This window comes from Mauremys mutica, chromosome 7 (genome assembly GCF_020497125.1).
Source record: "Mauremys mutica isolate MM-2020 ecotype Southern chromosome 7, ASM2049712v1, whole genome shotgun sequence".
NCBI classification, from domain to species: domain Eukaryota; kingdom Metazoa; phylum Chordata; order Testudines; family Geoemydidae; genus Mauremys; species Mauremys mutica.
In genome coordinates, this window is record NC_059078.1 from 1603237 (window position 1) to 1858528 (window position 255292).

Sequence of the window (255292 nt, forward strand, 5' to 3'; positions counted from 1 at the left end):
TACTGACGAGCTATAGCCTGACCTGACTAGATTTCTTTGTCCAGAGGTGGGCACAGAGCCATAAAATGGCATGAAGGCCACCTCAACCAAGCCTTCCCCAGAGCAGCTACAAGGTTGAGTTCTTGGGAGGTTAAGCCTTTTGGCCCCCAAAACATGAACTATTTAAAACTAGACAAGCTTTCACTCATGTGTGCTCCATGTTGAACAGATATTGTAGAAATGCTTATCAGCAGCATAGGCATCAAGCTTCGCAAGCTTGTGTTCTTTTAAAAGTGATCTGTTGTATTATAAGATTTTTGTTTTGTTTTGTTTTTAATTTCAACTTCAAGGAGTTTGACAGTTTTGGTGATTTGAATGGAGCCTGCTGTCTACTATAGGACATAAGTTACCTGCAATTAGTTCAATATACCAAAACCTTTGGTAATGCTGCTTGTTAATAGTGTATGTTTGGTTTTTAGAATATTTACTAATTAGACAAAAAATATTGGCTATTCATTTAGAGAAAGTCAGCAAAAAGGGGAACAAGATTACTGCATATTCGGAATATCCTCCAATATGCAACAGTCCCATGCTTGTTACTTATAAGAGTTTGTTTAGAAGGTGACACTATTTTACCTAAATTGGACCGAAAATTCAGCACCATGTGTGTTTTTAAAAATCAGGAATTACAATTGGCATGATTCTCTTCCTTTATGCTAATATTTTAATACATCAACCCCAAAGCTGTGCTTTGACTTTTCACATTGCTTTATAGGGGTTTTATGGCACTCTTCATCATAGCTGTCAAGAGCTTCAAAGTCCAGACTTTGTTTCTAAAATACCCTTTGCAGTAGGGTAGTATTTTCTCATTTTACAGATGGGAAATGGAGGCAGAGAGATTAAGTGACTTTGCCACAGTGTCACAAAATCAATGGCAGTCAGGAACAGAATCTCTCATGTGCCTTAATCCTAAAACCTTCCTCCCTACCAGCATTTTAGTACTGTTGTAGCACTCCAATTATGATTTGTCTATTAGCTGCTTCATGTGATTCTAACAGCCCATGTCTCACTGCTTGACACATTAATAAGAACAAAAATTAAGCAGAGGTTTTTCACCTAAAAGCTAATGGAACAAAGACACTGTACACACCTTTAAAATTATAAATTCACAATTTATTTCAAATAAACCACTCCACCTCTGGGAAATATTTCAAGGGCATTTTCCTTTGCCCCTTCCCCTCCAATGCCTATAAAGAAAAGCTAAGAGTGGTGTCAGTTTCTTGGAGAAGACCTCGCCAACAGAACAAGGCAGCCAGGAAACAGCAACACTCTCCATAATACTAAAGCTCCCACAGCAGCAGCTGCTATCTGAAATCCTGAAGAACAATCCAACTGAGCAGATGCAGGTGAGAAAAGGAGTCCCTAGAACAAGTCTCATTTAAAAATAAAGTTCTATTTATCACCTGCTTAAAAAGTCTAAAAGTTTGAATGTGAAATTATAGTACAGAAACCTCCTGCTGTTCCTGTCCCACATAGGTGCAGTGAGCAATTCATGTGCGGAGCAGCAGTCATGCAGTTTATATTGTCAGTAGAAAACTTTGTACGGTCCAGGAAGTCTGATGACTGTTAGAGATCTAAGTCAGACAGTGCATTAGCATGAGCAAAGCAGAAATAATGAGCATCAGATGCAAGGATGGAGAGAGACGTCAGGCTGACCTAGGAATAGCAAGCAGCTGCAAAAAGAGGAAGGGACAAACACTGCCAGATTACCATGTTACTGGTGCCGGGGAAAATTTGTACCTTTAGAGTTAATAGCCTGATCCAACTTCTATTCTCAGGCCACCTCATTGACTTGAAAGGGGCTGTGTTCACAAAACAGAATTTTCCCCTTTACCTTTGATCTTGAGAACACTAATTTCTTTCCTATCAGTCACCCACCTCTCAAACAGCAGCAGCTTATCCTTTTCAGATGCCAGAATGAGCAGGAAATGGGGGATCTCCCCACAGTTTTAACTGTTCCTATACTACAGCTGCACAAACGTTGCCCTGTTTGGGCTCACACTGCAAAGACGCAATCCCGCCTTGTTTTCTACACAGAGGTGGAAGCAGGATCTGTTCATGGGAACCAGGAAATTCACAGCCTCCTTCCTGGAAGAGTTTTGGAGAAACAAAACCTTGTTGACAAAGCTTGAGTTTTGTGTAACTCCAAAGAGATGGCTTTCAAAGCAGTCTGTATTTGTACGGATTTCTTAAGTGCTCATCACCAAGATGTCTGAGCAGTCTGGACTGCGAGTCAGCTCTCAGGGCCATTTGGCAATTGGTTCCTGCCATCTGACCTACACTGCTCCAGGAATGAGGATTTTAAAACACTTTGTGTTTAAGCAAAATATGCTTATCCTGGTTCAGAGCTAAATGCTTATGCGATGTAAGTGAGCAGGGAGGAGCGGGCACCATCTGGCAGCAAAGCTGAGTATTTAGGATTAGAAAAGATACCTCCCTATACCTCTCTGGCAAACAGGCCAACTTTCACCTGACTGCAGCTAGCTTAACTAGAACATCAGTTCATATCCTACATTAGTACTTTGCGCTTTACACCTTTAAAGCACTGGATAAACATTAACTCTGCACAGTACTGTACAAGCTCTGTCCACAAGATTAGTTCATATAAGAAGTATCCCTCTCAAACTGAGGGCCCTCTCTTTTCTCCCACCTTCACATGGTTAAAACCTACATACCCAGTTCTGGGGGCTAGAGTCATATGGTGCATGTGTCTCATATAAAAAAGAGAGTAGCTTATTTCGTCAAGCAGGAATTAGGAAGACTCCCAGTCAGTCTTTCAGCCTGTCAAGTCAAAAAGGGTGAAAATACGAATATCCTAGTAAGGAATGTGTCAGGGCAACATTCTTCATGAAAATGGCATGGAAGGGAATTCCCTACTTTCACACTAGACTTGGGGATTTCCTCAGCTCAGACACTCAGCTACTCCATTTTTGCCTACCTATAGCAGATGCACGTACAAGTCCATGTGTTACATAGGCACCTGTACATGGTTCATGCACCATCGTAAAGCGTTGGCATTTAAGCCACTGTTTTGAAGTGACTCCCTTGTTAAGATGAATTGGGGAGGTCACTTTTTAAAAAAATTGTTTATATTTTACATTAAACATGCCATACAAAAGCTCTGAGAGTCCCAGACAATAATCAGACTTATAACAACCATCCAGCAGCTTTAATACCAATATACACATAAATTAACTCCACCAGTCAGTGTTCAGTCTGGCTTGATGCAGAACAATGTTAGCTCTAGCACTTTGTTTTGAGTGCCTGTCTACATTGCCAAGATGGGTGTCAGGGACCACACTATGCATTACTGTTCCCCCTGGACTTGCAATGCGGCTTAGTCTTGCCTGGGTAAATGGGACCAAAGTGGTTTGATCATGTTACACTCCATGTCTGACTGATCTTTACAAAGCTGTATGCATTGAAGTAACATGGCTTGTTCCACTCTGCCTAACAAGACCAAGCCTATTTAACACTGTTAGAACAACTGTTCTAACAGTCTCCCAAACACCATAGTTTTGGCAGCATAGAAAACCCCTAAAAACCAACTAAAGCAAAAATCCACATGGAAGACTTTAAATTCACTGAATGCAAAGATCTGAATTACCGCTTGGCATATCTCCTATGTTAACCTGATCTCTGCCCTATAACACCTCCATTTGCTTTGGTTCATGCAGCACATACTACTGCCGAGAGAAGAGATGCCACACACCATTGTGCTGATATGTAGCCACCGCTGATGCAGTAAGGCGCAAACACAGCAGCAGCACCCTCTGAGCTCCAGCCACTCTCCTGGTGCAGCCACCGGCCAGTGCTACAAAGCACATGTTAGAGGAAAGGGAAATCTAGCTGGGTTATTTCATAACCCTCAGTGCAGAAAAGGATTTTGGGACAGAAGCCCATTTAATTTACAAGCAGATTATTAAGGAAAAACACTCCACTGCCAATTTATTTTTAAAAAAGGTTGTGTGTTATTCTAGGGTTTGTTTGTATAATTGTACAACCGTTGAAAATTACATAAATTGTAATGATCTAATACTATTAACAGCCATTCAGAAAAATTCCCTCTCTCAAAAGCCATCTGGGGTAGGAGGAAACATCCCATGAACGCTGCCAATCTGAACTCCAGCCTCTAGCCTGGCAGAAATGAAAAGCAGAAAGATAAAAAACAGAAAGGGAGTAAGATGGGGCGTTTGCACGTGTCTGTTTTGCAAGGGGAGGGGATGGTTTTGTCCTTGGCCGGGTTCTCCCACAGGCAGTGCTCATTTCTCTCGAGGCAGCCACCGTCACTTTGCTTGCTGCTCTCACCCCTGCACCTCACCACCTCCTTCCGCCTTATGTGTCATGGAAGTCTTTAAGCAAGGTCCTCCTCCTCTGTTCTGCTATATGCATTTGATTCTCTAAGTCCTGGAACAAAGAACAACAAGGCAGAACCCCATTAATCTGAACTCCCCAGAGGAAAAGAAAAGGCACTTGTATGGTAGAGTGTGAGGCCCAGTCACTGCTTCTCAAGCAAATTAAGGACTGCAAGGACCCTTCCGATTTGATGGTGTGTAAAAGGAATGTCCCTCTGAACCCAATTCTCCTTACATTTCCCTTCTTAGAGGGTTTCTGATGCTCCCTCCCACCTCCCAAAAGCAAAAAATCCCCACACACCAGGGTCACTTTCCCTCCAGCAAAGGGCTGAATGCATCTTCCTTCAGAGCCTGTCAGCCCTGGTTCAGTCAGCCAGGAGTCATTGCTGGAGAGCAGCAAAGTTCTCCCCCCATCCCCCCAACTAGGAAGCAAGCATCTGCAGGCCAAGTGAACAAAAGGCCAGACTGAAAGCTAATCTGATTGCCTTCACCTGCCTGCCAAGCTGGCCTGGGTCCTTTTGTGCAGGTACTATGCCACCTGTAAGTGAAGGGCTGCCCAGATAACTTACCCCTCTGTCATAGCTGTCCGCTCGTTCCACCTTCCAGGAGAGGTTTTCTATTTCAGCTTCCAACTGAGCCTGCTGGTATTCAAACTGATCAACAGTACAGACAATTAGAGAAACCAATCTACCCAGAGCAGCTTTATGCCACCAAACAGGTGTGGTGAGAGGAAGCACACACCCCTAGGGTCCTTCCTCTCCGCTACAGGTTTGGTGGAGCAAATCTCTGGAATACTTGGGAAAACAATGAGCACTACAATGTGGCATGTCCAGTGACTTCAAAATCCTAAGGAAGATGGATTTTTGTACATTCAACTTTTAATTATTCAAGCATTAGGATACGCCCAACAAGGAGGAAACTGACACCACCAACTGGTGTTTGCAGTCTGGTGAATCTCCATCCCACTTACAGGCTGGAAACGCAGTTTCTGCCCTGTACCCACCTTCATGTAAAACAAGGCCCAGCGCTATGGCGTTACCAACAGGGAAACTTTACCCCAGAATCCCAGTCTCAAAACCACTTAGTATAAGTCACATGTTGGGCCTACCAAAGCGGCCTCCTTGATAGTAAAGTGATGTAAGTGACTGAGCAGCTGGGTTGGCTCGTAATTAACAACAGGGGCTTCAGTCAGTCGTGGAAAGAGTAAGGTTCATTTATTTGTCCTGCCCCCACTACAAACTTGGGAAAGAACCAAAAGTCAGCAAACGTCTAGCTGAAGGTTATGTCTACACGGCACTCAATGGTGTGTCTGCAGCACAGGCAGACAAACCTCAAGCTAGATTTGATCTCACTAACTCAAATACTAGCAGCAAAGCAAAACTCAAGTCAAACAATAGCGTGTAGAGCCCCAGATGTTGGCTTGCCAGCCAGCTGTAGGGCAGCGCACCCTGGCTAGCGCCCTACCACTTGCACGGAGGTTTACTTCCTCCATTTTTATACAGGTTCCTGAAAGGTTAACCTGTTGCTGTAACTCTCCCATCTCCCAGGAGCCAGTAAAAACCAACTCAGATTCTAGTTACGTGTGTTTGCTTATGATGTGAATCCTTATGGGGAAAAATAGTTTGTCATTCACACTGTAGTACTGTTCTATAGTAAAGTCTCTGGAATGACACCCAACAGGAGCTTTGCTATTAAATCTCTGACAGGGAGTAGGGGGGAGAGTTTGGAGCTGATTATGAAGTTTGAGGATACGTGAGGTTCAATGTCACATATATGTCATTACATGGATTTATTATAAACAGGCAAACTCTGGGACTGAAGACACAAATCTAGGTGTCTGCTTGGCTTACTATGCTCCCTAGCTAGATGCCAAGTCGTCTGAGCAAACCCCTTACCAATTTCTTCCTGGGGCCAGACTCCATGTAGTAGGCATACGGATATGTGTACTGCAGGGTGTAACGACACTACAACAGAAGAGGAAAAGCGTTTTAGACCTTGATGTCATTAGCACAGCTTACGTCTATGACTAATATAGGGACACACGAGTTGCCAGACCAGTCCAGTATAGCAGAGGCCATTATCAGATGCTTCTGAGGAAGGTGCAGGAAATACCTGTCAGGACCAATTATGGAATAACCTGCTCAGAAAGGCATCCTCCTGCTAACGTCAGGCAGTTAGTGTCTGATTCAGGGCATAACATCTTTACAGATCTAACCCCTGAATTGCCTCCCTCTTCAGTGTGCTACTCAGATAGAAGTGTTTTGGTGTGTAGGCTCTCTCCTGTGGACTGAAAGAGCCCAAAACACCCACCTTTGCAAGCAGCTTTGCAGCGTTCTGCAGGTACTGCCAGTCTATCCATGTTCCCAGGTTGTTCATCACCCTTTCCTGGATCTTCTCCTGAATTCGCTGGTATGTCTGTGCCTCTAACTGCAAGCTTTTATTGTGGTTCTCCCACTGCAAAAGTAGAAGAAAAAGGGCATGAGCTCAAAGTGCTGCTACCTACAGATACAAGCTCCAGCAAACAGGAAGTAAGATGGGGCTGGAGTCCAGCAGGATAGGATATGCTGTGGGCAGGAGGACAGCAAGGCAGCACCCCCCACTTGCAAGCCCATGGAGGCTGCATACACTATAAGAGGCAGGTGGGAGCAGGGAGCAAACCCAGCCCCTCTGTAGAAATGCCCTATGGTCACATCAGCATCTTGTGAGCGACTAGAAGGAGTAAAATAATGGGAATTTCCCCACTTAAGAGGCCTCTGCCAAGAGATTTAGATTAACCTTTAACATGGGCTTACTGAAAGCTGACACATCTGTGCTATGAAACATCATTGTAAAACATTGCCATTTCCCAGAGTCCCTTGATCTGGAAAGTCAAGATTATTAATTTATTATTATTTTAAGACTAGATTAATGCTCTGAATAAGCAGCCGTTGCGCTCTGAATTAGGAGAAGAGTGCATGCTGACCTCACAGAGAAGTGGCAACCTTGGATCTACAGTGTTTTCTTCTAGCGAATCTGCATTAGACCTGTACAGTTTGACCAGTCCTGTTTATGCCTGCTGCAGGGAAAGAGAAGCTCTGACTGTCTCACTGGTTAGTGACAGATTCCAAAAGCCTTTCTTTAAACATGTCTTGACATGAAATCCCCTTAGTATTTCATTAAACCACATGATGGAGTTTTAATTTAAACAACCCGAGATTTGTTTCTTCTTGGTCCCTACAAATTCATGCCATAAGAACCTTTGGAAAGTTCCCTGGTCCTGGGAGGCATTGGTTGCAGCGATATTGCATGAGTGCAGGGATGGGATTAGATGACCTCTCGAGGTCCCTTCCAGTCCTATGATACCTATCTGCAACAGCACAGCAGCATCTTGCAGAGGGACACTATATTCAAATTATTATTTTGTGTTATTTGTATTATTTTAGCACCTAGGAACTCTACTTGTGGATGAGAATCCCATTGTACTAGTTGCTGTGAAAGAAGAGAAAAATGCAGGACATTAAGTTTTCTGATGCTGCAGAAAATCAGAAGCAATCTCACATGGTTTGCTTCAATAGAGAACAAAAGTTAACAGCTTGGTAGGACTTGTTGGGCAGAATTTTGAGTCTGAAGGAACAAAGATGACCTAAACTGGGACTCCAGAAGCTACTTCATCTGTACCGAATCCTTTGTTTGTGTGTTTCTTACATCGACATTGCACCAGGCAGGGACATTAAAAGGCTACAGCAGCTCTGGCCAAAGAGATGTGTCCTACCCGCTCAAAATAGAACAAGTACTTCTTAAGGGCCTCCCTGGCCTGTGCTTGCTGACTCTGGTTTACAATATCAGGATTCTCTTTGTACCGACTGCATTCGTAGTACTCGCTACCGTGGGTCTTCCAGTCCCCCAGACACATCCAGCAGAAGTCTGCAGAGAACAAGGCACAATCACTGTGATGCATAGAAAAAATGAGTTTCCAGAAAGCAAGTTACAGAGAAACAGCCCCTCTGTTTCAGAGGCTTCCTTTAGCCAAGCAGCATGTAAAGTTTATTTGTGCCATCTTGCCCAGGGGGAACAGAATACAGCTTGGGGGGGGGGGGGGGCAAATACAACCCCATCTTGGGGGTCTACAGCTAGATATGCAGCTTGTGGGGTAACACTTCCAGCATGCTCCAAGGGGACACTGCCCGGATCCACAAGGAGTGTTGGAAACTGGGACCTGTAGTCTCCGCAGGCTGCACCTCAGAGTTGAAGAAAAGGGCAGCTGCAGTCCTACTAGCTAGTGAGCTGCAGCTCTCTTACTACTGGCAACTTGCCAGCATGGGTCTCTGCTGGATCAGATTGGAAGGATCCTAATCTGATCCAGCAGTGAACAAACCCACACAGACAATCCACTTTCCATTCTCACGGGTGCAAACTGGGTGGCGTTGGTGACTTGTGATACACAAATCAGACTAGATGATCTGATGGTCCCTTCTGGCCTTAAATTCTGGGACTTTAAGACACCTATCCATATCCAGTGGTTTAGGAGAGAGATTCAGACCAGAAACCCTTGAGGACAAGCCTACACTTGAAACACTGCATTGGCACAACTGTGTTGCTGTAGCACTTAAGTGGAGACACTCCTACGTTGACGGCAGAGAGCTCTCCCGGCGACCTAGTTAATCCACCTCTGCAAGAGGTGGTAGCTATGTCACCGGGAGAAATCCCTCCTGTGACACAGCGCTGTCTACACAAGGGACTGGGTTGGTATACCTATGGTGCTTGGGGTGTGGGTTTTTCACATCCGAGCCCCGTAGTTATACAGATATACATTTGTAGTGTAGACCTGACCTGAGTGGGAGGACGTAGGTAAAAGCTAAGGAGAAAAAGTAGAGCAACGGTTAAACCCACAAAACAGAAGCACCTGGTTTTAGAGGTGGGATACTTGCAGTGTTCTGTCAGGAAGGAGAAAAGAGGAGGTTAAACAGCTGCTGTACGAATCACTTCTGGAAGGCGAACCTTTCCCATTCAGTGGGGTTGAAATCTGCTAAGTCCACCCAAGGGCTAGCCTGCTCTCTTTCCAGTTTCAATCACTGCGGTATCTAGGAACTTGTTGCTCATCTACTCCTGATACCACAGCATCCCATCAAGTCACTAGCAAAGGAAGTGAACTGGGAGGGGTAGATTCTAAAATGTTTTCTGAGGTGGGTTATCTTCCTCAGCCTCCCTACTGGCTGGTAGCAGAGTTGCAACATGGGAGCCCCAGCAACAGGTAGACTCACTCACTTCCCTGGGGTTAGAGAAATTTAGCATCCCACAAAAGCCATTTGCTTTGCATTCCTGATATTTTTCAGGGCTTTAATAAGGGCTGAGGACAGCCAGGCTGCTTCTTGCTCCTCAGTCCACTCCCATGCAATCAAGCGGATAAGGTTACAGAGATCAACAACAGACCTACACCTGCTTCTGTGGCTTGGTCTATGTAGGGGCTCATTTTGTCCATCAGTGAACATAAAGACTAAGTCTAGTTTGAAAAAGGCTCAGAGTTCCATTACAATGCAAGTGGTTTCAGCTAGTGAGGCAGAAATCCATGTACAGAACAAGAACTACATCAGGAAAGCTTTTAAACACCAGAGCACATTTCTGAGGAGCATCAATCTCATGACAGAAAGGGAGCTGAAGACCTTTTTACAGCATTAAATCTAAATGCCACCGAAGAATCAGAAACCAGTCAAGAACATAGCAAGTGAAACAATAAGCCTTTATCACCAAGTCAGATGTGTAATTAGAATCCTCTTCATATTTGTACTGGGAGTGGTTAACTGGCTATTTAAGACAACAAAATTTACGACCGGGGTAATAAAGGAATATTCCCTTTCCCCAACGGATTCCAGATACTGCTACTTACCGTGCTTGCATTTGGAGCATTGCTGAAAGAGACGGAAAGAGGAGGCATTAGCAGTGTGCAAAAGGACAGAAAGGTTTCAGCTAAGGACAAGGAAGATCTGAAGTATTCAGGGAATTGCTCACCATGTGATTGCAGCCTCCATTCTTTTCAATGCAGATATTGCACTTGGGACACTGGGAAAACCAGAAGCATTCATTAGATCCAGCTGTTGTCTAATATTCCTTAAGAACACAATTCTGGCTCTATTATTACACATACACTATTCCTGTCAAACCCATTTTAAAGTGGGATGAAGGGGGGATGGATGGATGACTCAGGGCATCAACAACAGATCAGTGGTTTGAGATAACAGTTCCAAAAAGTGAGGTCATTATTCTTAGTGTTACCACTTGTGAATCAAAGTTCACTCTCAATAGTTACCATTAACTGGCTGGTCAGGTTTAGCAATTCAACCAGTTTACATAGAAAGACAGTACTGGCCATAGTGACTCAGACCATAGGACCATCTAGTTCTGTATCCTGCCTTCAGTAGTAGCCGATAGGTGACTGCTTCAGAGGAAGTACAAAGCCATCATACACCCACCTGACTATATAATGCTTTACCTAGGTTTCTTTGTTCCACAGATAATCCATTGATATTCTGCACAATTTGACTGTTACTATATTTTCTTGGTTTGCACAGCTATAGGAAGTAATCCAACTTTGCCAGTTTGAATCTGAAGACACCAAATCATATCACAGTCCAGAATTACTACTACCAATCTGGATTAGGCTGCGGTCTCTGACCTAGAAACTAAGGGCACTGAATCCATAACCATTTTCCTGAACCATAAAGTCCTAAATTAAATCCAGCTACAATGAATTCTACAGGTTCACCACACGCTGCATAAATAACCTCCTTTTCTTGAGTCTAAATTTGTTGCCTTTAAATTAATCAAATGCTCAGAAAACCAAAGTTACGGACAAAGACCTTTTAAGTCATGGAGTTCCCTTGACTCCCCCAGCCAGATCAGGACTAGGCCTTCCAATAGGCATATTCCTTTTCACACCGCCCTGCATATCTGTGCATCCCCCACTTCAGGCTAGATAACCTTAGCCTTTGCTTAAAGCCTCATCCTGCAAATGGAAATTGACGCTCTAGAGCTTTTCATTCTCCGAACTCCATGGTTAGAAGCGAAGCTACACACTACTGCAAATGGGGATGGGCTAGATTATCTACCCTTTGTGTATCCGCGCATTCTCCTTCAAAAAAAAAAAAAAATTAACTGCAGCTGAACACCAGACAAGTGTTTGAGCCAACCACCATGCTGCTTCTCTGCATCAGAGGGCAACATACCCAGCTGCAGGCAGACTGATGCTCGCAATGAATTTAGCAGAATGAAGACTAGCATATAGAGGGAGCACTTCAGTACCCAGCCCTACACACAGATGGGTTTCCCAGTTTAAACTGTATTTGCAGTAATAGAGTCAGCCACAGAATCACAGAAATGTAGGACTGGAAGGGACCTCAACAGGTCGTCTAGTCCAGTCCTCTGCACTGAGACAGGACTAAGTATTATCTAGAATCTAGACCATCCCTGACAGGTGTTTGTCTAACCTGTTCTTAAAAATCTCCATGACAGACATTCCACAACATCTCTCAGTAATTTCTTCCAGTGCTTAACCACCCTGACAGTTAGGAAGCTTTTTCTAATGTCTAACCTAAATTTCCCTTGCTGCAATTTAAGCCCATTGCTTCTTGTCCTGCCCTCAGTGGAAGAGGAGAACAATTTATCACCCACCTCTTTACAATGTTTTACAAACTTGAAGAGTTATCCAGTTCCCTCCGAGTCTTCTCTTCGCCAGACTAAACAAACCTAATTTTTTCAATCTTCCCTCATAGGTCATGTTTTCTAGACTTTTAATCATTTTTGTTGCTCTTCTCTGGACTTTCTCCAGTTTGTTCACATCTTTCCCAAAGTGTGGGGCCCAGAACTGGACATAATACTCCAATTGAAGCCTTATCAGTACTGAGCAAAGTGGAATCATTACTTCTTGTGTCTTACTCGCAACACTCCTGCTAACACATCCCAGAATGATGTTCACTTTTTTTGCAACAGTGTTATATTGTTGACTCATGTTTAGCTTGTGATCCACTGTAACCACCTAGATCCTTTTTGTTCCTAGGCAGTCATTTCCCACTTTATATTTCTAATATTGATTATTCCTTCCTAAGTCCAGTATTTTGCATTTGTCCATAATGAATTTCATCCTATTTATTTCAATACATTTCTCCAGTTTGTCAAGAACATTTTGAATTCTAATCCTGTCCTCCAAAGTGCTTGCAAACCCTACCAGCTTGGCATCATCCACAAGCTTTATAAGTGTAGTTTCTATGGCATTCTCCAAATTATTTATGAAGATATTGAATAGAACCAGACCCAGGACAGATCCCTTTAGGACCCTACTTGATATGCCCTTCTTGCTTGTGTGAACCACAGATAACTACTCTCTGAGTACAATTTTCCAACCAGTTGTGCACCCACCTTACAAGAGCTTCATCTAGGCTATACTTCCCTAGTGTGCTTAAGAGAAAGTCATGTGAGATAGTATCAAAAGCCTTATTAAAGTCAAGATATATCACATCTACTGCTTCCCCCCACATCCACCAGGATTATTATCCTGTCAAAGAAGCATTTTAGGCTGGTTTGACATATGTTGTGACAAATCCATGTTGACTGTTACTTATCACCTTATCATCTTCTAGATCTTGCATCCGAAGAAGTGGGTATTGACCCACGAAAGCTCATGCTGCAAAACGTCTGTTAGTCTATAAGGTGCCACAGGATTCTTTGCTGCTTCTACAGAACCAGACTAACACGGCTACCCCTCTGATACTTATCTTCTAGCTACTTATAGAATGATTGTTCCAGTCCAGATTTGCTCCATTCCCTTTCTGGGTACCAAACTTAAGCTGACTGGTCTACAATTTCCTGGGTTGCCCTTATTCCCCTTTTTATAGACAGATACTATACGTGCCCTTTTTCAGTCCTCTGGGATCTCTCCCACTCTCGCCATGAGTTTTCAAAGATCTCTTCAGTCAGTTCCCTAAGTATTCTAGAATGTATTTTCGCAGGCTCTGCCAACTTGAAGACATCCAACTTGTCTAAGCTTTGTGTCCACTAGCACTTTTGTTGGCATGAGTTTCACCAACAAAAGAGCTCTCTCCCACCGGCATAGAGCGGCTACACAGGAGGCCTTACAGTGACGCAGCTGCAGTGGTACAGCTGTACTGCTGTAAGGTCCGTAGTTTAGACATAGCCTAAGTCATTTTTAACTTGTTCTTTCCCAAATCAGCCTCAGATCCTGCCTCATTTACACGGATGTTCACTAGGTTAGTCATGCTATCACTGCTAACCTTTCTGGTGAAAACTGAAACAAAACAGGCATTTAACACTTCAGCCATTGCTGCGTTTTCTGTTATGGTCTTTCCTTCCTCATTGAGTAATGGGGCTTACCCTGTTCTTGGTCTTTCGTCTTATGTGTTTGTAAAATGTTTTCTTGTTACCCTTTATGTCCCTAGCTATTTTAATTTCACTTGGTGCCTTGGCCTTTCTAATTCTGTCCCTACACGCTTGTGGGTTTCTTTAGACTCATCCTTTGTAATTTGACCTAGTTTCTACTTTCTGTACAACTCTTTTTTTGAATTTCACGTCATTGAAGATCTCCTGGCTAAGACAGGGTGGCCTCTTACCATACGTCCTTTCTTTCCTACGCATTAGGGTAGTTTGCTCCTGTGCACTTAATAGCGCCTCTCTAAAAACTGCCAACTCTCCTGAACCCTTGTTTTGCTTACACTTGCTTCCCACAGGATATTACCTTCAGTATTTGCTCAGTTTGCTAAAGTTCACCTCCCTGAAGTCCATTGTCTTTATTCTGCTGTTTTCCCCCTTACCATTCCCTTAGACTCTTGATCGCTATCACTTCCTGATCACTTTTATCCAAGCTGCCTTCCACCTTCAAATTCTCAACCAGTTCCTCCCTGTTTGTTAGAATCAAATATCCCCTAGTCACTTCCTCTACCTCCCGTAATAATCTGTCTCCAATGTATTTCAAGAATTTGTTGGATAATTTGTCCCCTGTATTATTTTCCCAATAGATGTACAGGTAGTTGAAATCCTCCATCACTACTAAGCCCTGAGCTACTCCTTTTATCCTCAGCTATCTCAACCTCAGTTCAAGTGTATCTATCTGATAGACACAGCAGCACCTCTTCCCTGTTTTCCTTGCCTGTCCTTCCTGAACAAGCTGTATCCTTCCATTCCAGCATTCCAGTCATGGGAATTATCCCACCAAGTCTCTCTGATACCAATGATGTCGTAACTGTGAATATTCAGTAGTATTTCTAGTTCTTCCTGTCTATTCCCCATACTTCTTGCATTAGTGTATAGACATCTAAGATGGTCATTAGATTTCAAGGTATTCAAGATCTTTGCACCAAAACCCCAAGTGGGAATTTACGAACATTATTAAAAAAGCAGCATAAAGTGCTACAATTGCACGGAATTGCTCCCCGCTTCTCAGCAGGACTAGAAGCCTGAAAGGAAAGTTGACGTGCTCTCCCTTACATCTTTAGTGTGAGCACTGATGTAGTTGGCTGTTTCAGAGTCGTCTGCACACTTGGTGAGCCATTTCCGGATGGTGGCACAGTCTGTGGGCGCGTGGTACATCTGCCGACACTTGAAACTTAACAGGAAGAGAAAGAAATTCCAGTGTTCAGGAGAGTTAATACATTGTGTTAATAACCAAGAAGTCAGTCTTTCCTCATGACCAGGATCTGGATGGGAAATAGGTGTGAGGAGACAAGCAGTTCGTTCCTAAATACCACAATGAGAGGGGCTGGGGGGTTCAACCTTTAGAACTCCCGCCAGGTCCTTCTGGGAATGATCACTTCCTTCTCCTGAAACTCTAACATAGCACTACCTCTCTTCTGAATGAAAGTGAATATAGAGCTCCCTCTCCGACAAGGGAGCGTCTGGCTGTCTGATGAGCAGCCATCATCTTTTCTCTGGAGCCCCAGCATCACTTTTCAGATAATGGAGCAAGCCTATGTCATCCCAGATAAATTCCAAATACGCTCCTGTTCCGGGTTAATTGCATGCAGCTAGTGGGAGGCTTGGTTACTAACATAGAATCATAGAATCTCAGGGTTGGAAGGGACCTCAGGAGGTCATGTAGTCCAACCCCCAATGTATATTACTGTCCCTGGACACTCACGATGCAGCTACACCTTTGGAGTAGGGGGTGTCAGAAGATACTCCAGCAGCAACCCTTTCGATATTACTCCCAGTTCTGTTACTGCTCTCCTGGACACTGCAAGCCAGGAAAGCACCATTAGCTTTCCTATCCAGTAGAAGTTTATTCTTATGCTGGGGAGGACCTCACGCACATAGAAGTTTAAAGATATTCTAGCCTTCATATACAGAAATCAACTGACATCTTATCCGAATGCTACACTTTGTTTCTATGCATGTTTAGGAGCATTCATACCATGGAAGCCTGTGTGTGTATTTAGGATATCTGAGTCCCTTGGCTTTATGGTTCTCTGGATATTGGGAATGCACTAGAGACTCTGGGAACAGGAATGCTCAGAAGCAAATACACAAACACAGGCAGCAGACAGGTTCCAGCAGCAGCCATTAAGGCTTCATACCCAAAATCACTCACCAATGCTTGTATCATAATTTGTAGATTAATCCAAGCTACAGAAGAAACTAGACAAGACTTGTTTTCCTTGATTACTAAGAGCTCAATTTTCAGAGGTGCTCAGAACCCACAGCTCCCATTGAGGTCGGCGAGAACTGACCACCACTGAAAGGCAGGCCCCGGCCTACACCCTTATTACACAGATGGCTCAAGTTACAAGCAATTCTAGTAATGTGTCTGTGATGCTTCGACACACTAGACCTGTTCTCAGATGAAGTGACCTTAAGAAGAGCATATGCCTGTGCCACATGCTTTCCTCACAGCCTTTAAGCCTTTTACTTCCTTACCAGAAAACTTCATTGCATCGATTGCACTGCACTCGTCGAGCTTTGGGCTCCTGTACCTGTATGACCATGGGGCAATCTGCACCAGGACACAGCTGCAGCTGGTAATGGCTCTGCAAATACACCGAGTGGCAAGGTTAGCAATTGGTATGGGAGAATATTGATCTCTATTCTTAGCAAGTAAAATTCATGCCTTTTGTTAATGTGAAGCCGTAGTTCTTAGATCTGGAGAAGACAATGGAAAGAGCCACCAGAAGATGCCCAACCAATCTCTTCTACATGCGGAGGAGGTTAGTTAGTTATTAAGTGCTTGTTCCAACAAAAGATTTGGAGGCTTTATATTTTGCATTTGTTCAAAGTTGAGGTTGCAGTGGTTAGTCATGAAATGAGGAAATTCGAGATCCCATCCAGAATGTCAGGAGACCATGATGAGAAACTCCAGACAGATCTAGAATCTCACTCTACTTGAACTCCTTCCCCCCCTGCCCCATATTCCACCCCCCTGCTGCCCCAGGGCACAGACTCTGCTTCTCAATTGTGGCTAGTCTGTCCCCTCCCTGTGACTCCCCACAATTACTGGGGAGAGGGTGTCACTAGAGTACTTCCTTCTCTGTCCAAGTCACTGAGTTACTTCCTCTAAATCTTGTCTTAAACATTCTCATTCTCTCTAGCTTAGATACGACTCACAAAGCTTTGCAGAGTGAAGGCACGTACAAAGGATGCTGTGTAATAGTGACCTGCGCTGCATCGGGATGAGGGGCAAGTCTGTAGCTGCCTAAAAATATTTCTTGGTCAGTGTAAGTTTTCCGCTCTAACACTAGAGCATTCTGCTTCAAGATATAGGCCAGGCACCAGCTGCTGTCACTGGGATGACATTGGAGGAAAATTTACTCTGGCAAATCATTTGAGAACTCTGACAGTGAGCCCTGCCCCATAGCATGAGCCACAGCCAACATGCCTGTCAGCTACAATCCTGCAGCAGCTGCTGCATCTCCAGCCCCTGAACTCTCTAGAGAGGCATTATCAAGAAGCCCAGACACCAAGATCAATATTTTACAAGTCACTAGTGATTTTGGGTGCCCAGCTTGGGACACTTGACAGCAACGTTTCTCAAGTGCGGCCACCAGGGGCTTTTCTTGCGGCCACAGCCTCCCGGGCTGTGATTGGGGGTGGGGAGGAGCAAAGCAGAGGCCCCTCCCACTCCCTGGTGCTCCTGGATGCACCACCTTTGTGATGGTTGCTGGAGCTGCCAGCAGGGGTTTGGTCCTGCCCCACTCTGGAGACACCTCGGGCACAATGCGGGAGGACCAGGCAGCCAGTGAGTTCCCCATCTTCCCAGGGGCTGCAGGGCTCAGGCTTTGGGCTTGAGCTCTGGGGCAGCAAGGCTTCAGGCTCCAGTCCCAGGCTCCAGCCGCATGGCTTCGGGCTCTGTCCTCCGGCCACAGGGCTTCAGGCTCCAGCCCCGCTCTGCCTCCCCAACCTCCCATCCAGGGCTTAATTTGTCCCCAGACTTGCCAGGGCTGAGTAATTCTGCTGTGAAAAATAATACCTGCATGTTTGTTAATATCATTTTTCACAACAGACTTACTAGCTAGCAATAAATACATTACAATGATTTGGATGTATGTATGTGCATATTTATTTGTTTTTCCTAAAGCTAATTAAATAATTTAGGGAAAAAGTGTGAGCAGCCACCAGCAAGAGTTGGTGGCCACACTCTGAGGCCACCAAATAATTTGTCTTGGGAACCCTGCTTTACAGGGTCCTGTTTTGCAAGGGGAGGATGCTCAACATCTTTGGAAAAAAACAAGCCCTTTTAAGAGGTCTCAATTTGGGCCCTAAAAAATGAAGCTCCCAAACTAGTCACTTCTGAAAATCTTGGCCCAAATATCTGACTACTGGGAAGGGTCAGGGCACAGGCCTACAGGAATATGAAGCAGAAAATACCTCCACGTAATCCCTGAAAAGGTAGCGCCGATATTTGTCTTTCAGCTCCTCACTAGGCAGCAGTGGAAACACAAAGTCTTCTGGTGTCCGAAGTGGACAGTCCTGAGCCATGCAGGAGATCCCTATTAAAAACAGAGAACAGTTGCTGCACAGTGCGATATGAACTGAGAAACTCATGCACGCAGATCAGAGATGTGCTGGTCCCAATACTGCTTCTCAGGTGCAATTAATTGTTCTGATGCAAGTGATACAGCAATTCCATGTATCAGGGCTGCTGAAAAGCTGGAGTCCAGCTGCTTTCAGTGGAAGATGACAGAGGCAAGGGCATCTTGGGCAGTTCACAGTTACTGCTGTGCAACTGAAGCCTGGTCTACACTAGGCGTTTAAATCGGTTTTAGGAGCGTAAAACCGATTTAACGCCCAACCCGTCCACACCAAGAGGCCCTTAATATCGATATAAAGGGCTCTTTAAACCGGTTTCTGTACTCCTCCCTAACGAGAGGAGTAGCGCCAATATCGGTATTAACATATCGGATTAGGGTTAGTGTGGCCGCTGATCGACGGTATTGGCCTCCGGGAGCTATCCCACAGTGCACCACTGACCGCTCTGGACTGCAATCTGAACTCGGATGCAGTGGTCAAGTAGACAGGAAAAGCCCCGCGAACTTTTGAATATTTCCTGTTTGCCTAGCGTGGAGCTCCGATCAGCACGGGTGGCGATGCAGTCCGAAATCAAAATAAAAAAAGAGCTCCAGCATGGACCATGCGGACGTGATCGCTGTAAGGGCAGGCAAATCCGTTCTATCAGCGCTCCGTTATAGAAGATGAAATTCAGAATCATTTTTAAAAATTCTCCAGACAGAACCCGGAAGTTCCAAGGGGCGGGGGAGGCTGCGGGAACTATGGGATAGCTAGGGAATAGCTACCCACAGTGCAACGCTCCAGAAACCGACGCTAGCCTCGGACCGCGGACGCACACCACCGAATTAATGTGCTTAGTGTGGCCGCGCGCACTCGATTTTATAAAATCTGTTTTACAAAACAGGTTTATGCAAATTCGGAATAGTCCCGTAGTGTAGACGTACCCTTAAGGTCAGGTGAGGAGAAGCCAGTCAACCTGCAGTAGCAACACACAGCGGGCCCATGGAAATACACTCAGAGACCCCTACACACTCAAATGCCAACAGACATCAAGGACAAAGTGCTCATGAAGAATTGCAATCTTTATACACTGCAATCTTGCAGCTTCAAACACCTCAGTGACGATGTGATAATTGGGCCTACAAATTTCCCCTAATTGTGAGTTCAGCTGTAAGGAGTGAGTGAAAGTTCATAAAATGTCACAGTAACCTATAACAATAAATGTTGATGGAAAAAGGTGCAAAAAGTCGACAGAAAAACAGAATTAGTACAAACAAAAAGGCCTCCTGACATAATTCCAAGACTGTGTTAAGGTAATGCCTAGAAAACAAGAACAGTGAGAGTCTGGGAGTCAATGAACCTAAATTGGTGGGAGAGTAATTAGGCCTAATTGACGGACAACATAATGAGGGGATGGGCTATTCCACCTATCAGTCCCTTTTGGAGCCCTCAAAAAGAGACCCTGGGGGAACCAAGCTGACTACCAAAACGCTGGCTGACTGAAAGACAAGAGAAAGGGAAGGCACAAGCTTCACTATCCTGGTTGCCACCTGCACCCTGAGCCTTCTTCATCCTATCCTGAGAGATATCCTGGCCAGGCCAGACTACAGGGAGCCAAATGACATTCACCACCAGCTCTAGCTAAATCCCTAATACCACCTGGGATGTGAAACTGCGCTACTTTCCCACCCCACAGGGTGTGTTTTTCCTTCCCCACTTTATTTCTTGGCCTGCCTAACCCTCTAATTTTTCCTTCTATTTACAAGAGTCTGGCGTAGTTGGCCAAGACTGTATACAGCCACACTGCGGGAAGTCTCTCTCTGTCCAGAAAGAGGCAGCTAAATGTAATACCTTAAACAGCCCAACGCTGGTACAAGTTTGCCAGGTCTCGGGGGGCGGGGGTGATAAGATCACATGCTATGCCTATGTTTTTCCAGCAGTGAGACTGCAAGTGAGTCCATCTCAGAGGCAGAGGTTGCATTTTCTACCTTTGCTGTTCTTTTCTCTTCCTCTTTTGTGTGTGTTCATCTTATTTCGTCTTCTACAAAACGGGATCAGATTTTAACAACTGCTCCAGCCCATCTTAACTAACTTTTCTCTTTTCCCCAAAAAGAATCATTATTACCATCCAAGAGAGATTCACATGTGGGTTTTCCCCTCTCTAAAGACTCTCCAACTAAAGGGGAAGGGTTCAAGAGATGTTAAGACGAAAGCCTTACTTAACATTTTACATTTCAAATGCTTTAACTGTTCCCCCCACAACCCATATTTTTAATACAGGGCTAAAGAGATTTGTAATGATGTTTGCACCATGGTACTAAGCAGGCTGAGGTCTCTGTATTCTAAACCCTGACCCTTGTTTAAAGCTGTTTAATGTTGGACATTTACAGGGTCATGATAAAGCCTTCACCTCTTTGGGCCCATATTCCACCTAAATTAATACAACAGAGACCTGTGATCACAGCCTGGTAGGATCAGAAAGATGAGAACACAGACCAAAAGCTATGTCCAATTTATAGCAATGTTTGCCATAAGTACTGATACTTAAGTCCATTTTATAAGTGCTATATACACCATTACAGAAGTACTTTTAAGTACAAGTATGCTGTGGAAATAGGACTTATAAATAGATAAGTAAAAGAACAAGAACTTCCAACTCCTGTATTCCCTGCAATTGTTAGGTCAATTTATGGACAACTACTTAAATAATATAAGCACAGAGTGGAAGAGAAAAAACCAGCAACAATGAAGTTGTATTGATATACATAAATAGCCAAGGAATAACCAGGAACAAATCCCCAATTTCCCAACAACCCTGCAGTGTTGTTTCCCAGCCCCTGGGCATGCTCCATTTCCTGCACCACCCTGCAGGGGATGCAGCGATTGGTCCTGTTCTCTCTGTGCAGGACATCGAGAGGTATCTGTCTCCCCGCCGCTGCTGGCCTGGGCCAGGCAGCGAGTCTCCCTAATGCCGGCTGCAGTGACCTATCAGCAGTGAAGTGGTGGGGCCACTACACTCCTTGGCTGGTGCACCAGCCAGGCTAACAGAACAAAGCCTGGGCAGTCAGAACTCAGAGCCTGAAGGTCCCAAGTCAGGGCAATGGGTCCTGGACCTGTCAGAATCCAGGACAGTCGGGAGAGATGTGATTAAAAAAAACAAACCAACGCTGTTTTGAAGAAGTACTTGCAGATTAGGAAAAAGTTATGTATGCTTGAAGTACCTTTAAAATGTACTTAAATCCAAGTGCTAAGTACAGACTTTTTAAAGTTCTTAATTAGAAGTATATAGAGCACTTCAAAATATGTCAGTATGTACAAATGTACTTAAGTACACAGGAGTGGTGCTTTATAGTTCCTTGTTGGGAGGCAGTGGCATCCTCTAGGGACCAGGCTAAAATTACTGAGATCCTGGCAATTATGGATTCAGTCCAAACCAGTTTAAATATTTAAGGCACTGATTTTCCATACAGGTCAACTGCATGCTTCATTTTCTCAATATTAAGATATTAAAGTGACTGGTCCAGCTGCCTTGGGGAGTGGGGGAGGAGGTCAATGCATCAAATAAAAACCCACCAAAGCGTCTGCCTTGAACTCACCAACTCCGACACCATCCTTGACGAGTACTGTACAATGCTGCTCCCAGCAGCTACGGCAAAACTGGTGCTGACAAGCCAGAGAGAGTAAGTTCTCCTTTCGCACAAACTGCATACACACTGCACAGTGATGGGAGGAATGTACCATTGTCTGAAAGAGAGGTGCAAATCAGAGCTGCGCTGAAATGGGTCTTGGCATCACTTAGCTCTTCTGGCCCTGTAAGCCCAAAATGACCCTCACCTGCCCTTACACGGCACTGTTGTGGAAGGAGCCCAGTATTGTCTTTAAAACTTTACTCCAGGACAGATTCACCGTCACCTAATTCAGACTGCCCTTGGCTTCAGCCCATCAGAGGCTGGGAGAAGGAGCCATCTAGGAAAGGAGCTTACTGCTTCACCAATTATTTTTAGGAGCCTTTTAGGTGTCAGAGGACAACAGACAAGTCTCGCTTTTCTCATCCCGGTCACTGGACTGCCTGTGCCTCGGATCTGGTGTATTACCCACAAGGAGATTTGTTTTTCTGCTCTCCATCCTTGTCCTGCTACCAAATGCAGATTAACCATCCCTTTGAAATACACCATTGCATTATTTCTTTCTTCAGTTAGTTTTTCCATCTACCTTGTTAGCAGAGGTCAGTTCAAAGGGACTTGTTCATTCACTGTCTGGCTAGATCCCAGGAAGCAATCGTTCTGGGAACTCACCTAACAGTGTCTGTTTGGCTGGACAGCAATTTCAGATAACAAATGATGCAAGCCAATGTAGCACCTTTATGCACATCAGTGTTTGTGGGGTGGGAAAGCAGATCCCAGTCCACTGTGAAGTTCAAGGAACCTCTCCTATCTCTTCACCTTCACTTGTGCCACATATTGCATGCAGCCACCATCCTTCTGGCTGAGGAGGAATGGGCAGGATTCATTGCAAAGTCATTGTTAGTCCCAGGCCCCGCTGGTCCAGGAAGCAAGTCACTAGGAAACAATCCGGATCTCCCATGTGGTCGTGCAGAACGAGCCACTAAGCAACACATGCAGCCCTTAGCTACTCACGTTATGTTTCATCTCACCCTTTCAAGCTGAAGGGGAAGTAAGTTAACAGAGCACCACCAGAAGCAAGATTCTGCCTCCACATCTGGAAGCAAAGTTTATATACCCATTTGTCCCTTTCAGACTGAAGCCATAATGCAAATCCCATTCTAACGCCTTAAAGCTTTGGTACCTTCCAGAGAAACCTGCATGGGGTAACTCACCTCCCAGGCCTGACTATGCACTCTTAGAACACAGCCACTGCTGAACAACAGTGCAAGGGCTTGTTCACACTAGGAGTACAACACCGTTGTAGCATCATTGTCTGCTACGGTAGGAGCATCTTTGTTCTAGGAGACCTATTCCTATTGTTGCTGAGAACAGTTCTCTAACAGTGTTAGGGATCACTTATTGCCTAGATCAAGTAAACATTTATTTGGGCAGAAGGCAGTTTCCTCAGTTCTAGCTAATTGTCTCTCCTATAATTCTCTTGTAGACTTGCTGCAGAAGGACCCACTGTTTCTTGGCTAGTAGAAAGGATTTCCACCATTCCCATTTTTATACACATCGTAGTTTCACTCCAAGAAAAGGAACTTTTATCATCTGTTTGAGAATCTGAACCAGACTCTCCCCTCGAATCTTCTAGCTGGTGCCCTTCCCTATGGCATTCTAGAACACATGCTCTCCCCCCCACTTCTCCCATCCACATAGCATAAGCAGATCCAGAGTAACACTGAAAATACTTTCTCCTCTAACCTACGCTGGAGGAGTTCTCCGGGGCAGGTGTGTATTCCTAGGTGGCAGCATAATGAGCATTTTCATTTAGGGTTGTGTACAGAACTTCCACAACCTGGGGCCTATATATTCTGCATTCAAGACGTGGTGCATTCCAGAGCATTTAATGTGTTTCCAAAACTGTGTAAACACACTTTACAATACAATCTTAAATGCATGAGACCTATTGAGATCAGTACCTCAGTTTAGACAGCCTGGAGTCAGAGTGGGTCTTTCCACTGATGAAGAGGGAAAATTCCTCCTTCCATAATGTTGCCTTCACATGTGGGAAAATCTGGTTGTTCATAGAGGGGCACTACTAGAACACATTACCTTGAGTAGCAGCACCTAAAGGTCCCAGCCAAGATCAGAACCGCACTGTGGCAGGCATTGTATAAACAAGGTAAGAGAAGTCTCTCCCCGAAGAGTTCACATGGTAACAGACCAGGCAACCGGCGCAGTATGCTCGTTTTACAGAGAGGGGACGGAAGCTGAGTGACTTGCCCCAGCAAAGCATGTAGCAGAGCTAGGAACTGGACCCAGATTTTCCAAGTCCTAATCCAACGCCTTAACTACCTCCCGCTTCCTCCCAAAGGCACAGAACAGCATTTCAAAGGAGGACACCTCGGTGAAAGCAGATACAAGAAAACTAGATCAAGTTCATAAGTGCTCAGGGCCCTTTTCACAACATATAATAAAGATTAAGTTAGTCTGGAACCCAAATATTCATAGATTCTAGGACTGGAAGGGCCCTCGAGAGGTCATCGAGTCCAGTCCCCTGCCCTCATGGCAGGACCAAATACTGTCTGGACCAGGGGTCGGCAACCTGCAGCGTTTGGCACGCGAGCCGATTTTGAGCGGCACGCAGCCGCCTGCCGCAGTCCTGGCCCCCAGCCCCACTCAGCCCCCCCACCCACCGCTCTCTCCCCTGCGGGGGCAGGAGGCAGAAGCTTGGTTCTGTGGCAACCAAGCTTCCCCCTCCCCCGCTTCTTCCCCCAGCATGGTGCTTTCCTGCCCCGCCCCCTCTCCTTCCCTGCGCCAATCAGCTGCTGGCCCTAGCGAGGGGGAGGGGGAAGAGCAGCAGCGTGCAGGCAGTTCCCTAGAGGGGACAGCGAGAGGTAGGACGGAGCCTTGGGGAAGGGGGTGGAACAGGGCACATCCCTTCCAGCCCCCTGCCCTGAGCCGCTCAGGGCAGGGGGCTGGGAGCACCCCTACGAGCCGAGCACCCCAGCCCTCTGCCCTGACCCCCCCACACACACTGTCTTCTGTTCTACACCCCCCATCCCTCTGCCCTGACCCCCCCACAGCCCCATCCCTCTGCCCTGCACCCCCCCCACAGCCCCATCCCTCTGCCCTGAACCTCCCACACACACTCAGCCTTCTGCCATGCACCCCCCACCCCTCTGCCCTGACCCTTGACCCCCCCCACACCCAGCCCTCATCCCTGAACCCCCCCCACCCCAGCCTTCTGCCCTGACCCCTGAAACCTCCCCATCCAGGTCTGGGGTCCCGGCTGCAGGCTCTGCTCAGCCCGTTGCTGGCCTAGGTGAACAGAACCCCAGGCTGGCAGCGAGCTGAGCAGGCCGGCGGCGTAAGATCAGCATTTTAATTTAATTTTAAATGATGCTTCTTAAACATTTTGAAAACCTTGTTTACTTTACATACAATAGTTTAGTTATATCATATAGACTTATAGAAAGAGACCTTATAAAAATGTTAAAATGTATTACTGGCACACGAAACCTTAAATTAGAGTGAATAAATGAAGACTCGGCACACCACTGCTGAAAGGTTGCCGTCCCCTGGTCTAGACCATCCCTGATAGACATTTATCTAACCTGCTCTTAAATATCTCCAGAGATGGAGATTCCACAACCTCCCTAGGCAATTTATTCCAATGTTTAACCACCCTGACAGTTAGGAACTTTTTCCTAACGTCCAACCTAAACCTCCATTGCTTCTTGTTCTATCCTTAGAGGCTAAGATGAACAAGTTTTCTCCCACCTCCTTATGACGCCCTTTTAGATACCTGAAAACTGCTCTCATGTCCCCTCTCAGTCTTCTCTTTTCCAAACTAAACAAACCCAATTCTTTCAGCCTTCCTTCATAGGTCATGTTCTCTAGACCTTTAATCATTCTTGTTGCTCTTCTCTGGATCCTCTCCAATTTCTCCAGATCTTGCTAGAAATGCGGTGCCCAGAACTGGACACCATACTCCAGCTAAGGCCTGACCACCGCAGAGTAGAGCGGAAGAATGACTTCTCGTGTCTTGCTTACAACACATCTGTTAATGCATCCCAGAATCATGCTAGAGAGTTTATTTTAAGTTCATGCAGCCTTCCACTTTTAGCTTTTTTCCTTTTTCTTTTTCATCAGTGGTAGCTACAAGTTGACTCAGATGCAACGGCATCTATTCATTGTAAAAAACCACCCTCCTCTAGATCCAATATTCTGTAATCCAGCTTCTGACAAGTCACAATCCATTCCCAGAATAACCATTTGTGACATAACACATTGGATTGCAACACCCACAGCGAATGAATCCTGTAAACATGCAGTAGGAAGCTTCTAACTGAGAGGCAAATTTCCAAGGACTCTGGCCACCACTGCTTCAAAACCTAAATTGTGGGTTCAAAGGTCACTATGAAACCGGTTGGGAAAAAGCATCCTTTGGAGATTAGCCTCTACATCCTCGAGCAGCGCAATGCAGTCACCTCAAGGCAACACCCAATTTCAGTAACAAATAGGCCTTATTTTCTCTATCAACTCACAGTTCTCCTAAAGCCTCTTTTAGAAACAGAGAGCAAGATGAGAAGAGCCCTCTTGGGCCATGCAGTCTGCTCCTGTGGATTCTGCAGAACTCTCACTCCCATGTTTTATCTAACCTGCTCTTGAAGAGTTACGGTGATTTAATTTACTCATCTGTAGAGGTTATTCTTGAACATTAACTATACCACCATATGAAGGCTTATATTTTAAGTGCCAGAGACATCTTGGCTATGTCTCACCGTAAAACAGCAGGAGGAGGTATTGGGTTAAGGTTTAAAACACTAAGTCTGCAAAAAATGTTAGTGTGAGGCAGGCCATGCAGTGAGTTAGGTGATCCTAGAATTGGGTGGTGCAGACTGAAGTTGCCAGTTACTTACATGTTTAGATGAGGTGGGTTGAACTCGTGCTTCCACTAGCAACTGGGCAGAATTGGACTTGTGCCTGGAAGGGTGAATTTAAGAATTAAACTCTTGCACCAAAATGCATTTTGATTTTACAAGAACCATTTTGCGACTAATGAAGAGTAGCTTCTGGTTGAACTGGAGTGCAGTCTCACAGGATACTTGATCAAGGAAAGTCTAAGCCCATTCTTCATGAAGGCCCTTAATGCAGCAAAGTGGACTCTTGCTAATAAAACCCTCCTTTTTTGGACATAACTAGCATAGGGTTGCCAACTTTCTACTTGCACGAAACGGAACACCCTTGCCCCACCCCCACTCACTCCATCACCCCTCCCTCTGTTGCTCACTCTCCCCACCCTCCCTCACTCGCTCATTTTCACCAGCCTGATTCAGGGGGTTGGGGTGCGGGAAGGGGTGAGGGCTCCAGGGTGGGGACAGAAATGAGGAGTTCAGGGGGTTCTGGGCTGAGGCAATGGGGTGGGATGCAAGAGGGGGTGAGAGCTCCACCTGGGCGTACGGGCTCTGGGAGGGGGTTTTGGGCTAGCGGGTGGAGCCAAGCGGTTCAGAGTATAGAAGGGGGCTCTGGGCTGAGGCAGGGGGCTGAGGAGTGGAAGGGGGTACAGGCTCTGTGGCTGGGGGTGCGGGTTCCAGGGTGGAGTCAGAAATTAGTGGGCCAGGGTGCAGGAAGGGGGTTCTGGGCTGGGGGTTGGTGTGCAGGAGGAGGGGGTGAGGGCTCCAGCTGGGGGTGCAGGCTCTGGGGTGGGACTGAGGATGAGGGGTTTGGAGTGCAGGAGGGTGCTCCGGGCTGGGGCTGAGGGGTTTGGAGGGAAAGAGGGGGATCAGGACTGGGACAGGGGGTTGGGATGTGGGAAGGGGTGAGGAGTGCAGGCTCCAGGTGGTGCTTACCTCAAGCAGCTCCTGGAAGCAGTGGCATGTCCAATCTCCGGCTCCTACATGGAGGTGCAGCCAGGCGGCTCTGCGCATTGCCCCATCTGCAGGCACCGCCAATGGGATCTGCAGAACCAGGGCTTGGGGTAGGGGCAGTGCGTGGATCCCCTGGCTTCCCCTACGTGTAGGAGCTGGAGGGGGGACATGCCGCTGCTTCCGGGAGCTGTGCAGAGCCACTGCCTTAGCCCAGACTTTTAACAGCCAAGTCAGCAGTGCTGACGGGATTTCGACGGGGCGTTCTGGTCGAAAACTGGGCAACCCTAAACTAGCACTGGCAACCCATCTGGCAACCCTAAACTAGCGCTGTTCAAAAAATAGTGACTATGCTTAACAGGGTGGATAAAAATTGTTTGTAATAAAAAAAACTTGTTTTATCTGTCCATTTAAAATTTACATTAAATACAGTTTTATTTAAAAATATATATTTAAAATTATATTTGAAATTAAATAGGCCTTTACTTAATATAAAGAAAATAATTAAAAATTTAAAAATATTAAGCAGGACATGTTTGCTGCAGAAGTTTTAAAGAAAGTCAAACTATTGAACTGTTGGAAGTCACTGGCTAAGCACCTTGGAACCACAGTTTAAGCACTAACCTAACTTTTAGCAGCAGTTCCTTCTGTTGGTGTAGAGAGAATATTTTCTTCATTTCAGTTTATTCAACTAGTTCAGTTCAGTGCCTAGTTGATTCAAAGCTAAGAAACTAATCGCAAGTTGAAAAGAAGGAAAGCTTGTTTTCCTGTTCAAATTGCAGAATAAAAAACTAGGTACAAGAAGGTTAGGTTTACTAATTCTAAAATCCTGAAGGAAATAGTGGCCAGAAACAATCAGTTCAATTCACTAACTACAGATATTACTTTCTTTGTTTAATAAATCAGGTGTAAATGCAAAACCTGTTTTGATAAACTTTTTTCTTATGTATGCAGCACATTTTAGGTAATTTTATTTAACTAATTTTTTAAAATGCTGGTATGGTGCATTTGAATTCCCATCCAAAAAGCTTGACACAAATCAAAAGTAAAAAATTAGTTTAAACAAGAAATGCATCATTCGCCATAATAAAAATGCAAAAATGAATCTGACTAAGGAAGAAGCTATATAATTGCTTAAATAAATCTCAGACACATAGATTCAAAGACCAAAAAGGACCACTGTGGTTAGCTAACATGACCTCCTGTATAGCACAGGTCATAGAACTTCCCAAAAATAATTCCTAGAGCAGATATTTTAGAAAAATATCCAATTTTGATTTAAAAATTGCCAGTGCATCCTCTTGGTTAGCAAAAAGCAGCACAAACTAGTGTAAAGTTATATTTAGTGGCAAATCATCATATTTTAATGGTTACCAACTAGTGAGAATAAACTTTGTAGGAAAATAACAAAAGTACTCATGCAAAATGAAGTTAAAATCAATTATTTAAATGACCGTTTCCTGCTTTCTGATTTAAATCGCTTTGACTTAAATCAGTCCAGCCTGATGTTTAATCCAAATGTGAACTAGATTTCCCTTATATTCTTAGACAGAACAGACCAACAGGATTTTCCTAATCTAAATCCCCTTTCAACAAAGGCTGTTGACATTTCACACTTCAGTTTGGACAGTTTGGTCTCACTTTGATTCCAATACATTATCTAGCTAAGTATTTATGCAATTGTATCAGAGCCCCCATGCCCTCCAAGAACACCAAATAAGAAATAAGCAGCATTAGAAGTAGCCACATGTTGCTGTTTGGGGTTTCCAACACTGCAGAGGAAGGTTTTCACAATGGACGTAAACATCACTAAATTAAATCAAAGTCATTTCAATTCATATTGGGATATGTAAACCTCCTCTTCTCCTCACTCCACAACTTTTAGGGATTGAAATTAGGGCCTCCACTGAATTTATATCAAGTGCAGCTAAGCAAGGAAAATGGACGTTTGACATTAGCTTGAGGACCAAATGCACTCTGTAATGTTGCAATTTTAAAAATAAAGCCCCTCCCCGATGTACTCCTGTTCCAGATCTGACCACTTACATTGCAGAAGAGCAGTGGCTCCCATGCAGAAATCCCACCTTCTGGAGCTAGTTCTGGACTCCCCGGGGACCAGCTATGTGCCGTGGGAAGCTTGCTTGCTCACTCAGTGTGAGCTACACATCACACAGAGAATCGTGAACCATGGAAACTGCATTTCTCCCACCCTCTCTGGAAGGGGCTGATTGCTAACAGGGACTTGTGGGGCAGATTCACTCTTACTATTTCTGGACCAGCCAGAAGGAGATGCAAAGAGGCAATGGCCGCTGGCATGCGCTTCTCAGATAGGTTTGGACACGATTTACACTCTGCCTTTGCAGCTTGTTGATCTGCTGTAAGAATTGTTCAGTACTACCTGAGTCACTACTGAGCCAGTATCCCACTTCCCAATATCCTGACTCAACATCTGTTCAGTGCTCTCCAGAAAAATCACCAACTGTATCCAGAAGGAGCAAAAAGCTTTAATCCGAAAGCATGACTGCCTGGTAAGCCGGCACTAGTTCAGTACCTGTTTATGGCCAGGGATCAGATTCTTCTCTCATGGAAAAACTTACTAGAAACAGAGTTAAGAATACAAAGGAGATTCTAAAGGAAATTTTCCCTTTGTTATAATCAATTACTGCTGCAGCTTTTTCAATATACAGGTTCGAATGGAAAGCAAAATGCATTTGCATTGCTTAACAATCCCTTAAAGAGATGGGAGCCCTCCAGGACAAACACACCATTTCCCTCCGTTTATTCTACCCACATTAGCTGGTCAGCTAGGGGGAATTCATTTGATCAAAATGCAGCCTTCCTCTTCACCCCCGGGGGTACAGTACCGGGCCGCCCAGAGGGGGGGGGCAAGAGGGGCAATTTGCCCCAGGCCCCGAGCCCCATGGGGGCCCCCACCAGAGTTTTTCGGGGCCCCTGGAGCGGGGTCCCTCACTCGCTCCGGGGGGCCCGGAAAACTCTTGCGGGGCCAGGCCCAGGAGCTTCTTCTGCTCCCGGTCTTCGCCGGCGGGGGGGGGGGGGGGGCCTTCCGCTCCGGGGCGGAAGGACCCCCCGCTGGCGAATTACCGCCGAAGACGGAGCGGGACCCGCCGCCGCAGGTCAGCTCGGTCTTCGGCGGTAATTCGGCGGCGGGGGGCCCTTCCGTTCCGGGACCCGCCGCCGCCGTTCAGCTCGGTCTTCGGCGGTATTTCGGCGGCGGGGGGCCCTTCCGTTCCGGGACCCGCCGCCGAAGTGCCCCGAAGACCCGCGGCTGGGGACCCCCCGCTGCCGAATTACCGCCGAAGACCGAGCTGCACTTCGGCGGTGGGTCCCGCTTCGGTGGTAATTCGGCGGCGGGGGGCCCCCACCGTGGGTCTTCGGGGCACTTCGGCGGCGGGTCCCGGAACGGAAGGGCCCCCCGCCGCCGAAGACCCCGGGCCCCCAGAATCCTCTGGGCGGCCCTGGTACAGTATGCAGCCACCCTGCTGGCCCAACCGTTCTCATGCGTAGACATCAGTGGGAAACAGCCTGGTACATTCATATTTGCAAAATAGTGAGAGTGAAAAGCGACTAGAATGGGATACATACAAGTTAGTCACACTTACCTTTCCAAAATCTCTGAGACTTGCCAGTGGAAACTAACTAATACAAGCTTAGCAACTGCATGAGACACCTGAGAAAAGAAGAAGAAAAAGAATCAAGAGGCATATTTCCAGAGCCCCACCGTGTACACTTAGGGGTTTGCGTGCGCCCGCGCGCGCACACACACACACACACGCATCCCCCCATAATGCAGGTCACTGTTCAGACTTTTCCATGCTAGTGGTCTGGGCTGGAAATTATTCCTATGAAATTTGTTTTTCAAACCATCACGCATAGTTCATGCTTTCACTCACTGTCAGGTGTCGGGGCCAAAAGAAATCTACAGTAAAACACAAATGCCTGCCAGTATTTTCACCTAGAACCTACAGGCCATTAATTTTCCAGCTCAAGCTTTAAAGAAGGGTCCCAGTTTAAACAGGTCCCCTCAATAAAAGGATAAACAATGCCATGGGTGGGGAAAGGAGCTACACATACAGCTGTATCTAAAGTAATCACTGTTCTAACTGATGCAGCCAAGTGTGAGAAACTCAAAACCTGACTGTTGCTTCCCCTGGCTAAGCCTAAAAAGGGTGGGACTCAAGAGAGAGGAAGGAGGCAGGGGCCAGGTCATAACTAAGGTTAAGATTTTGTCACGGTTATTTTTAGTAAAAGTCACGGACAGGTTGTGGGCAACAAACAAAAATTCACGGGAGCTCATGACCCGTCTGTGACTTTTACTAAAAATAACCAGGCGGGGGAGAGGAATGACAACTGGAGCCCCATGGGGCGGGGACTGACAGCCCGAGTCCTGCCACAGGGGGCAAGAGAACGGACAGCCTGAGCCCCACCACCACGGCGGGGGCAGGGACAAACAGCCGCAGTCCAGGCGCTGGCCGTTGGCACTGACAACTGAAACCGAAGAAGTCACAGAGGTCCAGTAAAGTCGTGGAACCAGTCACCCCCATGACTAAAGCGTATCGTTACTCATAATAGAGCACACTATGCCATGTGACTTGTGCATGAGCAGACACCCCTCCCTTAACGAGCAGGGCAGAGGAGCGGTGACCAGCTGCACACGGGGCACGGATTATGGTAAGAAAGAAAAGGAAACATTTAGCTTTCCTGTCACAGGACTAGAGACGGTACAACTTCCAGTGATGGGTTGATGCACTGCAACAGGCCTGGGGTAGAGGCTAGAATTAAATAATTTCAGCTGGCCTGAGCAGGGTAACCCTGTGTAATTTTAGAGAAGGGATAAATGAAAAATATTTCCAGGTAGCCCCAGAAGAGGAAGCAAGTTCAAAGTTTCAAATCTGACATTGTTTATCTTGGTGCAGTATTAGTAGGAGCATACAAGTGTGATGGGTCTGTGGGGTAAAGCTGGGGTCTGAACTACGAGACGATACAGGTACTGAACACTTGCTTTTAAAATGCGAGGCTGTGAATTAGAGTCCCATATGGAGATTCCGACACCTTGGAGCAGCTCAGGAGAACGGGCACGGTTAGCAGGACCAGCCTTTAGGACAAGCACTGTGCACTGCCTGCTTCGTTTTGACTGAGAAGGATGTTAAAGAGCTGCGTGCTAACTAGAAGAGTAAGTGATTGTCCCAGGTCTTGGCCAAAGCTCCACAAAACCACCCTAGATAAAATGCATCAGTTTCAATTATTCATAACTAAGGTTAAGATTTTGTCACAGTTATTTTTAATTAAAGTCAGGGACAGGTCGCGGGCAATAAACAAAAATTCACTGGAGCCTGTGACCTGTCTGTGACTTTTACTAAAAATAACCGCCGGGGGGGGAGGGGGAAGAGAGAGGGGGAGAACGACAGCCCAAGCACACTGCAGGGGGTGGGGGCACTGACAGCCCAAGCCTCATGGCAATGGGACAGAGGGCACAGCCCCAACCAAGCCATGGGGCCCTGGCCACACCATGGGGGGCAGGGTAGCCCCAGCTCCGGCCATGGGAGGAATGGGGGAGCACAGCCCTGGCTCCAGTCCCGCCGCAGCTTGCGGGGGGGGACAGCCCTGGCCGCAGCTGCTGACAGCCAAAGCAGTGCCAGACTGACAGCCCCTAGACACTGAAGGACTATGCTTATCCTCAAAACACATTGCAGCATGGGTAGCTGAAGTGCAAACTCCACACACTGAAGGAGTGGGGGCACAGCGCCTCGGCCCCAACGGGCAGGAAGCTACTCTCAATGAGCAGGAGTCTCCATGGCAGAGTTACAGAACAATTAGCAAGACACTATAAATTGCTGGCCAAAGGTAAGTTTCTCAAGTACTGAAAAGAGGTAATGCAATAAACACGATCAATTTCTGCATACAGGAATTGAGACCGTTGTTTCACCCCACTGGAGTAGCATATGAGACAGAGTTCTGCAGATGATGCGGTTTGTTGATCTCCAATATATAAAGCCCAATTAGAAAAATCTTCACCTATTCTGATGTCCAGATTAATCAAGTTGGGTGGTTTGATTTACAGTCCTCAGGTTCTTGTCTTTTTTCAGGGTAAGAAAAACTCATCATATTGATGTGTCCTGGAAAGTTTATCTTGCCCAAGAGAATGCCGAAACATCTGAAGGATTGGATAAAGGAATTCTCTGGGTGCTCTATTCCTTCTTGAAGGCTGAAGAGCGTAGAGTTAATTGGCTGTGTCCTCAGCTCATTTTCCTAGACAGGCCACCTTATTTTCCAGCAGTTGCAGCCTGGCCCCCACCTATGTGGTCTTGTTCAATATCTTCATCAATGATTTAGATAATGGCATAGAGAGTACACTTAGAGTTTGTGGACAATACCATGCTGGGAGAGGTTGCAAGTGCTTTGGAGGATAGGATTAAAATTCAAAAGGATCTGGACAAACTGGAGAAATGATCTGAAGTAAACAGGATGACAGTCAATAAGGACAAATGCAAAGTACTCCATTTAGGAAGGAACAATCAGTTGCACACATCCAAAATGGGAAATGACTGTCTACGAAGGAGTACTGAGGAAAAGGATCTGGGGGTCATAGTGGACCATAAGCTAAAATATGAGTCAACAGTGTAACACTGTTGAAAAAAAAGCGACCATCCTTCTGGGATGTATTAGCAGGATTGTTGTAAGCAAGAAATGAGAAGTAATTCTTCCACTCTACTCCATGCTGGTTAGGCCTCAACTGGAGTATTGTGTCCAGTTCTGGGTACCACATTTCAGGAAAGATGTGAACAAATTGGAGAAAGTCCAGAAAAGAGCAACAAAAATTATTAAAGGTCTAGAAAACATGACCTATGAGAGAAGATTGAAAAAATTGGGTTTGTTTAGTCTGGAGAAGAGAATACAGAGGGGACATAACATAAAAGGTTGTTACAAGGAGCAGGGAGAAAAATTGTTCTCTTTAATCTCTGAGGATTGGACAAGAAGCAATGGGCTTAAATTGTAGCAAGGGCAGTTTAAGTTGCACATTAGGAAAAACTTCCTAACTGTCATGGTGGTTAAGCACTGGAATAAATTGCCTAGGGAGGTTGTGGAATTTCCATCATTGGAGGTTTTTAAGAACAGGTTAGACCAGGGGTAGGCAACCTATGGCACAGGTGCCGAAGGCGGCACGCAAGCTGATTTTCAGTGGCACTCACACTGCCCAGGTTCTGGCCACCAGTCCGGGGGGCTCTGCATTTTAATTTAATTTTAAATGAAGCTTCTTAAACATTTTAAAAGCCTTATTTACTTTACATACAATAGTTTAGTTATATATTATATAGATTATAGAAAGAGACCTTCTAAAAAACGTTAAAATGTATTACTGGCACGTGAAACCTTAAATTAGAGTGAATAAATTAAGACTTGGCACACCACTGCTGAAAGGTTGCCGACCCCTGGGTTAGACAAACGCCTGTCAGGGATGATCTAGATAATACTTAGTCCAGCCCTGAGTGCCGGGGACTGGATTAGAAGACCTCTCAAGGTCCCTTCCAGTCCTACGATTCTATGCAAGACACATCTGTGGCTATAATTTTTCAACCATTGCCACTTGGCCTTGAGAGTGGTCCACCCAGGTAGAAATTTGATCCTAAAGCTTAAAGAGTGTTTCATGTTTGAGAACTCAGAATCCTTAATGGTGATTAGTTTAGTGGAGTAGCTGTGCAGGTCCCCCATCTTGAATGTCTTCCAGGTTTGACTTGCTTTTCTGGAGCTCTGTTTTCATTGTGGATTTTGCAGAGACCTCCTGATGGAGTTTTAAAGAGAATTCCTAGGGATAGTCTTAGACTAAGCTCTAACTGGTCCACAGAAAAATCCATTTTTTCCAACACACAGATTTTGAGATGTGCTGACTGGGAGCCCATAAGAGTGCAGCTTGACCCCGTGCTCATTACATGACCACTTAAGGAGACAGTACATTAGGGGTGAGTCGGAGTCAACACATCCTGTGATTTTAAGTCAGGCTGACAACGTCATGCAAAATCAGGGTTGTGTTTGGAAGTGCCTGGCCAGAGAAGAGAACAAACCTAGTAGGAAGGAGAAAGGAGAAAAAGAAACATTTAAATTGTTTGGGCTCACTACTGCTGGGGCTGGGAATCTCTCCAGGGAGAAACCAGGAAGAAAGTCCTCTTTCCCCTAGTTGAGCCAACACTGAGTTTTAACTACTGTAATAAAAGTTTTTCTCTAAGCCACAAAGGTAAGAAAATATTTCTGAGAAGTTTTCCTTTTAATCCTAGAACATGACTTTCCAGTGGTTACAACTTTGGATTGTCTCATCAAGAGAAGGTAATTGGTGACCAAGATAAATTACTGCTAGATCAAACCCTTACAGACTTACACCAATACCCTGGCATGATCAAAGCAACCCACAAAGAGCAAGAGCCTCTGCAACCACCATGGCTGATGAACAATGAAGGTAGAGTAGATGAGGTCAATTTAGACAACTCCAGCCTTCCGAACCGTACCACCACAGGGAACTACGGCAACTCCCAAGATTAGATCCCAGCTAGGAAACACTATATTTTGCTGAAAACTTCTAAAGATTCTTGACCTTCATATACTGTACTAACTAGAATGAAACATATCCAAGTAAAAGTTTAACCTGAAAAGGAAAAAAAATAAATCTTTTGTGCTTCTTTATCATTCATAAAGAAGACCGGAGATATTTTCACTAGAGACAGATATCAGCTTCTGTGATTTTGCTGGAGAATTCCTTGGAGAACTGTAGAAACAGTGGGACTGAGACACTACAAGAAACTGAAACCTGGGCAAATGAAAGGCTTTTTTCATCATACTGTTTACAACTTTTAATTAACACCTACTTAACTCAGACTTCTGACATATTGGGTAGAAAATTTTGAAAGTTCTAAGCATTCAGCGTATTGCTTAGAATTAGACTGACATTTCAGCCTCTCCCTCAGCTACAGATTGTGAGCTACAGAAGAAGTAGGAGACATGCAGTTCAGACTCAGGAGCTGTAGCCTTGATATCATGGAACAGTCTTGACAGCCTGCATGGCATAACTATTTCTAAATCAGGGGGGTTTAATCTCCCCCCGTCACCTGGCCACAGGCAGACACCCAATGTCAGCCCACAAGATTAGAAACATATTTACGAGTCAGAGTGCAGTGAAGGACTGATAAATACTACAAATGCTGCTAAGCAGGACTTGCAAGTGCTTTCAGTCCACAACATAGTTTGCTGCACACTGAATAAAGAGGATCTCACGTTAAGTCTTAACACCTTGTTCTCTGTACTTAATCATTTTACATTAGCCTTAATCTACCTGGTCTCACGCGCACACAGCAGAGATTTCAGCTGCCAAGTGGGATCAGTAGCGCTTTAGCTAGGGAAAACGCAAAGTGCAGCATTTCTCAGACTGCAAGTTATTTTTCCAGGGGAGACAATGCAAGCTCAATGAAAAGTTCTAAGCAAGACATTATACAGAGGGGTTGTGTTAGCTGCTGCTGAGTTGTGCTCACTCAAGCCATACCCTGTGCCCCAGGAGGCCGGCCAACTACAATTAAAAGCACCATCACACTCGAGTTAAGGGTGTGTGTGGTCAGGACTTGAGTTCTCTGCAGTAAAGACAAACCAATCTTCTGCCCCATTTCACCACCTCTCTCTGCTAGAGGATCCCAGGTGTGTTATTAAGAAACACAACTGAAGGAAAGAGAAAAAATTGCTCATATAAAGGCCATCACTTCAGGGTACACAGAATGGCAATCTCAGCTGAATTATTGACTTTGACAGCCATAGCATGTATTTTAACTGCCTCACACAGCTTCTGTGCTCGTCTGGTCCAGCTATAAAATGGCAATGTGAAACTCAGATTAGATCTTTCCATAGTGCTCTCTCTTCCCTCCACCTCCCACCAAGATCAGACTCATCAACAGCTGTGAGCTGCCACGTTTGCTCAGTGAAGATCCAGACAGGCTGCAAGTTTTAGGTGATGCATGAATCAGAGAAAAGAAAAGGAGTGGGATTTAATCAACCCACACATCTGTAATTAGTTTTTCCATCAAGCTGGAAATAGCAACAAGCTGAAGGCTTGGGCAGTGAGGACTAAAACTGATTTTCCTCAAATAATCCTGTGAAACTGCTAACTTTGCAAGTCCTGGACTTTCCTGCCAGCTCTATGATCTTTCCAGCCAAAGGTCCACTCCAGACATTCTGGTACATTGGATTTTGAGGTAATTGTTTAAGGAGTATTGTTTTATTTTGGCTCAAAATATTTTTTGAGCAGATACTGCACACTGAAGACCACAAACTTAAAAGCCTTATATGAAAGGAATAATCCTTGTCCCACTGAAGTTAAGTATATTATTGGTACTACTCAGATTTTGCACATTTGCTAGATAATAGTACAGTTTCAGTGTAACATACAGAACTCCCCTCTGTTGCGTGGAAGCAGTAACAGCAACAGCTAAGGGAACAAAGTTTCAGAAGATATTATTTGTACTATAGTAGAACTCAAGGACCCCAATCAGGGACTGACATCCCCTTGTGCTAGGTACTAAAGATTAAACAACAAGCTCTTGGGGGCAGGGTCTATCTAGTTCAGGGGTCAGCAACCTTTCAGCAGTGGTGTGCCGAGTCTTCATTTATTCACTCTAATTTAAGGTTTCGCGTGCCAGTAATACATTTTAATGTTTTTAGAATGTCTCTTTCTATAAGTCTATAATATATAACTACATAAACTATTGTTGTAAAGTAAATAAGATTTTTTTAAATGTTTAAGAAGCTTCATTTAAAATTAAATTAAAATGCAGAGTCCCCCGGACCGGTGGCCAGGATCTGGGCAGTGTGAGTGCCACTGAAAATCAGCTTGCATGCCGCCTTTGGCACGCATGCCATAGATTGCCTACCCCTGATCTAGGTTAATGTAGCATACATGCTTATCATATGATGAGTGCATTCATATACTTGGTCAGACGTGTACTATGTGATAAAGAGTCTCTTCAGTTGGGTAGCTAACTTCACTACGAGTTAGGCCAAGCCGAACTTCACATAGAAAGTGCCATGTGACTTATAAGGGATGCAGGGCTGTAGGTGGGAGAAGACAGCCCAGGAGGTTTCTAGGATGGGTCCACTATACCTTACACTGCAAAGAGAAAACAGACATTGAAGACTGGAAGCTAACCTGGACAAGCAAGAATGCTGTCAAAAGAAATAGGTGACCAGAGCAGTCAATTCACAACTGAATCAAATTCCCATTAAGAAATATCAGTATCTGTTGTAAGTGTGAGGACACGGGGAGAATACTTGCTGTAGTGGCCATGGTCACAGTACAGCCCAGTCACCATCCTGTAGAAAAAAAATTGTTCTAGAAGCCATCAGAGAGGGAATCCCAAAGAATAAGACAAATGGAAGTGAAAGGCTCCCTGCACTACTGGGCCCTCGTGCAATGCTATCCCGGGAAATGAACGACCTGCAGAGTCTAGTTCTCTGAAGCACAGAACAGCGATGGATGTGAGCCAGATCAATAGCACAAACAGCAGGTCAGTTCAAAAGGCAGCTTTGCTATTGCTGTCCCAGGCTAACGAAGAACAGAGGTGGTACAGAAAACAGTCTCCCAGGAGTGGGAGCCAGGTGCACAGCTTCTGCACCTTGGATTATCTTCAACATTGTAGTTCCTCAAATGGTCTTTAATTTACCCTTCAAACTTTCCTCTGAAGGGGCAAACACTGCCTAAGTACTAACCCACCCCAGTCCTTGCAGAGAAAGGTGGCACTGACTCTAGAGAGGGCTCCTGACCCATAGCACAGATCTTACAACCACTGCTCTATAAGCAGTCTTGGAATAAATGAGCTGGGGAATCACTAGTCTCCATAAGGAAAAAGAGGGATCATCATAATATACCTACAGTGATAGCAAGAAGTGTGAAAAACCCTCATGAAAAGGAATGGGCTGTTACCCATAAGTACAATACAACTTATGAAGAAATCCATCTTAACGGGAAACTGCTATTGATTTGTTAAGACCTTAGAGATCAAGGACATTACTACATAAGGAGTCTAAGAGGATTTCTAACAGCTCTCAGAAACATCAGCTACTATTTCGGTATCTCAGGACCATGAATAGTAGTGGATCTCTCAATGCGGGCAGGAGGAGACCACCATTCAATTATACTATATTGTTTTCTTAACAGCAGCTATCCAACGTCCCCCCTCTCCATGCTTGCTAATGGGAACTGAATTTTCTTCATCCTAATATGCCTCATAAAGATGACAAAGTGGCAGCGTCTCCAATTTTTTAAAGTTTTTATTGAAACAGAAAATAAGGGGACAGGAGAGTCTGCATGTTAGATACACGTGAAAGAGGAGAATCCTAAGAAATGGACAACTCTTGTTCTACAGGGTACCAGTGACAAAAACATGAAGGCAGCAGAGTTAAAGTTAAACATTTCACATGGAGTGGGCATTAGAGAACAGCAAGGAAAGAGCAGCTTCCCACTTGATAGTAGTTATATTTCTGACACTCAGCTAAACATTTTTAGTGACTTTTGTGACTAGATAAAGCTGTTAGAAATCTTAAACATTACAATGGTATCCTTTAAATACTCTCTGCAATAGGCTATACCAAGCCAATGAATGCCAAGAACTGTACTGAGAGGTACCCAAATAGAAATCAGATACAGCCTCTAGAGCAGTATGGTCAATATCTCATACAACACAATATAGGTACAGATTTCTTAAGGCATAACACAAAACCCCATATATTCTCAGCTTGCCAAAAACAGTGCAATCTTAAGTGATGCTAGCAACTAATTAACGTCAGATGCGTCTAACAAGAGAGTGGGCCCATTCAGATTTAGAAGGGTGCTAGACTAGCCATGCCAAGCAAAGCTAGTATTCTGTTACCACTCAGATTGTTGTTCATATCCGGCATGTCCAGAAGAACGGAAGTCACATCCTGAATATGAACAGGTACAGCAACTCAAATGCTGAAAGGAAAACTGATTCTAACTGACTAAAGCAAGAAGGACTCTTCATCTCATAAGCAACAAATTCCCGAGTCTTTGGGATGCATCCCACAAGGCTGCTCTTAATGCATAAGCAAAGGAAGAGAATAGGAACTACTGAACTGTCTCAGACCTGCGAAATGTCTCCCAGTAGACACCTCACAAATGAGTGTGTGTGTATGGTGGACCAAGTTGGGAAGAGGTAGCGAGGCTGTTCATGCAGGGAAAGAAGGTTAAATTAATGTCTTGCTACAGCTGCATCAGAAAAGCTACTTGTTTGGTTAAGAGCATAAGACCCCAAGGGTCAAAATGAATGCTCTTTACTGCCCCCACCCCAATGCCATTCCCACTTGGTGGGCAACAGGTAATTAAAAGCTTTACTAGATTAAAACAAATGTATCATGCGAGCTCACTCAGCTTTAATACGGGAGATGTAGCCTGCGCATGGGGTTGACTACTCCATTCCAGCCCAAGCAGAGGTTGTTCAAAGCACAAGGGAGTATTGCTCACTTCAGGAGCCACACCACTTTATTAAATGGACACATGTTAATTAAAATAAATCCTTCTCTGTTACAAGATTATTAAAGTATCAGAGGGGAGACGTGTTAGTCTGGATCTGTAAAAGCAGCAGAGAGTCTTGTGGCACCTTATAGACTAACAGACGTTTGGGAGCATGAGCTTTCATGGGTGAATGTGATTTGTTTGCTCTTTGGAGTTCAATCAGCTTGGAAGAGATGGACTATTTAGCTTCACTTTGTCTACACTGAGTTGCTACAATTTTATTTTCATGCAGTCGCCAAAAGCTGCAATGTTTGGTCTCTGAGCCTATAGCCCATCAAGAATAGATACACTTGTCCTGAGGTCCAGGAGGAGGTGAGGGCAGACCAGCTGGAAGTCTCTAGGTGAAGACAAAAGGGGGAAAAAGCAGGAGTGACATTAAGGTAGGAGTCTACTATAGATCACCAAATCAGGAGAAGGAGGAACATTTCTAGCACAGCAGAAATACCCAAGACATAAGATCTATTGGTAATGGGGGCTGTGGTAGGGCAGCTGCCCCACACAGGTAGATGGAGAGTTAAAGCAGCCCTCAGGGAGGCCGCACAAAGCCCAACCAATGGGAACAGGGCTTGTAGAGAGCCAGTCAGGAGAAGGTTGGTTGGAGCAGCCAATCAGGGCAGGGGGAGCCATATAAGAAGAGCTGCTCAATACCACAGAGTCAGTCTCTCCCTGGAGTGCAAGGGAGAAGGACTGGCTGCCTTACAGAGAGCAGTACTGGGTGGAGGAGCAATAGGGTGCTCCAGTCTGAGGCTCCTGATACAAAGGGCTGGGAAGGTGCTAGGGCTATAGGGAAGTAGCCCAGGGAAATAGGCAGCAGGACTTGGAGGAGCGGCAGCATCTGGCTGCTGACTATAGGGTCCCCGGGTTGTGGCCTGGAATAGCATGTGGGCCTCCCCCCCACCCCTTCTCCCCAACTTGCCACAGAGGGGGTGGCTAGTATTTGGACTGAATTTTTGCCCTTGAGGCAAGGGGCTAGATTGAGGGCTGCAGGAAGCCACAGTTGCAAGTGGAGGACTAGACACAGCCAGTTCCCCCAGAAGGGGGGGAGAAAGTGGAGTGGGGCACAGCTCTCCGGCTGGAGAGCTGTGCCCAGAAGAGGACGCTGTGGTCCAGGGAGTGATGTGGATCTTAGACGTGGAGCAGAAGTGATGGTGGCGAAACACCACTAGAGGAAGGTGCACCGGCAACCAAGAGCTAATTCCCCGCACGGCCAGCAGGAGGTGGTGAGTCACACTCCATCACATGGACTTTAGCTACCCAGATATCTCTTGGAAAAGTAATACAGCAAAATATAAAATGTCCAATAACAATTTGTTTCAGAAAGTAGAGGATGTAAACGATAGCGGCAACAGAATAAAGATAATGGATTTAAAAAAAAAGACTTAACTCAGAACTGATATGTAAGGTCCCCTGGGAAGAAAATCTAAGGGAAAAAGGAGTTCAGGGGAGCTGTGAGCTTCTCAAAAAGATAATACTGAAGGCACAAGAGCAAACTATTCTGAGGTGAAGGAAAGACAGGAAGAATAGTAAGAGGTCGATATACCTCCATCAGCTCTGAATTTACCTGAAAAAAGAGAGAGGAAAAAAATTGCAAAGCAAAAGTAAAAAATAGCACAAACATGTAGGGACAAAATCAGTTACACCTCACAAGGGACATCAAAGGAAACAAGAGGTTCTTTAAATACATTAAGAGCAAGTAAAAGATTAAAAGAAGTGAAGGGGCACTACTTAGAGGGGAAGGAGAGCTAATAACAGATTACATCAAGAAGGCTGAGATGTTTAATGTCTATTTTGTATCAGTCTTCACTAAAAAGGTTAATAGTAACCAGATACTTCAAACAAATATTAAGGGGGAAGGTATGCAAGCCAAAATAGAAGAGCCAGTTAAAGAATATCTAGATAAGCAGATGTCATCAAGTTAGTAGTGCCTGATGAAATTGATCCGTGGCCTTGTCTACCCTACCGCTTAAGCTGACGTAAGTTATGTCACTCGGGGTGCAAAAAACTCACCCCCACCCCCCGAGCGACATCACTTACATCAACTTACTGTGGTGTCTACACCACGCTATGTCAGCAGGAGACACTCTCCCATTGACAGCTTCCACCTCTCATTGCAGTGGAATAATTACATCAACGTCAGCGCGCTATCCCATTGACTTCTTGAGTCTTCACCAGATCCGCTAAATTGACACCACTGAATCAACTGCAGCAGTGCTGATTTTGCCCTGTAACAAAGACAAGCCCTTAGGGTACTTCGGGAACTAGCTGAAGCAATGCTGGAACCATTTGTGTACATCTTGAACTCATGGAAGAGAGGTGAGGTCCCAAGAGGACTGGAGAAGGCAAACATAGTGGTTATCTCCAAAAAGGGAAAAAAAAAAAAAGAGGACCTAGGCCATTATGGACCAGTCAGCTTAACTTCCATACCTGGAAAGATACCAGAGCCAATTATTAAACAATCAATTTGTAAGCTCCTAGAGGGCAATAGGGTTATAAGGAATAGCGAGCATGGATTTGTCAGGCGCAAATAATGCCAAACCAAGGTAATTTCCTTCTTAGACAAAGTTACTGGCCTAAGGAATAGGAGATAAGCTGCACATGTGACATCTTGATTTTCAGTAAGGCTTTTGCTATAGCTCATAAGAACATCACATGGGACAAACTATGGAAATGTGGTCTAGATGAAGTTGGTAAAACCTGAGAGCATAACTGGTTGAAAGATTGTACTCAAAGAGTAGTTACCAATGGTTCGCTGTCAGACTGGAAGGATGTATCTATTGAGGCCCGGCAAGGGTCTGTCCTGGATCCAGTAATATCAAATATTTTCATTAATGACTTGGATAATGGAGTGGAGAATATGCTTATAAAATCTGCGGATGACACCAAGCTGGGAGGGGCTGTTAGGTTTTTGGAGGGCAGGATTAGAATTCAAAATGACCTTGACAAATTGAAGAGAATTGGTCTGAGACCCTGGGTTTTTTGCCTTCCTCTGCAGTGTGTGGCATTGATCACTTGATGGTTTGAACTAGAGTAAATGATGGATTATCTATCATTTAAAAGTCTTTAGATCAAGATTTGAGGACTTCAGTAACTCAGATTATAGCATATACAGGAAGGAATGGGTCAGGTTCTGTGCCCTGTGATGTGCAGGAGTTCAGATTAGATGATCACGATAATCCCTTCTGGCCTTAAAGTCTATGGTTTTAAAGATGACAGCATCGAATTTGTATTAAAACAGTGAAGACTACAGTTGCCCTCAGGTAAGGATACCCTCAGACTTTAAAACTGAAAGTCTAGTGTTTTCATTCATTTGATTCAATGGACAAGTCACTTACCCCTTTTAAGGGGGTACATAGTGAGCCACCCAGGCATGAAGCAAAATGGCTATTTCTAAATATTTACTGACAGTGACAGAAAAATGACAGTGACTGGAAGCCAGATCCAAGTGCAGGTCAAATCCTCCAATTTGCCCCCCCATTTCGTCCACTTTATCTAGAATCTGTAAGGGATGGGGGAAAACTCTGAGCTAGAATATAAAAGTTCTAGAAAGAATGATGTAACGAAGAGCCAGCTAGCTATGGTAGGGGAGAATGGAATATTCAATTGCTTGAAGTGGTAGATGGTTAAAGTGGGCATCAAGGACAGCAGGATCAGATAAAGGTGTGGGTGGCATGTTGGTGACTATGCTGGACTGCTATCACAACATTAGACAACTTTTGTGTAGTGTGATTGTTTCTCTCCAGCTTCCCATGGCCAAGGGTCCACATCACAACATGACACCATTACATCTGACTCAACATGGCAGACCTGTTGACAGCTTTAGCTGAGATGTCAAGGTCTGAAAGCATCTTAGAGACTGAATTCTCATCTTACTTCTATAAGTTGTCCCTCCATGATGGGAAGGATGCACAGTGGTGGCGCAGTGCAAGAAAACTTGCATTGCTACTAGCCTGTAATACACTACCAGTTGCACAAAAGGAATAATGTAGTCTCCCTTGAGCACTACTTAATGTCAACAGGCTGACTTACAGAAGTGGAAATCTTCAAGGAGGAATTAGTCATTAGTATAACGGCAGATTGCTTGTCAACGCAATGATAGGGTTGGTGCAGGAGATTTGAGCTATCTTTCTGAAAGTCTGTGATTACTCTCTCCCAAACTGGCAGGGTGTGTGTGTGAAGCTTTATGCTCTTAGCATTGTTTGCCTCTTGCCAGTCATTTTCTGAACAAACATACGTACAACTATTTGTAGTTTGTCTTTTCATACTTCTTTCTCTTCGCTTTAGCCTGTTTTAGAACTCTCCAGTAATATTAATGAAAAGTTTAGCTCTGAAAAGTCTCACAGGTTCTGTAAATAGGTTTGTATGATCAACCCCCAGACCCAGTATGCTGTAGTCTGTGTAAAGCCCTGAGTCGGCTCAGAACTGCTAATCTTAAACAGCACCCTCCCTCAAGTAGTGATCCAAATCACACTTGTGATCCGTATTTGCCGTTTGTCATACAGCCTTCTGTGCACACCTGATGAATGCAGAAACATTTGCTCACCTTTAATGTGGAGGCCAAGCTGACCATGTGCTCGTTCAAGGTGCTCTCCGACTCCTTGTAAGTCAGGCAGGTAAACTGATATTCTTCTGGATCAAAGGCATCTGCTCCCTGCTGCTCCACATCATTAGCTACCCCAATATAATAATCCTCAATATCCCCAGGATCCTCATCCTCTTCCTCCTCCTCGCAGTTAGGGTCATAATCCTCTTCATTGCTGTCAGAGCCCTGGCTGTTCATGTCCACAGACATCTTAGTGCCCTGCCAAACTGCGGGCCAGGAAAGCAACCACAGCTTCTCTTTCTCCGCCACACTTTATCACTCCTTTGAATTCATCTGACTTCTGTCTCCTAAATGGGGGAGGAAAAATATTGTTTTTTCTTGTGCCTAAGAAATAGTAACAGAATATTTCAATACCACACAGATGATCAAACAGTCAGAAATGCACTGACCTGATGCTGAGCTAGAGAGCAACATTCTATCATGAAGGTCCCTGACTAGAGATCAGCTCTGACTTCTGCACCTGCAAAACCTGGGCACGTCTCACTAGTGTGGTTCTCAACCAGGGCTTATTGCACTATTTCCTAGTGCTTCTACCAGGGCTGAAAGATGTCTTGTCATCTGGGAAATTGCTGTGTAACCTCTACCATACAGTTTGGTCAGGGATGTAACTAGATAATATCTAGTACTTCACATTTTCAAAATACTTCAACTATTTCTTACACCCTTCACGTAAGGTAGTGTAGGCACATATGGGAAATGGGTTGTCACAGCAATTCGGTGGAGAACCCAGGAGCCCATGCTGCCTCTAGAGCACAGAATTTAACTGGCAGCTCAGAATGAGGGTGGGGAGAGAATCCTAGAGCTCTGAGCTGCACCCAAAGCAGTGGCTCAGAAAGGCAAGAGCTCCTCAGTACGTTCCCTTACTTGGAATCTGGCAGACATGCCTTGGCTTACACTTGGCTGGGGCCTTATATCCAAAGAGGAGAAAACTACAAAAATTAGTCCGTTTTCTTGACATTCTCAGTAAAAAATGAATGTTTAGCTACTAAAATTACACAAGGATCAACATAGCAAAATTATGCTTAATGTTTTCATTGCTGTTGGCAAAGTAGTCAATTTGATCTTAGTTACCTGTCTTGCACAACTTCTACTCAAGTCACCAATATAATGACCACAATGTATTCATCATAAAAGAGTCATCAGACAGCACAAGCTGACAAATCCTTGAGTTATGAGTATCTCTGTAATAAAACAATCACAAGCTAGGATCTAACCAAGTTAGTTTTGTCTCAAGAGGGTCTATATTAAATACAAAAAATAAAAGAGCTAGAATACACTGATGCCATGAGTTTTACGCGCAAAAGATTTAAAAATTTCAAAGTTACTTCCCCTGGGAAGTATAAATTGGGCCCTTGCATATATGTGGTATGTTGAATTGCTGTTCATAGAATCATAGAATTCAAGATCAGAAGGGACCATTATGATCATCTAGTCTGACCTCCTGCAAGATGCAGGCCACATAAGCCGATCCCCCCACTCCTTTAGCAAGCGACCCCTGCCCCATGCTTCGGAGGAAGGCGAAAAACCTCCAGGGCCACAGCCAATCTACCCTGGAGGAAAATTCCTTCCCGACCCCAAATATGGCGGTCAGCTGAACCCCGAGCATGCGGGCAAGACTCTCCAGCCATACCCTCTGGAAAAAGGTTAAGAATATCATATCATTGACCCATTGTACTATTTACCAGTGTGGCACTTACTTAACCTATTGACTAAGCCCGGTATCCTATCATACCATCTCCTCCATAAACTTATCTAGCTTAATCTTAAAGTCATGGAGGTCCTTCGCCCCCACTGTTTCCCTCGGTAGGCTGTTCCAGTATTGCACTCCCCTGATAGTTAGACACCTTCGTCTAATTTCAAGCCTAAATTTCCTGACTGACAATTTATATCCGTTTGTCCTTGTGTCCACATTAGCACTGAGCTGAAATAATTCCTCTCCTTCCCTGGTATTTATCCCTCTGATATATTTAAAGAGTGCAATCATATCTCCTCTTATCCTTCTTTTGGTTAGGGAAAACAAACCGAGCTCCTCAAGTCTCCTTTCATACGACAGGCCTTCCATTCCTCGGATCATTCTAGTGGCCCTTCTTTGTACCCGTTCCAGTTTGAATTCATCCTTCTTAAACATGGGAGACCAAAACTGCACACAATACTCTAGATGAGGTCTCACCAACGCCTTATATAACGGGACTAGCACCTCCTTATCCCTACTAGAAATACCTCGCCTAATGCATCCCAAGACCGCATTTGCTTTTTTAACGGCCACATCACATTGCCTGCTCATAGTCATCCTACGATCAACCAGGACTCCTAGGTCCTTCTCCTCCTCCGTTTCTTGCAACTGGTGCGTCCCTAGCTTATAACTAAAATTCTTGTTAGTCATCCCTAAATGCATAACCTTACACTTCTCACTATTGAATTTCATCCTGTTACTAATACTCCAGTTTACAAGGTCATCCAAATCTCCCTGGAGGATATCCCGATCCTTTTCCGAATTTGCAATACCTCCCAACTTGGTGTCGTCCGCAAACTTTATCAGCCCACTCCTACTCTTGGTTCCCAGGTCAGCAATAAATAGATTGAATAAAATCGGACCCAAAACCGAACCTTGAGGAACTCCACTGGTAACCCCCTTCCAACCCGACAGTTCCCCCTTCAATACTACCCTCTGTAGTCTCCCCTTTAACCAGCTCCTTATCCACCTCTGGATTTTCATTTCAATCCCCATCTTTTCCAATTTAACCAGTAATTCCTCATGCGGTACCGTATCAAACGCCTTACTGAAATCCAGATATATTGGATCCACTGCATTTCCCTTGTCTAAAAAATCTGTTACTTTCTCAAAGAAGGAGATCAGGTTGGTTTGGCACGATCTACCTTTCGTAAATCCATGCTGTAAACTATCCCAGTTGCCATCGGCCTCCTGCTCCGTAACCACTCTCTCTTTTAAAAATTTTTCCATGACTTTGCATACTACAGATGTTAAACTAACAGGCCTGTAGTTACCCGGGTCACTTTTTTTCCCCTTCTTGAATATAGGAACTACATTAGCTAATCTCCAGTCAAACGGTACAATCCCCGAATTTAGAGATTTATTAAAAATCATCGCTAACGGGCTAGCAATATCACTCGCTAATTCCCTTAATATTCTAGGATGAAGATTATCCGGGCCCCCCGATTTACTTCCGTTAAGCTGTTTGGCTTCCACCTCCGATAGCGTAATGTCTACCCCCATATCCTCATTCCCATCGGTCCCTCTATCACTATTCCTTAGCCCTTCATTAGCCTCATTGAAGACCGAGGCAAAATATTCGTTCAGATATTGTGCCATTCCAAGATTATCCCTAATCTCCACTCCGTTTAAAGTTTTAAGCGGTCCCACTTCTTCTTTCTTGGTTTTCTTCCTATTTATATGGCTAAAAAACCTTTTGCTATTGGTTTTAATCCCCTTCGCTAGGTCCATCTCCACCCATCGCTTTGCCTTTCTCACTGCTTCCCTACACCCTCTGACCTCAATAAGGTAGGTTTCTTTGCTGATCCCTCCCATTTTCCACTCCTGGTACGCTTTCTGTTTTTTCTTAATGACCCCCTCTGAGACGCTTGCTCATCCAGCTCGGTCTAAAACTGCTACCTACGAGCCGTTTTCCCTTTCTCGGGATACATGCCTCTGACATCTCCTGCAACTTCAACCTGAAGTAACCCCAGGTGTCATCCGCCTTTAGATCCCTAAATATGTTAGTCCAGTCCACTTCCCTAACTAGTCGCCTTAGTTTAGTAAAGTTAGCCCTTTTGAAATCGTAAACCCTAGTCTCAGATGCAATATTATCCTCTCATTTATTTTGAAACGAATTAGCTCATGATCACTCGAGCCAAGGTTGTCCCCTACAACTATTTCCTCAACAAGGTCCTCGTTACTCACCAAAACCAGATCTAAAATGGTTCAGATCTGTTTGTTGTTAACTTTAATCTTTTAATATATATGTGCAATTTGGCAAGTTACTGTTGCTGTGGGAACCAGAACTCTGAATTTCCTGACTTTAGTGCATGGACAACCTCAACCACAGCACTTCATTATTTCCCCCACTCTTTGTTTCCTGATTTAAACACAGTTGTTAGGTGCTCTAAGTCATTCAGGAGCCAACTTAATGTATAATTAACCTGAGGCACTGCAGTCATTTCAGCAGATTTAAACCTCCTCCTATAGGAGAGGATGAGAGTTGGAAGTTAGTCACATTAGCCTGCTGAATTCTGTTCTCCATACCCATAACATACCTCATGATTTCTTGACTTATCTGCAATGTGTCACATCCACATTTTTTTTTATATCATTCAGTTTCCTCTAAAACCAAAGGAGTGGAGGGTCGGGATTATGGAGAGAACATTTAGGTTTTGGTATAACTTTATTTTGCCAAATTACACGGAACTGAGTAATAGTCTTCAGCGAATGATGTTCCTATACCACAACATTGATACTATAGTGATGAGCACTATAGAAACACCAATAAAACACGTTAGTCAAGTTGCCATAAACAAATATTCACCTTTTCTGCCAGATGAAAGACACCAAATCCAAGTAATTAAGTTACATCATTGAGAAATCATCCATATAACAGATTCTAAAAGCAGGGTCTTCTAATGCCATATGAAACCCCTTAGGTACAAAAGAGTCCTCAGGCTTCCCCAAATGGAAACACTTAGAAATTAAGGGAAGGAGACAAATGGGCTTCTAAGGAAAATATCTGGAAAAGCTGATGTATTTGGTAAGTATGTTTTAAATGCAGCTAATGTCTCTCTTGTTGGGTTTCCACTGTGGGCTCTCCAAACAAAGATTCCTCACTACTATATTTCATAATCAATGCTGAGTTCTGCTTTTGCGAAGTCCAAAGCAAATTTATACTTGTGTATGTGTGAGAGTATTTTTTTAAACACACACACACACACTTGTTTTGAGCCTCTCCACGAAAAGATTAGTCACAGATTAAGGCCAGAAGGGACCATTATGATAATCTGATCCCCTGCAACAACGCAAGCCATAGAACCTCACTCAGTAATTCTTACATAGAGCCTGTACCTTCTGTTTGAGTGATGCACATTTGTCTAAAAGATATGCTAGTCTCCAGGAATCTAGAACCACCTGAGGGTAGTCCTTAATAATCACCCATACAAAGTCTTCAAGAATCTAATGGTTATGCCAGTTTAATCTAGCAGATCTCATAGATCACTCAGGACAGACATACATTACTAGTTAGGAAAGCCTTCAATCCTACCCAAGGAGTCATGCTCATCCTGTGGAGAAAGATGAGCTACATTTAAATTATGATCCGTTTACTCCTTCAATATACAGGGGTTCGCACTGATGCCGTGGGATGTTTTGGGAGTAGAATAAGGGCCTTATGTAATAACTAAACAGTTGTGTTCCACTCAGGGGAGAATGCAAGGCTTTTAGGAGTGGTGATATTTCTGTCCTTCTGGGACATTTGCCTATGCAACTTCCCTATTTGCATTTACAACTGCAGCACCTGCATGTACAAATCAAGAACATAATAATATGTCTGAGTGATTTGACACTGGACCTGATATAGATTTGGGAATTCACACCTCTTAAAGCCATTTCAAACTAAGACAGTCATACATCAGTTCACTTTCATTAGATTTTCTACTCAAGGATGTCAAACTTTAAAAAAAAAAAAAGACTTGCATTTTGCAGATTCTGAACCTGTCATGGACTCAAACACTTATATCAAGCAGATAGCAGCCAGGCAGTAGGCCAAGAGTATGCCACTCCTGTCACAACCGCGGGAAAGGATTCCCCTTCAGCATGCCTGCTGAAGTTAGAGTGCCACATGTGGAGGACAGAAATCATTATCAAATTAAACGGAATCCTTTCAGCCCTAATTTCATTTAACAGCACTACAACAGAGATGCACCAAAAGCCTATAGTAAGTTGCACTTAAAGTCTGCCCATTTTCAAGTTACCCTATATAATGGTACACAGCCCACAATGTTATCTGAGAGTCCCATTAAAGCTTTTCTTAAGAATCAGTGTATTGTGCTCCTCACTCTGTCCCTTGGAGTACCACTACCATCTAGCACACAGGGGGGAGAAGGCTATATTCCCATTGTCCCACCACCACCAGGACCCCTACACAAAGAGACACGTACCAAACATCCCTTGAGGGAGAAGGGCAAGAAAGGTTTTTGGTGCTCTGACAGCAGCTGGTTGATATTAATAGGTCCCAACCACAGCATATGCAGGCTGGGATGATACAGGGTAGGTACCTACTCCCACAGGTTAGAATGACTCAGTCAACTGGGAGCCCATCCCATCACCGAGGCTAACACTCAGGGAGAATGAGGTCTCCCCATGAGAAAATGGCTGGGAAGGGCCAGGTAAAGACAGGGGGTGGGGGCTCCCCGCCACCAGTAGTAGCTTTACCCACCAAAATTTGGCTCTGGGGATGGGGACCTAGCTCCCAAGAAGGGGAACATCACACAGCGCACCCCCATCCTGAGCACAGGTTCTGGGCAGAAGCAGTCCCCAAGGAAGGGGGCACTGCCCAGCCTCCCACCCCCATTGCACAGCCAGGCTCAAGGAGGTGGAAGCAGCTCCCAAAAAGGGGGGCACCACACAGCCACCCCCCGTTTCCACAGCTAGGCTGGGGGGAGCAGTCTCTGGGGAGGGGGCACCACACAGGCAGGCGGGGGGGGAGCAGTCTCTGGGGGGGCACCCCACGGGCGGGGGGAGGGGAGCAGTCTCTGGGGGGGCACCTCACAGCTCCCCCGGCCGGGGGAGCAGTCTCTGGGGGAGGGGGCACCCCCCGGCCGGGCGGGGGGGGAGCAGTCTCGGGGGGAGGGGGCAGCCCGCGGCCGGGCGGGGGGGGAGCAGTCTAGGGGGGAGGGGGCAGCCCGCGGCCGGGCGGGGGGGGACGAGTCACGGGCGGAGGGGGCAGCCCACCGCCGGTCGCGGGGGGGGAAGCATACTCGGGGGGGGGGGGCACCCCGCGGGGGGGGGGGGGGGGGGAAGCAGTCTCTGGGGGAGGGGGCAGCCCGCGGCCGGGCGGGGGGGGGGGAAGCAGTCTCGGGGGGAGGGGGCCCCCCGCGGCCGGGCGGGGGGGGGAAGCAGTCTCTGGGGGAGGGGGCACCCCGGGGCCGGGGGGGGGGGGGGAAGCAGTCTCTGGGGGGGGGGGCACCCCGCGGCCGGGCGGGGGGGGGACCCGTCTCGGGGGGAGGGGGCAGCCCGCGGCCGGGCGGGGGGGGGGGAAGCAGTCTGGGGGGGAGGGGGCACCCCGCGGCCGGGCGGGGGGGGAGCAGTCTCGGGGGGAGGGGGCACCCCGCGGCCGGGCGGGGGGGGGAGCAGTCTCGGGGGGAGGGGGCAGCCCGCGGCCGGGCGGGGGGGGAGCAGCGCCGGGCTCGGAGGGCGGCGCGGGGCGCTGGGACCCGGCCCAGGCCCTGCCCCCCCAGCCGGGAGGAGCAGCCCGGCGCGCTGCCCGTCTCCCCGGCGCTGTCCCGGCGGAACCAAGGCCCGGCTTCCCCCCGACTTACCGGGGCTGCGCGGAGAGCGGGGCCCAGGGGCGGGGCGGGGCGGGCCAGGCCGCGGGGGGGGGGGGACCACCGGGCGGGGGGGGGCTCCGCTTCCCCCCGGGCTCCTCCTGCCGGGCCGCTACTGCCTGCGCACCGGAAGTGCTGGCGTCCAGCAGGACGTCATTTCCGCCGGCGCGGGGCGGGGGGGGGCAGGGATCCGGAGACGGTAACGTGACCGCGGCGGGAGCCCGGCCCGCCCCCGGGACCGAGACGCGGCCTGTTACCCGCCCGGGCCCTGCCCCCGCCCCGGCCAGGGCTGCTGACTCCCCGGGCGCAGCCGGGAGGACCCGCTGCGATCCGCCCCCCGCCCGCCCGCGGGGCGGCAGAGCCAGTGGCGCGTGAGCCCCGGCCGGCGAGGCGTCTCCCGCGGGCTCGCGCTCAGCGGTTCCGGACACGCCGCTTCGCTGCAGTCTGAGCTTGTCAGCGTCCAGGCAGCGGCGCTCACTGCCCCTTTGCGTGACTGAACAGCCCCCTAGCAAATTGTCCGTCCCCTGCCTCGGCACTTGGGGGCTGAGTCTTTTACCGGCAGGCCTGTTTTCCGATTCTTTAATCGTTCTCACTGCTCTTCTCCAAACTCCTTCCAGTTCAGCAACATCCTTCTTCAATTGTGCACAGCAGAACTGGACACACTAGTCTAGTAGGAGTCACACCAGTGCCAAATATGGAGCTGATATAACCTCCCTACTAAAGATTCCCACTTATACATCCAAGGATTGCATTAGCCGTTTTGGCAACTGCATCGCATTGGGAGTTCACTTTCACATGGTTATCCATCATGATCCCCAGCTGTTAGTCAGAGACACTGCTTCCCGGGATGGAGTCCCTCAGTCGGTAAGTATAGCCAACGTTCTGTGTTCTTAGATATGTTTGTTTGGTCAAAATAACACAACTATTCTATGCTTATGTCCAGCTTACCAAGCAATGCAGATTGCTCTTTAACAGGGACCTGTCCTCTTCAATATGATGGGGGCTAATTTAGCTACAACGAGTCAGGAAAAAGATCTTGGAGTCATCGTGGATAGTTCTCTGAAGATGTCCACGCAGTGTGCAGAGGCGGTCAAAAAAGCAAACAGGATGTTAGGAATCATTAAAAAGGGGATAGAGAATAAGACTGAGAATATATTATTGCCCTTATATAAATCCATGGTACGCCCACATCTCGAATACTGTGTACAGATGTGGTCTCCTCACCTCAAAAAAGATATTCTAGCTCTAGAAAAGGTTCAGAAAAGGTCAACTAAAATGATTAGGGGTTTGGAGAGGGTCCCATATGAGGGAAGATTAAAGAGGCTAGGTCTCTTCAGCTTGGAAAAGAGGAGACTAAGGAGGGACATGATAGAGGTGTATATATAAATATATATGATAGAGGTATATAAAATCATGAGTGATGTTGAGAAAAGTGGATAAGGAAAAGTTATTTACTTATTCCCATAATACAAGAACTAGGGTCACCAAATGAAATTAATAGGCAGCAGGTTTAAAACAAATAAAAGGAAGTTCTTCTTCATGCAGCGCACAATCAACTTGTGGAACTCCCTACCTGAGGAGGTTGTGAAGGCTAGGACTATAACAGGGTTTAAAAGGGAACTGGATAAATTTATGGTGGTTAAGTCCATTAATGGCTATTAGCCAGGATGGGTAAGGAATGGTGCCCATAGCCTCTGTTTGTCAGAGGGTGGAGATGGATGGCAGGAGAGAGATCACTTGATCATTGCCTGTTAGGTTCACTCTCTCTGGGGCACCTGGCATTGGCTACTGCCGGTAGACAGATACTGGGCTAGATGGACCTTTGGTCTGACCTGGTATGGCCGTTCTTATGTTCATTATCAATTTGTGTGTCATCTGCGAACTTTACAGTGATGATTTTATATTTCCTTCCAGATCATTAATAAAAATGTTTAATAGCAAAGGACCAAAAACTTGTTACTTAGAAATACACCTACTCAATGATGATTCCTCATTTACCATTACATTTTGACACCTATCAGTTAGCCAGTTTTTAATCTAACTAATGTGTGCCATGTCAACTTTATATCATTCTAGTTTTTTAATCAAAATGTCTTGCGGCACCATGTCAGATGCCTTCCAGAAGTGGAAGTATATTTCATCAATGCTATTATCCTTATCAACAAAACTTGTAATTGTATTTAAAAAAAATGTTATCAAGTTAATTTGACAGGATCTGTTTTCCATAAACTACCTACCCTTCTGTAATTATTAATTCAATCCTATATCAGCTGTTTCATTATTCTTCCTGTGAGCAATGTCAGGCTTATAATTACCCTGGTCATCCCATTTGCTCTTTTTATAAATTGGCACAACACTAGCATTCTTCTAGTCCTCTGGAACTTTCCTATTGTTCCAAGACATATTGAAAATCAACATTAATGGTCCAACAAGCTCATCAGCCAGCTCTTTCAAAACTTCTGGATGTAAGTTATCTAAACCTGCAGATTTAAAAAGTCTCATTTTAACAGCTTCTGTTAACATCCTCCTGAGTTGCTATTGCAACGGACTTTCATTATCACTGTATGATATGATTACATAATCTGTTTTTTGCTAACTACAAAACAAATATTTATTTACTATTTCTGCTTTTTCTGCATTATTACTAACAGTTCTACCATTTCCATTTAGTAATGGACCAGTACCATTGTTAGGATTCTTTTTGTTCCTAATACACTTTCAGAATGCCTTCTTATTGTCTTTAACTTTGCTGGCCATATGTTTCTTCTACGTTTGTCCTTTTGCTTCCCTTAAGAATTGTAGAAAATTGGTATCTTCTGATTTTTATTTATTGCTATCAACTTCCCCGCTCTTCCATTGCATTGATGTGGCTTTGTTCTCTCCTTACATAGATTCCATGAGGTTATAATTAATCTTCCTTTTCACTGATGGCTTTCACTTCCTTAGTCCTTCAGTGCGCAGTCTTAAGATGCTAGGAGACAGACGATCAAGAGAGAGGCTACAGTGCCCTCATGTTTTCTAACTTTGGCCCTGATAAGACTTATTCATGTTCATGGAGAATCAAACTGTAGCACTGATCAGAAATGCTTTTTCCCAGCTTTTGACTTTGCCCTTTCTTCTCAGGTACAGACTTGACCACAGGGAGCTATGCTTTTGATATATAGCATAAATAACATTCGTAAGCAGGAATCAAACCTGGGACATTCAGCACCGAAAAGGAGTGCTTGAATGAGAGCTTACTGATAGCAAACACTCCTCTAAGTGAAGTGGTACGTGGCAGGGCCTTATTCTTGCTAGGGCCAGCTGCTAGAGTGAGACAAGATCACACACTAGGCCAGTGAATCACACTTTTATCACTCCTAGGCTGAATTATTGCGATTACTTTGGGCTAATCCTGAAGGCAATTCAGAAACTATAACCAGCTGCCTTCCAGCTAGGTAAGACAGACTAACATAAGCACATCACACCCATCTGTTGTACTCTATCTTGTCGTCATATCCAATAGTGGGATACTGTCACAGAAAGAACGGCTTTTGTTTTGCACTGCGTCACAGCAGTTGCATTCTATAAAGATACTCAAGCCAATGGAGTCCAGATTTGTACATGCAAATACTGGGGACAGGCTATTCCTACTGGAGGGACTTTAGCTGGGAATCCACAACTACTGGAGACAAGACTGAGTCCAAGAGTTGCCATCTTTAAAGTGTAATGCAAGATTCACCTCTTTCAGCAAGCCTTCTCCTACAGTTACTTTTGCTGCAGTCCCTTGTGGGCTTTCTGATGACATTAACAAACCACCCACCATTACCTGAGAATAACACAAAAGAATTGCAGCTAAATACTGCACAGCTGTTGGGTCATTATTCCTTATACCCCTTACTAAAATATTAAATTGGCTGGGGAGCAAAGGGACTCTGGGACACCTCCTGGCATTGCCATGTGAGAATTGTGGGTTCAGTGTGACCTTCTGATTGCCTCCATGGGATGAGGGAGACTAGGCAGCATGGGCAGGTGGGGGACTGACTGAACATCTGTATCAGGGCCTTTTGGATTTATTAGAGACTAACAGTCTCTGAAAAAGTTCACTTTTCCAACTTGGCCATGTCTACACTTGGAAAATTATTACAGTAGAACCTCAAAAATATAAACGCCAGAATTACAGACTGACTGGTGAACAGGACACCATGTGAAACCAGAAGTAATCAATCAGGCAGCAATGGAGACCCCCCAAAAAAGCAAATATGTACGGTGCCTGTATTGCATCTTAAGGGTAGGCACATCTGGGCTGCCTATCCACACCCACACACACTGGGCCCCCACTTACAGCTAGGAGTTGAAGATGCTGAGATTCTCAGGCAAAGCTGTGAGCCCTGCACTGCGTTCCTGTAAGACATTGGTGCTGTTTTCACACGCAACCCTCTCCTGGCTGGGGGTTGGGGGTGGGGTCACTGGTGCTGTTTTCACACATACACCCCACTGGGAGGGGGCACTGTTTTCACCACCACCACCCCTTAGTGGGGAGGGGGACAAGCTTGTCCAGAAAGAAGCTGTCTGCAAGGTAGCTGCCTCTGGAACCTGGCCCAGAGTGTGAACTGCTGGAGCCGGAGCTTTATTTTGTTCAGAGTTACGGACAACCTCCATTCCCGAGGTGTCTGTAACTCTGAGGTTCTACTGTACCCATTGTCCAGCAGTGAGTCAGCCATGCTTTACTTCCATTGGTATAAGTGCTGGGGTAGACTGGGCTCCGATGCTTTAATTACAGTGCCAGGAAAAGCCAGTGGTAAAAACACTTCAGCCTTGTCTATGTTAGTGGTTGCATCACTGCTCCCAACCAGAAACAAATTTTCCTCTCTGAGGGCAAGAGCTACATGGTATCAGCTCTCTGAGGAAGAGGGGTTTCCTAAAACCGTATCAGGAAAACTGAATAGCAGCTAGGCCTTACCTCTACTCAGACACCCCTCACGCCACCAGACACGGGTATGGGGTAGTTTATGTTACAGAGACCCCTCCACAGATAGTTCTTTCTAAAGCACGGCTAGTTTTTCTTCACCTGGTCTCTCATGAAACTGACAAAGCTCATGCTGCAAAACGTCTGTTAGTCTATAAGGTGCCACAGGATTCTTTGCTGCTGACCACAAAATGACACTCACCAGAATTAAGGGAGACACCTGCTAAAATATTGCTTCATGACAGCATAGCCGTTATGCCCCACTACTGCTCTGCTGGGGAAATTAAAGAGCGTGGCTGAGGGGTGCAGACAGTCTCCCCGCACGGAGGGGAGACCGGCCGGCCGGGCGCTGGCGCTGAGGGACAGCTCCGGAACGCCGCCCTGCCATCAAGGGGGGAGGCAGCGAGCCCCAGGGCCAGCGGCTTCCGCGGAGGCTAGAACTCACACCAGGGCCCGGCCAAGCGAGGGAGCCCAGACAGCGCGTGTGGGGCGGGAGGGGGGTTAATAGGCGCCTAGCTAAGAAAAAGCCCCGGGCATCGGGCCGGGCCCTATGGCATCGGGCCTGGTCTCCCCAGGCCAGGAACCCCGGGGCCCGGCCCGGCCCGGCCCAGCGCTGCAACGCGGGGCCGGCAGGGGTCGCACCGGGGCGGTGGCAGAGGCCGGGACTCGGGCTCCGGCGCCCCGCTCTTTGGCAGGGCAGGAACTGCGCGCCAGCGCGCGGGGCTCTGGGGCGGGGCAGGAGCCGGAGCCGGCCCGGGGCGGGGCGGTCTGATTGGCGGGGCCCGCTCCTGGCGCGGGGGCCCGGCGGCGAGCGGGAGTACAGCGCATGCGCACCGCGCCGCAGACAGGGCGGAGCGGCGAGGGCACCGCCCCGGCAGGCCAGTCCTCCACTGTCCCGCCATGCCTTGCGGCGCGGGACTGGGGTAAAGGTGAGCGCGAGGGTTCTGCGCAGGGCTCCGCCCCCGCCGAGCAGCTGCCGCGGCCATGGCGAAGCAGCCGCAGCCCATCAGCCCCGTGAAGAACTTCTTCGCCGGCGGCTTCGGCGGCGTCTGCCTGGTGTTCGTGGGGCACCCGCTGGACACCATCAAGGTGAGGGGGCCGCGCCGCGCCGCGGGAGGGGCGGGGAGTACTACAGCTCCCGGCCTGCACCGCGCGGGGGGAAAGGGGGAGTACTACAGCTCCCGGCCTGCACCGCGCGGGGGGGAAGGGGGAGTACTACAGCTCCCGGCCTGCACCGCGCGGGGGGGAAGGGGGAGTACTACGGCTCCCGGCCTGCACCGCGCTGGCGGGGAGGGAAGGGGGAGTACTACGGCTCCCGGCCTGCACCGCGCGGGGGGGGGCAGTACTACAGCTCCCGGCCTGCACCGCGCTGGCGGGGGGGAAAGGGGGAGTACTACGGCTCCCGGCCTGCCCCGCGCTGGCGGGGGGGGAAAGGGGGAGTACTACGGCTCCCGGCCTGCACCGCGCTGGCGGGGGGGGAAGGGGGAGCACTACGGCTCCCGGCCTGCCCCGCGCTGGCGGGGGGGGAAAGGGGGAGTACTACGGCTCCCGGCCTGCACCGCGCTGGCGGGGGGGAAAGGGGGAGTACTACGGCTCCCGGCCTGCACCGCGCTGGCGGGGAGGGAAGGGGGCGACCTACGGCTCCCGGCCTGCACCGCGCTGGCGGGGAGGGAAGGGGGAGTACTACGGCTCCCGGCCTGCACCGCGCTGGCGGGGAGGGAAAGGGGGAGTACTACGGATCCCGGCCTGCACCGCGCGGGGGGAAAGGGGGAGTACTACAGCTCCCGGCCTGCACCGCGCGGGGGGGGCAGTACTACGGCTCCCGGCCTGCACCGCGCTGGCGGGGAGGGAAGGGGGAGTACTACGGCTCCCGGCCTGCACCGCGCTGGCGGGGAGGGAAGGGGGAGTACTACGGCTCCCGGCCTGCACCGCGCTGGCGGGGAGGGAAAGGGGGAGTACTACGGCTCCCGGCCTGCACCGCGCGGGGGGAAAGGGGGAGTACTACAGCTCCCGGCCTGCACCGCGCTGGCGGGGAGGGAAGGGGGAGTACTACGGCTCCCGGCCTGCACCGCGCGGGGGGAAAGGGAGAGTACTACAGCTCCCGGCCTGCACCGCGCGGGGGGGCAGTACTACAGCTCCCGGCCTGCACCGCGCGGGGGGGGCAGTACAGCGGGGGGGCGGGGTATAACCCCTCCTAAGCTTGTCTCTTTCATCAACAGATATCGGGCCAATACAATGTATTGGCTCATCCACCTTGTGTGTCTAGGGAGTCCTGGTAGTTTCTAGTTTTGGCATGAAACCGCCTGGCCAGCCCGAAGGGTCCCGCTCTGGGCAGTGGAATCTAGTAGCGTCTGAGAGAGAGCTGGTAAAGATGCCAAAGTCCCTGTGTGCGTTAGGTAAAACTGACACTATGGGATTCACAAGACCAGGCAACCAGTTTTGAGAACATCTAGCCATGAGGGGTGTGCAGAGACTCTGGCAGAATTGTATCTGGATGTGGATGCTGCGTATCGTCCCCTCCCCCCCATTCTTATTGTATGAAAATGGGACTGACCTGAAAGCTTTGTGTTGTCTGACCTGTGATCTGTCCTACACACACAGTATTATCACAGGGCGTGACCTCTTATTTTGGCAGGAATATTTGCATCTAGTTTCTGGCAACTGTGGTAGTGCTTAGCATGCCTGTATCCTCTAGAATGATACGTGATCTCTGCAAATGTGTGAAGTCCTGCTGTTTTTGAGAAGCCCTTGGTTTCACCGGCTAACTCGGTCAATTTAAGGTGTACACTTCCTACCACACAGAGGCAGCACTGATGTGCCACTTACCATTAGCTCATGATATCAGTGATCCTGTTTTGTTAGAATTTCACAGGCTGATCATTATCACTTTATTTTAAAGGAGAGACATGAATGGGATATCTGGTACTCTTTGTTCTGTCACTTTGATAGTATATACAAGTGACTTTTTTTAAAAAGCGAAATTACTACACTAGCATATGAAGGCAACTCCACTTCGGTCTAAAATCATTTCCACTCTCAGCCTGTGGTAGCTGGAACTCCCTTGGCCTCCCTTCTGCCATTGAAATAAAAATGTCCCTAAGCTCACTTCTATGAGAGTGTGAACAGTTTCATTATGTTAGCGTGTGCGCGTGTCGGAGTGTTCTTTGTACCACTCTGTTTCAGGCACTCAGATGGCTCCCATTACCATAGTATGTGAGCACCTCACAAACGTTAATGTATTTATCCTCACAACACCCTGGTGAGGTAGGGAAGTGCCATTATCCCTGTTTTACATTTGGAGAACTGAGGCACAGAGAAACTAAATGACTTGCCAGAATCACAAAGGAAGTTTGTGGTAGAGCTGAGAATTGAACTTGGGTCTCAGGCTAGGCCCCTAACCACTGGCTCACCATTACTCTCAAAATGGGAGCATCCATCTGTTTAAACTATGTATTTGTTCCAATCTGTGTTTTGCTTGTCTTCATCTAGCCAGCGCGTTCATCTTAAGACACTCAGAAAAGTCCAGTTAGCATCCAGAAAAATCAGTGATGACTGGAAATCGAAACTCTTGTTCCAAAAAGCAGCTACAAATGGAGGGAAATTTGTGACCTTGAGCCCCAATAACTAATTGTTACATGTGTTTAAACACTGTTATGGCAAAGGAGCCTAGAACTTGAGAGGGGAAAGGTAGATAAAGAAGTAACTGAAGACCAGGAAACAGCAAAGCAGAGGTGTCCAAACTCTGCCCAACAGAAGGCTGCTTTGGTGACCTGCCATGAGCTAAAGGGATATACCTGATTGCATTGGGTCTCCTCTTTAATATAGACATCAGACCTGTGGCGAGTGCAACTTCCAGAGCATGATGGCCCATCGTGATGAGAGTGGGAAGCTTTTTGGAATGTAACAAGTATTTGTTCTGCATTATTGATCTACGGATTGATGAAACTGGACATGAGATGTTTCCTTTCCTTTTAATTATATTCTTTAATTTGAAGATAAATAAAACCAAGTTTCATTGGTGACCGTACTTGCATACTGAGTTTAGCAGATGGGGAAAGAGAGCAGTAGAAATGGCACTGGATCTCAGAAGTGCTTAAAGCAGCCACACTGCTCTTTAGAGAGTATTAACTTGAATTTAAATTAATATTGAAATAACTTAAGGTATTTGTGTTCTTTTTTAGATATTTACACAAGCTAAAATACTGATTTTTAACCCTTGTACCAATATTACAATGTCCAGTTATAATACCTATGACTTTAATATGGCTCTCTGGAACTAATCCTAAAAAAGTCATGTACCTTAAAAGAAAAAAACAAACTTTTTTTTTCTTGTTTTACAGGTCAGACTACAGACCCAACCAAAACCTCAGGCTGGGCAGCCTCCACTCTATTCTGGGACCTTTGACTGTTTCAGACAGACTCTCGTTAGAGAGGTACTGTATATTGGCACTTGCTATGCCTGCCAAAAATGCCAGTTGCTCATGTACGTCATTGGAGTGGAATTTTATGGGAATCTGGCCCCCTTGAGACTATAAAATTCTCAGGTTATCAATTCAAATGGTTCTAATCCAAATTTTTCATCACATTACGAAATTTGACAGAACTGGTAGAGGGAGAACATAATAATCTTTGGAATGTGTGATTTGATATATATGTTTGGGGTTTTTTTAAGTCAGCAATGTGGTGTTAATACCTAAAGTTCAAGGCTGTAATGAACATATTTTTCTTAAACTGTGGTGCCCAGAACTGGATACAGTGCTCCAGCTGAGGTCTCACTAGTGCTGAGCAGTTACCCCAGCATCTTGCATATGACACTCTTGTTAACACACTGGGGTGTATTAGCCTTTTTTGTAACTGCATCACGTTGTCTGGTATTCAGTTTGTGATCCATTATAACCCCCAGATCCTTTTTCAGCAACACTACCCTCTAGCCACTTACTCCTCATTTTGTAGCTGTACATGTGATATTTTCCTTCTTAAATGTACTACCTTGCACTTGTCTTTATAAAATTTTATTTGATGTCTTCTGTAAATCTTATAAGCACACTTTCCACTCCATTATCCAAGTCATTCATGAAAATATCGAATAGTACTGAACTCAGGACTGATCCCTGTGGGATCCCAATAGATATGTCATCCCAGTATGACAGTGAACCCTTGATATAGCTACTGTCTATCAACCACTTCATAGTAATTTTATCTCAATCAAACTTCTCCAGTTTGTTTATGAGAGTGTCATTTGGACTGTGTCAAAAGCCTTATTAAAATCAAGATATATCACATCTACAGTTTCCCTTCTATTTGCTAAGCCAGTAACCCTGTCAAAGAAGAAAATTAAGTTGGTATGGCATGATTTGGTTCTTGACACATCCATGCTAGGTATTCTTGTAACCCTATTATTCTCTAGGGGCATATAAATTGTTTAATAATTTTGCTCCAGTCTCTTTCTAGGTGTCCAAGTTTGGCTAACTAGTCTATAATAATGGCCCAGGTCCTCTTTGTTCCACTTGTTGAAGATAGGTACTATGTTTGCCTTTCACCAGTCCTCCATGAGTTCTCGAAGATCATTCCTAATGGTTCTGACATTGCTTTAGCTAGTTCCTTAAGGACCCAAGAATGGATTTCATGAGGCCCTACAATACATGAATACATGTAACTTACCTAACTATTCTCTAACCTGTTTTCCCCTATTTGGCCTGCTTTTCTCCCCCCCATTATATATGTCATATATTTGGTCACAATTAATCTTTTTAGCAAAGAGTGAAGCAAAACAGGCATCAAGAACCCTCAGGTGTTTAAAGTGATCCGTTATTAGCTCTTCTTCCCCACTAAGTAGAGAAACTATACTTCTTATTCATCTTTCTCTTGCTCCTCACGTATGTGTAAAATCTCCTCTTACCCCCTAGGAGGGGTCATGAAAGGCAATAACTCCTTTTGTGCAAAATCTCCCTATGTGCCTTTGCTATTTTGTACTCATCCTTAGCAATTTGTCTCTGTTTCCACTTCTTGTAGTAGTCGTTTTTGGAATTTCATATCATTAAAGAGTTCCCTATGGAGCCATACTGACCTCTTACTATTCTTGCTATTTTTCCTTTGCATTGGGGTAGTTTGCAGTTGTGCCTTTAATAGTGTCTGAGAAACTACCAACTCTCCTTAACTCTTTTTCCCCCACCCGCCTTACATTTTCTTCCCAGGTGCCCTTACCTCTCAGTTCTGACTTTGTTAATGGACTTCAGAAAAGCAGAGTTTGGCCTTATTCTGCTGCTCTCACTCCTTTTCCTTAGAATCATGAAATCTATCAGTTCATGTTCACTTTCACCCAAATTGCCTTTCACCTTCAGATTTTCCACCAATTCCTCCCTGCTAGTCGGAATTGAGTCTGAAATGGTTTGTCTGCCTGTTTATTTCATCTACCTTCTGAAACAAAGTTGTCCCCAGGACATTCTAAGAACTTGTTAGAAATGTTGCGTTTTGCCATATTACTTTTCCAATAGATGACTGGGGAGTTAGTCCCCCATGGCTATGGAATCTTGTGTTCATCTAGTTTGACTTTATGCATAACACAGGCCAGTGACTTTCACCCCAGTGACTCCTGCATCAAGCCCATATGTGTGGTTTTTAGAAAGGCATCTAGTCTCCATTTAGAGTCTAAGTGGTAAAGAATCCACTGTCCCCTTTGGTAAGTTGTGCCAGTGATTAATTACCCCCATTGTTAATAAATTGTCCATTCTATCTAGTGTGAATTAGTTAGCTTCAGCTTCCACCCATTAGATCTTGTTATCCCTTTGTCTGCCAAACTAAAGAGCACTGTGGTATAAGAAATCTCACTCCACACATGAACTTGTATTCTGTGATCAAGTCACTTCTTAACCTTGTCTTGGATAAACTAAATAGATTGAGCTTCGTAAGTCTCTCATGATAAGGGAGACTTTTCAGATGTCAAATAATTCATGTAGCTCTTCTCTGTACCTTTTCCATTTCTTCAATATCCTTCTTGAACACCAGAACTGGACACAGTATCCACTAGTGGTCTCACTACTGCTAAGTACAAAGGTAATCCTACCTCCCTACTCCTACTTCATGTTAACTGTTCTTGGCTGTATAAGCTAGTAAAGTCTTTCCTTTTTGGAGGCCCTCCTGGTATCCTCCTTGTGTGAGCTGGCCAAGCAGGACTTCCAAAGGTCTGTCTCACACGGAGTTTCTTGCACAGTGGAGTCCTACGTGGTTGCCAGCCAGTCATGCCTTTCAGTGTAAGGAAACATGTAAGAATGTGTTGAAATTATTAGGGCTGTCAAGCAATTAAAAAAAGTAAGCATGATTAAACAGATCACAAGATTAAAAGGATTGTGCCATTAATCACAGGATTAAACAATAATAGAATATCATTTATTTAAATATTTTTGATATTTTCAATTCCAACACAATACAAAGTGTACAGTGCTCACTTTATATTCTTTATTAGAAATATTTGCACTGTAAAGAATAAAATAGTATTTTTCAATACACCTAATACAAATACAGTAACTCGCTTAACATTGTAGTTATGTTACTGAAAAATGCTACTTTAAGCGAAATGATGTTAAGTGCATCCAATTTCCCCATAAGAATTAATGTGAGGGGGGGGGAATTAGGTTCCAGGGATTTTTATTTTTTTATTTTATTTTTTTGCTAGACAAAAGACATTCTATACACAGTATAAGTTTTAAACAAATATTTAATGCTGAACACAGCAATGATGATTGTGAGGCTTGGTTGAGGTGGTGGGGTTGGAGGGTGGGCTATTTCGCAGGGAATGCCTTGCTGCTAAATGATGAACTAGCACTTGGCTGAGCCCTCAAGGGTTAATACATTGTTGTTAATGTAGCCTCACACTCTATAAGGCAGCAAGAATGGAGGGAGGAGAGACAGCATGGCAGACAGAGACAAGGATGCACGGTGTGTGCATGTGTGAGAGAGAGAGAGAGAGAGATGTGCATTGCCCCTTTAAGTACGCTGACCCCATGCTAAGTACATTGCCTTTTTAAGTAGATCAGTAAGTTGAGACGGCAGCTGCTGCCATCAAGCTTCCTCCATCCTGAGCCCTGTCCTGTCAGTGGAGATGGGGTACAGGAGTGGGGGGAGGGGGACACCCTGACATGAGCACCCCTCTTTCCCCTTCCTCCCCTTCTGCACAGCAAGCAGGAGGCTCCCGGGAGCAGCTCCAAGGCAGAGGGCAGGAGCAGCACACAGCAGTCGGGGGAGGGACGCCTCAATTGCCTGGCAATTGATAGCCTGCTGGGCGGCTGCTGCACAGGAAACTTAGGGGGGCTGCCGGCTCACCCTGGTTCCAGGCCCCCCCAGCTAGCTCCAAGGGGCTGTTCTTTCTGCAAGCAGTGGACAAAGCAGGCGGCTGCCAAACTACGTTATAAGGGAGCATTGCACAACTTCAAACAAGCATGTTCTCTAATTGCTGGTCAATGTAACAAGGTTAACCGGGACGATGTTAAGTGAGGAGTTACTGTACTGTAGTGCAATCTCTCTTTATCATGAAAGCTGAACTTACAAATGTAGAATTACGTACCGAAAAAGAACTACACTAAAAAATAAAACAATGCAAAACTTTAGAGCCTACAAGTCTACTCGCGTGAGTGATTGGCCACGTTTGTTTACATTTGCAGGAGATAATGCTGGCTGCTTCTTGTTTACAATGTGTGACACACCCACACACCCTCTCTCTACCCCCCGCAGCCAGCCCTGGCATGAGTTCCCAACAGCCTCTCTGTATCACTGCAAAGCCCTTTCATTCATGCAGCTGGCCGCCTTTGCTGTGATCATCTTGTATAGTAACTTTATTTGCTGCTTGATGCAGTGAAATATTTATCCTCCTGAAGAATGCTGCATGAAACCTAAATAACCCGCTGTGTCTTGCAGGGAGTCCGAGGCTTGTATAAAGGAATGGCAGCTCCGATAATTGGAGTGACTCCCATGTTTGCTGTGTGCTTCTTTGGATTTGGTTTGGGGAAAAAACTCCAGCAGAGGAATCCTGATGACATTCTGACGTAAGTTCTGGATTGTTCAGATGCTTGGGATACCTTTTCTACGGCTCCCAGCCTGCTGTGTTGAATTACACGTTTGGTTGTAGTGTAAATGTGGCTCCTCTCTGGATTATAAATATATTTAAAAACAAACACTGGTGGTAGTAATACTCCTAAAAGCGTGGGACTGATAGCACAGGCTAAAAACAGACTGCAGGTGGGCAAGTACTGTGCAATTCCCTCCCTGTGCAGAAAGACAGTCATTAAAGAACAACTCAGTTGTAGCTGAATACCATATGTGTCACATAATGATAATGACTTAGAACAGCCTTGCTGTTAAGGGAAACTGAGTGGAAAGATTACATGTATAGTCACCTGACAGAGCCGGGAGTCACAAGACATGACCTTTCCTTCTTGCTAGTGGTACGTGGGACTCTCTCTGCATCCACTCTGTAGGTTAGGTTATTAATCACAGGAGTGTTTCTCTTCGTTACGGCTGAAGAGGCATTTCTACGATCGGCCTCTCTTTTCAGGCACACTGACCCTTCTGCAAAAATGACTTTTTGGAACAAAATTTCTCCTGCTCCGTTTTTGGTCCCATGTTGGAATTCTGTGGATGGCTGATAAAATCTTATGCATCTGTGACAGGTTATTTGTGAATGAGAAATTTTTTAATTAAAAAAAAAAGATTTTTGAAATGTTCAACTTGTCATAGACTTAGTCTCTAGTGAGGACCAGTGTGTAACACATCTGAAGAAATCTGGCTTAGGTGTTTGAAAATCCTGTACCACTCATGCATACTACTCATCCACTTGCTGGGGTTTCTAAGAGAAATAGCACTCCGGATGCACATATAATATACTTGTGTGTGCTTTTGCTCAAGAGCTTTGCTCACTCAACTGTTCCAAATCCATCTTGATTCTCTCAAGTTTTCTTATAAATCAAGAAATGGAAAGCTTGTTTCATATACTTGATTCCCATTGAACTCAATTGTTCAGTGCTTTACTGAATTGGGCCTTAGGACTTCTAGTTCTAGAGCAGTGCTTCTCAAACTCACTTGATTGTGTTCCCCTTCTTCGTGCCTGTAATTGCCTATGGTTCTCCTGCTCCCCCCCCATACATGCAGCAGCGCCCTGCCAGTAGCAGCACAGAAGTAAGGGTGGCAATGTGGGTGGATATTTGTCAGGATCACCTCTCACAGCAGACTTAGCACTCCATTGCCACCCTTCTGCACTGCTGCTGCCACCCCGAAGCTGACAGTCAGAGCCCTGCCAGGGCCTCCTGGTGAGGGATATGGGGAGCCCGGGCGGCAGGGCTCTGACTGTCAGCCCCGGGCGATGGGGCTCTACCTTTATCCCATCCCCCCTTCTCCCAGCTGTGCATGGCCCTTCTGTACAAGCCCCAGCCACCCAGGGACAACAGCGAGAGCCAAAAAGGGGAGGCACACAGCTCGGGCCCGCCAAATGACTCGGTCACACTCTGTATATTGTAGCATAAAACGTAAGCACATTGAGTAATAGGAAATACTATGAATGCACAGGAGCAGACGTATACTTGCTGAGGGAACCATACTTTTGGATTTCCAAACTTATACATTTAACTGTAATGTTGCATTGTTAAGTCCTTTCACACTGACTATATTAAATGCCATGTTTGTTGGATTATTTATCTTGGGATCTTTATTTTCCTGTGTTCTCTGCACAGATATCCCCAGCTGTTTGCTGCTGGCATGTTATCTGGAGTGTTCACAACAGCAATCATGGCTCCAGGAGAGAGGATCAAGTGCCTTTTACAGGTAAGACTTTGTGTGTGGAGGGGGAGAAATTCTCACCCTTTAATTTCAGGAGCATTGTCTGATTTAAAAAGCCCTTGCTAGGAAGATATAATTCCTCTAATTAGCATATTTACTCTGTATTGAATTTAGAAAGTGCCCCTTTCAGCAGGGCTGAGGCATAACTTGATGCGACTCTGTCATGGAGAAGCATTATACAGCTTCCCTCCCTGACAATCTGTTTGGTAAATACAACATGCACTCCTATATACACCATTCAGCATATATGCATCCTCACCCTAGGATACCAGCTGACTTCCTGGGCACTTCTGAAATCTAGAGAGTATCCTATCTTCTCATGTAAAACAAAGCCTTTATAGTAACAATCAGGTTCATGAAACTCTCTTGCATGATAAAGATTTTGCCCCTAGTTCCCTGGAATCCTTGTATGTAACAGAAGGACCTATTTCAAAAAATATATAAAACAAGCTATTATAAAACTAGTCTAGCGACCAGAAACTTTAAACCTGTCACACCCCTTGGTTTTTAAAACCCTGGCGGGAAATGCGAATTTGAACAAATGAAAATACTGTCTGTCCCAGACCTTCTGATCTCTACCCTGTCTCACGGTGACTGCTGTACTTAGTGTTTTAATGGATGTTAGATATTGATTCCAACATGCAAAGCATTATCACAGGACCTCTTTTATTAAAAAAACATGGTCTGAGTTCTATGAAATTTTCTTGGAGTCATCGTCAGTGTAAATCTGGAGTAACTTGACTGATTTCAGCTGAGTTATTTCAAACTTAAACTAGTGAAAATTCGGTAAGCATCGATTCTTAATTTGGCACGATCCAGCCAGTGCATGGTTCAGTAAACACCTATGGAAGCAAATCCTTTTCAATCTGGGTGGCAGAGAAATTTTAGTAAGTGTAAACTATGCAGTGGCTTAACACAAAGGGGAGTGTTTATTAGATCAGCAGTTCTCAAACTGTGGGTCGCGGCCCCCTTTGAATGGGGTCGCCAGGACTGGCTTAGATTTGCTGGGCCCTAGGGCTGAAGCCCAAGCTCCACTGCCCACTGGGGTTACGTTGGCCTATCAGCGTTTCTCATGTGCGGCCACCAGGGGTTTTTCTTGTGGCCACAGCCTCCTGGGCAGTGACTGGAGGGGGAGCAGCAGAGCCATAGACACCAGAGGAACAGACAGCCAGTGTGAGTTTCCCCACCTTTCCAGGGACAGTGGGGTTCAGGCTTCTGGTTTCAGCTCTAGGGTGGTGGGCTCTGTCCTCCGGCCACACGGCAGCCGGCTCCATCCAACGGCTTTAGACTCCGGCCCCAGCCCTGGGCTCACCGCCCAATCGCCCCGGTGCTGCCCCTGCCCCCTCGCTGCCAGCCTACTCGCTGCCCTATTCAAGGCTTAATTTGTCCTCGGCTTACCAGGGCTGAGTAAGTCTGTTGTCTGTTGTGAGTAAGTCTGTGGTATCTGTATGTTTGTTAATATCACTTTTTTCTAGCTATCAAGTCTGCTGCTATGAAAAGTGATATTAACAAACATACAAATATCACTTTTGCTAGCTAGTAAGATTGCTTCTGTGAAGTCATTAAAAAAGCGCCCCCCAACATGAAACATAACTAATGTACTTTGCTATTATCTTTAAATCCAGTAAGGAATACATACAACTATACATTATTTTTATTATTAAGCGTTCCAAATTACTATTTGGGTTATGCCTGCTAAACCATCACTTTAATTCTCCAGATCCAGGCTGCTTCAGGTGAAATTAAATACGGCGGCCCAATGGACTGTGCAAAACAGCTGTACCGTGAGGCTGGAATTCGAGGCATATACAAAGGAACCGTGCTCACCCTCATGAGAGGTAATTGGAGTAAATGTATTCTAATAGTACCCCTGCAGGAAGAGAAGCATCAGAACAAAACTGACCCAACATGGTAAATCTCACCCTGGGCCATTGAGCTTTGTTGTGCATCAGTTTCATGCGCTGCAGTTTTCACAGCTACCCCTGTGTCTCATGGGGATTGAGAATTGCAACTAGGATGTGTCGCAGTCTTGGTGGGGGTGGTGAGAGGAAGCGGACTAGAGGAGTACAAAAGGGAATGAGGGGAGGAAGGCTGGAAAGGGACACAAAGGGACTTGAGAGGTAAAGACCAATCAAATCCAAGACGCAGAAGGCTATGATAGACTTCCAGGATGGGCAAGGGATGATGGGTCTGGGGAAAGAAGCCGAGAGGCAGAGAAGAAAAAAGAGGAAGCATTTTCTTAACTTTGGGATGCGGTTTGTACTTGAGACTCCCAGTCTGTGATGGTCAATTGGATTGGTTAATGAATTATTCTTTGTCCCAGCTTGAAAGTGTTGTTGGTTTGTTCACTCATTTTTGGTGTGGAGGAAAAATACCTTGTGTGTCCATCATGTTCCTTTCCCTCTCTGTTTTTTTAAAGGCACCTATATTGAACAAATTAAAGCCCCATGGGTCAGGTTAGAAATATGTTTGGATGCTTTCTCCCCTGAATGAGGTTAAAATACGCCCCATCTGGGGGCAGTGATTTCACCTGAGCATCCTCAAATAGAGAAACTGTAGGATTGTAACAGCTAGCAGCATGGACAACATGCCTGACACAACTGGTTGTCTGATCCTAGCCATGGGCTTGAGCATTGGCTGCGTGAGGATATAAAAAAGCAGAAAGTTTGGTTGGAACAAACTGGCTGTGAACATGTCACAAGTCTACTGAGAGACTGGCTTAATCTGCCCAGTCTCCAGTTTGGGGAGCTTAGACCTGTCTCGTAGTCAAGGTAACAATGTGACTGGAAGGGCTGGTGACTCAGGGGTTCAGGAATAAGTGTTTCTGCAGCCATGCCCCTGTTCTTGCTGCTCCATCCAGAGAGACAGCCGTTTGCGCTGGAAGGCTCAGAAAGGGAACTTAGTGGTACTTGATGGCATTGCTGAGGCTGGTGCAGAACAGTCCCAAAGGTTGGCAGCTGATGTGAGCCCAGAGCTTCCCCTTAGGGGTGAAAACTTCCTTTCCTCTCTTTTTCCCCTGCTTGCAGAGGCGATCAGGTGTCAATCTCCTACTTCTCTTAGTCTCTTTGTTGTTCTCCCAACTAGATGTTCCAGCCAGTGGAATGTACTTCATGACGTATGAATGGCTGAAAAACATTCTGACCCCTGAGGGGAAGAGGTTAGTTAAATCCTAAATCAGGGTAATGCTGACTTTCTCCAGACACTTCCAGTCAATTTCTCCTGCTAAGCAAATGAGAGCAAAATCACCAGAGTAGTGTCTTCTGTGATTGCTGAGGAGTTTGCTGTCAGTGGCTTTCCCATCGAGATGACTCATCTCACTGTGGGATTGGATTGATTGTTGGATGGTATTTGAAGCACTCCTCTTAATGGCACAATTAGAAAAGCATTCAGTGTGAGATGCACCCTGTGTCCCTGCTGTGTGCTAAAAGCTGGTCTTTCAGGCATCCTTGTCATGCTGCAAGTATGAGAGAGCAATAAGAGTTGAGCCTTTCCCGTGGAGAGACAGCACATTATGGCCACAAGTTTCTCTGAATTCCTACAGTGGCTGCTGTCACGCCGGGTCTGTACCATTGTAATGTCTTATCTCTCAGCCAAGCTGCCTTTCTGGTCTTAGTTTAAAGATAGACACCTTTTCAATTCAATATTTCTGCAGTGTCAGTGACCTCAGCGTGCCTAGGATTCTCTTTGCCGGGGGTATGGCAGGGATCTTCAACTGGGCTGTTGCCATCCCTCCAGATGTGCTGAAATCCCGCTTCCAGACTGGTGAGTCAGATGTCAGCCGTGTAAGAGCTCCACAAGATGGAGCATTTCTGTGGGCCGGGTGGACAATCCAATAGAGAAGCTTACGGCTGGGCAGAATTTTAGAAAGTAGGCAGTGTGGCCTAGCTCCTACAGCACTAGACTGGGACTCAGGAGACCTGGGTTCTATTTCCAGCTCTGCTACAGGTTTACTGGGTGACTTTGAGCAAGTTACTTCATCTGTGCCCTCGTGTGTAAAATGATATATCCTTTGCAAAGTTCTCGGAGAGCTGTGCTGAAAGGTGCTGTAGAAGAGCTGGATGGTATTTATTACAAATATGCCCCTATTGAAAGTGCTTAATCATTTCAGATAAGACTGGGCACACTTGCATCGGTTCAGACAGGTGATATTGAAAATAAAATCACAGTGGAGCAGGGAACACCATAGCTATGCGTGTGTCTCACAATCCATTGCTTTGTGACTGGCAAATCTGCAGACCTCATGGAAATATCTGCAGTCTGTGCTCCACAGAATTGCAGTAGGGACAGCCCAGACACTTGGGGTACTGGGCTCCAGCAATGGCTGCCGTTAAGGTTCTGGTTGATTCCTTCGGCATTCCTCCCAGAGGAATATTCCTGTACAACAGAGCTCTGCAGCAGCCTCTAGCAGGACTATCCTCTGGCTCTGCCTTGCATTGACAAGATCCCTGTATCTTCTCTGTCGCGCATCAAGGACATAGGCAGAGCTTCTCTCCCAGTGCGTCCAACAGTGGTTGCTGATACAGGAAAATCCTTTTGTTTGCTGTGTAACTTAGCTTCTGTGATGCTCCAGACCAAGGGAGCAAAACCTGAATGGGATATAGTAGAATATTGCAGCCCCTGCTCTACTGAGTCACTTTCCAAAAGTTGTTTGTGACTCTGGAGGGTTAGTCTGGAGTAGCTGGTCAAGGGCCCCGTAATGGTAATACTTTCCAGTGGTATGTCACATGATTAGGTAATTTGTTCCTATAAAATCACTTTCCTCAAACACCTGGCCAGATCTGTGTAACATCAGCATTAAAATGGAGCCTGTAGTTTTCACTGGAAAACCACTGCCATTCCTGGCTCTAGTGTGTGGGAGGAGATTCTTTGTGAGAACAGACCAGCGTTGTTTCTTGCAAACCAGCTTTATTGATTGATGCACCACTGACTCTCCACCCTGCCGATGCTGTTGGCGTGACCAGCAGTAATAACGCTAGATTGAAGCTCCAAGTTTTCTAACCCTTCGCTTAAGTTCCTCTTTTTTTTTCTTTTCTTTTCTTTTCCCCCCAGATGACCTGATTATTATTTAAAATCATTACAGTGCTGGTGAGCACATGGCGCCTGCTCACTGGGTCTTTGTTGGAGTTGTCAGTGACGTACTAGACTGAAAGGGGGGAAGGATAGCTTAGCAGGCCAATGCGCACACCACTAAACCCAGGGTTGTGAGATCAGCCCTTGAGGGGACCATTTAGGGACCTGGGGCAAAAGTCAGTCCTTGGCCCTGCTAGTGAAGGCAAGGGGCTGGACTCGATGACCTTTCAAGGTCCCTTCCAGTTCTGTAGATCGGTATATCTCCATATAATGAAAATAAATAAATAGTCTTTTGAAATCATTTGTTACTTGGAAAATAATGGTATGAATTACAGTGGAAGGCCACAGTGTAACCATTAAAGTCTCAGCCGGCTGCATTCCCAAATCATAGATGCCATGTTCTGCTTCTGTCAACAGCTGCTCCAGGGAAGTATCCTAATGGCTTTAGAGATGTGCTGAGGGAGCTTATCAGAGAGGAAGGAGTCTCATCCCTATACAAAGGGTTCACAGCCGTTATGATAAGGGCCTTTCCCGCTAACGCAGTAAGTAAACCGTGATGTCTAGTGGGCTGCAGGGAGCTGGCTACTTGCACCCTAAATACCTAGTTGGGTGTAAAGGAGGCAGTTAACTCTGATTCCAGACTGTTTGACTGTTGTATTATCTCACTAGTGCTGCTTACGTTAGAGCGCACACCCTTGGTGTGGTATGGTCTGGGGGATCTGTTTCCAAGCTTTTAAAATACTGGCTCAAATCTGTGTAGCTGGGAAACTAAAGTAGGCTGTAGGGATAGCGCTAACAGGAATAGGGTCACAGGCTTTGCACTAAACCCCTCTTGGTGTTAGCAGATGCGTAGAACTGTTAGTTTGTTCTAACGCAAGTGCCAGCATTTTGAATGGCTAGATTGAATCTGCACCTGTTTTAAATGGAAGGATCTAACAAATGACACTGAAGATCAGAAATTCTGCCTCTGCTATAGAGGGACCCAGTTATGTCATTACTTCCAGTTCAAGATCAGTCATGTCGGGGGGAGGAGGGGCGGGAACAAACCATGTTTGGGGTTTATAATGCTGCTGTACCCTTCAGCTTTGAGAAGACCTTTTCCAAACACTCCAGCTTTGTGTGCCTAAGGCTCATCTGATCCTCGTGTTCTGTGTCTGTTCCAGGCCTGTTTCCTTGGTTTTGAAGTTGCTATGAAGTTCCTTAACTGGATTGCACCAAGTCTGTGAAGACTAGGAAATGTCCTCCTGGGACAAGAAAAAAAGACCATGGTGATGGATTTAAGGGTGACTTGAGAAACCATAGGAATTATTAGTTTTCTAATCCCAATTGCCTTACTCACATCCTCTGGATGGTATAATAGTGAACCTTGAGCCATAACTCTGATGTAGAGTTTTCATGAGGAATGGGAAGTATGAGTACACTTACCTTCTGAGCCAAATGCACCATAGCAGTGATGCTGCTAATAGACACTTATCGCTACTGCACTGAGAGTCCCTAAGTACTTCCTCTGGAAGAAGGGGAGACTCTTAATTTCTTTCTTTGTTTACTGAAGAATCAATTAGTGCTGAAAATCTTTCGAAATTGTAATTACCAGCCAGTGTGCACTTAATTCTCAGGATATCGCTTAACACTTTATTGCCAATGTTGAGGTGAGACACTATTTTCCGTCAGTTATAGATAGTCTGATCAGCTGTTAGCATGTTGATGGTGCCTTTGTTTTATGTGCACGTAATGAGGGGCAATATGGAACAGAAGAGATTATAGCTAAAAAAATCCTAATTCTGGGCAGAGGGGGCAGGGAGGGATTCTAAAGCATTATGGAGGACTTTGTATGGTGACCACCTTGAACCGATGAAAGGTGCACTGTCGAACTAAGAGTTAAAGTGAATTACGCCCAACTTCCTTGACTAAGCACTGCTAACCCGGTTGGCGGGGGCATTCAGCAGAGAAACAAGTTCTAACTGATCTCATTTCTCTGCAAAATCCTCTTTCCCCCTCTGAAATCCCTTTGATATTTACTGATTCACTGATTATATCCAGAACACAACTTCACAAATACCATATGATTCATTGCAATCTGTGCTATATCTGATGTCCCTGAATGATGCATTCTGGGAGATGGTGACCTAGGAAGTACAGAGTGGATTTCAAAGTGGGAGAAGACTTAAACTTATTTTGGTGCTGAATTCCCTCCATGGCTTCCTTAATGGGGACAGTCAGCGTCTGGCTCCTCAGCTCAGCTCAAGAGATCTTGTTAAACATAACAAATTTTGAGTTGACACGATTGATGCAAGGGACAGGCAAGACAGTCTGTAACCTGTTCCAGTTGTGATTAAATGATCCTATTTTATCAGGACTCAATAAAGTTTGCTGCTGCTCAGCTAGAATGTTTGCTTGTGGTTTTGTGCGCTCTGTATTTTGGTGCATGATTAGCATATGCAAAGGGCATACAAATATTCCCTTACACTTTGTTCGGAGATCTGCCTCCCTTAAAGTCCTGCAGACAACTTGCGTATGGATGGGTAGCCTGTCTTTGGTGGTGGTAATTCTATGCCTCTCAACCTATAGACCTGCCCCTCTCTGATACAAGCCACTGAAATGTGTGACAAATGGCTGAAATGGGCAACACCTGAGGGTTTTTTTGTTGTGTGTGGTGCCACCACTGCTAGGTTAAAATGTTTTTTTAAGGCTATTTTCTCACAGTGGGATGCAAACAGGTGTGTGGGGGGGGGAGGGGAATTGGGTTAGGGAGAAGATCCCTGCCTAGATTCCTCAGGAGGCACCCAGGGAAGTGAGGGCTGGGGAATGAGGAGTTGTCCCTAACCAGGCCCACTAAGGATGCTTTCCATTAATGAGGCTGTCCCTGCCAGGCTGCCCCCCAAGGATGTTCTTTCACCTGCTACGGCACCAGCAGCTCAGGACCCTGCTCCTCGCTCCCTTTCTCTTGGAAGGAGCAGAGAGGAATCATCCAGCTGCTTCGTGTTACTCTTTGTTTCCCCAGAAGCTGAGGGAGCAAGGTGTTTGTTTTGTTTACATGGGTGGGGAGGACAGAGTGGATCCTCCCACTGTTTGAAGAGCCCCACAACTCAGGACTACCTCCACTTCCCCCTCCAACCCTGGATGCTCTCTCCCCTCCCCAAAATATCTTGCCAGTTCTTCCACCCTAGGAGCCTCTCTGCTCCTTGGAAGAGAGAAGGGGAAGCAAGAGGCCCAGAGCTGCTGAGGAAGGTGAATATGGCGCTGCTGCTCCCTGTCCTGCCATACGCTGCCTGTGAGCGTGACTGTGCACTATCCTGTGACACGTTCAGTTTCATACACTTGAGATCTGGTTAACCCAGCTGCTTCTGAGACAACTCAGATCAGTAAAATCAGTAACTTTAATGATCTCCTGTGAGTGATGCGGGTTTAGCCAAGTTCTAACAGACGTTGCTAGCTAAGCCCTATATGCTTACTGGAACTCTTACAGCAAAAGGCTGTAGATCAGGTTCACTTTCCATTGTTGCCGATGACCCTTTGAACCTAGATTTGCTAAGGATCATCATGTAGTTACTAACCCCAGGCACCACTGATTAATGATTAAAAACATTTGCATATGCAGAATGGCAGACTCACTCCTTGCACAAGGCTCTGTGCAGGTTTATACTGTCTGTGCTGCTTCCCTGGGTGTGAGCAAGAAGAACAAACTGTGAATGTTTCAGTAAATATTTATTGACCAAACTGCTGGTTCTTGGTTCCCTGTGCTGGGAGCCTGTCCTAGAGCAGTTCAGATCCTGCCTTTACTTCCCTAATATTTATTTGCTGGAAGCTGCCCTCCTCCTCTCTCTCTCCAGCCTTTTATATGTTTAAGGAATTCTGAAGTTGGATTAATCCTTTAAATATGTTCCCTCTCCCCTGGGAGACTGGAGACAAGTGAATTAATTTTCAATCCCTTACCTGCCCCTAACTCCTTGCTTGAGCTACACCACAACCAGCTAAAATTATTGAAAAGGGGGTTCAGCTGGGTCTAGTTAAGGTCCCTTGCAATTAGGTTAAGCTAACAAATGGCCATACTGGGTCAGACCAAAGGTCCATCCACCCCCTTACCCTATCTTCCAACAGTGGCCAATGTCAGGTGCCCCAGAGGGAATGAACAGAACAGGGAATCATCAAGTGATCCATCCCCTGTTGCCCAGTCCCAGCTTCTGGCAAACAGGCTAGGGACACAATTCCTGCCCATGCTGGCTAATAGCCATTGATGGACCTGTCCTCCATGAATTTAGCTAGTTATTTTTTGAACCCTGTTATAGTTGTGGCCTTCACAACATCCTCTGGCAAGGAGTTCCACAGGCTGGTTACGCCTGACAAGCCTTTGGCTACGTCTACACTACCTGCCAGATCAGCAGGTAGCGATTGATCTATCGGGGATCGATTTATCGCATGTAGTGTAGACACAATCAATTGACCCCCGATCGCTCTCTTGTCAACTGCTGAACTCCAGCAGTGCAAGAGGCGGAAGCAAAGTTGATGGGGGAGCAGCGGACGTCGATCCACCGTCGCGAGGACGCGAAGTAAGAAATTTTAACTTGATCTAAGATATGTTGACTTCAGCTATGCTATTCTCATAGCTGAAGTTGTGTGTCTTAGATCGATTTCCCCCCCCCACCAGCGTAGACCAGGCCTTAGAGTTTCCTCAGGCCTAACCCCCACTTAGGCTTCTGGCTCTATGCCAATTGCTTCCAGACAATTGCCTGCCAGTTCCTGGCCTGAGGCAATGTTTGAGATGCTTCCTCCCATGCTGAGGGAGGAAGTATGGCTAAGAACTGGCTCTTCCCAGATTCCCCATCTGCCCCACTTACTAGCAGGCAGAGACCTGTCCCACTCCTTGCTACAGCAGCATTTAGTGGCCTGGGTAAACCCTACTCCTGGGCATTAGCTAGTGTGGCAATGTACAGTCTTGTGCAATTCTTCAATAGCATTTTGGACAAGGCTGGTTTGAAATGTTTCCTCAGATGGACAATAATATTGTCTGCTAATTCCTTAATACAAGGACTGGCTCTTTGCTTTCCTGAGTGTGTAGCCAGCCAGAGATAGGGCCCCTTCCTTTGTGACAGAAACTGCCTGTTTGAAATATTTGTGAAAGGAACAGGGCACAAGGCAATTAAGAGTAGGAGTCACTCTTGAAGTTTCTCATTAACTTCTGCAAAAGGAACCTGTCTGCTAGTGTTGTTTTAACCTAGGTGTTTAGGATTCCGAGAGGGATTCTGAGCATTTCCCCCGCGGTTAGAAATGGGGGACTGTAGCGAGTCGGTGTGGCTTCCCTCCTGTCCAGCAGAGGGCGCCCCCTCCCAGAAGCCCAGCTGGGCTGACCCACCACTTCCTGTCCCCGCCCCCCGGAAGTCAAGGGGCGGGACAGGAAGTAGAAAAGGAGGACGCCAAAGCTCAGTCAGGGGCCAGCCACCGCCGGGAGCAGACGTGCCGGCAGGAGCTCCAGACTGGGAACCCTCCAGGACCCGAGGCGGCGATCCGGACTGGCCCCCACTACCCCGCGCCCGGTACGATGAACCCGCGGAACTTCCCCGGGATCGGATCCCGGAGCAGCCGCTAGGACTTCCCCGAGCCCGGTACGAGGAGGAGCCGCCGCCGCTTCCGCCCTGCTGTTATCCGGAGGAACCACCGGAGCCAGCCTGGCCGGACTGCCAGCAGGAGTTGCCTGACTTGCCCCCAAGCCCTGGTCCTGCAGACCCCATGCCGGTGGACTGGCCCGAACCCATGGTGACCGAGGAGCAGGTACCTATAGAGGGGGATATGGAATGTAACCCGGGGATAGCCGACCCCTGTCAGGCTATAGGCACCGAGGTGCCCATGTCAGTGTGTTGCGGTCAGGACCCCACTGACCAGCGGCAGTGCTAGCCGCTAATAGGGCCCCGGGCTGGGACACAGTGGAGTGGGTGGGCCTGTGTCCCCCCTGCCACCCCACTCACGGGTGGCAGTCTCCCCCTCACCCCAGCGCAGACAGAGACGCCTGCACTAAGCTGAGTTGCTGTCATTGCCCAGCTCCTGACACCAGGACTTGAGTCCTGTGGACTATGGTTTGTTGCCCCGCCCTGACCAGAGGGTCTGGGCTTACTGACTTTGTAGTTGCTCAGCTCCTGAGGCAAGGACCTGAGCCCAGGACCTGAGCCCTAAACTGAACTGCTGTTGCCCAGCCCCCTGCTCCAGAGGGCCTGGGCTTATATAAACTGCTGTTGCCCAGCCCCCTGCTCCAGAGGGCCTGGGCTTATATAAACTGCTGTTGCCCAGCCCCCTGCTCCGGAGGGCCTGGGCTTATATAAACTACTGTGGCCCCGCCCCTGCTCCAGAGGGCTGGGGTTTATATAGAACTGCTATTGTGCTGCCCCGCCCTGATTGAGGGCCTGGGCTTACACTAATGGACTGTGTGCCTGGTGTTCTGCCCCTGCCTGAGGATCTGAACCTGAAGGCGTTGAGACTGATTGCTGTTGCCCCGCCCCTGCTCCAGAGGGCCGGGGCTTATATTGAACTACTGTGGCCCCGCCCCTGCTCCAGAGGGCTGGGGTTTATATTGAACTGCTGTTGCCCCGCCCTGACCGAGGGCCTGGGCTTACACTAATTGACTGTGTGCCTTGTGGTCAGCCCCTGCCTGAGGGTCTGCACCTGTGAACCTTCATGAGACTGATTGTTGTTCAGCCCCCCCTGATCTAGGGGGCCTGAAGGCGCTGAGACTGATTGTTGGTCAGCCCCCCTGATCCAGAGGGCCTGACTCCTGAGACGGTGCTAACCTTGATTTCTTGCCGCCCACCAGTTAGAGGGGACAAGGAGCGAGTCGGTGTGGCTTCCCTCCCGCCAGCTGGAGGGTTGAGCCCCGACCACCAGCTTACAGGGACCAATGGCTAAAGCAAAAGCCTGACATGAACAACCTGGCTGGTTATGCCTGACAAGCACTGAACTGAGGTCAGCTACCACTGAAAGGAAAAGGTCAAGGGGCTCTACCGGCCAGAGAGACCGGAGTAAAGCAGTATTCCCCAGTAACTGTGGTCTTGAAGCAAAGGAGAGCAGTTCTGAACAGGGCACATGCAGTTTAATAACTGGGTGCTGCCTGTGGACTGTGTAGCAAAGAAAACCTGCAGGTCAGAGGGGATGCAGCACACATTCTGAAGTTCAGGCATCTTTACAAATGCCATAGATATTTATTAGTAAAGGAGACTGACCCACTACCCATGCCTACTCGATGCAACAATCTCTCTAAGGGGGTGAGGAGATCACGTATATGCAGAGAGAAAGTAAAATCTAAGGAAGAAAGTGTGGCCCATCCAGTTCTCCCACTGGATTCTCAAGGCACTGTACCTTTCTGCTTTGTCATCCCTCTGACCATGCTACTAGCCTGCTGATTTGCTTTGTCTGTTTCACTGCCCTTACAGGGCACTCCTGCCCTTGGGCTGAGGCACGGAATATATGGTTCTTCCTGATTTATGTTAACTCTTCATTGCTGCTGTAAAATTTGTAACTTCCTAATTTTCAAAGTGTTTCCTGAATTCTCTTTTCATTTCTCCCTCTGTGGAAAGAGTTCACGGCAACAAATGATAAATTGTGTATGTCCATTAGGCCATACATACTGAGTGGGATATAACAGATAAGTGGGTGGCCTCTTACCAGTTCATCATGACATTACATTAACTCCTCACTTAACGTTGTAGTTACGTTCCTGAAAAATGCTACTTTAAGAAAAACAATGTTAAGCGAATCCAATTTCCCCATAAGAATTAATGTAAAGAAGGGGGATTGGGTTCCAGGGATTTTTTTTTTTTTTTTTTTTTTGCCAGACAAGTATATGTTTTAAACAAACAATTTAATACTGAACACAGCAATGATGACTGTGGGGCTTGGTTGAGGTGGTGGAGTGGGAGGGTGGGATATTTCCCAGGAAATGCCTTGCTGCTAAATGAACAACTAGCACTCGGCTGAGTCCTCAAGGGTTAACAGGTTGTTAATGTAGCCTCACACTCTACAAGGCAGCAAAAATGGAGGGAGGAGACACAATAGACAGAGCATTGACTGCAAACATTCCCTGCGGAAACTGAATGTGACAATGAACCCAGGCTATCCCACTGGAGCACACCACTCCCTCCACTTTCCAAAGTGCCAAGGGGTGCATGTGTGTGACAGACACACTGTGTGCATGTGCGTGTGCAAGAGTGAGAGAGACAGAGACAGATGCACATTGCCCCTTTAAGTATGAGGACCCCACTCTTAAGTACACTGTCTTTTTAAGTAGATCAGCAAGTTGAGACAGCTGCTACTGCCAGCAAGCTCCCTCCGTGCTGAGCCCTGTCATGTCCCCCCTCCGTTCTGTGAAGATGGGGTACAGAAGTGGGGGAGGGGGACACCCTGACATCAGCACCCCTCTTTCCCTCTTGCCCCCTGCACAGCAAGCAGGAGGCTCCTGGGAGCAGCTTCAAGGCAGAGGGCAGGAGCAGCATCGGCAGTGTGGGGATGGACACCTGAACTGCCCGGCACTTGATAGCCTGCTGGGCGGCTGCCGCACAGGGATCTTAAGGGAGCTGATGGGGGGGCTGCCAGCCCACCCTGGTTCCAAGCCCCCACCAGCTAGCTCCAACGGGCTGCTCTTCCTGCAAGCAGTGGACAAAGCAGATGGCTGCCAAACAACATTATAAGGGAGCATTGTGCAACTTTAAACGAGCATGTTCTCTAATCAGTGACATAACGAGACGACGTTTACCGGGACGATGTTAAGTGAGGAATTACTGTACTGTGCTGCCCAACTGGCCACAGTGGCAAAGAGTCACATGGTTGTTAGAGGGCAGGACTCCTGTTTCCATTGGAAAACTCCATGCAATTAGTCACTAAAGACTCATTCTTGTTCTCAACAAACATGGAGGAGGGGATTGGTTAAAGTGCTTGATCACCAATCTTAGTTCCCTCCCTCCTTTAAAATGCTCCCATGTTGGATTCTAGCAGTTGTTTCCTTCAATTCCAAAGATCCATTTAGTTTCGAAAGATTTCTCTCTTGCGGACATGAGAGCTGAATTTAATGTCTGAGGGCTCCTTCTCTTCCATTGGTCCAGAGAGGGCAGCGCCCTCCCCCTGTTCAATCATTACTTTTCCTTGTAACACTTTGGGCGTTTGACTCACCATTGTAGCAGTCTGACTCGGTGAAGTCAATCTTCTGAGTGACGCTGAAAAGAGCAATCAGAAATTCAGTGGATTTGTGCCCCGACGTGTGCTGAAAAAGAATAAATGGAAATAACCAAAAGGCTCTACCACATGATACTTGCAATCTAGAGAGAGGATCATGGAGAAGTAAACTCTACTTCTCTGAGCCTATTTGACTTACAGTAGTGATACAAAGGAGAATTACACATGCAATATAATACAAAATGTTAGTAAGCTAGGATTGATCAGAGACCATATTTACCTTTCTGTAGAGTGTGTAACACAATTGTACCCCCAATAGTAAAAATGATGCTGTCTCTTTATGAACTGCACATAGAGGCCAGGTTGTGTTGTGCATTAACTGTGGTCTCTAATGTTAAAATCAAAGCAGACTGAGTTAGGAATCCAAACTATTGTTCAAATCACAGAACTACTAACGAGGGCGAACTCTCACTGAAGTCAGTGGGGGTTTCTATGGGGAGGACCAAGTTCAGGAGAGTGGCCATACACACGGGAGATAGGGAGAGACCTGTGGGATGTAAGTCCAGGACAGCTCCTGCAGAAACATTTTCAAGTACTCTGTTTAGTTCTTTTTTATTTAATTTTTAAATCCATGTCAACTTGAAATTTTGTAGAACTATTTCAGAAGTTTGAACATGTTTACAAATCACTTCCATGTAAACATCAGCAAGAAAGCATTAATCATTACGAAAATGAGCTCATCCCAGATAAGAGATTAATTCTTCATTTCTTTGAGTGTGACCACTTCCACTGGGAAGCCCCAGGAGGATTACCAAAGGATCATTTGGTAACAGATAGCCAACACTTTGTAATGTGTGGTTACAAACTGCACCCCAGTACTCTCTGACGGAACATTTGCACCACATATGCATAAAATCTCTGCTTTCACCACAATTTCTCCTATATTTATCACTATTCAATCTCTATATATATTTTAACTAGACGGGTGCTAAGTGAAACAATACAAAAATTTTCTTTTATCATCGTACAAACTGATGTTGTTGGTCTTCTTTTCCAGATCAAGTCCTCTGGGGTAATTTGTCTATCCAAATCCTTTTCCCACCGTGTCATATATGGACATTTTCCTTGTTAGGAAAGTTGCCTACAAAGATTGATGTGTTATTTTTGGTTTCCTAATTGACCAGAAGTCATTGCGTTTACTAAAGTTAGCTTTCTGTATAAAATAACCTTATAGAAAAGTTGAGAGATGTTTAACTTTAAGGTACTGGTACCATGAGAGAGTTAGCCAGTTAAAGCTGGTTTTGATTGCTAAATAAGTTAGAAAAGTTTATTTGATGAACAGCTGCTGACTGTATGTATTCCAGGGCTCTCCCAATTTTTAAATCTCTCTGGTTTGTAATTTGAGTTAAAATCTGAATGATTTGCAATGGGGACAATAATGTATCCTATCCCGAGTTCTGTTCCAAACCTAGAGAGTACACTTTGCCAAAGGATATGTATAAATTTTTGGAGGGTGTGATTTTTTTAAAATTAATCTATGGTAATGTAGCAATATTTACATGGCCACAATTTTCTTATTCAATAAAGACACAGTTTTGGCTGAGTTAGTGCACCCCCAAGCCACTAACTGCTTTGAGCTGGCTGGCTTGACAATACTGTGTAGTATTTGGAAGAACTAGTCCACCCTTTTTAATAGGTCTGTACAAAGCATCCAAATTCAGCATTAGTGACACAGATAGGGCAACATCCTGAGCAAACCCCACCGAATTAAGTTTATGTATCTTTGTGGGCCAGAGATTGCATGTAATTACAGAGAGAGGGGGATATCAGCCCTCCAGGAATTTATAACAGTGGGGGTGATTTAGGCAAATTCACTTAGGTTGTAACACCTCCAGAGAGCTCCCCCTACCTGGAGAGAGGATCACATGTACTGGCGGAAACTGGATTCTTCAGGAACCAACCGACAAAGAAAGGACTTTTGGTTAAATAGCTTGTGTTAAAACTGACCCAGGGCCGCCTTGTCTGTTTTTTAATCAAAAAGGTTTTCTGTCCCAGGTGGGCCCCTAATCCTTCCTGGGAAGGGCTGGAAGGACTTGGCCCAGTCTGTGCTCTTGTTCTGAGGAAAAGGGGTTATGAACGTGCAACCACACAAAAACCTCTTGGTAGGGTTTGAAGGACTGTTCACAGGCCAGCACCCTTGTTGGAGTCGGGGTGATCTCTAGCAGGTATGTAGAGTCTTTTATCATTTTTAATATGTATTCTTTGTAGTGCTTTTCCCTGAAGAATAAATGTACTTGCTTAGAAAGAGCTGTGTGGTAACTAAACTGTGTCAATTACTGTTTATCATCTCTGAGGAGAAATGTAAAGCAAGCCTCCTTAGGCACTTGGATTTTGCTAGGGAATTCACAGTATAGGCAGGGAACTGTGCAGGCTGGAGATACCTGCTCAGGAAGAAGAGAGATGTATGTCTCCACCCAAGAGAGGCAACAGCTGGGGAGCCAGAAGCTTAGGAGTAGATGTTGCTTGCTGGACCATAGAGGGGGAATACATGTGCAGATGCCATGAACTATGACACTGGGTCTTTTCTTATTCCACATAAATTCTAACAACATTCTCTATACTCCTGCTAGTGTTCTATCTCAGACGACTATAGGAAGATTTTGAAACAAGGAAGATATCCTTTGCAAAGTATTCATTTTGTCTGTGGATATTTTTATTTTCTTCATACCCAAGAAATTGCATACTTCTCCCACCACTCAAAATATTTTTTTATTTGCTAAAATAGAGGTTTGACATCTAAATCATAGAGCCCGAGCTTGAGATTTTAATTCCCAGGTATCTTACAGAACCTGTTGCCCATTTGTATCCAAATGTTTTCTGGAGGGATGAATCTTCCAAGTGTGGCAAACTCATAGCTAGTATTTAAGATTTAGCATAATTTACTTGAAAGACAGATGCTCTCCTGAAGTCATGGATTTCTTTGATACTAATTTCAGAGAAATGCTCAGGTCAGATAAAAAAAATCATATAATTGCCAAACAAAACAATTTTCTTATGTGTTCCTGCAAGCTTTATTCCTTTGATAGAGTAATTATTCCTTATCCTCTGCAAAACACTCCATCGTCAATGCAAAAAGCAAAGGCAACAATGACATCTCTCCTGTGCAATTCAAAAGAGGGAGATTTAACTTCACTGGCTTCTGAACCTATTGAAGCCCACCCGCATCCTAAGGCTCCTCCTGCAGTATAAGGGGAGGAGGTACTGGACCCAGGATTCAAACAATTATAGGGGACACCGGCATCTGTTAGGCTGTGTGATATGGTGTACTCCCCCCACAAGCCCAATCAGCCCATTAAGCTGCAGGTGAGGAAGATGTAATCTGTGTGGAGGGCACTAATGAGGAGGAAGCTCACCTGTGAGGGAACGGGCAGTGCTTCTATAAACGCAGGAGAGAGAGAGAGAGCCTGCAGTCCCCCTCTATGAGGCGAGAGAGAAACCCTTGAGAAAAGAGATAGGAACCTAGGAGAGAAGGTTTACCTAGGAGAGAGGGGTCTGACTAGGAAAGCTGGAGAATGAAAAGCTTGGAGAAGCACGATAGGAAGTAGTCCAGACCTTAGATGTAGCTGCAGACCATAACTGCTCGCTATAGGGCCCTGGACTGGAACCCTGAGTAGAGGGTGGACCTGGGTTCCCCTACCAACCATTGCAGAGTGGTACTGTTAAGGGCAACAAACAGGAAGACTGCCTGAGTCACTGTGGGAGTAACCTAATCAGGGCAGTGGGTGTGAGGACTGCCTGGCGCTGCTTGTGCAGAGAGACTTGGAAAGATTCCCCTGGAGGTCACAAAGCAGCCATACTGCAACTCCACGAGCAGGAGACCTTCAATGGTGGAAGAGAAGAAAGGGGGCATGGGACTGGGCGGAGCTAATCCCCAGAATCGCCTGAAGGAGGCACCAGCTACCAATGAGTAGAGCACCCTGTGACAAGCTAGTATAAAGAGCAACCATCTCTTCAAGGAACTGGGGGCCAAATGTCCATGTGGGACGTGAAGTTAAACATGGAGTTCCACTCTATGCTATCAAAAGCTTTCTCTCCAGCAAGTAATAACAAAGGAAATGGATTTCATTTTCATCTGGCATTAGGAATACAATCAATTAAAATCTTTGTTACATGATTCAGCACAGCTCAATGAGGTTAGATCTTTCCCAGACTCACTTTAAATCAAAAAATAAAATACCAAAACCAGCATATAAATCAGTTCTCAAACTACTGTGATTTGTTGAACCATAAACAGCTATACTCTCCCCATGAATATGTGGGCTGCTTCTCCTCTTGCAATGTAGAGGTACTCTCTCTCCACCTAGGGTACATCAACCTTCACCCTTAGAGACAGATTACCATCAGATCTTTTGAGTTACTCATGGGTATACAAAACAGCTAAGGGCCCCTTTCCATCCCCTCCACTCTCCTCCATCCCCGAGGCCGCTACCCAACCACCCACTTGCGCCTCATTATCTTTTATTTTCTCTATATTTTAAGATACAGAACACAGCGATCACAGTTACGATCACTCCACTTAAACTTAATACAACTTTCTTTACAACATTAACGTGCCGATCAGTTATTTGTTCTTGATGACTCCCAAGAAGTCTTTTCTGGTTACTTCTCAGGCATCTGAGTCCTCTTGTTCAGCTTTACTTCTGCCATTGCGAATATGTTCTCTAGTCTTTCACCTTTTCTTTTCCTGCCTGTTTTTGCTGGAGTTGTGCTGTCAGCCATATATATATAATTTTTCCCCTGGCAACCTCTGGAGTATCCTCCTGTGTGTCTGAGATTTGGATTTCTATCCCAAGCAACCTGAGTCTATATCTCCCCCCTTGTTTAAAACTGTTGACTGTGTAATACTCCTTTGCTTCTAGAATTGGTATGTAAACGGGAATCCTGATCTACTGTGGATTTCTGCCCATGTGACTGCCGCTGTAATTTCCCCTATCTCTAGTCTTGTCTCTTTTAAAGTTAGGGCAGTAAGGTCTTGGGGGAATTGCAGATTGTGGCCTTTGAGGGTAGGCTCTGGAAACTTTCTGATGTTTTTCATAATTAAATCTTTGTTGATAATTATTAAACTTCCCAATCAGCTCTCTGGATCTGTTATGAGGCACAAGCTGATGGAATAAGATTCTATGTGCTCTGTCCACTTTCACCACCTCCAGAGAGCTCAGATTTAACAACTTGACATACCTGATTAGGTTTCCTCCTTCAGCATTTTCAAGCAGAACCTTAATTTCTAACCTCTTCTCCTCACTGTCTTCTATATCATCTAACATAAGTTACATCTTTGTCTCTCTCTACTCCAGTAGTGCCATGTGATTCTGCAGCGTGTGCATGCTTGTTTGCAGTTTCTTTTTATTTTAATAATTGGAGATATACCAATCTCCTAGAACTGGAAGGGACCTTGAAAGGTCATCAAGTCCAGCCTGCTGCCTTCACTAGCAGGACCAATTTTTTGCCCCAAATCCCTAAGTGGCCTCCTCAAGGATTGAACTCACAACCCTGGGTTTAGCAGGCCAATGCTCAAACCACTATGTTATCCCTCCCCCCCTTAGTTGTTTTTCCTAAGTCAGTTTCTAATACAGGGACTCAACCTTCAAAGTCAGTAACTTCCTTCTTTTTGCTAGACTCTTGAACATCATTTCTCAGAACCTTAAACTCAGAGATTCACTTCCGAGGTCCACCTTGGTGTGACCATTTGGCTCTTTGGCCTTATTATTCCTGCTTGTTTTGTGAGGACATGCCCTCACTTGCAGTCAGAGCAGCCTCCTTTCTCAGTGAGGGGGGTTTTATTTTTAATGTTTGGATTTGTTTTGAGGAATCCATTCTCTGGAACCCTGTGCTCCACTTTCTTGATCAGGGTTATTTGGTGTAGAATGTTGATGGAGGCAAATTGACATTCTCTGAGATCAGGCTTCAGCCAGCCATCTTAGTCTGGTCCCCTGCTGCTCCCATCACCCTGTCCCATTCCTGACAAAGTTCCATTTTGAGATCACATCCTCACATTTAAAACGAGGTTTTAAAAACTTGCTATACATAGGGAGGAGTATGGAACACAATGTCCCCAACGTGCTGTCAAATGCACAAAGTAAACAGACTGGAAATAATAGGTCTGTAACTTCAGTTCTAGTAAGCTGAAGTGCTCCTTGTAGCTAGAAAAGTCTGTCTTCCTTTAAATGGCTCAGTTATCTGGATGCAGCTCTTAGCACATGGAAACTGCAGAACACAGGAGGACCAGATTTGGCAGAACCATTCCATATTTGTTAACATTCTGCAGCCACAACAGAGCTTCCAAATTGTCATAACAAGCTACTAACCCCCTTTCTTTTCTTGATAGGGCCCAAATAGCTTAACACCTGCATGCAGGACAGAGATGGAATGATGTGAAAAAAGGCAGAATCACAGCATTCTCTCTGGAAGAATACATACCCGGTAAATAAAACAATGACACTGAAATGCATATCCTCTAGACCAGGGATCACACAACATGCATGTGGGAGGGACAGAATTTTACTGACCATCTCTCCATTTTATTGACCTAGTTGTGTTCAATGCATTAAATGCTGCTCTTGGGACCGGGGGAAATCAATTGGACATAATGTGAGAAGGGAGCTGGTTGGCTGAAGCCCAGTGGAGTGGTTCTTTTATTATTCATAGTCCACATCCCTGAGGGATCATTAAGTGACCTACCATGTCCTTTCCAGCCCCAGTAGCTAGGACTGTGCTTAAACTGCATCTCCTTTGACAAAGTCTGAATCAGCTGTCAGCTGGAAAACATGGTCATCTCTAATAGGGGCAGAGAAGACAGGCATCAGACAATCCGAGAGGGTCATTTTATTGTAGTTATTTCTGTACTTTCCCTTCTAATTCCCTGCTGGGAGCAAAGGCACCATTAAAGAATTTCTGCTCCTTGGGCACAGTTGGAAGGAGAAAAAAATGTGGAATAACTGCAAATAACTGAAGCTGCTAGTTTTGGAATTGGAAGCTTTGTGGGAGGTCAAAGCAACATTAATGTGTAAGTGTAAGATTTATTATTGATGTTGCAGTATTTCTTAGAGACCCCAGTCATGGGCCAGGACCCCATTGTGCTAGATGCTGTACAAACGGAATAAAAGAAACTCCCTGCTCCAAGGCACTTACCATGTAAGCATGAGACAAGAGATTGGATCGGATGGTTCCTGGGGTACCCAGAGTTATGAGGTACCTCACTACAACTTGCCCTTAGTGTGAGGAAGCCTTGTCCCTATATTCTGTGGGCCAGGTCCCTGACTCCTTCGGGCATGGGCAACACAAGCACTCCCCTCTCAGATTACGCAGGCTCTGCTGTCCCTCTGCAGGTTAGCGATTGGCATGCTTCAATCCTCACTCCCTCTAAGCATCCCCGTGGAGTGTCCAGCTCATTTCACTGGACACTCTCTGCAGTCACAGATTTGTTGCTTTCAAAGGAATAGTACACCCTAGTTTACCAGTTTCACTTAAGATTACTGCTCTGCTTATCACACAGCACTTAGATATATTGATAGTGAAAACTTGTATGAGTTTATTTAACAAAGTATAGAGATTTGAGAAGAAGCAAGCAAAAGTAATGGAAAGAAATGGTTCAATGTAAAATAAAACCATAAGATTAATTTTATGCATTTTAGAATCTAGACTTAATTAACAAGATATTCTCCTAATACGGGATAGCTCACCAGCACTGTGATCACCAGGCCAGTGCCTGGCTATGATCCCTCTTTCATGAAACATAACTCACTGTCAGCTTACTGTCAGCTTGTCTCCTTAGTGAAAGGATACTGTGTCTCTTGCAACCCCAAATACATCCAAACAGACCCTTGATCTTTATTCATAACCCAGGCATCTCTTGCTGTGTGCTTCTTCCTGGAGATTTTGCAATGTTGATTAGTTGGTGGCTGCATATGCAAATAGGCTTACATTGTGAGAGGCAAAGACAAGACAAAGAGACTACATCTACAGTCCCCTGCCTGAACAGAACCTGAGGTCTCTCACCTTCTTTTAATTTCAAGGCTTTAAGAACATAATTTCCAGTGTAGGTACATAACTTCTTAAATATTATCTATACATACAGTTTGCAATGATTATGATAAACACTGGGATATTGGCTCTCAGTAGAGACCGTACATGCCACCCTTTGGTGAATTATTGTGCATAGATATGACCAGGGGATTCCTGTAAAACTCTATGCCCACCTGTGCCCTCTGCCATTTGACACAAAGAAGTTCTTAGATCACAGGGAGCATAAGTTCAGGGAAAGCTGCATGCATGCTTAGGGCAACAGTGCAAAATTTCACGGTTGAGAAATACTTCCCACAGTCTAGATACCTTGTACAAATACACAGTCAATGGTGTCTTGGATTCTGAGGCTGCTAACTGCCAATAGCTTTCTGGAAGGTGCAATAGCTTGGGGAAGCAGATGGAGGGAGATGGAATCCAAAATTAGTGTTAGATCAGCAGGACTCATGCTAGTTCATAAGTGGAGGCAGTGCTTTACTTTTAAATGTTTGTGTGTCAGACAATACACTCACTGAGGCATAACACTGTCACCAGCACGTGATTTATAGCATGTGGTTATGCCTTTGAAGATTACAGTCTGTGCTAGTCCCCTTAAAGCAGGCTATCTTTTTCTGAAGGAATCAAGGTAAGAAGCTCTGTGTGTAGCACTACCCAGCTTTAGTTTGTTTCCTGAAGAGCAGTCAGAATTTTACTGCAAAACACTATTTAGAAAAGACTTTGGAGCTGTGATGGGGCAGCTAAAGAAGAGGAAGCTGGATGCAGAGACTTGAGTTCTGGAGATGCCATTTATTCAAGAACTAATTACAACAGAGGCCTCCTACTGCACAAGTCCTAAGGAAGAAAAGTTTCCTAGAGCAAGAGCAGCCATCTGATTGCCTAAATTCTTCACGCTTTGAGTGCCTTCTCTGCTTCTAAAAATTCTCCCCAAGCGATCTGGATACTTGCTGCCTATGAACCAAATTATGAGCCCCTTATGTTCCTTAGTGAGCAGTTACTCACATGATTATTCCCATTTAAGTCCATGGGTTATTTGTTCTTGACCACTGACATCTGTCCTGATCTGGGAACTCCTTATATCAAGCTGTTGGTATTATAAATTATATGCTAGGATGAGCTGCTTAAGGAAACAGTATCATGGAAATGAGAGAAAACATGATTTAAAATATTGTTGATACCTTTTGGTATCACTAAAAGGCCACCTGGTAATTAGCATAAATAGACATGTTAGCATAAGTGTTTGATCTAGGTTACAAAGTTACAGGGGCTTTTTACAATACGTAGTTTGTGATAAACAACCCACAATAGAACAAAGACAATCTTGAAATAATGGATTTCTAGGGGATTTTGGGGTACATGTAACCCTGAGGTCCATGCATGAATGCAATTTGAAATATTGGGAAATATATTTTGATGCAAGTAGCTTATGTCAACAGTCAGGACCTCAATTATGATTCCCCAGAATACCACTCATGGACCTGGGCCAGGAGGCAATCTACATATGGTCACCAGACATGTGAGCGTACGGGCTAAGGAGTATGAAGTAAGGTGTATGTTCAATCTCTAGTAGGCACATCAAGGTGATGGGATGGTGGAAGCCTGGACCATCACAGGCCACTTATGATATTCTCCAGTGTTTCTTGTATTTTTGTTTCCAACAGTCTCTGTGAGGTTGTATGTCAGTCAACACAAAATGTACCAACCCTCAGTTTCTCTGCTTACTTAATATCCAAATAGTTCCAAAATTCTCACGTTTCTATGTCTCACCACTTCCCTTCTTAATAATATATTTATATAGCCAAAATAACCTGTTATCAGTGACTAGTACCACTTGCATGCAGCCTTGTCTCCATTCATCTCAAACTTTTCATTCCTCAGGCTATATTACGTTAGTAACTGATCACCATTGTGGATATTGGTCTACTACTCTATAGCCCTCTGAAAGCTCATCAGCATTTTCCCATGGAGCTCCTGCAGACAACTTGGGTCTGGTGACTGGATTGCTTATAGCTGCAGGAGCAGGTTGCTGCATCCTGCTGAAGCATTTGCAGGAAATTCTGTCTATATAAGACAAGGCTGTAATCCCCTGCAGGCTAAATGGAATGTGATGTCTATCCACAATGACACAAAACTGAACTAACTTAATAAGTACAAGACTGCTTCCTTTGGTAGCTACATTTTGTAACAAAATAACGTGCACACAGATTATTTATGAAGATGTAGTAGGTTCTGATGATGTAAACCACAAGATTGATGGCCCCAGCACCTGTTTCACTCCACTAATCCCCCACACCTTTGTGCTGACATTATCTTTACTTGCTGTGTCATCTGTATAAATTGGCCAGGGACCTTGTCTCATTTTCTCCCTCAGCACTATATAAATAGGAAGTACAGGTTGCGAACACAAAGTCCTGTGCTCATTATTGGAGCTGCCTTTGCTCATTTAGGAGTCTCTCTTTCAGGACAGAGCTGCCCTGCTTTTCAAGGGGCAGCTGCTTTTATGCAACTCAGCCTAGTGCATCTGCACTCCCAGCTGTCACTATGGTAACCCAAATCCATGGGGAAGCTGAAATGTGTTGCTTGGCAACAGGCTCTTGACTGCAGCTGTTGCTATATTCCATTGAAATGATGGGAGAATTGGGACTTGTTGGAATCTGAGTTTTTACCTGGGGGATGAAAAGTCAGGGATGAATGGAGACAGACAAGTGTGAGCAGGGCAGGAATGGAGAGAAACGTAGATTTATAGACATATAACTATCATAAAATGTTTGGAATGAAGGACTCCATTTGGCTACTACCTCAGCTTTGCCAGCATCCACACCAAGGCACTACTCTGAATGAGACACCACATCACATTCCCCCCCTTGTTCATATGCCTTTGTTTTACTCTTACCGGTTAGCTGAATACATAAATACTCCAGTCTGGAGGTATTTAATCAATGTTTTTATTTCCAGGCTTTCACTCTTGCTCTGGGCCTATTGATGCAGCACCCTCTTTCAATACAGATTCACTTGTAGTTGGCTACTTTTCAGAAGCATTTTAAATTAACTTGGAGCTGGTGGAGGGGCTGATTTGACAGCTCGAGAGTGAAAACAGCTTATCCACACAACCAGTACAGTACTGGAGATCTGGGGGAGAATATAAGGAGGTAGTGCAAGCTTCTCCTGACTTTTACTGAAACCGGGCATGGCTGTTTTAACTCTTTTTTTTTTCCCCAGCAGAAGGGGGTTGCCCTCTGTCTCCTTGGCAGAGCCTGAAAAGCCCTCTAATTTAGATTTATTTTTTGTATTGTTAATGCCTGCATCCAACTGAGAATGGGGCTAGAGCAGTGGTTCCCAAACTGGGGTTCGCGAAATGTTACAGGAGGTTCTTGGGAAAAAAACAGCCTCCCCTAACCGGCCCTCCATACAATTTCCAAAACCCGATATGGTCCTTAGGCCAAAAAGTTTGCCCTCCCCTGCTCTAAGAGAAAAAAAAACAGATATAGATTAAAAGATGTAGCCAATTGTTTGACTACAACTTAAGGTTTGTTCTCAAAATTTGTCAAGAGATCAAATAACCAAACTTACTGTCTAAAGACTAACGGTACAATATAAAAAGAGACATGCTTTCCAGAAGGAGTGGATGTAAATACCTTACACAGAAAGTGTGCTTCAAAGATATGCATTTAAGCTAATACCATTTATATTATGACTTTACACATCATTAAAATCCACCCCATACGTTTGTAACGTGTTGTTGTTTTGTTCTGTACTTTTCTTCTTTCTGTGTTGGATACCACACTCCAAGCTCATTGGGCATAGTGGTATACCCCACCATTAATTAACAGGTTCCTATTTTCTAACGCCAAAGCTGACTTCAGTTTTGCCAAGTGTTGTGGAATACTTGACGGGTGAACAGAATTGTGGGAAGAGCATAATATATTAACATTAACTTCAACTCTATATAAAGTATTGAAGTTTATAACCGTGTACACGTAATACCCATTAAAGTGGTGTATACTACACCTATCATAGGTATGGGCTAAGTCACCCACGTGTCATTTGATGATAACATCAGGGTGACACCTTTGCCAAATTAACATGAAGCAGAGGAAAAGACTTTGAGACTTATCCTGTTTTATCAAACTGTCTTAGTGGTAATACAATAATGAAGGTAATTTAAAACTATTACCACGTAAAGTGGAATAGGGATTAACACTGTGGGTTGAACTATAGTATGTACATGAGAAGAAAATTTTTTACCACACAATACTATCCATTCATGTTATAGGTCACTCTTACTGCTGGATCAATGCCATTTGGTAAGTTTTACAGGGCAGGAGATCGTAGATGCTAACGTTCCTGTCTCAATATATACACCTGAGGGAATACTGCGCTAGAAAAATAAAACTCCTGCACACATTTAAAATTCTGCAAGTTCTGTCAGTAAATAAATGTGGAGGCTCCAGCATGGTATCAGGGAGGACAGGCCACTCACTGTACAGAGGTGGGAGATCACCCTGCAGCCCCAACCCCCCAGACACAGACTCAGTAGCAGGGCCGGCTCCAGGCACCAGCCGAGCAAGCTCGTGCTTGGGGCGGCAGATTCTACGGGACGGCATTCCGCCCGATCCTAGGGCGGCATGGCTGCTTTTTTGTTTGTTTGTTTGCTGCTCCGGCCACCCTGTAGGGGGCAGCGGCGTGGAGGAGGGGAGTGCCCTGCAGCAACCTCGGCAGGGCAGCCCGTGTCCTTCCCTTCCCGCCGACTGGAGCGGAGCGGAGCCCTCCCAGCAGGTGGCGCGGCGGTTGGGGCCGCGTGGCGAGCGCCCCGCTGAAGCGCTGGCCGCCCCATTCTCTCTCTTGCCCCCACTCCCTCTCCCTTCCCCCACCTCCACTAAACTGGGCATGCACTCTGCAGCACAGGGAGTTCCCCTGCACCCTGGCTCCGTCCGTCCTGTCGGGTTTTTTGTTTTGTTTTTTTCCCCTGCTTTGCTGGACGCACCATTGTCCCCCCCCCCCCGCCCCGCTTTGCCAGCCGCGCCGTTTTTGTTTTGTCCCCCCCCCCAGCGCTTTGCCGCTCCAGCCGTGCCGTGTTGGCTGTGAGTACGTCTGAGCAATCTTCTGTGAGAAGAGGAATAGCTCTATCTTCTGACCACTCTGTTTAGCAACAGAACTTTTACCCAAGCTTTTTAAGAGTTAATTTGCTTGCTATAGCAATTAAACTTATTAAATATTTGAAAGCACAAACTTTAACAACTAAGTTTTTTGAACACAACACCAAAGAAAATAGCATTATAATTACAGCAAAAGTAAGTTTAAATGGATGTTTATGCAAACACTGAGGGTAATAAACTTTCACGACATTTGGGCTATGTCTACACTATAGAGTTTTGTCAACAAAACGTATGCCATTTTAATCGAAGTGCTTTCATTAAACCATTTTTCATGTCCACACTATGCTCCTTGTGTTGGCAGAGTGCATCCACAATAGCAGCTCTTGTATCGATATAGAGAGCAGTTCGCTGTGGGTAGCTATCTCACTGTGCAACTGGCTGCAAGGTGCTTTGGGAAGGGTTTGCAATGTCTCATGGGGCAAGTACAGCGTCACATGATGCCGGTTTCTCAATCCCATCATTCCAGGGGCATCCTACTAGATTGCCAGCCACTTTTCAACTGAAGTGTGGTGAGGGGTGGGGAGAGACTCTGTGGGTATGAGACAGAAAGAGTGTGTGTTGGGGAAGTGTGTCAGCTTGCTGTCTCTACGTTCAGACAGCAGCCTGAGCAATCAAACCTGAGGCAGGGGAATGGGGACACTCCCCCACATCAGCTCCAGCTCTGCACAGCACAGCAGTCCCCCCACTCCTGCAGTGGCCACGTTCCTAGTGCTGCGAAGAGCAGGATTCCACATTAATTGTTCTGTGATTCCCTCCAAGTTCTCCCACAGCCTCCTCAGCTACCAAGACCAGCATCCTGAGCAGCTGTGTGAGCTCTTCATGCTGAGGAATATCAAAGCTTCCCGGAGCTTTCAAGGGGGAGGGGAGCATGCCTGCATAGCTAGATGCAGGGGAGCAGAGTTCAAAACAGTGAGCAGAGCGGTCACGGTGGGCATTGTGGGATACTGGGGAAGGCCAGTTATGGCACCATAAGGAGCAGCAGTATGTACACTGACACTCTCTCGCTTTAATTTTGCCACAAAAAGCTCTATGTCTCCCGTTGAGGTGGTTTTGCCAACAAAACTGTGTAGCGAGACAAGGCCTTGCTTGTGTTTGGGAGACAAAAGTAACCTGTTTAAATCTGTTTGATTAGCTTTAACATTTTGTAACATAACCAGACATCATATATAAGTACATTATATCCAAAATGTTTAAAAATAGCTATTTTAATATTTAAAGGTGGAAACAAGTTTATAAAAACCTAAAAAAGTTAAGATTTTATTACCTTTGCATTAATGTGCAACTGAATTATTTACTGAGGGAGAAATATATGCACGCATATTTATAACTGAGGCCTTTGAGTTTAGCAAAAAATTCCACAACTGGTATTATGGTGGTTATGACCCAACCATAATATTAACAGTATGGTAGAACTAATGTTTAAAAAAACCGAGTGAAAATTTTATTTTTGTTGCAACAAAAAAGTAAAAACAAAATATTCACAGGACTCACAAACAGGACAACATACATAACCTTACAATTGAAGATGAATGGTGCCTATTGTATTTATAACTCTACAAGATAAGGCATTAAGTTATTAAGACAATGGATTTTACAAAACATTTATTTAACATTTAATTAGCAGGATTGTTACCTTTTATTTAAAACTTAATAAGAATGAATAAAAATCACTTAATTTATTTGCCCACTTCATTGTATTAATTTAATTAACTTAAGATAAAGTAAATAAACTAAGAACACTACTATATAGAAATAAGAACAACCCATGTTTCATATATTGGTTAGTGCAGGTTGCCAAGCAACAAAAATGCTAACTATCTTCCAGAAAGTCACAGGTCTCTTTAGCTATTGCATTGCTGAAGCATTAATTATTAATCTTACTGGGTTTATTTAAAGTAAAATTTTTACCCTAAGCATTTTGATTAATTTTGTTTTCTTTTCCACTTGCTCTGTCTCTGTAACTATAACTTAAGCAGGAAACAATGTAGGAATGGAGGGAGACAGGAGCGAAGGGAGATTAATTAAGATTGTGAGAGATTTTAAAGTACAGGCAGCCCCAGTGAGTTTGAGTTTAGTAATCTGAGCCAAGTGAGGAATACAAGAGAAAAATGGAAAGGGGACGGCTTGAAGGAGAAAGGACAAAGGAAAAACTTGACCTTTATGTAAAAATATGAGAGAAGGAAGGTTATATTATTAGCTCTGAGAGGGGAGTAGGGTTTAGCAGAAGGGAGAGGGAAGAGAGGACTGAGAACCATGACATCTGGTTTTTATCCCAGCTCTGGAAGGAAAATGGGGGTTTCTATCTGTTCCCACAGAACTGGACTTTGTTCCCCAAGTGCCTTTTGCTTTTGTCTGCACTCCAAATGGATTACAGGAGTGCCCTTCCTCACTAGAGTTACCTGCTTCTGGGCCACTCCACACAGGTTTAATATTTGTAGCTTGTCTTTGCCAACCAACTTGTCTGTCTTGCTGGCTGCACACTGTCAGTCTCCTAGCCTTCCCTTCATTTCTTGTGAACTGTAAGCAAAATGGGTATTTACAGATGCCTATACCTTCCATTGGCTTTTTACATTTCTTATTTTGAGTCTTTTAGTTCCTTGATTTGTTTCCTTCATTACTTCACATAATGAATCCCAGGGTTGTTTTTGTGCTTCATGTCCTGCTCCCAAATTTAGGTACATATTTTCTTACAAAAGATGTGTGAAATAATTTATTATTATTTTTTGGCCATCATTACTCTTAATTTGTGGGCTTTGGTGTTTCACAGTTTTAACCTTTGCTGTATCTGGGCATTTTGCCGAGAAAATGTTCACTGCAATATAGTCTTAAAATATGTCTCTATGCCCAGAAAAGCAGTTTGCTTTTATTATTTTCTGTTAACCAGCTACTTAAGGCATTTCACTAAAGCAGCACTTATTATAGATTTCCCTAGTGCCCAGGCTAGCCTGCTACAAGTGTACTTAGGATCCAGAACCCCTAAAGTCCAACCTCTATTACAGAGGTGGCCAAACTTACTGACCCTGTGGGCCACATACAATAATCTTCAGAAGTTTGAGAGCTCCTAGCCCTAGCACCCTGCCACAAGACAGAAGCCCAAACCCCTCCCCCAAGTCTGGTAGTCAGATAATGAGGGGGGAGCTCTGCGAGCGGCACTTTAACTGAAAAAGAGCCCCGGTTTGGCCGCACTTGCGCTATCAGATTTACTATCCAAAATCCAGATGGCTAGGTTGCGACCCCGTGCCAAATCGGTTTGACTTAATACTTGGCTGATGGCTCTGGGCTGGCTCACCAATTGAGCAAAAAGGTATAGTCAACCATTTGACTATGCTCGCCAGTTTATTCTTAAAATTGTTCAAGACCAAATAACTGAATTTAGCTGAACTTATTTAAAAACAAAACAGTACAATACGGAAAGGAAACAGAGCAAATTCTCAGTGTGTGCACCACACAGAAGGTACAATCCCTAACATATGTATTGGCTAACACAGCCAAAGGATGGGGAAAGGGAGAGGACATAAAAGCAGAGTCAGAATGATGGGTAAGGCTACGATTTAGCCACAGAGGTCACAGCAGTCACAAATTCCGTGACTTTACCGGACCTCCAAGATTTCTTCAGCTTCAGCTGTCAGCAGCTGGAGCCATGGCAGGGGGCGTGTGCCCCATGCCGGGGGGGTCACCACCGTGGCCACGCACCCCATGTAGCCCTGTGGCTTGTGCTGGGGGCCACCACCGGGAACGTGCGCCCCTGCCCTGCAGTGGGGGCTGCAGTTGGGACGGTGCGCCTCTGCCCCAGCTTGTACGGTTATTTTTAGTAAAAGTCACGGGCTCCATGGATTTTTGTTTGTTACCTGTGACCTGTCCATGACTTTTACTAAAAATAATTGTGACAAAATCTTAGTCTTAGTGATGGTTCCTAGTTCCCCTGCAGAGCAGCCACGGATGTCACCCCTGTACACGGGCCATCGGGAGAGCAGTGGTGGCCCCAACGATGTCCCATCTGTGCCCTATGTTACCCCCTTCCCTCAAAGCTGCAATACCTGCTGAAGCTGCTCCTTGCATTTGTGACTGCCAGCTAGAATTTCTATAGGGATCACTTCTCTGTTGAATTGTTTTCCTCTCCAAGTCCATGTGGCTATGGGGAGGGGAGATACCCCCCATGGATCTTAGTGCTGAAGGGGAGTGGGATGGTGTTATCTTCTCAGAGATCATAAATCGTAACACCTTTTTGGGTGATGAAAACTGCATGGCACTCCCATCATAGCCTTAGTGCCACCCTTAGCTGCCCAGAGGGCTCATCATTGGATAATTCAAGCCATTCCCTTCCACAGAAGCTAAGTACCCTCTTTAAGGGGAATGAGAAATTAGAATGCTGAAATCATTATCTTATTAATTACAAAGATCAATTTAGAAGTATATATATTAAAGTTTAAAAAAAAAAACCCACAGACCAGGTACTTTAGGATCCTAAAGGCTTTGAAAGCCAGTGGCATTTAACTAAGCCACAAACTGAATGTACCTGTCAAACTTGTATAACTCACGGTTATGAAAGTTAACATATTAATAGACGTAAAAATTTAGACTGCAAGTTCTTCATGGCAGGGCCTCTGTCTCACTTTTGTTTGTAAAATTTTATATAAATAACAAATATAAATGAGATAAGGGCAAAGAGGTGTCATGGCTGAGGTGGGTTTGACAATAAATTCTCACTTCCTAGAAAATGCCTCATGAGGCCCATGCAAAATATATAGCCTCTGACAACTAAACTTCTACCTTTTGCCTTTTTGTGGCAGAGGTATTCTTAATTGGAAGGGAGGAGGTGAAATGTGGATGGATGGCCTTAGAACCAGATTGTGCATGGTAGCTGGGACTCATCGGCTATGCCAGACAGTCCACCTAGGAAAAGAAACTCCGATCATAGGCCAAGAATGTCAGGCCTGGCCTACAGTTTTCTAAAAGATGTGCACACATGCTCTATGGGTCATCATCATCTTCAGGGCGTACATCAGTAGTGTTCCCTGGAAACAGTGCACAACTGCTTTGCCTGACTGCTGTGGAAAATTAGCAAAGGCTGCTGTATGCTGATTGCCTGCAGGTAAAGAAGCAAGACCAAGAACTAGCGCTGGCTTCCTTGAACGTGAGAACAATTAATTCATGAAATTAAGAGAAGTAACAGATGCTGAAGAGAAGAAGAGTGAACACTGCCTGTATATGAGAGAAAATGGAAGGGGTCAAAGTCTTTGAACCTCAGGGAGGGTTACAAGATACGTCATGACTCAGTAGCAAGCAGGAATGGAGTAGAAATAATTGCAGCAGTGGACATCCAAATGAAGAGTGACCAACTGATAAAAGTAGAAGTGCACTGATCAGAGAACAAATATTGAATGTTTTATGCAGATCAGTGCTGCAGGCTGGTTGTACAACTGAGGCAAAGGGGGAATTCCAGATACCGCTGGACCATTTATGAGTGAAGTACCACAAGCTGAGTACTAGATTGTCAGAGCAGATCTCAGACATATGGGAAAGCACAGTGAGGGCTATGACAACTGTCATGGAGAATGAGACTCTGGAACTAGAAATGAAGCTGGTGAGGCTATCTTGGAGTCAGCCAGAGCCCATGGTCTTCTTGTACACACTTTGTAAAGAGGAAGGAACACTTCATTACTTATAAGAACAGTGCCACCAGGTCCCAGATTGACTAGTTCCTGACAAGCAAAAGATCTAAAAAAATGTGTGAGACTGTAAAGTGATGCTAGGAAAGCAGATTGCAGTGCCATATAGACTGGCTGTAATGGACTTCCAAGTTGTGGAATAAAGGATAAAATGGTGGAGGCTTGTGGATAGGGAAGTTAGTCTGAGATTTAAGAATGAGGTTCTGTGTGTGGAGTTTGGACAATGATTAAACCAACACCATGATGCGAATGAGGCTTGAGAAAACATCCAACCATATTACAGAAAGTGTAAAAGCTGTCTGTGGCCAAACAAAAGGAAGGAAATTTTCATGGCAAAGCAATGTGGTGGTGGTCAAATGATATACTGGAGGCAGTAGAGAAGCTGAAGGAAAAGTTTAAGCAATGGCAGAAAGTAAGAACTGAGGATAGTCATGAGGAATACAAGCTGGCAAAAAGCAGTTGAGGAAGATAAAGGTCAGGTACTTAAAGCCTTACATGCAGGACTACTTTTGAAGGAAGGAGGAAAAAAGGTTACACCACAAGAAGGCCCTGGTAGCATTTAAGAAGATGTTCTACACCAAGAAAACAGAGTTGGCAGCAGATTTGGGTGGCATAAGAAATCCCAGGATCAAGTGTAGCTGTTTTCTAGACTCAAAGACAGAAGGTTGTTGGGTCAGAACAAACTCTAGGCCAAGTAAGGTACTCTTCTAAAAACTAAACCAAACTTTCAAAACTGGAATTTGGTCATAGGTGCTGACCCCCCCACCTCTGCACCGCCCTTGCCTCACCCCCATTCCACCCCCTTCCCCAAGTCCCCTGCCTTGTCTCTTCTCCGCCTCCTCCCCTGAGTGCGCCGTGTCCTTGCGCCTCCCTCTCCCTCACGGAAAGTCCTAAGTGCTGCCAAATAGCTGTTATGTGGTGGGTGGGAAGCACTGGGGAGGGGAGGATCAGTGATGCGGCGCACTTGGGGGAGGAGGAGGCAAGGTGGCGGCGGGGGTGGGGGGAGGTTGGCTGCCGGTGGGTGTGGAGCACCTGCTAATTTTTCCCTGTGGGTGCTCCAGCCCCGGAGCACCCATGGAGTCGGCGCCTATGGATTTGGTGCAGTTTGATGCTCAGGGTGAAATTTGATTAATAATGTGTCCCCATCTCATTAGTATGTTGTTGTATTGTTCCTAATAAGATTTCATAGTAACTATATATGGGAAAAGCATTAAAGGAAAGTTTTAGAAACAAATATCAGGTGTCTGAAGCTCTGTCTGCATGGACACTAGATGTCAATGGAGAGGCATGTCTAAGCAAGCTGTACAGAAGGTTGTGCAATTGCATTGTTTAAAAATACATTGTTTCCCCCTTTTCTAATGTGAATTTAATACTGCTAGAAGGTGCTGGGCTGATAGCCCTGAAGGTGGACGTCTCTTAATAATTCTTAGGAGAAGATCTGCAACACAATATCTTGATACCAAACTGATTTAACTCTTATCTGGTGGGACCACCCAGTGATATGCAAAGCTATTTCAGTCATTCAATCTTTTGTCTCTTTGCTGAGACAATGAGGAGTCCAAAAGTTATGATTTGCCTGTCTCATAGAACTGGAAGGGACCCTGAAAGGTCACTGAGTCTAGCCCCCTGCCTTCACTAGCAGAACCAAGTACTGATTTTGTCCCAGATCTCTAAATGGCCCCCTGAAGGACTGAACTTACAACCTTGGGTTTAGCAGGCTAATATTCAAACCACTGAACTATCCCTCCCCCCAACCTGCCTCACTTGCAACTGAAATGTGACCATCAGCTTATTTCATATTGGCTACCAAACAGCAGTCAGAGATAAATTACTTTTATTCATTATGGGCCTGAGCTGAATTGGAAGAAATAACCTAGAGGTAAAAGGTTCCATTCACATTCCCACTCTCCTGATCTAGTCAATCCTCTACTAACATTTTTATAATATATGTGTTGTGTATTTGATTGTCATGGTTTTTGTTCCTATGGCAACTGAATTAGATTATTAGGGGATAGCCCAGCCGGTTTCGGCCAGTTGGGTGAGCTGTGTGTCTGTAAATAAAATGATAGTTTTGTTAGCTGTCTGCTGTATGGCCTCAAGTAATTTCTTCCTAAACCGGCTGCCCCCAAGGATATAATAATATGCTAAAGCACAACGTCTGATGGATGGCAGGAAAAAACAGCTGGGAGCTCTTGCTAGTGTTCTCTGAAAAGAAACGGTTATGACACCAAATTGAGCTTTAAATTATTGGTAAATTGAACTGCATGCTGTGCTACAAGCTTAATTAAATTAATTAAAGCCAGTGCTAATGGATGTATACAACTCATAAAAGGGTTGAAGTAAAATTAAAAGACGCTAGGGAGATGGTGGATAAAGCTCACTTATCGTACTTTTATGTCTAGTTCTTAGAAGTAGTAAGCCAGCACCCAGAAGAATAACAAAATGGGAGGATCAGTAATGTACGCTCCACATACAGTACAATTTAATATTATATGTTCATAAAGCAACAGTTATGGAGCACGTACAAGAACAGGAGGGGAGAGGCATGAATTGCTGGAAATTGTAACAATCAAGCTGTTAACAGCTTTGATTATCAGCATAAACAGAGAAAAGAAGGCAAGATTGTTACGGACAGTTGGTGCAGCGTCATGAATGGACTGAGCTTTGACAGAGGAGAAAGAGGAATAAAAGACTGAAAGGCGGCCAGAACTGGTGGAACGGAGGGGGCAAGTAGTAGGGCATAGGGTGATGAGATTATGGATTTAAATAGCATCTTGGTCATAAAGTTCCCTGAAGGTGAGATTTTGGTTATGGATATGATTGTAAATAGGAAGCCAAATGGGAATACAAGACCAGAGAAGATGTGACAGTGTTTGCATATACAGGTGAGAAGGTGATAGTAACATTCTGAACAGACTGGAGTGATTCTGAGAAGCCATGAAGAAAGGAGCTGTAATAATAGCACAGATGCTTGTCTACATTACTCCACAGGATGAATGTGCAAGCAGTGGCAGACACAGGCTATGTTGTGAGGTGAAAAAGGGAGTGTGGAGTTAAAGAGAGCTCCAGATTTGCAGCTGAGCACTGAAAAGAAGACCAGATGAGAAATCTGGAAAGGTTATCTAAAATGTCTAGTAATTTCTATGATCTAAATCCTGAACTCCTTCCTCAGAAACTCCACAAAGCTTCTCTGATGTGGAGCCTATGGTTATGTCTACACTGCAATAAAGAGCATGGCATGGCCGGGTTAGCAGGCTCAGACTGCAGAGCTATAAAGTTGCAGTGTTGATGTTTGGGCTTGATCTGAGAGTCTCAGAGCCACGCTCCTGACCAAGCACCGTGAGCCTGAGTCAGATGACCTGGGCCATAGGCGCAGACTCTGTGGGTGCTCTGGGGCTGGAGCATCCATGGGAAAAAATTAGTGGCAGCCAAGCTCTCCTCATCACCTGCCCCACCTCCTCCTTCTCCCCCCTGAGTGTGCTGCGGCCCCGTTTCCCTGCCTCCCTCCCAGCGCTTCTCCCCGGCCGCCACCAAACAGCTATTTGGCGGCGTGCTGGAAGGGAGGGGGAGGAACGGAAACGTGGTGCACTCAGGGGAGGAGGCAGGGCTGAGATTTGGGGAAGGAGTCGGAATAGGGGCAGGGAGGGGGCAGGACTTTGGGGAAGGGGTTGGAATGGGGGCGGGGCAGGGGTGGGGCCGCATAGAAGGGGTGAAGTGGGGGCGGAGACAGGGGGGAGGGGTCGAGCACCCCGGGGAAAGTGGGGAAAGTTGCCCCCTGTGACCTGGGCTTGGTGCCACAGGTTTAGTTTATTGCAGTGCAGTCATACCAAGTAGGTTTTATCTCTGTTCAGCAGGTTATTGAAACCATGCTCAATATCATTTGTGACAACATGGTTTCTGATAGATCAGATGGCATATTACAGTGCAGGATCCCCTAAGGGTTTTTCACCTTTTTGGCTATTTGAATGTTTGTTTGTTTTTGCTATGATAAGATGTGTGGGTCACATGAGGCCATAACACTTAAACTCCAAAGATGTTTATTTTTAGATCAGTGCAGCAGCCAGCACGCTCCTAGTTGAACGTGGCATGTTACAAGATCACAGGTTTTGAGATTTAGGTTCTCCGTTCAAAGAATTATAAGTGTAACCAATAGAGTCAGTGTTGGCTGTATAAATAATCAGTTGGGTCAATCAGTAGAACAGATTCCCCCCTCCCAATTTGTCGATAGTTCAAGATTATCACTGAATGCAGAAGAATGTCTTGCCAGCATTTATCCAAGCCAGATTCATATAGAGAATTGATTAATTCAGCCTTGGTGTAAGTGATGTAACTATTGATTTTCAATGAAATTACACTGACTTATGCCCAGGGCTGAATTTTACCCTAAAATACTATACAGGACATGTCTGCACTGCAATTAAAAACCCACAGCTGGGCCATGCCAGCTGACTTGGGCTAAGGGGCTATTTAATTGTGGTATATACGTTCAGGCTCAGACTGGAGCCCGAATCAGTTGGTATGGGCCATCCCCAGGTATCTAACAGCAGTGTAGACATACTCTTAGCCTGTCTGGGGTGAGGTACTGGTGATATAGAATTCTGTATCAATTTCATTTAGCTTTAAAACAGATGTGCAATATTCATTCTTTGAGATAATTTTAATAAAAGCTTAATGGAAAGAGGTATGCTTTGAAAGAATTTTATTTTCTGCCAAGTGAAAACTGATTCATTCTGTTAGGGGGCATCAAAGCCTCAGTCACTTTGACTTTCTTTTCTTAGCACTCCTACTAAGAAGAAAACCAAACAAAAGCAGTTTTATCCTGTATATCACACTGAAGGATCTCTGCATCCTGGTTGCTAAGCCCAGGCTCATTCTCGCTTTTGTTAACATTATTCACTCTGCCAGAAAGAGCACAGAAGGTTTTGTCTTCAGTATCTACAATGTTATAGGGTATAAACACATCTCCAGTGATGTAACAAAGCAGAAGTTGGATTGGAGAGACTGCAAACATGCAGTAAACTGAAGGTACATGCTGCAGCCATAGCCAGAAAGGACCAGCAGACATCTAGTCACAGGGAACTGGCACCAAGTGAGTCTTATGTAGGCTCATGGTCACAATGTTTTGAGAATTCTGATTTGTTCTGTCCACATATTTTACAAACTTATTGATCTAGTCTTTATGCTGTTTATTTTGCATTAATATTAATTATAACAGTACTGTGATAGGGAAAACATCCTGTGACAGGTTGCCCACCCACTCCAGGGTGCCACATGATGTACTGAAGTCCCACTGAGCCCACCTGTTCCACCAGCCTGGGCTCCCTCACCCTGTCCTGCTGTTCCAGGCCCTCAAGCCTCCTCTGGCGCACACACACACACACACACACACACAGGCAGGGACACGCCAAGCTGCAGAAAGACAGACACTGAGATCAGCTCTGCATGGGAAGAATCAGCTAGGGGATTTCCCAGCACTCAAGTGCACACCCCCTCTGGGGCGTAAACCCAAAATTGTATGGGTTTTAGAATAAACAAAAACAAGTTCGTTAACTATAAAAGGTAGATTAAGTGATTATAAGGGATATCAAACAGCTCAAAGCAGATTACTGAGCAAATAAAGGAAACACGCAAACTAAAGTTAATACACTAAAGAAACTGGCTGCAAGTAGCCATTTCTCACCCTAAATGTTTTAAGCAGGTTGCAGAGATTCTTGAAGATAAACTGCTCTTCCTTGCAGCGTAGAACTCCAGATATTTCTTTCACAGGTCAGACACCTTCTAGCCTGGGTCCAGTCCTTTCTTCCCCAGATCAGTCTTAGGGCATGTCTTCACTAGCAATGTTTAAGCGCTGGCCGCGGCAGCGCTTTAACGTGGCTGTGTAGTCACAGTACAGCACTGGGAGAGAGGGGAATAGCTACCAGTGCTGGGAGCAGCTTCCAGGGCTGGTGTACTGTCCACACTGACTGGCACTTTACAGCGCTGAAACTTGCAGCATTCAGAGGTGTGTTTTTTCACACACACACCCCACAAATGTTAGTATCCACACAGTTAAAGTGATCTGGGTCCTGACTGGATAACGGAGAGAGGAGAAGGTCTGTAGGCAAGGGCAGCATTTGGCTCTTTGTTAGAAGGCTCTCTCCTGATCTTTATTTTTTCTGGGCCGTTCTGGGATAATTTTTTGTTTTGTGTTTTTTAGCAGATCACTGACAAGTGGTCCTTTAAAGATAGCTTGGAAGAACTGTGTTCACTTAGTTGCAAATCCAGCTTCCCTTAAACAACCAGAAATTGTATTTTGTAATATCAACTAGCAGAACACCTAGTGTGTTCCCCTATTATCCTCATTCTACATTGAGTTGCAGACACTTAGGGCTTGTCTACATTACCCGCAGGATCGATGGACAGCGATCGATCCAGCAGGGGTCAATTTATTGTGTCTAGTCTAGATGCAATAAGTTGACCGCCGAGCACTCTCTGGTCAACTCCGGTACTCCACCGAAGCGAGAGGCACAGGCGGAGTCGACGGGTGAGTGTCAGCAGTCGACTCACTGCAGTGAAGACATCACAGCAAGTAGATCTAAGTACGTCGATTTCAACTACGTTATTCATGTAGCTGAAGTTGCGTAACTTAGATCAATCCAGCCCCCTAGTGTAGACCAGACCTCAACTGAGATTAAAGGCACCAAGTCAAGCACAATAGAAGTTAGGTATTATGTATAACATCTATGTTGCTGTACTCAGATAAATGCTGATAGCACTATCAAAAATAACTAATTATTGGAAGTAGTTACATAAAGAGATTTATTTATTTCACCTCTAAAGAGACAATCTGGAACACTAATCTGATTATTTTTCCAAGTAGATGGTAACATGGATTATTTTGCCACTTTCCTTGCAACCTTGCTGCTCCTGCTACAAGCATGAGCAATGCTCTTTTGGTATGCAACTCTTATTACTCTAACTGTGAACCTGCACACAAAGCACAAGAGTTTGGTAAGGATAAGGGGCGGGGGGAGAAGTCAAAATCTGGGGGCTTGAGAGTAGAAGTAGGAGTAACACAGAAACGATAAAAAGTTATCAGGCGGGAAGAGGGATTAGAAAAATATTACTCTATAAAAACGTTTGACCGAGGGGCCCTATGGACAACAGCTTCATTAACTGTACAACTCTGTCTTATTCCATCCCTGCGGAATAAGGCAGGGATCTTGTGGAAAAAAGTAGAATGTGATTATGCAATTATAGTAGGGACAGAATTAAGTTGGTCAGTCAGTCATTTTCTAACTTAGAATAATAGAATCTCAGGGTTGGAAGGGACCTCAGGAGGTCATCTAGTCCAACCCCCTGCTCAAAGCAGGACCAAACCCAACTAAATCATCCCAGCCAGGGCTTTGTCAACCCTGACCTTAAAAACCGCTAAGGAAGGAGATTCCACCACCTCCCTAGGTAACCCATTCCAGTGCTTCACCACCCTCCTAGTGAAAAAGTATTTCCTAATGTCCAACCTAAACCTCCCCCTCTGCCACTTGAGACCATTACTCCTTGTTCTGTCATCTGGTACCACTGAGAACAGTCTAGATCCATCCTCTTTGGAACCCCCTTTCAGGTAGTTGAAAGCAGCTATCAAATCCCCCCTCATTCTTCTCTTCTGCAGGCTAAACAATCTCAGTTCCCTCAGCCTCTCCTCGTAAGTTATGTGCTCCAGCCCCCTAATCATTTTTGTTGCCCTCCGCTGGACTCTCTCCAATTTATCCACATCCTTCTTGTAGTGTGGGGCCCAAAACTGGACACAGTACTCCAAATGAGGCCTCACCAGTGCTGAATAGAGGGGAATGATCACTTCCCTCGATCTGCTGGAAATGCCCCTACTTATACAACCCAAAATGCCATTAGCCTTCTTGGCAACAAGGGCACACTGTTGACTCATATTCAGCTTTTCGTCCACCGTAACCTCTGAGTTCTTGACTTTTCAACCTTAGCATTCTTTTGATAAAGGGATTTTTCTAATGAAGAAATATAATGTACAGCTAGAGAGATGGCATAGATTATTATCAGCTATAAATATTCACAGAGTGGGGGATATTACATTTCAAGTTCACTTGACAGGGACAAGTCTCTTGTACAAACTTGCTATCAGTTCCCACACCCACAAAATAAAAATGTATGAAGATATTAAATGAACCATGGAATAAAATAACTTTGAAATGTGCTTCATGTGTCCTTGGAGGCTCCTCTCTTTGTCCACTGACCTTCAGACAGAAACTAAACAGAGCCCCAGTGTTTATGTGCTAGTCTCCTTTATAGCGTGTCTTCCTCCTCCATCTGAGTTTGGTTGCTGTGTATGGACATATAAACATCAGAAGACTAGTACAGCATAGCTCCTTAGAGCCTTACTAATATTTACTGGTAACACATTTTTATATAAATAGCCAGATTTACACGTACAGGGACAAATGAGAAAATTATCAACAAACATTCAAAACTGGTACAAGTTCCGACTAGTGCCAAAAGCAAGGGATAGCCAGGCAGCTGGCTGTCGTGCAAGAGACTTGGAAAGAGAAATAATTTTACTCCCTTGGAGCTGCAGACTCCCCTTTTTCTTCTCCCTACTTGCCAAGGATTCTTTTTAAAAGTGCACACGGCCTTTACAGAGACCTCCTTACCAACAGTAACACTCCTAGCGCCCAAGGGCCAAAGGAGATAAGAACTTGCCAGAAGCCTCATTTACACCTGCGCAGTATGGCAGCAAAGTTGCGTCTTCTCTTATCAATCAAGGCCATTTTCCATTAAGCTTTTAATTACCAGTCTAGGCACAGACAGATACTGGGCTGGTGCAATGTGTTCTGGTAACAGACCACAGATAAGGTGGTGGAGTTGGGGTGAAATGTGTAACTGTAATAAAGTATCTTCCAAGAAAAGTACATTGCTTCTGGTAGGTGTGTCTACCATAGAGTGTAAGGAAAGAGTTTAAGTCTGTGTCCTCAGAGAGATTTGCTATATCTCATCAAAAGGCTCTGTCTTGTATTTTTATTTAATTTTATATTGATATAAAAACAAGATTACCCCAAACCAAATTATGAAAGCAGCACTACAATGAACATCTTGTAACAGAGACACTGAGTACTGTAATATATGCCAGAAGATTTCTAATTGGCCTCCCTCATGGTACACACACAAAAAAAAACATTCAGCAAGAGTACTGAATAAGGAGACTTGGGTGTCCTCAGTTGTGCCCCTGGTTCAACAACCATGAATAAAATGTATCTGTCTGTATGGGGGAGTGGACTGAGAGACACATGGATAAGCCACAGGACCTCTTGGCACATGAGCAAACCAACATGTCATAAATAGTCTCAGCCATTCTGAATGTGAGAATGAAGCTCATAATTAAAATACATGTTGATTTCTGACCCTTTCTATTGTTGAAAAAGAAGAAAAGAAAAATATTAACACTGACACCATAGAGTGGTGTCACCAAACCAACATACTTATTCCCCTCAAGGCTGGACAAGCCTATTTTTTCTCCAACATTATAGTTCCCATTGGTCTCAAGTCTTAGGTGTGTCCCAAGCCATGAAGAGGGTAGACAGCACTTGTATGTCTGGCAGGCCTTCAGGGTGCACATAAATAGATACCGTGCTCCATGTGCATGCCTTGTACAAAGAATATAAGTGAGAGCTCCATAATGCAGTACACTGTTTTCGCTCGCTCTAATGTGCGCACACAATAATTTTATACTGAATTTACAAAATGCTTCACATTTTAAGCAAATAACCTTCACCTCATCAGTATAAGGTAGTTCAATATATTATAATCCATGTCACAGATGGGGAAATTGAAGGCAGGGTAGGGACTTACCATAGGCCACATCATTGGTAGAAGCAGGACTAGACATCAAGACTTGCTGACTCCCAGTCCCGTGCTTGTTTCTTTAGACCACTGATTCTTGGGGGAGGGGACGAGGAGTGTCACAAAAAAACCATCCATGTGTCATGAAGCCTTGAAAACATTACAAACTAAAGCAAAGAAAATCTTGCTCCCCTACTCCTCATCCACCCTTATCCTTTAAGTCCAAGTATTCGCTCAAAACACACACACACATATTAGATAAGCATATCAATGATATACTTTTTATTTACTTTTACAATAAATGTAGGGCGCCATGAATTTGACTTCAGATAAGAAGCTGCCAATTTGAAATTGCTGTTTTAGATTATATATATATATTGCATCTTGGCCTCTAGTCATCCTACAGTATCACTAATTTTGAATCTTGTGAATTACCACCAGGTTCTATATCATTTACTGTCTGACTGCTGCTGTATAAAGGGGTCAACTGCTTCTTTGTGCCAACATTTTAAAAAAAGTCAGATTCTCACTTATCACCTGAAATCTCTCTGGGTAAGGTTTTGCAGAATGAATTTCCAAATTCAGTCGCTGATGTTTGGAACTGTTTTAAACTTTTTAATTAGAATAAAAAAATAGGGATAATTCAGTTTTTGAGTGTTCTGAATTATTTGGCCAAATATATCCCTGATGTAATTCCACTGACTTCAGTAGAGATATATCAGGGATTAATTTGGCACAATAAAAGTTCAGGTCATATCCTCCGTAGAACATCTCTTGAAGACAGATCCCAGGTAGCCTCCTAACACATTAAATGAGATTTTAATCCTAATTCTTCTAATTTATCTTGGTGGATGTTTAAAAAAATTTAAAATCTAATCTGCGGTCACCAGTGCACCAACAACATAGAGGTTTCTATTTTTTATTCTGTTTTCAATTTCATACCACTACTTCTGGAGGATTTACTTTCTAAAGCACCATTGACCAAATTCTTGATCTCAGACTAGCGTTTACTCTCATATAAAACATCACATTGGCTTTTCAGCACATACACAGGAGTCAAATTGGAAAAAAGTGGTGGCACTCTATTCAAATTTAATCTATCCATAATCCCAACATTCATCCACAATCCCAGAACACCTGGATGTTTCTGGTAAAACATATGAGAAATGAAATACACTATATCAGGGCTAGGCTACCTATGGCACATGTGCCAAAGGCAGTACGTGAGCTGATTTTCAGTGGCACACACATTGCTCGGGTCCTGACCACCAGTCCAGGGGGCTCTGCATTTTAATTTAATTTTAAACTAAGATTCCTAAACATTTTAAAAATCTTATTTACTTTACATACAACAATAGTTTAGTTATATATTATAGACTTATAGAAGGAGACCTAAAAATGTTAAAATGTATTACTGGCACGTAAAACCTTAAATTAGAGTGAATAAGTGAAGACTCGGCACACCACTTCTGAAAGGTTGCCGACCCCTGCACTATATCATCATCATGGTAAATCCCAAAATGACAGTCTTCTTGAAGATCAATCTCTAGCTAGGTCCTTAAGTCTGTCTGGATGTTCAATCTACATCCATCATGGGCAAACTTATTGTGCCACCAAAGCTTTTGGTGCTCACCTGATCACTGACCAGATAGTAGTATTCCTTGGTAAATTCAGGGCAACTGCACCTATAATTCCCCTCAGTGGTCCAGCAGTGTCATACATTCTCAGGTTGCCAACTCCCCAGCCATTGCCCTTCTTGAGTGGACACTTAGTCCTCATTCCCTTCTGACCAGTGTGTTTCCAGGGTGCACAGTTCCCTGCCTTTATTGTGTTATTCCCAGCAGAGGCAGCCTGCCTAAGCACAGAGGTTTGCTTTCTCTTCAGAGGCTGGTAATAGAGGGATTGTCAACAGTTGTGTTACCACAGTTCTTTCTATACAAGTCTATTTTATTTTTAAGGTTAAAGCACTACAGAGAAAACAATAAAAGAACCTACACACATACTAATAAGCCTACCAGAGGTCACCCCAACCCTAACATGAGCTCTGGCTGGAGCTGTCCCAAACCCCAGCCAAGGGGTTTCTTTTGTGGTCACAAGTTCATCACAGCTTCTGTTCAGAACAAGCACACTCATGTTTAGTCCAAACTCTTGGCTGCTTCAGCTTCAAGAGCAATCAACCAGATTGTCCCAGGTGGTCAGCTTCATGAAATTAATATGCCAATCATGGAGGGCTGAAACAGACTACATATTTAAATTGCCCTTATTAGGCTTCAGGGTTAACACAAATTAAGATGAATGCGGTACATATTACTCATAAGTAAGGCTGTGAGATAGTCACAGAGGTTACGGAATCCGTGATTTCCAAAGACCTCCATGACTTCAGCCAGCACTGGCTGGGAGCTGCAGGGTCCCCTGCGGCTTGTGGAAGCAGAGAGCTGGGAGGTATGCCCGCAGCTCCTAGCCACCCCAGATGGCAGGGGGGGGAGCCCCACAGATCCCTGCTACCGCTCCCAGACACCACAGGTGGTAGGGGGGAATCCGCTACTCTTGGCTGCCACAGGCAGCAGGGGGGCCCATGCTGCTCCCAGCCACTGCAAGGGGGATCCCCAGAGTTCCCAGCCATGGCAGCGGGGATCCCTGCCACCGCAGGCAGTAAGAGGAACCCCAGAGTTCCTGGCTGCTGCAGCTGGCGGGGGGACCCCTGCAGCTCCCAGCCATGGCGGGCACAAGGGAGGATCCCCAGAGCTCCAGGCCACTGCAGGAGGCAGGGGGACGCTCACAGCTTGGAGCCACAAGCAGAGGGGAACCCTGTAGCTCCCAGCCTCCTCCCTGTCCCAGCTGCCCAGGCTACCCATTTTGTCACGGGTATTTTTAGTAAAGGTCAAGGACTGGTCATGGGCTTCTGTGAATTTTTCATTATTGCCCGATTTTTACTAAAAATATCCGTGACAAAAACTTAGCCTTACTCATAAGCACATTATGTTAGTCCAGGTTCATTGAAACAGCAGTTTACAGTCTCAAGTTCCCAAACTTTTCTTCCCAGCTTTCTCAGGGCTAGAAACTATTTCATGCCCCACCGACCCCTCAGAATGAAAGCTTTAATTCTGAATAAACAGATAGGTCCATCCTAACAGTGACAGTGGGTACTGACCTATTCCAGCTCCGTCCAACCCCTGATGTTTATAATAACATAAGTAACACTTACAGGATGTTTTGCATGTTCAAAAGTCTTGAAGAATTAATCTTCAGAGCCCCACTGATGTAGGTGAATGTTGCAATTGCCATTTTACAGATGGGGATACTGAAGGGCAGCTCTCATCCCCTCAGTTGTCTGCAGGATGGCCATGAGGAACAGGGAAGTGCAAATTGCCTATGAACTGATAGCGGGCTAATCATGCTTCCTGGAAATCCTGGCCACTGGTCTTATTGAAAATTCCAGGGGAAGGACCCTAAGGACCTCTCCCCCAGCCTCTGGGGAGGATCCACTAAGCCCAGGAACTCAATTGACTATGGGGGAAAACAAGGATGGGTTTGAAGGTCAAAGGATCAAAAAGAGAGAACCTAAAGGGGAGACCGAGCAAAGAACCTGGACAGCGCCCACTGCTGCGCAAAGGTGTCAAGGGAGCCAGCGGATGCCACCCAGAGGAACTCTGGACGGATACGTGAACAGGAGGACCGGAAATAGGCCTCACAGTTGCAAAGAACCCCCTCAGCCAACATCCTCTCGCTGGTGTTATAGATGGTCACTTTGGCCATCGCCGGGGGAGGCTGACAAGGAGACCCTGCAACTTTGTGGGGCCAAAGAGGGGGTGTGCATAAACGAGAAGACGGGGAGAAAAGTAGAGCCAAAAATGTAATAAAAGGTCTAGGAGGAGCCAGAATAGGGACTTCTTGACAGTGGGGAAAAATGGGTATGGGCAGTATAGGAATTCAACTCCATGAGTAGTGGCCAGAGGACAAGCCCAGATCCTCCTCCAGAGCAGTTGGGGGGAGGGCGCAGAGGAGGGACTCGGCCCCGCCCCCACAGCAGTTGGGGGAGGGTGCAGAGGAGGGACTCGGCCCCGCCCCCACAGCAGTTGGGGGGAGGGTGCAGAGGAGGGACTCGGCCCCGCCCCCACGGCAGATGGAGGGTGGGTGCAGAGGAGGGACTCGGCCCCGCCCCCACGACAGTTGGGGGGGGTGCAGAGGAGGGACTCGGCCCCGCTCCCAAGGCAGTTGGGGGGGTGGGTGCAGAGGAGGGACTCGGCCCCGCACCCCACAGCAGTTGGGGGAAGGGTGCAGAGGAGGGACTCGGCCCCGCCCCCACGACAGTTGGGGGGGGTGCAGAGGAGGGACTCGGCCCCGCTCCCAAGGCAGTTGGGGGGGTGGGTGCAGAGGAGGGACTCGGCCCCGCCCCCACAGCAGTTGGGGGGAGGGTGCAGAGGAGGGACTCGGCCCCGCCCCCACGACAGTTGGGGGGTGGGTGCAGAGGAGGGACTCGGCCCCGCCCCCACAGCAGTTGGGGGGAGGGCGCAGAGGAGGGACTCGGCCCCGCCCCCACGGCAGTTGGGGGGAGGGCGCACAGGAGGGACTCGGCCCCGCCCCCACGACAGTTGGGGGGAGGGCGCACAGGAGGGACTCGGCCCCGCCCCCACGACAGTTGGGGGGAGGGCGCATAGGAGGGACTCGGCCCCGCCCCCACGACAGTTGGGGGGGGCGCAGAGGAGGGACTCGGCCCCGCCCCCACGGCAGTTGGGGGGAGGGTGCAGAGGAGGGACTCGGCCCCGCCCCCAAGGCAGTTGGGGGGAGGGCGCAGAGGAGGGACTCGGCCCCGCCCCCACGGCAGTTGGGGGGAGGGTGCAGAGGAGGGACTCGGCCCCGCCCCCACGGCAGTTGGGGGGAGGGTGCAGAGGAGGGACTCGGCCCCGCCCCCACGACAGTTGGGGGGAGGGTGCAGAGGAGGGACTCGGCCCCGCCCCCACGGCAGTTGGGGGGAGGGTGCAGAGGAGGGACTCGGTCCCGCCCCCACGGCAGGAGCGGTGCTGGGCTGAGAAGGCGGTTTCTCCTCCGCCCGCACACGTCGAGGAAGGACGCGGAGAGCGGGTCGAGGGACCCGCGGAGGGACGCGGGCTGCCCCTGCCAAGGAATCGCGCCGCGGCGCGGGCGAGGGGCCGCTCTGGAGAGCGCGGTACCCCAGCAGAGGGGGCACAGCCGGGGGCAGGAGTGGGAGGCTCGACAATCAGGCCGCTCTCGAGCTGACTAGAAGTCGAGGACCGCTCAACGTCGCTCTCATCACCTCAGATTCCCGCGTTCGTCTACTGCGCACGCGTGGTGCTTTCGTTTGCCAATTGAACCCACACTATGCGCATGCGCAGTAGTCCCCCTTCCTTCCACAAGGCTGGTTTAGTGCGCTATGATCCGAGGACGCACTTGTGCGCGTGTTCCTACTGTGACGCATGCGCATCCTCTCCCCTATCGCCTCGGGACAGGTCGGCCCGTCTTACCCCCAGCGCATGCGCAGCTCTGCTCCTCCATCGGGCTCCGCCCCGCGCCTCCCGCAGAGCATGCGCAGTTGCGTAGCTCCCGTTCGGAGCGGCTTGTGTGACAGCGGCGGCGGGAGTCAGCGAGCGCCCTGAGGAGGGAGGCCCCGAGCCCGCCGGAGCCCAGGGAGCCGGAGCCAGCCGGGGGAGGCGGCCCCAGTCTCCGGCACGATGAGTATCGAGATCCCGCCGGGCCTGACCGAGCTGCTGCAGGGCTACACGGTGGAGGTGCTGCGGCACCGGCCGCCCGACCTGCTGGGCTTCGCTGCCGACTACTTCACCCGCCTGCGGGATGCCCGCGACCAGGAGGCCGCCGCCGCCGCCGCCGGGGCCCGCAAGGGGGTCAACTTCGACGGGGAGCCCATGCAGACCGAGTCCAACGGCGAGGAGGAGCCCGGGCGGGACGACGAGGACTCCGACTCCGACTTCGAGCGTAAGGGCCGGGCGGGCTGGGGGCGCGGGGCGCGGGCGGAGTCCGGCTCCCGGGGGCGGCTGTCGGCAGGCGGCGGGGAGCGTCCCGCGGGGGGTGTGGGCAGCAGGACAGGGACGCCCCCACCAGGGATGCGGCTCCACCTGCCGGGCCCGGGTGGGTGCCAGTAAGAGCCGTAACGGGAGGCAGGTGGGGGAGGGGGCACAGTGTTCGTGCGGGAGGGGAGAGGCAGGTGCTCTGGGCTTGGATCCCTCGGTGTCAACTGTCTCCTCGGGGGCGCGGTTCCTTATTTCCGGCGTTTTGCGGTGAAAGTGATGGAGAGAGCGAAATAGCGACTGATAGCGGTAATGCTGGTCGTCCTGTGACCGGGAGTGCGTCCCTCGGGAAATGAGGCACAGTGGAGAGGAACAATGGCAGGGAACTGTCCGGGTCCCCCTTTTCCTAGCGGGAGGGGAACGGGCTAGGGCAGCGGCTCTCAAACTTTTGTACTGGTTACCCCTTTTACATAGCAAGCCTCTGTGTGCGACCCCCTTTTAAATTAAAAACACTGCTCTACATATTTAACACCGTTATGAATGCTGGCGGCAAAGTCGGGTTTGGGGTGGAAGCTGACAGCTCACGACCCCCCATGTGATAACCTCCCGACCCCCAGTTTGAGAATTCCTGGTCAGGGGGCTGTCAGAAGCTTAGTCTCCTGTCAGCATTCTTCCCAGGCTGTGTTCTCTCCGCTCACCCTCCTGCAATCCTTTGTTATTGAGAGATCTCTTTGATGAATTCCACAGCAAAAACCTCAACAATCCTCATCCCTCCCTAATGTCCTGGGTCATTTTAGCTGCAGATTAATACAAGACACGGTGGTTTGAATGGGGGAAGGGAATCTAGGGCTGCTGTAACCCACATATTATGTCCTTCGGACATGAGCTTGCATTGGTGTGGAGTCTGCTAGTAATTGTTTCTTAGCTTCCTTTGCTGGGCTTTTCTATCTGTGTTCCTTTGCTTTTTGTTATCGATACTATTAAGAAGTTATGTATTTGGGTTCTGAAGTGTTCTTCCCCATAACAAGTAGCTATGCAGTTGAAAAGGCAGTTTGCTGTACAAAGTTAGGCCTTTATTCCACTGCGAGAGAGACATCCCAAATAAATTTGTCAGTCTCCAAGATGCCACAAGGACTCCTCATTTGTTTTTTTTTATCCTGGAGGATGTAATCAAATGTAAGCAGCTACCCAGTAACTGCCCAAATGGTACTGTAGGGTCTGACTTGAACCATCAAAGATTGAAATGTCCCTACTGCTGAGTATGCAATATGTAAGATCATGTGCTTTTGTGTGGCCTTTACAATACTTACCACAATATGGTTATTTAAAGATAGAGTTGCAACCATAACTGTTTTCCCTTGACTTTGAGTATGAACTTGGTGCTTGATGTTTTTCTCTGTTTATTTAAGATTGCACACTATTATGAAGAATTGAAATCTCTTGCTAACTTTATTAGCTGGATTATTAAAAGCTGAAAATTCTAAACATCTAATATCCTTTTCTCCATTTATGTAGGGTTTTTTTTTTTTTGGGTGGTAGTGGTGGGTGCTGATCTCAGTGTACATAATGGGATGCTGATACACTATCCTAAGTGTGTGGGCAATTCAGTTTCCTAAATAATCATAATTAGTTTAGGGCATCTAATGCTTTTTTCTTCCCTGGGGAACTTTTCTTCTCTGTGCACCTGGTGGAGGTGGGAAGGCTTATATGCTTTTTTTTGGTTCCTGTCCTGAGCAGGTATAGGGCAAAAGGGAACACTTTTTAAGTGTTTACCCCCTGAAAGAATCCTCTGCTCTGCTTTGCTGTTGCAGTGGAAAACACAGTAATTATGTATTGGAAGAGCAGGTAAAAATGTACCTGCTTTAGGTCTTGTACAAAGTGCTTCCTGGCTTAATATCAGAAGTTTGCAAAATGTCATTTTTAAAGCACCATAGCACATTTTGGGGAAAAAAGCAATCAAGAGTTTCAAGTCCTTTTAAAGTGTTATCTTCTATAAAGTGATATCAGGTAATAGAGGAAGCATCCAGTCCACCTATGAAGGATAAATTGAAGCCTTTGTCGTCCTTTTAATGGTCAGTAATAATTACTTTACAAACATTGACATAGTTAGAACAGTTATTACTGTTCACATTTAAAATATGAGTTGCCTTATATTTTCCTGAACTGTACTAGCTAGGTAGGCTAGATCTGTTTTCTCTGTTTTGGGAGAGAGGGAGGGATAGCTCAGTGGTTTGAGCATTGGCCTGCGGGTTGTGAGTTCAGTTCTTGAGGGGGCCATTTAGGGAACTGGGATAAAGATCTGTCTGGGAATTAGTCCTGCTTTGAGCAGGGGGTTGGACTAGATGACCTCTTGAGGTCCCTTCCAACCCCGATGTTCTATGATTATGGAGTTTGGTACACTGAATCAACTCACTTGAACAACTCAGTTTGTGCAATGCTTCATCAGTGTAATTATTTTAATATTTTGGAGGAGAACAATGGGTATTGGTGCTTGTTAATGTGTTCTCTTCAAGCTGTCAAATGCAGTTCAGTTCGGGTTTGTTTCAGAGCTCTCTTTGGTGACATAACAGCCTCTAACATTAAAGTGCTTTAACATTTAGCAGCATATTCACCAAATGAACAAGTACCTCCATATTTGATAAATCTTTGGAAATAAGGAAGGCCACAAAGCATAGTACTATTAGCCCCAATTTGCCTTTTTTTGGGGGGGGATTAAAAGTAAAATAACTCTTTTTACAGCATGCTCTTTACACATATTTTGCAACTTATTTGTGTTATTGCACGTTGTAATGCTAAAACAGTCCAAGAGATGAATGTCCTATTTGTAAAGCACATTATGTATGGGCACTACCACAATAAATAATAATCATTAGGGCGAGAACTACTTCTTTTACTTTGACGTTGTTGCAGCTAACAGTGGGTGCCTTAACTTTTTGTAATCACAATATTATTTTATGCCCTGCTTTGGCTTTCAGAGTCCAAAAAGAAATAGGATTTCAGTGTCTTTTAAAGTTTTTAGGTTACTATGCTAGATCTTGAATGGAAGCCCTAGCAAACTTTAACCAAATTAAATTAGGCCCTTGGTTTTAGAAGGGAAAGAGTGGTTTAAAAAACAAACAGGTCACCCTGTCTTATATAAAACTCTATAAACTGTAGAGTTGTATGCAATATATATTTATGTATAAATGCCGAGAGTGTCTGAGACCACAGCAAACTTTGTTATAGACATATTTTAGCATAACAGGATATATTTTGAAAGTGTTTAATATCGAACAGGTCTTGAACAAGAATAATAATGTATATGTAAAAGTGTAATGGTTATACATGAGACAACATCTTTGCATCCAAGAACCAGTTCCTACAGTTTTAAGTTTGAAGGATTAACTAAAGGTAACTCCTGTTAGTGTTAATGGAGTTACGGTCAAATTTTCCTTGCATTGATGAGACAAGCTTAGGGGATGTAAAATATTTAAAATAAGTATAGATAGATACAGTACTGTTGAATTTAGTTAAATTATGCATCTAGTACAAGAAGAAATTTTGATAGGTAAACTCTTGAATACAATCAGAGCAAATACAAAAAAACCCGAATCTGATGAAAGGGGACTCTGCTGCTTGAACATGTGGCTAATTATGTATGCTAATATGCTAATGGATAGAGGGTTTCATTCTCTTTACTTTTGATTAGTGATTGTTATGGGCTGGCTTGCCCTGTGTTTAGGCTATGAAGAAAATAGTAATAAACCATGTATTTCCTTTCTGTTCTAATCAGGTTCTTGGACATAACATGAAAGCTTTGGCTGTGTGTCTGTCAGGTGTGACGTGTTATCCAGCTTTTATTCTTTCCATATCTGTATTTGATTCTTAGTACCATATTTCCTTTGTTACACAATTGAATTATGCTTCATATGAACAATGCAACAGTTAGGGAATCTTCATTTACATGTTAATGAAGGTCTAGAAAAGGTGTATGAAGAATCTTTAGCAATGCAAAAGGAATGTTTAATTAAAATGTTAACAAAAAGAGGGAAGGAATACAAGCCAAAAGAGAGAGAAACAGGTTAGAATATTTACATATCTTAAATGTATTTAAGTCGGCAGGGTCAGATAAAATTAATCTAAGGGTACTTAAGGAACTAGCTGAAGTGACATCAGAACTGCTAGCACTTATCTTTGAGAGTTCATGGAGGGCAGGTTAAGTCCCACAAGACTGGAGAAAGGCAAACATAGTGCTTGTCTTTTAAAAGGGGAACAAAGAGGACCCAGGGAATTACAGACCAATCAACTGAACTTTGATACTTAAAAAGATACTGGAACAAATTATTAAACAATCACTTTGTAAGCACTTAGAGGATAAAAGCCAGCATGGACTTGTCAAGAACAAGTCATGTCAAACAAACATAATTTCTTTTTTTTTCTTTTTTTGATAAGATTACTGACCTAGTGGAGAGGAGGGAAGCTATAGACTTGATATATCTTGATTTTTAGTATGGCTTTTGGCAAAATCCTCTGACGTTTTAATACGCAAAGTAGGGAAATGTGATCGAGATGAAATTACTCTAAGGCTGGTGCACAATGGGTTGAAAGATCATACTCCAAGTGTAGTTATCAATGGTTTGCTGTCACACTGAAAGGGAATATCTATTGTGGTCCCACCGAGAATCATTTTTGGGTCGTATTATTCATTCTCTTTGTTAATTACTTGGATAATGGAGTGGAGAGTATGCTGATAAGATCTGTGGGTAACAGCAAACTGGGAGGAGTTGCAAGCACTTTGGATGATGGAATTGGAATTCAAAATGACCATGAGAAATTTAGTTTATTGAATTTCATATTGTTGATTTCAAAGATAAGTACAAAGTACTACACTTCAGAAGGAACAATCAAATACACAGTTACAAAATGGGGAATAATAAATGGCTTGATGAATTAATACAAAGTTTAAATTTCATCAGATTTTCAATACAGTTCTAATTTTACACTATTGGGAGACCTCACATTTACTTTAGCCTTCTGCTGGGGGAAAAAAAATCTCTCTTGTAAACTAAGTCAAACTTCAGATACAAAATGTTGATACCTTAATAGGACAATTGAGACTTCTGATACAAATCTAAGCAATATGCAGTGCATAGTAGATGCTAACCTCTCCTACAGTAAGATATTTTATTAACAGTGCTGTCACAGGGGCAGCTCTGTAGTGCCCCCTTTTTGCAGGGCCAACTATGGTACCGCAGGTGCTCCCTACCTCTTTCCGAAAGCTATGGGTGCGTGCCTGGAGCAGGATAGCCCATGCCAAAAGTTTGGCATCAGTCTTAGCAGTTAAGTAAAAATAACAAACTCAGAATTTGGCTGTTTGTGCCTTTAAATAAACACAACTTCAAAGGCAAGTGCTTAATTGCAATGCTTGAAGGCAAGACCCTGACCTAGTCCTGGGATTCTGAGTTAGCACTGACGAGCTCTTCCTCTGTGCCAGCACTGTCCTTGAGAAGAAGCAGCCAAGCCTTCTTAATTAGCCTGCTGGCTCCTGATTTGTTAGTGTCTCCTCCTGGCCCTTCCAGTCCTGTGGAGGACCAAGTCTTGGTAGCCTGGGCTTGAGTGGGTTTTCCTTGAGCAAGGGGATGTCAGGGCTCCAACACCTCTAGTAGCGGCCAGAGAAGGTCTGGCAGACCCCATCACAAGTGCCTACTGGTTTGGCTTTATTTTAAGCCCATGTTCATTTTTGTTCACCATATCTCAGTCATCTCGGTCAAATACAACCCTTGCTGTTATTTATATTAATTTACTAGTCTCTTTTGATGACTCATCTGTTCCTGGGAACTTATTTTGTTTAACATTGTTTGTGTAAAATTACTTCTCTTGTATTCTCTATTTACTTTGTTTCCTAATTTTTTAATTGAAACCTAATATTTGAAGCTTCTGAACTTTTTTAGTTTAATATATTGATATCTCTTCTACACTAGCATGTTTGGTAGCTTTGGAAGCTTCAACTATATTCTCTCTTTTCCAGTGAGAATAATCCCATCCCCCTTTATCTATCTTCATATTTTACCTTTTTCAGCCATAGTGTTATAATTATTGCCCTGTATTGGCTCTAAGTCAGTAGTAGATTGCCTATGTAGATACTCTAGTTCTACCAAATGAAAGATTATTTATGCCCAAGAAAAGTGTCATTTTCCACAGCGCAACCCCATGCATTTTTAGAGTATAATGGATATTTTCGTTTTCTTTGCTCAACTGTTGCCATGTAGGTTTTGCAAGCTAATATTTTATTTTCCTCTTTTCTCCCTGGCTAGCATATTTGTTAGGGAACATTTAAAAGAGATCATTTTTTAAAAAATGAATATTTAGCTTTCTTTACATAAAGAACAATCTGCCAGCTGGTCCCAAGCAATAGTGGTGAAATCTTTAATCAGCTCCTCAGCCATCATTCTTTCATTTCTGCTTGCAGTTGGTCCCAGGATATTAGAGAGACAAGGTGGGTGAGGTAATATCTTCTATTGGCCCAGCTTCTGCTGGTGAAAGAGACAAGCTTTTGAGTTACTCAGAGCTCTTTTTGGAACCTTGTGCATTAGGAAATGTGTCCAGGACCCCTTGAGCAAATAAACTAATGCTGTCAGTGACATGAATGCAAGCAGTGCATTTTTTAAAAATCATCAGTCTTGTCAAAAGTCCTGTCAACTGGAACGGTTGCAGAATTGTCCTAAAGCAACTTTGTAAAAGACTTGGTTGCCTGTGGTGAATAATCTTCTAGATCTTGAATATGGGCTAGTAATTCATGGCAGTTTTATGAGGCTGGACTAAAGTTTGTGATGTGTTTTTTTTACATTATTGTGAACATACCGGTACTTAATAAAAAGATTCTTTAAAAGCCTGTGGAGCTGAGAATTGGCAAGATTAAAACAAGAGTGAGTAAAGATTAGCAGTATCAGATGAGCCCAACACAAGTGACATGTGGCAGACACTGATGCCTTCACAGAGTTAACCTGATGTCCAAAACCACTTGATTTCATTCAGCATTGGCTTGCTTTAATAAACAGTAGAGTTGCTGAGCATGAAAGGCTAAAATGCCACATTGTTTGTTTTGCACGTCCATAAATCTGCCTTAACCATTAATCCTATTAATAAGAACAGCTGACAATAGTGGCTTGTAAGAGGCAGCACATTTGTTTTACTAAACTACAAAGTCTCTTAATCTCTAAGAAATAATTTCTAAGGTTAGCTCAAGAGTCTTCAATATCAACCATACTGGGAAAAGATAAACTACTAATCAGCTCTTTAGCAAGACATCAATTGGCAATTTTATAGAGTAAGCTAGAACACTAATATAAAGAGAGAGAAATTGTTTTTAATCATACTATTATTGTAGGAGAAGCTCAAAGGTTTTTCAGCAGAGGTAGGAATTCGAATGTTCCACCTATAAAAGTGTTTTGATAGTGAGCTGATTAACCAGTGCAGGCCAAAGGCTCTTGCAAAAGATTTTTAGAAAGTGGGATTGTTTCCTCTTTTGCTGCTTTGTGATTTATAAAGACATCCTAAAGAGTATTTGTTAAAAACAAAAAAGTTAGCATTTATTTTTTAACCTCAAGAATGTGAGCTCCGGTCTTCCCTATGTGGGAGAACCTTCTGGATGTCATGGAGGGTGTATATTAGACCTTAATCAGAGGGACAGGGATGTTGAATCTTTAAGAAGGATGTCTTTTCTTCAGAGTTTTAGTAATTGAATTTAATAGGTGTTAACAAAACAAAAAACAGAATTTCAAATAGTTTGACTAAAAAGTCTCCCCTTACAATTGCTCATTTTTCACTCATGACTTAGTACCATTTCACTAGGATAGGTTGAACCTCTCTAGTCCTGCACCCTTGGGACTTGACCAGTGCTGAACCAGAGAATTTGCCAAACCATGGAAGGTCAATATTGTAGTGAGCGGGTCTCTCTTTATTTTTATCTCACTGAAGTGAATAAATGGAACAACACTTGCAGTGCCCCCTAGCCAAGGCTTACCGGCTCTCTTCATAACAAAGTGTTAGTATTGTTACACAGTGTTACTGTATTGGCACAAAGAAATAAGTAGATAAAGCATAAAAACAAAAAATAAAATCATGCCGGACCAGAGAGGTTCAACATGTAGTACAATCACCACAATCTTCTAGGGTAGAAAAACTGTCAATTTCTAATGTGTAAAAAAACCTTTCCTAGACCTTTTACCCTTCTTGTAAAACAGCAAGAACAAGTAGTTAAGGTCTGTACGCATCATAAAAAAAGAATGAAAAAAATCTCCAGGGAGAGGGGAGTATTACAGAATAGAGACATGGGAAATGGAAGAGAGAAAAGACAAAAATCTAGCATATATTAGAAGAATGACCCTGGGTCAGTCCAAGGGTCTTCCGACAGTGGCCCATGCCAGGTACCCCAGAGGAAATGAACAGAACAGGTAATAGTCAAGTGATCCATACCCTGTTGCCCATTCCCAGCTTCTGGGAAACAGAGGCTAGGGACACCAGTTGGGGTGTTAACCTAGTCTTCCCCAGTTTGGTAACCACGTTCTCTCTTTTCAACCCCCCCTGTATTTTCAGAGGGATATAGTATTCTTTATTAAGCTATTGTAAATTGTTGCTTTGTGCTGCTAAGAAAGTGGCTACAGATGAGGTGAAGTAATTTTGTATATAGTTTGTGAAATGCTTTGGAATTCTTCAGGAACAAACATGCTAAATATATATTATTTATTAATGCTGAACATTTTAGAATAAAAAATTCCTAACTCAGTTTCATCCATTAAAAGTGCAGTGTCCTGTATTTGCTTACTAGTATTTATCAAGTTTTATAAAGAATTTTAACATGTACATTTAGTGCTGCAGTGGGATTAATACAGTAGATAAAAATCTACTGGGATCTATCTGAAAGCTAAATGGGTTTACATGAAGGATTACTGCAGTGCTCTTTACAACAGACTTGTTTATATAAAGAGCTAGTATTTACATCTGAATGATAATCCCTTGAAAAATTTTTTTGGTGGGAACTGTAACTTAACTTTATAGCTACACAAATGCACCCCCGTAATTATATTATAAGAGTTTTGATTGCTTCCAGTGACTAAATTGATATTCATATTTATTAATCAAATAGACATGAGGTTTGTAGAATTATGCTATTTTGGCTTCTCTTCTAGTTTATTTTCTTAAATGTTCACAAGTACCACCAATTCTACAAAAATGGCAAGGTGAGAAGCACCATGTGTCTTCTTAGAATGCTCTGATGTAGCACTGTAACAGATGACTTACGAAGGCGGCAAGGACATAGTTTAGGGAGGTAGGCAGTGAGTATTTCTGAGGAATACTATACAAGATTCATCCAGTGGGCATCACAAAAGGGCAGTAAGGAGACACTAATACCAAAGTGTCAATTCTACATAAAGATCTGTGCATACTGAGTCCTTGTGAAGTCTTGCAAGAGAGAGGCCTAAAAGAAAGAAAATATCATGTATAAACTTAGTCATTTTGTTAAGCTGACATCCTTCCCTCAGCTGATGCAGTGTTTGGTGGAAGGTTGTTACAGATGTTACGGTCAGGGTGCAGTTCTACATGGGTAAACGGAATCATTCTTCCCTCTCTAGGGATGATTTACTAACTTCTGCATCCCACTGTGAAGATTAGCAGATGGAGGGGACTGAGAGGGAAAATTTTGTCTTATTTTTAATTCTTAGACCTATGTGTCAGACAGTTTGGCGCTCCCTCAAAGGATGGCACGATGGCCAGGGTGTTTTTCTGGCTAATGCTCATTTGTTGAGTAGTTTGAAAGAGAAGAGGGTGTTCCATCCCTAAACTTCATGTCAAGGCTCTGCTGCAAATTATTGGAGCTGAATAGCACTTTTAAGCTTTGCAGGGTTTTTTCCAGCTTTGGAATTTACCATTCTGGAGAATCCTAAGACTAGACTCAGAGCAAAGATCTAGTCTGCTTCCAGTTGGCTATGACATGGAATGCCCCACTGTGAAACTCTCTGATGTGGAGGTTCCAAGAATGAAAAGTCACAGGTAAGACAACTTTCCCTTTTTTTCTCCCAAAGGGATAATTCTGGAACTAATATGATTTAGAGTTTAAGGCCAGAAGGAACCACCAGATGGATCCAGTGATCAGTTGGCACCCTGAACTCAACAATCAAAATCAGACCAAAACATCACAGCCCACTAAAGACTAGGCTGTTATGTGCCACAGGGATAAAATAGGAGGGACTGAAGTGCACTAATGCCCCGGCCCCTGAAATGGCATGAAAATGATTGAGATACCCAGAGAATCCTGGCAAGTGACTTGCATCAGAGGAAAATGACCCCTCTCCCCCAAGTCACTGCCAATCTGATCTGGGGGAAAATTCTTTCTCAGCTCCACATATGGTGATGCGTTAGACTCTGGAAATGTGGGCAAGAACCAGTCATCCAAGCACCTGAGAGAGAATGGTTGGTGCCACTTCAGAGCACCACCCCACCCCATCCAGTGTTCCATCTCTAGCCATGACTATCTCTGATGCTTCAATGGAAAGAGACCAACCCTTCTCTCTCTCCCCTGCCCCCCCCCCAAAAAAAATTGGAGGAGCAGGAGGAAAATAAAATTCCTTTTCTAACTCCTGTGGGTGGCTGGCTAAAGTTCTGAAACATGAATTTTAAGGAATGTAAAACACAAACCAGAAGTGAGCCTCAAGGCTGTGGATCCTGTCCCCCACAATCAGAAGCAACTTTGTCTTACTATTGCACTTAAATTTACCAGCTCTTAAAACTAATTAAGTTTTTGGGTCTCAACTCCTATTGAGAGGCTGTTTCAGACCCACACCCTCTGATGATTAGAAACCTTCATTTAATTTCCAACCTGAATTTGTTCATGGACAGTTTATACCCATGTGTTCTTGTGCCAGCATTGTTCTTTAGCTTAAATAGCTCTTAAATAGCTCTTTACCCTTTCTGGTGCTTGGTGTATTTATAGAGAACAATTATATATCTCTTCAGCCTGCTTTTTGCTAGGCCAAACAAGCCAAGCTCTTCCAGTCTCCTCTCATAACATAGGCACTCAGTTATCCTGACCATCCTAATTGCTCTTTTGTGCACCTGTTCAAGAAGGATTAATTCTAATTGAAACATGGGTGACCAGAATTGTATACAGCATTCCAAGCAGTACCTTGTGCAATGCCATTATTACTTCTCTATCTCTGCTGGAAATGTCTTGTGTAATGCATCCTACATTTGCTTTTTTCACAGCCTCATCACATAATCATCCTGTGACTGACCAGCACACTCAAGTCTATCTCCTTTTCTGTTGCTTCCAGCTGATGAGCCCCCAGCTTATTGCAGAAATTCTTTTTAGACCCTAAGTTCATGACCTTATACTTTGTACTGTTGAAGCTCATCCAGTTTTTCTGTTACTCCCATCTTCAAGGTCACCCAGATGTTCCTGTATAATATTCTGGTCCTTCTCTGTAGGGATGATGCCTCCCAACTTTATATCAGCAGCAAATTTAATTAGCACACTCCTCCTCTTTGTGCCAGGGTGTTTAATAAAAATATTCAATAAGATTGGTCCCAGGACTGATCCTTGATGGACTCCACTGGTAACCTCTCTCCAGTCTGATGCTTTGATCAGCCTATTTGTGTCAATTCATCAATGTTTGTAAGACTCTTGAATCCTACAGTAGTGGAGGCTGTAGTGATGCTTCTTTTTTTTTTTTTAAATCACACTCATGGTTTTAGTTTGTCATTTATTTTTGCAAAAAATGACAGATTCCTAAATCCCTGTTTTAAGGGGCAAAATCTTTGTAATTCCATCTTATCTCTGAACATGTGGATTTTGATTAGATCCGTTTCTGAATGTTTGAGTAATATTTTGATTAAATACTTCTGCAATTTCATGTATATAACATTTTTTGAATTGGATTTAAATATAGCTTTTCTCTGATATAGGATAATTAGACTATTGTTCAAATAAGGGTCAACATTCCCTAGTTACATAGGGCTCCAATCTTGCATTTTGCTCCACATGAGTAGACCCTTGTACCCATGTGGAGTCCCACTGAAGTCAGCCTTTTTTCTCACTGTTGGAAGCTTTTGATTACTATGGATATAGTACTTTGTGGTTTAATTGTGGATAGTAATGTGAGGGTGCAATTCCTGGGATACGTGTTTACTTCTGTACACTTAATTCTTTTTTCTCATGACCTGTATAAGGTCTTCTATGTAAAATCTATGAGGAGTTAACATTTATCTTAGCCTTAAAACAGACTTGTAATGTGTAGTGTGTGCTGCAAGTTGCTCTGTAACAGTGGCTTGATGTTGCATTTACTAGGCAAAATATATATTTTTCTTGTGGGCAAGAATTGTAAATGGCAATTATGATGTTTTTAGTAACAATGAGCTAATCTGGAATTTGTACCTTACAGTAGATTGCACCTGCTGCCATTAAAATAGTATGACATACATTTCTGGTAACTTTTATAGTGCACCTCCAAAGGTGAAGATTTCAGCGACTGCTTTGATCTTTCTGCACAAAATCAGTTATTCAGGGATAAATCCCCATTGATTTGTAGTACTCGGTATAAAGCAATAAATGGTTGCTGAGACATGTAGAACACCAAGGCAAAGTTTCTCTGAAGTGTTTTACTGAGAGTATAATTAAAAGCAATAAACCCTAATACAGAGCATTTTTCTTTTCTTTTTTTCCACTTGAGAGTATAAAAGTGTCTTGATCAGCATTTTTCTTTACTCTGAAACAAAGGTGTCTGAGCCTGCTTTGAAGGTGACTTGTAAAGGAGAAATCAGTCATTCTGCCCTTTCTGCCTCTTCTCAGTATATAAAAAGGACTTCAACAGCAACAGAAAAACTATTTTTTCTCTTAGAAATATTAGTAATACCAAGTCTTGTCTCCTGTGTCTTTACTGGGGGATTCCTGGGAACTGAGAACTAGAGTGCAGCTTTGTGAATCCTCAGTTTGAATGGGTGAGGGCTCTTTCAGCTTTCACCGAGAGCTTTTTTTTCCCCCACATGTTCACCAAATATTTGGGTTAAATAAGTATTGATAACAAGCTTAAAGAGTCTGTTTAAAACACCTTTATCTCTAAATTGCTCAAATTTCTCTTATGATAAGACCCTTCGAAATAATAAGTAATAATAAGAGTAATAATTCTACTAGTCCTCCAGCAAACATGGAGAAGTCAAAACCTGATATTTATAGTGTAAATACAACAACAGAAAACAAAGCATATTTAATATCTTTCAGGCCTTTTTAGCTGTAAGGAAGAAGCAAAATGGGCACAGACACAATGTACAAAAGCCTGAGTATGGTCAGTTCTTCCACTACAATTAATACTGAGAATGGAAACTAGTTGCAGCATTTGAGAAACATATGCAATGTGACTATGTAAGGAATAATACATAGGCTCAAGCTTAAAATAAAAAAAAAGAAGAAGCTGGAATTAGTTTCTAAATTTATTTTAATTTTCCATGACAATGGACAACATAGATCTTTAAATTTATAATTTTTATACAGTTTATTTCCCATAACTGTTCCCATCTAAACGCTAAAATATTCAGTTTTTGTCATTATGAAGAATGTTTGCCTTTAAATTCATCTAATGATGTGGAAGTTTGGACTAAATCAGATTTTTTAGAAGCAGTTCACTCCTACCATTCAATGAGAATGATAGAAAATAATTGCCAAATGAACATAAGAACGGCCATACTAGGTCAGACCAAAGGTCCATCTAGCCCAGTATCATGTCTGCCAAATGTGACCAATGCCAGGTGCCCCAGAGGGAATGAACAGATCAGGTAATCATCAAGTGATCCATTCCCTGTTGCCCATTCCCAGCTTCAAGCAAACAGAGGCTAGGGACACCATCCCTGCCCATCCTGGCTATAGCTATTGATGGACCTATAATCCATGAATTTATGTAGTTCTTTTTTGAACCCTGTTGTAGTCTTAGCCTTCACAACATCCTCTGACAAAGAGTTTCACAGGTTGACTGTGCGTTGCGTGAATAAATACTTCCTTTTCTTTGTTTTAAACCTGTCTATTAATTTCATTTGGTGACCCCCTAGTTCTTGTGTTATGAGAAGTAGTAAACAACACTTCCTTGTCTACTTTCTCTACACCAGTCATGATTTTATAGACCTCAATCATATCTCCCCTTAGCCGTCTCTTTTCTAAGCTGAAAAGTCCCAGTCTTGCTAATCTCTCCTCATATGGAAGCCATTCCATACCCCTAATAATTTTTGTTGCCTTTTCTGAACTTTTTCCAAGTCCAATATATCTTGTTTGAGATGGGGCGACCACATCTGCATGCAGTATTCAAGATGTGGGCATACCATGAATTTATATAGAGGCAATATGATATTTTCTGTCTTATTATCTAGCCCTTTCTTAATGATTCCAAACATTCAGAGGCAGAAGAAGATCTTGATATCAACACAGACACCCCAACTAAGGAAGAGATCATTCAAGCCATCAAATCCTTAAAAAATGGGAAAGCTCTTGGCAATGATAACTTAAATGCAGAATTGTTCAAAGTAAATTCTGAATTAGCAGCATCAGTCCTGGCCCCTCTGTTTACATCAGTCTGGGAAAGGGAAAAAGTGCCAGATGAGTGGACCAATGGGGTTATAGTGAAGATACCAAAGAAAGGAACTCTCTGTGATTGGAATAACTGGCGTGGTATCACACTTTTATCTATGCCAAGCAAAGTATTGTGTAAGATCATAGTCCAGCGTATATCAGAGGCAGTTGATAGTGTTCTCAGAAAAGAGCAAGCCGGTTTTCGGAAAGGGCGTGGATGCACAGACCAGATCTTCACTCTACGAAACATAATAGAACAGTGCTTAGAATGGCAACAGCAGTTCTACATAAATTTCATAGACTTTCAGAAGGCTTTTGATAGCATTCACAGGACCAGCCTATGGCACATTCTGCGGGCATATGGAATGCCTCTCTGTATAATGAACATCATCAAAAGCTTTTATTTCAACTTTACATGCAGTGTTGATTACAGTGAGCTCCGTTTTGAAGTCAAAACAGGAGTACATCGGGGTGTATCATGTCTGCAATCCTCTTCAACATTGCCATTGACTGCGTAATGCAGCGTACAACAGGAGACATGCCAAGAGGCATTAAATGTCAGAGGGGTAGCCGTGTTAGTCTGGATCTGTAAAAGCAGCAGAGTCTTGTGGCACCTTATAGACTAACAGACGTTTTGGAGCATGAGCTTTCACCCACGAAAGCTCATGCTCCAAAACGTCTGTTAGTCTATAAGGTGCCACAAGACTCTTTGAGGCATTAAATGGACACCCTTCTCATGCCTGGAAGACCTGGACTTTGCAGATGATGTCGCTCTCCTATTACAAGAAAAAAACAACTTGACTCAACACATTCAGCCAGCAAATTGGACTGAAAATCAATCGCAATAAGACAGATATCATGACTTTTAATATTGCCTTACCCTCACCAATATGAATAGAGGATCATGTTCTTACCAATGTAGAAACATTCACATACTTGGGCAGCACCATCAGCCAGGATGGTGGAACAAGCCAGGACATCCAGAACAAAATCAGTAAAGCCAGGGGCACCTTCAGGAGCTTAAATACTGTCTGGAAATCATCAAAATACAACACCAAAACCAAATTCAAGATTTATCAGAGCTGCGGACTTTCAACATTACTTTATAGTGCAGAATGCTGGGGAATGAGAAAGTATGACACATTCAAACTGTCTTCATTCCATACAACCTGTCTCAGAAAAATCCTCCGTATCTTTTGGCCCAGAACAATCTCAAACCAAGATCTATTGACACAGTGCAGCCAAGACGATATGAGCACCATCGTTGCCAGGAGGTGTTGGAGATGCATTGGCCATGTGCTTCGGATGGAGACTGATTCCATCTCTAGAGTAGCAATAAGATGGACACCTGAAGGCAAACGGAAATGAGGCCACCTGAAAACAGCATGGCAAAGAGCTGTGGAAACCCAGCTGGAAAAACGTGGGGCACAGCTGGGGAACCATTGAAAGATTTGCAAGAAACGGATAGGAGTGGAGGAGCTTCGTTGCTGCCCTAAATGCCAGAGATGTAATGGGAACATGATGATGATTCTGAAAACTGACCATTTATTCCTACCCTTTGTTTCCTATCTTTTAACCAGCTACTGATCCATGAGAGGACCTTCCCTCTTATCCCATGACAGCTTAGTTTTTTGCATGAAGTTTATAATTTACCTATACTTTCTATTAGACAAATTTAAACTTCTGTATTTTCACAAAATCGGGGAAATAGTTTGGTTCCTTTTAGAACTATTTCTGTCTTGTACTGAAATGAGCCTGGTATCAGTACAGCCACTTACAAATTTATCAGTAATTCATTATATATGGTTTCAAGTCACATTGTGTGTAAAGACTTTAATCTATTTCAGAAGTTTCCTCTCACAGAATATCAGATCCTTTATTCTCACCTTTGTTCTTAAACATGGTCTTTTGCAGTGAACTCTTAATACATCACCTCTGTATTTCTCCCCAATTATCAAATATTTAATAGTCTGTAGTGAACTGTTTTATTTCTAAGACTTCATAATTGGTTTGAGCATTAGTCTGCTAAACCCAGGGTTGAGGGGGCCATTTAGGGATCTGGGGCAAAAAAATTAGTTGGGGATTGGTCCTGCTTTGAGCAGGGGGTTGGACTAGATGATCTCCTGAGGTCCCTTCTAGCCCTGATATTCTATGAAATTTCTATGAAATTATTTTTACAACTGTATGATAGAACATTTTACTGCATTATAACTTATTATAAATTATAATTCAGTTTTAATTGTCAAAATGAACAAGGTTAGCCTGGTATTGTATTATCCTTGCTTTTTTATTATGTTTCCAATTTTGCTAATTTGCAATGGTTTTCTGTCATTCATGTAAATTAGTAAGGTAAATGGTTGATTAATCCAGTGCCATATGCTCTAGATACTGTATTACTGGTGTGTAAATCAGAGGTTCCCATACTGTGGTTTGTGGCAAGTCACTTGTTGCTGGCTCTCCCCACTTCCATTTGGTCCGTTCTTTTCTCAAATGGGAGGGAGAGTTGCTGTGGTTCACTTTTTTTTTTTTAAAGGGACAAAATGCTAGAACAGCTAATAGTATACATTTTTTTAATATTTTTTCCTGGTAAGCAACTGCTTTAGCTCTCCCATGGATGTTATACTATTGCAATTGAGAGAGGCAGTGGTCCATGTGATAACAGATGGGAGAGACATATCCATGAGACAAAGGTGTGTGGTCCACCTATAAAAAAAATGGGACTTACAGAAAAAGTTCTTCCCTCTAAGTAATGTGAACAAGATTGGATGGAGGAAAAACTAACCCCTTGCTCCACAAAGGTTCCTTGGAACTAACAAAGCGTCTGCAAAATTCACCCCTGCCATTTTGCTTGGCTTGATAAATCCCTTTACCATGCTTCATCCGTCTCCTGCATTGTAAACTGTTCAGAGCAGAGACTGTGTATTTGTACATATGTAAAATGTCTATCATACTGGTGCAAATTAAAAGGGTGAAGACAGTTACCATCATGAAAGTCTTTTAATAGATTGCAATATTGGATCAGTCATTAGAAGCTATGAAATTGAGTTTTAATGGAAAAATACATTTGCTGAATTATCAAAGAAATATAATGGTGCCATTTGCAGCAACACTGAAGAAATGGCATGGCCATTTCCCAGCAGAGTGACAGATGTATACAAGTGATCTGTTACAGACAGCGACAGGGTGAAACTGCTCTGAAGGGATTAAGGGCTTCCTGGTAGGTGCTATGGTAATACAAATAATAAATGAAAATAATATGACTCAGGGGATTGAAGGAAGAGGTGTGTCTTCTTTCAGGGGCTGAGAGAAACAAGGAGAAAGGCTTCTGGGTACTGCAACCTGTTTTGTTTTAAATTACTTCATTAATTTTTTGTGTATGAATAAATTGTACCCTGAGGCCAGGGCCTGAAACAGATTCTGGCATGGCACTGGTTCGTTCCTGAGCTGGTGAGTTAGTCCACCAGCTTATACAATGGTAACTTTATAGGAGTGGAGGTATTTCTTCCTATTCCTATGAAAATGTACAGTACAAAGTTTCTGTGAAAGTTCCAGTTGTTACATATTTTCATAATGAGGCTTCTCTGTTTTCAGCTGGGCACTTTCACATGAAGATCAAAATATTATGCTTAATTTTCTTAGGATATTTCCATTAATTTTTTTATGTATATCTCCTAGAACTGGAACTGAAAGGTCGAGTCCAGCCCCCTGCCTTCACTAGCAGGAGCAAGTACTGATTTTTGCCCCAGATCCCTAGGTGGCCCCCTCAAGGATTGAACTCACAACCCTGGGTTTAGCAGGCCAATGCTCAAACCACTGAGCTATCCTTGACCCTTGTATCTCTTTGTATACATTTTTATTAAGTATTGAATTTTTGAGTTCATGTGTATTCTTAGCAGTAAAAATGTAAAAGGTAATTTCTCAAAATGTATTTTTTAAATAATCTCAGTGGAATGCTTATGATAAACTTGAAATGTTTTTCAGTTGAATCCATTTTCTTTGGATACTTTCTCATAATTTTTTAAATTTTTTTCTGGTACAGTCTTTCATTATAGATTACAGCTTTAGTACTTCCCAAATAAGGATTTTTAATCAGCCATATTAAGAGATACTTAGAGATTTATTTATATTAAGTATTTGCCAAAACAAACTTATATCTGGATTCAATAAGACCCAGCTATAAATAGTCATAGAAGTAGGTTTATGCATTTTTTTTAAAAAGGGGCTCTAATAGCTTATTTTATTGCTTTGTTGGTCTCTTCTGGACGCTTGCCAATTTGTCTATATTTTTCTTAAATTGTGGTGCGGACACGGTGCTCCAGCTGAGGCCTCTCCAGTGCCAAGTAGAGCAAGACAATTACCTCCTGTATCTTACACTTGATGCTCCTGTTCATATACCCCAGAATATTAACCTTTTTTTGCAACTACATCACATTGTTGACTCATTCAGTTTTTCATCCACTATAATTCCTATAGCCTTTTCAGAAATATTATTGCCTATTCAGTTATTCCCCATTTTGTAGTTGTGTATTTGATTTTCCCTTAACTGTAGTACTTTGCACTTGTCTTTATTGAATTTCATTTTATGGATTTCAGACCAATTCTCTAATTTGTCAAGGTTGTTTTGAATGCTAATCCTGTCCTCCGAAGTTCTAGCACTTCCTCCTGACTTGGTGTCATCTGAAAATTTTATAAGCATACTCTCCACTCCATTGTCCAAGTAATTAATGAAGATATTGAATATCAGACCAGGACAGACCCCTGTGAAATCCCACTAGATACGTCCTCCCAGTTTGACAGCGAACCATTGATAACTAGTCTTAGAGTTGGGTCTTTCAACCCGTACGCACCCACCTTACAGTAATTTAATCTAGACCACATTCCTTAGTTTGTTTATGAGAATGACATGCGGGATTGTTAAAAGACTTACTAAAATCAAGATATATCACATCCATTGTTCCCCCCCACCCCATCCACTAGGCCAGTAACCTTGTCAAAGAAGGAAATTAGATGGATTTGTCAGGAACAAATCATGCTAAATCAATGTTGGCTATTCCTTATAACCCTATTATCCTTTAGGTGCTTATATAGTGACTGTTTAATTTGTTCCAGAGTCTTTCCAGGTATTGAATTTAGGCTGACTGGACGATAATTGCTCAGGTCCTCTTTGTTCCCCTTTTGGAAGATAGGTACTATGTTTGACTTTTTCCAGTCCTCTGGGTCCTTGTCTGTCTCCATGAATTCTCAAAGATAATCCTGACAGTTCTGAGGTTGCTTCAGCTAGTTCCTTAGGTATCCTTTCATCGGGCCATGATAATTTGAATACATCTAATTTGTCTACATATTCTTTAACCTTGCTCTTTCCCTATTTTGGCTTGTTTCTTCCCCGTTATTAATATTAATTGTGTTGACTCTCTGGTAACCATTAACCTTTAAGGTGAAGACTGATGAAAAATAAGTACTTAACACCTTAGGTTTCTTGAAGCTGTCTGTTATTAGCACTCCTTCTCTGCTAAGGTAACCTGTGGTTTCCTTTATCTATCTCTTGCTCCTGATGTATTCGTAAACCCTCCTCTTACTACCTTTTATGTCCTCTGCTTGGTGTAACTCATTTTGTGCTTTAGACTTTCTGATTTTGTCTTTATGTGCTTGCATTGTTCTTATGTACTCCTTAGCAATTTGCCCATGTTTCCACATTTTGTAGTATTCCTTTCTGATTTTCAGATCATTAAAGAACTTCTGATGAATCCATATTCACCTCTTACTATTCTTGCTATCTTTCCTTTGCATCAAGATAGTTTGCTGTTGTGCCTTTAATACTGTCTTCTTGAGAAACTGCCAGCTCTCTTGACCTCCTTAGATTTTCTTCCCATGGGACCTTATCTGCTAGTACTTTGACTTTTTGTTAAAGTCTGCTCTTTTTGAAGTGCATTGTCATAATTCTGCTGCTCTCACTCCTTCCTTTCCTTAAAACCATGATCACTTTTACCCAAAGTGCATTCGACCTTCAGAAGCACAGCACAGAAGTAAGGGTAGCAGTACCACAACTCCCCCCACTCCCACTACAGTAACCTGGCGCGTGCCCCCCCAACCCCTTTATGGGTCAGGACCCCTAAAATTACAGCACCATGAAATTTCAGATTTAAATGACTGAAATCATGACATTTATGATTTTAAAAATACTATGACCATGAAATTGACCAAAATGGACGATGAATTTGGTAGGCCCCTAATTATTGTATACTTCTTTATGGAAAAATTGAAGGTACAGAATCTGGAACTTTCCTAACTTCACTGTCTGACAGCTACAGAGTTGAGAATAGAGTTGGATCCTGACTCCGTCTCCTGTTTTAAACAACACTGCTTGGTACTTATTCTTTTAATGCCACTTTTACTTCCCAATGAGCAGCTGTTTTGCCGTTCTCTGTTAACTTTTGTGTGAGAGGGTTTGTGTAGTGTTCTGCTACTCTGGAATAACAATAGAGCAAATGAATCATGCAAAAACAATATATTTGTGAAATCAGTGTCTTTTTAAGAATATACGTGTGTAAATGCATTTTTTACCTAAGATTGTAATATATATTTATAAAGATTTTTGTTTTTAGCTTATTTAGTGCTTATTTGACAGCACTTTATGTACAGTCAGTTTCACTGTCGTTGTCGTCTCTGCCCCCCCCCCCCCCCCCCCCCCCCGATGGTTAGTCACTTTGCCCTGTTTGTGAGAGCCTTCCATATAGTAAAAGGAGGTAACAATGCTTTAAACCCTAGGAAAATGCAATTATGTAAAACCATGAGTTGGCAGAGGGACTTGAGTACTTGACACTACTTCTAACTCATTGTTTTAAGGATGACTAGATGTATCATTATTCATGTTTAGAATGACTTGCCTGACACATGAGACCGGGTCTGTTCTATCCACCATGCATGTTTGTTCATTGAGACTGACCTTTTCTATTGTTCACTGCTTTTATGTGTTTTGATATGCAGTATATTCAATTTTACTGTGTCAAGCCTGACAATGTAATTTCAATTACACTGTATTTGTCCATCTAGCCTGGTCCCCAAAACTTTGATTAGTAGTTAGGTAATAAAAGTTATATATTAGATGTTTTCCCCAGTGGAAGCTATGTTGTCATGTTACATTAGCCTATTTGGCTGCTCTCTTTGAAAATGGTGGCTGAATATAAATGCTGTTACCAGCTGTTAAAGTAGCTCAAATTGGTAAACAGTATATCAGATGTGGATGGATTGGAAGACTGCTGCAGGATATTAAGTATTTGATTTTCAAAATACTGTCTATACCCTCGTATTACGTTATTTAAAGACACTATCAGTTTTCAATAAGATTTCTTATTATAAAGCCTGCCAAGCAGCTGCCAAGTGCAGATATCCAGCATTTACATTCAGTGTGCTACTTGATGGTAGCTGTGACATGATTCCAATTAAGGACTGCACATTGCAGGCATCTTCCAAATATTAATGTGTGCTACTGCAGAACAAACTCTGAATTCCCTTTGAATACAGACCACTTAATGAAAGTAGTATTTTCTGCCGTAATATTTGGTTTCTGGTAAAAGTTGAATAGTAATCAATAATGCAGATTCATGTTTTTCTTCAAAGTTGTATAAACTCATTAAATCACAAGATGTATGTATATGTGCCATTAAATGGCAGTAATACAGGGAGTAATTTCTTCAGTAGTTTGTGCTACCCTACATTGCATTGTCATATTAATCATAAAGTAACTTTGGACAGTTTTTAATTAACTAGTTACTACTCCACCAAAACAAAATGCACTGTTAGTGGTTGAGGGAAGACAACACATTTTTTGATGTTTAAAACTTCAGTATGATTGACACAGGATGCTAGGAATATACATAATGTTTACCAAAACAGATGAAAGACGTGGTCCCTGGCTCGAGGACTCTATGTTGTAACTAGGACAGATATGAAGCACTGGATAACTTGAAACGCAAGATGCACATACCTCATTTGCTGAGTCGTTCAGTAAAGAAGATTATGTAAGTGTTTTTTAAATTGGGTTGGAAGGTGCCATTGGAACACTAAGAGTTAAGTCTATTCCAAACATAAAAGGTAGCGTGAAACCAGGAATAATTGTGGAGGACCATGACTGTGATAGGGCACAGAATGACACGTGGTAAGATGAGAAGAATCCAGTACGTAGTTTATACTGGCTAGTGTAATTATGTTGCCTCAATATATTTTCACTTTATCTCTCATACCCTCTCGTAGTTCAGTTTACAGTAACCCAACTCGAAGACCTGGTCTACACTTAAGAATTAGATTGCTCTAGCTATGGGGCTTACATGTGTGTAGATTTTTTAACCTGAGCACCGTGGTTAGGTTTACCTAACCCCTGGAATGCATGCAGCTAGGTCAATGAAAGAATTCTTCCGTCAACCTAGCTGTCACCTCTCAGAGAGATGGATTAACTATATAGACAGAATTCAGATTAGCAGCTGCGTTAGTCTGTATCAGCAAAAAGAACAGGAGTACTTGTGGCACCTTAGAGACTAACACATTTATTTGAGCATAAGCTTTCATGGGCTAAAACCCACTTCATCGGATGCATGCAGTGGAAAATACAGTAGTAAGATATATGTACACAGAGAACATGAAAGAATGGGTGTTACCATACACACTATAACAAGAGTGATCAGTTAAGGTGAGCTATTACCAGCAGGAGAGAAAAAAAAACGTTTTGTAGTGGTAATCAAAATGGCCCATTTCCAGCAGTTGACAAGAAGGTGTGAGGAACCGCGGGGGGGCAGAAATAAACATGGAGAAATAGTTTTACTTTGTGTAATGACCCATCCACTCCCAGTCTTTATTCAAGCCTAATTTAATGGTGTCCAATTTGCAAATTAATTCCAATTCAGCAGTCTCTCGTTGGAGTCTGTTTTTGAAGTTTTTTTGTTGTAATATTGTGACTTTTAGGTCTGTAATCAAGTGACCAGGGAGGTTGAAGTGTTCTCCAACTGGTTTTTGAATGTTATAATTCTTGACATCTGATTTGTGTCCATTTATTCTTTTATGTAGAGACTGTCCGGTTTAGCCAATGTACATGGCAGAGGGGCATTGCTGGCACATGATGGCATATATCACATTGGTAGATGTGCAGGTGAACGAGCCTCTGATAGTGTGGCTGATGGGATTAGGTCCTATGATGGTATCCCCTGAATAGATACGTGGACAGAGTTGGCAACGGGCTTTGTTGCAAGGATAGATTCCTGGGTTAGTGTTTTTGTTGTGTGGTTGCTGGTGAGTATTTGCTTCAGGTTTGGCGGCTGTCTGTAAGCAAGGACTGGCCTGTCTCCCAAGATCTGTGAGAGTGAGGGATCATCCTTCAGGATAGGTTGTAGATCTTTGATGATGCACTGGAGAGGTTTTAGTTGGCGGTTGAAGGTGATGGCTAGGAGCGTTCTGTTACTTTCTTTGTTGGGCCTGTCCTGTAGTAGGTGACTTCTGGGTACTCTTCTGGCTCTGTCAGTCTGTTTCTTCACTTCATCAGGTGGGTATTGTAGTTGTAAAAACGATTGATAGAGCTCTTGTAGGTGTTTGTCTCTGTCTGAGGGGTTGGAGCAAATGTGATTGTATCTTAGAGCTTGGCTGTAGACAATGGATCGTGTGGTGTGGTCTGGATGAAAGCTGGAGGCATGTAGGTAAGTATAGCGGTCAGTAGGTTTCCAGTATAGGGTGGTGGTTATGTGACCATCGCTTATTAGCACTGTAGTGTCCAGGAAGTGGATCTCTTGTGTGGACTGGTCCAGGCTGAGGTTGATGGTGGGGTGGAAATTGTTGAAATCATGGAGGAATTCCTCAAGGGCATCTTTTCCATGGGTCCAGATGTCATCAGTGTAGCGCAAGTAGAGTAGGGGCGTTAGAGGACGAGAGCTGAGGAAGCGTTATTCTAAGTCAGCCATAAAAATGTTGGCATACTGTGGGGCCATCCGGGTATCCATAGCAGTGCCGCTGTTTTGAAGGTACACATTGTCCCCAATGTGAAATAGTTACAAAGTTCAGCCACCAAACCTGAAGCAAATACTCACCAGCAACCACACACCACACAACAAAAACATAAAATATAAAATTTGCTGCAATAATCACTAATCCTCTGGGGCCTCCAGAAAAGCTGGCAGTGTGTATTTGAGAATAACTTGTTCACTAGATGGAATGCTGTTTTTGGATCCGGACCATAATCAGACTGGTGGGACTGAATTGTCCTTGAGACCTGGGATAAGCAACAGTGACTGTATAACTTCACAGTGAGGAAGGAGACACTTCTGTCCCTCTGTGGTGAGCTAGCCAGACCTCCACCATGAGAGCACCTCTCTGTTGGGCTGAGAGAGAGAGAGCAGTGTTGCTTTTATGGCTACCCCATATAGTCAGTTAGTTGGGATCAGGAAGCCCATGGTGGGAGCTACTATTGTGGAGGTTTGCATAATGATACATAGCATATTGCAAGGGATTGTAATCAAGGTGATCATTGCGCCAGAGATAAAGGAGGGGTTTAAACAACTGGGCTTCTGAATTGTGCAGAAGCTGTTCAGGAAACCCATCTCCCCATATTCTGTGATACCACCTCCAGAAAGTCAAGGAGCATATTAACAGAAAGGGCTACTTCTCCATGGTGATGCAGTATAAGTTCTTGGATGTGTAGGTAGAGTGGTCAGAGAGCATGATTTCCAGAATTTTCAAAAATTGGAGTTTTCGAGATTGAGCAGAGAGGGACTTTATTTCCAAAAATCAAACGCACACAAAAAAACCAACAACACTCAGACATAAAGATTTCCATTCCCACCTTAATTATGAGTGATACTGCAATGCTCACTCTTACTATAGACTAACGAACCAGTCTCATTTGCACAAACCCAGACAAATGCTGATTAAGCTGTGTGTTCAATTTGTGTTGCATGGTGATGACATTTCAATGACTGATACAGAGATTATAGTATAATATATATGCCTGCTGCATTTTGTATAACGTATGTAAAGCAAAGGTGATGTTTCTGGAGTAAGGATGCAATGGTACTTGCAACCATGGGCACTGAAACAAGGGGCCGTTGCCCCCCTGCACTTTTTACCAGGCGACATGGAGGAGGAGGTGGAGAGGAGTGACTGGGGGCAGGGTCTTGTGAAGGGAAGAGGCAGCACGATGGTGGGGGCTCATGGAGAAGGGGCAGTGCAAGGGGCGGGGACTTGGTAGGAAGGGGGCTCAGGGATAAAGGATGGCACGGGGCAGCATAGTGGGACAGGATCATGGTTTGGGAGTCTCACTCCTGCTTGCAAATCACTGGACAGCTGGACAGACCAGCTTACACCTGAAGCTCTTCTCATGTTAGGACAGCTTGCAGTTGATATACTTCCCTACTTTAGAAGCGCTTTGTAAATGGTAGTGGGAAATAAGGAAAGGAAAATTGTGGGGAATCAGAACTAAATATTTTATTTTTCATTAGGCAATATATACAGATATGTTGGGTTTCTTGTGCGTTGCATGTAACTTGTTAATTATCTGAATTGCTTGATTTATATAGTTACAGTTTATGGAGCAGTGAATTGATATTGATAGGGCAGTAATTACTAGCATTTACTGCCTTTATGTGCTGTAGATGATGTGGGGGATTACATTTGTTGTTATGGTTTTATATATGCATTTCTCCATACTCGTATTAGTTTTTGTGAGGGAGTTTAGGGAGCAATGAACGTTGTTTTGATAACAGTATAATGTAGAAATTACACACTCTCCCCCCCCCCTCCAAAAAAAGGTCTGTTATACCTCAAGCAAAGCAAAACTAAGGCTGTGTCTACACTGCCACTTTCAATGGGAAAACTTTAGTTGTTCAGAGGTGTGAAAAAACAACCCCTGAATGACAAAAGTTTTAGCACTGAAAAGCGCCAGTATAGGCAGCGCTTTATCGGTGATAAAGCTACCACTGCTCGTTCAGGGTGAGGCATGAGAGCAGAGTTGAGTAGGTAATTGTGGGAAGGAAGCCAAAAGTGAGCGTTTAGGAGAGACTCGAAAGAGATTGCTTGGTGCACTGGAGGAAGGACACTGTTCTAAGTGTTGGAAACAATGTGGGAAAATATGTATAAAATTACCTATGATTCTGACCAACTGGGAAATGCTTCAGGATTCCCTAGGCAGGATACACCTTCTGTTTTTATAGTTGTAAAAATTTTTAAAACTGTCAAGTCTTAAAATGTTTTGTATACACTTTCTTAATTTCTGAAGACTCCGTTATTTTGGTTCCCCCAATTACACTGCCATCTTCAATTCCTTGTTAGACTTCTCCCCTCAAAACTTCTCTGTCTAGGCTCTTCTCAAATTTTTTGTGTTCTTCAATATTTCAAAACAAAACAACTTTCCATACCAACTTCTAAAACCCTTCGTACATGCCTTATCTCACTGTGACTACTGAAATGTCTGTAGTGCTGCTTCTCTGACCATATTACTGCACTCTTTTTCAAATAATTTTCCTGGCTTATTATTTCAGAATCAAGCTTAAGTTGCTCTTCCTCACTTGCAACACTCTTCATGACAGCCTCACCTACATCTCAGCTTGTGCTTTCCTCCTATACCCTGTCTCTTGCTCTATGCTCGCTTTATAGTCTCCTCCCACTCATTACTTTGTGCCTCTTTCGTGACTTTGCCTATACTATGAACATCCTTCCTCTTCTGTGTACTATAAAAATTCCTCTTTCAAATCCTTCATGGACTTCAGTTCCTAATCTCCTCTGTTATGCAGTTCTCATTCAGCCAGATCCTTAATCGTTATATGTGTTGTATCATTCTAATTTAGATTATACCTTAGGACTGGGACCTTGTTTGTAAGGAACCTTGTCCACCTGTGCTACTATATAGATAATCTTTATAACCCTCCTAAAAATGAACTCCTTTAAAAAAGTTTTCAGCATTTGCCAAGAACTCTGAAACATGTCAGCAAGAAATAAAGAGAGGTCTGTGTGGATCATGTCATTGCAATGGTAGATAATATGGAATGCTGTTTTGATAGTGCAAGTCACAAGAGAATGAAGAAGTGCTTCAATCAGGCTGCATTAACTCCTTAGTGCTGAGGCTTGCATCACACAATTTTGGTATGAAACCTTGACATGTTGCCTCTAATGACTTCAGCTGAGCTACAAAGGGGTACATTTAAATAAAAACTGTTCAAACCAATCATAAAAATGTACCAGTCCAGGCAAAATTTCTACAAGCCTATCTGTTAAATCATCAGTTTTTAATGTAACCATAATTATATTACTTGCCAACCAAAAGTATTACTTGTTTTGGATAAGTAGCATTTTTCAAGGATGGTGAAAGGAATCTTCTCATGTTCTTTCAGTTCACCAGTTTTGATCTAGGAGCTGGGTGTTATAGGGAGAGCTGAGAGCAAGCGTTTATTTAGGTTGACTAATATTTTCCACTGTAAAAAAATTTACATACATTTTAAAGAAGTTTGGATCCCTCCATTGTTTGCAGCAGACCTTGAAGATTCGTGACTGAGAGAAGTCCCTATTATTTGTTCCATGAAACCCTTCTCCTGGCATCAGGGGTAGGAGCCCAACCACCACTCTGCAATTGGGAGAGAGGAAACTAGCGAGGGATTCCTTTGCTTATCCCTTGGATGTAGCCCATTTCTTCCATCCCTGATTCCCCAAATAACAGCTGCTTTCTGCTGTCAAACAATGCAGGTAGTTCTGTAGCTCAAGATTCAGAATTCAAACTCTGATGAAGATGCATGACGGAGCGAGCAGTTGTTCCAGATGAATATAATAGAATTTGTTTTTACCTCATTTCCTAGGAAATTATATTAAAAAAAAAATACTATGTTAAGAGTTATTTAGGTTGTAAAGTCAAGCACTCAAAAGCTGGGAAATGATAGGATTATGATTGTCTGTGCAGCCTTAATTCCGCCCGCTTGTGCGTGTGCATTACGCTACAATCTTTAATTGCATGATCATGTTACTTTTTCTACAGGACCCCAGCTTTATTCAATGCACAGGTTGGACATGTAAGAGGCAGGATTAAGGTTGCATGGGCAACCATACGTCTGGCATTTTTATATGTAATTATTTATGGTCATATATAAATAGTGGCTCAACAATGTTTTATTTAATTTGAAAGCCATTAAGAAGTGCACAGCTTTTTGACAGTGCCATTTTTTATATTGTTCCATTTAACCTGGGATCTAAACAGGATTGGAATTCATATCTTCAAAAGTAAAAGATTAGTGAATAAACTGACAGCACTATTTAGTCACTGAAAGCAACCTAAATATTTTATAGTCTTAATTCATAATCTCTAATTAGCACATTGAAAATAATCGTAGATGGTAGCCAAAATATGTATTGACAATTGTGATGGGTTCTTCCCAGGGTACCACTTGAAACTGGGGTACCACTGAGCCCACTTGTCTCACTAATCTGGGTTCCCTTTACACTACTGCTGAGGCAAGCAAGCCAAGCACTCCCTCAGACTTCAAACTGCACTTTACCAGCACACACACAGGTAGGGATATGTCCAGCTGCAGTTTTCACACAGATGCTGAGATCAGCTCTGCGTGGGGAAGCTTAGCTAAGGAATTGCCCAGCACTCAAGTGCACACCCCCTCTGGAGTGTAAATCTGAAATTGTATCGTCTGGCGCTGCACAGAGAACTATACAGCATAAGCTCATTGAAATTCGCATCCTTCCTCAATGTGGAGAGAGATGTGCACAGCTTTACGCCTCCCCATTATGAATTCCACAAACCGATTTTAGAGAAAACAAAAACTAGTTTATTAAGTACAAAAGATAGATTTTAAGTGGTTATAAGGGTTAGCAAACAGATCAAAGGAGGTTACTGAGCAAATAAAACAAACACGCAAGCTGAGCTTTAAGATACTAAAGAAACTCGTTACAAGTAGCACATTCTCGCCCTAAATGTTGTTTTAGGCAGATTGCAGAGATTCTTGAAGGCAAGTTGGTCTTGCTTGCAGCTTAAAACTACAGCTGTTTCATTCACAGGCTAGACATCCTTCCAACCGGGGCTCAGTACTTCTCCCCCCGCCCCCCTTTGTCTTTTGTTTCTTAGATGTTTACAGCAGCCATCCTGGGTGGGGATTCAGTGACGAATGAACCACGATTATGTCACTCCTCTGCCTTAAATAGGTTTTACATGTGGCAGGAATCCTTTGTCTTCTAGTGTGATTCTCACCCCGGTCAGTGGAAAAGTACTAATTTTATCATGGAGTCCAGTATTAGGTGACTTGATCACATGACCTTGCAGTCATAACTCAAAGTTTATTTGCAGTGTCCACAGGAAGGCTCTCCAGAAAGGTGGGAAATTAACATCTTCAAAGACCTATTGTTTTCTGTCTAGTGGGCGTTTTCCAGGTATAAACACATTTTTATAATAGGTGCATAGACAATATTCCTAACTTCAGATACACAAATGATACATGTATACAAATGATAATCATATTCAGTAAATCATAACCTTTCCAATGATCTCTCATGACCCATCTTGCATAAAATACACCTTAGATATGCTATAATCATGGAAAGCAGCTTTTATAATCATATTATAACAATATTTCTATGAATAATATGGGGCTTACTGTCACAACAATGATTTTTAATTTTTCAATATAAATTTTTCTGTTCATATTTACATTTCAGGTAAAATAATTCATGATAGAAGCTAGTGATGGAAAAGATCTATTGCGTCATTATCTTTATAATCTATTGGGTCATTATCAATATCTGTCAAAAGTCCTTGTTCATTTTTCTAGTTCTGTGATCTCTCTCTCTCCACAGTTCCCTTTTGCTCAGGGTTGGTGGGTTTTTTTTTTTTTGATGCATCATTATAATAGAAATCTCTCTAAGATATTTCTAAACATCAGCTTGCTCTACTTGGGGCTACAACTAAAGGAAAACTACAGCATAATATAAGAGATCATTATCGCTGTATCTAATTACAAAGAGTAAACCACAGAAAATCACTGTTAAATTAAAAGAACAGTTAACCATCAAACAGAAGCCACCATATTGGCAATTTAACAGGGCAAAATAGAAAAAGAGAATCTGCTTTCCATTAGAAAGAATTAGACATTTTAAAGTTTCTGAGGTGAAAAGTAAAAACCCAAGAATTTTTATAAAATTATACAACTATGAAACTTTCCACTGTCCAGTGGAAAGCCAGTTCTTTCTTTCCTATTGGCATTGTGCTTGTCATCTGCTGAAAAGTATAGTTAAAATAGGATAGGATCCTCCCACCCCCATCTTCACTGAGATGGAAATTCAGTTATTGCCTGGAAATAGTAAAATTGCAATGGGATTTTAAAAACTATTCAATTTTTAAAAAATATTCTTTAGTAAATATTTGGCAAAAGTGTTCTGGCTAATCAATGGAGTTTTCCTTTTACTCTGCTTTCTAAGTTTTAAAGTTTATCCAGATCTGGTTTACTCCCTTTGAAACCCGCCAGATTCCTAAAATCTATCAGTATTGGAGTGCAAAGGCTTTTAATAATTCATTAGAGAGCTGCCTGAGTAAAAGAACATAATACAGTGTTTGCTATGTGAATTTAGTCCAAATTTTGTTTCTTTAGACATTTCATTTTGTTTGCCTGTTGACTCAACTTTTACCTTAAAATAGTTTTTTTTAATTCTCCATATAGTGATTTGAAAGCAAACAAAACAGAAGAAAACAAATACCCAAGAGCTGCTTTCATGTTTGAGACCAGGCTTCAACGCTGTACTTTAAAAAAAAAAAAATCTTTTGCTGCTGCAATGTCAAACTCCAAATAAAAATAGATTGAATAGATCTGGATCCAAGGATGTGAGGCTACACTGAACTTGCAAACTTTACTGTCTCCTAGTTAGGCAGAAGACTAAGCTTTAATACCCAGGCTGAAAAATAACTGCACCATCACTCCCCTTGTAGTACGAGGGACAAAATATGGGTTTATTGTTTGTGCATTGAATTCAACTATAACTTTGTCAATCAATGTTAGTTTTTTAAAAAGATGCAACTTTGTATCTCATTTTTGTTGTACTTTTCCGTCAATACATTTTTTCCCTTGTCTTTCCTATCCTGGATCTCTTTCCTTGCAGTGTTTTCAATAACTGGTTTTCCCTCATCTGTTCTCTCCCTTCAGCTTCTTTCATCACTTCCTCTTTTTTCCCTTTCCTCCTTTGTCTCCCTCTTTCTAATCCCCTACTTTTTGCCTTCTGATGTATCATCTAAATATCTCCTCCTTCTCTGCAACCTCAACAAGATTCCAGGTTTTCCCCTCAGCCTATTTGCCCTCTTCAAATTTCTGCTTGCTGTGGTATGTGGGATTTCAAAGTCCTGTGGCTACTGTCCAAAACTGAGTTGGTCCTTAGCATTCATGTTAGCACTAGCAGAGAGAACATAGTTTAAATGTTAATTAAATTTTCCATGTTAACATTTCAAAAATAAGTTTTGAACCTTTGCATGACATTCTAATGACATGTAGGTGCAGCAGGTATTACTGACCTACTGTGAAGAAGTTCCATCTTCTCTAAGAAACTTATGTATTATGGCTTTCTCTTAAAATATAATATTTGCTAGTCGACACTGCTTTTCATAGGGTATCTACTGTAAAGGATTGTTCATCTGTTGGTAGAAGTGTTGTTTCTGTAGTAGCACTTTAAACATTTTCATTACTGAAAATCCTGTAGTGTTGAAACTTGAGTCTGCTTAAACTTTCTCGCCATCATAATTGTTTGTATTGGTATGAGCCTGTTGACATCTTGGTGAGAGGAAAAATGGCTTGACAGCCAGAGTCTCACACCTCCTTATCAGCACTTGACATTGCATTCCACACAGCCAGTCATCTCAACAGATATTTGACTCTGATCCTAATATTTACACTGTGAAGAGTTTATAGTATGAGCCTAAGTATGATTTGGGTAATTTTTAATTGACTTGTTAAGTAGGAACAGTTTACATTCTGTTTTCTGTCTTCGTCTCATTCACACGGGATAATTTTGTACAATAATCTGATGCTTTTTGAAGTAGTCACTTGCTGGTGTTTTGTTTTTTATCCAAACCTATTTCATATTTTTCAATTTATTTTTGTTTAAGCTGGGTACTGTGCATGTGAATTTAAGCAGTATGTTGTAAACTTTGTTCCTTTATTCACCAGGGCTTTTCTTCTAATACACTGTAAGGAATAAACTTGGTTGTCCAGTCCAAGTTAGAACAATCAAATTGTTGTGGACAGCCAAGCTCAAGAAAATTAAGACTATTTTGGGTGCGTGGTAGACTGTAAAACATCTGCCCATTAGTATAAATATCATGCAAGATTTAAAAAAAATTTGCCAAAGTGTTTCCTATTGCAAGAATTAGAAACAACCACAAATGCCATCATAAAATCAAATTCTGTCATTGTAACTAAGGGCCCAAAGTTATGAGTTATTACTATTTGAGAATTGTGGAGGCATCAAGGGTATTTTAGAGAAAGATAGAACAGAAGGCCGAGAGAATAAAAATGCAAGGTCTAATGGCTAGATTTCTTCAGTACTCTGTGGAACTAAAACATGCTGCAGCCTTTCTTAAGAGTACACCACTGGTGCAGACAGAGACTTCCTCTTTTTTTCTCTATTTGTGAATGAATTAAAATTTAAATTAATATCAGATATTGTCAGATCCCTAATTTTCATTACTGTAAACTTGATGGAATCTAATATTGTAATTGTAATGAAGTTACATGTATAAAAGGGAAGTTATACAGCTTTGGGAAAATTTTAATGCTATGGTTTACCACTTAGGCAATCCTGTTAGGAAGGAAAGGGGTTGCATTCATACGTATTTATTTTAGTTGAATGAATGTGATGAAGTAAGGCTAATATTTGCAGCCAAGCATGCTTAGGCTATCAAGTTAGTGAAATACACTTGTGCTTAAAGAGGCAGCAAATAAAAGGACCTGACACCAAACAGTATGTTTATTCCACTCTATGGTCAAGTGTTCTAATAATAATAGCCAGTGGATAGCTCAGTGGTTTGAGCATTGGCCGGGTTGGTGAGTTCAGTCCTTGAGGGGGCCATTTAGGAATCTGGGGGAAAGATCTGCCTGGGGATTGGTCCTGCTTTGAGTACCAAACAGTTTGAGCAGGGGGTTGGACTAGATAACCTCCTGAGGTCCCTTCCAACCCTGTTGTTCTATGATTCTATGGATCAGATATGTAACAGTTTGATTAATAATGCACAAACTCAGCGCAGCCATTTACACCAAGGTCCCACCATTGTAATAGAATAAGGCTAACCCAAGCTAAGCAGGTTGAGGATCTCTTGTTTCAGCTTAGAAATGTTGACCTCTTAAAATTTCAAGCAGCACAGTGATACAGTACGTTCTAGTTCCCTTCCCCCAGAGTTCAAACTAATGGAACAAGTGTCTCCTCTTCATGGGTGTGTGTTTGGGAGGGCAGTCAACAAAGTCTTTGTTCTTTGATGTTTCACAGTAGCTCATTTGGTTTCAATGGGGCTTCTTTACATTAATGCTTCTTTCCTGTTTGCTGAGCTAAAGCGTACAGAAACAATGTACAATTACAATGCAAACACTCAACATAACTGTATACCATGGGCTACCAATGTAAGTAACGTTCAGCATCCTACAAGCATTTCATCAAGACTAAACACATTCTTACTAATTTAACATCTGTTTTAACAATGCTAACACGCAGGTAAGTCAGACTGGTTTCCAGCTATGCATTTGTCAGTGTTCAGTGAGGCCTACGGGCCTTGGCATGAGCTGGCACCTGGTCTGGTAACATCACAAAAGCACCTGTTTTTTCCCGGTTTCAGCCCTGCCAGACCCAGATGACTGAACTCCTCGAAGAGAAGTCCAAAACTCTGAATTTGGCACATTATTGTATGGGAAGCCAGTGTAGCAAGTGGAGGACAGGTTTTAATATGGCTGGTGCTGAGGAGACATGCTGCTGCATTGTGCTCAAGTTAGAGCTTGCTGAGGGCTGATCATTTTGTGCCCAAGTAAGTTGCATTGCTATAGTTCAGTTAGGAGGATAATGAAGGTGAGTATTACCTGCTGAGGCTAGGTCATCATCTGCCAGGATGGGGACATTCTTTCCTTTCCAGCTGTAGAAGGTAGGCTATGTTATTTGTGGACACTGCTGTGTGTAAACTTAACATGAGGAAGGAATCCAGGAACTTTCCTAAGCTGTGGACTGACATGACCAATTGTGAATACATATCTTCAGGCAGAGGGAGACTAAACCATGGCTATCAATCTTTTTGAAGTGTTTTCCTCTGACAATCAGCATAACTTCTGTTTTACTTGGGTTTAGCTTCAGCCTTCTGATGTAAGACAAGCACATAGCTAGCTTGATGAAAGTGATGTGGTGATAAGGCATTTGAATCAGTGATGCCTCCTCAGTTCTCCTGATGGCTGCCTGCAAATGTTGAATAAGACTAAAGAAAGAATTGTGTTCCCTCTAATTTTTCCCACCCATGTGCAGAATGAATTTTGGTATGTGCACCAATATGGAGGTGATGTGTGACACATCACCTTCATATTAGTGCACATACCAAAATTCATGTGGTGGGGGTGGGGCTGAGGGGTTTGGTGTGTGCGAGGGGGCTTAGGGCTGATGCAGAGGGTTGGGGTGCAGGGATGTGAGGGTTCCGGTAGGGGTGCAGGCTCTGGGGTGGGGCCGGGGCTGAGGGGCTCAGGGTTGGGGCTGAAGGTTGGGTGTGGGCTCTGCGGGTGGGGCTAGGGATTAGAGGTTTAGGGTGCAGGAGGGTGCTTTGGGCTACAGTGGGGAGAGAGGACTCCCCCAGCTCTCTCCCTCTGTAGCAGCACCTGGGCTGGCGGGGAGAGCCACGGCAGCTGTGGGGCTGGGGCCGGGGCCGCAGGACAGGCGCCCCTTCCCCAGAAGGTCCAGGCTGGGGTTGGGTTTGGGCTGGGGGAGGGCTGCCCCAACTGCGGCAGCGTTGGGGACGGGCTAGGTTTTGGCCAGGGGAGGGGCACCCCTGCCATGGCAGGTCCCCGCGCGGGTTCTCTGAGCGCCTGCGTGGTGCTAAGATGGCTGCTGCGCGGCCGCACAGCTTACAGGGAATTTAGCCTGTGGGACTCTGCAAGTGAGGCATGTGGGGGTGGAAGTATAGTTTTCCCAGCACTACTTTTTGAATGTCTCCAGAAAGTACTCACGCCGTTTGATCTTGTTCCCTGGAACCTGCCACCTCCCAGAGATGGGACAGAAACTCATAATCACCTGTCTGGAGGTTCCAGGAGAATGAGAATGGATATCTGCCCTCAAAAGATAATCCTTCAACAGCCCTCGTGCTGTTTCTGTTGTGCCTTCTGGCCTGAATCCAGATGGTGCAGGGTTGAGGATTTTGGCCTTGGCTAGATAAGCTTGTTGGAAGTTAAAGATGGACACTGAAGCTGAATATTTATCTGATTTTCAGTAGCTCTAAAGATGCCACATTATACTTTGGTGGGTTTTAAGGGTTTGGAACAATGGGATCCTGCTCACATTGTGCACCAGAGCAATTATGTTGCCATTTGTTGTTTTATATAGTCAGCATATTGCTTATTTACACTTTGCTTCTCCACAAATGTTTTATTTTGCCACGCAAAATGGTGGTCCTTCTCTGCTTCTCAGCAAAGACTGCAATAGTCTGGTATTGTAGGGAGGTCTCATATGACTGACTTAATTCATTTTACAAAATTTATTACAGTGTGTTTACTATAGAACTGAAGTGGAACTGAGATAATCAGAGCAGGATGCTGCACAGTGTTCTCAATTATGAAATTCCCTGTGTTGATGGGCTATGACAGGCTACTACCTGCCGCTAAAAGGGAGTCAATGTGATGAAATAATAAGATTAAGTGGGGGTGGGTTTTGAAGAATCTTGAAAGCAGAGTGAGCTTGAACTTAACATGAAACAGGAAGTCAGTAAAAGGATCCAAAGGTCTGTGTTTGTGATAGACCTGATTAGAGAAGAGGAAGTGGAGGAAGATCTTGTTAGTTACTGATTGAGGGGAAAGTGCCACCTGCTGAATTGTCTGCCCATTTCTGTGAGTCAGCTTGTGAGATCTCACAAGCTTGTAGCCTAAAGTGGTATGGCTTTTGGCCAGTAGTGTTTCTTATTGTCTGATTTAAACCATGTTTTTGTGAACCTCAGTAATCAGAATATGCAAGCACTTCTTTTATTTAAACATCTGACTCTGTCATATAATCTTAAAAACTTTGCTTACAGTCAAGTAGATCTTATTATGTAGCAGGGGAAGGATATTCCAACCTTAGTTAATTAATTTATAAGCGATTAATATTATTGCTCAGCTAACTGGCAGTAACATCAAACAATATTTTTGGCATCATGCCTTTTCTTACTAACGTGACTGCTATCTGTAACCTCTCCTTTGCCTTGAAGAACATTACAGTAGAGTTGCTCCTGTAAGTCCTTCTGTTGGGGATCAGTGATCCATGGAATCTGGTCAAAGATGCTTCTTTATGCCATGTATTAATTTTATCTCTCATTTTACCATTGATAGTTTTGGAAAGGAAGAGTAAGATTTTAATATCTCCTTGTATTGTTCTTGATTTCTCTACTGTATCCCTTTTGAGAGCATGACAAAAACTGAACTCAATATTCAAAGTGATTACATCTACGCTAACATCTTGGCTATTTTCTTTACCACCACTGTGCACTGAACGCGCCATTTCATAGTCATGCATATCATCTTTTTCCTGAGAGTTTATAATTAACTCTGAACCCAATAGATCTGATAGTGCAGTGTGACTGAGCAATAGTCCACTGAAGTTAGGTTCTAGAATTTTAGGGCTTTTCTACAGGGAGGGGTAATGCCCTGTGCAGGGTTGTGATTTCTGAAATTACTGTGTTGCACATTAATTGGTCCATGTAGATCCTGCTGGTGTCCTCTATAGGTTCCCTAGTGCATTTTTAACAATAGTACTGTTTCAAACAAACAAGCACTCCAGCAGGGTCTACATCAGCGATGTGCAAAAGGCGGCCTGGGGGCCAAATGTGGCCCGCCACGTCTTCCTGTGTGGCCCGCCAGCTTGCGTACAAATGTAAATAATGTTTTTATAATTAAATTAACGAACAGTGATGTGCTGCCTATCATTTGCCTATGGTGTCTTTAGTAAGTAACTGACTGGCTCTTAAGTTCTCACAATGGCATCAGCTACGATTGAGCTAGGATGCCACCCACCTTTTTGTTAGTGATGGAAATGGAGCAAAAAATGAATGAGTGGGAGTACACATCCAAAGTCGACAGCAAAGACTAAGTTTTTAACCCAAACTGGACAGAGGATTTTCTTTTTATTATACAGACTCATTTAAACACAAAACCTTTGTGTTTGATATGCCAGACTATTGCGCCTCATGGTGACAACCTTACAGGCGGGTACCACTTCGAATCAAAGTAAACAAATTTCAACACTGCCTATCCTTCTGGCAGTGTTGCAAGATGTGACAAAATTGAAAATCTTGAAGTCTCCATATCACACTTCAAATGTCATTCTCACAGTATCAGCAACAGTACAGGAAAAAGGAACAGCTGCCTCTCTTCGGATAATGTGAGTACTAGCTAAAAAGAAACAGCCTTTTCTAGATGCCGAGCTTGTGAAAGAGTGCACGTTGGAAATGCTGGAGGAGCTTTTTGCCAGAGATAAAAACAAAGATGACATGAACCATGTGAAGCAAGTTCTCCTGTCTGATTCCACGCAGTCCAAAGATGGGAGGTAATTTATGGGATTGTCTGTCAGCACTGCTTTCTGATTTAAAAAACACCAAATACATGTCTCTTGTAGTGGAAAAATAAAGAGATTTAAGTGACACTGGCCAGCTATCTGTTTGTTAAATTTTATGATGGTCTTTTTAAAGCTCTTTTATAAAATGTTTCAGCCAAATATAGTGACCTGTTGCAGCACGACGATATTTGCTGGCTAAGTAGGGGGTACGTGTTAAAGATATTTTGTGCACTTTAAAAAGAAATAATAAAATGTATTTCAAACCACAAGACCAATAAGGCTTGTGAGTTCCAAGAATTTATTAATGATGTCCCCTCTGTCACAGGTATCGTTTCAGTGCAGTACTACTGATCACTTGAATTCCCTCAGTTTGCAGCTCCAAGGCCGTGCAAGCTGTGTTGGGGATCTGTTTGGAAAAGTGTGTGCCTATCAGAGGAATCTTGCAATCTTTCAGACTTAACAGGAAAGATGTTGCACTTTCCCACATTGAGTGGTGGTGTTACAGATGAAACCTCGATGAAAGCAATGCAAAAGTTCCTAAATGATCTGACTGAAAATTTTAAAATCCAAAGGGATTTGCTTTTATTTGTTCATGATCCGTTTTTGGTCTCTGCGGATGGACCTTGCTCTTCTGAAGCAAAGAACATTCTTGTTCTTCTTCAAGTGCTTGCCCATGTCCATTCCAATGTAGGTGTGTGCTTGCCCTAAGCACTGCCACCAGAAAGTTTTCCCCTCAGTGGTATCACATTGACTCTGGTGCACTCTGGAGTCGCATGGTCATGGTGATGATAGAAAGGGTCCTGACAACCCCGCCACCCCCTCTGTTCCTTCTTACTGCCAGTGATGGTTGCTGGAACTACAGTTTGTCCTTGTGTTTCACATATACTCCTTCAGTGGACTTGGATTCTTTTATTTTGTATAGTCATCTCTATTTGTAGTTGTTAAGTTTCAGTTAAGACAGTTAGGATAGCAGGGTAAGTCCCTCTGGGCACCAGGGATGACTCGGTCTCCAGAGTTTAAGTCTTGTGCTTCATGCCACAAGTCTGTCTGTCAGTGACTCCCATTCCAGCTGCCTAAGTGCTTGGGGAATCTCACATGTGGAAGCGCTGCAAGATCTGCAAAAGCTTCAGGCCCCACACCAAAAAAATGACAGACACGTTAGGCTTAAGTTTCTCTTCATGGAGGCAGCACTTCATTATCCCTTGGTGCCAAGTCACTCTGTCTTCTCTTAGGAGAGTCAACCGGCACCGGAAAAGGATGCTTCTTCTGCTTCTCAGGGCTCCTGGCACTGTTCATCATCCCTGGTGCAGAAGAAGATGACTATGGTAAGGGACTCTCAGCACCGTTCTCCACTGGTGCCTAGAAAGAAGTAGAAGAAGATGGACAGAAAGCAATCTCCAACTCTGAGGTCTGTGAGGCAAAGAGATGGTAGCAGAGTGCAACCCATGTTGCGTCACTCTGAGGCTCCTGCAAATTGTCTGGTGCCGTTGACTCCAACCCCGGAATAGGCACCATTTAGTCTGGCGCCAATGGACTCTCCACCATAAGAGTCGTCGAAAGGGAAACTGGTCATGATGGCACAGCCCCGGTCTCCTCCCCGCCTCCTGGCACTGTTTGCTAGCACCACTCCTCCTTGGTCTTCTAAAAGGGAATCCTCAGAGGCAGAGTTGTATGTCTCCTGCAGGAGCCAGCATCAACACTCTAGCTGACATCCCCCGATGACATACCCAGGCCAGGGCATCCCACCTGCAAGGCTTGGCCACCTGCACTGTGGCAGGTGCCAGCACAGTGGCTGTTCTAGAACCCTTGGGCTTTTCCTCCAATCAAGGGACGCATTCCAGAAGGTCTTATTCTGTTGTATCGGAATCTAGAGCACCTCCACTTCTCCTCTCGGAGCAGGACCCTATTTCCGGTACCGAGCCTGGTACTGAATATCAAGATCCAGAACTGTGAGATCCAACCAATGCAGTCATATTGCTCTCTTACATACAGTGCAACTCCACCATCTTTTCTCCCCCACCTGTCCTTCCTGAACAATTTATACCCATCCATGATAGTGCTCCAAACATGTGAGTTACCCTACCAAGTCTCTGTTGTTCCAATCATATCATAGTTTTCCTTCTTCCCTTTTTAAAAGATGGGCACTATATTTGCCTTATTCTAATCATCTGGGCCCTCCCCCGATTGCCATGAATTTTCAAAGATAATGGTCAGTGGCTCTGCAATCACATCAGCCAACTCCCTCAGCATCCTCAGATGCATCGCACCTGGTCCCATGGACTTGTTCATGTCCAGCTTTTCTAAATAGTCCTGTTCTTTCACCACTGAATGCTGCTCACCTCCTCCCCATACTCTGCTGCCCAGTGGAACAGTCTGGGAGCTGACTGTGAAGACTGAGGCAAAAAAAGCATTGAGTACTTCAGCTTTTTCCACATCATCTGTCACTAGGTTGTCTCCCTTATTCAGTAAGAGTCGCACATTTTCTCCGACCACCTTCTTGTTGCTAACATATCTGTAGAAATCCTTCTTGTTACCCTTCACATCCCTTGCTAGCTACAACTCCAATTGTGCTTTGGTCTTCCTGATTACACCCCTGCATGCTCAAGCAATATTTTTATACTCCTCCCTAGTCCAAGGGTCCACTTCTTGTAAGCTTCCTTTTTGTTTTTAAGCTCACCGAAGATTTCTCTGTTAAGCCAAGCTGGTCGCCTGACATATTTGCTATTATTTCTGCACATCAGGATGGTTTGTTCCTGTGCCCTCAATAAGCCTTCTTTAAAATACAGCCAGCGCTCCTGGACTCCTTTCCCCCTCATATTAGCCTCCCAGGAGATCCTGCCCATCAGTTCCCTGAGGGAGTCCAAGTCTGCTTTTCTGAAGTTCAGGATCTGTATTCTGCTGCCCTCCTTCTTCCCTTTGTCAGGATCCTGAACTTGACCATCTCATGGTCACTGCTGCCCAGGTTGCCACCCACTTCTACTTCCCCTACCAGTTCTTCCTATTTGTGAGCAGCAGGTCAAGAGGAGCACAGCCCCTAGTTGGTTCCTCCAGCACTTGTACCAGGAAGTTGTCCCAAACACTCTCCAAAAACTTCCTTGATTGTCTGTGCACTGCTGTATTGCTCTCCCAGGAGATGTCAGGGTGATTGAAGTTCCCCATGAGAACCAGAATCTGTGATTTGGAAACTTCTGTTAGTTGTCCAAAGAGAGCCTCGTTTACCTCATCCTTCTGGTCCAGTGGTCTATAGCAGACGCCCAACATGACATCATCCTGGTGGCTCTCACCTCTAAACTTTAACCCGAAGACTCTCAACAGGCTTTTCTCCAGTTTCATACTGGAGCTCTGAGCAGTCATACCGCTTTCTTACTTACAGTGAAACTCCTCCACCTTTTCTCCCCCTCCTGTCCTTCCTGAACAGTTTATACCCATCCATGACAGTGATCCAATCATGTGAGTTACCCCACTGAGTCTGTTATTCCAATCACATCATAGGTCCTTGATTGTTCCAGGACTTTCAGTTCTTCCTGCTTCTTTCCCAGACTTTTTGCGTTCGTGTACAGGCACCTAAGATAACTAGCCAATTGCCCTACTTTCTCAGTGTGAATCAGGAGTCCTCTCCTGTTGCACCCTCCTCCTTGTGTTTCCTCCCGGTATTCCACTTACCTCAGAGCTTAGGTCTCCATCCCCTGACAAACCTAGTTTAAAGCCCTCCTCACTAGGTTAGCATGCCTACCTGCGAAGATGCTCTTCTCTCTCTTCGTTAGTTGGATCCATCTCTTCATAGCAATTCTTCTTCCTGGAACAACATCCAGTGGTCCAACAGTCCAAATCCCTCTCTCTGACACCACCTGCATAACCATGCATTTACTTCCACAATTCAGTGGTCCCTATCTGGGCCTTTTCCTTCAACAGGGAGGATGGATGAGAACACGACTTGTGCATCAAATTCCTTTATCCTTTTCCCAGAGCCACATAGTCTGCAGTTACCCGCTCAAGGTCATTCTTGGCAGTATCATTGGTGCCCACATGGAAAAGTAGGAAGGGATAGTGGTTCGAGGGCTTTATCAGTCTTGGCAGACACTCCATCACATCCTGAATTCTAGCTCCAGGCAAGCAGCAGACACTTCTCAAGTTTCCCAGTCTGGATGGCAGAAGGATGACTCAGTCCTCCTTAGGGGGGAGTCCCTGACCACCACCTGTCTCCTCCTCTTGGGAGTGGTGGTGGTGGTGGAACCCCCATCCCTAGGACAATGCATCCCATACCTGCCGGTCAATGGGGTCTCCTTCTGATCTCTTCCCTCAGATGACTCTTCAAAACAGTTATCCGCCGTAGTACCTGTGCAGAGAACCTGAAAACAGCTTCTTATTTGCACTGGAGGTACACAGGTTCTCCTCTTTCTTCTTCTGGAGGTCACCTGCTGCTAATTTTCTTCCCTGTTCTGCACTGCCCTCTCTGGTTCTTCAGCATGCTGTACCTACAGTACCAAACACTGACTTCTATCCAGGAAGCCTTCCTTTTTTCTGATGCAACGCAGGGTTGATACGTATTTCGCTAGTCCTTTAACCTTCGCTTCTATCCTCTGGGAGAAAGATAAACATGGCACATCCTGTGCAGGTCGCAACAGCTGCTCGCTCAATATCCGTATTGTCTTCCTTCTAAGAGCCTCTTCAGATGTTGTATTTACTGCTTACAGAAGCCTGAAAGGCAAAAAACTATCAATCCCATATCAATCCCAGCTATATTAGAAGAAAAAAATTGAATTTCTCAGTCATGAGATGAAATTGTGCTTCAGCAGAAAATTCTGTTATCCTATGGTGATTTGGAAAGTTAGTGTGTAGTAAAACATGGGTTTTTAACGTACCAGCACTTTCATGTTATGACTTCTAGTAATAGTCTCTATCTTTGTCGTTTTGTTATGTTACTGACTTGTTCTGGTAATAATAGTAGCTATGTAATATTGTAGATATTTCATTTGTGGTGCAATTCTGGAATGTTAACATGCCTAAATATGATAGCTTTTGAAAAATGGTTCAGCAAATTTCACACTTCAGACTCTGCATCCATGGAAGTGAAGGGGCAGTTTTTTCATTTGCTATTACACTCATATGTGAAGATTGATTGATTGTCTTGAGGAGTGCCATAAACTCCTGAGTTGCATTTGTGTGTACAAATCAGCATTTCCAATAGGTAGCATTTAAAAGTCCCAGATCTACTGTGCTCCAAAATATAAGGCAAAGTAACTGTGCAGGTTTTAGATGATGCCTTGGTATTTACAGCCAGTGCACTTTACATGAGTGGGGCACAAATTGTGCTCCTAATATAGTGGATATCTCTGCAAGGAAATATCAGAAAGTGCTTTTATGCTTTGCTCTATCAACCTTGATATATGGCATACAAATTGTGTGTGTTGGTACACTCCCCTCTAAAGTTCTGTGATCAAATTACCATGGCAACGTTCTTATGAAAGATTAAAAACAAATGAAATTTTTAATAAAAATTGAGTGGAAAACTCTATTTCACATAGCCACTATAACACTCTTATGTATGGTTCATGTATGCTTGATGTAGTAGAGTGTTCTTGGAGAGACTCCATATTTTGAGACACTTTTATGTAAATGTGGAAACAGAGATAAATCTGATCCAAATCCCAGGCTTCTTGCTTTATTTCTTCTTTCCCTTCAGCAAAATACATAATAATTCTCAGGCCCCTGCACTTCTCTGGTCCATCCCACACCTCAGTCTCTAATATTTTTCATTCATCCCTAGTTGTTGTCCGTTCTTTCTTCCACTTGAAAGATTTTTTTTCCATATGGGGCTGTGATTCTCTGTCTCTTGAGTCAGCATTGCACATTGTTCTTTATGGTAGTCTGCCAATGTAGCTGTTCTAGCTGTTGGTTGGGCTTGTCTGTAGTTTTGATTGCATAGTTTCACTTTTCTCTCCTTGGAAGGAGACTCTGAGGTTTTGGTTTGATTCTTTCTGTACTGCCATTCTTTCTTCCACATAGGCAGAAAGAGTGGCCTTAGTGCCATTATTTCTCTTCAACAGCACCACTCAGCTTTATCTTTCTGCTTTTGCTTACGCCACTCTTGATTTAAAGAAAGTTATCTGTGCAGATGCAGAAAAGACGGAAGTTTTTCAATAAATATTTTTGCTCTGTATTTGGAAAGAAGCAGGATGATATATTCATATCACATGAGGAGGAGTTACTTTCCAGTCGGTTAGTAATGAAGGGGGTATTGAACAGCATCTGCTAGGGATAAAACAAAAAATGAAAAAACAGCAGACAAAGATAACTTACACCTGATTCCTAAAAGTTGGCTGAGGAGATCTCTGGCCTGCTAATAAAGTTATTACTTCTCAAAAAGTGGTTATCAATAAGGAATCATGAAATGGGGGTATTTAGAGTGGGATTCTGCAGGGACTGATTCCATATGTGATGCTATTCAATATTTCATCAATGATCTGCAGTAAATATAAAGCCATTGATGGTAAATTGTGGAGAACACATAGTGGCAAATGAGGGCAGGACAGCTATACAGAACAATCTGGATCACTAGTTCATCTGGGCTCGTTCAAACAGAATGTGTCTGAATATAGCCAAATGCAAGGTTATAATCTAGGATTAAAGAATCCATGCCATACCTACAAAATGGGGAACTGTATCCTGGAAAGCGGAGACTGAAAAAGATCTCTCGGTCAAAGTTGACAAACAACTGAACATAAGTCCCCAGTGCGATGCTGTGGCAAAAAGGCTAACTCAGTCTTTGGATGGATGAACAGGGGAGTAGGAAAGTGATTTTATCTCTGTGTCCAGACATGGTGAGATTGATACTAGAATACTGCATCTAGTTCTCATGTCCACATTCTAAAAAGGATGTTGAAATTTTGGAGATGGTGCAGAAAGAGCCATAAAAATGACTTGAGAGGCTGAAGAAATGCTTTACAGTGAGAGATTTAAGGAGCTCAATCTGTTTATCAAAAAGGTTGAGATGGTAACCTGATTAGTGTAATGGGAAGAAAATACCAGGTACTAAAGGGCTGTTTTATTTTTTTATCCTATTACATTCTTGGAAAATCTAGCGTAGCTCTAAATATCCAAACTCCTCCTGGTACATAAGGAAGTGGATGAAGAGCGTATGTAAGATTTTAATAGGGTGGGATATAAAATAGAAAGAATATAGTGGCATTACCAATGTGATAGTTTTGATTCTTAATGACTTATTTTAGCAAACAGTAATTTCACCTTTAACTGATTTTTTTTCTTTATTTTGCAGCTCCAGTTATTAACAGATTTAACAGAAGAGTATCAGGTAAAGTCCCCCTTATTATTTTAATACACTTCTGAAAATATTTTAAATGTGTACTTATTGAAAGCAATAACTTTCCAGTTTGTGGCCTGTTAACACTTGTCTTTTGTATTTAGCACATTACATAGTAGTTATTCTATTTAAGTGTAATTCTCTCTCTCCATTTATTTATTTTATAAATCAATAGATTGCAAATTATAGGTTAGTGCAAAAACCTTTTTCCTATTAATGACAATTTCAGACTTTAAGGCAACTTCAACATTAATAACCATTCAGTCCAGATACATTTGTGAAGACCTATATCACAGAAGCCACAGAAAAGACTCATCTAAGTAACTCTGGGAATGTTTCAGCTTCTTTCATTTGAATCTGCTGCTATTTCTTCTTGCTAATCTTCCAGATTGCTGTCAGTTTTATCTTTGGCCAGAACGCAGAAAGTTAGGCCTTCTCCAATAGACCATTTTTGTCACTTGGTCTAACCTGAAGAGATGGTTATCTTAAGAGCAGCAGATGCCTGCGCCATGCCTCCGGAGACTGATGATAGCTAAAAATTAGACAGGTGGGCGAGGTAGTATCTTTTATTGGGCCATCTTTTGTTGGTGAGAGAGAGAGAAGCTTTCGAGCCACACAGAGGAGCCTGAAGAAGAGTTCTCTGTAGCTCGAAAGCTTGTCTCTCTCTCACCAACAAAAATTGATTCAATAAAAGATATTATCTCACCCATCTTGTGTCTCTAATATTCTAGGACCAACACGGCTACAGCTACATTGCCATAGCTAAAAATGTCAGATCTGCAAATGTCCATTTGTTCAGGAAGCATAATTGATGCATTTGTTCCCAGGCATAGTTCTTCCACATGGTTAAATATTTTGCAACTTTCTCATTTGATTTTACCAGCCTTTTTTTAAGTTGACATTGAAAATGAGTGATATTGAACCATCAGAAGGTTAAACATAAAAAAAGGAACTCCACTGTTATTCCGCCAGAGTACAGCACAAATCATCTTAAATTCTCTTTGATTTTCATGTAACTAAACTTGGATAGTTGTCCAGGAAATTAGTTAATGTAATTCTACTTTTAAAAGTACTTTTGTGAAAATGGCATTGTGAGTTCCATGTTCATTATCTATCAATTATTTCCAGTTCAAATATTCTCCATTTTTAAATAAAAAGATATTTTTTAAAATTCACCTGTGCAAATTCAGTCTGAGGTTAGACAGTTGAGATGGTCCTTTCCTGTGATAGTGAATGAGAAGGAAAGATCTTTTAGGACCTTTGTATTTTCACATGTAAAGTCCCCTTGTGACCAAATTGTGTCCTCATTTACACCTAGGCAGCCCTATTAGCCTTCAGTGCAATTCCTCAGGTTCAATTAAGGGGATGATTTGGAGACAAGGGTGTTGCTGCACATAAGGAAGTGGGCCATAATCAGAGCTTTTTAATTCATGTAAATTATTTTGACACTAGCATATTTGACTATTGCATTGGTGAATTTGGAGGGACATTGACAACTTGTTAAAGCACCTTATTGGTGTGGTCTCAAGACATTTTACATTAACGTAAATATTAAAGTAATCCATCCTGAGAACTAATAATTGGTTAAAAGCAATTAAATAAAAATTGTAAATGAGAAAATGGAGCTATTCCAGATGTCCAAAGAATGTGAGCTCCATAGTGAAGGGGCAGAATGGCTAAGTGACCATTGAAAGGGGACGTACTTCAGCACTGAAGATGCAATGAAATGCCTGTATCAGTGGTCTCATTGGTGACCAGTGCAATAATGAGTCAGTCTTTATTGAGAAACAGGGTACTTGTTTATGAAGGCCTCTGTATGTTAGCGTGAGCTGGCAGCGAATGTAAAACCAGATTACTAACTAATGCAACTGGGCTAAAATTATGTTAGGTAATATGGTTGCAACTTCAGCTTTTACATTGTACATTGTTGATAAATTTATAGGAGTTGTAATAGCAATGACTGAACCTTATTATATTAGAGTTACATGGAGCTATCATACAAATGTGTGATTAAAGCTGTACGTCTTATAGTCTTATACTAGTTTTTATTAGTCTTATGTTTTTAAAACCTCTTCATGATAGCTTTTTTTGATGTGGATGGGGGGAAGCAATAGACATGGTATATCTTGACTTTAGTAAAGCTTTTGATACTGTCTCGCATGACCTTCTCATAAACAAACTAAGGAAGTGCAACCTTGATGGAGCTACTATAAGATGGGTGCAAAACTGGTTGGAAAACCGTTCCCAGAGAATAGTTATCAGTGTTTCACAGTCATGCTGGAAGGGCATAACGAGTGGGGTCCCACAGGGATCAGTTCTGGGTCTGGTTCTGATCAATATCTTCATCAATGATTTAGATAATGGCATAGAGAGTAGATTTATAAAGTTTGCGGACGATACCAAGCTGGGAGGGGTTGCAAGTGCTTCGGAGGATAGGATTATAATTCAAAATGATCTGAACAAACTGGAGGAATGGTCTGAAGTAAAGAGGATGAAATTCAATAAGGACAAATGCAAAGAACTCAACTTAGGAAGGAACAATCAGCTGCACACACACAAAATAGAAAATGACTGCCTTGGAAGGAGTACTCCGGAAAGGGATCTGAGGGTCCTAGTGGACCACAAGCTAAATATGAGTCAGTGTAACGCTGTTGCAAAAAAAGCAAACATCATTGTGGGATGTATTAGCAGGAGTGTTGTAAGCAAGACATGAGAAGTAATTCTGCTCTACTCCATGCTGATTAGGCCTCAGCTGGAGTATTGTGTCAAGGTCTGGGTGCCACATTTCAGGAAAGATGTGGACAAATTGGAGAAAGTCCAGAGAAGAGCAACAAAAATGATTAAAGGTCTAGAAAACATGACTTGTGAGGGAAGATTGAAAAAATTGGGTTTGTTTAGTCTGGGGGAAAGAAGACTGAGAGGAGACATAACAGTTTTCAAATATGTAAAAGGTTGTTACAGGGAGGAGGGAGAAAAATTGTTCTTCTTAACCTCTGGCCATAGGACAAGAAGCAATGGGCTTAAATTGCAGTAAGGGAGGGTTTAGGTTGAACATTAGGAAAAACTTCCTAACTGTTGGAAGGATGGTTATTGCGTAGGGAGGTTGTGGAATCTCTATCATTGGAGATTTTTAAGAGCAGGTTAGACAAACATCTGTCAGGGATGGTCTAGATAATACTTGGTCCTGCCGTGAGTGCAGGGGACTGGACTAGATGACCTCTCGAGGTACCTTCTGTTCCTATGATTCTATAAGGTAAGCTTCCTCCACTCTTGGCTTACATAGCAGTTCATGAGCAGAGGTGTAAGATAAGCATGGGCAAATTGAGGATGAACAAATAAAGAATAAGCGATGGACAGAGTATTTTGAAGACATGTACAATGAAAAGCTCCTGGAGAAGCTTCCCAGTACAAATGCGGGGGAGAAGATGCTTGAATTCTTAGAAGACAAAGTAAAGATCTCTACAGAAATTTTGAAAAAGAAGAAAGCACCAGGAAGTGACAACATAATTGCAGAGCTGTTGCAAGCAGCCAAGGAACATGTGATAAAGGTGTTGCACAAGCTATTTAACAAAAATTACATGCAAGACCAAGTGCCAAGTGAATGTGAGAAAATAAGAGTACCAATCTATAAAAAAGGAGTTAAGAGTAAGTGAAAGAACTAGAAGAATCATCGTATTGAGCATGTCGACGAAACATTCATCGAGACATTGTAGAGGAGAATGAAGAGGGACCTGAATGAAGCAGTGCTTGCAGAAGAGCATGGTGGATTTAGAGATGAAGTACAATAGCTCAGCCATTTGTGATAAGACAGGTATTGGAGAAATACCTAGTGTGATGCTGTCTACCCTGGTGCCCGCTCAGGACTGGGCTGTAGGCTAATTCACTCATAAGCTAATAGCAATCAAAGGAGCAACAAAAAGTATTGTAGTATAATCAGGCCAATTCACTTGTGTATTAGTTTAGTTAAAAGAAATGTTAAAGATATTGTCTTCATTTATCTATGTTGATTGCTATTGCATTACATTATGTATATTCCTGTAACTAGTTAACCCTAGATCAAACGTGTGTGTTAGTGTTAAGATAATATACTTGATGTGTAAACTTCATGAAAATTAATGGATTGTTGTTTGCTATTACTTTACCTTTTACATTGTGTGTATCCCTGTAATTAAATTACCCATCAAATGCGATTGGAGCCTTGGAAATATAAATGAAGAAGAGTGCTAACTTCAAAGCAAGGGTCATTGTGTTTGACAATGGAAATTCATTGCCCCACACAGGAAGACATTGTTCAGATTGTCCTTTTTAAGGAGACACTATAAATACTGATTCAAAGGAATAATCCTTATCTCTGACTGCTTGGACTCTTACAGAGAGGATATGAAATGCAAAGTGGAGATCCCCAGAACATCAGGGTTCCATGAAAAGATTTTTGGGAAACTAGCAGTGTATTACATCAACGGCTATCATTTTGGAATTACAAAGTTTAACTCATTATATTTTACCTGCTTTAACCTCTCAATAACTCTCATTTTTTCTTAGCTAATAAACCTATAGTTAGTTTACTATAGAATTGGCTGTCAGTGTTTTCTTTGGTGTGAACTCCAAAGTACCAACTGATCTGGGGTAAGTTACTGATCCTTTGGGATTGCAAATAACCAGATGTGGTGTGATTGTTTTGTTTTTGGATTTTTTTGTTTATGTGACCATTATCACTAAGTCCAGTTTGTCTGGGTGGCAGGATAAGCCTGGAGTGCCCAAGGGAACTGTCTGTGACTCCACAGTAAGACTGGTACAGTGATCCAGGAGTTCAAATTTGTTACTGGCTTGGTGAAATCTAATTTCTGACATTCTGACCTAAGATTGGCACTCACAGTTATGAGCCACTCCAGACAGTGTGACACCTAGAACACAACCGAACCTGTTGCAACAACTTTATAAATTTCAAACAGAATTCTGATGCCATAACCCTTTCTGCAAAATGTTAAGTCTTGAGAATGCATGTCATTCCTGAGTAATTGATCAATCTGATAGAAAACATCTACAGCAAGTTGAGGAGTGCAGTGAGAGTAGAGAGGAAGCCGACTGCATGGTTCAGGACAACCGTAGGAGTGAGATAAGGATGCATGCTATTGCCAGATCTGCTCAACTTGGTACTGGAAGCAGCAGTGGCTGTAGCACTGACAGATAGAACGAGAAGTCATGTTACATGGGAAGACCGTGAATAACCTTAAAGTTGCAGACTATACTGATCTCATGGTAATAATTAGAGATATACCAATCTCCTACAGCTAGAAGGGACCTTGAAAGGTCATCGAGTCCAGCCCCCTGCCTTCACTAGCAGGACCAATTTTTGCCCCAGATCCCTAAGTGGCCTCCTCAAGGATTGAACTCACAACCCTGGGTTTAGCAGGCCAATGCTCAAACCACTGAGCTATCCCTACCCCTTTGACAAAGGAGGAGTATTTACAGAGAATAACAAACGAGGTAGACCGGGAAAGCAGGAAACTTGGATTGAAGATCAGCATGGAGAAGACAAAAACTATGGCAACTGGAAGACAAGAAAAAGAGGTAAAGATTGAAGATAGAAATGAATTAGAACAAGTGGGAAAAATTTGTGTACCTTGGAGGATTAATATCAAAGAATGGGAATTGTGAAGATGACATAAAATGAATTGGACTAGCCACTACTGCATTTGGAAAACTCTACAAGATGTGGAAGGCTCATTTAGATAAAAATGAGTATTAGTGTATATGAGACACGTGGTGGTGATGCTGGTTTTTAGGTTAGAATGCTGGAGTCTGAATGCTCACAAATGAAAGATATTGACTGCAGAAAGGAACTGCTGGAGGGGAATACTGAGTTTCAAGATTGTTAAAAATGTAGTTTAAAATGATTTAAATTGAAGATACTTTGGGAAAAGCCAGACTAATTTTATTGTTTGGGGCTCTGTTCTTTTCAGGTTTCCCAGTCTTTTGGGGTGATTTTTTTTTAAATGTTTCAGCCCAAACACTTCAGCTATTTTTGAGAGAGAAATTTCACCCTAAATCCTTTCTCTTCATATCTAGAGAGAGAGAACAACATGAACAGTTTTTTAGATTATGGAACCTTTTCTATATAACCAACAACCTCTAGGAAATTAAACCCGGAAACTATATTGAGCAAATGGTACAGTTGCATGGTTAAGTGCTTAAAAATTCAAGAAATAACAACAAGTTTCCATGCATAACTGCAGCAGCATCCCTCTGTGCATATGCATTTTGATAGTCGTTACTTACTTTGTATTATGTGAGAGTGGATCATATATCATTCAGCTTTTTACTTAAGGCCTCAATTTAACATTTGTAGCATCCTCTAGCAAACTTTGGTTCTTGTATATTTAGGTCATCCAAATGTCTGCATTTGCAATCATTCAATGTAAATTTGCATCTGTAAGGTCTGCTTTTTAATAGAGAGCCTTGATCCTGCAAGTTGTTTTGTACTGAAACCTTTTATGTAATTTGGGCTCTATGCAGGTGCAGGGAATGTAATTTATACATAAAAGCAGCAAAGAGTCCTGTGGCATCTTATAGACCAGGGGTAGGCAACCTATGGCATGGGTGAAGGCGGCACGTGAGCTGATTTTCAGTGGCACTCACACTGCTTGGGTCCTGGCCACCGGTCTGGGGGGCTTTGCATTTTATTTAATTTTAAATGAAGCTTCTTAAACATTTTAAAAACCTTATTTACTTTACATACAACAATAGTTTAGTTATATATTATAGACTTATAGAAAGAGCCCTTCTAAGATTGTTAAAATGTGTTACTGGCACATAAAACCGTAAATTAGAGTGAATAAATGAAGACTTGGCACAGCACTTCTGAAAGGTTGCCGACCCCTGTTATAGACTAACAGACATATTGGAGCATGAGCTTTCGTGGGTAAATACCCACTTCGTCGGATGCACGAAAGCTCATGCTCCAATACGTCTGTTAGTCTATAAGGTGCCACAGGACTCTTTGCTGCTTTTACAGATCCAGACTAACACGGCTATCCCTTTGAACATAGTTCCTTCTTAGGTGCAATTTACAAGGTAAATTAGATTCACTGTCACATTTTTCTATTGAAAATTTAGGTAGCCTATATAGATAGATGTCCCCCTCTCTCTATCCCCCGACTTTCACTTCTGTCATAGATTATGCTTAATCTGTAGTATATTATGTAAGAGATGTTTATTTTGTACTTGTTATATGAATACCATCAGTGGATTTTGTTTGGTGTAAACAAAGCAGTCCTCTGTACTGCAGGGTGTTAAATACATTAATCTGAGGCAGTGGTTCTCAATTTATTACACACCTTCAGTTGTAAATAAAGTTGCAGTTCCATCAAGAGGTTCTCTAATTATTTTGGTTTATTTATGTATAAAAAAATTCCAGGGTCTTAACAGTGACATTAACAATAATAATACTATATATAAAAGGTCCCAGGTAAAAAGAGAAGCTTTGAAGTGTGATCTGAAGGTCAGCTAACTTTGGGTTCTCAGACCAAGATGGGAAGTTAGTTCTGGAATCTATGACCCTTTACTGATTCCCAGTAAATCTGACTGACTTAATCTGAGTCTTTGAACTGCATTTCTGCAGTGTAGTGGATATTGCGTTTGCCTTGCATGAGGTTTTGGTTTCAAAACCAGGCAGAAACATTGCCTTTAGGAAGTCAGACTAGCTGGAGGTGGTGGTGGAACTGGGGGAGACTTGTGTAGTGATTGATTTTAGGGAGTTTATAATTGGTTTTGATAAGCACTTTCTTATCAGAGCTCAAAGATGTAATTACAATTTTATATCTCAAGAATTTGAGTACGTTTATTTTATATGAGAGCTTACTTCAATAAATTTAAGCACTTGAAAGACCATGATCCCACTTGAATATTGCTAGAAGGACCTTATTCCGGTTTTCTAAATACATTCTCCCTCCCCCACTTGTTATGTGTACTTGTGCTGATTATTTGCAGCCTTTTGTAGTTTAAGTAATAAGACTGCAAATGACTTGTAATTGGTCTACTATTGGCTTCATATCTATAATAAAACTTTAAATGCCAGGGATGCAGAGAACTTATGAAATTCTTTGAGATCCATAGATGTAAGGTGCTAGAGAGGCACGAAAATATTTTCCTCTCTGCCCTTTAAATTCAGCATTACCAGGACATTTAATCTCCCAGGAAAATTTAAGTAGGTAATAGATTTGTTCTCTCATAGACTTGTGCTTTGGATGGAAGGTAAGGAGGGCTGGTTAGTGGGTTTTTTCTGAATTGATGATAATTATTGAGTATATCAATTTGCTAGAAATATATCCTTGTCCTACATTCTTGTGTAGGTCACACAGGTAATATTTTCAGCTAAAAAAGTCTCTCTAAAATTTGGAAAAGCAGCAAAGAGTCTTGTGGCACCTTATACACTAACAGACGTTTGGGAGCATGAGCTTTCGTGGGTGAATACCCACTTCGTCGTCGTTTAATATTTTTGTTAATATTTTCAATGAGCACTTAAATGCTGGATACTAGTACAGAATCCTAGGTTAGATACAACCTTTGTCACTGGTACATGACTTTTGTTTGTTACATTACCTGCAACCAGAGGAGTTACTGATCTTTGCAAAGATTAATGTCATTGACTAATTTTGGAATATATTTGATGGAATTATTTATTGATTAAAAGTAGCTTTTGCACATTATGGATTTGTATATTATCACCCCGCTGCTGCAAGGTGGCAAAATTTCAGGCCCTTGTTGGTCTGTTTTCTGTTGAAGGAGAAACGAGTGACAGTCTATATTTTTACTATAACTAATTTTAATAGCCTTAAACACAACATTTCTTGAACAGAGGTGATCAAACAGCCCTCAGGCAATCCTCTCTCAGGAATCTTGGCTAGAACATCAGTGCTCTGTTCCACGGGTGAACTCTGCCCCAAGAATCCGCTCCAGTTAGAGTAAGGCAGAGAGCCAACTCTCTTGCTGTTTGGAAAGCTCCCCCCAGAAAGAAACTGCATCATAAAACTAAAAACACTGCAGCATTTATTTCAAACGGTGTTCATTAGAATTTAAATTATTGTAACTGTGCCATCTGCACTATTACCATAACAGTATAAATGCCACCTGGCCACAGTGGGTGGAAGCAGCAATGATGGAAATAAAGGGGTGATTATCAGGGGCTCCATTTCAGTGAGAGGCCAGAGGCCGCTTAGGCCCTTGGAAGCTCTTGGATTTTTTGAAGGATAAAACATTAAAAATCAGTGTATTTGGGGACCTTTTGTTGTGATTATTTCCAATATTTTAATAAAAATTCATATAGGTTTACTATAACAAAATTGCCAACACCGACCCCTTTCACTTGGGTTGACAGCAGGATTCAAACTTGGGTCTGTCAAAGCTGAAAACACAAGCCTCTACAGCTTGAATTAAAAGAGTGACTCCTCCAGCTAGAAGCTTTAGTAGGTTCTTATTTTATGTGGAGCAGTCACTAGCAGGGGACAGAGATGCACTGAACTAGACAGGATAATGGAGACTGTGCTAGGTGGGTGATAGCTAAGAACTTAAGAATGGCTGTACTGGGTTAGACCAATGGTCTATCTAGCCTGTCCTCGAACAATGGCCAATGAACAGAAAAGGGCAATTATTGATTGATCCATCCTGTGTCATCCACTCCCAGTTTCTGGCAATTAGAAGCTTAGGACACCCAGAGCATTTAAGATAATGTTAAAATATTTACTATAAACCAGGGGTTCTCAATCTTTCTCTTTCTGAGGCCCTCCCAATATGCTATAAAAACTCCATAGCCCACCTGTGCCACCACAACTGGTTTTCTGCATATAAAAGCCAGGGCTGGCATTAAGGGGTAGAAAGCAGGGCAAATGCCTGGGGCCCCACACCACAGCGGGCCCCGCAAAGCTTAAGTTGCTCAGGCTTCAACTTCAACCCCAGGTGGGAGAACCCAGGGCCCCAGGCTTCAGCTCTGCACAGCGAGGCGTTGGTGTCCTGCCCTGGGCTCCAGTGAGTCTAACACTGGCCCTGCTTGGTGGACCCGCTGAAACCTGCTCGCGGCTCCCCAGGGGGCTCCAGGCCCCTGTTTGAGAACTGCTGCTATAAACCAAACTAAATCAATACAATAATAAAGTTCACTATGTTCATTGCTGATCCCCTGAGCAGTAATATCCAGATAATTTGCTTATCCATTGTCATCGGATCCACTGATGTCAAGGGTTTCTGTGGTGGGAAACTTAGCTTGTCCACCTTCCCCATCCCCTCCCCCATCCAAGAACAGCCACTTAAGACCATATCACAAGGAAAGCTAAAAGGGTTGTACCTTCTTTCCATTGCTGAACGTCTCAGCTGTGTCCTGGATGCCAACATTTCAGTTTCCCCCTTCCCCAAACAACTTCTACAATATGGTCATGTTAATACACAAATATGGCATATTGAAAACTTGGCAGCAGTGTGAAATAAACTGAATTTAATATCAGTCTACACAAGCAGAGCTGTACTCACTGAATGTCTATTCATGCTTAATTCATTTTTGTATTTAATCAAGCAAAAAATTCCATTTTGGAATATACCTGAATCTGCTTCAGAAATTCTAGTTTGAATGGAGTGCTGCAGAAATGTATTAAGGGCCTTAATACAGAATTTAGGTCCAGCTTGTTGCTGAGCATATTGGTAGCCTTGATTATATGAGCTAATTATCTCTGGTCAAATTGAAAAACTAGCTGAAAAACTGTTTTTGGATTTATTTTAACTTAACACAATTTTGTTTGATAGTGATAGTTTGATGTAGGTGAAAAGAGAAAATCTTTGTATTCTTAAGGCCAAGATAAAATATATAAATCTGGATGCATTTGCGTTGCTTTAAGAGTACTATAGTCATGATAAGATGATGACCTTCCATTCCAACAAGACATTTGATGAATCATTTAACTTTCAGTCTGTAAGACTTAGACCCACACAAGTTTATTGTTTGACTGGTAATCATAGTTTATGCTTCATCGGTACACACTACAAAGAGTTAGCCGCAAGTAACTATGGAACCCTTGTAAAAAAAAAACATATTCACCAGTGTTGTTTTTAAATGTCAAGGTAACTGAAGTACAACTTTTGTCTTTTGCCTTTGTATGTTCTGAAAAATGAATCAAACTACCAGTAGCTCTGTTAGCAGAGTAGGCAAAACTCTTCTTTAGGTGGATGAAGAGCTTGTGAACTATATTAGTCTCCTGATATACTTTATAACTTCACTCAGGTCTAATCTCTCGTGGGCAATATAATACAACATTTTGGGGTCCTGTTGAATTAATCCATGCTCCTTCTGGACACCCCAATAATGACAGTAGCCAAAGCCTGCACTCTATCATCTGAGATGCAGATCTAGCCATAGTATAAAGTGTTTTCCTCCTCTCTGGGTGCCACCTGCCTCTTCTCTTCTCTGCCAACATCTTTTAACCTTAAGTCATTCATGAAGGAAAATTGGGTAATTAATTCAGTATAAGTGATGTACTTTCCATACTTTTAACGTACTGGATTGTGGGACTGAAAAGATTAACTGGAAATGGAGGTTTGGCTGCTTCTGATATTTAATGAGTTCTCATGTTTCACTATTTGCAATTTTAATAGAACTGCTACTGGTATGGTGACTCCTGGTGAGTGTTTACAGGCAAACTATAATCTGTAAGAGATTTATGTTAGAAATGCAGATTGTTACTAATGGCTTCTCTGTTACAAAAGTCTGACGTGCTTGTCATTTTTTGCTGGTCTTCATCGCAGAACTGACATAACTACAAGTGACAATAAGTTCTTTAAAAATGCTGATATGAGTGCAGGGACTAAGTGTGTGGGAGGGCAGATGAAAATAGTGATGGCATTGTGTGGGTGCTTTCATGTAAGAAATATGAGTCATTATTCATTACATTAATGGAAAGAAGCCCTTTTCCTCTCTTTGGAATACAGAGGTTTCTTTAAAAATTTTCATGCGTAATTGCTGCTTAATAAATAATGAAAAGAATTTACTTTTAGAAATTAGCAAATGTAACTTCAGTTAGTTGATTCATATTGTGTAGATACCTTAGATTTCACCTTGAAGTTATATTTAATGATTCCGTGATAACAGCTAGTGATGCTTATATTTCTGATCATACCGAAAAAGGTCTAGTCTAGGGGTCGACAGCCTTTCAGAAGTGGGGTGCCGAGTCTTTGTTTATTCACTCTAATTTAAGGTTTCGCATGCCAGTCATACATTTTAACATTTTTAGAAGGTCTCTTTCTATAAGTCTATAATATATAACTAAACTATTGTTGTATGTAAAGTAAATAAGGTTTTTAAAACGTTAAAGAAGCTTTATTTAAAATTAAAATGCAGAGCCCCCTGGACTGGTGGCCAGGACCCGGGCAGTGTGAATGCCACTGAAAATCAGCTTGCGTGCCGCCTTTGGCACACGTGCCATAGGTTGCCTACCCCTGGTCTAGTCTAAAGCCGTAGGTGCTGATCCTTAATATAAAATGCATAATATAAAAGCTACTATTTATAATACCTGACCCAACTAGGATCTACCCTTCCCCACACAATACGAATCAATTACCAGAAGGACAAAAAGTACTAACGTGGAAGGATTTAAATTACTGATTTTTTAATTCTTGTCCTAAAGAAAGATTTATTCACATTGGTTGGTTGCTAATAAGCATTAAACTGTATTAATTTGCAACCAATTATAGCAGGCTTTATACAAAATTTTTTACTCCTTTTAACCAACCAGGAGGATAGACTCTAACTATACGCATTTATTAAGCAATTATATATCTTAACATCCATTTATGCAGATTCTTAAATTTTACTTTTTTATGTAACATATGTAAAATGTGGTAAAGTTGTGTTTAAAAATTCTATTTTTTTCCCCCTCAGGATTTGTTTTGAGCTGCATTATGATGGTAGTTAGATTCAATAAAAATGTACAAAATAGCATTTAAAAATTGTTTATTAAATAAAACTACCTTAAATGTACTTGGTACATAAGAGGGGAAAAACAAGTTTATCAAGAAATATGTTTAATTTAAAACTGATTTATTAGACAAAGCTAGTATTAATTGTAGTTGGTGAATTGATGGACTGTTTCTGGTCACACTGGGCCTTCAGGTGCCTATAAATACCTTTGAAAATTCAGCCTCATGGTCTTCAGATTTAGAATTATTAGATCTCATCCTCTCCCATCTGGTTTCCATTCATAGATTATAAAAGGAAAACAAGCTTTCCTGCTCTTTCAGCTCCCAGTTTCTTAATTTTGAATGAGTTTATCCAAATGAAAACAAATATTCTCTCTGCACCTGCTGCTAACTGAAACCAAAAGTGATGAAGGGAAAAGCTTTTCTGCATAACAAATTGAAAATATTTACATGTGGAAAATTTGCTTCATTATAAAGCATGAAAATAATATACATAATGCATTACATTGTGACATTCATAAACATTTGACTAGACCTCAAAATTAGATGTTCCCCCCGTTTATGTATGTAATTAAAAAAGCAGCTCTGTTTAACTCATTAAAATTTGAGGACTCATTGATGCAGCATTTTTTATTTAAATAATTTGAATAGCTAATAGTAATTTTAGTCTTGAACATAGGTAGTCATAATTTCAAGTTTAATTTTAAACTGATTTATTTTATCCACCCTGAAACGTACACTGTGCCCCTACAGAAACTTCAACCAGCCTTTCGCAAAAGCAGAGAAAACCGATGAAAGCACAAGTGTATCTGCTGATTACAATTATGGGAATATTACATGGCGAGAGAGGCCTCAAGAAGATCCCAAGCCATCTAGGACTTTAGTTATTAGATCCCCATTTTAAGGCTGGATATAGGAAAAAAAAATATTCCCCTTGAAACAGTCTCTCATAATAACTGTTTTGAGATCTCTGTATGCTTCCATTTCTGTGGTAACTTGAACTTTTCTTTCCAGTTTTTCTGTGGATAATGCATGTAACAGAAAAGTGATTTTAATTTAAGAGGACTAGAATCTATACAAAATGTTTCCTGTAGATATTGCAGGGTATGTGGTTAATCATATTAGGAACCTTCTATGCTCCTGACAGAATTCTGCGCCTGTGCAGGAGCACAGAATTCATATGGCCCACATATTTTTGTCCCCACCCCCGCAGAAAAACGCAAAAGAACATATTCATAAATGATCTGGGTAAACAGTGAGGTGGCAAAATTTGCAGGTGATGCAAAACTACTCAAGATATCAGCAGGGTAGCCATGTTAGTCTGGATCTGTAAAAAGTGACACAGAGTCCTGTGGCACGTTATAGACTAACAGACATATTGGAGCATAAGCTTTTGTGTGTGAATACCCACTTCATCAGATGCATGTAGTCATGATGTCTACATGCGTCTCACGAAGTGGGTATTCACACACGAAAGCTCATGCTCCAGTACGTCTGTTAGGTTGCCGAGCCCTGTTATAGACTTTCAGAATCATAGAATATTAGGGTTGGAAGGGACCTCAGGAGGTCATCTAGTCCAACCCCCTGCTCAAAGCAGGACCAATCCCCAGATTTTTCCCCAGTTCCCCAAATGGCCCCCTCAAGGATTGAACTTACAACCCTGGGTTTAGCAGGCCAATGCTCAAACCACTGAGCTATTCCTCCCCCTGCTGTGCTGAGCCTTCATTTATTCACTCTTAAGGACAGACTTAAGGACCTAGCTAGGGATTGATCTAGGTGGTGCTCAGTCTTCAAGACGACTGTCATTTTGGGATTTACCATGATGATGATATAGTGCAGGGGTCGTCAACCTTTCAGAAGTGGTGTGCCGAATCTTCACTTATTCATTCTAATTTAAGGTTTTGCATGCCAGTAATACATTTTAACATTTTTAGAAGGTCTCCTTCTATTAGTCTATAATATATAACTAAACTGTTGTTGTATGTAAAGTAAATAAGGTTTTTTAAATGTTTAAGAAGCTTCATTTAAAATTAAATAAAATGCAGAGCCCCCCGGACCGGTGGCCAGGACCCAAGCAGTGCGAGTGCCACTGAAAATCAGCTCATGTGCCGCCTTCGGCACCTGTGCCATAGGTTGCCTACCCCTGGTCTATAAGGTGCCACAGGACTCTGTCGCTTTTTACTCAAGATAGTTAAGTCCCAGGCAGACTGCGAAGAGCTACAAAAGGATCTCTCAAAGCTGGGTGACTGGGCAACAAAATGGCAGATGAAATTCAATTATGAATTTCAAGTAATGCACATTGGAAAACATAATCCCAACTATACATATAAAATGATGGGGTCTAAATTAGCTGTTACCACTCAAGAAAGAGATCTTGGAGTCATTGTGGGTAGTTCTCTGAACACATCCACTCAATGTGCAGGGGCAGCCGAAAAAAAACCAACGTTGGGAATAATTACGAAAGGGATAGATAATAAGACAGAAAATATCATATTGCCTCTATATAAATCCATGGTATGCCCACATCTTGAATACTGTGTGTAGATGTGGTTGCCCCATCTCAAAAAAGATATATTGGAATTGAAAAACGTTCAGAAAAGGGTGACAGAAATTATTAGGGATATGGAACGGCTTCCGTATGAGGAGTGATTAATAAGACTGGGACTTTTCAGGTTGGAAAAGAGACAACTAAGGGGGGATATGATAGACAGGGATAAAATCATGACAGGTGTGGAGAAGGTAAATAAGGAAGTGTTATTTACTCCTTCTCATAACACAAGAACTAGGGGTCACCAAATGAAATTAATAGGCAGTAGGTTTAAAACAAACAAAAGGAAATATTTCATCACACAACGCACAGTCAGCCTGTGGAACTCCTTGCCAGAGGATGTTGTGAAGGCCAAGACACTAACAGGGTTCAAAAAAGAACTAGAGAAGTTCATGGAGTTGTTAGCCAGGATGGGCAGAGATGGTGTCCCTAGCCTTTGTTTGCCAGAAGTTGGGAATGGGCGACAGGGGATGGATCACTTGATGATTACCTGTTCTGTTCATTCCCTCTGGGGCACCTGGGATTGGCCGCTGTCGACAGACAGGATACTGGGCTAGATGGACCTTTGGTCTGACCTAGTATGGCCCTTCTTATGTTCTTATGTAAACCCAGTTTTAGGTCTATTTTGACAAAGGTATGAAGCCATCTTTACTTACAGGCAATGCTGACTCAAAGTTCTTGAAAATAATTTTCTAAAACGATTATTAGTTCACGAAGGCCGTCTAGGACTTGGACCAGCATTTCCCAAGTGGTTGATTCTGAGAAGAATTTGTGGTGGTTTGTCACTATGTCCTTCCCCATACCATCACCTCCACATGTCCTGAAAGCACTCCCCCGATAGGGCCACCCACAGTGTAGGGGAAAAGGGGTGGTTTGAGCCAGGTCTCCTGTTTGTGAAGGCTCCCATTGCAAGCTGGTGCACCAGGTCACAGCGCCATGCAGGTTTGTCTTGTCATGGTGGAGGGGTGGCCAGGACAAATTTGAGTGAGTGGCATTGTGACCCCGTGCACCAGGTTGCAAGACCCAGAGTGGGGGGCTGGCTGAGGCTGTGGGGATGGGGGGCAGGGCTAGGAGAGCAAGAGTGAGGGGGGTTTGGGGGCTAGGCTGAGGTAGATGGACAGAAGGGAATAGGAGGCTGGGGAAAGGTGCTAGCAGTGTGAAAAGCACATAATTTTGTGTTTGTGTTTGAATCAAAAACATTTAAAAATACTAGTTATTGTGTGTGTCTCCACAAAAGACAAATGCAGTTGGTGAGTCGACTTAGTAAAAAGCTTGGGAACCTCTGACTTAGACATCCGTCAAGCTGCTGTCATGATAGATGACAGAAAAGGTGTAGGTAATTTTCAACACTAAATGTACTGCTGCTTTCTCTTTGCATCTTAATTCAAAGGCCTTTTTATGCTCTACTTCTAGGGTGCTGGTTCTCCTTTCATGTAATACATGCCTTTGTCTTTGCAATTCACATCTTGCAGATGAAGGTATAAAGGTGCAAGGATTTCTCTGTTTGGGCATTGAGAGGGAGGGTTTCCTGTTTCCAGGAGGGAAAATACTCTGACTGCTTTGTGTTCATCAGCTAAATCATTTGTTATCTGCTTGCATTTAAAAATCTACGTGTAAGCGACACATGCTGATCTTGGAAGCACAGATTTACTGATTCATTTCTTGGAATCTTAGAGTCTTGAGTACTCTACAGAAAAGGCTAAATGTAAAATTAAACATTTCTCCCTGCTGTTTGTGACCAAGATAAAGTATTACTTTTTTGTGTGTGCTCAGTTGCTGGTTTAATCTGAATCAGTGACACACATCTTGTGGTTATGAAATTGGATAAAACATGCAAATAATTAAAAATGAGCCTTCTGCCTCGTGTTGTAAAGCGGGGTATGCTGAAATAGCAGTAGCATCATGTTTTCCAGTAGACCTTTTTTTATGCACAGCTGCGTCATCAGGGAGGCTCTCTTAGAAAGCTGCCCTACAGTGGAGTGTGTGGAATAGGATCAACAGTGTGTTTACATTCTGTTTTTCTTTCCTGTTTTTTCTGAAGCTGGGAAAGCAAATCTATATACGAGCCTTGTTTTAATCTGTCAGGTCACATGCAACATGTATAATGCAAATGACTAACAAGCTGTTGTTTTTTAAGATTCTGTTTAAATATCCATTCGGAAAATTGAAGTAAAAATTAAGTAGCAAATTTGAATTACTGATCAAACGTTAATTGTGATAGTCAAAATCAAGGCATTACCCATGTCAGAATGTGAGCTCCTTCTACACTGCTTCCACATAAAGTTACATTGTTTTTAATTAATTCCGTAGCATGATGTAACTTATTTTGTACAAAGTACTCTGCTTCTGTGTTACTTTAACATCCAGAGCAGTTCAGGATCTAATGGGATGCCCAGATTTACTGGAGTACGGAACTGGGAGCCAGAAGCTTAGGAGTTGTAATCCTGGTTCAGTCGCAAGATGACCTTGGGGAAATTATTTAACCTCTCTGTGCCTCAGCCTTCATCTGTAAAATGGAGAAATCCTTCACAGTGTTCTGAGGTTTATTGATTGTTACAAAGTGCTTTGAAGATGGAGTGCTATGTAAATGCTAGGCAGTTGCTTTCAAATTAACCAAAATTAGTTTGTCTATAATACCAAATTCTGTGTGTGTGAGGTATACATTATACCATTCTATCGCCACAAGGATCTATACACTTTTATTCAAAGAGATCCTTCACTGCAAAAGGAAGGAGTGACTGTGTGGATTTATTCATTCTTTGGCACATGGCTTCTCTGACGAAGAGGTAAAAATCAAGCCTCCCTTTATGCAGGTTTTTTTAATGTAACATCATGTGCCAGCAATGCCCCTCTGCCATGTACATTGGCCAAACCGGACAGTCCCTACGTAAAAGAATAAATGGACACAAATCGGACATGAGGAATGGTAACATACAAAAGCCAGTAGGTGAACATTTCCATCTCCCTGGACATTCTATAACAGATTTAAAAGTAACTATTCTTGGGCCTGGTCTACACAGGGGGAGGGATCGATCTAAGTTATGCAACTTCAGCTACGTGAATAACTTAGATCTACTTACCGTGGTGTCTTCACTGCGGTGAGTCGTCTGCTTCATAGCTCTATCAAAAGAATTGTTGTTTAAGTGATTTATTCAGTGTAGAGGTGCCAGATTTCAGTTTAGATTTGCTGTTCATAAATTACTTTTATCATATTATGCCTTCCCTCAGGAAATTCCCTGTTTGGTCCCTAGGGGAACTTAATCTCAGTATTTTTAATACTGTACTATATTTAACAAGTCTATTTAATTTAACCCGTGTCTAGGTTAACCTATTTTTATGGCTGTTTGTTGTATTTTACTGGCTTATTTTAAAAGACAATATAAGATAGTCATGTTATAAAGCAGCATATAAACATTTTGGCTTACTGTATACCTGAAATTCCAATTGGAGGAAAAGATACTTGTATAATTCTGTGAATGTTTCCTATGGAGAAATGATCATTATCCTAGACTGTTTGAAAAGTAGGGCCCAGGCTTGGCCCTTCAAGTTGCACTCATCACATCACTGAAAAGATTATATTAAAAGAAGAGGGAGTGTGTGACAGAGATTATGGTAATAAAATTTAGCCTATGGTGCCAGCATGAGTCGAACTATTGCAGTATTTTACTGATATGCTGTAATGGGAATTTTGACACAGGCAAGATAATGTTATGGGGAGTAGTCCAGCTATTCATTTCCCCGATATTTTACAATATTTTACAATATTCTGAAAGACAGTAATGAGAGCTAGAGGTACCAAACACATGGGCACTTCATAAGATTTACAATGCAGCCCTTTTTGTCCTGAGCAGAGACTGACTTTTCCAAATTAGGCTAAGCAATAGTTCTTCTGATATCTATTTTTACTTGTTTTCTACTGTAAGTTGAATTTGAACCAGGATTTCCAGAATTAAAAATCAACACATTTTCTCCTTTGCCACTTAAATACTCACCCCCTCAAATACCTCTAACTTCTAGAATTTTTTCTTGGGCTTTATTTATTTGAGAGAGAGAGAGAGAGAGAGCTTTCTGAAAGACGGTGTTATCTGCTTTTTTGGGTTTTTTTATGTTTTCAATTTGTGTCACTGAAGTGTTTGAAAAAATTACTTACACTAAAAACACTAGTCCCTAATTTTAATCTATAAATGAAAGCTGTAGCTACTCTGAAAATTTAAAAGAAGAGATAAGAACATCGAGGTTCTTGTTATGCCTATTACTTAGGAAGGTTATAAAAGTTATAAACCTGTTTAGAATCTTAGAGGAGAAAGGGAATGATTGGAGTCATTGCTGAATGGAGAAAGGGGGCATGGTGGTGGAATCAACTGTCATTGAAAGTTGGAGAGAAGGGAGCTGATGGCTAACTGTTGGGTGTTACTGGCTTTCTAGAATCTAGAAACTTTTGGAAAACGGGCAGGACATCTGATAAACTGTTTCTCGACAAAGCTGGTTAGCTCATCTTATTTCGTAGTCTTCAGTGTTAGAATGAGAATAGGGAATCGGACTGTGGTAAATGTGAAAATTGTTGTTCAGTAGTGCAAATGAGTAATTAGTGGTTAGTGATTACCAGTATCAACTTATAAATGTATCAGGGTTAACATGCCCAGAGTTGAAAACAAGTAATCAAATGAACTGAAGATAGCGTAAATAGGATTCTTCCAATGTAAATGCTAATGTAACCCAAGCTTGGACCCACATAGTGGTTTGAATCTGCTACTGGCTTTGAGTTAACTGACCTGAGTGCCTCAGCTCAGGCAACAGAGACTCATGGTTTTAGATCCAGAAATTCTGGGTTCTTCCCTGCTGCTGCTGACCCTCACCCAGGGTAACTAGAGAAACAGGGTTTGTGCTCATCTCAAATTGCAGGAAATCAGTTTCTTTGGATTCATCAGGACCAAACGTGCCATTGAGCAGGGATTTCATTACTGAGAAGCAGAACACTGAGCTTCATCATACAAATGAGAATTTTTTGATCGCATCATTGTCTTTGAAGCATACCCAGAACTATAAACTGTTCCAGGTCTTATAACAGCTCTCAGTGTCACTGTCATTCAGGAGCAATGTCTGTTCTTCTTTGATATTCGCAAAATGGCAGTCACTCATCTATAAACAACTAAAAAGGCAAAGATGTGAGCTTGCTAAAGTTGCAGTCTTCTGTTATGCAAAGAATGTTGCCTTAAATGTAGCACAAAGTGGACACTTTAAAGGAATGATTGCAAAGCACCTTGCCCTGGATATACTCCACTCATAAGTCCATTATTGGATGCAAAAAAAGAAAAGAAAAATTAAGCATTTATACAGGTAAAAATATATTAATATTGATTCATGGCTATGTTCAAATTACAGAAAATGCCATCTCCAAGAGTGCAGAGAAAGTGTGACAAAGGCGGTCTTTATTTGCTAAGATAAGAAAAATATAAAATGAAAAATATGAGAACATCTCTAATGTAAACTTCACTGTTGGTGTTTCTGGTTTTTGGCATGCTGTTTGCACTCTGAGTGTCCCACTTAACATAATTCTAACTCACGTTTCTGGAAGTTCAAAAATCTTTCACAATCTGAGCCTTGTGGTTGGTGATTTGAAAAAGCAGAATTGATGCCCCAACTTATGGCCCAGATACAATCTTCTTGAGAGTTCTGAGTGTGTTCACCTGTGCATCCTAGCTACCATATGTATTTTGAAATTTGCCCTGAGCCAGAAGGACTTTGATTATGACATATGCATGTTATAGAACAAAGGACTATACAGGGATGAGACAGAGATGATGGAGAAAGCAAAGACCCTTTAGCTGGAGAGAGTTTTTAAAAGGAAAAATAACTTGTTTGACAGGTTTTTATAGATGTTATTAAAGATGGTGATAACAGTCCTTTTGGAGAGCGGGAGAAATTAGCTGGAATGGGCTGGAGCTGTTATTGCTGCTTTTAAAGTCCGATCCTGTTTCCGACAAGACAAGGCGCGCGCGCACACACACACACACACACAACAAAGATAGAAAATGCAACTTCTATCCCTCCAAGAGGGAGTGTTGGGCAGAATACTACATCCTCTCATTATTCTGCCCATCAGTTAGGTCTAGTTTCCGACACTCCGATTTTGTTTCACTGATTTTTCATTTCCACACTTTTCTTGCTAGCCAAGCATGATCTTAACACAGTCCTTGAGTGATATCAGTACGCCTTTTTGTTTAAACTAATTCAGTCTGCGCATCTTGTTTTTGCACCTTTTTCCCATTAACACTTGTTCGAGGTTATTGTGACATTTTATGAACGTACTCGCTCTTTTTACAGTGGCGCTCACAATTAGGGTAAATGTGTAGCTGCGGTGATGCAAATGCCTGATGTGTATGTGCTGCACTGGTGCAAGGCATAGTTTACACTGGTGTGCCATGTCTTGCTGTAGTGTAGCTACAGTTGTTATAAAAATTCCATGTAGGCAAAGTCTGATTCCACTGTCTTGTTATCAGAGATGGATTCAAGAAGACAATGCTAACAAAACTTATCTTTTAAGATAGTCTGTATACGTAGGCTTCCCACAAATATCTGTTTGTTAGACACTGAAATAGCCAATAGTGCTAATTCAGTCATATAAGATAGTGGAGCATTTTACCTTTTTTTCTTCATGAAAAAGTAAGGATCAGCTTGGTGTGATCAGTGTTTATAATTTAACCTACAAATGGGTAACCTTTCGTTGTCCTTATGTTAACTTTTCGTGAATATGCTAAAGGGTTTTGTATATGGTTAATGGCAGCAAAAAGAACAGATGCACAGCATTATTATTCAAGCACAGACAGTATGTTAAGGCACCATGGTGATTAACTTGATATAAAAATCTAAATAGATAACATGCTGTAAAAGACCCAGATAGTCTGTTTCCCCAAGCAGCTTACAAATTAAAATAAATGGCAATAAACTGAATACGCAGGGAGATGCACTAGAAGATGTTAATATACAATATTTTTCTTGCATTACTAATTTTGTAAAATACTGGGATGGACAGGGCATTTGATTGCCATTTGTTAGCATGTCAGCCTTGTTGCTAGTTTGTGAGTTTGTAGTACTCCACAGTATTTAATCTGTAGTTCAGAATTCCTAATTGTCCTATATCTCCTCTCTTCCTCATCTCTCAACAGATATTGTATTACTGTTCTAGCTACCAGGAAGCAAGAGCTGTCAAAATCAGAATAAAGGCACCAGCCTACCCACTTCCACAATGAAACTTCCAGAGTGAAGCAAAGACAGAAATATAATGGAAAAGGGCTCACTATTTAAAAGCAATCACTGCAATCCCTGAGCAGGTGTGGGAGGGAAGTAGTATGGGAGACAGACTATATGACAAACAGAACTACCTATTAAGTTACTTTTCTTTGTCATATTTATCTTAAGTCTGGTCTACACTACAAAATTAGGTTGTTGTAAGATGCCTTGCGTCAACCTATTTATGCATATAGCTACACTCAGATTTGTCTCCAGCTGACATGCATGCCATTATAGCAACACAATAAAACTAGCTCCCCAAATGGCATAAAGCGTTTGTCAACTTACTGAGGTTGACATCAGGAGAGTTTAGATACTGCGTGAGCGGTGTTGACCGTAACAGTCCTCCAACAGCTGTCCCCCAGTGCCCCATTCCCTGCAAGAGTGACTGCTCTGGTACTATGTTAAACTCCACTACTCAAGGGTCACAGAGTTGGAATGCCATTTCCTGATTGCCCATCATGGTGAGCATACCTAGCTGCTCACCCTTGTGTGCAACTGCCCAACTGATTCCTGCCTGGAGTAGACAGGAAATATTGGATCTCCTGGGCCTGTGGGGAGAAGAGACTATGCAAGCACAGCCATAGAAACATGTTAAAAATTGGTATAGCATTGGCTGTGTGGCTTATTTGCACATTACTTTTCTGCACTGTTTTTTCCCCACCCAATAAAGTTCTGTTTTTGGATAATCAAATTACCTTTATTAGTTCACAACAAATATTGCAGAGTGGTAGTCAAAGCAAACAGTACTTGTAAATGCATACCAAGCACCACAGAATTCATAACCATCAGGAAAATACCCAGTCCTATTTATAAATGCACAGCAAGCACTATGCAATTCTTAGCAGCACCCAAAGCTCCAGGTCCAGAGAACTCTCCAGCACAGAACACTACTGTGGCTGACTTTAAAGTGTTCTTTCAAAGCCTCCCTCAACCGCATAGCTCCACATTGGGTTCTTCTGATAACCTTGTAGGTCAACTGAGAACCTTGATATGCATATCTAGTGGTGTGGCTGTATTTATAAAATAGAGTTTTTTGGGTAGGCTTTATCATAGAGGAAGATCTTGTGATGTGCCTTAACGATAAACAGATTATGGAACAGTCCGAAATCCCTTTGGAAGCTCATTCCACACCCAGATCCCCCTAATCAAGAACCCTTTATCTATGGCTCTCATGCGTTGCATTGTGGGCTTAGTTAGCTGTTTTGTCCTAGAAGAGCACAACTGGCCATGGAGGGTGATGTGGTTACTGATATAGCTGGGTCCTGACCTGTTGATGGCAAAAATCAACGCCAGAGTCTGAAACTGGCAGTGCAGTTGGACTGGGAGTCAGTGTAAGGATCAGAGCGTAGGAATAATGTTCTCTCAGTGGCCTGCCCCTGAGAAGGGGGGCTGCTTTGTTTTACATGATTAAGAGCCTCTATATTGTTTTCTTCTTCAGCCCCAGATACAGTGAGTTGTGGTAGTCTATTGTGGAGCTAATGAATGAGTGGATTACTTTAGCCACATCCCTGTTGTTTTCCTTCAAATTACAATACTGTACTTTTATTGTTAAAAGAAATGGTGATAGCAAGAAGTAAAGTGTAGGAGGAGAGATTATCACACAGAACTGCTGAGAATAAAATGCCACACCTGACCACCTACAACAGTGCTTCTTAACCTGGGGTGCACGATGCCATTTCTGGAGGTGCGAGACAGGCCAGATTTTTTTAGAAGGTAAATCATTGAAAACACAAATTAAGCAAAGGCACGTAAATACAACTACTTTGTTTCATTGAACCTATGTATTTATTAACATTATACATTTTAACAATTACTGCAATATACAGACACTATACAAACAAAAATTATTTTCAGGTTTTTAAGCTAATTGTAGGAGTGCGAGAATGTATTTTGAGAACCAAAGGGGTACAGGCTGCAGTAAAGGTTAAGAACCACTGTGTTTGCTAGTCTAAGCCGTGGTAATCAAACTCTCCCTGTCTGGGGGAAATCTTGAAAGGATATTCCTTAATTCCAAAGAGAGCTTCTTAGCAATAGTCTCAACACAATTGAGGGGGACAAAGTCTAAGCCCAAACTCTGGATATTGGGTAGAACATTGCTGGAGAAAACTTTGTCCTGTATTGTGGCCTCTTAAATTCTTAACTACACATAAGAAGGTACCTGACTTTTAGCATGTTCAGATATAAATTATTTAAGATTCCTTATTGCATGGAGGAGGAATGAACTCCAGTTACTGGTAAGATAATTAGACTGATTTGCTGACATTACTGAGTGAATAGGATACCACACAATCTACAGCAGGGAGCATCTGTCTTGTAAGATGTTACTTATGGAATCTTCAGAGCTCTCTCACAGTAGATTATGATCCCTATTGTAAGATGAAAGGAAGAGGAAGACTTACAAACAGAACTGCTAATAAATAATTTTCCCTTTTGTGTACCTTTGTCATACAGAATGAGTGTATACTTACGCTTCTGGGGTTTGTAGCTTTTTAGGTTGCTTATCCACTCATAATACTACCTTTCTTTGGAACATAGAGGGCTTAATCTTTCCCCATCAGAACACAATGGTGTGTCTTTGAACAAGCCCTTCTAAGATGTTGATTGCTTGTCAGCAGACTAGTATCAAATGGTCATCAAATGGTGAAGATGGACCATCAAGACATATTCAAATTACTCCAAACTAATAGAGGGAGAATAAACTGTTTACCTACTGATGTACTAGCCAATGAACAATAGATATTGTTCATACATCAGCGGGGTAGCCGTGTTAATCTGGATCTGTAAAAAGTGACAGAGTCCTGTGGCACCTTATAGACTAACATGTATTGGAGCATAAGCTTTCATGGGTGAATAGCGCATACGGCATATGATGAAGTGGGTATTCACCCACGAAACCTAAGCTCCAATACGTCTGTTAGTCTATAAGGTGCCACAGGACTCTTTGTCATTGTTCATACAGTTAATGACTTCAGCATTTGGCTTCATTGTTGTGATGTGAATGAATGGTTTGCATTATGTTTTAGTATTCATACTGTGGCAAATTGCTGGTACTATGATGGGTCTCGCGCTTTTTCTTCTTGGGGGGGGGAGGGGTTCAGAGAGCCGTTTCTTGCCCCTGAACTGGAATATTAACTGCCCCACTAGTGTCCTAGAGGAGGGGAGTGGAGAGGGAGGGACCCGGGCTCGCCCTCTATGGGTCTCAGCCCAGGGGCCCTAGGGATAGTGGTAAATCACTTGAACTAGCGGTTCCTTCCCCTGGGCTACTTCCCTCTCCTGCCCTTCAGCTTGTGGGGGCTTCCTGTCCTTCCTCTGCACAAGCCAGGTGTCCCTTTACCTAGGGTCTTGGTGGTCTTAGCCCATCGCAGCACTTCTCCAAACTTTCCTCTGCTTCCCTCCAAACTGCTCTCTGCTCCAACTCCAATCCACTCTGTTTCTACTCCTTCAAACTGTTCTCTGCTCCAACACCTTTCCCTGTCTGATTGAAGCAGGGGGTTTATATCAGGTGACTGGCTTCAGGTGCTCTAAGTGGCTTCAGGTACTCTAATTAATCTATAGCAAACTTTCTTCCCTCTACAGAGAATAAGGCTCCCTTCTAACCCTCTCCTGCTGCCCTCTGGCCATGCTGTATCACATAACCCAGAAAAAAATGGACTTAAACTTAATTAGCTAACATAGTGACTGTATTTATGACTTTCTGCTTATGGAACATATACAAACACCTTAAGTGTTGCTAAAATGATGGATTTTTGTAACCCCTGTGAAAGACTAATGACTAGATTATTGGTGGTCAGTACTGTATGCTTCTCTAAATTAGTATTCAGCAACTTCCAAATAGAGTTGGTTCTCTAAAACCTGCTATTTTTTTAAATTTCTTCCTAAATCCATTAATTTGTTAGATGTCATTGTAATGAGCTGGGCATTTTGCCAAGTTTTCAGTATTGTCAGGCTAATGAATAAAGTACAAAAGAACATGCCTGTCTATTTTCTTTTAAAATTTTAAGTGGTTACAGGCTTAGCCGCAAGACTACCCTTATTAAAGCAAGAGCAGAAGTAGGTAAAAACAAGAATGACTTTTCACCTTGTGTCTGCACATATGTGCATCTCATGTGAATGTAACTGAAGTCCACCTAGATACGTAAGAACTGTCAAAGCTCTTAAATTAATAGAAACATTTTCTTTTAAAGACTTATCTTTCTAGAACTTGGAGAATATTTGGCTCTTAATATTCCAAAAAAGGTCATTATGTACCAGATTTTACTAGTTATGAAACTGCAGTAGAAGAAAAGTCTGTCCTGAAACACTCAGAAACTGAACTAAAATGACATCAAAATTCTTGAAACCGACCATTATAATTGCCTCTCTTACATGGTGACAGTAGCTGTGCTGGTCCCAGGATGTTAGAGACAAAATGGGGGAGGCAATATCTTTTATTGGACCGACTTCTGTTGGTGAGAACTTTCGAGCTCACACGGAGCTCTTTTTCAGGTCTATGTAAGCTCAAAAGCTTGTCTCTCTCACTAACAGAAGTTGGTTCAATAAAAGATATTACCTCCCCCACCTTGACTCTCTAACATCATGATTGTGTCAGTAATAACTAAAGGTTAAAGTCATTTGGCCGGGAATCGTCGTCTTCATAACTTCATTGTATGCATGCAATGTGTTCACTGCCTATTGTGTCCTCTTTTAAATAGTGTGCAAAAAGATTATTTAATGTTATTTTAATGATGGGCTTTCACTTTGTTAATGCAGATATAGGTGATTAAAATCTAGTGTGTACTGATTTAAATATGTATTATTGGGTGTTGATTATATATTTCTGGCTATACAACAGAATTGGACTATTCTGATCAGTGGCTCCCAAGTCTTTTATCTCTCTGTATATCATAGAATCACAGAATCTCAGGGTTGGAAGGGACCTCAGGGAGTATTAGTCCCACCCCCTGCTCAAAGCAGGACCAATTCCCAACTAAATCATCCCAGCCAGGGCTTTGTCAAGCCTGACCTTAAAAACCTCTAAGGAAGGAGATTCCACCACCTCCCTAGGTAACCCATTCCAGTGCTTCACCACTCGCCTAGTAAAAAGTTTTTCCTAATATCCAACCTAAACCTCCCTCACTGCAACTTGAGACCATTACTCCTTGTTCTGTCATCAGGTACGACTGAGAACAGTCTAGATCCATCCTCTTTGGAACCCCCTTTCAGGTGGTTCATATAATGTGGGGAGGGTGTATGAAATTTTATAATATATATTTTGTGTGTGATATATTAAATTTAGTGTTTCTGGAATGTATTGCAAAGACTTACAAGAGGGAAGTCCTGCTCAGCTCCAGAAACAACCCATAGCTGCCGATAGTCAGGAATAGAGGTAGGGCAGCAGTGTCAAAAGATGTTACTGAACCTGCTTAGTCCATGTGAGCATGCTCAGTACAAGCCAAGCAGCAAATTAGGGGGAGGGGCACATGACCTCACATGCTCCTCCCACGCATTGCCTCTGCTTAGCTCAGGGGGGTTCTCAACATTTTCTTTCTGAGGCCCCCTTCAACATGCTATAAAAACTCCAGGGCCAAGCAGGGGTAGAGGAGACTCGGGACTCTGGGCCGGGGTGGGAACTCTTGGGCATAGGCCTAGTTTGACTTCTGTTTTGGGGGGAGGGGCGCTAAGGGCTGGCGGGCTCTGGCCAGCTCTGCACAGCAGGGTGCAGGGAGGGAGCATCACTTCCACCCCCGACTCACCTCCGCAGGCCACTCATCTGTCTGGGGCTGTGTGCCGGTGGCTGCTCCCCGAGGGCTCTGCTGGCCCCGGAGCCGTCCAGGCACCTCTGACAGCCTGCGGGAGCTGAAGAGCAGCTGCAACCCCGGGCACCAGCAGCAGATGGGGGAATGCCATGGCACCACCAGCCAGAGGAGCAGCTTCCCCTCACTGCCTGGCTCCGGCTTCTGGCCTAGGACCTGGCCAGAGAGCAGGTCCTGAGGGGGGGGTGGGGGAGAGGAGGAGGTTGGGGGTGGAGCTGCCCCCAGGACTTCCTCACTCTAGGTAAGGTACTGCAGTGGGGGGGCAACATCCTCGTGCTCCCTCAACTCTGCCCATGGGCTAAAGGTTTCAGCCCCTCCCTGCTCCTGGCTGCAGTGGAGGGGGGCAGGGGTTTCAGCCCTGCCTCCATCCTGGCTGCAGTGTGTGGGGGTAGCTTGGGGATTCAGCCCTGCTGCTCCAAGAAGGTGGGGGAGGAGCTCCAGGTTTCAGCCCTACCACTCCTGGCTGCAGCGGGGGAAAGGGGAGCTTGGGGCTTCAGTCCCCTCCTGCTCCCAGCTTCAGGCCCCCTTTGCTCCTGGCTTCAGCAGGGGGCTGGGGGAGTTCAGGGCTTCAGCCCTCTCCCCACTTCAGTCCCATGGGGTGGGGGGGGGCACCAGGCTTGGGACTTCAGCCCCACACCGCTCCCTGCTTGGGGCAGCGGGTTTCAGTGGCTCGCAGACCCCAGGGAGCCGTGGAGCCCCAGTTGAGAACTGCTGGCTTTAGCTCGGAAGATACGTTATGGGACAATGCCCGCATACTGTGATAAGTGCATGAGACACAGGACTAGTCTGTGCCCAAGGAGAAATGAGGTTCTACAGGAGACATTGGGAAGGACTGCAGCTCTGGGGGGCAGGCTGTAACTGAATGTATGAAACGTTGGACTCTGAGAGGGGGGAGTGCAGGTGATAGTAGATACCAAGAGTTGATACTTACCCATCTGAGTAGTTATTAGTGTTAATACATGCTTAAAAATTGGGAAATTCTCTACCACCCTCCTCAAAAAAATTCCTGAACTTTAAGATGGATAGATTCCATATTCTCCCCTTCCTCTCCAAGACAGACCATAAAAAGCAAATTAGTCATTCAGCAACCCATCTCTACTCCACTAATCAGTTCCCCTTTTCAATCCTGCCTACCTGCTTTCCATGACTCTCAGCCCACATCTTCACTCTCTCATCCTAAGCCACCATCTTATAGCCTTAACGGAGACCATATTTATTGGTTACATTTTGTGTTTTGTTTATTAATAAAGAGTTTGTGTGAATCTATAGGTGGTGTATATAGTTTTGAAATGTTGTATGTGAATGAGGGGTCGTGGCTACAAGATGGTTTTTCCTCTGTTTAGGGAAAGTTTTGTGAATGGATCTATGTTCATGATCATTATAAATGTGGTTATAAGAAATTGCAGAATTGAAATCTGTATGTGTGCATAAGAGCACGGTATTTATAATTTGAAGGTAAGCTTGCTGGTTAGAGGTAGAGTTTTAAAAGGTAGTTTTGGCCAATGTGGAGGAAGCTTACTCAGTCTTTTACATGCCCCTCACTTTGGTGTCTGGATATGACCTTAATGTAGCTATTCTGATAATAAATAGGATTTCATCCTTTGACGCTGTGACATTATTCACACAAAAAATCACTTTAAAAACAAAAGTGAAATGTAGAAAGGCAAATTTAGAGGGAAGGAATTGAAATTTTATTTGTCTTATGCTCCTCTGAAATAGAGCTTTTGTGTAACCTTTTTTCTTCTTCTTCCTATTAAGTTTGTGCTGAAGCCTTCAACCCAGATGAGGAAGAGGAAGATACAGAACCAAGGGTAAGAATGGGCAAATCACATCTGGCATAGTCTTTTGCATACATTAACGTACATGTGAAGCATATCATCCCCTTGTCAGTTCTACATTTAATTCTGCAAAATGACATGATTACTGACAAAGCAGAATTATTCTGAAATGTTAAGTCTCTTTGTTCTGGGCATTCCTTTGGGCATTATGGGCTTTAATTTACAAATTTGTTGTCCAAAATGATTTTAAAATTGTACCTAGAGGCCTACCATCTATATGAACTTAAATATTTTCCTTTCTTAATTATCTGCTTAAATAACACTTGTTCAGACAATTCCTAGAGCACTGGTGCTAGTGTGACGAATTAGTGAAGGTTTAGCACAGCTCTCTGTCTGGATGCCTAGAATACCTCTCATGTTTTTCACTGCCTTCATTATCAAAACAGTTCTGTTCTGGGAGAGCTTACCTGCTGCTTATATTGGAAATGCTTTGTTGAAATGTGCTTGAGCCTATAATCACCGATGGTTGTATCTTTTTAAATGCAGGCAATTTATAGGGATTATTACAGTTCAGATATTGTAATTGTATTTCTCGAGAGCTACTGTATATAACAAAATCCTGGTTGATAGGGATTGATATTCCCTTTAGGGACTTGTACTTCTGGAAGGAAGCTCAGTTGCCTTGTCAGTCTTAAGTATATGTCAGATTTTCAATATTGTGAAAATCTAAAGCCATTTTAATTTATTCTAAAAGAGAAGATTCTTTTTAAATATTTTATTGCAAAATACTGAAAAATAGATGATAGGTGTGTCTAGTAACTGCAGATATGTTTTTGAAAAATGGATTATTAGTGTTAAAGCAGAGGTTCTCAAACTGGGGGTCATGACCACTCGGGGTCACGAGGTTATTACGTGGGGTCGTGAGCTGTCAGCCTCTACCCCATATACTGCTTTGCCTCCAGCATTTATAATGGTATTAAATATTAAAAATGTGTTTTTAATTTATAAGGGGGGGGTCGCACTCAGACGCTTGCTGTGTGAAACGGGGTCACAAATACAAAAGTTTGAGAACCACCATGTTAGAGGTTTTGAGTCCTGAGTAGTATTTTGACTTGTATTGTTTTTACATCAAGTTTTTCAGTGTGTTCTCATTTTTTATTTAATGGCTAAGTACTTAATGGTGCAACTTTCTTTCAGAATCCTGGCTATCTATGTGGTTAATTTGAATCAATTCATCCTCTTATCTGCTTACTATCCAATTTTAACCCCCAGTGAATTTACTTGGACTTTGTTTTCATTATAATAAGGAATTATTTTAGTGAAGAAATGAACATTTGTTCTCTTTATCTGGGAAGACATCATCTGAAGAAAACAAAACTAAAAACTTCCGTTTTTCTTGTTTTTTGTAGTGACAGATGAAATTCTGGTATCAAGTTCTTTAGATGATTTACTGGTGGTTATGGCCACTAGAAACATGTATCATAAGATTTTTGTACTGTCTAGGTATTTCTGCTATGATCCTCACAAAGGTATCTGGGTAGTATACCATGTATTTTGGATCTCATCAAGATTTTCAGTACTACAGATACTTTCAGTGGAAGCTTACAAAAAATAAAATTTCAAATTCAGTTATTGTCCACATAGACCCCACTCTCATGTGCGTCTGCACCAAAATCTGAACCTTCTAGAAAGTTGTAGCCATTGGGGCTGCAAAGACACTTGCTTGTGAAACCAACACTTACTGTGAGGCTACATACGTTGCTATTGCTGGGATACCCTCTGTTCCTCCTCCTTCTTGTTCATTTCTTTCTTGGCTGTTTTTCTCTAGAAACATGGTGTACAGTCTACTTCTATACATTTAATTTAATTAATATTGAGTTTAGAAAAAAGTAAATAACTTTTGTTGTTAGTAAGCTGTGTGGCTCTACTGGACAAGCTGTTCTCATCTGAGATCTCAGTTTTCTTCTTATAAGCCCATCTTTTAGGATTGAATGAATGACTAATTTTCACCTGGTGCCAGGGAAAGATTTTAGTTGCTGACCTCCCATGTCTAGTGTCTGAAAGTGCCTGGGAAGGGTAATTTGTCAGGGAGAAGCTCCTTCTGCACTAGTTTCACCTCTCCCATTCTCATAAAGGTCATGGGTCTCTTCTCCAGTTCTTGCTCATAAAAGGCACAGAGGTCTCTGGATCAGACCTGGTCACAGCAGTTGAACTGGTGCCTGGTCCCTTTTTGCTCGCCTAAGTTCTGAACTAGGAGGAAAGAGAAAACAGAACAGTTTAGAAGAAAAGAGAGGTCTGACTTTGTTTTTTTACTTGGAATTGTTTTCTTGTTCCTTTTCTTCCAAGTTCTTGTGTGTGTGTGGTGGGGGGGGGGGGAGGTTCTTTTCCATCCTTCCATGCGGTACTCTGATCTAGTCTCTTAGGCAGGCTTTGTGTTTCACCTGCCTGAAGATCACTAAACAATTCAGAAGTGGAAAAGAGTGGAAAGAATTCCAGAATTTAAAAATATTCTTTTTTTCAAATAACTACTTTTAAGACATATAAATATCTCAAATGCTCTAGTTATGTTAAATATTAGTGGAGCTGTTATGATGAGGAATATTAAAACAATAAAATAGTTCATTGAGGAGCAATAATAAAACAGCTTTTGCTCACTCAGTTAAATTTTCTAAATATTTGAGTATTTTTGTCTGGATGTTCTTTAAAAATATGCTATGTCAGAATATCAATTTTTTTAAGTATGAGTTCCTGAACAATTATTGCCACTATTCAGATATTTTTTCTTTCACTTTTCTTTTATACATTATTTCACTTTTCATTCTTTTGAGGTTCCAGCTACAGCAAGGTTTTTACTTAATGTTGTGATTCACTTTGTGAGGTTAAGTATGCTTCAGATTGTGATCAGATCTCTTCACTGCCATGACAGGTTTTGTTTTATTTTTCCTTGCAGGTAGTTCATCCAAAAACAGATGAGCAGAGATGTAGACTGCAGGAAGCATGCAAAGATATACTCCTCTTCAAAAACCTAGATCAGGTAGTACTGTTTTAATGTTTGAACTACAGTCACTTACCGTGTGTAAAATTACTAGCCATTTATATTGTTCTCAGTAGTGGAATATTGCAAAAGGAGTATTGTAGGAATACAAGGACAAACTGAATTTGTATCCTGTAATAGCCTCCTTACAAAAGAGGATTCAACTAAGAAGCAAATATCAAACTTGTAGAAGGTTAAAGTAGAAATAGATCCAGGTAATAGCTTCAGTATTCTCCATTATAGTCATCTTCTCCTGATTGAATGGGAGGAGGAATAGCCCAGTGGTTAGCGCATTAGCCTGCTAAACCCAGGGTTGTGAGTTCAGTCCTTGAGGGGGCCATTTAGGGATCTGGGACAAAATAAATAGTTGGGGATTAGCCCTGCTTTGACCAGAGGGTTGGACTAGATGACCTCCTGAGGTCCCTTCCAACCCTGAGATTCTATGAAAAGATGACTATGAAGAATTTCTATTATTTCAAAAATCTAAACCCCCTAACTAGTAACAGAATATGAGAATATTTAAATTACAGTTGAATACATTTTAAAATAAAACTAGCTATATGGCATAGGTATTCTCCAGTCAAGTCTTGAGCTCAGAATCCTGAGCTCTCCTTTGTAACCATTGCTAATGTTTTGCCCTGAACCATCACAGGATTTCAATCATCTTTTTGGCTGTTGGAAACCAGAGGGTAAAAAACATGGTTTAGTCAGGTAGAACTTGAACAGAATCGCTTCTTGCCCCTCACAAAAGAGCAGCACTGTCTTACGTAGCAGGTTGGTTAGACAAGCCTTGGAAGCCAGAAGGCCAAGAGCCAGAAGGCTTTTCGTAATATACTGTGAAACCAAGGTAGCCGAACAGTCAAAGGCCTGATAGCCTTGTTGCTGCTGCTAACTTGAGAATCACAAAGAGCTGTTAAAAGAAGCAGTACGAAAATTTCTAAACTCTTGTAGCTTTTAGGTTATGACTCTTGAGAAGGAAACAGTACACTGAAGTGTGAAGTGAGCCACCACCATCTGATGCAGAAAATAAGAATCTAAAGTATCATTCCATAGCATGGTTGTGGATTGCCCAGAAACACTGTTGCAGTATCCAAAGTAGAAGCAACTGATATGTGATACTCTGCTGTCTTAACAAGAATTTTATAACTGAATAGTTAGGCATTGTAGATCTGTGGTCTGACCTTCCTCAGCTCTTGTTTATATACACAAGTTGCACTGGTATAACTTTCTTCATATCAATAGGAACTGCCTTTTTCTGAGATTTCTTGTGCTTTGGGGATTCAGCATTAATAGTTAGCTCTTGTAGCTGCATGAGTGCAAATCCCTAGTGCAGACAGGCAAAAATCACTATAAGCAGTGACTTGCACTGGTGCAGCTCATTCTGCTTTGAAGCTGTGGTAAGCTGCACCAGTGCAGAACATGGCTTATTGTGGCTTTGCTCACTACTGCTATGTTACTTTGTGATGACCTTGCCCATTATGTCAGATCATTCAAGTGATGATTTCCTTCACTCACTAAAATTTACCCCATTGATATTTGCATACTAATATGCCAGTATTTTGACAGAATTCTCCAGTTACACAGCTGATGATGCTCACACGGTTTTTGTCATTGACTCTAACACTCCTGCCCATCACTTTCACAGTGCCAGTTTCTGAAATATGAATTTTGCAGTCTGTTTTTGAGCATGTACATAAAGATCAAACACCAATACATCTGTTTTAATTCAATTACATATTTCAAGATTCTGATTAACATGAAAATTGCTTCCCTTTCTATTTTCACTAACGACAAACCCATTTTGCTAATGCTGCTGTTCTTATGCCAATAAGTGCTGCTTTGTACCAGTGTACTTGATTCTCTTTTCCCTAAAAATGGTTCAGAACTTGGAAGTTGAATCTGAGGAAAATAGATTGATCAGACACATAGATGAACAGATTGTTGGGGAAGAGTCAACATGGTTTTTGTATAGGGGAATCATGCCTTCCCATTCTTTGAAGGGGTCAGCAAACATGGACAAGGGTGACCAGTGGATATAGTATACTTAAAGTTTCAAAAAGCCTTTGACAAGGGCCCTCACTAAAGGCTCTTAAAGTAAGTTGTCATAGGATAAGAGGGCAGGTCCTCTCATGGATCAGTAACTGGTTAAGACAAAAAACAAAGGGTAGTAATAAATAGTTTTCAGAATGGAGAGAGGTAAGTAGTGGTATTCCCCCAAGGGCCTGTACTAGGACTAGTGCTGTTCAATATATTCATAAATTATCTGGAAAAAGGATAAACAGTGAGGTGGCAACATTTTCAGAAAATACAAGATAGTTAAGTCCAAAGCAGACTGTGAAAAATTACAAAGGGTTATCACAAAACTGGTTGACGGGGCAGCAAAATGGCAGGTGAAATACAATGTTGATAAACGCAAACTAATGCACATTGGAAAACATAATCCCAACTATACATACAAAATGATCGGGTGTAAAAAGAGATCTTGGTGCCATTGTGAATAGTTATCTGAAAACATCCGCTCAATGTGCAGCAGCCGTCAAAAAATCTAACAATGTTAAGAACCACGAGGAAAGAGGTAGATAATAAGACAGAAGATATCATAGTGCCTCTATATAAAACCATGGTACTCGCACACCTTGAATACTGCATGTAGTTCTGGTCATCCCATCTTAAAAAAGATGTATTAGAATTGGAAAAGGTACACAGAAGGGCTACAGAAATGATTAGGGTTATGGAACAACTTCTGTATGAGGAGAGATTAAAAAGACGGGACTTTTCAGCTTGGAAAAGAAACGACTAAGAGGGTTATGATAGAGGTCTATAAAATCTTGACTGATATGGAGAAAGTGAATGAGGAAATCTTATTTACTCCTTCAGATAACATAAGAACTAGGGGTCACCCAATGAAATTAATAGGCAGCAGGTTTAAAACAAAAGGAAGTACTTCTTCACACAACGCACAGTCAACCTGTGGAACTCGTTGCCAGGGGATGTTGTGAAGGGCAAAACTATAACAGGGTTAAAAAAAGTACTAGGTAAGTTCCTGGAGGATAGGTCCATCAATGGTTATTAGCCAAGATGGTCAGAGATGCAACCACATGCCCTGAGGGACGCTAGCCTCTGTTTGCCAGAAGCTAGGAGTGGACAACGGGATGGATCACTCAATGATTTCCTGTTCTGTTCATTCATTCTGAAGCATCTGGCATTGGCCACTGCAGGAAGACAGGATACTGGGCTAGATGGATCATTGGTCTGGCCCAGTATGGCTGTTCTTATGTTCTTAACTGAGCAACCTTAATTATGGCAGTTGTTAGGGCTCCAACACTAGAACAATGTTTACACTAAAGAAAATGATCATGATGTGTAGGCTGATGGTACAGGACATCATTACCTCTGAGGGCACTTTACAAAAGGAGTCAAGCTTCTTTCCAATAGCAATATGAATGGTGGATAGCATTTGCCATCTTTTTCTCAATTCCCTTGAAAAATATGAACAGCCTGGGAAGAACGATTACAGAATACGCACCAGGCTACAAAGTGTGTGCAGCATCTGCTTGTATCCAGTTCTGTATGTGGTCTCAACATAATGAATGGCCTAATATAAGTAAGCCAATCTTGCAAAACAGTCAGGCAAAAATCTGCTCTTCTGCCCTTTGTTGTGATGACTGAGGGAGCGTAAAACTATTTTTACACTATTTATTTAGGAAGTTTTAACAAGTTTACAAATTCTTGCCATGTAAATATGAGAAACAAAACTATCATTACAACAGTTACCTTTTGTTTAAAGAGACATTTTACAGAAGATAGTAATCTGTTTAACAGGGTATTACCATATTACAGAGTGAGCATCATTACAACACCTATAATATGTTGTTTCTAGTGATTTTATTAAGTTGAGTGAAATCTCAGTGTATGCATTTAACAGACCAGGCATATCTATCAAATGTTAATATTCAGAAACATGGGGCTGGGGAAGGGCGCTGATGGATGTACTTTTAATAAAATTGTAAACAAATATCTAAGTAGCTATCTGTCCTGTCTATTTTGCTGGCTACATAATTGGTATGTTCATTTTTCCAGAACTACAACCTCTCATATTTTTTGAACCATTCTTCTGTGGTTGGACTATTTTTCCTTCTTCTAGTGAGAGGCTACTAATAGCCAAGCAGCGACTAACAGATAAGGGATTAATTCTTCATTTCCTCTTGGAAGCCATAGGAGGATTACCAAAGGATCATTTGGTAATACATTTCCAACAATTTGTGATATTGGATTACAGATGGCATCCCAATACTCTCTTATGACTGGACATGTCCACCATCTATGCATAAAATCTCCTCTTTCATCGCAACTTTTCCAACATTTATCCCCATTCAATCTCTATTTTTTAACGTGACTGATGTGAGGTAGCATTGAAACAGTATCTTCAAGAAATTTTCTTGTATTGTGCTACAAACTAAGATCAGTGGTCTTCTTTTCTAGATCAGACCCTCTTGGGGTAATTTGTCTATCAGCATCCTTGTCCCCAGCATGTCATAAATAGAGACTTTTTGGTTAGGAAAGCTGTCTGCAAAGATTGATATCAGTTAGTTATATTTTTTGTTTGTGTTCTAATTGAGTAGACACCATCGCTTTATTAAAGTTTGTTTTTTATATAAAACAGGTTTTCTGGAAAATCAAGAAACATAATGCCTGACTTGAAAGTACTGGTACCAGGGCAGAGTGGACCCAGCTAAAGTTAGTTTTGATCTTTAAATAAGTTAGAAAAGTTTCTTTATTGAATAACTGGCCAACCATGTGTATTCCATCACTCTCCTAATCTTTGAAGTTCTGGAGTTCACAATTTGCGTTAAGATCTGGCTTATTAGCAGTGGGTGCTATTGGCGACAGAAAAGAATTTTTCTCTAGTTCTATCCCAACCTCATAGAGTAGCCTTTGATAAAGAATGTGTGTAAATTTCTGGAGGGCATGATTTTTTTTTATTAATCTGTTGTAGCCTTGTGACATTTTCACTGCCACAATTTTCTTGTTCCATAAGGGCCAGTGTTTGCCTGGGTAAGAGCACCCTCACTTCACTACTGCTTTGAGCTGGCTGGCACTATAGAATATTTGGAACAGCAAATCTATCCTGTTAAATGGGTCTGTACAAAGTATCTGCGCTCACTCTTGGTCTCTTCTTATTCCACATAATTCTAACATCCTTTGTATTCCTGCTAGGGTTTTATCTGGGGTAGAATCATAGAACCATAGGATTAGAAAGGACCACAAGGGTCATGTAGTCTAATCCCCTGTTATTGTCTGTTCCATTGTCCTACTGGTGTTACAGTTTTTTCCTAAAACCTCACAGAATCACATAAGAATTTTGAAACAATAAAGAAGTGCTTGGCAGAGTGTTCATTTTGACTCAACCAAGACATTGCATGCTTTCCTCAGCCTTCCAGATCTTTGTTTATTTGCTGAAGTAGTAGTTTGACATTTAAATCATAGAGCTCTTCTAGGTTGTTTGAGATTTGAATTCCCAGGTAATTTATATAATTTGTTGCCGATTTCATAGAATCATAGGATTGGAAGGGACCTCAGTAGGTCATCTAGTCCAACCCCCTGCTCAAAGCAGGACCAATCACCAGATTTTTACCCCAGTTCCCCAAATGGCCCCCTCAAGGATTGAACTCACAACCCTGGGTTTAGCAGGCCAATGCTCAAACCACTGAGCTATTTCTCCCCTCTTCCCTCCAAAAATGGAGATGTACCTCTCTCCTGGAACTGGAAGGGACCTTGAAAGGTCATTGAGTCCAGCCCCCTGCCTTCACTAGCAGGACCAAGTACTGATTTTTGCCCTAGATCCCTAAGTGGCCCCCTCAAGGATTGAACTCACAACCCTGGGTTTAGCAGGCCAATGCTCAAACCACTGAGCTATCCCTCACCTCCTACATGGTACTCAAATGTTTCTGGAGGAGTGACTTTTCAGAGTCTAGCAAATTTATACCTAGCATTTCAGATTTTGCATAATTTTCTTTAAATCCAGACACCTTCCCAAATTCCTGGATTTCTTTAGCAACTCATTTTAGGTAAATATTTGATTTATATCAAAATATTACATAATTTGCATATAATGATATTTTGTGATATACTCTTGCAAGTTTTATTCCGGTGATGGATTCATTGTTCCTTATCCTCTGTGCAAAAGGCTCCAGGGGCAGTGCAAAAAGTAAAAGAGACATGGGTCATCTCTGCCTGGTCCCTCTTTGTAGTTCTGATAGGGGAGATTTCACCTTGTTAATTTGCACAATTGCTTTTGGGTTGGTGTAAAGAGCAGTTATCCATTTAAGGAACTGGAGGCCAAAGTTCATACGGGATGAGACTTGAAACAGAAAGCTTCACTCTATTCTGTCAAAGGCTTTCTGTGAGTCTGGTGATAACAAAAAAAAACAAACCAAAAAAATGATTTTTTTTTGGTCTAGCATTATGGATGATTCCAAGTACTCTCCAAATATTGTCTTACCTTTGTCTATCCTTAATGAATCCAGTTTCATCTGGATTTATATAAGCTGGGAGCATAGACTGAAGTCAGCTAGCTAGTATTTTTGCTATAATGTTTGTTGTGATTCAACAGTGAGCAGCTCCTATAGGCCCATATAAGGTACGGTCTTTTGTGTCCTGAGGGAAAACAACCACAACAGCGTCTTTCATAGGCTGTAGAAGTTTTTCCCTTAACAGAATAGTGTTGAAGAAACCTCTCAAGGGACCCACTAAGACATCTGTTTTACTAACCTATCAAAAAAATATTCTTTAGGCAAATATAACTTTGCATGACTGGAGTACACATAATTGGCCAAATTCATCTCTTGTTTAACGCCAGTGATTTCAGTTGAGTTGAACCAAAGTAAAGGTAGGCCCAGTACATCAATTGTTCTGTTTAAATATATCTTCTAAAAGGCATAAATTAGCTACCAGAACACTCATAATCAGACTAAGAAGCCAGTATCCTTTGGATCACTTCTTGCAAGAATCAGAGTAAATTTTGGAGTAAAACCAATCCAGGTTTCTAGCAAAAGTCCTTAATATGCTGCATTTCTGAACACTCTTGCCTGTGGAAAACTAATTGCATTATGTCTCCACATCTAAAGCCATGGGGGAACAAAATATGAGTTCTGTCATGGGAGAGAATCCTGCAAAAAAAAGTGATAGTTTCACTAATGCAGTTGTGTTACACTATCTTGTGAGTGAGTTTGTAGAATCTTATGTATCAGAGAGGTAGCCGTGTTAGTCTAGTTCTGTAAAAGCAGCAAAGAATCCTGTGGCACCTTATAGACTAACAGACGTTTTGCAGCATGAGCTTTCGTGGGTGAATACCCACTTCGTCGGATGCAAGAGTGGAAATTTCCAGGGGCAGGTAAATATAAGCAAGCAAGAAGCAAGCTAGAGATAACGAGGTTAGGTCAATCAGGGAGGATGAAGCCCTGTTCTAACAGTTGAGGTGTGAAAACCAAGGGAGGAGAAACTGGTTCTGTAGTTGGCAAGCCATTCACAGTCTTTGTTTAATCCTAAACTGATGATGTCAAATTTGCAGATGAACTGAAGCTCAGCAGTTTCTCTTTGAAGTCTGGTCCTAAAGTTTTTTTGCTGGAGGATGGCCACCTTAAGATCTGCTATTGTGTGGCCAGGGAGGTTGAAGTGTTCTCCAACAGGTTTTTGTATATTGCCATTCCTAATATCTGATTTGTGTCCATTTATCCTTTTCCTTATAGACTGTCCAGTTTGGCCGATGTACATAGCAGAAGGGCATTGCTGGCATATGATGGCATATATTACATTGGTGGATGTGCAGGTGAATGAACCGGTGATGGTGTGGCTGATCTGGTTAGGTCCTGTGATGGTGTTGCTGGTGTAGATATGTGGGCAGAGTTGGCATCGAGGTTTGTTGCATGGATTGGTTCCTGAGCTAGAGTTACTATGGTGCGGTGTGCAGTTACTGGTGAGAATATGCTTCAGGTTGGCAGGTTGTCTGTGGGCGAGGACTGGCCTGCCACCCAAGGCCTGTGAAAGTGTGGGATCATTCTCCAGGATGGGTTGTAGATCCCTGATGATGCGTTGGAGGGGCTTTAGCTGGGGACTGTATGTGATGGCCAGTGGAGTCCTGTTGGTTTCTTTCTTGGGTTTGTCTTGCAGTAGGACGCTTCTGGGTACACGTCTGGCTCTGTTGATCTGTTTCCTTATTTCCTCGTGCGGGTACTGTAGTTTTGAGAATGCTTGGTGGAGATTTTCTAGGTGTTGGTCTCTGTCTGCGGGGTTAGAGCAGATACGTTTGTACCTCAGTGCTTGGCTGTAGACAATGGATCTTGTGGTGTGTCTGGGATGGAAGCTGGAGGCATGAAGGTAGGCATAGCGGTCGGTAGGTTTTCGGTATAGGGTGGTGTTAATGTGACCATCACTTATTTGCACCGTGGTGTCTAGGAAGTGGACCTCCCGTGTAGATTGGTCCAGGCTGAGGTTGATGGAGGGGTGGAAGCTGTTGAAATCGTGGTGGAATTTTTCCAGATTCTCCTTCCCATGGGTCCAGATGATGAAGATGTCATCAATGTAGCGTAGGTAGAGAAGGGGTGTGAGTGGACGGGAGCTGAGGAAGTGTTGTTCCAGGTCGGCCATAAAAATATTGGCATATTGTGGGGCCATGCGGGTGCCCATAGCGGTGCCACTGATCTGGAGATATATATTGTCATCAAATTTGAAATAGTTGTGTGTGAGGATAAAGGCACAGAGCTCAGCAACCAGTTGTGCTGTGGCCTTGGGTGGCAGGCCAGTCCTTGCCCACAGACAACCTGCCAACCTGAAGCATATTCTCACCAGTAACTGCAAATCCGCACCATAGTAACTCTAGCTCAGGAACCAATCCATGCAACAAACCTCGATGCCAACTCTGCCCACATATCTACACCAGCAACACCATCACAGGATCTAACCAGATCAGCCACACCATCACCGGTTCATTCACCTGCACATCCACCAATGTAATATATGCCATCATATGCCAGCAATGCCCTTCTGCTATGTACATCGGCCAAACTGGACAGTCTATAAGGAAAAGGATAAATGGACACAAATCAGATATTAGGAATGGCAATATACAAAAACCTGTAGGAGAACACTTCAACCTCCCTGACCACACAATAGCAGATCTTAAGGTGGCCATCCTCCAGCAAAAAAAACTTCAGGACCAGACTTCAGAGAGAAACTGCTGAGCTTCAGTTCATCTGCAAATTTGATACCATCAGTTTAGGATTAAACAAAGACTGTGAATGGCTTGCCAACTACAGAACCAGTTTCTCCTCCCTTAGTTTTCACACCTCAACTGTTAGAACAGGGCTTCATCCTCCCTGATTGACCTAACCTCGTTATCTCTAGCTTGCTTCTTGCTTGCTTATATTTACCTGCCCCTGGAAATTTCCACTCTTGCATCTGACGAAGTGGGTATTCACCCACGAAAGCTCATGCTGCAAAACATCTGTTAGTCTATAAGGTGCCACAGGATTCTTTGTAGAATCTTAAAATGCTGTAATGTATTGGGCATGTGCATCAGCTATGCTAGTAATTCTTATTAAAAAGGAGTTGGTGAGCATGCACAGTATTTTAACCTCCTATGGCTGTTTACATTTGAGATTTCAGGATCCAACCATACGTGTTCACATTATCAACAAACTTGAAGATTTTTTTTAAAGCCTCTGCTTCCCACCCCCCAAAATAAGGCACCATTGAGCTTTAGGAGTTAAAGTATTTATAGCCACAATGCTTACATTTTTCTGACTTCTGTTATTTAGACACACATACTTTAAATACGTGGTTAAAACAAACAGCTTTCAAGCTGAGACTGTCTTCTCAGTTTAAATACTAGGCGAGTTTAAGATGAGAAAATAAGATTTCTGGTGAAAAGTTAGACAGCACTTCTAATATAGTGGTGCTTACAGATACTGCTGTAATGAGTCATATTGTAAAACTAGTGTAGTAAATTTTAAAATGCATTAAGCAGCATAAACACTGGATTAGGGGTGTTCATGAGTTGCATTTTTTGAATCTGTTGTGGTTTAAATGTTAAAGTTAGCGTATCTGATAGTGGACGGCAATTACAGTGAAAGTCAATTGTCAGTGGTTTTAAGGATAACAAATATAGTTAGTCTCTAAGGTGCCACAAGTACTACTACTGTTTTTGCAAATATAGGAAAGAAGTTCAGCATTCATATAAGGCCCTTAAATGGCACAGTGATAGAGACTGTGATGGTTAAATATGGCACTGTTATGTAGACATAGATTTAGTGAACCATATCTTCAGCTGATGTAGATCAGCATGTCTCTATCAAAGGAGCGTTATATGTTTACACTTGCTGAGAATCTTTGGCATTGAACCCATAGCAGTGGATTAAGCTGTTCAGGCTTGAACTACAAATCAGCATTTTTGTCAGAAAATGCAATGCAAGCAAACCCTTGAGATACTAAATATTAAAATAAAATTGAAAGCTGTTTAATGTCCAAATATTAAAATAACCCAAATATTCCTATTCAGGATATGAAAATCCATGTGCCTTACTACTCACTGCCAGAACAAAAGTTGAATGAACCAGTCTTTTTCCAATGAATAATGTTAATGCGGGTTTTTTAACCTTCCAGGAGCAGCTGTCTCAGGTTCTCGACGCCATGTTTGAGAGGAAAGTGAAACCTCAGGAACACGTCATTGACCAAGGAGATGATGGAGACAACTTTTATGTCGTTGAGAGGTAGGAAAATGAACCATTGACTTATATGAGTTCTATGGAGATTAAAAATCTAGAACTCATAATTTCTGTTCCATTTCAATCATTCTGGAAATAGTAGGGAATTCCTATAGACTTAGTACCTCATACAGCTTTTGTTTTTCTTAGTTTTTTCATTCACTGGCATTAGGGATTTTTATAAACATCTTTCCTCTATTATTTGGCCTAATCTTCTGTACTAGGTAGCTATTTTAAGGTACCCAGTTGTTAGTCACTCAGTCTATCTATTCTCTTGCAGATCAATGGGTTCTATATATCTGTGTAATTAAGAGATTCTCCCTTTCATATGTATAAAATATATATTTTTTTTACCTTTTTATAATACACCAGAGTTTCTCTGAATACCTTTATCAGTGTTTCTTCTTATAAGCATCTCCTAGTGACAGTTCTGTTGATGAACACCTACTTAATTCTTCTGCAGATATGAAGAATATACATTTGTGGCTCCTATAAACTGTGATGTTAATAAGAATAATCATGAATAATGTAAGGATAAGTGGTTGTGGGAACAGGATCTTGATTCAGCCACAGATGTTGATTCATGTAATTATCAGATGCTCCGCTTTCAAATAATGGCACTAAAGATTTCAAAGCAATTCCTTAAGACAGTGCATTTCCTTTGGATTGTCATTTATGGTATTTTTAGGGAGTTTACAAAGCACTTTTACGTTAGCTTCTGGTAACCTAGTAAATTCAGCCAAATTCCTATTTTTTTTCCCCCCAGATGGTATGACGGTAGTTGGTACTTTACTGCTGTCACAACTGTGGGCAAAACTATGCAGGTCAAAAAGACAATATATTGAGAATAAGTGAATCAAGCCTGCTAGGGTAGTATTGTATGACAGTTGAGACCTGACTTGGAAATGCAGGCTCAGCAGTGTCTGCTGTACTGTTTGTTCCACAAATCATCATCTTTGAACATCTAACATTATCTATATTCTTTTATTGTATCTATTTTCCATGTCCAAAAGCGTATTTCCCTAAAGATACCACATTGACTGGATTTCTACTCTTGGGTCACGCACTTCTGGTTTGAGTTAGGTGGAAATTCCTTTATTTTCTAAAGATTTTAGCTCTTTAAGCCATCAGTAGGTGTGTCTTGTACACAGAGCAATTGCTGGTGCCCTAATGTTCTTGAGAACCTTTCCTTACAGTTCCTTTCTGATCATGGTCAACAAAGCAGCTCCTTATTTGAACTGTAACTGTTGTGGCAGATTTCAGCTCTCCACCTGCTTGGAGATGTTAGGCACAGGCCTTTCTGAAAGCCTTCTGGCTCTGGTGTAGAGCAGTAAATTCCACCATCAATGCCTTTGAGGCTTGGATTTTTGAGTCCACTTTGCTTCAGAGGCACTAAGATGACTCTTTGAGGTTCCCTGGATGCAGGGTGAATTAGGAATATAGGACTGGGACTGGAAGAGACTGTCTGGGTCATCGAGTCTAGCCCCCTGCTATTGCAGGCAACCCTGGCATATTTTCCCATTCACAGATTTATCAAGCTCCTTCTTAAAACTAGTTTGAGTATTTGCCCCTACTACTCCTATTGGAAGGCTGTTCCAGATCCTCATTCCTCTGACGGTTAGAATCCTTCTTCTAATTTCCATCTTAAATTTATTCATGGCCAGTTTTACCCGTTTGTTCTTGTGCCAGCATTGTACTTTAGCTTAAATAGCTCTTCTCCCCGATGTATTTATAGAGCGCAATCAGATCCTTTCCTCTCTCAGCTTTCATTTTGTTAGGCCAAACAAGCCACAGTCTTTTACTTTCCTCTTGGAAGATAGGCTCTCCGTTCCCCTGATCATCCAGTGGAACTCCTTGCCTGAGGAGGTTGTGAAGGCTAGGACTCTAACAGCGTTTAAAAAAGAACTGGATAAATTTGTGGAGGTTGTCCATTAATGGCTATTAGCCAGGATGGGTAAGGAATGGTGTCCCTAGCCTCTGTTTGTCAGAGGGTGGAGATGGATGGCAGGAGAGAGATCACTTGATCATTACCTGTTAGGTTCACTCCCTCTGGGGCACCTGGTATTGGCCACTGTCGGCAGACAGGATACTGGGCTAGATGGACCTTCGGTCTGATCCAGTACGGCCGTTCTTATGTTCTATGTAAATAACCCTTCTCTGCACCTGTTCTAGTTTGAGTTCATCTTTCCTAAATGTGGATGACTAGAATTATACACAATATTTCAGATTAGGTATTAGCAGTGCTTGCATAATGGCATAGTACTTCCTTTTCTCTACTGGAAATACTTCACCCAATGTATCGTAGGATCACATTTGTTTTTTTCCCAGTGACATTACATTGGTGGCTCCTAGTCCTCTAGCGATCAATTAATCAATCCAGGTTTTTCTCCTCTGTCATTTCCAACTGATGAGCCTCCCTCCCCCCAGCTTATAGCAGAAAATTTTCTTTTTAGTCTCTAAATGCATGATCTTGCACTACATGCTAATAAATTTCATCCCATTTCTGTTACGCCAGTTCTCAGGGTCATCCAATTCTTTCTGCATAATAATCCTATCCTCCTTTGTATTGACAGTGTCTCCCAAATTGTATCATCAGCAGATTCCATTATCACACTTCTACGTTTTGTATCAAGGTCATTAATTAAAATATTAAATAAGATTGGTCCCAGGACCAATCCTTGGTGAACTCTGTTACAATCTCCCTCAAACCTGAAAGTTTTTCTTTCAGCACAGCCCATTGTCATCTCCCTTTTAGCCAGTTCCTTAACTGCCTTGCAATACTTGTGTAAGAGAGTCTCTCCCTCCTTTGCACAGGAGCCGTGACACTAGTTCCCACTCAATACAGAGGAAGGGGATTTTATTCCAAATTCTTCCTGATTCCCAAAAAAGAAGGGCGGGTAGAGGTCAATTCTAGATTTCAGGATGCTGAATACCTTCATCAAAGTACAAAAATTCAAGATGGTCACAATCGCAGCTATTATTCCATGTGTGGATCTGGGAAACTGTTTCACAGCCCTTGACCATCAAGATGCATATTTTCATGTCGTGATACGCCTCTCTCATAAGAGATTCCAACGATTCATGTAGGTCAGGGACTCCTTCCTTTCAGACTCTCTGCCACCCTCTGAGTGTTTACAAAAATTATAGTGGTAGTGACCGCACAGCTTCACCAGGGGGAGTAGTAGTCTTTCCTTATCTCAAATTTGACTTCCCCAGGTGCGTTCCTACATTGAAGTACAAACCATAGTAAAGAAGGCTGAGTTTCTCTTCCTCAAGCACTCCATCAGCTCAATACTGCAAAGTCCTCCCTCTTACCTTGACAGTTGATAACGTTCAAAGGGGCCACTTTTGATGCCTCGACATCCAAAACCTACCTGAGAACAGATTTCTCAGTCTGACATACTTAATTGCACAAGTCCAGTTGAGACCACAGGTCGCTGTGAGATCATGCCTGCAGCTCCTCATGCTCCTTCCAAATAGGCTTATCTGCACTGCTTACAAGCCTGCCCAGGACAGTTTTTATACACAGTCTGAACAAGTAGCTCGCTATTCCCAGCTGTGTAGTAGTATCCCTCAACTGACTGAAGAGTCCGGAGAAGGTTTGCTCAGGGTTCCCTTCAACCATCTTCCTCCCACTGTCACAGTAGTTTTGGCCGCGTTCCTCCTTGGAGGGGGAGCTCATCTGCTTCACCTCTCCTCCTGGCTGGCCATCAATCTCCTTCTGATGCCCAGTCTTCTCACTCAGGACTTGGGGAACATTTGTCACCTCCACCTGAACACTCTGTGGTTCAAGGCTTGGTACCTAGGCAGCTCTCAGTTAGAACTCTCCTGTTCCAGAAAGGTTAAAGAAGTCCTAATCAACAGCAGAAGGGAATCCACACAGAAAATTTACCTTCAGAAAGTCTGTGCACTTACTTTCCTCTGTTTCCTGTCAGCTCTCCCATTTCGGAGGTTCTAGAAGACTTTTTTTTATTCTGAAGAAAGGAGGTCTGTTTTTGAGCTCCATTAAAGTCCACATGATGGCCATTACAGGATTTCATTCTCCTGTGGAAGATTTCTTGGCATTTGCTCATCCTGCAACTTCCAGATTCATCAAAGTTTATCAAATCTCTTCCCAAATGGCCGAGAACCCACCACAGCTTGGGATTTGAATTTAGTTCTTAATTCTCCGATGAAACCTCCCTTTGAACCACTAACTGCTTAGAATTACAGAAATATAGGACTGGAAGGGACCTTAGTAGGTCATCTAGTCCAGTTCACTGCACTGAAGCAAGACTAAATATTATCTAGACTGTCTCTGACAGGTGTTTGTCTAACCTGTTCTTAAAAATCTTGAATGACGCAGATTCCACAACCTTCCTTGGTAATTTCTTCCCGTGCTTCACTACCCATACAGTTCCTAATGTCTAATCTAAATCTCTCTTGCTGCAATTTAAGCCCATTATTTTTTGTCCTTGTCCTGTCCTCAATGGATAAGGAGAACAATTTATCATCCTCCTCCTTAAAACAACCTTTTATGTACTTGAAGACTGTTATCATGTTTCCCACCCCCTCAGTCTTCTCCTCTCCAGACTAAACAAACCCAATTTTTTCTCATAGGTCATGTTTTCTAGATCTTTAATCATTTTTGTTGCTGTCCACATCATTCCCAAAGTAGGGTGCCCAGAACTGGACACAGTACTCCAGCTGAGGCCTTATCAGTTTTTGGGTAGAGTGGAAGAATTACTTTTCTTGTCTTGTTTACAAAACTCCTGCCAACAAATCCCAGAACGATATTCACTCTTTTTGCAATAGTATTACATTGTTGACTCATATTTAGTTTGTGATCCATTATAACCCCCAGATCCTTTCTGCGGTACTCCTTCCTAGGCAGTCATTTCCTATTTTATATTTGTGCAGTTGATTATTCCTTCCTATGTGTAGTACTTTGCATTTGTCCCTATTGAATTTCATCCTATTTATTTCACACCATTTCTTCAGTTTGTCAAGATCATTTGGAATTCTAATCCTGTCCTCCAAAGCTCCCAGTTTGGTGTCTTCTGCAAACTTTACAAGAATACTCTCTGTGCCATAATCTTAATTATTTGTGAAGATATTGACTTGCACTGAGCCCAAGACAGAGCTCTGCAGGACCCCAGTTGATATGCCCTTCCAGTTTGACTCTGTGAACCACTGATAATTACCAATTGTGCACCCACTGTATATGGTAGGTTCATCTAGGGTACCTTTTCCCTAGTTTGCTTATGAGAATGACATGTAAGACAGTATCAAAAGCCTTTCTAAATTTGAGATATATCACATTTAATTCTTCCCTCCCATTCACAAAGAAGGATTTTAGTTTGGTCTGACATGATTTATTCTTGACAAATCCATGTTGACTGTTATTTATCACCTTATTGTCTTCTAGATACTTACAAATTGATTGTTTGATTATTTGCTCCATTATCTTTCCAAGTACCAAAATTAAGCTGATTGGACAACCCAGGGAATTATAGACCATATTCCCCTTTTTATAAATAGGTACTATATTTACCCTTTTCTTGCCCTCTGGGATCTCTCCCGTCCTCCATGAATGCCGAAAGATAATCACTAATGGCTCAGAGATTCATCTTCTGTTCCTTAAGTATTCTTGATGTATTTCATCAGGCTCTGCTGACTTGAAGACATCTAACTTGTCTAAGTAATTCTTAACTTGTTCTTTCCCTATTTTAGCCTCAGATTCTACCTCATTTGCACTGGTGTTCACTATGTTAGTGGTCCAATCACTGCTAACCTTTTGGTGAAAACTGAAACAAATTTATTTAACACTTCGGCCACAGCTGCGTTTTCTGTTATTGTCTTTTCGTCCTTATTGAGTAATGGGCCTCCTCTGTCATTAATCTTCCTCTTGCTTCTAATGTATTTGTGTTTTCTGGTTATCCTTTATGTCCCTAGCTAGTTTAATCTCATTTTGTGCCTTGGCCTTTCTAATTTTGTCCCTACATGCTTGTGTTGTTTTTTTTTATATATATTCATCATTTATAATTTGATCTAGTTTCTGCTTTTTGAATTTCTGGTTATTGAAGATCTATTGGTTAAGCTAGGGTGCTTTGTTACCGTACTTCTTATCTTTCCTGTGCATTGGGATAGTTTGCTCTTGTATCCTTAATAATAATATTTGTTGGGTTTGAAAACTGCCTTTCTAGCGGTGCAGTTAACTATGCTTGAAGACTTGGTGAGTTAGGTGATTTGATGGTGAATCCTGTCTCTTACGCTATCTTCTTCAAAGATAAAGTATCCCTCCAACCATACCTGGGTTCCTACCCAAAGTCATCTTCAACTTCCATATCAGTCAGGCTATTCATCTGCCAGTTTTCCACACTAAACCCCATCAGACTACAGAGGATGCTGCCCATCACACGTTGGATGTTAGGAGAGCATTAGCACCTTATTTGGATAGAACTAAACCTTTTAGAGTCTCAGAGACTATCTGTATCTATTGCAGACATAGCCAAGTAAACATCAGTGTCTACCCAGAAACTTAAGTGGGTTTCAGGCTGCATCCTCTCCTGCTATGGAGCTGCTATTCATCTGATTGCTGCTATCCCTATAATATTCAGTTTCATGTCGTATACTGGCAGTTCTAGCTCCTCCATTTTATTGCCCAGGCCCTTGCATTAGTGTACAAACATTTGTTGTTTGTCTGACCTTGCCCAATTTCCTAGCTGGATTAGGTATAGTCCTTGCACTAACTGTATCACCCATCTGACTATTGCTCCTATCAATATTGGTGTTTGCTTTCTTTTGGGAGTCCTTACACCTATCCTCTGTTGATGCCCTTATGCTTCCCTTATAGGCTTATTGTTCATAGTGTCTCTGTTAACTGCATGTGGCATTGGTAGTTCACTGTTCACTGCTAGAGTGGCCTTCTGTTAGCTTACTGAAATTGTGTTTTCTCTTGTCTGTATTCCATATATAATTAAGTAATATGGTTCCAAGGGTCAAAGTCCTTTGTAGACATAGTAGGCTATTTCCCTGTTCTTCTGGCTTCAACCTTAGCTTTCTGGATGAAAGGAGAGTGCTTCAGCTGAGGCCTCAACTGAGACTGGTAATTCTTGGATTGCTTTGGGGTATCTCCTGAAATGTTCACAAGCCTGACTCAGACATAGTTGGAATTGACCCAGCAAACTAAATTTAATCTTTCGGTCTGAAAGGCTTTGAGGCAGGAATGCCAACTTGTGGGTTTGTTGCAAAGCTTTCCCACACCTGGTACACTATAGTTTCTGAGGGTATGTCTATATTACCCGCCGGATCGGCGGGTAGTGTTTGATGTATCAGGGATCGATTTATCGTGTCTTGTCTGGACACGATAAATCGATCTGCTAATAGACACCTGTACTCCACCTCAGCAGGAGGAGTAAGCGGAGTCAACAGGGGCGCCGTGGCAGGCGACTCGCCGCCGTGAGGACGGCCAGGAAAGTCGAACTAAGATACTTCGACTTCAGCTGCACGAATAGCATAGCTGAAGTTGCATATCTTAGTTGGAACCCCCCTCCCCCCCCCGCTAGTGTAGCCCAGGCCTGAGTTGCGGTGTCTGTGCAGGAAGCATCAATATGGTGGAGCTATCTGCAAGTGGTGTTGGCACAGAGCTGCACCCAGTGCTTGTTTTAGAAATAGCAGAGTTCAAAGATAACTCATATCCAATGCCAGGGTATGCAGTCATCACTCCTAACTGCTGCTTGACTGATGCTGCCAACTAGGACTTAACTTAGTGGACTCTATTTGTTCCTAAATATATTTATTAAAGAGTTCCACTTGCTGCTATTTCTGACAATTCTCTTATTTCTAGGTGGCAGTTGACACCCTATGGGAGGTAAATAATATTCTCTCCAGTTTGCTGTTCAAGATTATAGCTTTGCACCCAACATTAAGTCTATATAAAAACCTTGATGTGGTGGTTTTTCTGGGGTTCTCTTTCATGAACAGATTAATTGGCTGTTTTTCCTCTAGAGATTACATCTTTCATAAATTCTCCTTGACTAATGTCTGTTCCAAGGAATGACTCTATTAGGGTATTCCTCAGATGCATCGTTCCTACTCAGATACTTCCCTTATAACATTAAAATGTAGGAAATCTTCGTCTTTTCATGAAGGTAGGTATGATTCAGAGGTACTGCCATCGACCATCCCTGACAGTTGGTTGGCTTGGTGGCAGTGCAGCGTCTGCTAATGCATATGGGACTCTAGGTATACTTGGTCCCGCCTCAGCACAGCGGAATGGAGTAGATGACCTCTGTATCAGAGGCCCATTTGAGGTTCACTACTCTGTTAGAAACTCTTGTCAGGCCTGACATACACACTGTGTCATGATATTTCTTTAAAAGGTGACAGGTAATATATCATTTCAAATCTAATAACACACTGGTCATTAATGTCACTGAAATGTTTTTGTAACAACTCTGTATGTGAAATTATGGATACTCTGATGATATGTCCTGGAGACTGTAAACAGACAAAGGTGAGAAAACAGGTTTCTTCCACAGGGAAGGAAAATTCAGTGGCAGATGCATTGTCCAGGAAAGAGGGCTCTAACCTTCTGCCTCTGGGTCAGCCAGTAGCTAACCCTCCTGCAGCATTGTAATGGGGGAGGTGTGACCCTAAGAGCATCCCAGGGCCAGAGGGTAGGGGGCTCCTGGGTATCATGTAATGAGTTTCAGCTGGCCTGACAAATTCAGTGTACCCCAACTCAGTATTCTTGCATGATATATGTATGTGGTGTGTATTAAACATTATGGATATATGCTAGAATTATGACTAAAATGTGTTTAAATCAGGAATGTCAGTGAAAATTGGTAAACAGTCTGCCCTAGACAAAGAAATGTTTGCTTCTCTGACCAGTCTGGTCATCAGGCAGAGAGAATGAAGGTCTGTTTACATATTAGGTAACCTAAACTAGCAAGCTAACAACTGGGGGAGGAGACAGCATGGCGTCTATACCCAGGAAGAGAGAGAATCTACTGATTGCATACAATATTACTGTATGATAAAAGTGTGTTGAGCAAGGTCTTTTATGAAAGCCTATGACACACACTGGTGATCAGTATAGTTGTGAATTGTATTTATTAACACTACATAGGGAATTATGAATACTCCTTAATATTATGCTTTTCAATCTGTGACCCAAACAAAGGGAGAAACAGGTCTCTCCCAGACAGGAGGGAACGTTATAGCTATCTCCCTGTCTCCAGAGTAATTAAGCAAGGTGTGACTAAAACAACGGAAGCCCCTTTACATAGAAATCAGATGGGGAATGAGAAGCCCACAGGAAGGGAGGAACTGCAGGGTCTATGAACTTTGAGAGAGATGCTTTTCAAAGGTGTCAAGGTTTCCTCCCCCACTCTGCACTTTAGGGTACAGATGTGGGGACCTGCATGGACCCTTCTAAGCTTAATTCCCAGCTTAGACCTGGTAACACTGCCACCAGCCAGAAGTTAGTGTCTGGCACACTCCCTGTCCCCCCAAAACCTTCCCTGGGGAACACAGATCCAAATCCCTTAGATCTTAACACAAGTTGCCTTGAGAGGCTTCACACAGATCCAAAACTCCTTGGATCTTAAAACAAAGAGAAATTAACCATCCCCCCTCCTTTTTCCCCCCACCAATCCCTGGTGAGTTCAGACCCAATTCCCTGGATCTTAAAACAAAGAAAAATCAATCAGGTTCTTAAAAAGAGAGCTTTTAATTAAAGAAAAAGAAAAGGTAAAAATTATCTCTGTAAAATCAGGATGGAAAATGCATTACCAGGGTACTTAGATTTATATAGCCAGAGAAACCCCCTCTAGCCTCAGGTTCAAAGTTACAGCAAACAGAGCTAAAAATCCTTCCAGCAAAAGAAACATTTACGGGTTGAGAAAACAAACATAAGACTAACACGCCTTCCTGACTAGGTACTTACAAATTTGAAACATGAGACTGATTCAGAAAGATTTGGAGAGCCTGGATTGACGTCTGGTCCCTCTCAGTCCCCGAGAACGAACAACCCCCAAAACAAAGAACACAAAACAAAGACTTCCCTCCACCAAGATTTGAAAGTATCTTGTCCCCTTATTGGTCCTCTGGTCAGGTGTCAGCCAGGTTTACTGAGCTTCTTAACCCTTTACAGGTAAAAGAGACATTAACCCTTAACTATCTGTTTATGACAAAAGGTTTATTAGACTATAAAGGGAGGGCAGAGAACATCCCTAAGTTATCCATCACTAAACAGGCACAAGAGGCTAGAGCTCTTGCAGCTGAGAAAGATGGATCCTTCAACCCAGGAGGGGATGAAGTCTCTGGAAACTGGCTATAGGTGAGAAACCCGCAAAGGCAAAGATCTTTCACTTATGAAAACAAGGGAAGCTAGCATCTTGTACTTCTGTGGAAGGTTCTCACTGAGGGAAAGTCAGCCATGGCTAGGGAGACTGGTAAGAGAAACCATCTTGAACAAAGCCTGTAGCTTCCTAGATAAAGTTTTAGACGTTTAGATGCATTTTCACTTTTATTTGCCTGTAGCAGTTTCTAACAGTATTCCTTTTACTTTGCAGCACATCACTTTGTCCTATTGTTAATAAATTTGTTTATTTTTACTATAAACCAACTCAGTGCTGAGTTTGCAGGGAAGAGTTTATATACTCCAGTTAAGTTAATAAGCTGTAATGTGCTTTTGCCTCTTTAAAGGAACAGATAAACCTTATTATTTCTCTGAACTGTCCAGGAGAAGGCTGGTGATTGCAGAGCACAGGGTTTGGGGAAAATTCAGGATAGGGAGTGTGTTGGGATCACCTTGCTAGTTGTAATCAAGGCTGGTGGAAGTCAGAGTGGGGCTGGGGGTCTGTAGATAGGCTGCTGGGTCAAAGTTGCTGACCCAGGGCTGGTTGCATAGCGCATAGGCATTCAGGGTGTGACCTGCATATTTGTTGCTGTGAGTGTCCCAGTAGTAAGTCATTGTGAGCCACTCAAGGTTACAGGGTAAGAGGTGATAAATCCCTCACTGGTCTGGATTACACCCCTGAAAACCATGACAACTTCTTAAGGTCTTTTCCAGCTCTACATTTCTGTGATTCTCTTATTGTAAATGGAATAACCAGAGAAACTCATTTGGACTGCCCTAGTACTTGGAATACCCGTCCAATGCAGCAAAAGCCCTCTTGGTGCATCTTCTCAGCTTAACTGAAGGAGACACATTCATACCCCTTCTTTCCCCCACTCCCAAATATAGTTTGACCAAATGTCTTTTAAAGAGCCAGGCACCTCAAACATCAGAACTAGCAGCAGTTAACCTAACTGAAAAAGCTCCTAAACCCAGTGACATCTGCTAGGCATAGTGTTACGCAGACAAAACTACACAGGATCGTTGTAGGGGGCAAGACAAAGATGCCACATTTATTATGATAACACAATTTGATTTATGACTAATAACTAATATCTAATACCTATGTATATACACATATCCACACACACACATCCATCAGATGTTCTGCAGCTGCTGTAAAGTTACCAGTCCTGAACATAGCTTGAGTCTGTGGCTTGAGTTTGCAGCTTGGTTTCATAGCTTGTGGCGGCTAACTGGCCTGGAAAGCTGAGCACAAGGAAGGGCTGGGTCTGCGCTCCCATGTTGGTAGCAGAACATTACCCTCCAAAGTCTTCCATCTCACCCATCCTTTTCGTAGGCTTTAGTTTGAATCCGGAGTCTATAGGTCTTGCTGTGTCACGTTGCCTCTGGGTTCGGTGTGATTGAGCACCCGTCAATTGCAGACATGACTTTCAGCCTCGGACCTGGCTTTGATCTTCCTTCTATTGTACCTTTGTTCTTTTCTTTTTAGGGTGGACTCTTCTTACTTTGTTAGGGCTGTTGTCCGCATCTTCAGCCCTTGGTGTTTGAACTCTATTTCATCAGGACAGGCTGGTGCTGGAGGTTGATTCCATCATCCATACATACCTCATTCACACATCTCAACTAATAAGATTACAGCAGGGTTTTGCAAAAGTGAAGGTTGCAGCAAGCTTACAAAATGGAGTAAGCGTTTGTAAAATGGAGTTTGAATTTACAATATGGCAAACAGTGAACAGAAGTAGACAAGTGTAGTGAATGGCAAACAGTGAACAGAAGTTACAATACTGAAACAGTGCAAGTCTCAGTGATTTAAGCAGGAAGTGGATTGACGTGAAACTTACAAGGGCAACTGGCTGAACAGCTATGGCTCTTAACAAGCATCTTAATTGTCAATTAGCCACTTATTGGGGTAACCGATTTTATGAATGAATGTTTTCATTCATAAAACTTTACTTATGAAGTTACATTAATAAAGTGAACAATGAAAAACAATTTTATTCATCAGTTCTACAATAGCAAAGTCAGGAAGCCCAAGTAATAATTTCAGAAGAAAGCAGGGAGCCCTGATCAAGACTGTCAAAGGGAAGCTTCAAGGAGTTAAAATGCATTGTGAAGGGGGAGGTGCTTTGAAGGCATCTTACATAGAAATAGCCTATAATCAGATAATGGCAAACTGGGCAGAGCATGTGCTCTTTGTACACAGATCAGAGATAGGAAAACTAATTTCTGTACTGGGAAAACGTTTGCATAATTTGTATTTGAGCCAACTCTTGAAAGCACTGTTTTATTAGCAGTGCTGTAATTTGGTCTAATGAACAGTATTTTTTCCTTTTTCCCAGGGGATTGTACGATATCTTTGTAACACGAGACAGCCAGCCTCGTTGTGTCGGCCGTTACGACAATCACGGCAGTTTTGGGGAACTGGCGTTGATGTACAACACTCCTAGAGCTGCTACCATTGTTGCCACAACAGAAGGAGCCCTTTGGGGACTGGTAAGTGTGGAACATTATTCTCAGGTGCATCAAGTGTTAAACACTAATTAATGCACCACGTCCGTCAGCCGTTACTTTTTCCCATTGCGTGTCTGTATGCAAATAGCTATTTTATCATGATTGATTATTTCAACCCAGAGTTCATTGTGCACTTCCCTAAAACAATCCGTCAATAAATCATAACTCCAGATCGATTAGGGAGGGTCATTTGATCACTTCAGAGGGGCTACAATGTAAAGCTTTTGCTAGTTAGTCTGTTTTTTTCATACTGCCGAGGGATAAAGAGAAGGTAACGAATGCAGGTATTTTATATTAGGAGAGCAGCCCCACCCATCTAGGACTGGGGAGGCAAGAATGTTAACTTCTTAGCATCTTCCTCTCTCTCAGGGGAACAGTTGTGGTTCTCTTTCTCGTTAGCCTGTCAAGTAATCTGAAGTGCTCACTGAGGTTGTAGGAAAAGACACCAAAAGATTTGTTCACCTTGCCAAGGACAAACTGTAGCTTTCCTGATGTTCATGGTCCCTGCTTCGCATTACTGTGGAAGAGGTCCCAGGGTAGGCACAACTTAGAGAGTTGTTCCCACCTTTTGGGCTGATAGACAATACTGCTGCTTTTGTTTCTGGGTTAGCTTGTTAAATGTGACTTTTAGAAATCAGAGTTTCCTATATTGTCCTTTTCTCTACAGTATTTGTGTAAGGTCTACCTTCATAGTGCTCTGCGTTACTCATCTGCTGTGCTTCACGTCATAAAATGACTGTAATACCATAGAAGCCTTTGAAGTTTGTAGTATAGTACACAGGGCTCCTCAGCAACTATCAGTAAAGGTTGACTGTGCATTATGACCTTGATTATATGATTGATAAGCTATTACGCACCAGCGTGTTCGTGAAATCTCAGTGCACACTGAGAAGATTGACTTCTTTTTGTTTGCAGTTCATAAAGGAAAGGAAAGATTCTGATAAGCTAACCTGGGAGTAGTGTGGGGATCTAGTTAATTTCCGTAACAAAACAGGCTAAAAAATGTAAAATGAACCACCTGCACATGGAGCTCATTAGAAAACGTGAATAAAATGACTTTTTATTCCAGTTACCTTTTAGCTGAAATGAAGTTGATTTGTCTAGCCATAATTATGGTTATTTTCCCACGATCCCTTTGCCTGCTCTATGCTTTTCTCTTTACCATATCTTCATCACTCTGAAGTAGCACTGTCTCAAGCACCTCGCTTCAGCTCTCAGCTACTTACTAAACCACAGGAATGACTCTCACTCTCTTCCACTCAGGAGCCTTTAGCTACCTCCACAGCACTGCAAGCCCATCTCAGCAAGAGTCAGAGACTAAGATCAGTAATCAAATCTAGGTCTCTTGCAAAGCAGTGAAGAGTACTTACTCCCAACATCTGATTTATCTTGCTCCTGTGCCACTGAATGCTTCTGGAGAGAGACTCATTAACATGCATACTCCCCTCTTTCAATTCTGCCTTCCTCCTGGTCAAACAGAAGCCCTTCTCCTCCCTCACTGACTCTCAAACCCACATTCCCACACTCATTCCTAACCTCTGATGCCTTCCTGAAATCATCCTTTGCTCCTGTGTCTTCTGCCTCTTCACACAAGATGTAACCAGCTATTACAAAGAAAAGATCAGCAAGATTTTGCTGTGACTTCATTTTCACCTTGTCCCCCAAAACTCTGTTTTCCTCATGCTTTTCATTAGGTGTTTCTCACTCGCTCTTCTCCTCCAGTGACCCCATTTTCTCTTTCCTTTGGCCAAGACTGAACTTCTTGTCTTCTCTCGCTGCTAACATCACCGTCCTTTCTGTCACTCAGGGCCACACATTGAGTGTCATCCCTGACTCAGCCATCTGCCTACACCAATACTCAAAGCCAGTGGCTCTCAACCAGGAGTCTGGGGACCTCTGAGGGGCAGCGAGCAGGTTTCAGGGGAGCTGCCAAGCAGGGCAGCATTACACTCGCTGGGGCCCAGGGCAGAAAGCCGAAGCCCCACCACATGGGGCTGAAGCCTGGGGCCCTGAACTCTGCCACCCGGAGCTGAAGCCTGAGCAATGTAACTTCATGGGGGCCCCAGGCAATTGCCCGGCTTGCTACCCCCTAACGCCAGCCCAGGCTTTTATATGCAGAAAACCAGTTGTTGTGGCACAGGTGGGCTGTGGAGTTTTTATAGCATGTTGGGGGTGGGGGGGAAGGGCGCTCAGAAAGAAAGATTGAGAACCCCTGCTCTGAGCTGTGCCCAGATCTTACTACTGTTTCCATCATCACCTCTCTAAGACCTGGCTCTTGCTCTGCCAGCATACCTAAAATGCTCAGCTAGGCCCTCATTACCTTGAGACATCATCAAGCACAGCCCCCTGCACAGAGGCAGGACCAAGTAAACCTAGACCATCCATGACAGGTGTTTGTCTAACCTGTTCAAAAAATCTCCAATGACAGGGATTCCACAACATATCCCGGGTTTAACTACCCTTATAGTTAGAAGGATTTCCCCAATATCTAACCTAAATCTCCCTTGCTGTAAATTAACCCTGTGATGGGTTGGACCCCCTTCCGGGATGCCACCTGATGTATTGGGGTCCCACTGAGCCTGCCCGTTCCACCAGCCTGGGCTCCCTCGCCCTGTCCTGCTGCGCACACACACACACACAGGTAGGGACTCACCCAGCTATAGAATCGCACAGAGTCTGTGTGGGAGGACTCAGCTTGGGGAACTGCCCAGCACAGAGGTGCACACACCTTCCAGAGTGTAAACCCAAAATTATATGGTCTTGTGCTATATAGAGATCTATACAGTGTAAGCTCATGAAATTCACTCCCTCCCTCAGTGTGGAGGAAGATATGCACAGCTACTCCCCCCCCCCCATCCTGAATTGCACAAACTGGGTTTTAGAATAAACAAAAAATAAGTTTATTAACTATAAAAGGTAGATGTTAAGTGATTATAAGGGATAGCAAACAGAACAAAGCAGATCGCTGAGCAACTAAAACAAAACACGCAAACTAAGCTTATTACACTCAATTAACTGGTTAATATTAGCAAATTCTTACCCTAAGTGTTGTTTTATGCAGGTTGCAGAGTTTCTTGAAGGTAAACTGCGCTGCTTGCAGCTTGAATCTCCAGGTATTTGTTTCACTGGCTGCCCTTTCTCGCCAGGGCTCAGGCCTTGCCCCCAGCTTAGTTCCTTTGTTTCTTCAGGTGTTTTCAGCAGTCTTCCTTCTTGGGCAGGGAGACAGTGGAGAAGAACCAAGAAGAACCCCCTTCCCAGCCTTAAATAGGATTTACGTATGGCGGGAATTCTTTGTTTCCTAGTTTGTCCCCCACCCCCTTCCAGTAGAAAAATACCAGGAGTCCAAACTGATGTCCAGTACCAGGTGACACGATCACCTGACCCTGCAGTGTTAAAGCAGCATCCCAGGAAACTTCTCAGTCAAGAGGGAGATTAGCATCTTCAAAGTCCTATTGTCCTTCCTAATGGCCCATCCAGGCTGTTTGCATACTGTCTGGTGGGCGTTCCCCAGGTGAAAACACAGTTGTAATTATTACATAGTCAATATTTTAAACTTCAGATGCAGAAATGATACATGCATACAAATTGGATAATCACATTCAGTAAATCATAATCTTTCCAAAGATACCTCACATGACCCATCTTGCATAAAACGTATCTTAGTTGTGCCATATTCATACCATAAGCATCTCTCTGACTAATATGGGATGTATGGTCACAAACCCCATTACTTCTTGTCTGACCTTCAGTGGACATGAAGGACCAAATTAACACTGTCCTCTTTATAACAGCTCTTAACATATTTGAAGATTATCAGGTCCCCCCTCTGTCGTCTTTTCTCCAGACTAAACATCCAGTTTTTTAACTATTCCTCATAGGTCAGGTTTTCTAAACCTTTTATTATTTTTGTTGCTCTTTTCTGGGCTCTCTCAAATGTATCCATATCTTTCCTACAGCATGGCACCTACAACTGGATACAATATTTACTTCTCCAGCTGAGGCCTCACCAGTGCCGAGTAGAGTGGGATAACTCTCTCCCATATTTATATATGACATTCCTGTTAATATACCCCAGAATGATATCAGCCTTTTTCACAACTGCATCACATTGTTGACTCATTCAGTTTGTGATCCACTATAACCCCCAGATCCTCTTTAGCAGTACTACCACCTAGTCAATTATTCCCCATGTTGTAGTTATTTCTTCCTATGTGTAGTGCTTTGCATTTGTCTTTACTGAATTTCATCTTGTGGATTTTAGACCAATTTTCTAATTTTCAAGTTTTGTAAATTCTAACCCTGTTCTCCAAAGTGCTTGCAACCCCTCCCAGTCTGATGTCATCTTCAAATGTTATAAGTATACTCTCCACTCCATTATCCAAGTCATTAATGAAGATAGTATCAGACCCCGGTGGGACTCCACAAGATATGCCTTCTCACTTTGACAGTAAGCCATTGATAACTACTCTTACAGGAGTATGAGTTTTCAACCAATTATGCACCCACCTTATAATAATTTCATCTAGACCAAATTTCCCTAGTTTGCTCATGAGAATATCATGCAGGACTGTGTCAAAACACTTAGTAAAATCAAGGTATATCATTGCTGCTGTGTCCCCCGCTAGGCCAGTAACCCTGTCCAAGAAGGAAATTAGGTTGGTTTGGCATGATTTGTTCTTGACAAATTCATGTTGGCTATTTCTTATAACCCTTTTATGCTTTAAGTGCTTACAAACTGACTGCTTCATTATTTGTTCATCTTTCGAGGTATCAAAGTTAGGCTGACTGGTCTATGCTCCTTTGTCCCCCTTCTCAAAGATAGGTGCTGTTTTCCTTTCTCTAATCCTCTGGGACCTCACCCATCCTCCATGAGTTCTCAAAGTGACTCCCTAACTGTGACTCCTTCAGTAGTTCCTTAAATACTCTAGGATGAATTTAATCAGGCCCTGCCATCTTAAATATACATCTAACTTATGTAAATAGTCTTTAATGTGTTTTGTCCCTATCTTGGTTTGTGTTCCTTTCCCCTTGTTAATATAACTGTGCTGAGTACCTGGTCACCATTTAACCTTTAAAGTGAAGAGTGAAGCAAAATAGGTATTAAACACCTGAGCTCTCTTGATGTGATCATTGATTGGCTCTGCTTCCCCACCAAGTAGGAGACATCATCATTCGTTCATATTTTCCTATATATTTTAAAAACATCTTTTATTGTCTTTTATGGCCCTTGCTAGGTGGAACTCATTCTGTGCCTTAGCTTTTCTGATTTTGTCCCTACGTGTTTGTACTATTCGTCCCTTAGCCTGCTGAGAAGAAGTTCTCAAGAAAGCTAAATATTTCTGATACAAAAATATGAGGTGAACAACCCCTGCAGATATTGGGCAAGCTTAATCTCATTTGGTCAAACGCTACTACCTAGTGGCTACATTGATCAAGTCACCCCTTAACCTTCTCTTTAAGTTAAATATATTGAGTTCTTAGAGTCTACCACTATAAGGTATGTGTTCTAATCCTTTAATCATTCTTGTGGCTCTTCTCTGAACCCTGCCCAATTTATCAACTTCCTTCTTGAATTGTGGGCACCGGAACTGGACACAATATTCCATGACCAGTCACACTAATGCCAAAAAGAGAGGTAAAATAACCTCTCAACTCCTATTTGACATTCCCTTCTTTATGCATCCCAGGACTGCTTATGCTGTTTTGGCCACAGTGTCACTTTGGGAGCTCACGTTCCACCACGAGAATCCATCATGACCCCCCCCCAACCTTTTTCAGAGTCACTGCCTCAAAGGATAGAGTCCCCCTTCTGTAAGTGTGACCTACATTCTTTGTTCCTAGATGTATATATTTAGCCATATTAAAACACATTGTTTGCTTGTGCCCAGTTTACCAAGTAATCCAGATTGTGCTGAATTGCTGATTTGTCCTCATCATTATTTACCACTCCCCCAATTTTTCTGTCATCTGCAAAATTAATCAGTTATAATTTTATATTCCAGGTCATTGATAAAAATGTTAAATAGTATAGGGCCAAGAACTGGTCCCTTCAGGACCCCACTGGAAACACATGCTTAATGACAATTTCCTGTTTACAGTTACATTTTGAGACCTATCGGTTATCCAGTTTTTAATCCATTTAATGTGTCATGTTAACTTTTAATATCGTTCTGTTTTTTTAATCAAAATGTTGCGCAGTATCAAGTCAAACGCTGTACAGAAGTCTAAGTATGTTACACCAACACTATTACCTTTATCTGCCAAACTTGTAATCTCATCAAAAAATCAGGTTAGTTTGACAGGATCTATTTTCCATAAACCCATGTCGTTTTGCGTTAATTACTACCCTCCTTTAATACTTTATTAATTAAGTCCCGTATCAGCCTCTCCACTATCTTTCCCGGGATCGATGTCAGGCTGACAGGCCTATAATTACCCAGGTCATCCCATTTACTCTTTTTAAAAATTGTTACACCATTAGCTTTCTTCCAATGATCTGGAACTTCCCCAGTGCTCCAGGACTTACAGAAAATCAGCATTAACTGTCCAGCAAGCTCATCAGCCAGCTCTTTTCAAACACTTGGATGCAAGTTATCTGGACCTGCTGATTTAAAAAGTCTAATTCTAGCAGCGTCTGTTTAACATCCTCCAGAGATACTAGTGGAGTGGAGAGTGCTGTCACCATATGAGAGTATATTTTCTGTTTTTTCCCCCAAATACAGAACAGAAATATTTACTGAACACTTATGTTTTTCTGCATTATTGACAATTCTACCATTTCCATCTAGCAATGGACCAATAATCAGAGTCAGGATTCTTTTTGTTCCTAATATATTTTTAAAAGTCCCCTTCTTCTTGTCCTTAACTCTGTTGGCTATAGATTTCTCCTTGTGTCCCTTTACTTCCCTTATCAGTTTTCAACAATTCCTAACTTCTGATTTCTATTACAGTAGATCCTTTTTACAGCAGCCATCAGCAATGCCAATTATTTGATTAATACAGCACAATTTTAATAGACTTTTTAAACGCACTGTTTATAAACTAGCATTTGCAGCTGTGACAGGTTGGATCACAGAAACTCCTGGAAGCTGCCATCTGATGTGCCCAGACTGCTTCTACCCCTGCTTTCCCTGCCAGCTCAGGACCCCAGCACCCTGTCTTGCTGAGCCAGACACTCCCGTCTGCTCCAGCACAGACCCAGGGTCTGAATTACTTGCCCCAAAGCTGCAGGTTTACCTGAAAGCAGCTAACAGAAGTGTTCCTGCCTTTAACACTCAGATGCCCAACTCCCAATGGGGTCTAAATCCAAATAAACCCGTTTTACCCTGTATAAAGCTTATGCAAGGTAAACTCATAAATTGTTCACCCTCTATAACACTGATAGAGAGATATGCACAGTTGTTTGCTCCCCCAGGTATTATTACGTACTCTGAGTTAATTAATAAGTAAAAAGTGATTTTATTACATACAGAAAGTAGGAGTTAAGTGGTTCCAAGTAGTAACAGACAGAACAAAGTAAGTCACCAAGCAAAATAAAATAAAATGTGCAAATCTATGTCTAATCAAACTGAATACAGATAAAATCCTCATCGGTTCCAGAATGCTCCCTTTTGCAGACTAATCTCCTTTTAGGCTGGGTCCAGCAATCACTCACACTCCTTGCAGTCACTGCCCTTTGTTCCAGTTTCTTCCAAGTATCCTGGGGGGTGGAGATGCTCTCTCTTTAGCCAGCTGAAGACAAAATGGAGGGGTCTCCCAGGGGTTTAAATAGACTTTCTCTTGTGGGTGGAGACCCCCTCCTCACTCCTATGCAAAGTCCAGCTCCAAGATGGAGTTTAGGAGTCACCTGGGCAAGTCACATGTCCATGCATGACTCACAGTTTTTACAGGTAGCATCCATTGTTTACATGCTACCTTGAATGTCCTCAAGTAGACTTCTTATGTGGATTGGAGCATTCCAAGATCCATTGTCCTTTAAGTGTTTCTTGATTAGGTACTTAATTTCAACATTCCCTTTCTCCAGGAACTGACCAAATGCTCTACTAAGGTTATGTAGAAATCAAGCCAATACACAGCCAACATTCATAACATTGAATACAAAAATGATACATGCATGCAAATAGGATTAATACATTCAGTAGATCATAATCTTTACGGAGATATGTTACATGGCATATGTAGCATAAAACACATTCTAAGCATATTTCCATAGAGCCTTATGGGAGGTACAGTCACAGCAGCATTCCTGCTTTGTGGGGAGAGAGCATCAGTCTGCATATCTCTTAAGCACTTGCCATTTTGTCCAAAGGAAATAATCTGCTTTTCTATCCTTTCTCTTACAGGATCGAGTGACGTTCAGAAGAATTATATTGAAAAACAATGCGAAGAAGAGGAAGACTTTTGAATTATTTATTGAGTCTGTGCCCCTTCTTAAATCGCTGGAGGTAAAGCTGTTTTATTAGCATTCGCTTTCGAGAGTCTGCTGTTGTTGATGCTTTTCAAGTAGATGGGATTCTTGTTGGATCCTTACTAGAGCACAGTTTGAAATAAAAGTTACAGTAACACCACCTTATAGAACTACTTAATTTCTTTTACAGCAGTTATGCAAAAATTTTGTTCAAATCCTTCCTTCAGTCACAAGTGGAATGAAAGGTTGCTGATTTAATCTTAAATACTATATGTACCCTTCTTCAAAATCGCCATGCATTCGGAAAACAATATTGTTTAAAGCAAGGAATGGGAGTTAGGGGGTCAGGGTTCTCTTTCAGATTATGGTACTGATGTGTTGTTAATTTACACAGTGACTTAACCTCTCTTTGCCTCGGTTTCCCCATCAGGGGTGCTCTCTAAGGCTTAATTAATGTTTGCAAAGCACTTTCAGATCCTTAGATGGAAGGTGCTAGAGAAAAGCAAAGTATTATGGTTAGCTGTGACTGGCAGTCTTTGCTCAAGGGGTGGAAAAAACATGGTGGTACAGGACAGGACAGAGGTGTATTGGCAAATCTATGGGAGGAAACGTCCACAGCCCCTGCCCTCTGTACCTGGGTTAAACCAGCTCCATCACTGGGACCTTCCTGAGCACTAAAGTGTCTCATAAATATTTAGGGAAATAGAAAAAAATCTCATTAGCATTTTTGGTGGCTTATTGCATGGCGAACTTTGTTTATATTGTATGTAGAATAACTCATTTCATTACATTTGAGGTACGCATGCACAAGATTAGTTGAGTAAGATTTAAATGCATTACTGATGTATCATCCTTGGTGTAGAATTAGAACTTTCTGAACTGTTTTTGCTGCCACGCTTGACCCATCAGCTCTCTCTTGAGAGGCTAAGTGGACAAGAAGAAATGTGAGCTTTAGTGTAAGATTAATCTCTTTAAACTATTGTCTCTTCCCTGTACATGAAGACTCAGGCGTATGAAATACGTATAACTGCTTTCTAATTTTTAATTTCTAATTTACCATCATTAAAACAACAAGCCTTTAAACTGCAGCCAAGTTAACACGTTTGACTTTTTCCCCTTGCAAATTAGTCATACATACATAGGGTCAAATTCAGCTCTGGAATAAATGAGTAAACGCCACTAAAGTCAATAGAGTCAATCTCCATTTACTCCACTGTTGAATTTGGTTCTCTGTCTATGACACTAGAAAAAGCAATAACTCCCAGGCGCTCACTGTCAATTGTATGGCATGCTGATCTCAAAGGCATAGCAAGCATTCTTTTTGGTGTAGTACACAAGAATAGGAAAATCTTCACATGGTTTCAGGTCCTAATTGCTCAGGAGTGCCATCAGCTCTCTCTCGTCCTTCCCATGCCATCTACTTCTACCCCACCAGAATGATCAGATCCAGTTACTGCAGATTGTATCTTCGCAGGTCATAAACTTCTTTCTGCACCGGTTAACCCTCCCAAAGCTTTTCCCCTAGAAAATATCCAATGTCAAGTTGATCTATCCTAAATGTGAGGGTTGTGTCTGTGATGTAGTATTTACATTTGTAAAAAAGGCCATCACCTAGTTTCTGGGCACCCTTACAGCAATTAAAATTACATATAGCTTAGATTTTCATCCCAAATGACAAGACTTGCACCATCATGAAGACATTTCAAGGTTCAGAGAGAGAGCTGTCAAAGAGAATCTAGAACCATGGGATTTCTTCTGATCACTTAGCTGGAAGATGACATAGCTGATGTCCTGGGAGTTAGTTACAAACTCAAATCCATCATGTGGCAACACTTTGAACTGCAACTAGATGTGTTGGCTAGATATTAACCAGAGGAGATATTTCCCTATGGCAGTGTTTCCCAAATTGGGACACCGCTTGTGTAGGGAAAGCCCCTGATGGGCCGGGCCGTTTTGTTTACCTGCCGCGTCCACAGGTTCGGCCGATCGCGGCTCCCACTGGCCGCGGTTCACTGCTCCAGGCCAATGGGAGCCGCTGGAAGCGGCGGCCAGTATGTCCCTCGGCCCGCGCCGCTTCCAGCAGCTCCCATTGGCCTGGAGCAGTGAACCGCGGCCAGTGGGAGCTGTGATCGGCCAGACCTGCAGACACGGCAGGTAAACAGACCGGCCCGCCAGGGGCTTTCCCTACACAAGCGGCGTCCCAAGTTTGGGAAATGCTGCCCTATGGGATTTGAAGTTAGTTGGCGTTTGAAGTGACCATGTACAAGAAGGTTGCAGAGAAGGTTCCTGGATAAATAGCATATAAAAGAACATCAGTAGTTGATATATGGAGGGAGTGGAAAGGAGAGATGGGGCGGGGGGACCTAAAGATTCACTTCTGCCATTTTGCCCCAAACCTTCAAGATGTGTCTATGCCTGACTAACTATGTGGATTATTGTCTTTCCTCCCGTGCCTCTCAGCTGTTTTTAGTTTAGTTTTGTTTTTTAACTCTAGCTTGTCTGCCATGTTTGCATTTAGACTTTATGCTCTTCTGGGCAGGGAGATGAGCATGTTTGCGGGCCCTTAAAAATAACAACAACAGATGCCTGTTGTATATTATAATATATGTGTAACATACAAGTGGAATTTAGTGTATCATTCCTTAATAAGGAAAACAGAAATAGGAAATACCATTGCGTGTATGTATAATGTGGGAAGATGTTTCATTGGAAATATTTCACTTTCAAAATATTTTTCTTTTTTTGTGTGTGCTTATCTACTCTTCCCTAAACTTTCATTGTTAGTTTTTCAGTCTGATTGCCATGTGGTTTTAGAAGAAGAAAGAAACTGAGGCACTAAATTAAGCACGTCTAGTGCTCAAAGCCACTGTAGGAAATAGGTTCCAGAAAAAAAATAGTGTGTTGGCAAGAGCATGCTGACATTAAATGTAATAATTCCAAAAGATACTGTATCTGTATTCTTCTCAGTTATTTTTCCACCTTTCCTCAGTGAAGATTATGAAACAAACCAGGTTGGAAGTTTGTAACTTGTGTGTGTGCGAGAGAGAGAGAGAGAGAGAGTGAACTCATTTCAATGGAAACATAGGGAAATTAGTTAATTTTTTTCAATACTCAGACATCTGAACCAATTCTATGCAAACTTAAAAATCTCCTTAAGAATAGGAAATTAAAACAAGGACTGAAAGAAGCTCAGAGTGGACATTGGAATTTACCGTACCTATATTGTATTCTGTTCTTGAAAGCTGGGTGATGGAATGTAGCAAAAACTTGCACTGTGGCATGCATGTTTTTCAGTACCCAAAGGCACATCTTAAATGTATTTAACTATACATTCCTGTTACTTCATAGCAAATTGAGAGAGTTATGAACCTCAGGGGCAGTTGTAGGCTGAATGGAAATTTTCTCTCTGTTCCAGGTTTCAGAGCGAATGAAGATAGTTGATGTAATAGGGGAGAAGGTGTATCGAGATGGGGAGCGCATCATTTCTCAGGTATTTGGACTTTGAATTCCTCCCTCTTTTTTATATTACGTAGAATCATAGATACCAGTTTGGTTGTCCAGTTTGACCTTGTTAATGTCATTATTCCTACTAACATCTTATTTAAAGGTTTTATTATTATTTTCAGGGATGGGTTGGTACCTAGTTCCCCTAGGTTTTTGTTCCATTATCCATTTTTCTTACTATTATTTACTACTTGCTTGTGAATATTTTTAAAAAGTCTTTTTTCAAAAGTTATACAGGAAGTACAATAAAATTACTCTTGTTTGGGTCATTAAGAAAAAAAGTGTGCAGATTTCCATGGGGAAGACAAAAGGCACATCCCTGACCCAAAGGGCAGTCTCCTAACAAATTTCAACTTCCTGCTCCAAAGCACTGAAGTGCTAGAGCTTCTCAAAGAAAAGATTGCCTGCATTTTTTAACATGAGCAAAACATATTTTTCCCTAGGCTAATTCTTGGATACAGCTGAACCATTTTGGCTGGAATTTTCCCAAAAAACCCTCCTGCAGCAGAGGCCTGGCATGGAAAATTTCAGCCCAAATGGTTACTTTTGCAAAGTTATAAGCAACTGAAAATTCAATCTTATAATGGGAAGTGCTGGTCACTGTTCTTGTTAGGCGAAGCTTCTGCCCTGTCTACAATACACTTGTCTCTGTACTTGCATAGAAATGGGATCACAGTAAAGCTAGACAGGTAATGGAGGTTACCCTGTTAGTCCTAAGGGGAACACACAGTGTTTCCAAGGGTGCATTTGTGGCGCTACACACCCATTTTCCCCAGCCATTTTGCACTTTAAGGTCATATTTAGTTGATTACCTGAAGCCACCCTATAATATCTTTCTTGGACTTGTTTGCTCTTCAGGTAGCTGTCCACCAATTTGTATCTTTTTTTACCTTGAATGAGTAACTTTGTTTCTTTAATATTATATTTTTGGCTCTATATTGAATGTCTTATTGACATCCCAATATACTCCATCCCCTCATTGTCAGATATACCATTAATCCTATAGAAGGCCATTTGATTTGTTGGCATAGCTTAGTTTTAGCAATACAATATCTTCTATTAGTTTTTGGACACCTTTCCCACAGAAGTTGATGTATTAGACTCCTATTAGTCTCAGCTGTTTTGCCCAGAATGTGTTGGGTTAATTAGCTGGTAATTTTCTGGTTCTTTCCTCCTATTGGCCTTTAAAGGAATAGTTGCTACCATGTTTGGTATTTTCCAGACAGCTAGTGTCTCTCCAATGACTCACTGAAACTTGTTTTCAGAGGTTCCAGGCCTTTCTTTGTTAGCTTTGTTAAAAACTATATGATGCGTTTCATCAGGATCTGCAGTAGTTTTGCCAAATCTTTTCCCCATCTTTGTTTGCCCTTTTGCTGTTGGCCTCTCCATTTGCTATCTCAAATAACTGGTCTGCTTCCTGCACGAGGTTTTTACTACAAGTTGAGCAGAAGCAGCTCATTGCAGTGTTGGCTCTTTTGATATTTTCTCATACTTGCTCTCCTTTCTGATGTTACAGTGATTCTGTATATTCCTTTCCTTTCTCTTTTACTGAACACACTTCTAGAACCCTTTCTTATTTCTTTTGACTCCTCTAGTTATCGCTTTGTTTTTGTTTTCTTAATATTACATGTGCATTCCTTGAGGACTGTTTACCTCGTCAACTTCCTGTCAATTTTTTCCCTTGTATTTCACCAGCATTTTTAAGACCTTCCTTGTTGATATTGGCATTGTTAGCCTTTTGGATGTCAGCAGGTAAACTCTCCTCAGATTCCTTGTCCCCATTTTCAGCTACAGCTTTAGCCCAATTTAGGCCACTTCCTGTATTACTCACTGCAGCAAATTTTCAACTTGTGCACAATTTAACACTAAACCCTGTATAGTGTGAACATTGGAATATAATTTCTGCATCTTAAAATAGGATGGCTAATTTATTCTTACCTTTTCTCTTTATAGGGTGATAAAGCAGACAGCTTTTACATTGTAGAGTCTGGTGAAGTAAAAATCTTGATTAAAAGCAAGGTGAGTTCAAATACAGTTATGGGGTGAGAAGTCAAGAGCTATTGTGCCTTAGAAACTAAGTGACAGGAAACAAAAAGAGAGAAATGGTCAATTTTCACTATAGCCAAAGGTTAATAGAGAGGAGGTGTAGCATGGTTCCATAATAGTCAGTGGCAGGGGCGGCTCCAGGAACCAACACGCCAAGCATGTGCCTGGAGTGGCAAGCTGCAGGGGGCGCCCTGCCAGTCGCTGTGAGGGGGGCAGGCAGGCAGGCTGCCTTCGGTGGCTTGCCTACAGGAGGTCCACCAGTCCTGCGGTTTCGGCGGCAATTCGGTGGCAGGTATCACGCAAATTGCCGTGATGTTCCCTTCCAAACTTCAAACATGGATAGAGTCTTCCCTAGGGGGGATCATAGAATCTCAGGGTTGGAAGGGACCTCAGGAGGTCATCTAGTCCAACCCCCAAAGTAGGGGTTGTAGTAGGCGACAGTCAACAGATACTCAAAGTACAGCATCTTTTAACCCTTTCCCCTTCCTGTGACTTCTTTTAACTGGAGACTTGCTTTCAAACGAATACTTCTCCCAGTTTGAGGCAATCTTTACAAGGCAGAGCCTTGTGAATGTTATACTTAAAATCTTTGTTAGGGAATATTCTGGAGACCCTGTGCACAGGATGCTGAGCCATTACTGAAGCATTTCTCTGCCAGCTGTGACCTTCTGTTCAGGGAGAGCTGTATGCATAGCACTATGTAGTAACTAATATACTCACTTCACATATTGTTCTGTTTCTGGCACAGACTATGACAAGTAAGGATGCTAACCAGGAAGTGGAGATTGCCCGGTGTCACAAAGGACAGTATTTTGGAGAGCTTGCACTTGTTACCAACAAACCCAGAGCAGCCTCTGCCTATGCTGTTGGGGATGTCAAGTGTTTAGGTAAGGGTACTTTGTGCTGCTAGGTGTCTCTCTGCAGTAGGTGCCTTCAAGCAATGTTGCTTCATGTTGTCTATGCTGTTCCATTAAGTTGTACAGCCATGTAGATTCTAACTGGCATCCAATCTGGATTGCTTGTTCTTCAGTCAAGGCCAGGAGTTTTGGCCTGCAAGGGACCTTCAGCACTTCAGTCTGGGAACGCTTGTTTCCTTCATCTTGCCTTTCTTTGTACCATCTCTGTTTTGACTGGGGATGGCAGAAGTGCCCAGTGGAGATTAAGTATGTTACTTCCTTTATGTGCCTGGCCTCCACCATTCCAGAAAAGAGAAGTCATAGAGTCGAGTGTGTATCTGCAGCATAGTAGCATAAAAGCACAACCTCCATTCAGCTTGATTTCCTTCCCTTTAAAGATGTTTGTTACACATGACTTTGAGATTTTTCAGTATTGCTTGTATTGCAGCTGTGTATTTTTGCATTTGGCCTCCAGATTTATCCCAGGATCAGACATTTATTTTTTAGTCTCCTGGATCAGTATGACAGCTTTGTAAAACTAGACGTTTGACTTCAGTGGGAGTGGCTTCAACTGAAACATTAGAACCATATTGGCTGGATTCAAGTTGCATGAGTTTTAGAAAGTAATTGGGATTAGGTTATTGCGTTATTTTGGAGGACAGCTCTTTATTTGTTTTCACTCTTCTATTTGTTTCTGTGTAGTCATGGATGTGCAAGCATTCGAGAGGCTGCTTGGCCCCTGCATGGACATTATGAAGAGGAATATAACACATTATGAGGAGCAGCTGGTGGCAATGTTTGGTTCAAGCATGGACCTGTTGGATCCAGGGAATTAGGCACAGGGTACTTTAGTGCCTTCTCAGTTCAAGACACAGAAAAGCCTCCTATCAGCAACACAACACATAAGGAAAAATGGACACTACAGAACAGTTACTGCTGCTGTCTTCTTGGGCATTTTAGAAATAAATAAGTCTCAGCACAGATGGATGGGGAGAGGCTCACTCCATGCCTCCACTTTGCTGCTGAAATTTCATTATTAGGCTTAGTTTAAAGATGATTCTAACCCTTCTCTCACTTGTTTGGCTCAGAATGGCATGTCTCTCCAACCATTTAAGTGCCTGATGCAAAACCCAAAGTGTAAAAGATACAGAACCTTCTTTTTCTTTCTCATTTTATTGTTGTGGTAAATCTTCAGAGCAGATCTGTAATGGCAGGCTGCTTATCGTCCCCCAGGGAGCAGCCTTCTCTTTACAGTCTCTTAATATCTTCCTTTGACACGTCCTTTACATAATGTCAAAAATTTAATTGTAGCATTTGGGTTTGACGTCGAATATATCAAGGGGACTTGAAATTATCAGAGCCATTGAATAAGTTGGCATTGAGGTGTTCCTGCCATCTGCTGAAAGCTTCAGGTACTGCAGTTCTGTAATAAAACGATAAACACACCTGGGGGCACAAGAAATAACTGCTCGATACTGAAATGCAGAAAATGAAGAATGATTGATTGACTTCTGAACATTTTCTGAGCAGTAAAGAAAATTGGTTTAGTCCTTCATGCTACCAAACATATGCAGAGAGTTTGATAGTGGTCCAACAGCTCCAGTGGCCTGAAGGTGCCATAGCTGTATCATCCCCATCTCCATTTCTTAAAGTGGGCAGATTTTACTGCTGAGATGTTGCAGCACATGACCCTCTCCTGCTTTTAGAGATATCCTTTATACTGCTAGATTTCACAGGGCGTTGCTGTTGTCTGGATCAGTTTTAAAACTCTCTTTTTAAGGAGGTTAATTTTTTGTAATTTAAAGGAACAATATTTATGTACTTAAGCAGCTCCCCCCAATTCTAATATTTTGTAATATTCTTTAACTTGATTGGACACTTAGATACTTACAGATGCCAAGTCTGTTTGTTAAACCTTTCAGAAATTAGCAACATTTGACTTCATGAAGCAAATGCCTTTGCTAACTAGGCAGTTGGTGTATTTGGAGTGGTCTTTTGATTTAGGTAACAATTCAGTTAAAGATATTTATCTGTCAAATCTGCAGCATTTATTAGGGAGACTTCTGTTTCTATAGATCATTGACCTTAAGGCACATCTTGATGAGATTTTATCAGAGTATTATGGTATAAAATAAAATATTTATATAAAGAAAAAGCATTGAATTTGTAGGTAATAAGTCTAGTGGTCCCCTTTCCATTTTCAGCCTTCTAAATTTATGTGAAACTTACCCACGTTTCTGGGATAGTGAAATTTTAATTGCAGACTCTGATGGGTAGAACTGAACCCACTGTTTAGTTTTTATGATCACCTGAGCAAGGGGAGAGAATACTACAATTCTGAATTCCTGCTTGTTAGCACACTAGAAATCTGCTCTTTTTAACAAGTGGAAGGTGAAGAGCTACAACACGGAGTTGGCTTCTAGCCTGTAATATTTTCCTCACTCCTCCCAGCTCCTGCACTGTTCTGTAAAGTCGGATCCATAATCAGGTTGAGGCTGTACTGATGTTGTCTAGTTACAATAGATAGCATTACGCTTTCAGATGATGGACTGGTTTGTAATGAATACCACTGAACAAGGTGTGCCACACTGGTACCTAGTTGCCTCCATTCTTAGCAGTGTGTTTTCCCTGCTTTACTGTACAGGTTCAGTTCTGCAAAGCTAAAAAAGCAGCAGGAACTGGAATGTCATTCATGCTTCTGAGGTTTAACACTAAAAACACTCATAGTCTTTCTTTGTAATTGTAGAATTTTAAAAAAAGAACAGTTGGCAGGTCCTCACGCTGATAACTGAGAGATTAGGATTCAAAAGTAGACTCGGGCTCCCAAGCCAGGCCAGCTGTGGATTGTCCAGGCAATCCAGACACAGGCTGGTCTCCAAACCCGTCTGAGTTTCCGTACAGCTTAAACTGTCACATGAACCAAAGAGGATCTCTCTGAATAAATATCCTCAACCAGCTTTGGTCCTTCCATACGAACACTTCCTCGGATGCCCCTCCCTTGTATCCACTGGGGTGGAGCACGTTTGACTACATTACAACTTTCAGTTCTCTGCATTATAGGTCTCGGTGCCTCAGAATATGCAAGCCTTGTAAACGGTACGAAGCCTGGCCAAAAGGAAGCAAAGTCTACTGGGTACCCTTGTTAGGGCCTTAAGGAACTTCTGCAGAGGGAGGGAACATGAGGCCATGGACTCAGAAAGCTAGAGGTCCGAGATGAGGGAGAACGGATTTACAAACCTCTACCCATCTCTGTGCTCCTTGAACGCAGTAGAGTAGCATTATCACACAGAGCCGTGTGTCACCCAGTGTCAGATGGGACACTGTGGTATGATGCAAGTGAGCAATTGAACTTTGAGCAGAGAGAATGAACCTGTAAGGGCCGGGGGGGGGGGGTCATCAGTTTAAAGTCCATCATTTGGGATTTGCCTGGCTGGTCTGGTTTGTTTTAACCATTTTGCTTTGTAGACTTTTGGGGAGTGGGGACAGGAAGATAGGGAGAGGTGACCTATAGAATGTTACTCAATAGCACCTTTGTCCTTTATTCATACTCTGTCTGGCTAGCCAAAGTCAGAGTGCTTGAAAGGAGAGAGAAAAAACTGACTGAGAGACATTGGCCAATAGTGATTCAGCTGCATCACCACATCCCTGTCTTACTCCAGCCACTTTTGTTTTAATGTCTCTAATGGATGTGTGAGTTTCTCAGGTGGTATGGCTCTGTGGTCAGTAAATCTGCCATGAATTCTCAGCAATCGGTAGTGGAGAGAGCTCTAGTTTCATAAGAGAACTCAGCAGCAAAGTGGGTAAGAGGATGGTGACCTTGAGATTTGGAGAAATATCTGTCTTATTTCTGATTCTCTGCTTGTGATTGTTGTGAAGTCAGTGAGAGGAGCTTTCAGTGGTCAAGTGTCCTGGCATATGGTATTTCTGGTTAACGTCACAGTACAGGTTTCACAATGTACAAAAAAAAGCTGTCTCTTTTTTAAAAAAAACAAAAACAAAGTGCAGTTTTGCACAGAGGAAAAAAGAAAAACCCCTTTGAATGTCACTTTCCATTCTCTTTCCTTTTCAGTTAGCTGATGTTGGGACTTTGGTTCTTCACATGTATTTGTAAACCAGTCTTGCCAAAATACAAATGTGTTGGGTTTTTTCACTCCAGCTACCTTTTGTTGTTATTACAGTTACTTCTGTTTTCAGTCACTTCAACCATATGCTTTATTTCAAGAGGCCTTCCTTGTGATTTCTCTCTTTACAGGCTGTAGTGTTATATCAGTATTTAAAGATGCAAAAGAAAGCCACTAGCCTCATAAGAGAATTACTGAAATCCACTTAGCCTGGCTGGAGCTAAAGATGTGCTACCAATATTTTCCTCCACTCAGAAAAAAAATGAATTCTGCATAAAGATGCTACCTCAAGGCTCCAAGTGCTTTAAAGGTCTTTCACCTGGGAGAATTCCATAAGTCAGCCAATACAAATTGGTCTGTTGCATTGAGTTAAATGTTTTTTATTGATTCATTGGGAGACCCATATTTTATTAACTCATTTTACTACTAGTATTTGATTCTCAAAGGATGAGTGATTGCAGAGAGATTGATTCTTGCACTATCATGTTGACAGTGGGGGGAAAAAATTCCTGCCATATAAGCTTATGGTTTAAAAACATTCTGGGGTTCAGCTTCACTTTTGGTTAATAAAATGCTGACATGTCGTGTCCAGCCTTCCTGGTACAATCCTGTGTGTGTGTTAACTTATTCCAGCTGACACAGCCCCCCACAGCATTATGTAATGAAGTGGCCGGGTATGTCTGGTGACAAAGGCGAAAGCTAAATTACTTGGAGGACTGCAGGAGGCACTATACTTAGTACTCTCAGTGGCCGGCTGAAAATAGTATTCTCTCCCTGACGCAACAAAACCAGTTACAGAATTCCCCAACCACTGAATTTCTCTGTTTGGTGAGAGGACCCTATTGATGCATTTAGATTATACCTGTATGTGGATATTATTGCTATTGCTATTGTTGCCACAGAACATGGTAAAATGGTGCGATTGGCATTCTGATTTATTATTTGAGCACTATTGGTGTGTTGAGCACTGTGCAAAACATAGATTGTCCTAAAACAAATTCTGAAGGAGAACAAAACTAGTTTTAAGGTGAGATAAGCTTCCTGCATCTGTGGCTGACGCATAATGTGTGCTGAGCTGTGGCTGTCTATTTCTTTAACAAAACTAACACAAAACCTGAAAAGGAAACACGTAAACATCCAGTACAAGAGACGTGCTGTGTGACCTGGAGAGTTTACTATCTGAACACCCAGCATGATGCCATATTTGCTTTTGCTGAGCTGGTTTTATTTTAACCCTCTTAAAATGGACATACAGCTTTAAATGTATAGATCTGGGAGAAGAACTCGGGGGTATCCATGGGACACTGATCAACTTTCAAAATGGAAAGTGTCTTAGCAAATTCGCTAGGGGCTTTGGATGACATAAATGTGTCATGTGTCTGGACTTTGCTTCCCATGTCAGCATTGGGAAGCTGGGAATTGTTCAGATCCGTGTCACTAAAAGGTATGAAGTGCCTCCACTAGGGACTCTGTCTCCCCAATCAAGCATGAGCTAAAGATTGGATCCAAAGCTTGCCAAGAGCACTAGGCATTTGGAAGAACCCCACACCATCTGGGCACTCGAATCCCTCTCCATTGACTGAGAGGGGAGAGAAACCTCCCAGCCCAAGAAAACAAGCGGCATGGAGCTGGGTCTCCCTTGGCACTAAGCAGGTCAACAGAGTTTACTGATGTCTAAGCATCACATGCACAGACACTTGTCATCTGGGATCAGCATATCAGCACGATGATAGATTTGAGCTATTACCCCACTATGGTGAATGGGGACAGATCTCTGCCATTGTTTCAGGCTGGCTGCAGACTCAAGGAAGACAGCACTGCAGCAGTTAGTTTTGGTTTGTGTTTTTGAAGGCTCTCTTTGGCAGGAAGAGGCATACACAAAGAACTGTTCTTTAATGAAAGTAGAGAGACCACAGCAAGGCAAAAGTTTTGCAGGAAATTCCCCAACAGCAGAATCCTGGCACATAGGTCATGTGGAAAGGCGCTACAGGACAGTAAGTCACATCTCCTGGGCCAAGCAGTTGGATCCACATAGATACGTGTGCAGCCTCTATGGATACAGCCATCCAGAAGGCTGAATTTGTGTGCCAAAGAAACATGCAGCCCAAGAGTGTGGATCTCTCCAAACAACCGTGAAAACCCCTACTTACTGGTCAGTAAACTTTCTGCTTAAGGCCATCAAACCAACAGTCAGGAAAGGGGTAGGGGATGGTTGTTGTGATTAAAAAAGTGAGAATCCTTTGGGAATTGTTGGATTGAGTTTTTTAAAAGCAGGTTTTAAAAATAAGACCAATTGAAGTAGTTTTGTGCTCAGGTTGTTATCCCTAGCAAAACGACAGACAGACGGACGCACGCCATGAGGAGCAGCAGTAGCCTCAGCATGCACCGATCCTTTCAAGCACAGCTCCTACAGTGTCCACAATGAAACTTCAATGCACACGGGCCTTGTCTACACACAAACTATATCACATTAACTATCCCAGTGTTCAGAGTGGTGCGGTTGTATCTTAGAGCTTGGCTGTAGACAATGGATCGTGTGACGTGGTCTGGATGAAAGCTGGAGGCACGTAGGTAAGTATAGCGGTCAGTAGGTTTTCAGTATAGGGTGGTGTTTATGTGACCATCACTTCTTAGCACTGTAGTGTCTAGGAAGTGGACCTCTTGTGTGGACTGGACTGTTAGTCTCTCAGGTGCCACAAGGACTCCTCGTTTTCTCCCAGTGCTGTTAAAGCCGTGCAACCCCCCAGTGTAGATATAGTGGTACAAAGGTGCCTCACAGCAGTCTAGCTATTCACTTTTGCACCATAAGGCACCTCTATACTGCTGCAACTACATCCATGCTGGGGGGTTGCACCAATTAAGTTCTCGGTAGAAAAATCACCCCCTGTAAGTGCAATAGCTCAATCAGTACAAGAATTGTGTGCACACCAGGCCTAAATCATAAACTTAGTTAAGGCTAAAGTGACCCATTTTCTTCCCCTCCTGATAAAGTTCTATCTCCCTTAGGTGGATCAGTGCTTTGGTGCAGAGCAGTGTGTACTGAAGATCACTTGTGAATGGTGCATGGCCCTGTACAGAGAAACTTTTATGCTTTATCATTACAAAGTGAGAAAGGATCCACTACAAAATGTAGAACCGGGGTTGTTTTTTTAACCCCAGCATGAGGGACTAGAACTGTTCATCACTTTTCTGATTATGTCCCTGTTCTGTTGTTGTCCCAACTCCACCCCATCCCCAAATGAGTTCATGCTGCCCAAGGTTACTCCAGGTAGGAAACGTATCATGTTAGTCACCTTGCACTTCTTGTAAATTGAGATTACAGTCAAGCACAACCAATACTTAGTTTTCTAAACAATCTCTTCTGCCACAGCTGCAGAATTGTTAACATCTACAGTATACTGATACAGTAGATAAATGAGTGGTTATCAGAACTACTGTCCCTTAAGTCTGTGGGATTAAAATCAACTGTTTTGGCCAAATCTGCATGTTATGAAAATTACATTTCCTCCCAAGTTGACACTGCCATTTGAATGATGTAATGTGCCCTTTTTAACATGGAAACCTCCATGCGAATACTTGATACATAACATGGCTTGAGACAGTTTCAAGAAATTCACTGGGCAATTAAGGTGTAGGGTGCTGCAGTCTTATCTTCAGTTTTGTTTCAGGCTGTTGAAGACGAGAAATACTGGTTCTGGAACAAATCCCCTCAGACATAGCTGAGTACAGATGGCTTTTCCTGGAGTTAAGCTGCTCTTTCAGCTTCACAAAGACAAATATTGAATGCTCCAGGGTAAATACACTGTGGGCAACACAGGCAGAGATGCTTTTTTTTCTTTTAAATGGGCTTAGCTTTGATGCAGTCTCTCTCTGAAACTAACAGCAGGGCATTCTCAGTCCAGTTACTGTTGCTGGCACTAAGGCAGGATTAAAGCATATATATAATACGGAGAGCTGCCATTTGTTACCAAGTTTTACAGTACTATGTCCTCGGCATGGGAATGGTCTGTAGGCAGGGGATCACTTAAATTGACAATAAACATCTGTATTTGAGAGAAAATCTGATGCGTAAAAACAAGCTGCCAGCCTCTCATTTCAGAGCCAGTGTGGTCAGTAACTGAAAGCAGGCTGCTATTTTTATGTCAACTTACAAATGTTTTACTTTATTTTTCAAGCAGAAATTGGTGGGATGAGCATATTTAATTCGTCCGTGGCTGAACATCTATTATTGCAAAGGCTTTGGAAAAACTCTTAAAAAGACTCCATTCCTTATTACAACTTTCCAGTTTGCTCCAACTCACCTGCATTAGCTGAAGCTCCACAATCCATGGTCGTCTTAAGAATTTCACGTTCAAATCTAAAGTCCACTCCAAAGCTCTCAGCTCAGCTGCTTTCTCTGTCATCTCAAAGGATTTTCTTCTACTGCTATTGCTGGAGGTAGGGTTGAAGAATGGAGTATTTAGTCCTTGGGAATTATCATTTATAACCAAGGGAGTGGGAGATTAGTGTCCAACAAAAAGAAAGAACACATTCAAAATGATTACCCTTCTTGCCTGGGGTGAGCCACACACCCGTCATTGGTTACAATTCATACCTGTTTGCTGCAGTTCCCACGTGTCATGGGGTTCAGATTGAGTTTTTGTTTTGTTATCCTATCATTTTAAAGCTTTATGTTAATGTCAAGAAACCAACTGTTGTCAGCTTGAAGCATCCAAGTAAATGACAATGAGAAAAATTTCATATTACATGCTTTGATCATTCCAAAGTGCTCAGGCTTTCCCATGGGATTTAATGCTACTCCTAAACTAGATTACCATTTGTATTGCAGTGAGAATCCTCATTAATCGAATCTTGTAACACTGGTGAATTCAGGGATTTGCATCATCATGTAATACGTATCTTTACCCCAGGAAATTAAGACAATCTGTTTAGTCGTAGGAAGAATGCACTCTGTTCTCTGGAGAAACTACAAGTGAGTCAGGCTGTGAGGCCAGCAGCCCCTGTTCTGGACTGCCAAGTATGGAATCAATGACTTTTGTTGTGTCCTTCCCACATTAGATATTTTCTTATGTTCAAACATTTGCCTGCATGAAGAGCTGCATTCTGCTCTCTTGGGCTGCACTGGCAGGGGTGAATAAGAACAGTACTTGGCCCAAAAACTGTGCTAACAGACTTCTGTTTCAGTCTTATATGCAGGGATGACAGCTCATGTACCATAAGCATGTTGCCTCTTCTATTGGGCGAGTGTTCTATTGGGCAACAATTATATCATCAAAATCATATTTTTCTGCCCACTTGCCAAAGTAATTCTCATTTTAAATACAGTTTTAGCAGAATTAATTTAGTTTAATAAAGGCCAACAGAATGACCTGGCATTAATATCTAGCAGCCCAAGAGAATAGCAATCACAGCAATTAGTGAGAATTATCGGCCAGGTTCTGAGAAATCTTCAGGTTTCCCGGAAAAAGGATGCATTTTAATGCTATAAACCTCCTACTATTGGAGCTTGGGTTCTAGGTAGCTAGAGCCCTCATCCCCATGTTATTCCTTTAACAAGCAGGATGGGAATGGCTGCGGTTGTTGGGGGAGGAATTATTTGGATCTGGTTCAGGGTACACATGCATTGAAATGCTCTAAATGGTCTGTGTGCCAGTTCTTAAACCAATGTCTCAGAACACAACTCTGTGGCTCCACTTGCAGGACTGGTGTAATAGCCTCCTTAGGTCTCACTGGAGCCAGGATCAGGGCAAAAAAGCTTGGGCTGTCTAATCCTCTTTGACCATGGCTATTTGGAGGTGTACGCAGAATACAGCCCTATGCCTTCAAAATAACCTTACGTGACCATAAGAAAGGGATTGCAGGGTTCTGTGTTTATTATCTCAGAGGCACCATATCCGATCTGTTCAGATTACAACTAAAATATAACCAGCCGTAAGTATCCTTAGTTAACAATGCTAGCGCTGATGTGTGAGCCAGACTTTGAATCCAAACTCATCTCCGTAGTTATGTTGGCTCTGCAAAAACAACAGGAGGCAAAAAGGAGCAACATCTTCATCTAGGCAATGCAGTCAGCAGGCAGGCCTCTGTCCCAGTGGAACGCAGCTGTCATGGAGGTTCATAGATCAAAATCTGGTCTTTGATGTAGTTGGAGCATGATCCATTAATTGCTTGAAAATTAGGATGAAGGTCTTAAACTGGCATCAAGAGTTATCTGAGAGATAATGGAGGGACTTGAAAAGAAATGCACGGAACACGGTAGCCAGTCCTCATCTGGGAGGAAGGGAGGAAGTTGCCTAATGAGCTGCAGGTAAAAGGAGGCATTTTCAGATGTTGATGCTTTCTGGCCATTCAAGCATCAGTGAGGAGTCAGACAGGACCCCAAAGCTTCATCCCACTCTGGTGAATGGGGCCTGTCCCCTTCAGTGGAAGGTGGAGACAACATCTCAGTCATTTTGTTAAGGGGTTTCTCCTTTCCAACCAGCATCTGTTCAGTCTTGCCTGGCTTGAGCATGAAGACTGCTCTTAATCCAAGAGCTGATTGCTCCTAGGTATTCTGACGTTTTAGTAGTGATGGTGGTTGCATCAGAATAGAACCATGTTTTAAACAGCCCTCAAAGTCTTTAAAAACCTTACCTACAGCTGGCAAGAGCAGTGGTGCTGGCCAGCAGCGGGGCCCCTTGTCTTTCCAGTTTCCATGCCAATCTGGATATCCTGAGACTATTACCAGCCCTGTCCGCTCCACTGAGCGGGAGGGCACATTTGGGTCTTTAGCTACTGTCTGTTCAGAGGTGTTATACGCAGAGGTTTAGTGGGGACTACAGCAATAGCGTAAATGGAAAGGTAATTTCAGGAAAGCATGCATGTCTTTTTAGCTGTTTTTAATGTAATGTAGTAGCTGGGAATGAGACTCTAACCCCATGTGACCAACCAGCTCTCCCCAGACAGCCACCACGTACTCTACGCTTTGGCAACCACTGCTTTAGACTCAAGGCAGAGATATAAACAGCAGAGGAATTCAGTGGTGAACTCCCCCCGCAGTCCTCCAACACTGCCAGTATGCTGTTAGGTTCTTCCATACACAAAGAACAACCATGACCTTGGCTCAAAGACTTTTGTCAGATTAATACAAACAAGAAAAGTCAGAGAATCAAGGCTCCATTGGGGGGGGGGGGGGTGAGAGAGAGTGTCTCTCCCTCTCTCCACTGAACCAGCAGGAGCCACTGAGAACAAAATGGTTCTCAACAAATTTAAAGATGCAGTACACAGTTTCTTTACTATGGGCATCCATTTCATTCACCACAAATATGGAGTTAGTATTACCTTGCAAGTCTTCCTTTCATGCACAGTTCTCTCCATATGACAATGATATAAACCAGGGGTCGGCAACCTTTCAGCAGTGGTGTGCCAAGTCTTCATTTATTCACTCTAATTTAAGGTTTCATGTGCCAGTAATACATTTTAACATTTTTAGAAGGTCTCTTCTATAAGTCTATAATATATAACTGAACCATTGTTGTATGTAAAGTAAATACGTTTTTTTAAATGTTTAAGACGCTTCATTTAAAATTAAATTAAAATGCAGAGCCCCCCAGACTGATGGCCAGGACCCGGGCAGTGTGAGTGCCACTGAAGATCAGCTTGTGTGCCACAGGTTGCCTACCCCTGATATAAACAGTACTTTTCTGATGTTCCAGACATTTAAGATTCTCAACAATTTTATAACCATCTAGGCAATGTGATAAACCCAAAGGAATAAAAATTCCTAAAGTCTAAATCCAGGACTTACCACATTTCTTACATATTCTCAACTTTTCTAGATTGAGACTTTAGGTACTTTTATTCCTTCAGGTCTATCACATTGCCTAGATTATTATAAAAATTAAGATAATCTTAAATCTGCCTGGGTCTGCTATACACTTACAAATGTTGATAACATTTTGTTACAGGGGATGAAATAACATTAGCTGCATAAACTCTGGCACTGTCACGTTTTGTAGAAGAACTCCCACAAGCAGCAGAATTTTGTAAATCAATGTGTGGTCCTAGTTTGAGAAATGGCTGCAAGAAGGTTCCATGTTTGCTCAGCTGATTTGCTCCAGGTACATATTCAGACAAAGCTGCTGACTTTAAGAACTAAACTAACATTTTGCTGCTCTTTTTTTACTCTGGGTCAGCCCGCAAAGCCAAACATGCTCAGAGGGAGCAATCTGTATTCCTCTTATGTATCTTCAGCAGAAGAGTTTACTAATATTTAGTCAGCCCTACCTGTGTGACTCCACTGAAAGCTCTGAGTTAGCACAGGTGATTCAGATTGCATCATGCAAAGACATGATGTGGGTTTGTACAGGGCCTAATTTGGGACTTTATTATAGGTGATGTATGAGAAGCAAAGAGAGCAGCTGGGTTCTCAGATACCAGATTGAATCTCTGAAAAGTAAATATCTCTGCCTGTAAATAGAGCACATCTGTTCAGAAATTTGGAGACAAATAGAGCACCGCATGCTATTTACATAGTTCTTTTCAGAGCAGACTCAGACTGTACTTCTTCCAACACTCCTGAAGTTCATGCTAGTTTATAATGTCCTGTGTATTATGCACCAGATCCACAAACTCCAAGATGCGCTTTTGTCTGGAATGTAGATGTGACAGGAATGGAGTTTGTTGAAATAGCCACTCCAGAAACAGCCAGCACTTGCATGACAGAAACAGGGTTAAGTACTATAGGAAGTCTCTGCCTCAGGGTACAAAGTTATTTGTGACTCTGTGACCATGACCCTTTTTGGGCAAAAAATCTCTGCATTTATCATATGCATTTGGGTACAAGAGTAGGCTACTATGACAAGCATTTGTTCCCCACATCAGATTCTTCAGCTAGCGACTCATTTATTTCCTTTATCTACCCAAACGAAGTCATAATAGTTAAGCAATAAGAACATTTAGTCCTTATCCCCACAGTGTTCAGAACAATGCTAGCTGCAACCCTGATCAGAATGGCTGATACTAGCAGTGCTCTAACACTGTGTGCTGACCTTAGACAAGATTTTTCTCCCCTTAAAAATGGTGTTTTTCCCTCTGCAGGCTGGGTTCTTTTAGGCCTGATTTTCAGAAGTCCTAAGCATAAATTTAAACTGGAATTGGAGATGTTCAGCACTTCTGAAAACCAGACCCTATTTTCCCCCTTCTGATACCTACCCCCTTCGGCAGGCTATGGTTATGTCTACGCTACGGGATTATTCCGATTTTACATAAACCGGTTTTGTAAAACAGATTGTATAAAGTCGAGTGCACGCGGCCACACTAAGCACATTAATTCGGTGGTGTGTGTCCATGTACCGAGGCTAGCGTTGATTTCCGGAGCGTTGCACTGTGGGTAGCTATCCTGTAGCTATCCCATAGTTCCCGCAGTCTCCCCTGCCCATTGGAATTCTGGGTTGAGATCCCAATGCAAAAACAGTGTCGCGGGTGATTCTGGGTAAATGTCGTCACTCAATCCTTCCTCCGGGAAAGCAACAGCAGACAATCATTTTGTGCCCTTTTTCCCTGGATTGCCCTGGCAGACGCCATAGCATGGCAACCATGGAGCCCGTTTTGCCTTTTGTCACTGTCACCGTATGTGTACTGGATGCTGCTGACAGACGCGGTACTGCACTGCTACACAGCAGCATTAATTTGCCTTTGCAAGATAGCAGAGACGGTTACCAGTCATATTGCACCGTCTGCCGTTGTAAATTGCCGATGAGATGACGGTTATCAGTCGTTCTATACCGTCTGCTGCTGTCATGGGTGCTCCTGGCTGGCCTCCCTGAGGTCGGCCGGGGGCGCATAGACAAAAATGGGAATGACTCCCCGGGTCATTCCCTTCCTATGCTTTGTCTAAAAATAGTCAGTCCAGCCTAGAATATGAGGCAAGTGTACTAGAGAACCAGAGAGCACAGCCGCTCCGTGTCAGAGACCCAGAGATCCCACAGAAATGATGAGCTGCATGCCATTCTAGGGGGTGCCCCTGCAACAACCCCACCCGTTGCTTCCCTCCTCCCACACCCCTCCTGGGCTACCGTGGCAGTGTCCCCCCATTTGTGTGATGAAGTAATAAAGAATGCATGAATAAGAAACACAGACTTTTTAGTGAGATAAAATGAGGGGGAGGAAGCCTCCAGCTGCTATGATAGTCCAGGCAGGACATTAAAGGGGGAGGCGGGAGAGGAGACCACCCTTCCGCTGCTCTGATAGTCCAGGCAGTACAGAATCTTTTCTTTAGACATGACGGGGGGGGGGGCTGATGGAGCTCAGCCCCCACTTGCTATGATGAGGACGGTTACCAGCCGTTCTGCACCATCTGCTGGGAATGACCAGGAGTCATTCCTATTTTTACCCAGGCACCCCCAGCAGACCTCACCGAGGCCAGCCAGGAGCACTCACGGGCTGATGACAAGGACAGATACCAAGTCATTTTGTACCATACCGTCTGCCACCGGGGGGGGGGGGGGGAGAGGATGCTGCTGTTTAGCGCTGCAGCACCCCGTCTACCAGCAGCATGCAGTAGACATACGGTGGCATTGAAAAAAGGCGAGAAACTATTTTTTTCCCTTTTCTTTCGGGGGGTGGGGGAAGGGTGTAAATTGACGACATACACCCTGAAACACCTGGGAAAATGTTTTTGACCCTTCAGGCATTTGGAGCCCAGCCAAGAATGCAGATGCTTTTTGGAGACTGCGGGGACTGTGGGATAGCTGGAGTCCTCAGTACCTCCTCCCTCCCTCCATGAGCGTCCATTTGATTCTTTGGCTTTCCGTTACGCTTGTCACGCAGCACTGTGCTGAGTCCCTGCTGTGGCCTCTGTCTATCATAGCCTGGAGATTTTTTCAAATGCTTTGTCATTTCGTCTTCTGTAACGGAGCTCTGGTACAACAGATTTGTCTCCCCATACAGCGATCAGATCCAGTATCCAGTATGGGGGGAGGGATAGCTCAGTGGTTTGACCATTGGCCTGCTAAACCCAGGGTTGTGAGTTCAATCCTTGAGGAGGCCACTTAAGGATCTGGGGCAAAAATTGGTCCTGCTAGTGAAGGCAGGGGGCTGGACTAGATGACCTTTCAAGGTCCCTTCCAGTTCTAGGAGATTGGTATATCTCCAATTATTCTTATTCTATTCTATCTCCCGTACGGTCCATGCTGGAGCTCTTTTTGGATTTGGGACTGCATCGCCACCCGTGCTGATCAAGAGCTCCACGCTGGGCAAACAGGAAATGAAATTCAAAAGTTCACGGGGCTTTTCCTGTCTACCTGGCCAGTGCATCCGAGTTCAGATTGCTTTCCAGAGCGGTCACAATGGTGCACTGTGGGATACCGCCCGGAGGCCAATACCGTTGATTTGCGGCCACACTAACCCTAATCCGACATGGCAATACCGATTTCAGCGCTACTCCTCTCATCGGGGAGGAGTACAGAAACCGGTTTAAAGAGCCCTTTATATCGATATAAAGGGCCTCATTGTGTGGACGGGTGCAGGGTTAAATCGGTTTAACGCTGCTAAATTCGGTTTAAACATGTAGTGTAGACCAGGCCTACAACACAGTTCTATAACACTTTGAACACTCAGATCAGGGTAATAATGCAAGAACCCTGCTATTTTAACATCCCTTGTGTTTAAATGGGATTGTAGCTAGCAGAGTTCTGCTCCTAGTAAGGGCAGGACCAACATTTCCCCACTATTAAGCTACTTTATTGAATCGCTCTCTGTTTTTCAGATAGGAGTTTCTATCCATAGGGATCAATGCTGTGCTTTCAGGCTTAGAGAGACATCAGCCAGTTCAACATATAATTCCATCTGTGGCCAGGATGGCTGATCAGGTTAGTGACAAGACCAGCAACATTTCTGCTCTAGGTCACACTGCATTCTTTCACTGTGCTCCTCGGTATCAATGATGGCTGATCTATGGGAAATGAGGCTGATCTCAGGTCTAGTTCCTAGCATGCAGAACACATTCATAATTGATAATCTTGGCACTTGCAGCAGGAGACACGACTTGAGAGAGTTCAGACTGCTCAGCCCCTCCAAGTGAAGCTCCAAGCAGCGCACCTGGGGCAGCACGGTAAAGCTAGCGCTGCCTCCAGCAGTCCTGTTTCAGTCACAAGGTCAAGTTTACAATTTCCAAGTGAGTCACGCTGCCTCTTGAAAAAAATTGTATCTTTGTCTCTGTATTCAGCATGCTTGGTTTCCAAATGCCTACAAAGTTTAGCAGGAGCCAATGAACTGTTTGCTAGTATTTTGTTGCACATGACACACTGCGCATCAGGAACATCTTTATTTCCAAGACACGTAAAACCAAAAGACAAATAACTTTCAACATACTTTAGTTTCGGTCTTTTAATACCTGCTGCTTCTTGTTTTTTGATATACTTCGGTGGAAATTCTTTCATCTTGGATAACTCACTAGTACTAACAGATTTTTGGCAACAAAAGTCATCCTCACTTTGAAGTGTCACAATATTTTTGCTCGTTTATTTCGGCCACAGTTGGAGTACCAGAAGAACTTGCTTTTCGTTTCAAAGTTCCTTCTTTTAGCCATAAATCCATGGTGATTAGGTTTAGTAACAATTTTTAGAAATACTGATTTTTGTCAATTTTTTTGTCACAAATATTTATATTGTTTCAAGCGAAGCTAGTTTAGTTGTGCTTATCGCACACATGGTAAAGACCCAAAGGTTTGAACGTGTTGAGTGAATGTTATATTCACCATGGCGTAAAGAGAATGGTGTGTGCATACTGCTGCAGTTCGCGCAGCCTCGAGCGGAAGGGGTACAACGTCACCAACTGAAACGTGCCTGAAATGGGTAGACGTCAACATGCTGGCGTACCACGTTCTCTTTACACCATGATATTCAACACGAGATCAATAACTGGAAAAAGTGTTATGTTAAATTATAGTCATTCAAAAAGAGTTGTAAACTACACTTCAAATAAGCCAAATTTTAAAAAATTTAAAGACACTTTTTTTAATTACGATTCTTTCACGGAACACCTATTCACATTGTGCGGAACACCAGTGTTCCGTGGAACACAGTTTGGGAAACACTGTCCTATATCAACAAATCACACCTGTTTTTACTGTTCATTTGCTAGGCCATTTGTCACAAGCCTAATTCAAAAGACAAAATCACTGGATTGTGATCTAATCAAGCAGCATTTTTCCTACTTTACCTAGCTGTCAATTTTGATTATTATCAATGTAAGTATTTTTTCATCAGTTTTGTGTGTGTGCGGTGAAATCGACGTCCATAGACATTTACTGATAAAAAGCTACTCCTTCCAAGCCTAGATACATTGAGCCATGTGAGGGGGTCACCCTTTCATTGTGCAAGCCCAAGTTCAATTCCGCATTGCCATCTGGTGTTTACAGATGGAATAGCCAAAAACTTTAGCCCTAGGAATTTTTTGAATGACAGATCAGTGAATGCATTAAATTTGTCATTGGTGCTGATCACCATCATGAAGTGTATATAAAAGACAACAGCGTGGGATGTGAACTAAAGAACAGTTTCCGTATTCTTGATAACTAGTGCTAGACTAACGATTAAGTCCAGTGTGTGTTCATCTACCCATGTGAGGGGAGGTCCAGAAATGGGCCAGATCTACTCTTTATGTCCTGCAAACCTACGCTCACCTGGAGAGTCAATGAGTACTCAGATTGGTCAGGGTTTGCAGGACTGGGCCACATGTCCTTTCCAAGATTGGAAAGACAAAACAAAACAAAACCCACCACCAACAAATCAATCCCAGGAAAGCCATGCTTAGAGGCCTTCTCCCATATCAAAGTTTAAAATAGCACCTGCAATGGATGCAGTGACACCTCCTGTCTCTGAGGGAGCTAGTTTTAAAGGATCCCTCAGGTGTGACAGGCATTTGAGTAGCTTAGAGCAGTGGTCTCCAAAGTGGGGTGCGCAAGACGATCCATTGGGGGGCACGGCGGGAGGAGCGCAACCAGAGCAAAGGAGCGGCACGCAGGGTCACCCGGGGGGGGGGCAAGCGGGGCAATTTGCCCCAGGCCCCGCAGGGGCCCTCACGAGAGTTTTTTGGGGGCCCTGGAGCTGCTTCTGCTCCGGGTCTTCGACGGCAATTCGGCGGCAGGGGGTCCTTCCGCTCCAGGACCCGCCACCTAAGTGCCCCGAAGACCTGCAGCAGGGGGTTCTTCTGCCCAAGTGCCAGGAATTTGGCGGCAGGGTGACCCCAGGCCCCCTGAATCCTCTCGGCGGCCCTGGTGGCACAGCAGGAGGAGCACTGCCGAGGGGGGGGGCGGGGAAAAAGGGCAGCCGGAGGAGAGAGGGCGTGAGCGAGTGGGGAAGCTACCTGCCCCCCTCCCCGGGCAGGGCCACCCAGAATGCAGGGGCTATAGGGGCTGCAGGGCCCTGGGCTAAGGGGGCCCTGGGACCCTGGCCTGCAGCTCTAAAGCCCCTTTCAGAATGCGGCCCTGGGTCCTCCGGCCCATGGAGGAGCAGGGGCAGCCGCACAGCCAGCGGCCAGAAAGAAGCCCTTCCCCTTCAAAGCCTGCTGGAGAGAAGTGGTGCTTTGAAGGGGAAAGCGACGCTTCTCTCCGGCCGCTGGCTGCGCGGCTGCCTCTGCTCCTCCTGAGTCCTCTGGCCCGTGTTTACCGGGCCGCATTCTGAAGGGGGCTTTAGAGCTGCAGGCCGGGGCCCCCTTAGCCCAGGGCCCTGCAGCCCTTAACGCCCCTGCGTTCCAGGTGGCCCTGCCTGGCCGGGGGGGGAGCTCCCAGAATCGCAGCCATGGGGACAGTGCCATGCTGCGCAGAGCCACCTGCACACCCCCTGCACCAAACAGGAGCTGCCCCAGGTAAGTGCTCTGCACCTCCTGCCTGCCCCTGCCCTGAGCACCCTCCTGCATCCCCATCCTGAGCACCCTCCTGCAGCCTAACTCCCTTCCAGACCCCGCACCCCACCCTGAGCACCCTCCCGCACCCTAATCCAGACCTTCGAATCGCTGTATTAGTGTTAAACCAAGATGTTCAGAAATAATGAAGCATAATCAATCACATTAATTTTTTTTTGTGAAAGCAAAAAGTTTTTTGTACCGTTAATATAATTTTTAAATATTATTTCATCTTTATATCATCCTTTTAATTTCTATTTTTGTTTTATAATGTACATAATATTAGTATAGTAGTACATGTATACAATTTATACATAAATAAATATACATATATTGAGGGTGCGTGCTCAAAAATTTTTTTACTGATAGGGGTGTGCGATCAAAAAGTTTGGAGACCACTGGCTTAGAGCAACAGCAGCACTTGTTATAGAGAGGGCTGCAATGGAG

The 255292-nt window shown here is 43.1% G+C and overlaps 3 protein-coding genes and 1 long non-coding RNA gene across 6 annotated transcripts; 2 read left to right on the top strand and 2 right to left on the bottom strand.

Annotated features, from left to right (window-relative positions):
* Window positions 1-1130: 1130 nt before the first annotated feature.
* Window positions 1131-54253, bottom strand: ARIH2 (ariadne RBR E3 ubiquitin protein ligase 2). Of its 3 annotated transcripts, none has more exons than XM_045024347.1 (15): window positions 54133-54253; window positions 45969-46315; window positions 31473-31540; window positions 26908-26971; window positions 21971-22118; window positions 18234-18355; window positions 16290-16399; window positions 14865-14982; window positions 10380-10430; window positions 10258-10279; window positions 8146-8297; window positions 6705-6848; window positions 6290-6358; window positions 4964-5047; window positions 1131-4446 (listed from the first exon to the last, which is right to left on the bottom strand). In XM_045024347.1, exons 2-15 carry the CDS (start codon window positions 46215-46217, stop codon window positions 4375-4377), a joined length of 1473 nt encoding a protein of 490 aa, XP_044880282.1. In that variant the 5' UTR covers window positions 46218-46315; window positions 54133-54253; the 3' UTR covers window positions 1131-4374. The 3 variants fall into 3 exon arrangements, with proteins under 3 accessions (XP_044880282.1, XP_044880280.1, XP_044880281.1); XM_045024345.1 differs by lacking the exon at window positions 54133-54253 and adding an exon at window positions 53571-53648; XM_045024346.1 differs by lacking the exon at window positions 54133-54253 and adding an exon at window positions 47100-47197.
* A 5156-nt stretch (window positions 54254-59409) lies between these two features.
* SLC25A20 (solute carrier family 25 member 20) lies at window positions 59410-76802 on the top strand. The gene is made up of 9 exons (XM_045024920.1): window positions 59410-59613; window positions 62865-62957; window positions 67435-67562; window positions 69243-69333; window positions 71069-71186; window positions 72433-72505; window positions 73001-73110; window positions 74836-74960; window positions 75582-76802. The coding sequence occupies exons 1-9, from the start codon at window positions 59509-59511 to the stop codon at window positions 75642-75644; spliced, it is 906 nt and encodes a 301-aa protein (XP_044880855.1). The 5' UTR covers window positions 59410-59508; the 3' UTR covers window positions 75645-76802.
* A 40833-nt stretch (window positions 76803-117635) lies between these two features.
* PRKAR2A (protein kinase cAMP-dependent type II regulatory subunit alpha) lies at window positions 117636-239821 on the top strand. The gene is made up of 11 exons (XM_045025865.1): window positions 117636-118264; window positions 163923-163958; window positions 194313-194365; window positions 197283-197366; window positions 208026-208132; window positions 220817-220970; window positions 229331-229432; window positions 232811-232885; window positions 234853-234918; window positions 235694-235832; window positions 236544-239821. Exons 1-11 carry the CDS (start codon window positions 118003-118005, stop codon window positions 236675-236677), a joined length of 1212 nt encoding a protein of 403 aa, XP_044881800.1. The 5' UTR covers window positions 117636-118002; the 3' UTR covers window positions 236678-239821.
* On the bottom strand, window positions 162225-185168 carry LOC123375166. Its single transcript, XR_006581325.1, has 4 exons — window positions 185034-185168; window positions 182550-182589; window positions 165144-165188; window positions 162225-162895 (listed from the first exon to the last, which is right to left on the bottom strand). It is a non-coding gene; the product is annotated as an uncharacterized LOC123375166 (long non-coding RNA).
* Window positions 239822-255292: the final 15471 nt, after the last annotated feature.

Bases quoted from the DNA above. Each gene is read 5' to 3' on its own strand.
- ARIH2 (XM_045024347.1), bottom strand. From the start codon at position 46,217: ATGTCTGTGGACATGAACAGCCAGGGCTCTGACAGCAATGAAGAGGAT. The intron at 16,400-18,233 runs GTATTTTCTGCT...GTGTATTTGCAG, and splicing joins TTTTCAGGGATTACGTGGAG to AGCCATTACCAGCTGCAGCT. The intron at 6,849-8,145 runs GTAGGACACATC...CTACTTTTGCAG, and splicing joins ACTTGTTCTATTTTGAGCGG to TGGGAGAACCACAATAAAAG.
- SLC25A20 (XM_045024920.1), top strand. From the start codon at position 59,509: ATGGCGAAGCAGCCGCAGCCCATCAGCCCCGTGAAGAACTTCTTCGCC. The intron at 69,334-71,068 runs GTAAGACTTTGT...TTAATTCTCCAG, and splicing joins GGATCAAGTGCCTTTTACAG to ATCCAGGCTGCTTCAGGTGA. The intron at 72,506-73,000 runs GTTAGTTAAATC...ATATTTCTGCAG, and splicing joins CTGACCCCTGAGGGGAAGAG to TGTCAGTGACCTCAGCGTGC.
- PRKAR2A (XM_045025865.1), top strand. From the start codon at position 118,003: ATGAGTATCGAGATCCCGCCGGGCCTGACCGAGCTGCTGCAGGGCTAC. The intron at 232,886-234,852 runs GTATTTGGACTT...TTCTCTTTATAG, and splicing joins GGGAGCGCATCATTTCTCAG to GGTGATAAAGCAGACAGCTT. The intron at 235,833-236,543 runs GTAAGGGTACTT...GTTTCTGTGTAG, and splicing joins TGGGGATGTCAAGTGTTTAG to TCATGGATGTGCAAGCATTC.